At 44.1% G+C, this 288,358-nt stretch overlaps 1 protein-coding gene across 6 annotated transcripts; it reads left to right on the plus strand.

The window, feature by feature from the left end:
• Positions 1-58,817: 58,817 nt before the first annotated feature.
• LOC118789380 (neural cell adhesion molecule 2-like) lies at positions 58,818-226,875 on the plus strand. Of its 6 annotated transcripts, none has more exons than XM_036545772.1 (18): positions 58,818-58,968; positions 187,904-187,978; positions 195,726-195,932; positions 196,381-196,524; positions 197,381-197,518; positions 198,405-198,522; positions 199,194-199,354; positions 204,558-204,703; positions 206,631-206,790; positions 207,866-208,053; positions 208,536-208,632; positions 211,673-211,846; positions 214,604-214,723; positions 214,899-215,020; positions 215,798-215,972; positions 224,013-224,223; positions 224,963-225,082; positions 225,788-226,875. In XM_036545772.1, exons 1-18 carry the CDS (start codon positions 58,917-58,919, stop codon positions 225,900-225,902), a joined length of 2,523 nt encoding a protein of 840 aa, XP_036401665.1. In that variant the 5' UTR covers positions 58,818-58,916; the 3' UTR covers positions 225,903-226,875. The 6 variants fall into 6 exon arrangements, with proteins under 6 accessions (XP_036401665.1, XP_036401666.1, XP_036401667.1 ...); XM_036545773.1 differs by having other exon boundaries at positions 224,016-224,223; XM_036545774.1 differs by having other exon boundaries at positions 206,640-206,790.
• Positions 226,876-288,358: the final 61,483 nt, after the last annotated feature.

Consider the following 288,358-nt stretch of genomic DNA (forward strand, 5'->3'; position numbering starts at 1 on the left):
GTTCTTCATACTATTGCCACTATGACTGTTCGTATAATGTGTGTGCTATAATACGGCTGCTGAGCATTTAAGGAGACTTTTTTCACCAGCAAATTGAGCTAAATCTGCCTTTAGGGTGCAGTAACATGAACATGTTTATAGGCTTATAAATAGGCATAAAACCCAAGAAGGATGTGTAAGAAGCTAATTCTATAGAACAGACAAGGCGCTCGATCTGCTAATGTGCAAATGGCGCTTTCACATTTGCATGTGTATCAGAGATTGTAAAGGTGGTGCCTCAAGGTCTGGCTGGGTCCACAGGTGTTTTCTAACAATAGCATCACAGAACCAATCAGGTAGAGGCACCACTCAGAGTGATTCAGTATAAATGGCAGTCATATGTAAATGTATCTTCTGTAACCGCATTAAAGGAAATCACACTTTATTCCTATTGAACAGGTATCTACATGCTTTGGTTCCCATGGCCGACTGCAATTCAATCTTCCTGTGTTCGTTATGAATGCTGGGTCTGTCTCTTCATCTATACAGAGATCACCATTATTTACCAACAGGTGAAAAAATGGGTTCACCTTCAAAGTGCGGAACTCTTTTTTCAATCCATGACTGACAACATCAACCAATCAAAGTCTGGAGTCAAATTTTTTTTTTTTTTTTCCCTGTGGGTGTAGCCACCTGATGGACTTTGACAAGGATGAGGGCTTAATTGTACATCACAGAGGCTGGCTATCACCCATCATTTCCAGAACCTGAAATTTCCTGAACCCTGTTATTTGTTGTCTCTGTTCCCTGTGAAAAATGTCTCGGTGAGTTTGAGTCTGAGGAGGCCAGCCCTGGGGTGGGCTCATAAAAACCAGCCATGCAGTGAGATGGAATTGCCTCCATGTTATTGTACGGCCTATGCAGTGCATTGGGGACTCAAATAAAACTCGGGTGGTATGCACGTTTTCAACAGTCTTTGATACTGCTGTGCATTCTGAACCCAGCATCCTCGCTGCACGCTTTAGATTGGTCAGCCCGAGTCAACCTGTCACGCGGCTCCTCCATCAAAGGTAAAAAACAGTGACAGAGAGCATTTATGTGCAGACAGGGACAAGCTGAGTTGTGCCCGGGCTGCTGTTTAAGGATTGAGATTGCCAATATATGATTCACTCCCTCTCATTGTCTGTCTGTGCTTGCACCACAGTGATTGCTCCGCTGTCATTTCCCAGAGGTCATTCCCCCCTTAAACAACAGTAGAGGATCTCTGCTTATAACCTAAAGGAGGTGGGATTGATTCACAGGTGGTACCCTGTTTTTGTGCCCTTAAACAGGGCGCTCAACCTGAATTCCCTCAGTGGCTGTTCTGACGTGTGAGTGTGTTTAATATATATGCTATGTTAACCTGGGTGGACAAGGGCACCTACTAAGCAAAGTAAATTTGCAGAGAGAGCTACTGAAGCAGGTCTGTCACATACGTTGCCCACGCCTTCCCAAAGACGTTACTACCGCGCCACCGAAATGTTTGGAGAACGTTCCACGCGTCACCGACACAGCACTTTGAAATGAGACCCCACGAGGAGCTCAGTCCAAGATCTGATAGATAGCGCTGCCCTGTAATCTTAGCCTGTTGATTTCCTGCTGGACTTTATCAGCTAGCAAGGCTTGTAGTGGCTGTATAGTGTCCTTATGTATTGCCGCTGTGCTTATCTGTGTCATCCACTGTCTGGCAATGTCTCCTTCCCTGCCCTGAAAGAATAATATGCAGCCATTTTTCTCACCACTATTTTTTCTGTCATTTTATGCCGTGATGCTTCATTCTTCTTATGAGGGAGAGAAACAGAGTGTGGAATGATGCTGCTACATTTGTGTTGTGCAGGGATTTGATGGCAGCAGCTCTGGTTGAGCGTTTGGAGCACTGAACTCAGAGGGTGTCTGAATCCCAGTTAGGTCGAGGCTGTTGTTCTTTTTATTGAGGGAACAACAGCCTGGACCGCGGCAATGGATAGAGTCTAGGAGAGAGCCGTGAACCCTCTTCATGCATCCTGGTTTGAATTAAAACCATTTGAACGTCAGTCGTTTCAGCCCGAGAGCAAGGTTGCCTGCTTTTACCGCGTTTTGTTTTTGTTTTATTCGTGTTTGCGCACTCGTGAATTCTTCAAAGGCCTTTTCTCCCCTGTATCATTCAGCGGCTAATTACTGACTCTATAGCAGAAACACAACACGAGTTTCTCTGATTGTTCAAACAGATTTCCGGCTCACGATACACGCTGTTCCAGGGCTGCCAGCTTTGGAATGTAGAGGGGGTGAAAAAAACAAGCTTAGCGTCAGTTGAGAGAGAGAAAAAAAACATCAAAACAAACAGACAGGAACAGAGAGGAGCCCTCAGAGAGAGCCCCAGAGCTCGGCACAGAAACACTCTGATTCAGAGGCTTTCAGAGCCGGTCTCGGGCCTTTTTATCAGCGAGAATTGACTGCGTTTAGCAGTCGTTTTTCATTTAAAATGAGACCGTCATGAAGGATGAGCCAGGCACTCGCAGTGCAGAACTAACAAACCTACAGACGCAGTAAGTGGCGTCACTTGTGTGCAGTTCCACCACAGGTTGATTAATTATTTAGACGGGGGGAGAAAAAGGGAAGATATGAAGATCTCTGCAACTGGGGATTCTCCGGGCGAGATTGATCTGTGAAAGTTTCTCAGAACTCGATTTTCCCAGTATGATGGAGGAAATGGAGCAGGAAGCAGCCACATGCTGATGCAATGTTCTGAGTTGGGGGGGGGGGGGGGGGGTGTATGTGTGACATGTCGCACTGTCTGTGTTTGCAGGGAGAGCCTCCTCATGTGTCCATGGGAGAACTCTCAATTAATGGATCCAACTTGTCGTCTGTGGTGAACAATCTGAGATAACCTGTGCCTGCCTACATGGGGTGTAACACAGTGAGATTAGCTTTACCCTTCTACAGTGCCCTAACACAGTGAGACCACCTGCATCCATATGAACCTTTGGGCTTCTACTGTTTTCTGCAGTTCACTTCACGTACTTCTTTTCTACAGTTGGGGGAAAAAAAACATCTTTAAATCTCTGAATCAATCCACAATTCCAGCAAGGCCCTGCATTATATTCCACAGACTTTTCTTTCTGTTGTTTAGGTGGTATTGATCTGACTGAAACAATGGCACAGCCATCACATCAACCCACGCATTTCCTATCTCTCATATAGGAAAAGCCAAAATGAAATGCCCCACACGGCCATGTCTGTCAGCAATGGCTGCTGATCGGCTGCACTATCAGACTGCTGTTTCCTGGCCTCTCAGCTGTGTCATGTTGCAGGATGAGTACTGGCTATGAGCCGTGACTGAGACACACCTCCTTATCAGATGCAGAATTCCCATTGGGGGGAATCACACACTCCACCGAGGCTTCTGCAGCTTGGTTGTGTGATTCCTTCCCCTAAACAGGTGGGGATATTTACTGGAGTGAATCAAGTTAAGTACCTTACCTCAAGTGCTGGACCACTACTATGAACTGTGAACCTTTGGATTACAAATGCAGCAAGTTTAATTAATCATTAATTAACACTTAATTAAACCCAGTTTTCTCACAGTAGGCACTGCTTATTAATGAAGGGGAACAACCATTAAGCCAAAGTTTATTGCTGCTAATGTTGCTCATTAATGTTGTCTGAGGTCTTGGTCCCTTGTTGACATTGTGGAGCAATGCATGGTGGGAAACCAGGAGCTATGAGTCAGCTAGGAGTGGTAGTAAGGGCGCAGTTTTGAGTCTCATATGTTTAAATTAATTATTTTAAATTATTTAGTTAAGGATCCCATGGAATTAATTGCAGTATTGCAATTCCAAGAGCAGAGAGAGCGATCAGTGTAGAGCTGAGAGACTGATCAGTGCAGAGCTCAGAGAGTGATCAGTGCAGAGCTGAGAGAGCGATCAGTGTAGAGCTCAGAGACTGATCAGAGCAGAGCTGAGAGACTGATCAGTGCAGAGCTCAGAGACTGATCAGTGCAGAGCTGAGAGTGCAGACAGTGCCGAGTTTGAGAGTGGTCAATGCAGCGGAGTGGAGCTGAGAGAGCACTCAAGACCACAGACAGATAGATCCTGCTCTATGTGAACCATGCCGTGCTGCACAGCTCTGCAGCAGCAGGAGCTCTGACAGGAAAAATGATATTTGCTATAAACATAATTGAAATGATAAGTACTATTATGATACTTCTTGAATGTGATTTTTAATGAAACATATTTATAGCTCACAGAGCATCAATAATTCCTAAGAAGGCCAATGGCAGAGAAATATCCATCCATATCTTATATCTTTATCTCTAACTGAGTCACTGGCCAGCCTTTGGATAAGCGGTCCAACCATTAAAACCAGAGCCACTATAATCCCCATCTGTAAAGAAGATTAGTGAACATTAAAACAGTAATTACATAGCATTTATCTTCAAATAGTTAACAGGCCAGCTTTACTCATACCACTTGCTGTCTTCAATCAGTTTATATGAAAACACTGTAAGTTTTAATTATCACGAAGAAATGTCACCCTCTTTTTGCCTCTCATCCTCTATTTCTCTCTCTCTCACAAACACATACACCCTTAAAAACAACACTCTCTTTTTGTGCAAGGTCCTGATTAGTTATATCATAAGAATGACCACACACTTTCTGTGTCTTTATATAGATGGTGAGCTACCACATATCACACCTGATACACCTGGATCAGAACAAGGGGATGTGCTTTGCAGAAGTTAAACCTTGAAACATCTTTCTTTTGTGGAAGATTTGGTGAGATTTGGTAATATTCGGTTTACATTTAAAAATATATGGTTTTGCAAGGTGTACGTTTTGGTGTGATTTTACATTACGTGTGATACCTGAAGGTGTTATAGGCATAGGTATTATGGCTGGCCTATTGAGACTGGTATGGATTTGTATTACGGGTTATTTGGTGTGGTTTGTACAGAGGGAGGCATGGTATGGTATGGTTTTGTACTGTGAGAGATTTAGTGTGGCTCCGTATGGTTGAAAAGTTAGTGTACTTTCAGAAACTGAAGACTGTGAAACCCATATCCCACGTCCATCCGCAGTAATGCACATTAAGCTCCTACCTTTAAAGACACAAAAAGCACCTTTCATCACTCAAGCAATCTGGGTGCGGGTGTGGGAAGGGGGGGGGGGGGCCTTGGAAATTTGACCATTTAATTTAATGGTGACTCGTTCGCTAGCTAGTTCTACAAAGTGGTGCAATTTCGTTTAGAGCTGCCTCCTAACCCACCTCAAAGCAAGCAATTATCTGCTGAAGATTTCCTTTCAAGTAGCAATGTGTTCCGCATTCGGCGCAAAGGTAGCATATGGGTAATCATGTTTGGGATATTAAAAGCAATCGCTGCAGTTTAAATGCATGACAAGCACAGGGAGTTCTAAGAGGTAAAGCACATCCCTGCGTCTTTCAGGATGCTGCTCATGGAGATAGTGAAGCGTGGAACATGCTCAGACCGAACAGACATTTTGCTCTTAAAAGTAGAATAGAGCTGATCTCTGGATCAGAAAATCAACTGCAGGGGAAGCGAAACAGAGCAGGATTTCTGTATGGCTTTGTAACAAGCACATCTTACAGGACTCAGTGATGAGAGTCCTATGGGACTCAGTCAGTAGCATTCTGACCCTGAATAGACCAGATTTGCTCTATAAATACATGCACGTCCAGGCAACACAAGTGTATAAAGTAGATGTTGAAACCATTGTCCCTCACATGCATACATTCAAACGCTCAAAGCTCTAGTTCTGATTAGGTGTTTTCAGTTATCCGTCTGTCTTTAACAGGACCATGTCACCTGTAGGAACCCCACTCATCAACACCATCTCTGTAAAATGCGTGACAGGGCAATGACCCCCCCCCCCCCCCTCCCTTTCCCCCGCCCACCCCCGCCCCCTTTCCCCCCAATGGAAGCATCACACTGACACTGTTCGAAACTAGAGGACTGTTACTAGGCAACCGATGCCATGGCAAGTGTTCAAGAGGGACAGAAAAGACAGTGAATTGAGGAGATGTTGTTTTTCCTATAAAAAAAAAACACCTCTTAATCATCAAAGGAAGGCGAGAATAAAGTCTAATCCAGAATAAATTGTGTTGCCTAGCAGTGAGCTTGCGGCACAGTTATATAAAGTGAATCAAATGAAAGTGGAGTCATAATGAAAGTGTGGTTTTCGGAGGCAGAAGGAAGCGAGGGATGCGAAGCCTCATTACTCTGGAATACCCACCGGGCAACAGCACACTCTCTGTGTCTGACAAATCACATGATCACATAGATGTATAGATAGGAAAATATAGACGGATCAGGGGGACAGACAGTCCGTGATATGGACAGGAAGTCAGACAGAGAGCTAGGTGTTCATCTGTTGCCTTGTTGAGAGAGAATAATGACTTGGCTGCTCGGGAACCTGGAGAATTAGTTTGTGATGCCAGTTTTTGTATTGATTAAACTCCAGACAAGTCATACCAGAACGCTGTCCCCTGTCTTTCTGAGTGAAAGACTCAGATGTACAGAGCAGGATTGCAGTCAATGGATACACAATGTGCTAAGATCCTGTCCTGGGGTGATTTTGTGCTGCCTCACAGGAGTACAGGATGCGCTCTGAGGCGAAGAGTCATCGAGACTTAGACACGTCTTCCTTTCTATCTCTCTATATAAGGCTCCAGGATATTACACAGACATTAGGCTGAACTGCCCAGCCTCGATCTCGTCTCTTCAGTAGACAACGCAAAGCTTCTCATAAACGCTTCACTGTTTCAACCAAAAGCTTCATCAATGGGATGACCTAACTGTAACTAATGAGAGTGCTTAAAAAAGGGGGACAAAGTGCTTTGATTAGACAAAACACTACATTAAAGAGTGTAGAGGTGTTGTCTAGGTGAATGGCTTGCACAAACCTGTTCTATGACTCTGTACCTATTTTGATTTATGGGAGACACTATACACCTTCACAGTTGTTCAGAGTTATCCTTATGATGGATTACCTTATCAAAAATTTAAATATACACACAAATACATTCACTTAATACATGCCATAGGCAAATTCAGATGCTGATAAGATTACAGGCGACAGCATATTTGTTTTAATTTCTTTACAAATGCATGCATCAGTGTGTGTAAATAACAGCAGTCAGATAGAAAATGTGATGTAGAAGTCAATGGAAAAGCGCAATTAAATACGCTACATATACCTGACACAAGGGTTGGGGAGAGGGTTAGAAAACTCAAGGGAACTCAATTTGCACATGGATTTCTCTCTCTCAGTCCCTCTCTATCATCTTTTAATTGGAAAACCTGGCATTTCCTCCATGTATTTGCCACAGTAATTCTACAATGATGACATCCTGTTTACTCTGTAAGCAGGCTGTGTGACTGATTAGGAGGCATGTGTTCTCATTATATCACAAATTAGCTATGATGTCAGAAATCTTAATGAGGAGGTGAGGATCTCAAATCTGCAATTCCACCCTCTTGTTTACTCTGTATGTTTTTTTTTCTTCTTCCCTGGACACTTCCACTTCCCCCTGCACCCCTTCCACTTCCCCCTGCACCCCTTCCACTTCCTTACTGCACATCTTTAACTTCCTCTCTGCATCCCTTCCACTTCCTTACTGCACATCTTTAACTTCCTCTCTGCATCCCTTCCACTTCCTTACTGCACATCTTTAACTTCCTCTCTGCACCCTTCCGCTTCCTTACTGCACATCTTTAACTTCCTCTCTGCACCCTTCCGCTTCCTTACTGCACATCTTTAACTTCCTCTCTGCATCCCTTCCACTTCCTTACTGCACATCTTTAACTTCCTCTCTGCACCCTTCCGCTTCCTTACTGCACATCTTTAACTTCCTCTCTGCATCCCTTCCACTTCCTTACTGCACATCTTTAACTTCCTCTCTGCACCCTTCCGCTTCCTTACTGCACATCTTTTACTTCCTATCCCCCCGCATTTAATTTGCTTCTGTGTGTCTAAATACAAATAAGAATGATAGACGTACTGTTTCACAGCGACAAACACAAAGCCTCACTATGTTTTCTGCCAAACACAATCAGGAGACAGCGGTGACACATCGCAGAGTAAAGGATAGTTGTGTCTAAGCCCTTTCAAGCAGACATCATGCTGAACAATGTGCCTGATTGCACGCGGTGGATCTGCAGCAGTATGCTTCTTCTGACCTCTTCCTGCATGGCTTCAAGCGTGCTAGAATCCATGGGAGACCACAGTATTGAAGGATCATATAAAACAGTGTTGCCAATGTAGTCAGAATATTACTGAGTAATACTGCAGTGCAGAACACAAACATATATATGCACAGTTGTGTGTAAACATAATGTAATAATAAAATATCTTTCAGAGAGCCAGAGGGGAAAAGGAAAGCTAAGGACAATGAAGTATGTTATCAAAATCTATCATAATTGTAATTGTGGATATAAATTGGATTTATACATAGAAAAAAAAAAGTTTTTTTCAACATCTGTTGCCTGCTAATTTCTCCTGCATGATGTCTGAATGTATGTGGACTGGTCTTGGTTTGTAACTGGATAGGGGAACTGGGCTAAACCATGTTGCTGCTGATGGCGGTCAGCAAACAGTGGGCGCTACTCCCACTGGGCTGCACAAGTGGTGCAGTGATAGGGACACTGTGCTGTAGGTGTGGATGATGCACTGTTTCACATGAGATGTTACAATCAATATTGGTTTAAGGCTCATATAAACTGAAAGAGGGATGGTGTTAACATCACTGCTCATGTCAGGCTCCCAAACCAGCTCTCTCAGCCTATCCTCCTCCCTCCCCCTCCTCCACATCTGATTGGCTATATAATTCACTGTATTCCCTGCCCCCTATAGCTGATTGGCAATCTAATCCCTTGTTCCTTGGTGGCCGACCATGTAATCCTCCTCCAGGTTCAGCCAAGTTGTCATTACAAAGGAAGATTAGTTCTCTCTGACCTTGCTGTCTAAACAAAGGTTACTAAAATTTCTGTACAAAAACGAGATCTCATATCACCACAGTAATCCTGTGCGGATCTGTGAAGCTGTGCTTTGGAAGAGCACTAGAGAGGCACTGTACCATTGTTTGTCTTCTCATAACATGTAACGGTCTGGCACTGAATAGTAGTAGTAACATTGCAAGTACCTGTAACTGTGAGCACATTGCATTATTTTCATTGAGCTAGAGATAAACAGCTTTTATATTTATATTTAGCTTTTATATTTGATATTTTTAAAATGTATCTAGCTGAATATTTACTGAGGCAAGTACCTAGCTCTAGATTACAACAGCAATGCCCTAGTGGGGAATCAAACCAGCGCCCTTTTGGTTACTAGCCCTGCTCCTTATCATTATGCAAGGCTACCACCCATAAGCACTGGATGTTACTTAATTCTAACTCCAATGCAATGTTTTTCTTAGTACAGTGTTGTTTTATGGCCTGGTAAAGGTCAGGGGTCGTGCTGAGCACAATCCTCCTCACCGGATGGCCTGGGTTCAAATAGCCTACGTTACATGCAGAACGGCATTGTCTGCAAACACAACGGTCAGTGGCAAAGACCAGTCATCCCTTGTCTCTTGTTTGTGATCCTATGTTCACTCCAGATTCTTCACTGGTTGGGCTGAATCCACAGATGTGAGAACACAGCAATTTACACATGCACACACGGGTGGTACAGCGCATCTGTTGCCACCGCAAGCAGTGCAGTGCACAATTTAGCACGTATCCATCCCTAGCCTCACTGAGAGTCTCCTCTTAGCTGAGCTGGAGAGCTATCTGAAATAGAATTCCACTAGTAGACCCCACCCTGGGCTAAACCACATGAGGACAAAAACAGGGAATGTAATTGATATTAGGTATGATACTCATCCATGATGGTGTTCTTATCCTGATTTATATCATTGTAGAAACAGTGGAGAAGGCATCTTACTGAATACGGTGCATTCCCTCGAAAGATGACAACAGTAAAAGCATATCATTTGATAAAGTGGAGACGTTCCAGATCGGCCCCTCTCACAAAGCCAGAATGAGGATGCACCTGCAGATAGCCACACTTGCTTTTCTGCATCTGTCTCAGTACAGCATGCAACCAGGTAAGTTCATAAGGTTTCTTTTTACAAATTTATACACAGGCAGAGGTTCTGACAATCTTCCCTCCCCCCCATCTGTAATATGATTAGCTAGCCAGAATACAGACACACACCCAGGCACAATGACAATGCATTTAAATAAAAAGGAAAAGCTTTAAACCATGTGCTGCACATTGGCTCCGTTTGTATTAAAGGTTACAGTCACAAACTAATGAATATAGAATTAAGATATGATAGGAAACTACAGAAGCTACACTATGAGATTATGATTAATGACTGTGGGTAAAGCAGACATATACATTTGCATAACAGTAACATATAATGAAGGGGAGAAGAAAAATGAGAAATTTAACATGTGATGAAGGAGAGGAGGGGCCCATTTCTGGCAGAAGCATTAAAGACCTGCTTATGCTGAGCTTAAGAATAGTGCACATGTCTGGAATACGCACATACCTGTTCACATCTGCTCTTTGACTGTGCTGTTCTGTCAGTTTCACTTGCATTGAGTTTGCTGACAACTTGAGGATTAATTCAATTTCATAAATGTTCAAATGTTCATAAATTCAGTTCATAAATGTGACAGAGATATGAACTGTGAGCATAAAATTTTGTTTTCCTTTTTACATTACATAATCCTTAATATCTGAAACTGAAATGAATTCTTACCGGTCATCATTCATATGATACCAGAGCCATGCATGTGCATGGCATACTTTTACTTGCATATTTTGTCATATTACAGAGAGAACAAAGAACATCAAAGAGGTATAATACTAGGTATAATAATAATACATTTTATTGATACAGTGCCTTTTCTGGGCTCAAGGCTGCAAACAGTCAGTTTCAACACAATGGGAGAAGTTGCATGAAAGAAGGTACATACAGGACACAATTGAACACATTACAAAATGCACCAACCCTGTATATAGTGTTGTGACGAACAGTAACAACAGAACCAACGGAGTAGTAGCATATGTGCTAAAGTAACATTCAACAAGAAGATTGAATTGTTGAATCAGGATTTAATGTAGACTGCTATTAACATAGTTAGTTATTATAAATAGATGAAGATTGATCAAACAATCTTCCTTAATTTTATCGAAGTGTATCGAGAGTAGCATACTTCACTGTGCCTGCTCTGTCAGAGAGTCACGTGTGTCTTTACAATAATGTGCACACATGCATGCAGGCACATGGGATAAAGAAACATTAGACTCCGTCATGTAGTACAAAAGGCATTCCTACCAGATGGGTCAACCACAGCCCATTAAACACATACATCAAATCCTAACATCTGATTACCACCACTATCTATAATAAGTTAACAACCATTTGAATCTTTTTTTTTTTCTTAAATTGTCTAATTAATTTTTGGGGAGATTGAGGAATGGTTCTAATTTAAATGCAGTCTGCAGAGGCACATGATGACCCTCAGTGGATTAGTATAATTAATCTCTACAGTCTGTGAATAATAATCGCTCTGCTGTGCGTGCTGGCTCGCAGAGTCCCGGCTCAGTTCATAACTTCAGTCTCTTCAGGTCATATCATACACCCCTCATATTTATCCAATAAGCCTCCTATTAACAATTTATTCTCTTCCAAACTGGCCGGCCTTACTCCGGGAGAGCCTGTCAATATTTCATCATTCTGTAACGGGTGTTCACCGTCACTCTCCGTGATAGAGGCTGTTCTGGACGCGCCATTCACAAGTGCGAGAGGCGGCAGAAAGAAAGAAAAAGGGAAAAGTGAGAGAAGCAGGGAAAGAAAGCGGAAATGTTCCGCACATCCCTGTAGTCATGGCAACCCTGAGGAACTCGCAGGGTCAAAGATAGCCGGTCCTTCAGAAGACAGGTTACTGTTTGTTTTTGCTTGTTTGTCATTTGCTCAGGTCCAGCAGGTGTGTCATGGCATGCCACTCACTCTGCTCCCATCACGGCCTCTCCCCTACGTTCAGGGGGAGATGTCACGTAACATACCAGTGTGAACTTCCAGCATCTTTCAGCAAACAAGCCCTCGAATGCTACTAGGCACAGTTAACATGCCCACGTACACTGTTCTGTTCTGTGAACACGCCGGCGTATCATTGCATTTGGAATAAAGCAACAGATAAAAGCGTGCCTGCTTGAAATGTGTCTCAGGACATTAATTCTGCCAAGTGTTCTATTTTAGGGCCACGCTGGCTCTGTACCTAGCTCAGCTCTGAGAAAACAGCTTTGAGGAAAAGCTCGTCTCACAGCAGGGGGAAGCCTGCTCAGGTAGTCACGGGGGCAGGAGGGATTTGGGACACACCCAGGAGTCACGCACCTCACACGCTGAACACATCCTCCTGTCATCGGTGAGCCCTGCAGCTCACCGGAGCAGAGGAGGTGCTGAACGCCACCTCGAAACCCAACGCCGCCTTCACCCTGTTTTTGTTTGTTTTACCTGATTAACAAGCGTGACAATTATCTGAATAATCCATTTCCATTGGCAGGCGATTCCTGCTCTCCTGTTTGCACGGCGCGGCAGAGCTTCTTCGTTATGCGACGTTGTTCCAGCAATTCAGAGTTCAATTCAGCAAAATCGATTTAATCATCACAAAGACGACACCTTTTCCGTAACTGCGTATCGCTCGTGATGAGGCGCAGCGAAGTCTAAGGGAACAAAGTCCAAAGAGCCATTTTAAACCATAGAGTCTGCGCGGACGAAACGACACGCCATTGACGACTCAAAAGAGCAAATCCGTGCACTTTTTCGAGATGTTAAGTGGATCTGTGCAGCTGCCTCACAATTTCGTGAAACAAAGATGGAAGAAAAAAAAAAGCTGCTGAAAGATACAATTGTGGGAAAGGGAGGAAGCTGCCAGCTGCTGAGGATTATTCAGATGGTGGAATTTCCTGACTGATAATCAAGCATAGCAAATACAAACAGGTTGAGAGGAGTAAGCATCTCAGGGTAGGATTTCTGCTCGCCCTCTGTGGTGTTCACTGCTTGAGATGCAGAGTCAGAGGGATGAAGGGGCGTACTGTCAGGACTGCGGCTCCCTAGCCGGGTTTGTTTTGGTTTTTGTTGTTTTCCCTGTCCATGTGCTTTTGTTTTTCCCTGTGTTCCAGCCCTGCCCTGCTCTCCGCCCTGTCTCCGCCCACCTGGTCATCTGACTGGCTCCACCCGCCTACCTGCACACCTGAACCCCATCTTGTTATCTGCCTTGCCCTATATATTCCTCGTTTGTTTCTGTCTCATTGCGAGTTCGTCTCAGTTCGTCTGTGTCGCTACAAGCCGTTTGTTCCTGTTCTGCCTGCCTGCCTGCTTGCTGTTTTTCTGAACCCTTGCCCGTTTTCTTGACTACGTTTTTTGGATCCGACTTTTGGTATTGTTGCCGTGTTTCTCTGGTTTTCTGACTTCGCCCGTTTTGACTACGTCTTCTGGATTCCCCGTCTTGGCTTTATTAAACATCGCGTTGTGCACCCCATTCCGCTGTCTGCGCTTGAGTCCCTGCCTGAGCCCGGACAGTACGAACTCGCCAGTATGGACTCAGCGGACAGTGACCTGCTGCGATCGGTGCTGGAACGACAGGGAGCTCTCCTCGGCCGACATCAGAACCAGCTCGAGTCGGTTGGCAAAACCCTGGAGAGCTTTGCGGTTAGCCTGCACAACCTCTCCGCTCAACTGCAGCAGCTCCAGCTCGTACAAGACGCCCCAGCAGATTCCCCTGCACCTCCTCCACAGCCTCTTGCCCTCCTGCCTGAACGGGAGCCCCGTCTGCCGCCTCCTGAGCCGTATGCCGGTGAGCCTGGAACCTGCCGCTCCTTTTTGTCCCAGTGTTCGTTGGTGTTCGAGCTCCAGCCGTCGACCTTCCCCACTGATCGGGCAAGGATCGCCTACATTATCACCCTGTTGACCGGACGTGCCAGGGAGTGGGGAACGGCAATTTGGGATGCCCGCTCACCTGTGTGTTCCTCCTACTCCACCTTCTGTGAGGAGATGAGGCGCGTGTTCGACCGTTCCAAACACGGTCGTGAGGCTGCTCGGGAGATGTTACAGAGCCGTCAGAGAGGGGACTCGGTCTCCGATTACGCCATAGACTTTCGGACCCTCGCTGCGACCTGTAGCTGGAATCAGGAAGCTCTGTACGACACGTTCCTCCATGGATTGTCTGAGGAGATCAAAGACGAGCTGGTCACCCGGGAGCTGCCTGCTGATTTCGATGCCTTAGTTGACCTCGCCATCCGTGTAGACCACCGCCTGTCCGCACGTCGAAGGGAGCGAGCAGAGTCCCGGAGATCAGCGGAGGAGTTCCGGAGAACCCCTGCGCCCTCAGCAGCAACACCCTCAGTCCCTGCTGCCCAAGGTCTGTCAACAGAACCGATTTCGATCGACCGCACGCACCTGTCTCCAGCTGAGCGCCAGAGACGGATCCGGACCCGATCCTGCCTGTACTGTGGCAACCCCGGGCACTTCGTCGCCAACTGCCTGATTAAGAGCCAGCGCTCACCCGCAGTCGGGGAGATACAGGTGAGCGTAACCCCTCTGTCTGACTCCCCGGTTACTCGCCCACTGTTGTCTGCTTCTCTCCTTGTGAACGGTCAACCTCAGGTGGTAGCAGTTCTTATCGACTCCGGAGCAGACGGCAACTTCATTGATGCTGACCTTGTGCAGCAGCTCGGGTTGCCTCAGGTCCCGCTCCAGACTCCCCTTGAAGCCGTTGCCATTACCGGGAGGCCCCTTGGCAGGATCACCCACATCACTTCCCCGCTGAGTCTACTGCTGTCCGGCAACCACCGTGAGGACATCGTACTTCATATCATTGATACGCCGCAAGCACCACTGGTACTGGGACACCCCTGGCTCTGCAAGCACAACCCCTGGATAAACTGGGTTGAGAATAAGGTGCTGGAGTGGAGCTCCTTCTGCGCATCTCACTGCCTCAAAGATGCCCCGGTTCCTGTTTCGTCTGTTCCCTTCACTGCAGAGGAGTTCCCCGACCTGTCTGGGGTGCCCCCCGAGTACCTGGATATGAAGGGGGTGTTTAGCAAATCCCGCGCCACCTCCTTGCCTCCTCACAGACCCTATGACTGCACCATCGATCTCTTGCCCAGCACCACTCCACCCCGGGGCTGCCTGTATTCCCTGTCGCCACCGGAGACGGAGGCCATGAATAAGTATATCCGGGAGTCCCTGGCTGGCGGCATTATTCGCCCTTCGTCCTCTCCAGCGGGAGCGGGTTTATTCTTCGTGGGAAAGAAGGACGGCTCGCTCCGCCCCTGCATTGACTACCGAGGGCTAAACAGCATCACGGTGAAGAACCGTTACCCCCTTCCTCTGATGTCCGTTGCATTCGATTCCCTGCAGGGAGCGAGGATTTTCACAAAGCTCGACCTCCGCAACGCCTACCACCTGGTCCGCATCAGAGAGGGGGATGAATGGAAGACCGCATTCAACACTCCGACGGGGCACTACGAATATCTGGTCATGCCCTTCGGTCTAACTAATGCCCCGTCTGTCTTTCAGACCCTGGTTAACGATGTTCTTCGGGACATGCTTGGGCGGTTCGTGTTTGTCTACTTGGACGACATTCTAATCTTCTCCCGGTCGCCTGCCGAACACTCACGCCATGTCCGCCAAGTCCTGCAGAGACTATTGGAGAACCACCTGTTCGTTAAGGCCGAGAAGTGTGAGTTTCACCGAAACTCCGTTTCTTTCTTGGGGTGTGTCGTCTCTGAGGAAGGGGTCCTGATGGACCGTCGCAAGGTTCAGGCAGTTGAGGAGTGGCCACCGCCGACCTCCCGTCGTGAGCTCCAGAAGTTCCTGGGGTTTGCGAATTTTTATCGGCGGTTCATTCGCAATTACAGCTCCGTCGCCGCTCCTCTCACCTCCCTGACTTCACCCGCCAGACGCTTCTCCTGGACTCCGGATGTTGCTGAAGCATTCCAGGAGCTCAAGAAGCGTTTCACCACTGCGCCTGTGCTCATCCAGCCTGATCCTGCCCGACAATTCGTGGTGGAGGTGGACGCCTCTGAGTTGGGAGTGGGGGCTGTACTCTCTCAGATGTCGGCGCAGGATAACAAGCTTCATCCCTGCGCCTTCTTTTCCCGTCGGCTCTCCGCGTCCGAGCGCAACTATGACATCGGCGATCGAGAGCTGCTGGCGGTCAAGCTGGCGTTGGAGGAGTGGAGGCACTGGCTGGAGGGCGCTAGTACCCCGTTTCTGGTGTGGACGGATCATAAGAACCTGGAGTATCTCCGTACTGCCAAGCGTCTTAACCCCCGTCAGGCTCGCTGGTCTCTGTTCTTCGCCAGGTTTGACTTCGTCCTTTCCTACCGCCCAGGTTCTAAGAATGGCAAGCCTGATGCTCTCTCTCGCCAGTCCTCTTCACCTGAGGAGCCACCTGAACCCAGCACCATATTGCCTGCTCGTTGCTTGCTAGCCGCGGCAACATGGGAAATCGAGTCCCTGGTGCGCTCAGCCCAGCGGGGTGAGGCCGGTCCCAGTGCATGTCCTGATAACCGCCTGTTTGTTCCCGAGTCTGTTCGTTCGCAGGTTCTGCAGTGGGGACACTCCTCCAGGCTGGCCTGTCACCCAGGAGTCAGACGCACCGCTGCCCTTATCGAGCAACGCTTCTGGTGGCCGACTATGGAGGAGGATGTACGCAGCTTTGTCTCCGCCTGCTCGGTCTGTGCCCAGAACAAGCCCTCCAATCGCCCTCCTGCAGGATTGCTACGTCCGCTGCCGGTGCCCAAGAGACCCTGGTCCCACATCGCCTTGGACTTCGTCACTGGTCTGCCCCCATCAGACGGTAACACCGTCATACTCACGGTTGTTGATCGATTCTCTAAGTCCGTGCACTTCGTAGCATTGCCGAAGCTGCCCACAGCCAAAGAGACTGCCGAGCTCATGATCACCCATGTGTTCAGGCTGCACGGGCTGCCAAGTGATGTGGTGTCAGACCGGGGGTCCCAGTTCACTTCGCACTTTTGGAGGGCATTCTGTAAACTGTTAGGGGCATCTGTGAGTCTGTCCTCAGGCTTCCACCCACAGACCAACGGCCAGACCGAGCGGGCTAACCAGCAATTGGAGACGGTGTTGCGTTGCCTGGCCTCGCAAGACCCCAGCTCCTGGAGTCGGCTGCTGTCCTGGGTGGAATACTCCATCAACTCCCTGCCGTCTTCTTCCACCGGCATGTCCCCTTTCCAGTGCTGCCTTGGCTATCAGCCCCCCCTGTTCCCGGCTCAGGAGGAAGAGGTTGGCGTGCCTTCAGCGTAGGCATTCGTTAGCCGATGTCGGCGGACCTGGAAGCGCGCCCGGACCGCGCTTCTGCGTGCCACTGCCCGAATCAAGCGGGCAGCTGATCGGCATCGGTCCAAGGCTCCCCGCTATGTCCAGGGGCAGCGGGTGTGGCTTTCCACACGAGACCTTCCTCTCCGAGTGGAGTCTCGCAAGCTGGCTCCGCGTTTTATCGGTCCCTTCCCCATCGCCAAGATCATCAGCCCCGCCGCGGTCCGGCTCAAACTGCCGCTCTCTCTCCGCCGCATCCACCCAACCTTCCACGTCTCCAGGGTCAAGCCTGTCGTCCGCAGCCCTCTTTGCCCGGCTCCGCGGGCTCCTCCGCCTCCCCGCCTGATCGATGGATCCGAGGCGTACACGGTACGTCGCCTGCTGGGAGTTCGGCGTCGGGGCCGCGGACTGCAATACCTGGTGGACTGGGAGGGTTACGGCCCAGAGGAACGGTGCTGGGTCCCGGCCCGTGACATCCTCGACCCTTCCCTCATCGCGGACTTCCGTCGGCGTCATCCTGGACTGCCTGCTGGGACGCCTGGTGGCGTCCGTAGGGGGGGGGGTACTGTCAGGACTGCGGCTCCCTAGCCGGGTTTTTTTGTTGTTTTCCCTGTCCATGTGCTTTTGTTTTTCCCTGTGTTCCAGCCCTGCCCTGCTCTCCGCCCTGTCTCCGCCCACCTGGTCATCTGACTGGCTCCACCCGCCTACCTGCACACCTGAACCCCATCTTGTTATCTGCCTTGCCCTATATATTCCTCGTTTGTTTCTGTCTCATTGCGAGTTCGTCTCAGTTCGTCTGTGTCGCTACAAGCCGTTTGTTCCTGTTCTGCCTGCCTGCCTGCTTGCTGTTTTTCTGAACCCTTGCCCGTTTTCTTGACTACGTTTTTTGGATCCGACTTTTGGTATTGTTGCCGTGTTTCTCTGGTTTTCTGACTTCGCCCGTTTTGACTACGTCTTCTGGATTCCCCGTCTTGGCTTTATTAAACATCGCGTTGTGCACCCCATTCCGCTGTCTGCGCTTGAGTCCCTGCCTGAGCCCTGACACGTACAGGCAAGGCGTGACTTCAGTGCTGCTGAGTAAGGTTGCAGCTTTTGGCTGTTGCAATGTTAAGAATGGCTGGAGAGTTGGGACAGAAAAACTGGCCGTTAAGAATGCTCTGTCCAAAAGCTCCTTTCATTCCCTCTGTACTGGACACTCTGTTCACAGAGGCATGAGGCAGCTGTTTGAATTGAATGCAGACCCTGTGTGACAACACTCATCAGACTGGATAGGACTTATATCCAGGTCCAAATGGTGCAATATAACCAGGTCCTAATGATTCCTCATAATCACATCCTAATGGTTCCTTATAACCAAGTCCTAACGGTCTTATAACCAGGTCTTTATAAAGTAGAGAAAGTATGACACACACCAGGCTGATGCTGGTGTTGATGTTGTTGGGCAGGGTTAGTACAGGAGCATGTTAGGATTGAGGAGACAGGGACAATAAAATAACTAATACCACAGGAGAACAATTCCGCTGAACACAACATGTACCCATAAGCCATTTGACTCTTAACTTAAATGGTGGGGGAACAGGTCAACAGTCCGCTGCCATGCGTTATGTAGTTGCACATTTGGCTACATTTAGAGAAGTTTTGGCTTGTCTTGTAAAGTTGGTTTGTCTTTTAAAGTTTTGAACCCTGCCTTTGCCAGATCGGCCTCTGGGAGAGGAGAACAGTGGGAATACTCAAACTGAGTGGCAGTCCAAATTTCCTACAGGTTAGAAACATCCGCAGGGTTATGGAGCGCTCTAACACAGCCTCCAGAGTTCCATTACTGGAGAACACAGAGGAGATTTCCCGCCACGTAAAAAAGCTCATATTCCTCCGTTTTTTTAAAAAAGGAAAATAGATTAAAGCTATGTTTACATTCATTTGCAACGGCGTGTCTGAGCGATTCAATGACCCCTTAATCCGAAGAGTGACTGGCCATCGGTGAAAAGGGACCCCTCTCGATTAAACTGGTGCGCGATGTGCACTGGCGGTGTTATTGTAAATGAGACTGACTGCTGTTTCTTTGAAGATAGCCATTCCACTCGCCACGTTTTATCTGGAATTAGGAGAAGCACGACGCCTTTCACTTCTGTATAATCGTCACCGTGGCATTATGGGATCTGAGCCTTTGCTTATTTACTTCTCTGCAGGTATAAATGAGTTTTTTTTAAATCCTCTCTTTCAGACAAACATCAGGGGAAAGGAATTATGGTGGAATTACACCTGCCAAGTTTAATGGATGCAGTGATAAAAGCTGCAACTTATTTTTTTGTAAAAAGTCACAACAAGGTGTTGCGGATCTATCAGACAAACGTGACAGGCAGAGATTTTAACTAAGATGAAAAAAAGTACTTAAACTGATTAAAATATTAATGGTGTTTGTAGAATTTGTTGACAGTTCTGATTAGTCGCAGAGGGAAAACAAAGGTGTAGCATTTTGGAGGAGTGGTGATGTTTCCTTGGTTGCAGTCACCAGCATCCTATCAGAAAACCGACTGCACAACTAATCCTGCATGTATGGTACACTCGCCTTTTCAAAATTGCACCTACAGCCAGAGGGATTCTGAGCTGAGTATTTTTTTTTTTACCGTTGAGTTGTCGGAAAGAAATGAGAACATGGATATTTGTCTGAAATGAATCTTTCTTTTCAAGTGTTGGGAAGCTAGACCTTTTTAGGCAAATTTTGGAAATCAATTATTGAAATTGAAATCAAAGGGGCAGAGAAATCCACTAATCTCCAAATGGCAAATCACATTCAAAAATCCACATTACGTGAATTTCAAAGCGATACACTTTCAAAAGCTTAGCGCAGCGAGCTGAGCTCGCAGTCATTCACCCGTCCCAAAGTCTCTCCTCCTGGCTCGCCACTTCCACCTCCGGTAAAAGCAACATTCATTACGTGCTCAGCTCTCCTCCACATGGGCAGACTCACACCAGTGCGGCTCGCAGAATGACTTGTCTCAAACGATTAACTCAAATAAAAATGAGCTGGATTGAATTAGGAGGGGTGACGTCTCGCGTATCAGCTGGCGCTATTAATGAGGGCCTTCTGCCCAGGAATGCACGGATGCTGTTCTGTGGGAGATACCTCAGCTCCCAGAGGATCTGTGGCCCTGCTGTTGCTTTGGGAGATTGAGGATGAATGAAACCTTGGAGCTGTGTGTGCCTAGTGCACTCTGGGGGGACGGACCGGAGCACACCTCTTCTTGCCCCATTGTAACACATTGTTAACACCTTACACTCTCCCATTGTGCACATGATTTTATCACCTCCTGGCAACACATGAAAGGGTTCCAGATACGCTGGTGAAGAGCTGTTTTCTCCTGTAAGACACTTAAGCCCCATGTAACATAACATCAGAATTCTTTTCCACACAGCACAACACTGGAAAATCAACTATACTTTCTGCCATGTATCCCATGGTTTTTTACAGGATGAGAAGAGAATCACAGTTACCCATGGAGGATGAATTTTGTTTGGTCACCATCAAAGAATGAACAGAATTGTGGGTAAACAGAGCAGGGACAGAGGATGTAAGGCACACTGGGGGATGGAGAGGGTGTCTCAGGCTGCTGGGATGGCCAGCATGCAACACCTACAGAAATGATGGATGGCTTGTCCTTCACCTGTATGAGACTGTCAGGAAGATTCATGACAAAGCTCACCAACAGCTACATGCAATACAATTCAATACATCTATATCCTCTGACTCCATGCAGAACTCTGCTTAGCCCTCTCCCCTAAACCCTTAAGCTGGGCTGTCAGAAGCTTTTGAGTGTCTGTGTGCATGTAAGATGTGTGTGCGTGTGTGTGTGTATGTGTGTGTACATTTGTGCATGTACTATATGTGTGCATGCACGTGCATGTACTGTATATTTGTGTTTGTATGTGTGTGTGTGAGAGAGAGAGAAAGTGAAAAAAGGAGAGACAGACCCGTATAATAACAGGAAACATCCTCAGCCAATGACACTGCAACTTTCAGCTGTGAAACACACAAATAAGCTGACTGGTGAATGGTACAGGAGACTGAATGGGACTACCGTGTAAAGGGGATTCACATTGGTGCTGGAGAATGTGACTCCTGCTGGCTCATAAGCACATTGCAGCCCTGCTGTCCTGGGTAGGGTGACGTCTTACGCTACTCAAGGGTCAGCAGCTGGCTGTACACAGATGAGCAGGAGCTTAGGATAAGCGCCAAAGACAACAGACAGAAAGTGATAACCACTGCTCTGGAATCAGTGCATTTATCCTGATTCAATGGCTGGTCGTGGGCTGGGTCAACGCGTGATTGAAACAGATGATACTGTGTGGTTTATTGGGGCCAGTGGCCAATGTGGTTTAGTGTGAGCAGTGTATGTTTGACACTTTATTCAACAGTGACTGTTTTAAGTATGAGGGCTGAATTAATTTTCCAAATGGCCTGTGGTTAAGTGAAGGTAATTGCTTCTGATATGGGTGTGAAACAGGCAGAGAGTCATTCTGTGCTGCTTCATCACAGTTATACTCATTATCAGTGCTGGAAAGAATTTTTTATTATTAGTTCCAATTTTTAAACCAAACAATCTACAGTATATGTTTTTTCACAAATGCCAGGAATGTGAACAGAAGGTTATGCAAACCACTTGTGAATTGGTTGCACATGACTAATGACACAATTATGCACACCATTACAAGTTACTAATACCTGGACTTTGGAGATAAGCCTTCCACTGAACTCTGAATTTACATTTTTGAATAGATGCATAATTGAGAAACAGCAAGAACAGGGGGAAACTTCAACGTATTGAACTGTATATGGATCCATAAAAATGCAAATGCAAGCCTTACTGAGAGAAATATATTAACTTTATGATGGTTTTTCTAAATGGCCTGGCGGCAATGGCATTAAAGTGCTCCTGCAGGCTTGAGCTGGGGGCCCCATTAACAGAGCGGGTCTGTTTCTACAGAACCTGTCCATTTATCAATTCAGAGCCAGCTGGAATAATTTAACAACCTAAATCAAAGAGGGAAATTCAGATTTTCTAATAATAGGTGACAAGAAATGTGTATTACCGAACACCCTAAGTCTGTGATAAAGCAATTTTAACGTCCTTGTTTGAAAAGTTCACAATAAAGTAAAGTTTAAGTTTGAAGTTTGAGTTTGAAGGCAGTGTAACCTGAGAGCACCTCTCCTCAGCACAACCTTTCTCATTGTGCAGAAAATGAGTGGAGGCACTGACTGACTCTCCTTCACTGATGGACTCTCTTCTCTAATGAGACATTGACAAGACTCTTCCCTCCACTAACAGACTCTCTCCCCAAATTAGAAACTGACAGACTCTCTCCAGCGCTGAGGCACTGACAGAATCTAACCTCCACTGTCAGGATCTGTGCTCCACTGAGACACTGACTGACACTCTCCTGCACTGACAGGATCTATCCATTCACTGAGGACAGCAAGCTGCATTGGTGCTGTTGTTTTCCACCCTGAGGAGGGTGCTGCTCTCTCTCTCTCTCTCTCTCTCTCTCTCTCTCTCTCCCTCCCCCTTTCTCTCCCTCTCAGAGGGGAGGCCTGGTATAATGAGGTCAGGAATAACGAGGGCAGGGATAACGAGCTTGAGGATAACGAGTGTGGTGACAGACAGAGGGTCTGGGAACACCTTCCTAACTACCACATCCTTAGTGTTCTGTGTGTGTGTATGTGTGTTGGTATAAGCTTATATGCGAATTGTGCCTCACGCTCGTCTCAAGTATTTATGTTTCTACTAAATAGCTGATGGAGTAGAAATCATCTTGAGAAATAAAATGTCATTTGTTTGGACACAGTCTTAATTGGTACTGAATGATAAATGATATGAATGATAAATTAGGTACATTTATGTACTAATATTTAATTCTTCACCATTTTCAGGCAGAAAATGATTTACAATAATATCTCACTGAGGCAGTCTATTTATTTCTATAATTTGAAACCGAGACTAAACTTGGCAAAAAATTTAAAATGCATATTCATTGCACAGTACAATGCCAAAAATTATCAGTAGGGCAAAAAAGTTGGCTACTACTGTATAAGTGTTATTACTAAGGTTTCATTAGGTCTTTTAAGCACAAATATTGTGTTTCTGAACAATTGTTGTTAATAGTACTTAATTTCAAGAATGAGTCATTGGGAGCAAAATGTCTCAGACAATTGTTAATCATGATGCCAAGTCAAGTAAACACTTTCTCCCACATGGGGAGATCCATTTGGTCTTTAATGTAGGTTTCACATACTTTGTCAGGGTTGGCTGCTGCAATGATAATTCTTTTGCATGGAGTCTCTCATTCATGACACAGAGACGTGGCTTATCCCAGTGATTTTTCCTGTCTGACCACACTGTCTCAATTACTTTGATCCTAAAGCCTTACGTTTCAAAATACACAAATGAGACTGGGAACACATGGGAAAACTGTATGAAACACTTCACAAACTTTATCAACCAGTTCTAAGATGGGTGAAAAGGGGGGGATTCATGCTTTGTACTTCCTAAACTCACTGACCATGTTCTTGGAAAGTGACTCCGGACTTGCATTTCAGAGCCATTTTGTCCACATACTTAATAAATCAAATTTCAGTGCTCTTCAACCATTCATTTTTAAAATAAATCTATCAAATTTTTGTCAGGGCTCCTGCCCCCTAGCTGTTGTGTTTTTGTTTTTCCCTGTCCATGTGCCTTTGTTTTCCTTGTGTTCTAGCCCTGCCCGCTCTCCGCCCTGTCTCCGCCCACCTGATTGTCTCCACCCGCCTGCCTGCACACCTGCTTCCCATCTCCTAATCAGCCCAGCCCTATATCTACCCTGCTTGTCTCTGTGTTGTTTGCCAGATCGTTTCAGTGTTTCTGCTTGTCTCGTTTCCCGCCTGTTTGGATTTTGCTGGTTTTTGCCTCGCCTGTTCCTCGACATCGTTTTTTTGCCTGCCCTTCTGTCCTGATTGCCTGATCTGCCTGCCTTCAAGGTTTGACCCTGCCTGTTTCGGTTTTTGATCCCTGTTTTGCCCTTGGACTGCTTACCTGGTATTTTGACCCTGCCTGTTTTTGGACTGCCTTATAAGGATTCTGCTTATAAACGCCTGTAATTGGAGCACTCGTGGTCCGCGTCTGAGTCCGTGCCTGAGTCCTGACAATTTTATTTGTTGTAGTAGTTTGTTTATTAGTTATTATAATGCATAGTTATAATATATAATATAATTATAGTTTGTTATTTTCAAAATGGGAATTACCGCAAAGCGCTGACCATAGTGCACTGTGTATTTTCCAGAGGGAATTGTGAAACCATGAAACTTGGGGCCAAATGGGAAAAGGCTGGAAAATTATTCCCTGCCCCCTGGGGGATAAGTGGTCGACAGGCTCCCGGAAAACAGTGAAATGTAAACAGTGGAACAGCATGAAAAATGCATCAGCCCATTGCATCAGTGTGAGTCTCGGGCTGCTTGGTAGCCAAGCTCTTGGTGGGCTTAGGCGGCTATGAGGGAGACTGTCGACTGTCTGTCCAACACTGTCCGTGGCAGGGACATCATGGGTTTTACAGTGCAGCAGTGGGCCTGGCATCTTGTCTGTTTAGGCAGCTAAACTGTAATGAACATGGGAGTGGGGCTGCAGAAAAAAGGGAGAGGGGGTGATGGTTGGAATGTGATGCATAGGTATGGAGTTTGTAATGGGACAGAGTACTATGTATACATGTATACAGTACATGACACCGTGTAGGCTAGGAAGGATTAACTATGGCAACATGCAAAACGAGGTGAGCCGTAAAGTTAAGACCCACAGCCATGAAGGCTACCCAAGACTGTCCCAAAGCAGGAACCCTATAAAAAAAAGGCAGCCTCACTGCAAATGGCAAATGAGGTGACAGCTTATAAGTTGTAAGCACCAGAAGTGGGAGCCTACTTTCTCTTTCAATGCACTGAACATGCAATCTCCCGGGGGGCACCACAGGAGAGTAAAAAAGAAAAATAAGTAAGGCTGACTTTGCCGAGGTGGGATCAAGAGCAGCAGGTGTTCCACCTGCTCAGTCAGCGCCCGGCGAGCGTTATGTAAGGAACATCCTCCCCGCCGTTAGCGGCGGCCTGCTGCCGTGCTCAGGTATCCGGGACGCACGCACGGCGAGGCTGACGGAACGAGGCGGCTCTGACACTGGGCAGATAAGTGAGGCTACTCGTGTCTGCGCTCCATTCATCACCGTGGAAATGTGGCGCTTGAGTGACGGGACACGTGTCAACAAGAATTATGGCAGATGCTAGAAGCTAGGGAAGCAGAGAAAATCCCTGCTGTTAGTTTGTGGTTTGGTATGACCCGTGTTCGCTACACCTGCGAAGACAGACACCTGGCAGATTTGCATCTACACTTTGTGAAATTATACACATTCTCTAATTACTCACTAATTAGAATTTGAGGCATGAGTGGGAGATGGATAATTATGATTTTTCCTAATTAATGATAACTTGATATCAGTCTGTAGATTTCTTTCACAGCATACAACCATAAAAAGATCAAACTTCAGACACTGTGTTATAGAAACAGTGGATGTATGTATAACACTGTTATAACACTGTTATAATATGTGTTTGCACCTATAACAATGATACATAAGCTGTTGTGTCTATAGCACTGGTATAGGTTTGGCTCAACCATGATGCAATATGATTTTGATAAACAGGAAACAATATCTCTGGGATATCTCTCATTTCCTCCCACAGCTTCTGACCGCCTCTATACAGTTGACACACAGCTCTTCCTGTCATTTCCACCCACTGACAAGTATATTGCTTCATGCATCAGGGCATGCCTCAATGATCTATCCAGCTGGATGCAAGCGCAGTCCTCCCAAAGCTGAGCTTCTTTACAGGCTACCAAATGACTTCTACGCAACTTCACGTGTTCTCTCAACAACATGAATGCGTCCTCACCCCAGCCGACCGAGAACCCGCTTATTCAGGCCACACCTGGCTCTTCCAAACTGTCTACCCCCCCCCCCCCCCCCCCCCCCCCCCAACACTGCAATAAAGCCAGTGGTTGTAGAACAGAGATGGATTTTAGCAGAGAAGATAAAAGCCTAGTGGCACTTCAAGCTTTTGAGTGGCATAAGCTCAGTGGTAAATGCGCTGTGGCATTACAAACGTGGTGGCTAGAAATTGGCAGTAATAGAGTTGTGCAGACTATGACGTCGCTTACTCCCCCTGTGGCTGTGTTTCCCACAATAGCACTGTGTTTCACTAAGGCAGTAAGGATGCAGCATCAGGACAGCTAATTGCCTAACTCTATTGAACTATTGAATGCGCTTGTAAGTTGCTCTGGTTAAGAGCATCTGCCAAATGACTGAATGTGAAAGTAAAAAGGACGGAAGTGTTTCCACATCAGGATGCAGGATGCGGTTACTTCAGATGTAATAGAGCGTTGGGGCGGCAGAATGGTTTTAAGTGCATAGCAAGGTTAGGTTGCGCTACCTGATTATTTAACTTTGGCTCTACTTGCTTTATACACAGCTACCAACTTCCCCATTTCTTTTGAAGCACAAAATCCTTCCAAACATGCAACGAGCTGGCTAGTGTGTGAGATATTTCCTTTCTCCTCCTCCTTGTTATTTTGTCACATGCACAATATTTCGAAAGAAGGAATAGTGATTTGCGAAGGATTGTCATATTAGCCAAATAGCATGTGCAGTTGTATTAATGTGTCAGGGTCTAAAAGAGAGTAGTATAGTAATAATTTCAAATTTTAGATCAGCTAGTGAGAGTTTTATGTTCCTGTACAGCACTTCTCCAATATGTGTATCACACATTCAAAAAGGTTGGTTCAGATATCCTGAAACAATCAAATTTATTTATTTATTTTTTCCAAAACCAGGTCCAAATATTCTCTTTGGTCTCTCTCTCACATTTTAGATAATGTTTATTGCCAGATACATTTTCACAATAGGTTTTAATTTATATTTTCTTAATTTACTTGCAGTACAGTTATTCAGTGTAATATGGTTTCAAGTGCAGAGGCTACATTGCTCATATATTGATGTATGATGGCGGTCATTTGGTGTATTTTGTACAATGAAAACCTCACCCACGTCATGAAACAGCTGGCTTAAACCTAGAACGTCTTTATTACTGCGTGGAAAACAAAACAGATATGGTTCAATCAATGCAAGGGTGACATAAGAAGGAATATAAAACAAAAAGGTAGGGGGAGGTGGTTGTGTGGTGTTATTATTAGCAATAGAGGCTGAGATAAAGGTCAGAACAGTTTACACAGGCAGGACAGAAGGCGTTGATGGTGGAATTGCATTATTGCACTATTGCATTATTGCGTTATTGCTCTATAAGCTGTCGTTGGATTGCGTGCCTGGCCACTCTTGGTTTGCCAGGCAGGTTTGCCAGGTTAGCTTTACCTCTCTGGTAAAGCAGTCCTGCCATTTATGAGCAATGGAGCTGTTGCAAAGCTGAATTATGACTGAGCATTCAGCTGACACCCAAACCCCCATTAGATCTGCCTCGGTGTTCCGCTCCGCCAGCGGGTTGGCCTTTCGTAGGAGATGTCCTGGAATTGATCCTGGAGTAGGTGAGGCTGCTCAACCTGCGGTCAGCCACTCCGAGACGCACTCCTGGCCTATTACCCTGGACCTCATCAGTCACGGTCGCCGCGGCAACGTCGGGGGTTAATAGGCAGTTAACCACGAGACAGAAATATCATAACAGACTGTCGCCCCCCGTTGCCTCCTGGATTTTCATTGAGCCAGTTCTGCCGCACCTAAACAAATCCTCAGATCCAGCTCAACCCCCCTCGTCCCCACTGGGGTGAAGGTAACCCCTCCCCCCCTACCTGTCTATCAGGCTTTAGTGAGACAGATGAGAGCCACAGAGACTGGCTAACACAGAGAAAATGCCGGAGCTGCTGCACATGGCACAGGACAGAAGACAGAGAAATCTCACCATAAACCCTCAGTAACCAGGACCATCGCTTCCCCCATGGGAAAAAGGACAAGAAAATAAGCCCGCTACTGCTGCTTCTGTGGAAAGGGAAACGACCGAACCCTCAGCTGCTTATTTAGTGGGGATGGAAACAAATCCTGGAGATGAGCTCAGAAAGGGAGCCCTGCCTCTATGGGAGCACTAGCCTAAATGCGACCTCTCTGTTTCAAGCTCTGACATAGAGAGGAGGAGCCATATTTGATCCATCACCTGTGACTCTGCTAATGATGTGAACGCAGCTGTCAGGTTGCTCCCTGTTTCATGTGTTACGTGCTGCACCGCTGTATAGAAGCTGTGTTAAGTGCTGTTAAGATGATGCCAGAATGCTTAATTAACACTCATAACATATAAGCCCCGGAGGGAAAACACCACCACTGACTACATTTCAAATGTGTTTATTTACTGGTATTGGAACCAGTAACATGGAACATTTTCACATTCTCAGTGCCGACGTTCGACATTCGACAAACAAAGCAATGTTTTCAGCACAAAACGATATGGTAACTTCTCCTCCAAAAAATGCATACATTATGTATAAATAGACAGTGCGTAGTCTGGGAATGACAGTGCTGTACCGCCTGTACTGGACTGTGGTGAAGCCTGATGGGCTTAAACGTCATTCCCATATAGTAAGGTTAACTGTAATATACTGTCAGTTATTTAATCATGGCACTCCAGGTATTTTCATGCTCTGAAATTTCAGTGGTATAGAATGATGTTTTGGCTTTGTCTTTAGCGCATTCACTGCAAAGCTCCCTGACACACTGATTATCACATGACATATGAGTAGTTTATATGTACTCCAGTATTGTGTTACTGAGGTGGAGTTCTATCAGCTCCCTTGAGCAGATAGGGAGCTTTTTCTGGAAAAATCCTTACAGTCTTTTTTTACCGCCAGTGTCCATTTCTGACTGTATGTTGAAGACCCAGGTTCTGCTCTTATTGGGTGACAGTAGAACAGGGTAATCTACATAAAGCAGAAACCAATTTTTTCTCTAACCAGTCAACCTTCCGTACTGTTCACTGCAATGTCAGAGCCGTGTTGTTAATATTAATGGTGACATTTGATGAGTTAGTAACCTTAGAAAGGGGTAATATTGGTTCTGATAAAGCAAGAGGTTGTCCTCTAGCCCCTTAATGTCTTTTCATTAAGTTATTCTCTTGTGGGACCAGGGCCTGAAAATTAATGTCATCATTTGAGAAGATAGGATTGTATTGAACTGTGGGAAGCGTACATGAGGTGACACTGTGTTGACTGATTTTGATAACGTTCCAGCAGGCTTCAATTGTAGAAGAGATGTATGGATTTTTAAAGAAGGATAGTGACTGAACTTTGAGTCCTATGGAAGTAAGATCACAGAGGGAGAGAGGGGCTTCATCATCCAGGCAGGACAGGTGATATTTTCAATCTGTATCCCTTTGGTGAGAAATTGGATATTGTATTTGGTACCAATGTCACAGGTGTGGAGAGACAGTGGGCTGTACCCCACTGTTCTTTCCCCTTTTAAGGATTAAGAGCTACAAGTGATACGGAAACCTGGAGTCTGAGACTTCCCTCCTTTGATTCTCCAAGTGAAGGTCACAGAAGTCCAGTCGCTCTGTGGTATCTCTCTCAGTGAGGGCTGGTCACTCTGTGGACCCTCTCACAGATGGCTGGACTCTCCATGTCCTTTCCAGCTTGGGAACAATGATTTGAAGACAGATTTATCGGCAGGTTTAGCTTGTTTTTTTCTTTCTTTCCAGGGATTTTTAACAGAGCAAGTATGGACCACAAAAAAGGTGGGAAAAGGAGTGCATTTTGATTCATGGATAGAGGACAGGAAGAAAACATAGAATTGTCATCACTCTCCCCCATGTTAAATAAGGTCTGATTTTCAAATTATTTCCTCCTCATTTCAAAAGCTGTCTGTTTAGGTTTGTATTGCTCTAAAGAGTTTAATATCAATTGATACATTTCCACTCCACCACTCTGTGTGAAAAAAGAAGAAAGAAAGTACGAACATCCAATTAACTTGTGTTTTGATTTAGGGTGATGATATGGACAGGCTAACAGATAGAGAATTAATTCTGCAGTGGTAAGTGAGGAGAACACTAAGGAATGAATAAGTCTTTTCAGGGTCAGTGTTATTGTGACCTGACACACTTCCTGTTTGCCAGAAAGAACTCCATTAAAGTGGCATTTAAACAATTATTGACACACTTCCTGTTTGACAGAAAGGCTTGAATTAAAGGGACATTCAAAAAAAAAAAATACTGACACTTTCACAGACAAAATCAATCAATTATGTTCTTCCTGTTGTGCAGATTGGACTACATGAAAAGATGATTTAAAACATTTATATGATTACTGATATATTTCCTGTTCTGCATATAGACTTACAGTAAAGGGGTGTTAAAGGATTTGTGATTATGTTATATTCTGTACAGGGGCTGCAAAAATAAGATTTCCCAAAAAGGCATTATGTCTCTCGCTATGACATTGTGGCATTAAATCTGAATCAGCCTGCTGCTCCATGCTGAATTTTGGAATGTCATTCTTTGCTTTTAAAATAGTTCCCTGTCACATTGCTCTGTTCCCCATTCCACTTGTCTGCAAAGCCCATTTAAGCACTGCGGCATGCCAAACCGAGAACTGGGCTTGCAACCCGAAGGTTGCAGGGTGATGTCTGGGTGGGGCATAGCCACAGGACCCACAGCACTGAAGCTAGTTTCTACAGTATTAATCTGTGTAAATAGTGTGTGACGCATACACAATGCAAGCCTCCCTGGATCAGCTAATGAATTCCTGTCAGAGAGGCAGAGAAGAACACAGTTTGAGAGACGACCAATCACACGCATGAGCTTTCTTTCATCTCTGTTCTCACTGTCTGTGCGGAGAAATCCAGTAATTCTGTACTATAATGCAGAAATGTGCACTGATTCAGTTCTTTACCATGAGATGTGCGTGGATTCTGTTTAGTACTGCAGGGAAATACACTGATTCCATATGTTTCTTATGCATGGTTACATTTGTTACTCAAAGTTCAGGACAAGGTGTTCGCTATCCAGAAACAGGTGGCAGTATGTACTGTGTGACAATATAGTGATCAGTGTTGCTCCGTTCTGTGTCACAACAAAGAAATACATGCATTTGGTGCTCTGTGTATGACACTGAAAAAGCATTTGTCAGCAGTTGGACTGAGAAAATGGGAAAGGAATAAATGACATGTCAGTCAAACGGCCGAGGTTGGTCCAAGGAGAGCATGTGTTTTACTGTGTTTATCTGCAAACAAGCCCTTTGCTTCAAAATGTGACTGCAATCTCCACTGTCCCAGGGGAGCAAAAAAAGCAGAAATGTGTCACAGGCATCGGCAAGACATTTCCCCCCACCTATTTCCCTGTGTGTTTCCCTATGTGTTTTGGACAACACCTGGGTCCCCACACACACACAAACACACACTTTATCAGTGATGGGAGGAAAGAGGAGACTGGTTTATGGCCGTGTTTAATCGGGAGAGATTCTCTGCTGGTGAATAGGAGGTCTGTCACAGAGCAGGAAGCGTCTCTTGAGTTTGAGCGGTGCAGACAGGGTGAATGTGCTCCTCTCAGCGGAGACGCGGGCCGTGCAGCTCCTGCTAAAGCAGGATTAGCAAACCTTCTGATCACACTGTACCAGCACCAGAGGATGATGCAGGCTCCATTTGTTGATTATACATTTGTAGTTGGTTCACTTGCTATTATGTCTCTGTACTTATAAATCTTTTAGCATTGTGTCTTTGTATCAGTACAGCACTGTAACCACTATTCCACACTGTTGCCCATGACCCTCAGGTCTGGGGTCTAGTGCTGTAATCACTACTACACACTGCTGACCACAACTCTTAGGTTGTTGCTTTAACAATTATGTATACAGAATTATGTATGTACCTGTATAATACATTTACAAACAAGTACCTCGATTCAATTAGACCTTGACATATGGGATTTATGATAGTTTCCTAGGAGATGGTTTCTGAAGTGGTGTAACCATGGAGGCCAATATTTCACAGCAAACAGGCTGGCCCATATCTCAGCGGGTGTCAATACAGTCCTTAAATAATAATGATAATCCTTACCCAGACCTCTCTGCTCTGTCAGGGAACGGTGACAGTGCTGTGCTCTGTTGACAGGCCTCTAGTAAATAACACAAACTGTCCTGATACAGTGATCCCATAAGATGATCTGGGGGAGGCTGTCAGGGCAGACAGGGGGGAGACTGTGATTTACTCTCCCGCTGCCTGAAGCTCCAGGAATATAACTCAGCCATATTACCATATCCTGACGCAAACAGGTGAAAAATAATGCTGAACATCATTCTGCCTGATGCAGAACGATGCTGAACATGACTGTGTCTGATCCAGAATGATGCTGAACATCACTCTGTCTGTTCCAAAATAATGCTGAACATCAGTCTCCTCCACAGAAATGAGTTTTCATCACGGGTTACTTTGCTGACATTAAAGCATTTGCCTTGACTGTGGAAAAAAGTTCATCTTGCAGTTCATTTTTCATCACCAGAGAAGGAACATATAAAGATGTGGATTTATTATTCACTCACTTACAAACACTCATGCGCGAACACACACACACACGCGCACACACACACACACATGCACGCACACACACACACGCACACACACACACACGCACGCTCACATGCACACACACACAATTAAAGACAGACTGAAGTGTCTTTCACAGCATGCATGCAGCCATCCACAGTGAATATTAATAATTTACACAAACCAATAAGCTTTTCACAGGAAGGAATGTTTCTTTGTCTGTGTTAGTGTTCATGTGCCCATTAAAAAAAACCTGCATAAAAAAACTCATTTAAAACATCACTTGGCTGAAAAGGAAATGGTTTATTTCTTAATGCCACTGTGCAAACAGGAACAGGATAATAGGAAGGTCACACAATTTCTCTTATAAATGCTTATAAATATATAAAAAATACTTTTCCAACACAATACCAACATATACCCTGAAGTAGAACTTTGGCATATGATGGATGGGACTGAATGCACATGGTCAATGAAGTTAAATAACTGTCACAATATGGGTTAGTGATGTGACAGGGATTCCCTCAGTGACCTCCCTAGATGGACTCCTGCAGACAGACTCCCTCCAAGCCCTGACTGTAGCACTAAGTGTTTATGATTGCCCTCTGATCTGCACCCTCCCTGAACCACAGACTGTATGTGATTGCCCTCCCGAAGCTCTCCAATCTGCAGATTGCAATATTGTCCTTTTTCTCATATTTATTCAAATACTGAGAGTGGGGCAATGGTTTAACTTGAGCGGCATTTCACATATGGTGCACAGAAAATTAGTTTCACCATTTCAGACAAATCCAAAAAAAAAAAAACATTTTATGCAACGCTAAATCTGAAAATTAAAGTTTTTAAAACTGCAGAGGTATTGAGCCCAGTCTGTGTCTGCATTCAGAACCGGGCCTGTATTCATGAACATCTTAGAGTAGGAAATAGGTCTTAAGCAGGGTTTGGGTCACTTCCACAATATTAAAATCAATTGAATTCCCGTTCCCTGTAAATTCCCTCAATTCAATTCCAGTTCCAGAGCAGTTCTTTTAATTCAATTCAATCCCTCTCAATTCCAATTTTAAGTCAATTCACAAAAATATAGCTCCCAGTTCAATTTTCTCCCACAATTCCCTCAATTCAGTTCAGTCTCTAGACCAATGAAGTTCCCTCACTTTGAATCCTCTTACATTCCTTGTCTCAGATCCCATAAACTTTCACTTTGCCTTTTACAAAACTGTTCTAAAATAGACTAAATTAACCTAATTGGAAACGTATATCAGTACCTCATTTCATTTTCACTGTCCAATGGAAAGCTTCAAAAGGGACATGACAATGATGTATAAATCTATAATTCTTTCATCAATTTAATTTTACCAATTTTACATGCTATTTTACAGAAAAAATAGGGTTAATTTGAAATCTGTTATGTTTAGGAAACCAACAAAAAACCAACAAAAAAGATATCAGTCAGATAAGTAGGGTATCATACCTGTCACCAACCTTGTCAGAGACATTGTCACACACTGTCATTGTCTGTGGGAAGAACATCATCACTTACCACTTTAATAAAAGTAATTTCAACTTTGTTCCTTGGTCACATGGAAAAGTTTTCTTTGAAAACAATTTCATCCCTGAGGTGTCACTGGTAAGGGATACCTATAAATTATGGCAGGCTATTTTTACATTTAATCACTTGAGCTTACTAGTCATAATTTATCATCAGCTAGTCAACTAGTCAGTGATTTACAGATATCGTTGATATCAACACTTATGTTGCCATTAGTGATGATAACAAATTTCTCTTCCCCATTATTAAATTTTCATTCATTGAAAAATGATTTTAACTACACACAATTTAATTTTGACTAGTCAAAATTCAGTGTCAGATATCTTAATGACTTATCAATTCCATAGAACTGAATTGACTGTCTGAGTAGAACGTTTGCCTCAAAATGTCAATCATATATTTCCTTCTAGTCATAATTGTATTTCACACATCTATAATTCCATTTTAGATATATTAATTATTCTTGAATTAATATTATGACTAGTTATAATTAATTAGAGATACCTTAAATTTGACTTATGACTAGTCAAATTACATTATGGATATGCTGAATGCTGGAATTATGACTAGTCATAAAATAATTGTAGATATCTTAAGGTGAAGGTTGAGGTTCAAACTTTTAGATGTAAATTATAAAAGTTTCTCCAATATAACTAGATATAATAGAATTAGAGATATCTAAAAGTGAATATATGACTCATCATGACTGAGATATCTTGAATTAGTAACATGACTGGTCATAATTTCATTGGAGATGTCTTGACTTAGAAATATGATTAAGTCAAAATTACTTTATGGATATGTTGACTTGGAATTATTTCTTGTCATAAATGAATTATAGATAACTGTAATTTGTATTAGCTTGAGTGATTAAATGTTAAAATGACTTGCCATACTGAAAACCATGGCTGATGACTCCATTCCCACAAGTGTCAAACATTTATGTTGGATTTAAATATTCATAGCAGTATATGGCAGTATGAAACCCCTAAATTACTTAATATTTCACATATAAATTATATAATCTACAGGGATCATAAGATCATGCATAGCTGTGTGGACATTTGGGCAGCTCAAAAAAGAGACTTCACAATCACTACAAATAAATCCACAACATTCCTGAAAAAGTCAGTTGCATAATAACAGCTTGAACAATATTTGTAACATGTGGACTGCAGCCTGGGATTTCTAGTCTATTATCCTCGGGGAAATCAGGTTTTTGGGAATAAGTCAGTATTAACTGAAACTGAAGAAAAAATGATGTGGTCATGACATTTTGGTATATTGTGATTATTAACAAAAACAAATTAACATAATTATTTTTGGTACTTTCAAGTTTGCTAAAAATGGAAACCATCAGTGCTAATTTGCTATGAATTATTGCCATTTATTTTACATTTGATCATGCTCACGAGTTGCAGCACAATGACAAAACTATTGCTTTTAACGAGTACTTTTATTTGACATTTTCTCAACATGGTCTAAAGTCTAAGTCTAAAAAATGTCATTACAACCCTTTGTGGTACTTCACATGCTGTAAAAATGAACCAAGATCTACTTGTAGGAAATGGTCTTACCCCCCACTGAGAACTAGAGCAAGAAGCTTCATAAATAACTCGAACTGCTTACTCTGAAGTAGGACTTGTTTTGCTCGTAAAAGTGCTTTTAACAGGACTCTGAGAAGTAATTTTCAAACCCTTGATAAATATGTGAAATATATGATAAATATCCTGGTAACGATATTCTCTCTATTCAGTAATTTTTGGTATTAAAAGGTATTGGAAAACTGGCATCAGCTGACCAGAGTCTGTAGACAGGAGTCAGGAGTGACCTTCTGCACAATGTCACTCAAAAAGAGTGGGGCCAAGCCATTTAGAGCCACATGAGTCAGGCGCAGAACCTTGTAATCAATCCTCAACTTGACTCAGTCTCCTCTGCCTTGCCTTGGTATTGAAATGAAGCCCTCAGGGCTGAGCACACACCTCTAATATTCCTCTTGTAATGGCTTTGACACATCCTATAAAAGGCTCTGAGTAATTTCCCATGGCTGTGAGGAGAAGGGCCCCACTCCCTGTCCTCTCTGATGGGTCCTTCAGGCAATCCGGGAGACAGTCCAAGCTCGGTTTGATCTCTCCTCTGTGATGGGTCCTTCAGGCAGCCCGCGAGACAGTCCTCACTCTGTTTGATCTGCCCTCTGTGATGGGTCCTTCGGTGTATCGTTAAGTTTCAGTTTTGTACTGAATGTTTTTCAACATTCTCAATGTTATGATTCCAGTGTGATTTCCAAATGCTATTGCTTCTGCTGTTACCATGGTTTTGTGTGGAGTCGCACATATTTTTTGAGTCTCTGGTGTTTTTCCTCACGAGCCATGGTGCTGGAATTATGACAGAGGAGTCTCTCAAATGTGGTCCCAAATAACACCACACCTCTCCCTCCTTATATTTGTACTCACTTCCTTCCCTTGCTTGTGGTTTGGGGCACAGCCTGGGAGACAGTCCCTGTTTCCTTTGATCTGTCCTCTTATCTGTGGAGGGAGAGAAAAGACAGAGAAAGACTTTAACTAGGTGGCAGAAGTTACCAGTGGAAACATACAGGAGGAATCAATGTTGTCTGTCTTCAGCAATGGTTGTAGTGAGAAGGCTAGATTTTTTGTGGTTCTCTGTGTTATAAAGCCACACCTGTGGTCCTTTGCTGATGTTGTCAGGTAGGTGACTGTGCTGCTTGTGGCTGACTAATCACGATGGTGACGTCGTTGTTGGACTAAAGGTGACGTGCACATTCAATATCATTCTTATTCTTATTGACGTTTAGCAGACACTTTTTTCCAGCGGGACATACAAAGGTTTCCGTTTTCATATGTTACCCATTTATACGGCTGGATATTTACTGAGGCAATTCTGGGTTAAGTGCCTTGCCCAAGGGTACAGCAGCAGTGCCCCAGTGGGGAACCGAATGGGCAACCTTTCGGTTATGAGCCCTGCTCCTTACCACTTTGCTACACTGCCACCCCACACATGCCTGGTCACTGCTGTTCTGGTCACCTGGCTATTACACGGCAGTCTCACAGGATCTCCATTTCCTTAGCAGAATGTCCCTGCAACGATTGAGGGAACATTTTCTGAGCTATTCAAATGTGTGAAATCAGGAGATCCTGCTTATGGCTTACTGGTAATGAGGCCCTCTCTAGCACAGAATGGTAAACAACAGAGTGGCAATTAAAAAAAGGACACCATGTTAATGAACTCAACTAATGAATCCATTAATGAGCAGGATAGGAATGCACATTATATTTGTGCCGTGGTGTTCACATTTGGGCATGACAAATGGGCCTACACTGTTTTAGGTGACCTTGTGCACACATAGAAAAACTGTCTGCTCTCTCCCTTGCTTTCACCATCTGTCTTTTGCACCCTCTTTCTCTGTTCACAGAGCATTTGACTGAAACAGAAAAATGCTTCAGGGGATATTGTAAATGCTACACTCATCTCCTTTGCAGTCTGAAGGTATTTGGGCTACGGTTTCATTCTGTGAACTGTGCTATAAAAAAAAAGCTTAATAGTTACTATTATCTTTATTATTATAGAACATTTTGTGCTAGCTTTTTGGAAGTTGCTCTGGATAAGAGTGTCTGCTAAATGACAAAATGTGAATTTTGCATCAACATTGCAGACATGTCATCCATTTGCCGGGGTCTTTTTGTGTGTATATCTGCTAAAGCTAGCCTTCGTATCTGACCTTGTTTTAGGGTGTGTAATTACAGGGTTGTAATACGTAACATCATTGCACACAAATCTTTCTCTCTCTGGTTAATGGTCAAAGTTTTGCAACGTTGACATCAATTAGTGACTAATTCCTTTGGGCTGGAGGTGGATAAATGGCTTCTGATTAAACTGATCATATTTCAACATGAGCGTTGTGTGGGTCAAGTTCATGACTAAATGTACACTGCTCTCAGATAGCTGGCATATTAATATTCTTTATTGCATGCACTCAGTTATATGAATGGATTTCTGTGAATATTCTGAGAACACGTTGGATGAGAACCAATTACCCAGTATGAAAATGTGCTCTGAAGTCATTATTAGTTTTAACATTGATTGAATAAAGTGAAGAGGATAGATGGAGAGCATGGGTTTTTACTGATGGATACTACAGAGAGGAGTATTGATAGAGTATTACTGAAGTCTGACAGAGTGGTGTATTACATGTGGAGTTGTACAGAAAGAAGCATTGATGGAATATTAATAATATATTACAGAGAGGTGAGCCCTCTGCTCCCCTCTCTAGCCATATATGCAGATGTTACAGTTAGTAACTCTAGTAAGTATAGCAGACACTTTGGAGTAAAAAGTCAAATGTTTTCTTTGACATGCTGTATTATGACTATGGCATCTTGGTCACCCACCTCAATTCAGTGCCCTCTCATACTTCAATAGCTGTATAGGTCACAGTGCAATAGCTGTACATAACTAATACTTGTACATTTCCACAGCCTACACTCATGTATACTTTGAGTCATGTTCATTGTGCAATAGCTGTTCATGTGTACCTCATTCATACCATACTTATTCCATGTATGTGTCCTGCACTACCTTTGTTTGTTGTAACACTACCGTTGTTTGGTATTTGTTGTTGTCACTTTTGAGGCTGTATGCAAACACTAAGGGAGACTGTCAAATTCCTTGTATGTGTAGAAGCATGCTTAGCCAATAAAGTCTGATTCTGATTCTTCTGATTCTATAAAGTATTCATAGAGGCTGCAATGTCATTAGTAAAGGTTTAGTTTTGTGAGTAAATATTATTAAACCTGGAAGTCACATATACAGTACATGTATTTTTATATATTCAGAATTTATTTTGAAATCAGACATTTTACCAGGGATACAGAAATATAATTCAGTACTTCATTTCAATAGTTCAAATATAATTCAGGAGGTAGCAATCAATGAATGACATTTTATAAATACTACTTCTACTAATATTAATTATAATAAATACAAGGAAGTAATACATTTAATCAAAAAAGCTGAACAAACATTTTGACAAAAAAATTCCAAAGAAATAATGCGTTTTACAGAAATTACCAAAAAATGAAGTTCACCTCAGGTTATTGAGTTTTGCACACTGAAAATGGAAATTATATGAAATGTATGGAGCCAGGTAGACTATAGACATGTGACTGAACTGGTTAATGCCCCTCTTACAGACTTATTTAGTCCCCTACGCTGGCTGCTTTTAACATGACTTATGCGTACTTATGCGTAATTAACTTCCTGTTCTGCTTTATTGAGAGCTGTCAGGTTAAACGTTTGTTCAGCAATTAGTTTTTTTTTCCAAAGAGCTCAGTGAAGAACAGAGAAATCATTTTCAAACCCCCCCTCCCCCCAAAGGATGGCAGCATCTCCATATCAGTACAGTCTGAAAGAAGGAGGTGGCCACTATAAAAGCAGAGTTACAGTCAGAGAGGTCAGGAGGTCATCGTGGGACAGGTAAGGAGGTCTGAGTTAAGGAGGTTAGGCGTCAGGGTTAGGGAGGTTAGGGGTCAGAATCAGGGAGATTAGAGGGTCAGGTCTATTGTTTTGATTTGGATTTGGATTGGTTTGATTGAATTTGGTTTGAAAGATTTGGGGGTAGGTGTTAGATGGGTTAGGGAGTCTGGGTGAGCAGTTTTGGGTTGAGAGATTAGGGGGTAAGGTTTATGGAGGACTGAGAGCAGGAGGTGGCCACACTATTAACAAGAGTTAAAAAGAGTTACAGTCAGAGAGGTTAGGGGGTCAGGGTTATATAGGTTACAGAGTCAGGTTTAGAGAGGTTAGGGGGTTAGGGTTAGAGATGATTGGGTTTGAAAGGTTTGGGGGTCAGTGTTAGATGGGTTAGGGAGTCTGGATTAGGGAGATTTTGGTTTGAAAGGTTTGGGAGTCAGGTTTAGGGAGTATAGGGGTTGAAAGGTTAAGGGGTCAGGGTTAGGAAACATATGGGTTGAAAGGTCAAGGGGCTAGATAGTTAGGAAGATTTGGAGGGTTACATGGTTTGGGAATTGTAAGTGCTAATGCTAGTGCATATGCGCAGTAATAGGAGTGTATGTGTCAATGTCCATGGTGTGAAAACTGTTTTCACAATGTTTGTGTGAATCTCAGGCTGTTGGTGGAATATTCTCTCAGGGACCAAGCTCTAACTCCCTCTGCTAGGAACCCAGTTTTACTGTAAAAATAGATTTCATTTCCATTCCTGGGACCGGCTTCACTATGACCTTATTTCCAGTGCGACTGTCGGGCTGTAACCTCCACCCCTTTCTCATTTAAAAACGTCCACATCAATCTGCACATATTACCATAATCATTTCTTTACCCTGGTTTTAGCATTTATTTACAGCAGTTTCCATTTTAACGTTCACCTTGTCTGTGGCTAGGACACGCAATCAGGGGCAAACTCATGTATGCCTGGATTTCGGCTGTGAGCTGTGTTTTATGCACTCTATATTCACTCTCCTTGGGAATTCCATTTACCCCCAAGAAAAAAATGACAAACTCTTATTTATTTATTTATTTCCCTCCAAGACGCAATTACATGGACGTTTTTTTTTTTTGAAAAGAAACGGCATATGGTAAACACTGTGCAGTCTGTGACAGGATTGCAAATGTCTGAAGAAAGTTATTTCATGCAGGGGAACATTTGTCAGGTGTCATTTCCACAGTTTGATGCTGCAATACTTTGCTCGCTCTGATTCATTTGTCATTGGTTGTTTTAATGCAGACCATGACACCTCCTTGAAAAGCTAACACCCAAAGACCCTAAACGATCCTTTCTGTTGCCGTGTTACACATGAAAATGCACTCTGTACCTGTTTTGGACCTACAGGCCATGTCCATTCATTTACCATTGCTTTTTGACTGCATGTGGAATGCCCGCTCACAGTACCGTGAACCCCCTGGTCCTGTCATGGTGACTTCCTGCTTCCTGTTTCCTGTCACAGGGACTTTGATGGAATGGATATGAATAAATAAACAAAGGAAGCAAACAGACATTATTCATCACTTTCTAATGTGCAGTGGATGGCTACATGGGGACAGGTGATGATCACTCGCTCACCGGTGTCCTTACCCAAAAGCTAATTCTTTTATAGCAATCATATAAAATACAATCATCATCTTGATCTGTGCAGATGGAAGTAATTACGCTTTATCAATTAATAGAGTTAATATTTATTATCTGCAGAAGTGAGAGGCAGATACACTGCTGGGCCTCCTGGTGCTCTCAGAGACACAGACACACACACACACACACACACACACACACACACAGTTTCTCTTTGCGTTTAGGACAAGGTGTACTAAGGGGTCAGGGGTCAGAGGTCAGGTTTGCTGTGGTTTTTGGAGCTGCTGAATGTAGTTCACTCCTACACAGAGCATGGAGAAGGAGGACAGAAATGACATAATCCCAGAATGCTCTGCCCACGGACTGACTGAGTACAGGAACGCGGGCGACAGTGAACACGATGCACTGTCAGCTCAGATCTCCCTTTCTCTCTCTGTCCCAGGGTGTACTGGTTGTGCTTCTCTGAGTCTGATCTGATTTAGGCTGCTGCCGCACTGAGGAGTACACTCCTGTCTGAACCCATGCGATCATCGCTGGCTCTCTGAATCAGCGCTGGGAGCTCTGTAACACTGCGTGTGATGTGGGCTGTGACATGAAGGTGGACCCATTGATGTGTGTTGGACACACCTGCCGTAGGTGTGAGGAGGCAGGATGTGAGGGGAGTTTGTGGGGTATGAGGTGTGTTGGGAGGCAGGATGTGAGGGGAGTTTGTGGGGTATGAGGTGTGTTGGGAGGCAGGATGTGAGGCGAGTTTGTGGGGTATGAGGTGTGTTGGGAAGCAGGATGTGAGGCGAGTTTGTGGGGTATGAGGTGTGTTGGGAGGCAGGATGTGAGGGGAGTTTGTGGGGTATGAGGTGTGTTGGGAGGCAGGATGTGAGGCGAGTTTGTGGGGTATGAGGTGTGTTGGGAGGCAGGATGTGAGGCGAGTTTGTGGGGTATGAGGTGTGTTGGGAGGCAGGATGTGAGGGGAGTTTGTGGGGTATGAGGTGTGTTGGGAGGCAGGATGTGAGGCGAGTTTGTGGGGTATGAGGTGTGTTGGGAGGCAGGATGTGAGGCGAGTTTGTGGGGTATGAGGTGTGTTTGGGGGCAGGATGTGAGGCGAGTTTGTGGGATATGAGGTGTGTTTGGGTGCAGGATGTGAGGCGAGTTTGTGGGATATGAGGTGTGTTTGGGGGCAGGATGTGAGGTGAGTTTGGGGTTATGAGGTGTGTTTGAGGGCAGGATGTGAGGGGAGTTTGTGGGGTATGAGGTGTGTTGGGAGGCAGGATGTGAGGGGAGTTTGTGGGGTATGAGGTGTGTTGGGAGGCAGGATGTGAGGCAAGTTTGTGGGGTATGAGGTGTGTTTGGGGGCAGGATGTGAGGCGAGTTTGTGGGGTATGAGGTGTGTTTGGGGGCAGGATGTGAGGCAAGTTTGTGGGGTATGAGGTGTGTTTGGGGGCAGGATGTGAGGGGAATCTGTGGGGTATGAGGTGTGTTTGGGGGCAGATTAATATAATAATAATAATAATAATAATAATAGATTAATAGCGGCTCCTTATTCATGCTGACAGAGCATGTGCTTCCCTCTCGACCACATAACCTCTTCAGGAAAATCCCTGAGTAAAAAACTTCCATCTGCTCACTGCTCTCACCTTACAAACAGAGAAACCTCAGTCCCCTCACACAGGTGTGTGTGTGTGGGATTGTGCCTTTTTATGTGAATGCATCTGTCTGTCCGTGTAATGAGTGTCTGTCTGTCTGCTGTAGAACCCCTCAGGGTGCTGACAGACTCCCTTGCCTGTGTTCATCAGCGTGTCCGCTCTGACCTCATCGCTCTGCGGCAGTTATGGCTCAGCTCCGCGCCATAATGTCAGTACCAGCATATGGACCCGGGATGCTAATAAAAGTCAATGGTCTGATCTGGTTCTTCTGTCCCTCTCTGTTACTGTGCTATTATTTATCTCAGACAGAGGCCTGCAGCAACACAAGGTCAGTCTGTCCAACCCCCACTCCCCCCCCCGCCAACCCTGACAGCGGTCCACACCCCGCAGGGGAGTGTTCTGTGTTCTGTACCAATTCTCCCATCATTGCCCTCTGTCCATTGTTATTGCAGCCCTGCTTCTCCAGTGAACTTTAAACAGTGCCCAATTTCCTGGTTTACTTTGGCCACGGGGCAGGAGGCCGGTCCAGACCAGCGATAACTCCGCCGTCCCTGCAGAACCGTGAACTTTTCCATCCGGCTAAACAATAAACAGAGGACATCAGCCACGCTTGATTTAACCGACAATCCTATTAGCGGCATTTAATTATTCATCCAGGTCTGCGCAGACAGCATGCCCACAGGGACGGGCTCCAAATTAACGAGCACTTTGGAAAATGATATCCTGATACATTTAAATACATTTACATCATCTGAGGTGCTCCAGTGAAACGTGTACAGCTGATGCTTTAGCAGTTGCGTGGCGAAATTGCTTGGTGTAGGGGCTATACGCTCTGCAACTATAACAATAAAAACTCATATATGCAGCCTGAGGTCAAATGAATGAAGGTGCTCTCAACAGAATGATAATTGCAAATGTCCTTGAACAACAATACTGGCTTTCAGCGGGATCAATCTCAGAATATTTTTCTAGATGTGGCTCAAATGATAAAACGCCGCTAACTTATGACAGCTGAATAAATAACTGATGCAATCCTATTATTCTGATCAGTCAGTGAAATAGAAGGCACGTGATTTAAAAATGGAACATGAAGTCTTATCGTAATGGTGAAACCCTGTGATTTGTCACAAATCCAGCCTATTCTTAACACAGATAAGAGGGAATATGGTATTGAATAATAAGGCATTTGCTGGGAGTGAGCAATATGTCGCTAAGTATCTGGTTAGCAAGTTTCTTGTGTAACTACTGGCTAATGGCTACTTCTGATCTCAGGCCAGACTGCTTGGACAGGAAGTTTATGGCAAGTGTCCATGTACATTTCTGCTTGCTTTTACAGTTATATGTATCGTTCCCAAGTGTAATTGGAATGTCAGAGTTTCAGGCACTGATGATTGTAAACATACTATAAATGTCTACATCCAAAACGGCACTGAATTTTAATTTTAGCAAATGATCAAAAGAATAACAATGGCAGATTGCAAATCCCATGTGACTCAGCAGCTCTGGGAGATAATCTGATTTGTGAAAGGGAGTTCGTCCTGCTTAAATTCCTTTCCGGATATCAGAAAACTCAATGAAACAAACTCAAAGGATGACCACTGCTATTGCGGGGACTAGAGGATCCTGCAGCCAAAGCTAATTTGTAACAAAGAGACCATGAGAGGTAATGAGATCAGGCTTATGCCTCCAATTAACTTGGGATGAAGAAAGCCTAATCAATCACTACATTGTTTGCTGTGTGTGACACTCTCAGCACCTGTGCAGTATTGATATGTGTTTCATATTGATTTAGGACAACAGTGTGGTGTGAGTGTATGTGACCTGTCCACTGCTACTTAAAATGACCAAATACATGTGTACATATCTTTGCCCTGTTTTGGTGACATCATTGTGGATTGGATTTTAAAGGTATTTCTACCTATGATTATCTTCTCTTGTGTTCTCTTTACATACTCACAATGAAGTAAAATTGAAGTCATGAATACTGGCAGCATCTACTCTCACGCCCACAACCCCCATCCTTGATGATAACACCAATAATAATAACAACAACAATAAAAAATCCAATTCCCATCAGTGAATAAATGTTTCAGTATTTCAGTTGTTTCTGGGCTTTTTTGCGGCAGGTTTCATCTTTCAGAGAACATCACTCTAAAGCTTTTCCCACATTTTCTCTGAATAGCACCAAATTAGGGAGTGTTGTGTTTGCTCACGCCGCTTCAGGTTGAATTGAATTCAAACCTTCCATGGAGCTCACAATTATACGCAGCTGATTTGAATTGGGGGACAGTACAAACAGCAGGATTAATACATGCAGATGTTAAGTGAGATCCAAGCTAATTCGTACAATTGGTCTGCTTGAATGTTTGAATGGAAGGAACTAAATGAGTATGTGCAATTTGTTTTACATTGTATTCAAATTTTCTTTAAAAAAAGCATGAAAACTTGCTTTGGTCTGCTGTCATTTTCAGCTGTGCATTCTCTCTGTTCTGTAATTTTAAAGAATGTATTCCGTTACAGCCTGACTTCGCAGGAGCTTGAGGCCATTCAAGCAAAGCAAACGTGAATTGATTTCTCAGAAGAGAAAAATTAGACTGAAGTGCTCTTGAGAGGCTGAGTGGATCTGGTAGCTTGTGCCACCAGGAGGAGGTCAGTATTAGCACCTTACTCCTACAATGCCCTGCCTCTCCACTGCCCCACCCCTTCAACATTCTGCACCTCCAATGTCCTTCTTTTGCATGGTCCCACCCCTCCACTGCCCCGCCTTCTCATCCCTCCATCATCCTGGCCCTCGACTCTCCACTCGGGCTCCACACACTCCACATTCGCCACTCCACACACACCATCATGTCCACACATTCCACATGCTCCACACACTCCATTCCACTCCACACTCTCCACTTCACATGCTCCATACACTCTACTCTTCACATACCACTCTGTCCACACACTCCTCACAGCCCTAATCCACTCCACACTATCCACCCGCACTCTACACTCCACACACTCCACTCTGCTCCTCACTCCTCACGCTCCATTACGTTACATTACATTCATTTAGCAGGAACTCTTATCCAGAGTGACTTCCAGCACAATAGACCGTAAGTGCATCCATTCAAGTTGAATGACCAGTGGTGTCAGGCCAGGCTAACAACACTCCTGGACCAGTGTGTGTGAGTATAATACTATTTAAGCCCTACCACAAGTTAGCTTATGCAACCTGACTAGACAAGGGAAGCCAAGTATACTACAATATATCAGTCACTCCACTCCACTCCACTCCTCCCCACTCCACTTCTCACAACTCCACTCCACCGCACTTCACTCCACTCCATACCCTCTGCCTGCCCTGCTGTTTGAACTCCACACATGTCCCCGTGTCCCTCAGTGGGGTTCCGCACAGAGGGTGGGCAGGAGGCTTCAGAGGCTAATTTGTTTCCCTTCACCGGCCCACAATCCCTCTCTTTAATGTGTCCCACAAGTGACATGAAGACAGGAACACAATACTAAATGGGAAAGAAATAAATGACCAGAGCATTTAGAGCGCTGTGGAGTGCTGTTTGTGCCATTAGCATTGTTTCAGAGCAGGCGAGTCCTGCATGCTAAGAGTCCCGCTGTTTCACATGCAAATTATGGGCAAACTAAAAGGAGTGATGGACGGCTTTCGGTATCTTCAACTGACAACTGAGAGACACCTATTGTATCTGCGTCTCAATAAAGCATTAACTAAGTATAGCAGGACCTGTGAAATGTATAAAAAAAAAAGAAAGCCACAAAAACCGAGGACGTTAATTCAAAACACAATGTTTATTTCTTTTTTTTCCCTCCTCAAATTGAAACTCGAGAACCAAAGAAATGATCACAGGAGCGGTTATTCATGTGTGTTTGGAGCGAGGCACTTTCTCACCCATTAAAGCCTTATTGCCACTTGATGAAATTGGAATTCATAATGGATTCAATTATCTCTCCAGCTGAGGCGAACATTCAGAGAGTTTATTCTCACGGCTGACGGAAATTCGACTTTCGGCTTTTCTTATTTCCTCGGGTCCCCGTACATGTGTTCTTTGTGAACGCCTAAGTGCTTTATTCCAAGTTCCACATGATGTGAAACAATAAAAACATGTATTATTTAGTTTCATGAGCAATAGGGCAAAATTCACTTTTAAAGGGATTCAGAAATGGGAGCGGTACCGCATTTGTGGTCCACAAAGGAAACTGACGATTTGGACATTTTGCATTTTAATGCATTTCCTTTTTTTGAAAAATGAAAACATTTCTGTGTATATTTTAGCCCATTAGTTTTATTCCCACTTTCACTGACAGAGATTTCCTCAGCACAAAACATCCTTTGAGCACTGGTTTCAAGACTGACCTTCATTCTGTTGGCCAACAACACCTGAGTGCTCTCAGTGCTGTTGTCCAGTCAGTGCCTGTCTTCTCTCTGTTTCTTAAGGATATTGTACAGTACTGCTCACAAAGATTTCAGGGCATTTTGAGTGTTTTGTCAAGTGCAGATGTTTTTCTGCACTTGTAGGCTATGCCATGGCTACTGCTGCTCACGAAATTGAGTGATGCCATCTGTATGTGTTGTATTTTATAGTCCTTTTACACAGTGTAAATATGATGCAAAGACATAAATGTGGACCTATAAAACCAACACCTCTGATTCAAGGCTAACCTTTTATTGTCTGTGCATGGTGTGTGTGTGTGTGTGTGTGTGTGTGTGTGTGTGTTCCATGCTCAACTCTGTTTAATTCTAATGTTCTGTTTTATAGAGAAAATTTGCTCTCCTAAAATGATTTCACAAGCTTGTATTCATATTTCATCACAATGTTTGAAATTATTGTTATCTACTTATTGTCCAGACCTCCCCCCTTCTCTTTACTCCAATCCCAACTCCTACCCCCTCTCCTTCTTTTCCAAATCTTGCTTTTTCTCCATTTCCCTCCCTTTCCTTCTCCCTCCCTCCTCCTCCTCTTTCTCTCTCTCTCTGTCTCACTCACTCTCTCTGTAGACTCTATAGACTTCAACAGATAGAAATACAAATAAACACTCACAAGAACTCTCTCTCTCTCTCTCTCTCTCTCTCTCTCTCTCTCACACGCACACACACACCTGCTCTCAGACACACACACACACACACACAAATGTTCATAATCACCATCCTCTTCTTCCCCCTTTGTCTTTTCACCATCAATCACCCCCCTCATTATAGCTTGTTGTGGCTCCCAAAGCAGCTCTAATGTTTCCTGCACCCAGTCATTAGAAGTCATGCATCACATTAAAGCCTTAATAGCTTTATTTCCATATATATGTGTTTGAATAACATCCTCATTGATTTATAATCACTCTCTGCTGTTTTATAGTTACAGCCATTCCTTGACACCAGTAAATTAATTTTGACCTTGGAAAAGTGTAACTCCTCTGCACTTGTTGAATTGTCATTTACTGTCAAACTGGATTTTTAAACGGTAATCTCATTCTGCATAACAAATGTCACGCCTCACTTTATCCGACAGAAAGTAACACCTACAGCAGAGAGAGGCAAAGAGATGGCCCGGGGGAGTCTGCACTGAGTCTGCTACACTTAGAGGCAGCATGAGTACTACACGCAGGCAGAGTGCGTACTACACACAGAGGCAGGGATGTATGCTACACACAGGGGCAGAAGAGTGTACTACACACAGGGCGGAGTGCATACAACACATAGAGTATAATTGCCACAGTGGAGGACAGGCTGTACAGAGTGCCTGCAGTGCAGTGTACCCCAGCCTGGTCTGAGCTCAGGGCTGAGTTTCATCAGAGGGGAAATGGCCACATCTCTCCCCTCTGCCCTTTGCAGCATTAATAATAATGCTTTATTTCTATCACACTCAAACATGAGCAAGTGTCAGCAGGTGATTGATGGCCATCATACATCAATGTCTGCAATCTGCTGCAGGATTACAGCTGAAGCTGGCGCTTTCAGAATTGGGAGCACACACTCACACGCACGCACGCACGCGCACACACACACACACACACACAGCCACACACATACACACACACACACACACACATGCATGCACACATGCACACACACACTCACCCTCACGCTGACATTAACACTTGAACTTACAGGCACATACACTCTCACTCACATACATACACTCACACACAATCACACACAACCACACACACACACAGACTCACATTCATGCATAGACACAATCACATTCACATACACATGCACACACACCCTCTTAGGCACACATACATTCTCTCTCTTTCACTTTCATTCAGACATACACTCTCAGATTTAAATTCAAATGATTTACTCATGGCCATTTCAATTGTAACAGTATTTGCAAAGCAATCATTCTACAATTAGGCTTACAACATGTACTCACAGATCAAAATAACCAGAGAACAACATCTAGAAAATCCAACAATAGTACTGTTAACAGTGACCTTGACAGTGTGTAGCTTGATCACCTGCTGCCCCTACGGCAATGGTACGCTGACAAGTGTGTTCAGCAAGTGTTGTTATCTGCCTGTCTCAATGTCTCTTATCAATACCATCTAGTTCTTTAAAATTTGCGATGACTCTAGTAACTGTTTCAAAGTACTGTGTCCTTATATTGCATTTTTTGTATCTCAGGGGAAAGTACAGCTCCTTCTCAACCCCATCTGCTCTACCATAGTTCCACAATTCCACATAGTTTTTCCTCTTTTGATAGCCATGTTTTTTTTTTCTGTCTACCTTCAATGGCTTGACTTGGCAAGGATCTATCTCTGCTTTGTGTCTTGGACATTGACAAGATATTCAGCCAATTTATAATCTTTTTTTCAGGGCCAAATAGCAATTGTTTACTTTGTACTCTGGTTTGGTTATAACAGTATTGCAGGTAGATATTTTCAGTTTGTGATTCTGATTGTAGAGCAGTGTTGGTCTGAGATGCTACATACATCCTCTCTCTCTCTCTCTCTCTCTCTCGCTCAAACACACACATACACTCTCTTTCTCTTGCACACATATACACATACAGGATGGAGAAGAGGAGGCCAAGGCATTACAGTAATTGTTGCAAGGGACAATTGACTTAAAAAAATAATCCATTTTCCCAGCAGTTTCAGCTTTTGCACTTGATTATGTGACACATTTTTACCCATTTTCCAACCATCTACCAATGCTTAGCAATGCGAATGAATAATGTTGCAAAACTGTTTTGAGAATGTCACCCGGCAGTTGCCGTGAACGAGTTCAAAGAGGGACACCATGTTGATCAGAGAGCTCTATAATGTTTCAAAGCTCATCTCTCTTTTCTTCTCCCGTTCCCTCTCTTCTCATATCTGCAGCTTTCTTTCACGCGAAGAAAATTGCGCATTTTCCCTCCCTGTATGTAGATAAGATAGCAGCGGTTGGAAAAGCCCTCTAGCACTGTGAAATAAAGGTCATCTCGCTCCTGCTTCAGAGGCTTGGGAGTACCGCTGAAGGTCGTGCAGATTGAGGAATCAAGCCTTTGGAACGGACGACGTCTGAATCCCCCGCTTTAATTAGGTAAATTCAATTAACAGCTTGATAGTGCTTCTGAATTTAGGCTTCAAGTAAAACTTTAACAGAAATCCATTTTTAAGGGAAAAGGTTATGTAAGATGAAGCAGTATTTAAAGAGTAATAAAATAATGCATATATTATTCAGAAAACCCTTAGCAATGCTGACTTGAAAAAGACCTCTGTGCCTCATAACTGAAATACCTGTATTACTCATCATCCTTAATTTTTGTATGTGTCAGAAATAAAGTGTCTATGAAAGGAAATTGAAATCTCTGTGGTTTTGTGATTCTCTATTATTCAAGGCTTACTGTTCGTTTTATTGCCTACAGACAAGCCTGGAGGAATCCAAATATACTTATTCAGCCATGCTAAAACACTAGTTCAGACCAGCATTCAGTCCTGTAGAACACACGTTTGGTTCTGTAAATGCACATGTTTAATCTTGTAAAAATACATGTTCAGTACAGTCGTTGCAGTTACTAGTTTAATGGTAAATACTTGTATTAAGTCTTCCCTCACTTGCCTGAATTTGACATGATCAAAACCAATGGATTACCAGTCATCTGCATATTGACAGCAGCCCTTCAATCCTCTTCATTAACCCACCAATCTGTTCTGAGATCAGTGTTGCTAAGGACGGAAGGACATTAGACACACTTTCTGGACTCTGTGGGTCACATCCCCCTGTCAGGTGGCACACCCTGGGCCCTGCTTGGGAGTTAGCCCTGACAGTTTCTCTTCTGAAATTCGGAAATTTAATAAATCCACTAAATTAAATGATTTTAAACTGTGGATAGGTATGGAGGTATTTTTTTGGATTCCAGTAATTACACGTTTCATCCACAAGGCTAAAAGTGCCTCCTCGTCTATTCTTATGGAGTCCTTGCAGATTACAGACAGCTCCTGCAATACAAGACCTTCTGGAGAGGACACTCTCTGTCAGCATGACATGGCCTGGATTTAATGTATATCATACCCTGAATTTTCCCTCCTAATGTTTTAGTGAAGCCAAGCTCCAATTAGGTATGTGCCATAAAGGCTAACATTGAAATATGGGGGATGGCTGTTATAGTGAGGTTTTTTTGTTCAGAAATTAGTGCTTGAATCCCATTAAAGTGTGTATTAACACTCAACAGTACATAAAGTTCTGGGCACCATACTATAACGACACAGACCCTCTGGAAAAGTGCAGAGAAGAACAGAAGGTCAAATTTATAGGTTATGAAGAGAGACTTTTCACATTTTCTTCTTTTGTCTCAGAGTTGGGAATTTGACCGAGAGTTTCATTTTTTAGAGATTATATTGAGCTACGGCGCTTTCTCCATAGAAGAAGAAGAAGCACAGCGGTGTAACAAAGTTAATGTATGCTGTTCGGTCCCTTTATGATCTATCAGCACCTGCAACTCCGCGGTGCCCTGGGCTGTCTAACGTGCAGTCACCAGACAGCACCAGCCTTCCTCCCATCTGTCACAGCTCTGAGAGGACATCAGACCGCTCCCCCTGAGAGGGTTGTAGTATCAGGGAACAATGTACAGCCCCTGGATGAATCTCTGCTTTGGGAATATGTGCTGTTGCTGGATAAAACAGAGCTGCAGAAACCTTTGTATCTGCATGTCTAAAACTATGTTCCTGAAACATTTACAGTGACGCAATGCAGCAATTGCAATCTGTGTTCCTATGCCTGCGCACTTTAGCACAATAATAGTGAACCTTACATAGAATCCATGTGAACATTCTATAGCAGGGATTCTATGCAGCACTTGATCTGTTCTTACATAATCAGAAATGTAAAAAATCCTGCTGAAAAGTGAACACTAAATGTTTTTTCATTCATTTTTATGTGTTTCGTGTCCCCCCTGTACACACACACACAGCCCCATTAAAACCGAAGACCCATGACTCCTCTGCTTGTCGTCACAGCTGTCTGTAACTGGAGCTGTAGAATTAGTCTGGCAATAAATCCATAAATGTGATGGGGATTATGCACAAGAAAGCAGATTTACAGAGATAATGGAGGGAAATGAATCTACTCAAAGATGTCTTTACATTCTCTCATTTTGCCCTGTGTGTGTGCATAGTTTACACAACTATCTTTGTTATCGGTTAACCGATGTATTTGTAGGTGGTATTTACCTGTGTGTGTGGGAGTGTGTGTACATGTAGGTATGATTACCTGTTGTGGAGTGGCAAGGTTAAGTAATGACTGACCCCTCAAATCAGTGAGTTTTGACAAAAGGCGTATGTGCAATAAAAGACCACAACAACTCGTAATAAAGATGTATTAGGTACATGATAGACAGATATACCTAGTATTAAAACCTATTATGTGAAACCCTACCAATTCAAGGGATACCTCAGGAACTTTGCATTAAGAGATGTTGATAAACTGCAGTCATGCATTTGATCGCAGGACAGTGTGTTTGATGCTAAAGTCTGTGAGGAGTTTAGAAAGCTCCTTTAATTTTTGGTTGATTACAGCTGCCGGTGTCGGTAGGCACGTCCCTGGAGTTACGCCTCTCTCTCTGGGATGGGTGGTGTGGAATCTAAATGCATCATTAGTGCTGGTCTGATTCAGTCTGGCTCCAGCACCCAATCTCCTTTATGAGCTCCTTTCATTAAGAGTGCTGTCACTGGCAACGAAACAAAAGACACATATACTCACACAGTCTCACACACACACACACACACACACACAGTTTCACTCACACACACACACGCTTACGCTCACGCACAAACACATACAGACATACACACATAATTACGCTCACAAACATGCACGCACACACGCTTAGGTACGCTCATGCACATGCACACACTCACACATACACACCCACACCTATGCCCATATGCACACTCACACACAAACTCTCTCTCTCTCTCTTTCTCTCTCTCTCTCTCTCTCTCTCTCTCACACACACACACACACACACACACACACATACATACACATACAATCACTACAAACTATGTCCAGAAGTTGATGCATTCCTGCTTAACACACCTGCAGGGGGAGTTGTGTTTGTGTGTCACATATGTTTGCAAGAAAGCCTTTGTTTCCCCGCCTTCTCTGATCTCTGCTGTGGTTTTGATGTATGAAGTGTGTAACTCTCTGGACAGGAAATTATTTCCAGGTTACATTCTCTCATGACAGAGACAAAGTGCTTAGGGGAACAAAACCCACTTTGCACAACCCATGACCCAAGCTTGTAGTCATGTGATCTCAGAGAACTGTCTTGAACCAAAGGTCAGTACCAAACGAGCTGCCATATCTTACTCTTTTTTTTTCAGTTCAGTTTCATTGTAGAGCAAATTTCTGGAAAAGACTTTAAACCTTACAGGGACACTTGTAATGGTTACTACACCTTTACAATTGTTCATTGGTACATGTGCTCATTTACACATTTACCTGCGTCCGATGACACCTTTGCCTACCTTACCTGTGCTGACTCCAGCAGCTACTGTTGCACACACAAACACATGAAAACACATTCACATGCATGATCCACAGGACAGTGATGTCACCATGCTAATTGGTGTGAAAGTGATGTCAGCTTCATAATTGCTGTGAGCCTGATGGCACTGTTATCAATGCTGTGTGCAATTTCAGACCTCTGAGCAAAACCTCACAGTTTTCTCCTTAGTGTTCAGGTCATTTTTAATTGGGTGCGATTATATTCAGGAGAATTAAACCTTTTAATGGGTACGGAAACATCTTTGGAAGAAAACAGCAAAGAACCCAACCAACATCCAGATTTTGATATTCATCTCTTTACTTTCACCTATTTATTTACATTTTTTACATCTATGTGTGAGTGTGTGTATGTGTGCATGACAGAGAGACAATGTTTGTATGTGCTTGTGTGTGTCAGTTTATGTGCGTATGTATGTGAGTGACAGACAGAATGTTTCTGTGTATGTGTGTGTGTGTGTGTGTGTGTGTGTGTGTACATGTGTGCATGTGTGGGGTATGTCTGTCTGTGTCTGTGCATTTTTCTGTGTGTGGTTTTTGCTGGGATTTGTTCATGTAATTCTGAGCAATGTGCAGAGAATCAGTCACTGCTATTTTGTCATAAGGGTTATTGATCATTTGATATTTGTGACATCAGCTCCTTCAGGGTCCCAGGAGAACAAAGTGAATGATTCTGTCATTGCATTTGTGTTTGGCACCATAAATCACATATTTCCACAACCACTTGTTATTGTAAAAAAATGAACATGGACGCTGTCCAGTATTCTGCATGCCAAATTATGCTTTATTAAATTGTACTCCATCTTGGCTCAAAAGGCTGGCACCATCGAGGCTGGTTTCCAAAAGCTTCTTGTGAGATCCCTTTAACACAGATGACCCCTGCTGCAATTCATTCAGCATGAGGGCTTATTCTATTCCCTGACAGGGAGTGACTGAGAGTGAAGGAGGCTCCACCTAGAACGCATGCAACATTCACTACTAATTTAAGGCACATGCAATGAATGCAGAGAGGGCCTCCCCCCTATTCCAGCACGGGGGCGGTCCGTGATGCAAATAAGGCCACACCCATTTTCTCATTGGCAGGCACCCCTGTACATCTGTCATAGTATCTTCCAAGCCATTAATCACACTGCACGCCACATCCTACTCTGTGTGCAGCGTGTGGGGTTGGCGTGCTGTTATTTGCTGTTGGGAATTGGAAAGCATTTGCATTTTTTCTTAACTGCTTCTCCACCATGCAACTGTGAGCATCAGCAGAAAAAAACAATCTGTAAGTCAGAGCCAGGTGGCCCTATAATTATATATTTGAGACAAAAAGAAAAATGGAAGGTAAATGTTTTATTATCCAGAGGTTTTCAACATATGGTGAATGTTTCAGTTATTTACATGCATATTTCATACATTTAGAGTAACACATCTTTCAGGCGTGTTTCAAATGTTTCATTGTGTTAATGTTTTGAAACAGTATGTTAATATTCCAGACATTTACTAAATGTTACAAAGAGCTTCATACATATGGTTAATAGATATTCATACCAATAAAGTATGCGTAGGTTAAGGGAGAACATCCAGGAAGTATGTTTATACGAGCTGCATAGCCCTTAACTTCTGTGTAATGTCCATGTTTTCAAGCAGTTTTCTACACTGCTTTGCTTCCTGTTATAATACAGTTTGGCTGCATTGGTCTGTTGTACTTCAAATGACACGTGCTAAGCCTGGGTAGGTAGTTGATAATTCAAACAGCCTCATACACACTCTTGGAAGACGTTTTCCCCATGTGCTTAAAATAACCTAAATTATAGTTTTATGTACAGAAATACTATTGTTTTCTGTACTTATATTTTGTTTTAGTTTTATTTTCCAAAGTAGTCCCAATCAAAATTAAATGCATGCCAACCCTCTTTTTAGAATAGAGCCACCAACTTATTTTTTATTTTGATTGCATTTATTTTTATTTTTATTGCACATGTTTTAGCTTTCACCCTCAGATATTAGGTTGTGAGCTTCTTTACTTCCTTTCTTGCTAATTTTAACATGCTTTATATTGTTTTTTTTTTGGTGATATTCTTTTTACCTATATCATATGTTGTGAACCATCTTTCCTTTTTATTTGATTTGATTTGATGTAATCATACATTCATTCATTTTTAAATATTTAACTAAAATTTCCTGTACCTCATTGGAAAACTTTGACAGTAATCCAACCAAACAGTTTCCCCAGATGATCTGCATTACACATCATGCACCATAACCTGGAACACATTCGTGATGAATTCCGAATAACCCAGCCCATGGCGATGGGAGGGGCGAAGGATCACCGAAAGAGAAAGGTCTGGAATGCATACATAAGTCAAAAATATGGAAAAGGTCAAATGCATGCTCATTGGAAATGTGATCACATGAAAGTAATTCATCATATCAAAAAGCTTTTGATGTCTTATATCCTTCCCCCTATATCTCTATCTCAGAGTTTGGCTGACCTGGGATAACTTTTTTGCTCAGAGAAGGCCAGGTACCTCAGTTAACACTGTGATTCCCACTCTCCTGGCTGACTGAGGAGCGGGTAACATTGGGCATCCAACATCAGACACAAACACCTATCCATACTAGACAGGGAAGCACTTCAATTTTAGGGGCAACTGCAAATTTATGCAAAAGATCCAAAATGAGCTAGTTTGTAGCACCTGTGAGCAGCAAGTGCTGTTCTTGTTCATTGTTTGCGGGCAGTAACTGGCCAGCGTGTTTGATCTCATTTGTTTTGGGAAAGATTTAAGACCGAACCACAGGCAAATAAGACTGAACTTCAGGTAAATAGCCCTGAACCTCATGTGAATAGGCTGAACCACTGGTAAATATGAATTCCGAATAAATAAAACTGAACTTCTGGTAAATAACATGGCATCTCAGGTGCATAAAACTAAACCTCAGGAAGAAAAGATATCTATTTGGGAAAATAAGGTCAAAGCTCAGGCAAAACAAATATGTGAACATTGCATAAATTAGTTGAAAGTTTCTACTTCAGAGGCATGTTTTCACTGTGAGGAGGACATCCAAGTAGATGTACTGAACTTTTGGTACATTAATACAGATGGACTGTAGCTACAGGAGTTTGGAACCATGCATCCTTTGAGCTGTAACAGTGTCTGTAATGAACAACACCTCAGCATCTCTGCTGTGGGTGGAGCAGCACATGACTCCTTTAACATTGTTCCATTTCACACTGAGATCAGCCTCTGTGATCCTAAACCATGGTCAATAACTGCCAACGCAGGCACAATGCCCTCCACAACACAGCCTATACCCTGGTGTTATTGTATCAATTTTTCTGTTATTGTTCAGAACAACAGTATCTCTGTTTCTGCTCCGGTTTTGTCACAGTTACAGTTATCACAATATCTCTCTGGCAATCAAAATATCCAAGCACTTTTTCTCAGCAGAATGGATTCTGTTCCCCAGAACAACAAAGGTAAATGGCAATGTAGCTCGTAAGGGTCTTTTAGTAAAATTGCATTGCAAGTCTCAGTCAAAACAGTCTATAGGGAGACTTGGGGATGGGGGACGGGGGGTTAACTCAGCTCTAGCACTTTCAACTTTAACAACATAATGGGTAAAAGAACAGTATGATTGCAGACCTTTAAAAGCAAAACCCCCACCCTGTTCTCTTAGTGGCTTTCTCAGCCAGTGAAATTGTAGTCATTAATTTTGATGAGTATTGTAAGCATGTCAAATGCATTGATTTCTGTGGTTTTCACCTTCCTTGTTTAGAGGAGAGAAGATGATATATGCTGTCTTTCTCTGTAGAATCTGTCATAATAAACTAAAATATAAAAACTAGCTTTACAGTTCTATTTGTAGTGTTTGAAAATATGATTGAGAGCATGTGCATAGTTCAGAAGAGCATGGAGCTTTACCCATAACCCTCAGGTACAGAGTCCAGCACTTTAACCTCTGCTCCACACTGCTACCCATGACCCTCAGGTCCAGATTCCAGGACTTAAAAAAACTGCCCCAGACTGCTACCCCTTGCCCACGCTATGCAATATTAAGCTGAGGATCTATATAAAGGACCTGCACATGACAATGGTAGGCCCCTTCGTCTACTCTGAAATATGGTTAACAATCCAAACATTTCCCATAACCTAAAGAATGACTAATATCAGAAGTGGAAAATCTCACTTGTACTACCACAACCTGAACAGATTTTAGAGAAATGCAATGCTACTGCAAGTTTCAGCAGTCTATATATAGTGCCCTTGGCTAAATGCCATTCTATATATTATCATCATGATGTCCACACATCTACACATATTTACTGATTCATTTATTCCTTTCTTTGCGGCTTTACACTGATTTCAAAGTGATAAATGGGGTGCGCATGTACACCCGTTTGCCTCAGTGTTGTGTGAATAGTGCTGCATTGAGGCAGCTGCTCGCGCTTCTCTTTCAATCGCTGCTGTGGTGAGCGCGCGAACAGTGAGCGAGAGAGAGAGAGGGAGAGAGAGAGAGACAGAGGGAGAGAGAGAGAGGGAGAGAGAGAGAGAGAGAGAGAGAGAGAGAGAGAGAGAGAGACAGAACCGATCAGAGACGGAGAGGAGCGCGAGGGTCGGTCTCCTCTCACTGACAGCGGTTTCAACTCATTGCAAACAAGGGGAGCAGTCCCTCTGCCGAACCTGCTTAAAAATGTTACTCATCCTCGCCTGTTTCCTCGGATTGCTCGTGCGCGGCGGTCAAGGTAAGAATAAAGGTTAATTTGTCTGACCGCGAGGACTAAGTTGCAGGGGTTCCTTTGACTCGCGCTGCTCCCGTCTCAGTCTCGGTTGCAAGTGCGCTGGGTTGTTAGGGGAGATGTGGCCAAGCAGAGGGCGGTTTACTTGTGCCACAGTGTTTTGTAGTTAGAGCACGTCCTTTTGAGGAGAATCTATTGTTTAAAAAGAATTGTCAATCAGTTTGGTGCCTTTGGACCGAAACCGTGCTCTGACATTTCCGTCCTTCCCAAACGCGTCATCTGTCCATCCAGACGACCCCGGGACTGTCATGGCATTCACATCTATTTCACTGTCTCACAAGTTGTTTATTGCATCACAGTCCTGTTGGAATGCGAACAATCTCAGAGCTTTTCAGCGCAGAGTGGAGCAGTGAAGCCGCTTACCGTGACGCTGAGAGGACCACATTTTTGGGTTTAATTTAACGGCGCCGATTCTGTTCTGTAATTACAACAGGAGGACAGCCCGAATATACGAGTGCTGTTCATTCTTATATCCTATACATGAATCAGAATACGCAGATGCAACCTGCAAGTTTGAAAAGACCTAGGCACGAGTGAAATAAAAACATATCAGGCTAAACCCATTTGATATTCAGCTAGAAATGCACATTTTCAGGAACAGAGGGAAGATGTTCGGTGTAGAGGGGAAAGTTAGGATAAGTGCGTGGGTCGCGGTGGAGGCTGGCAGCATCTCGGATATCTATGTCTAATGGTGATTTTACGCAGATCACGCAGTTGGCACAGAGATAGAGTTAATAAAGGTGGAAAATGCATCTAGCCAACAGTAATATAGCTTCATTAATCAGCGAGGTGCGACGCACGGGACGCAGGCTAGCGCTCACAGCGTCACGCTCCGCCGTCAGTGTCCTGCGATGGCTTTGAACTTTGCGGAGCAAAAGGTAGCTCCTGCCTGCGAGCCCCGAGGGAAAAGCAAGCGCTTGTTTGGCCGCACGGACGTTTGGTTGCTGGCGCAGGACGGCAGGTGGGGGTAGAGCGCTATACACGGATCTGAAGCGCAGTGTGGAGGATGGCGATGCCTACAACAACCTCCATCGGCTCAAGAGCGTGATCAGGCGGGGCACGGGGGGAAAGGTGGTGGGGGGTCTGGCGCATATAAACGGTGTTGGCCTTGCCCCTTTACCTCCCTCGCCGTCTGTTCAGCAGAGCCACCAAAGCATGCATCTCCGAGGCAGGAGTCTTCATCTGTGTGGTTACTGACTTGGTATTTAACATATAGATAACTACATATACAGGAAGACATCACACATCAGCGACTTTGCTTGCTGTTTATTTTAGTGATCAAGACTACAAAATGCACAATAAGACCATTCTGCAGGGTTACAATGATAGTGGAGCGTTATTTTATCTAAGCTGCATGTACAGTGCAATTTTTTTAACGGGCTGTGCTTATTTTGTATCCATTTAAAACACTATTTGTTAAAATACATTTCCTCTCTAACGTTTGCATTCTTCATTCATTGTAGATGAATGTAGCTCTGGTTGGGTGTCATCTCTACCTGTACAGATCAGCTCTGTATGAGACGCAACAAGTTTGCATAAGTCAACAAGCTCACCACCAAAGCAACTCTTAACACTGACCGATAAGCTCCTTAGCAAAACTGCAGGTAGTGCAGTCCTGTAAGCCCACCACGAAAACCCACAGTGTAGCACTCAGTAACTGTTCAAGTCCCAGAAAAGCCATGGTAAACACACTTGCATACCAGCAGCTGTTGGATGAGTCAGACTTTGGGTTTTCAGCAGCTACATAGGAATCTGGGGCTGCTGAGTGGTTGTTGATGGTGTGTTAAGCAGGGCGGACACAGATGAGAAAGATGCTGCTGTTGCTGCTGACGGTAGGGACGGTGATGGTGCTGATGATGATTATGTTGAATATGGCAGTGAAGACTGCTATGATGATGATGATGGTGATGATGATGATGGCAGTGATGATGATAATCGTATTCACTGCTGTCTGGAGCTTGGTTTTCCTGCTCATCATATGCAGCTTGTGGGTGAAAGCCTGGGGCATAAGGTGGAAAGAGTGGGGAGGTCAGTGACAACGGGGATGCAACGGTGACACAACGACAGCTATGACACATGACATATGACATAACAATGACATCACTCAAAGCTGCATAATAATGTTGCTATAGTGTCACAACAATGGTATTGTAACGTTATTAAAATTTACTTATCAGATTTGCAGTGTGGCAATGGCTGTCAGACAGCATTGAACCCAAAACTAGACTGAGAGCAGAACATAGGCACAGAGGTTGCTTAGAACTCCAGGCCAAGTTGGATTGTCGGATCTCCAGCTCTCTGGATTCTTCACAGGTGGTAATTAAGCCTGGACACCAGACCCCATTGGCCAGTAGCACTTCCTGTGAGGGCTTCTACACTACATAAAAGCTACACAATGCCTTTGTAAGCAGCTGATGACATGTGGCAGTCACAGGCACACTCACACACACAGGCACATATGCACACACATTGGAGTGTTAATTTCATCAGGACTGGCCTTTCTGGCATGGCTTCTCCGTTACTGCATTATATTCAGTTTGCATAAAGCATCTCTATATAGAAATGATCTCACTTTAATATAAAGCATTTTTATTCATATACGTAGACAGTCAAGAGTGCAATAATCCACCCCAAAGCCTGTCACATGTGTGCCATTGGAAGATTCTTCTTTTTTAAAGCTCTGGATTCAGTGGCTTACCCTTTCCATTTGTCTGTGGACTCGTATGCACACATGCTTTCATTTGGGGCCCATGTTAACATTGTCATGTCAGCGAAGATGTTCATGTCAGAACTGGAGCTGGAGTTTTCTATCAGGTTTTATTGATTTCTTGCGAACAGTTGTGTTGTGCATAATTGAGTGAAAGGATTGCAGGACACACGGCCCATGTATCAGGCTGTATGAAATGGAATTAGCCCCTGAAAGTGTGGCATGAAGGGAAATCAGCTGGCTCAATGGCTCTAATCAGCATGCTTCTGGGCAATAATAATGTCAATTTAAGCTCAAATTTAAGGGTTTCACTCCTAAAAGCTGCTCTGTGCTTTTTCTTCTCCCATTAGTTCCATTCCAGGAGACCTGTATGCAACTGAAAATAAAAGATGTAGATGCACTCACCAATATGTGTGTACAAATCGAAATTTATGCGTATGCACTTGCATGTGAATATACTGCTGTGGCATACAATACAATGCTGTTGCCATCTACTGTTGAAGCGCACCTCCTTACTGCTTCAGTTTGTACCTTGGGGTTTGAATTTATAACATTTATACAGATAAATACATAATCTTGGAGCGATTGTAATCAGCCGCTAAACAGTGGAAGTCCACAGGCACCAGGCTACCTTTGTCAAACAGAAGCCCACCTCTTATTGAATAAACATTCAGTAATGAGTTCCCTCCCAGCCTGACATTTACAGGAAATAAAAGCAGGGAATCACAGCAAGTCTCTCTGTACCTCCGGGAGGTTAAAAAGAATTATATTTTTTTTGGGTTTGTTTTTCTTGGAATTGGAGTCGATTGAGCTACTGTCTCAGTGGAGCACCTATACCTCACTGCTACTGCCTCTGGCCCACCTGCTGATAACCCTGCTCTGTATGTGTGTGTTCCTCAACTCCCATGATTCATTGCAGTACAGAGGGAGAGACCTTGGCAAGCCTCTTGTTTTGCTGAGCTGCTGTTTAACCCCCTGAGTAAAGTCACACCTAGGAGAATTAAAAGCCCAGAAGTACAAACCGATTCCAGAGAGACAGAATTATATGGACTGCACTTGGTCCTGGATTGGTTCTGGTCATGTGACTAGAAGAGAGAAGATAGGTGTGGGATTGTAGGGGACCTGAAACTGGAAGAACCCCCCCCCCCAACGCTGATGTGCCACGGGGTCCATGTTCAAATCAAAGAGCCCCTCTGGTTAGCCAAGGCCAGTGTGGCTAATCTGGGTTATCTCCATCAGGCTGACAAGGCCGCGGATGGAAAGAGATGAGGAGAGAGAGAGTCATGAGGAGAGAGAGAGAAAGAGGAAGAGAGGGGAGAGGACAAGGCTGGTTTTCTGGAAGCGATTATTGATTGCTTTTCTGCAGCCTTTCGCTTTTCAGCGAGGTGCCGTGCCAACTTTACCCTTTGCTCTCTCCCACGCTCCTTTTACAGAGAGAGAGAGAACGCATCCGAGGGTGTTCTTACTCTCTTAAAAAAGTAAACTGAAAATGTTCATTTCCTCTGGATTGACCCTCTTCTCAGAGCTGCTGTTGTGTAAGAAAAATCTGAGCAAGCTAGCGAGAAAACGGCAAGCTTGGCAGTGTGTGCAGAAGCTAATATTCGCAGTGGTGGAGGTGGTGACACATTGTATGACCCCCCCCATGTCAACCCTGACTCCACTGATTACGCAGAAGGAAACTTGTAGTTCAAAAGGAGCTTTTTTCTTAGGACAATTTTTACAAATCTACTCTGTGACTCTGTGTTCCAGGCTAGAAAACCCAGCACTGTACTCATTGTACGAAACATGACTGGCTTCAGTACTCAGCTTCCTTGGATTGGAGTCATCCTGTTCTTCTATCAGTGGCCAGTTTGTAATTACTGCAGTAGGATCTGCTTTTGTAGCATATATTTGTAGTTGCGGGTATGAGTGGGTATAAGTGGTTTGATTAACATAATAACAAACCCATCTGAAAGTAATGCATTTATTCTCTCTGTCTGTGGCTCACTGACAAGGAGGTTTACTACAACAAATCGCTTCCTTATGCACAGAGAAGCAGGGCTTTTCCTCTAACGAGCTGCAAAGCTTCCAACCGAGCTGGTGGCTACTGAGCTTTGAGTCGGCCGGACTGACAGGTGTTGAAAGGATGGGCTCGAATAATGGTGAAAGTGAAACCCTTCTGACTAAATGCTTGTCGTTCCGAATGAGCTCGGCCTCATCAGAGCCTCCTCCAACGGCCGCCGCTCCAATCAGACGTGTCGGCTCGGCGATGCCGTCCGCGCTGAATGGGCCATTGTGCAGAACGATGGAAGTGGTGGCTCGGTAAACAGTGATGAATTAAACATGGCACCAATTCGCCGGCTGCGCGCACTCCATCCAGAGCTTGCGGGGTTTCGCGCCAAGCGGGTAGTCATCAGCGGAGGGCAACAGAAGCTCATTTGGATCAGGCCGATGAATTAAACATCACCTTGATTGAGGGAGTCACGCCGGAGGAAGGGTAAACGCTGCACTTCAGAGATGAATTAAATTAGCCTTCCAGTGGCACAGAAACAGACAACAAACCTCTTGCCTGATACATACCTCCTCCCCTCCCCTCCCTGTTTCCTCTGGCACCATGTTAAACCCAATCTGTAAGCACACGCAAAACTGTCTACACACAAGCACTCTGTCAACGCATATATTTCACTCCCCACCATCTCTGGCCCCTCCCATCATGACAAACATATTAGAGTCCCCGCCCTGCTTTGGCTCTTCCCATCATGACAAATATATTACAGTCCCTGCCCTGCTCTGGCTCCTCCAATCATGGCAAACATGTTACTGTCTCCGCCCTGCTCTGGCTCCTCCCATCATGACAAACATGTTACTGTCTCCGCACTGCTCTGGCTCCTCCCATCATGACAAACATGTTACTGTCTCTGCCCTGCTCTGGCTCCTCCCATCATGACAAATATATTACAGTCCCTGCCCTGCTCTGGCTCCTCCCATCATGACAAACATGTTACTGTCTCTGCCCTGCTCTGGCTCCTCCCATCATGACAGACCTATTAAAATCTGTGTCCTGCTCTGTATAAAACACATACCACAGGGAAGCTGTTAAGAAACATGCTTTTAGTGTCAGCTAATTCATCTTGACACTGTAAAATGCTTCAGTGTAATTAGGCGTACATTAACACGATAATGACACTGCCTGAGGAGGAAGGCCAGAGAGCTGTTGGATGTGCCTCTAACAGTCTCTGGAGAGATCAGGACCCATGTTTTCTGCAGAGGACAAAAAATGGATCACATGTAAGACAGAGGATTGGAGAGAAGGTAGACTATCTTTAATCTGCACCATGACCTTGGCCTAACCTCTGTGGAACTGTTTCCTGTGTCATTTCCATGGGAGCGGTCCACAGCATGCCAGGGCGGACATCACATGACATGTGGAGGCGGAGCAGGTGCATGTGGTATAAACAACACAAGCTCCAGTTACAGAACTTGTCAGGGAGTACAACTGGTTCAGGGAACTGAAACAAAAAGATGAGACAAACAAAATCTCCAAAAGAGTGGAAACAAAAACTTAACAACATGAATTTCCAGTGTTCTGGAACAGAAAGCTAAAAAAGGAAGAAAAAAAAACTCTCAGTTCATGAATAATGAATAATGTTTTTTTCCAGTTTAGGTATTGAGTGAACAAAGAAATAAGTGTCCACTGGCACATGACCAGGACGAAGAGGAAATTATCTATACCCTACAGAGACACCTGTCCAGCTGTGTTTAAATAACCAAGCAACAGCCCACAACTCCTCAGGTCTCCAAGCTGCACACGCTCCTATAGGTACCTGCACAGCACTGGCCTGGTTCACTTCAGGTGAAGGATAATGGCTAGCGTGCTAGCTATCCTGCCTATACAACTGTCTGTCAGTTTTTCACATGTTGTTGGAGCTTATTGGAAATGCTTGCTAATGAAAGAAGCTGGGAATGTAGTTAACAGCAAGCAGCAGCAAAAGACGAGAGGAGGCACAGAAGGTCTAAAGCATGGAGAAGGAGGCTTATAAAATCCACACTCTCCCCCCACCGCATACACCGGAGATGGAGGAGGGGATTTATGAGTTAGGCCCTGCTGTAAGAAATAAGCCATCAGTCTGGAAGGCTACCACCTGTGCTGCTTCTAAGGTACATCTACAGTGCAGTGTAATCATCTCCATATGCTCACCAACCAAATTAAATCTCATGGATGCAGGTGGACAGCAGCACATAAAGAAAGCTTGCTAACTTTCCCTTTGGCAGGCAAGTTAGTGGGAAATAGCTGAGGAAATGGATGCCAATGGAAAGACTGTCAAAAGATCACAGCTTATCTATTCAGAAAAAAAGTAAAACATTTAAAGTAAGTAAAGATGCTTTGATGTAACGAAAAAAAATATTTCATGGGCAGGTTTTGTGTCTGGGCCTCGCCTTTGCCATTGATACCAACGTGTCCAAAAAAATCAAGAGATGCTCCGTAGCTAGCTAGCAAGGCATCTGCTCTTCTAACAGTGAGAGATGAGAGTAACTAATTCATGCCAGTTTATAAAAAACAAAAACATTTTATTAACTTGTTGGCCAGAGAAGACAAATGTATCCCGTTCTGAGTACTGCGGTAGTCTGATTCACAGATGGTAGCTCAAAGGAATGAGTGAATTTGTAAGGGAATGAGCGTCAGTGTGTGAGCCTGCCAGTGTCTGGTGTGCCAGTGTCTGAGCGAACTAGTGTGTCAGTTTGTGAGAGAATTAGCGTTTCGCTGTCTCCTGCAGCTAAGTCTCCATCTCTCTTTCTCTTGGACCTGTGTCGCTTTCTCTCTCGCTCCCTTTCATGCTTTATTGGCATGACGAAGATTTTATTTATTAATTTTTTTCCCCTTTATATGACCCCGTTTCCAATTGGCAGTTGTACTTTAGGCTCATCTAACTGTGACAATCTCTGCGTTTGTACAGGAGCACTGAAACGAGACGAATGCAATCCTCCCATGCTCTTGCACATAGCTAAAGGCTTTTTTTGCACTACAAGTCATACAGCATGCTGCAATGGGGTGGCAATGTAGCATAGTGTAAGGAGCAGGACTAGTAACCAAAAGGTTACTGGTACCTTGCCCAAGGATACAGCACTGCAGCTGTATATTTGGGCAAGGTACTTAACTCAGAATTTCCTTAGTAAAAATATCCAGCTGTATAAATACATAACATGTTGAAAGTGCAACCTATGTAAGTCGCTCTGGATAAGAGCATCTGCTAAATGCCAATGATGTAATGTAATGCAATGCAATGAAGAGGGTGCCAACTGGAGCATAGGTGCTGCTTCACTGACATCATCTGAGCAAGCTGCAGGTTTCTGATGAATCACTAGGTGCCTGAGAGCAGAAAGACAAGGAAACCCTTACCCCTCAAGGCTATGGGCTTCTAGTTATCGTTGGCGGACTAGTTTTGAACCTGGGTTCTAACACTTTCATTTAGTTTATAAAATAATCCTTTGTGCCAAATTGAAAGCCATGGCTCTTTGAAACCTGTAAAACAAGCAAATATCCTAATTTTATTTTGCTTCACATTTTTTTTTCAGTTAGGAGTATAAATATGATTGGTTCTGCAGTGATTTGGTAAAAAGCCAATCTAATTCTCAATGAAGACATTGTGCTAGTTAAGGAAGTCTAGAGGCCTTGCATTGACACTGCTACAAACCCTACAATTCCATGTCAGGGATGTGATAGACCATGTATCTCCATTTTGGTTGCTTCTTCAGGTTTTGGTTTCATTGTGTTCCAGGTTTTCCCTACGTGGTGAGAGCATATGAACTATTTATAGCTCATACTGTTATGTGTGTTGTGCCTGTTTGATTCTGAGTGTGTGGTTATACTGCTTTTGTGTCTCAGTAATTCTGGCACATATCAGGGTTTTCTTGATCTTTGTGTTTTGATTACTTTAGTTAAATTTTGACTGTCTGTATCAAACCAGTTGTCTTTTTGTGAGTTTTTTACATTTCTTAAATATTTTTTAATTGGTATTTTTAGCTCCTAAGATATTAAATGTTATTTTTCACACACAGATTTACTCCTTCTTGGCTGTGATTATATGTGGTTGCCAGAAAAGTATGTAAAACTATTGATTTATTGGCTGTTGATGTCTTCCTGGTATTCTTCTACACTGTTTTGGACCTTGTGTAAGATTTTTCAAATGTTGTATGGCTTACAGGGCAGTGTGGTTGTGTGAGCTTTTAACCTTTGCCTTTTTGAGATACACAGTAATTTGACTGTGATTGGACAGTGGGCTTAGCGGCCTGACAGCGAAGGCCCTGGAATAGAAAGGATCTAGATCTATGGTACTGAGGCCTACTGTTGCCAAGAGGTGAACTGTAGGCGTATTAATCTAAAGAGTCCCCTTGTTACCCACCGTTGGCAATGTACGGATCCAGACATCGCCTGGAATCTGGAAGAGATGTTCCCTTTTTCGTTTGTGGTTGTGAGTTGTTCCAGTAGGAATGGATGGGGAAATTAAGGTGCGTTTGGCCAAAGATGTGGTTGTCACCCTGTGAGCTGGTTCCTCACCGATCCTGGAATCCATCACACGCCTCTGGGCCTGGAAATGACAGCTTTCCTGCTCAACATCAGGAAACATCCTCTTTAACAATATGTGGATTCTGATGGTGGGATGTAAATGTCACTCAAAAAAAAAAACAATTTTTATCTTGCAGAGAATAATTGCTCTGATTTTTTGACTATGTGTAAATCCCTGTGATTGACAAGTTCTTTTGATTTTATTAGTTCTGATTTAAACTGAATTAACATGCCTCCTGAGTCCCAGCCCTGGGACTTTAATTTCACTAAGGCTGCTACCAGCTTTTGTAACCTGAGGGGAAACATCAGCCTTACATAATTTCTCATGTAAGATTAGTATATCTGTCTTTAATTGATTTAATGAAATCAAATATGAGCATTTTAGTTCAATAAAATCTGGGTTTCTGCTTTACAGACCAAACACTGGAAAATATAGACCCTGAATATTCCAAAAGTGCATTGCAAACGATCTAATTTCAGATGCACAAGTATTATTGCATAAAATAAAGTATGATGATTAGAAATTCAACACAAATCAATCACTATGATTTTATTCAAAACCGTTTTGGTTATTTTTGAAGTGTATGTGGCCTGTTATTTTGATGATGGTGCTGAAGAGTTGCCGTATCCCCCTCACCTCAGGGCTGACTGGGGTCTATGGTTTTGCTGCATAGCTGTGCAGTAGTTGAGGGTGCTGTTGGTCTGGGCTCTGCTGAGTAAGCCTCTCCTGGGCTGGGGTGATCTGGACGGATGTTGTGTTTGTTGCTGGTGTCTTGGCTGTGGATGCTTGTTTTCTTGAGCGGGTCTTCTCTTGTTTTGAGATGTAAGCAGTGGGGTTTCTCCCCAAGGCAGTGTCCTTCAGATTTTTATTGACGGTATTGATGGAGATGCACATGGTTGTACAAAAGCCTGTGGAAGAAGGTGAGGTGGTATGCTAGGTGTACGTTGTAGACGTGGGCAGCATTCCTGGTGATTTTTTTTATCAGTCTAACAAGGTTGTATGAGATGTCCTGTCAGGGCAGCTTGGTGGAGATCATGATGTTAGCTCTGTGGAGCTCTCTGGTGGCCCTTTGAGTTTTGCTCCTTACTAAGTCTGCCAAGCAGGCCCCTGCGAGCACAGGCCCCTGTGTGAATAATGATGTCCTGACCTTGCAAGGTTGATTAGGACTGCAGCTGCAGTGCACTTCCTGTTGTTGGACACCAAAATTTAGCTACCTGGCTTCAGGGGAATGTCTTCAATGACGTGTCTGAAATTATATGTGTGGGGTAGGTGGGATGTGTGGGCCAGAGGGTGGGGTGGGAATGGTTAGCGGGGCAGAGTGTGTTGTGGGCATGGTGTATGGCTGGGTATGGGGTAGGCAGGGTTTGTGGGTGGAGAGTGGGGTAGGCAGGGATTGTTGGGCAGTTTGTTGGATAAGCTGGGGGACTGAGGCAGGAATAGACCGTGTGGTGTCTGGGGGGACATGGCGTGGGGTGAGGGGATGGCAGTGTGCTGGGTGTCTGAGTCACTGTGTCGTGTGTGTGTGTGTGTGTGTGTGTGTGTGTGTGTGTGTGTGTGTGTCAGCGTCAGTCTAACTGGCCCTTCGCGCTCGTACTCCAGTGTTCCACCCCTGGCTGTGCTGCTGTTTTGTGTGCTAGAGCAGCTCCTCTCTCAGGCTCTTTACACTCGCCCCCTTTTGCTGCAGCTCTTCCCTCATCTCAGACATCTCCACTCCTAGGGTCTGGCTGGCCTGTCGCAGCTCTCTGATCTCAGTTCCCAGCTGTGAGCTGGATGTCCTGGCCCCCCCCCTTCTCATCCACCGCACACCCCGCCTTAGCTGCCGCGCAGCGTCGCTGTCCATAAGGCCGCCTGCCCCGAGTTCATTTACTTTCACCTCTAACATGGAGAGGCAGACCTGCATCCGCTTTACGGCGGCAGGCAGTCAGGGGGTGGGTGCAGGGGTCTGAGCGACCCTGGGGGAGGCTGTGAAAGAGGAAGCTGCTTTTCTCTTTTTAAAAGTGCTCTCAAGTCTGGAAATCCTTTTCACAATTTACTAGGCTGGCCTCACTGGCCTGAATCATAACGGAGTCACGGTTATGTGTGTTTATGCTCAATTTTGCACTGTCAGGGTCATTCACGTCTTCATTGCATCGCTGTTTTCCTCTAGACATCCCTCTCGCCTTCAGTTGACTCATAGCAGCGCGGAGGGCTGTGAGCCGTGCACAGAGAGTGCTCAGTGTAAAACGGCAGGTTTGCAGTAGTCACTTTGTCTTGTATCACGCTGTGTCTCTGGACAATTCAGCAGCAATTTATGTGTCTCTTTGTGCTGCTTCCAAGCTTTGGCATTGGTTACACTGTCAGGGTGTGAAATTCCACTGCAGTTCAGACCCCTCCTGTCATAATCAGTAGAACTTTTACTTTTCTCCGTTTGAAATAAATTACAACTGTCAGCTCTCAACTGTCAAAATGTTAGCTGTTAAAATGTCTGCTGAAGGTGCTTGCTGGAAAAGGTTGTTTTCCTGCCTTTCAGTTCAGATGATTAGAAGAGCCTGCCTTTATATATTTTCTTCAACAGCTTCTTTCATTCCCTTGCTTTCTTCCATGTTTTTTCTTTTGCCATCTTCTGCTAAGAATTGTCTTTTGATTCTGTCCTTCCTTCTTTTCTTCTTCTTCTTCCCCTAAAACTTCTTTTGACTTTATTTTATTTGTTGTTTATCCTATGTTGGCTGTGGAGATTCTCCGGTTATTCCTGTCTTCTCACGGTTGCCTGTTATAATTTCCTGTGCCCTACCTTACTGTAAAGCGACATATTTTGCATTTATTTCAGCAGCTAATCTTACTTCTTGTCTTACTCATCTCTCTGTCTTTATCCATCTCCCTTGGAATCAGGAAAGGTGATGGGGGAGGTGGGGGCTGGTGTTGTGAATGAGGGTGAGTCAGAAGAGGGTGGAGGTGGTTTACCCAACTGTTCAGTTAGTCTGATCTCGCGGCTATTCAAATACGAGATGGCTCGCTGCATCCTAAGAAGTGCTGTATCCTAAAGAGCAATTTACACGCTTCAAATCACCCAAGAAACATAAACAGCATTGATATTCCTGTCACCAGTCCCTGTCACCCAATCTCCACAAAATGCAAAAGCAGCAAGTTGTCTCAGAAGAGCCAGCTACAGCACGCATGCAGCAATACGCAGGCCTATCAACAGCAAACGCTAAAACAAAACAATTCTGCAGCACTCGCTATGCCAACCGTTTCCACGCAACGCGCAATGACCCTGTATGACAGCAAGAAACAGTGTTAATCCTAAAGGAAAAATATCCAAAACACAAGCCCCCATTTATTATATAATGTATCCCTGGCAGGAAATAAAACAATAATTAGTCCTTAACCTAAGTGGGTGATGTTGAGCAGTGAAAGGAAAACAAACAGAAGCCTGGCACAAAGCAGTTAAAACAGTGTCACAGGGGTGACAGCCCAACTCCCTGTGTGCTGTCTGTGAACATGAGCTGAGGGAAAAGGGGAAAACAAAAACCTCAAAATCATACCCTAAACCAAGACCAGAAGCAGAAAGCACAACACCAATCCACTTCTGGGAACTGGTGACTCCAGAATGCAGGCCTCTGCGTCCTAGCGAGAACGAACAGCGTGGACAGAAAAACCTTGTGCCGAAGGTATGGGCCCAAACAAATACTGACAACTGGTCTCACTACAAAAGGGCAATTTACATGCTCCAAATCATTCAAAACACAAACTGCATTGCTATCCTTGCCACTAATCTCTGATTTCAAGTTTGCTGTCACGGTTTTTCTCTCCTCCCCTTCCTGTCAGAGGTTCACCTTTTCATTCTTAATGGGAAAGGGAGGCTGCCTGCAGTCGTGTCAGCGGAAAATCAAAGAAACAAGACAAAAGGATGTGTGCATCTGATGTGTCTGTGCCCCAATCCTATCACCTGCAGAGGATGATATAAAAGGGAAAGAGTGTTATTTCAGTCAGTGTTATTTGACGGGAGTGAGTTTTGAAGATCTCTAGAAACAGCTATCAAAAACAGCTGATGTGAGCATTCTTTCGCAGAGGAAACGCTTTAGGCATAGGAAATAGGTCAAAACCGTGTGGAAGGCTATGGCTAAGTCCCTTCCAGTGTACTTTTTGGTGGTGTTTGTTTTTTCATTCCCTTCATTCCTTCATTAGTGTATCCTTTCCTTCCTACTTCTCATGGAATCTTCACACGTAGGCTTTCTTCATTTTAATGGCGCCAGAGACTAGGGGAAGAGGGATTTGCTGGCTGCATGTCTGAAACACAAAAATGCTCATATTTGATTTCTTCAAGAAACACGTAGTGCTGTTGAGGTTGACGTGGGGTTTTAGTGGAGAGGGGTACACGTTTTGAGCCATGGCACCAATTTTAGTGTATGTGGAGGATCTCTTCTTCTGTCAAGGTGTGGTAGATGTACTCTTTAAAAGGGAGGTGTGTAAGGGTGGCAAAAATGGGGACGAGTCTCATCCGCTGTCTGCCTGAGTGCTGGCTGATATCCAAAGACAATTTTGAAATTGAGCGCACCAGGCATCTGTATGCCAAGCGGTATACATGGCGGAAGGTGGCAGGCCCTCGATCGAATGCACTCTCCTATGCCACACAATAACATAAGGGTTATTTACTTTTCCAGTAAGTTTCTCTGATCATAACTTAATGATGGCATGTCTGATCCTTACACCAGACCCACAGCGGCAGGCAAACTGGAAATATAATGTGAAGGTCCTGCAAGGTGACTCCTTTTGCTGAAATTTTGCAGTGTTTTTTGGTTGGTAGAGAGAGAGGACATGAGGACATCAGTCCCTTAGGCAGTGGTGGGATATTTGAAAAGCCCAGATAAGAATTTTTTTGGTCAACAATTTACTTCGTACTCATCACTGGAGACCATAAGGGTGATAGGGGACCTTCAGTGCATTATTAGGAGGGTGGAAAGGGAACTGGAAGATCAAAATCGGGTGGTCTTGCAACATAATCTGACTGAATTACGGAAAGATTTGAGATATTTTCTGCAACTGAAGGCAAAGGGGTCACTTGTGCAGGCTAGATTCTCATCGTTAAGGGAGATGGATGCTCCCAGCACATTCTTTTTTAATCTTGATAGGCAGGTCTGGGAAAAATGAATTCATTGCCTTTATCTCCCAAGTGGTCATTTGACTTCCAGTGTTGAAGAAATGAGAGAGGTGGTTATTCACAGCTCTACCGAGCGGACAGCACTGATACTCAACTGGCAAGGGTGTTGCATCAGGACCGTCCTACACTGGACACAGTATTGACCGAGAGCTAAGAGAGGCCATTCAGCTCCTGGCCTCCAGGCAAGCCCTACAGGTGGATGAGATGCCCATGGACTTTTATTCATTTTTGGAGCTCTTTTGGGATAGGCCTTTATGAGTTTCTGCAGGGATGCGTATGGGAGGGAAAGCTATCCTCTGTATTGCTATGCCTTTTTGACTGTTACCTAAGAAGGGTCATATGTGCCTGCTAAAGAACTGCAGACCAGATTATAAGATCTTTTTAATGAGATCTTATATTCTGTACATACATGCATTCAGTACTTTGAATGCTATGGGTTTGAGGATAATTTTGTGTCATGGGTGAAGTTTTTGTATGTTGGTAGATCCTGTTCGGTTAAAGTGGGTGGGGGCTGAGCAGACTCATATGGGTGGGGAGTTGGATAAGCTAAAGGTGTCCACTGGGACAAGGGTCCTGGTCTGCTAGGATCCAGCTTCAGTCCTAATTACTGTGTCAAATAATGCAAATGACATAATTGTGGTGGTGAAGGGTGGTGAAGACCTGGAATCTTTGGAGGACAGCTTTTAGCTGATTTACATACAGCTTTTGACAGATTTATGAGGGTGCATCTTCTGCAAAGGTGAAGTGAGGTAAAAGTGAAGACCTGCTGCGTTGGCCACGGCTCCCTGGAGGCTCACAGCGGGGGCAGTCAAAGCTGGAGGTGTTAAGAGTTTATCTGGGCTCTGAAGGGATAGGGGGGGATGGGAGGGGGTGCTGGAGTCGCGGTGTGCCAGGATGACTTAATGCAGTTTGCTGCTGTCTCAGGTGTTATACAGACGGAGGGTGCTGATCAGTAAGAATTTGGTGACATCCTCCTTTTATTAACATGTACCAAATATTGTTATTGGCTAGCAGGACTGAACCCCCTTGGTGTTTTGCAGTGTGTCATTTGGATAAGTTGGTAGGCTCCTCCTGGTCAGGCTATTGTTGGTGTTCTTCCTTTGCACGATGGGAGCAAGGTCTTATGGAGAGCAAGGTTGCAGCTATTTAGCAGGGGCTTGTGGAGAGCAAGGCTTGTGGCTTTTCAGCTGCAAGCTGCACAAAGGTCTCATTGATTTCTACTCTTTCGTGTTGTGACTTGGCACTTGCTATGATCCTCTCAAGGGGGGGGGGGTTGGTGCCCGGGCCATGAGTGCTTGAAGATCCTCTTATCAATAATCCTCTGGTTAAGTTGCATTCTTTTACCTCAGCCACCTTACAAGGCCTGGTGGTGAAGGCCAGGCTTTGATTTGCGGCTACCGGGTGGAGGGGCGTGTGAAAGACCCTTCAGTTACTTGCACAACAGACAGGACTACGCTCCCTGCAACTCCTGGTGAAAGTGGGCAGGGATGAACAGCAGACTGGGTTACGCGCCCTGTGACTCCGGGAGAAAGTGGGGGATGAACAGCAGACTCCGTTACTCTCCCTGTGACTGCAGTTTGGGAGGCATTGGGTAGTCCTCCTGGTAATGAGCCCCCCTCCTATGCAGGTAGCAGTGGGAAATTGGCAGGAGGTTGGAGGGAGAGTATTATCTTTCACTTCTTCAGAACTGAGGGACTATGAACAGGATGAGGGTAAATTATGTTGTCAGCATTCATCCATGATTTTCATAGTATTACATTTTTTTTAACCATGTAGTCTTCCACATTGTGTTCTCTTTTTAGGGTCAGATAGCAGACCATTGTACTTTTGTTTGAGTGTCCCAATGAGTAATGCAGCTGTGTTTGTGCTTCCCACTGGGAAATGTAGTCTTATTTGTGTTTCACAGTGAGTGATGTAGTTTTGTTTGTGTTTCATAGTGAGTGATGTAGTCTTGTTTGTGTTTCATAGTGAGTGATGTAGTCTTGTTTGTGTTTCCCAGCTGGAAATGTAGTTTTGTTAGCGTTTCACAGGGAGTGATGTAGTTTTGCTTGTGTTTCGTAGTGAGTGTTGTAGTTCTGTTAGAATTTGGTTCACTGTAATTGTATTGGTTGCCATTGAGGCTGAGGCTGTTTGGTGGTAGTTAGCATCTGGACTAGCTGGCTGAGGGGCATCTGTAGACTCAGCTCTTGGCGTTTTTATAGCCTTATTATAAGAATTGGGTTTTCTAGTTTGTAGCAGTTTCTGGAATTGAATGGGTCTGTTATGAATGTTAAATAGTAATGGATATTTGCCTAATTCTGGCCTGGGTACGTTGTATTTGTCCCCTTTATCAAAGTCTTGTGTGAAAGCACACCCCATAATTCACTGTCATGTAATTCATTTTGTTCATTAACAGATTTGAATATTTTTAGCCAAATCTGAGTTGGTACATCTATTTGAAATAGTCTCTTAATGGCAAAAAATGCCCTGTGTGCTTTCTTTTTCAGTTCATTTACAGCCATGCTGAAGCTCCCTGTTGAGCTAACCTTTCACATTAGGTATGATCAGGTATATTGTAGTTTGTGGTGTTTTTAGTATTTGTAAATATAGTGAGCTGTGCAGTGATTTGGTGTTTACTCAAGACATTGTGTTTAAGGAAGATACAGCCCTGTAACAGTTGTGTGTCTATGTGTGCATCTGTGTGTGAGTGTGTGTAGATGTGTATGTGTGTATGTCTCTGTGTGTGTATGCATGCATGTATGCATGTATGTATGCATGTACCTGTATGCGTGTGTGTGTGTGTGTGTGTGTGTGTGTGTGTGTGCGTGCGTGCGCACGCTTGTGTGGCTTCTTGTCATGTGGCATTCCCCATGCCCTACATTGTTAGAGTGGGTAGTGGTGGTGAATGACATTTCAGTATAATGTCAGACGAGCTTCCCAGAGCAAGGGAAATGAATAATAAACTGACATGTCTTCAGCCTGAATGTAAATGACATCCGATAATCAGACAGAACCGCAACAAGGGCACGAGGAACTCACAGACTAGCTCACTAATATCCTGCACCCCGGACCCACTCTGCCCCACCCCACAGTAAACACTCATCCTCTGAGACCAACCCCTCCCCCCACCCCCCCAAAATGTACTAGTGCTGACAGGTGTGTGTGTGTGTGTGTGTGTGTGTGTGTGTGTGTGTGTGTGTGTGGCCCCGCTCTGGGCGTGCAGTTCTTTCACAGCAGGAGACTGAATTCCAGGCTCCCCGCTGAATACACGCTGCGAGTTGCATTGAAATAGAAATGACATGAAAATATGTCACAGTAGTTTATATCTCACACTTCAGCACCTTTAATGCACAGAGTGCGCCACACCATTTTTGGCACCTTTTTTTTTTCCTCCTGCCGTTAGCAATATTGATGCGCAGAAACAAATATGCGCTTGAACCATAAAGCTTTGGTTTTATGCTGTCAGTGCTGAATGCGGTGCCAAAAACAATGTGGCGTCTGTGAGAATTTAACCCTCTCCTCCGTTCACGATCTGGAGAAAAGCAGTATCTTGTACTTTTACATTGTGTGAATAACTAGTAATTACCCAGCTGCACGTGTCTGTGTTCCTGCTGTGTCTCCCCAGGCCGCGGACAGTGGCTATGCTAACTGAGAGGTCCCTCAAACACTAATGACTCATAACTAATGACCTAAGCATCGTTCCTCGCCACTTCTCTACTCAGCCCTCCTCTCCTCTCCTCTCCTCTCGTCCCCTTCTCTCTCGTCTCCCTGTCTTCCCTCCATCTCCCACAGTTCCTGCAGGATACTGCTCCACGGGAGGCCGCCTCACCATGATTTCTCAGAAGATTTTGCTCCTGTTTTTAATGAGTTTGTTAATCACTGATCCAGCACAGAGACACTGTCTGGATCGCAGCATGCTCTCTGCATGCTATATGCGTGTGTGTGTGTGTGTGTGTTGAGGTTTCTATCTTTCAAAAATGTCAGCTAGATGACACAAAGAATTAACCATCTAACTGTTTACTGCCACAAGAAAACCATGGTTGCAGTATTTGTCCACATAAGTTTGTGTTTGTGAGGATAAAATACCATAACTTTGAATTTCTATGTATTATATCTTCATCCTTGCACATTCAAAACCAACCGTTCAGTAGCTTCACATTTTAAAATGGTAAAATATAGATCAAATTATAGCGATACCATAAAATACCCACCTGCTTCCGTGCTGGCAGGTGGGTCTAAGTACATAAAAAATACTGGAAAGGGTGATAAAATACCTGCCAGCCAGCAACCTTAGAATGTGTATTTGTGTGTGTGTGTGTGTGTGTGTGTGTGTGTGTGTGTGTGCGTGCGTGTGTGTGTGTGTGTGTGTGTGTGTGTGTGTGTGTGTGCACGTGTGCTTGCGTGTGTGCATGTGTGCATGTGTGCATGCATGAGTGTGTGTGTGTGTGTGTGTGTGGGGTGTGACCAGTGATCACAGTATATCCTTAGATCTTTATGTGTCCTGTCATATAAAGGTGGTGCATATAAAATTGCATATAAAATTGCACCTACAGTGTGAGAGTCCTGAGCCTTGCCACTTAACACTGTAGCCATTTAGGCTTTAGCACTTTTGCCATGAAGCCATTTAGATTTTAGCTGTTAAGCAATTAGCCATGCAAGCATTTAGTTTGGGCTTTAGTTTGGCCTTTGGCTTTTTAGAAAATTTTACCTTTTGGCCCTTAACATTTCACTGTTAACACTGTAAATCTTTTGCTCTTTAGCCTTTAGCAATTTAAACACAGTGCAATTTAACCCTTTAATCTTTAGTACTTTTACCACTTATCAGCAAAGGAAAGAGTGAGCAGTTCCCTGCCCCACCCAGCTGGGCGTGCTGGCCCGGCAGCAGAGCCAGGGGGGATGGGGGGGGGGGGGGGGGGGGGGGGGGCGGTGGTGTAGCCTCTGATTGTCTGCCCTGTCGTTCTGGCTCTGAACTGGGCATGTAGCCTGAGGGAGTACAGCACTCTCTTTTGCCATTAATGACACCGCTTCTTTATCAGAGCAGAACACACAGCCAAGGAGAACAGAACAAGGAGTGACCTCCTCACACATAACCCGGATCTGTCCGCACTAAAAAGGCCCAGCCTGGCTGGTCTCTGATCTGGAAATTACAGGAAAAAAGAAAGAAGGAAAACGTTCACGTCTCTGAGAACGCAGCGTTCGGCAACTGCGGCGGCACGGGAGACTTACCCCCTCGGCCCCTCTTTACATGACGCGGACGCTCATTGTGTCGCCGCTCTCTGTGGGAAGAGATTAATGAGCCTGTTTGAATGAGCACTCTGGAACATAATGGCCAGAGAAGTGCAGGCCATATTTGGGAAGGACACCATCATTACCATAACGCTGCGGCAACATTACCGCTGTACGTGTTAAATGGGGGAATGCAGGCCTCATATTTCAGGGTGTGTGTGGGACTGTGGAATCCAAAAAACAATATCAAAGAAAGAACAATTAAACTAAGTACAGCCTAAGCACCACATTGGAATGATGACAGAGAACCAGAATATCAGCGTTATTACGTTCAGCTCGCATCAGGCAGGTATCACTGCATCTATGGAGCTGTCAAGGCTAAGCTAGCCACAGAGACACGAGCTGATCCTCTGGCTCTCAAACGGTGACGGTTTCCCCAGCCCAGAGTCCAGGCTCACCCCCACTGTGGCCTGACCGCGGGGAAGCCAAAGGAAAAGGAAAAGGCAGAGATTGCGAGCAGCCCAAAGCAGCTTGATTTCATCAGGCAGTAAAGCTGAGTCCTGCGTGCACACCTGTGGGAGGCCATGGGGGTTAAAGTGACTGCAGCTGGTAGCTTTGCCTGCTCGCGGGGCGTAAGGTGTCGCAACATGTCCTATGACAACTGTGCTCTAAAGCGAGATAATGTACTCATAGAGGTGCAGCAATCAAATGCAGTGCATGATTCATCCACTCAACCAGGGCACAGTAGGCATTTCTCATGACATAAGGAAAAAGCCTCACTTGCTCCGCTGAAGCTGGGGGCAGCCCGCGCATACTTATCTCAGATGAGTTCACGGTTGTCACCAGGTGCATGCAAGGCTGGCTGAATGAAGGCAGGCTATCATGCAGAATAATATTCACAGAGATGTGCAGTGACCGAGTAGCGGAGGGATCAGTAAAGTGAGTCTGAGATGGAAGCTGTATTTTCCCTTGTTATTGAATCGAGATTCAGGCCAGACAAATGGTGTGTTAGCAAGCAGATGGCTCTCCTCTCCATCTGTAGATTGATGAGTGCGAAAAACTGAGATGAGATGAAAGTGAACTTTCAAAACAGAGGATCAGTGGATCTCACTGTACTCATTTCACTGTGTCTTGTACAATTTAAAAGTCCCCTTTTAAAGAGGTGTCACGCTATTAGGGCCTACCACAGAGGTGGAACATGATTGGCTCTTACTGTACAGGTGTCGCATGATATTATAATTGGATCTTGGTTATTGCAGGCTGCTACTCTGTTTAAGTGGTAATGTTGACACCCTGTCTAAACTTCGTCAGGTTGGCACCCGCTGGGCACTTGGTCAGATTGGAGCCCTGTCTAAGCTTGGTCAGGTTGGCATCCTGTCTAAGCTTAGTCAGGTTGGCATCCTGTTGAAGCTTGGTCAGGTTGGCATCCTGTCTAAGCCTGATAAAGCTGGCACCCTGAAGATGCTTGGTCAGGTTGGCACTGTGTCTAAACATGGTAAAGTTGGTACTTTGTGAAGGCTTGGTCAGATTAACACCCTATTTAATTGTAATTTGGCACCCTGTCTAAGATGGGTAGGTTGGCACACTGTGAAAGCATGGTCAGGTTGGCACCCTGAGGATGTTTGGTGAGTTTGGCATTCTGTCTAAGCATGAGCAGGTTGGCACCCTATCTAAGCTTGGTCAGGTTGGCACCCTGTTTAAGGTTGTTCAGGTTGGCACCCTGTCTAATTGTGGTAAGGTTGGCACTCTGTCTAAGCATGGTCTGATTGACACCCTGACTAAGCTTGGTCAGGTTAACACCCTGTCTAATTGTGGTAAGGTTGGCACTCTGTATAAGCATGACCTGGTTGGTGGCCTGTCTAAGCCTGGTGAAGTTGATGCCCTGTCTAAGCGGTGTCTGGTGGCACCCTATGGGCGTGTGGTCTGGTTGGCACCCTGTCTAAGCATGGCCTGGTTGGCACCCTGTGGGCGCGTGGTAAGGTTGGCTCTGTGTGCCATTAGTGATCCATGCCCCTCGGGGCCTGGCGTAAGGCGAGCACAGCGTGCGCTTGCTGGTTATAACAGTCTGTGCTGGGTCCCTGGGGTCCACTGCGCTTTTGGAGAATGATACAGAGATAGCAGTGCACAGTTCACTAGGAGAGAGGCTCTGCATATTCAACAGGGAGGGTGCTTGGATCCTCAAAGGGTAAGGGGACTGGATCTTCAATCTTCATCTGGGTATTTAACATGCAAGGGTGTCTGTGTGTGGGGGGGCGGGGGAAAGTGTATGGCTCCTGGCTGCATCACAGCTGTGTTCAGGCAAGATCCTGGCAGGTGTGCTGGGTCAGCTGTTACACACCATGTGCTCTCATTCACTCACTGGCCTATTTCTCCATTATTAGCAGCTGACAGTGCTGCAGAGCCCAGGTGTTGTTTGGATACCCGTGCCCCTGTGTGTCCGTGTCTGTATGCGCGTGTCTGTACGTGCATGCATGCATGTCTGCGTATCTATGGCCATTGTGCATGTATGCATGTATGTGCGTAAAGCTATGATATGTTTGTCTCACCCAGCACAGGTTCCCTCTCATCTAATAAATAGTTAATTTTTACATTATTTATTTGCTAAGCAGACACTCTTATCCAGACTTGAGTAGCTACATATTTTACATTATACATAATCTTCCGTTTATACAGATGGATTTTTTGATGAAGCTATTTGGATTACGCACCGTGCTCCAGGGTTCAGCTGCAGTGTCCGGCAATATGAGCTGTCAGTTTAATGGAATTAGAGGAATGAAAACAGGACAGGTTGTATCATACAGAGACCCAAGTGAAAGTTAATATATAGAAGTGGTTCTTTTATATTTGGTTAATGAAACCAACACAGTACTGTATAATCTAACATATTGTACATTAGCGTAACCTTTTTGTAGGCTTACTGTAGAAGTCTGCTATTTTCTGTATCTTGCTGTAGCCTGTCTGTAGTCTACAGGGTTTCTGTTAGCCGTGGTGTTAGCATTTTATAGGCGAAGCACCAGTATTTGTGAATGATTCCCAGCATGCTTTTCTTCTTTAAAGCACATTGTGACAGGAATGTAAATGCTGCCTGCAGTAGAGCAGTGCTTTAGATCCACCGCCACCCATGTGCTTCTCTGTAGTCTCTGATGCGTAGACCCTCAGTGGTCAGAAAAAACGCAGGCTGCAGGAGAGTGCCTGCAGCCCCTGTGGTCAGCGAATGCAAATTGCGTTTCTGCATTAATGATTTTCCTACTGGTCCATTAGTCAGTATTTGTCAGTACATTCTCTCTTAAAATCTCTTAATCCCACTTTCCCCCTATGGAGGCTGCTGTGAATTAATTAAAGACTTAATAAGAATTAATTATCATCTAAATGAGATTTATGAAATGGATTTTAATTCTTAAAAAAGCCAGTTTCCCCGCTGCGTGCGTAAAGACTGGAGAGGTGATGAGACTGCAGGAGCTGACAGCGAGGCGGGAGCAGAGGACAGGTCATTAAGCACCTTACGGGCCCCTCTCTGCGGCGGTGCAGGGGTTCACTGCCAGCGTCGCTAAAAAAAGCAGAGCTTCTTCAGTCCGTCAGACGGAGACAGTGATGAGGAGTCCGACTGAGGGCCAAATGTTCGCTTTCTGTCAAGTGATCAGCCTCATCAGTCCTGGGCTCCAAGTGCTTGCTGTCTCCTCATCTCTCTTTTGCTCCCCTCTTCCTGTTCAACACTCTGTGCCTCTCTTGTTCTCCTCTCTTCTCTTCTTCCTGTCCTCTCCTCCTGAGTTCCACATAGTCTTGCGAATGCCATTCTTAGACATATCTTAGCCTTTGTGGGTTCAGACTGGGCTTGGCTAATGTTCAAATTGGATTTATTTGGCATTTTGGTATATTTGACTGTGAGCTTAGCTCTGTGTTGTTCAGTTCCAAAGACATATCTGTTTGATAATTGCGAACAGAGTTAGGAATGTGCAGGCTGTGTGACTTAATTAAAAAGCCACTGTGTGTGTGTGTGTGTGTGTGTGCGTGTGTGGGGTACGTATCTTGCTGGCTTTCACCTGATATATAATGGCTCTTATCCACATTTGCCGTCTGGGCCCGGGTCTGACAGTACCGCTGTAACAGAGCCAGGCTCTTCTGAAGCCCCCTCTGCTACCTGTGACTGAATCTAGGACCGGCAGACGGGCCCAGCGCTGTGGGCAATTCATCAATGTAGATATTAAACAGTGCTGGACTGGAGCCTCGCCTCACTCTGCGCCCTTGAGGAAAGAAGTCTGTTCTTTTATTCCCAATTTTCACACCGCATTTATTTTCTGAGTACATCGATTTTATGATGTGATATACTTCACCCCTGTGAAGCGGAGGCTTCCACGGCATGCGCGGGCCTGTAGCACAGAGTAATGAGGGCTACAAAGATGCATGTTTTTGGGGGTATCCAGCGAGGAGAAGCAGGCTATGAAAAAACATTGAAATTAAAACTTGGTTTGCAAGCACATTATGCAGAGCGATATTGGTTTCTGTGCACGTGATTGGTTTTGAGTTATTTCTGCCTTTGTATGTGAATGATCTGTTCAGTGTTAAAAGGACTATGGCGCTATCTCTGCCTTAAATGCACTGGGTCTGTCTTTGTAGTTGCAATGGCTGTAATGAGAGCGGGGATCCAGCTGGGATGGCAGGAGTTTTACCCTATAAAACCAGTCATGTGCGCAGATCTTTTTGGGCAAGTTTCTGAAACCCGGATGGAGTGAGATAAGATAAGACAGTGCAGTCTTTATTGTCCGTTTTTATGGAAATTATCTTTGCAATAAAAACTATTTTTGTAATAAAACCAGTCATGCGCATAGATCTTTGGGGCAAGTTACAGAAGTTACAGAAGTTACTGAAGCCCGAATTGAGAGAGATAAGATAAGACAGTGCAGTCTTTATTGTCCATTTTGATAGAAATTATTTTTGTGAGATCAGCACAGCAGCACAGCAGCTTAGATAAAAAAAAAAAAAAAACAATTAGTTAAACTCTATTAAAGACAGCAACATCAACAAAGAATGTAAAAGAAATCATTCAAAGCACTTTCTGAACCAGAAACTCATAATCATTGCACTCCCTACAGTAATACTGTACTGCTTTGTTTTCTAATTGTTTTGTTGTTCTGTCACCCTGCTCCCCGGTGAACGGCCCTTTCACTAATTCCTGGCGCTGCTATACATAGACTTGCCATTTTTTTTCACCGCACCTGTTGTCTAGACAGTCTCTTCATTTTCCCTGCATGGCTCAGCTTTGGAATGGCAGTGTGGACCCCTACACCACTTTGAAGAAGTTTAAACCTTCTTCCCTTATTGGTTTGATAGGCATATTTGTTTATTAGGGTGCGTAGGGTATAAATGTAGTCAGATATGTAGTGCCTTGGAAGAAAGCGAGTCTCACTCTAACTCAAGCCATTGCGCTTTGTAGGAAAGGCCGTTACCTGGGCATTACTGCACGTGGAATTTGTCTGTTAATTTAATTTTGTCTCTGATTTAAACAGTCATTACTGTTTATAGGTGCTGCTAGATTCCAAATCTCAGTGAAATATTCAGCTTTTAGCACCAGGATGAAGACTTTGAGTGTGGCCAGCTGCAGCTTGGGGCTGCTGTGCTTTGGCGTCTCTGCGTCTGCTAGCTTTACCTGATTTGAAGGCCTTGAATTTGTCATGCAGCTCCTCAACCAGGGCTGTCTGGAGGATTCAGTTTGTCCTTTATACAGGATTCTAAAATGGCATTACATCACATTTTAGCTTAGCAGACACATCCACGGCAAATTACATGGCTTACATTTTTTACATGCTATCCGTTTATACAGCTGCATATTTACTGAGGTACAGTACTTTGGGTTAAGTACCCTGCTCTAGGATACAACCGCGGTGGCTCAATTGGGAGATGGTCCTTCGGATTATCCGCCCTTTCCACTTGTTTGCTAATTCTTCAGGTTGTATTGAATTTAGCTTCATGACACATTGGTTTAAATTCAGGTTTACCCAGAATGAAATTTAGTTTTTGGACAGTTTTGTTGGATTTTGTGATTTGACATGTTCTTGCCTTCTATATCTGGCTGTGTGGTTGTGCTGTTTAAGTGTTTCACAGTATTGTAGGTGTAAATATGGATCTCTTATTTGTTTTTAGTCAGACAACTGTCACTGCTTTTTCCAAATGGTTTAACTGTCCTCATCAAATGGTCTTTCTTTATATGTAGTATTCTGATTATTCAAATGTGCTGATTTCAATTCAGATTTTGTGGCCGTCTTTCAAAATTTTATTTAAATCGTTCGAAGCCAGATTTGCACTTGGTTTTTGCAAAGTGATGCTGTGTGTTTTGGAATGCTTTGCAGTAGACCTCTAATTTATTTGTGCCAATGGCATCTTTAGTTGTGTACTGTTTGGGGCCCATCTGTAGCAATGATTGGGGTTTTACAGTTTACTGAGCTGTGTATGTGTGCTTTTGGCTGCTGTATTTTCTATGAATACAGTGATCTGAACAGGTTGTTTGAGGTCTGAGCATGAATGTATTTTTAAAGGAGGGGTGTACTGTATATCTATGATGGCATAGTCTACCATGCAATTACCATGAGCTGAACTATATGTATATCTTTCCCTCTGATCCTTCCATTCGTTATGTACAAACCAAGGCCTCAACAGAGATCCAGCATTCCTTACCCATTTTATACAGTGTATCTCTCATCTCTGGCTACTTACCATAGCACTAGCAATGTGCCATACAGTGAGGAAAAACCTTGTGCAGTTTAGCTAAAGGCCTGGATGCCAGTCGACATGGTGGGAATAAGAAAGACACTTTCTAAGGATATAAAATTCTTCTTGAGTCTAACAATACTCTTAAGACCAATGATAAAAATACAGCTAAGAAATGGGATGCTTCAAAGGCTAAACTGCCCAACATCCTACGAAGAGGTCTTAGCGTAACCTGCAGTCAGTGCAGCAGGACTCAGCACTGAACACAGCAGGGGAGATTTAGAGCATGGGGAATGAATCTGTGTCCTTGCAGCAGAAATTGCACAGGCCTACAGGGATCTCAGCCTTAGCAGAGTAATCTATCGAAACTGGGTTTTTCCAAGACATTCAATGTTGTCTCAAAGATCTCTGCCATGCTCTGTGTCTCCAAGATTACTGTCATCGGGATTTTACCGATTTTACCGTGACTGAGAATCTAAAGCAGAGATAAGGATAAAGCCTTTTTATCAACACTGTTACTGTAACTGCTCACATAGTGAACGTTAATTAAGTTCATCCTCGACTTAAAGATTCACAGCTCTGAGTTCCTGTGACTGCCGTTGAAGGTGCATGTACAGGTGTGTCAGAAGTCTGTGTGTGCGTGTGTGTGTGTGTGTGTGTGTGTGTGTGTGTGTGTGTGTGTGTGTGTGTGTGTGTGTGTGAGAAGTCCATGTGTGTGTACATGCATGTACATGTTTGTTTGAATGTGTGTATGACAGTTTGTTCTATCTCCAGCATTTGGGAGTATGCATTTTCAAAGCACCGTTAAGCCTGAAGATGAACCAGTAATAGGCAGTAACATGTGAGTACCCTGCTGCCGCGAATCCATCAATGAAAGAATTAATTACAATATTAATGCCGAGTGACAGGTGCTATGGTTTGTTGGTCGGTTGGTTGGTGGCTGGTTGGCTGGTTGGTTGGTCAGTGGCTTGTTGGTTGGTTGGTTGGTGGTTAGTGTCTTATCCCAATGTGGATTTGCTTATGTCCTTCACTGTTGTCCTCACATGGACTCTTCCTACTGTGACCTCACTGGGGGAGTAAACCGAGGAAGATCCACATGCCTCATATCCTAGAGAAGTCAGAACCATTGCGCTGAGGGGAGTCTGTTTGGATCATTTCAAACTCTGGTCTGCTCTCTGATTCTTTTTGAAGAGCACCCCATATGCATTGGGGAAAAATCCCCTTTTTGTCACTTGCGGAGCCTTATATATCTCAGAAACTGAGTCAGCGTGGATATGCTCTTAGCGAGTCTTTCATCTGACATGTTTACTTGTGCAACAAAGACATTGAATATTCAAAGAGAAACAGTGCATCTTCAAAAAACATACCAAGAAATTATTTTGAGTGGAAACCATACTGTGTGTGTAACTAAAGGAGAGTGTGAATCAGAGATGAAGGAGAGTTTCAGCAGGCTCACTGTGGAGCAGCTATGGATCGGGGGAAAAGGAGGAGAAAGAGAGAGAGAAAGAAGAGAGAGACCGACAGAGAAAGGGGATACTGAGAGATGGTTCTCTGCCCTTGTCTTGCCACAGTGGATAACTCCATAAATACTGAAGAACCATTTAAATGTTTAATTACAGGGCTCAGTGATTTTAAGCTCTCCACTTGAAGTGTTAATATAAGACTTTGTTCCACTCTTGCACACAGCACAAAGCCTACGCCACTTCTTCTTATTTCAGTTTTATACAGATATAAGAATCTTTCTATCTCACTCCTAGATGAAGACCCCTCCCTGTATTTGCCTTTGGGCTGTTGGCTGTTCAGGCTATACCCTTGAGCTGGCAATGGCCAGACCACGAATGCCCATTCTTCTGCAAAGCTGCACACCTAGGATCAGCCCAAGGAATACTCTGTTTGGAGCAGTGGTTTCTACACAAGGAGACAAAGCACATGTATTTAACTGTCTTTTTAGTACTTCATGTGATTAACAAGCATTACAGTTTCAATGAGGATCCCTCTTCAGCTCATTACTTCACTCTAATAGCCTTGCCTATGCGCTCCTCATATGGAATAATTTTAGCTGTATCATAAAGCAGCAGGTTTTTTATATATATAAAAATGATTTAATGCAACCCAATATGTTCTATGCAAAATGATAAAATATACTGTAATAATCTTTTTGTAAAAAATTATAGTAATTTAATCTAATTTAATAAGGACACAAAAAGGTCTTGTAGTGTTATGACATTAAATTTGTGTGGGTGGATGCAGGGGTGTGATCTGTACTCAAACTTTTTTAATTATGAAAATCTTTAAGCAGGTTCAGTTCGAGACCGTTGCTGGTTTAGTGATACAGCATGACTCCCCTGAGTCTCTGCCAAGTGTGTGGGCTCTTTCAGACTGACTTCCTGCTGACCTCTCCAAGGTTTGGAGAGAGCCGGATCCATCTGCAACACACGGGTCACGGTGTATTTATAGACCTGGTCTGAGTGAGAAGTGGTGCTAATTGCTTTTATAGTCTTTACCTTTTCCAGCTGTTCACTGCATAATTAGAATTAGTCATCAAAAAACAATCAGTGGGAGGCAATTACGTGCTTGAGTGATAATAAAACTGTATTTTTAGAGTGTGTTCGTTTTTGAAACAAGGCCTTGCATAAAATGATCTGTATACAGGCTTTGTTGTGCTCAGTTGAGACCAGTCTCTGTAAATACTCTTGATTGGTCAATGTGTATCATCCCATGAGAGCTGCACTTTTGGGTGGACCTGTGCTCTCCCCATTCACATACACACACACACACACACACACACACACACACACACACATGCACACACGCACACACACACATTCTGAATGAGGTGACGAGATAAAATACACTCACTAAACTGAGTCTGTGAGTGGAGGTGGAGCTGTCCATGGTCCTGCAGCACTCCTGTGAGTAGGGCTGACACTGTCCATGGTCCTGCAGTACTCCTGTGAGTAGGGCTGACACTGTCCATGGTTCTGCAGTACTCCTGTGAGTAGGGCTGACACTGTCCATGGTCCTGACTGTAGTGCACGGCGCCAATCAGTCTCATCACACAAAGTTCTCAGATCAGTTTCCATTGCTGGCTGTACTCAAATCAGGCAGCAAGCACAGGAGCAAATTCACAGGATTCTGAAGCAATTACCTTGGAATGAAATAAAAATCCCTGATTATACTTCTCCTGAGATTCTGTCAGCGGGAGAAACAATGAGGTTATTCAGATTTTTATTATTCTCTCAGCGCATCAGGGTAAACAGCTTACGGAATACCTCAGGACCTCAGTTTCCGTAACAATGTCACATCTGAATGAAGTGTTTTGTTAAATATTGCTCCGTCTCCTCTGGGCCAAGGGCAGCCATATCAGCAGAGGCAGAATTAAACAACCATTACTGTGGTCAAGGAGACTGGCCCGCCGCCAGATCATTTAAATCTGCGTAGCGGCGAGTTCAAGGATGACGGCTTAACAAAGCAAACACTTTCATATTTGTCTCAGTGTTTGGCTGTGCGTCTGATCTGACAAATCGAAGAGAGCGCCTCGCACACCAGGAAGGAGGAAATCATCTCGGCGTAAACGATTATTAGTCTACCGCCGAGTACGATTTCAGCACAGCTAATCTCCACAGATAACGGCCTGCTTAACAAATGGAGCTCTGAATTAGTGACTGCTGTTGTGCAGCAGCATGCTGGTCATTAACAGCCCCCAGGGTAACCTTTTGAAGGATGAGACGTTCCAATGGCTGGAGTGGCAACACCTCTGTGCCCTTACAGAAACAATATCAGACATTACCATAAGATAGATAAGAGATAAGAGCAGTGCACAGTCAAAAAGGGCAGCACTAATACACCTTTACAGAGAAATAGGGCCTTTACAGACAAATATTACTTTCACAGAGAACATCAGTTTCACAGATGGACTTTCACAGAGTAACTCCTCTTTCAGAGAGCAGAAGTGCTTTCACAGAGAAGGTGCTTTCACAGAGAAACAGGCTTATACAGCATTTAACTACCTAATTGTTTTAATACACAGACAGAGAGGCAGTCAGATGAACAGATGGACAGACAGACAGACAGACAGACCGATAGATATATAGATAGAGAGACAGATAGATAGATAGATAAACAGACAGAACAGAATCACCCTTGTTGAGGGAGACACCAGTTATGGAGAGTCCCCCTTCAGGCTTTTGGTAAATTCTGAAATCAGCTGCAGGTAGCAGACCCAGTACAGTCATCAGAACATTAGACAGTAGGTCATAATGAAGACAGGCCATTCACTCAGTTGTCTGTAATTTGCTGATGAGCGAGGGATGTGTCTAGACTATGTCGACGGGAGTTTGTCGGATGCAAGCGTTGTTTACCTCTTTCTCTCCCATAGAGTGTTAGCACTAAAGCCTTCTACCCCGCTGGTAAGCATGGCCCTGCATGAGCTCCCACCACTTCCTGATTGTATGCATGTTCCAAACATTCAATCTCACAGATCCCTCACCTCTATGCAGCTGCATTTTACATCATCAAGTCACTTCCTACTGTCTCCATCATGGAATAAATTCAAAGAACTGCACACAGCTTTATTTATAAAGTCACTGCCTGCTTGCTCCTGGGGCTCCTACAAGGGGCAGAGGTACTCATGTTACTCAGGGTCTAATGAGGGCCTTAATGAGGTTACATAAAACAAGTGTGTAGCAGTGACCTCTAGCTTCTTCCTCTTTCAGCCTGACCTGGGCTGCAGCATGTTTTGGCTCAGTTAATTTAGTTATCAGTTTTTTTCATGTTGATTAAGGCATCATGGTTTGCACTGTACTGTTGTGATATCAGCTTCCCTCCACATTAATATTTAGGGCACTGAACATTCCGCATCACGCCATGGAGAGTTGAATTGGAAGAATTCCTGATCGTGTTGAATGAATACATGTGAGCATGTTAACTTGCTGGTCTAAGACCTGTGCATCACATGAGCTCAGCTGCTCAGAGAATCAGAGATCAAAGTGTGTCCTCACTGTATGCAGAGACTGTTCCTTCCTGTTCTCTGACAGTAATCTTTATTGGCTGTCCAGTGAACAGCATGTAGTTGTGAAGGGCTAGCATTACTGAGTAACGAAGTTCTCCTTTGCAGGGGTAGTTTTAGAGAATGTGTGGTATGGCTTCAGGCAAAATAGAAGGATGAATCTGTGGTTCTTTGGTTCTTTACACTAAACCAGAGTAAATGCAATGAATAAAAGATGTGGAAAAAGCAGACCTGTTTCATTTCAAGGCTTCTATGTGTCAGGTATAAACCAATCATTGCTGATATTTGTTGAATTAAATTTTGACATTTACCCTATGGTACAACTATGATGGCATCCTCTAATGGCTACAGGCCTTACCTGCAGACACTCATCTTGTTCTATACTGTGTTAGATTTGAAGCATGGCTGTGAAAAGACTGATAGAACTGCAGCCAGCATTGGAGGTCACACTGCCCGCAGGGTCCAGCCTGAATCGCAGTTGTATAAAGAACTCTTCAGTGTCCAGCACAGAATGCAGCCCAGACCTGTTTGGTGTCCTCCTTGGCCTTTGTTAATCGTGTGTGAACTGAATCGAGCGTTTTCAACCCTAATGAAGATGAATCACCAAGAAAATTGATCAATAAGAAAGTCCCTGTAAGAGGAGGCTGAGGGACGGGGACGAGGGCCCTGTGAACCACAGGAGAGACTCCGGCACAAATACACACATCCTTGCTCCAGGATAAATAATTGCCCACTCAGTGACACCTCAGGCATCTGCTTGTTGGCTGATGATGTGATGTCACACATCATGTTCCTGTTCATGCACTGGACAGGATGAGTGTGTGACTGTGATGTCATCTGCCCTGGGCCGTTACTAGAAACACTCTCTCATGACTATATAGAACTGTCCATGTTGTCCTTTCTGTGGTTTTCAACACTGCTTTGGCTGCATGATTTGAAAGGTCTGGTGATATGTAGCATGTATTACCTGCTTAAGAGATGCTCTCATCCAGAGCAACGTACACAGTTAACATTCATTTTATACATATTTGGTTTTATACAGCTGGATATATCCTCTGTTCGCTTCAGTTTGAGTTAAACACCTTGCGCAAGGTTATAACTCACTGGGGAATCATACCAGTAACCTTACAAACCTGCTCCATAGCACTACTACAGTGCTACCACTTATCGTTGCTGCAGTGCTATGAGAAACAGCTGACCTGAGAGTTAAAATGTATATCTCACTAAAACAGAAGCAGTTAACTCTACTGCTCAAGCTGTTGTTTTGTTGAGGATAAGGCCTTTTCATGAAGTAGCCAAGTGATCTTTATTCTGAGGCCATTCGCTGAAATGCAACAGCTGAGCAGAGTTGCAGCTGGGGATGAGAGATGTGCTCTGCCTTATCTAATCGCTTTTTCGGGAGCTGAGGAGAAAATGAGCTCGTTACAGCAATTAGCCAGTTCATCAGCCTGCCGCTGTTTACCAGAGGGGGATTATGGGTCACGGGAGGCAGACCAGTTCTTCCACTCCTTACTTGTGCAGGAGAACTTGTTTACCTAGTAGGTCCAGTTACAGCACAGTGGGTCTGAGTAGGTGAATGGGAGAGCGTGAATATAACACTTAGGGGGGTGGAGCAGGCAGAGAGGCTGCTTTCATGTTTGGGACATACCAGCCACTATTCTTTCAGCACTGTGGGAGTGCTGCAGAGCCATGGCCAGCACTGTTCCTGCAAACAGGAGTACTGTAGGACCACTGGCAGCTCTTGTCTGACTCACAGGAGTTTTGTAGGACCGTGGGTATCATTGGCCCCACTGGCAGGAGTGCTGTAGGACCATGGGCAGCTCTTGTCTGACTCACAGGAGTTTTGTAGGACCATGGGTATCATTGGCCCCACTGGCAGGAGTGCTGAAGGACCATGGGCAGCGCTGGCCTTATTCAGAGGAGAGCTACAGGACCATGGACAGCTCCGACTCAACTCAAAGGCTGAGGTTAGCGTGAGTGCACAGGAATGTGTGTGTTTTGTCACCCCGATCATTGTGTGTGCCCGTATGTGAATGGGAGATCACAGCTCTACCCAAAGTGCAGCTTTCAAAGGAAGTTCAAGCAATCATCATCTTGTGATTTGGAAGAGGATACATACCCTCTTAGTTTAGGTATTTCACACATGAAATCTTTCACTGTTGCCCAAGGTGTCTCCAAGCATTGTGATCTGAGGCTGACATACAGTCCATACATGTCCATATATGGCAGCTCATTTTAGAGGCAAAGCTTCAACGTAGAGCAAACGCTCCTGGAATTTCGCTCCTTTGATCAGATTCGAAACCCTCACTCAGAGCTGGTTCCTACACTTCTGCACATCAAACACAGCATCAAACATTTTCGGCTTTCTCCAAACTCTTCACCCCCCCCTCCCCCTCCCCCTCCCCCTCTCCCCCTCTCCCCCAGCTCCCGTTCCCAGCCGGGGAGTGTGATGTTTCTCAGATCAGTGAGCGGGCAGCGGCTCTGTCCCTAATTTCACACTCAGCTTTTTTCACCTGCGTTTGTTTATTGCGTGTGCATACCTGACCGGCTATCTGAAACGGCACCGCTTCCAAGGACAAATCCCGCGGGGGGGATGGGGGGGGGGTCACGCCCGAGTGCGGGCGGGCGGCGGCAGCAGCTGACGCTCCGCAGAACTGAACTGAGCGTGGCCAAAGGAAGGGCTCGCTGCGCTCTGCGTCGTGTTGACGGGCGGGTGACGGGGCACCACCCGAGGCCGGCGCTGAGGCCGTCCGCCGGACACGCTCTTGTCGAGCAGGGATGTGCGTCGGGAACATCCAGGTGCGTCGCTGTAGTTCACCGAAACCGAACACTTCATTTCCATACAAAGCTGTCTGATTTGCATAGCGGCCATAAGGAATTTGCATTCTGTGCAGATACTGAGGACTGCTCCTGGCACTGGGCTCTGTGCAGTGAAACATTAATACTTAATGCAGTCTTATTCATTCATTTATATCAAACATCTAGCAGAGCTTGTCGCTGCTGGGTGGGGGTGGGGGTGGGGGCTGCTTAGCAGGGCGTCAGCTCACAGAATAAATAAAGTTATAACGTAATCTGATCCTGCTTGTTCTCCTGTCTGTATTAGAACGGATTCAGTGTGTCTGGGTTCTCCTTGCTTCTCATTTTGAAATGACTCCTGTCTTTATTAGAATGGCCTCAGTATGTCTAAGTTCTCCTGTGTCTTCATTAGAATAGGATCAGTGTGTCTGGATTCTCTTCTGTCTTCATTAGAACAAGATCAGTGTGTGTGGATTCTCCTGTGTCTTCATTAGAACAGGATCAGTGTGTGTGGGTTCTCCTGCATCTTCATTATAACAGGATCAGTGTGTGTGGGTTCTCCTGTGTCTTCATTAGAATAGGATCAGTGTGTGTGGATTCTCCTGTGTCTTCATTAGAACAAGATCAGTGTGTGTGGATTCTCCTGTGTCATCATTAGAATAGGATCAGTGTGTGTGGGTTCTCCTGCATCTTCATTATAACAGGATCAGTGTGTGGATTGTCCTGTGTCATCATTAGAATAGGATCAGTGTGTGTGGGTTCTCCTGTGTCTTCATTAGAACAGTATCATTTACATTTACATTTACTCATTTAGCAGACACTTCCAAAGCGACATAAAAAGTGCATATATAGTCAGTATGTGTGGATTCTCCTGTGTCTTCATTAGGATAGAATCAGTGTGTGTGGATTCTCCTGTATCTTCATTAGAATAGGATCAGTGTGTGTGGATTCTCCTGTATCTTCATTAGAATAGGATCTGTGTGTGTGGATTGTCCTGTGTCTTCGTTAGAATAGAATCAGGTCTTTACATTAGAAATGTGTCCAATTTCTGTCCAGTAGAAACATTCTGCCCACAATCTCTTAACGTTCCATTGCCAAACACAATCACACAGTCTGAGCACTGCTAGACAGACTCTTAAACACTTGCAGTCCCTCCCTCATGGGTCATTCAATGTGCAGATGTGATGTCACATCTATATAGAAATGATCAACATTCAAAATACCAGTGTTCTCAGTTCAAAACTACCTGAGGAACGAAGGTGAAAGTTGTAATCTATTTCATAGAATGAAGCATTTTAATTTCCCATATTAACTATGCACCTCCCATGGGAGACACACAAAGGTACAGACTGGAATAGCAATGGAACCATCAGGTGCTGTAATTTCATGAAAATACCACTGGAGGCGCCAGCACCTTCCTTTGGCACACATCTACAAGCAAACAGGTAGGTAAGCAGCAGCTTGTAGGCCTCCAAATATTTAACGAACCCATCCAGCAACGCAGATACCTTTCATTCCTAAAATTCACTTCAAGACAGTCTGAGTACCAGCAAAGAAGGAGATTTTCCATTAGGGTGGGTAGAATGATTTGTTTTTGACATGATGCGATATAACAAGATGGATGTTTTTAAGGCGTGTGCTTTCTCCATCCAGGGCATGGATTTTCAGTCCATCACACGGTGATTTCAGGTGAAATATCTGACCTAAAGAAGATTGTGTCCTATCATATATATTGTTGCCAGCCACTAAAATATCATTTTCACCCATAGAGAGAAAATCAATGTAAAAGATTAACATTTGTCATTAGTGTTTTATATATTATCACATATTTGTCAGAAGTTAAAGCTGAAGCAAAGCTAGAGTAGCACTGAGCCAAAGTGAAGATGGTTGTAATGTTTTTTAAACCAGACAACAGTGGACAGTTCTGTCCTCATGCTTCTGTACCTGCTGTTACCATGGAGAATCACACATGAATGGCACATTATCTCCCTTTTCCCCATGAAACCAGTGAACTCCTGAAAGTTTCTTGAAAGGGCAGAAGTTACTTCAGGCAATCATTAACATTATAAAATAACATAAACCTAATTTCCCATTGCAGTTTAATAGCGGATATGGGGAATGGTTTTCCCTCAGACACTGCACTGTCTTAAAATACAGTGAACTGTTAAATGGAGGCTTTTTCATTATTTAATAAGATGTCAAATGGCCAACATAATTCCAGAAGTTCTATATATAGCAACATGTACAGTGCTTATATTTCAACCACACAACCAAATGCATGCCCTGAGGTCTAGGGTAGAGCAAACCATGCTGGATTTGAACCTGAAATCTTCTATTTATAAGTCCCCCTCCTTTTTCTCACTGTTCCCAGCACAGGCAAAAGGCTGCTCTTGTTAACAGTAGGTGCTGTGTCATTCACATGCTCTTTCGAAACATGCTTTAGAAGTTTTCTTTCAAGTGTTCACAGCCAAGCCCACCAGCTGGGCCCCGTATTGTATCTGTGTTGTCCGGTTTACACATAAATGCAGCCTGTGCTGCTGGAGAATGAGTGACATGCTAGCCGGTGCTACCTGTGATACGTGTGCGGCTGGAGAAAGAGTAACACGCTAGCCGGTGCTACCTGTGATACGTGTGCTGCTGGAGAATGAGTGACGTGCTAGCCGGTGCTACCTGTGATACGTGTGCTGCTGGAGAATGAGTGATGTGCTAGCCGGTGCTACCTGTGATATGTGTGCTGCTGGAGAATGAGTGACGTGCTAGCCAGTGCTACCTGTGATACGTGTGCGGCTGGAGAAAGAGTAACACGCTAGCCGGTGCTACCTGTGATACGTGTGCTGCTGGAGAATGAGTGACGTGCTAGCCGGTGCTACCTGTGATACGTGTGCTGCTGGAGAATGAGTGACGTGCTAGCCGGTGCTACCTGTGATACGTGTGCTGCTGGAGAATGAGTGACGTGCTAGCCGGTGCTACCTGTGATACGTGTGCTGCTGGAGAATGAGTGACGTGCTAGCCGGTGCTACCTGTGATACGTGTGCTGCTGGAGAATCTTAGTGTCTTAGTGCAGCTTACATCTGCCTTCTGTTCTCGCAGTCACACTACCCTGACGTCCTGTAATCTGTCTGAACAAACGGCCTTCAGGAGAAAACTTGGTCTGGTGCCTTTTGCATTGTGAAAACTTTTTATTGAGCAACTGACAGTATTCAGGAAGATTTGACCACATTCCAAAAATGGGTCACCAGTCATCGAGCTGGCAGATCACTTTGTGGTGTGACTCTCAGGTAGACTTTCCTAAGATGATATCTCTGCATACCTGTGTGAAATGTCCCTGAGCTGATATCTCTGTGTGTGAGATCTCCAACTAATCTCACTGTATGTGTGTGTGTGATCCTCTTAAACTAATCTTGCTGTGTGGGTGAAATGTCCCTGAGCTGATATCAATGTGTGTGTGAGATCTCTTTAAGATAATCTCACTGTGTGTGTAAAATGTCCCTGCACTGATATCTCTGTGTGAGAGATCTCTTTAAAGTAATCTCACTGTATGTGTGTGAAATGTCTCTGAGCTGATATGAATGTGTGTGTGAGATCTCTTTAAGATGATCCCACTGTGTCTGAAATGTCCCTGAGCTGATATCTGTGTGTGTGAGATCTGTTTAAAATAATCTCACTGTGTGTAAAATGTCCCTGAGCTGATATCTCTGTGTGTGAGATCTGTTTATAATAATCTCACTGTGTGTAAAATGTCCCTGAGCTGGTATCTGTGTGAGTGTGTGCGCGTATGTGTGTGTGTGTGTGTGTGTGAGATCTCTTTAAACTAATCTCACTGTGTGTAAAATGTCCCTGAGCTGGTATCTGTGTGTGTGTGTGTGTGTGTGTGTGCGTGTGTGTGCGTGTGTGTATGTGTGTGTGAGATCTCTTTAAACTAATCTCACTGTGTGTGAAATGTCTCTGAGCTGATATGAATGTGTGTGTGAGATCTCTTTAAGATGATCCCACTGTGTCTGAAATGTCCCTGAGCTGATATCTGTGTGTGTGAGATCTGTTTAAAATAATCTCACTGTGTGTAAAATGTCCCTGAGCTGATATCTCTGTGTGTGAGATCTGTTTAAAATAATCTCACTGTGTGTAAAATGTCCCTGAGCTGGTATCTGTGTGAGTGTGTGCGCGTATGTGTGTGTGTGTGTGTGTGTGAGATCTCTTTAAACTAATCTCACTGTGTGTAAAATGTCCCTGAGCTGGTATCTGTGTGTGTGTGTGTGTGTGCGTGTGTGCGTGTGTGTGCGTGTGTGTGTGTGTATGTGTGTGTGAGATCTCTTTAAACTAATCTCACTGTGTGTGAAATGTCCCTGAGCTGATATCTCTGTGTGTGAGATCTCTTTAAACTAATCTCACTGTGTGTGAAATGTCCCAGAGCTGATATCTCTGTGTGAGAGCTCCCTCAACAGGATGAGCTCAGGTCCCTTAGCTTTGATTAAATTAGAGGTTTAAGGTACAATCTTCAGTTAAGATAGTCAACATCAGAAAATACCATTTGCATCTCATTACTGTAATTACGCACATCTCTCCAACTAATCTACATGCATTAACTTTCATTGCATTTATTCAATAGATTCAAATGGAGGCACATTATTGCCAAAATGAGTCACTATGTATGCATGTGCATATTTGTGCATTTTGTGTGTGTGTGTGTGTGTGTGTGTGTGTGTGTGTGAGTGATGGTGAGAGAGAGAGAGAGAGAGAGAGAAAGAGAGTTTTCACTTTGTGTGTGTGTGTATGTGTGTGCGTGCGTGCACGTACGCATGTGTGATACATCCCATTTTCCGTTGTGTGTCTGTGTGTTTCATGCATGTCAGTTCTCACTGTGTGACTGAGAAAGATGGATATGGAGGCCCAACAGCACACATCTGAGTTTTAGAGTTCAGGGCTCTGAGAACGACGTCAACGAGCTCTCGCTGTGTCATTGTCACTGAAGGACAGCTTTTTCCAAAGTGCTCAGGTGCGATATTGCTTCACAGGTGTCTGACACCTGGAATCACTGCATCCTTTCATGGTCAAATACCTCCCCAGATACACATTCCCACTTTTTTGTTTCTAAATCAATGGTGATGACAGGACGGTTTCCTTTCTCATGTTAAGTAGCCAGGCCACAGGGTGTGTAACCACAGCGCAGAGTGTGTAGCTGGAGCACAAAGTGTGTAACCAATGCCCAGCGTGTGTCACCAGGGCATATTTGAAATAAGTGAACTGTGCCTGTCTTGCCCATGAGGATATCTTTAAGGTCAGTGAAGGGTGAAGACCCAGCATGGCCAGTGGAAGTGCGCAGGTTCTTCTGGTTGCAAGCCAACCAATCACCATGTTCCACTCTGCATCTGCCCAAGAGTGTCTCCCCACGACCATGTCTAATGGTTTGAAGCTACCGTGCGTAAAAGGACTAGAGCGGCCTGACGCTTTTAGGACTAATTATAAGCTTTCTCTTACATGCATAGAATCAGTGCTGTCAAAAACAAAAAAAAAAATAACACAGCAAGTTATTGCCATGGCGGAGAAATTGATTTTCGTATCATATTTTATTGTGTTTCCCTGGGTGTAATGTGCTCTGACATTTTACAGCTGTTCCAGCGTGAAATAGGAAACATAAAACAGATTTGTGTCAAAAATCTGTGGAGATTGAGAGCTTTACTCTGCTGTGTGGAAAGGGGCCCACTGGAGAGAGCTCACGCCTGGCTTCTCTCCGTGTCACGGAGCCTGGGTGTGAAAGCCCCATGTTCTAATGATTTATTACATCTTTCAAAAATGTGTCAATGCGGGCTCGCCTCCCACTCCCTTGTCTGCTCTCATTACTTCAGTTTCGTGATTTAACTAATTATAGCTCGGATTATAAACACCCATTTCGGTTACAGCAGAGATCGGACTCGTCCTGTTTAATTACGGTGCAGATTAGACACACCCTGTCCAGTGCAGACGGGGCACACCCTTAACTCACATCAGATCCGCACTATTCTTCCACATTGCAGGTCATTGGTAATGAGAGGCCCTCTGCTGATCATTGGTACTGGGAGATCCAGTGCTGATCACTGTTTACAGGCGATGTAGTGCGGATCACTGGTAATTTGCAATTCAGTGCTAGTCATTGGAAATGGGCAATCCACAGCTGTTTGATGGTCTGCGATAATGGGGCAGTTTGGAAAGCTGCAGGTGTGTGTGTGTGTGTGGGTGTGTGTGTTTGTGTGTGTGAGAGACCTCTCACAACCTCTTTGTCCCCCACACGAGTTCTTTCCCTTCCCACAAGTTGTTTTGGAATATCCTATTCTGTTCTCTTTTTTCCCAGTTTGGAACACCCAGTTGTTTCATAGCGATGCTCTCATTGCTGGAACACCCGCTATGCAGCGCAGCTTGCATTCAGAGCAAACGCCTTGACCATTGAGCCACTCGGGAGCCCCCCCTCCTTCACACAGTTCCGCTTTCATTACGTGTGAAATATCGACCCACTCTCCTCGTCACTCCTCTTCTCATAGCCCTGATCGGCACGGGCGCGCTGACTGCTCAGCTGGAAGGACACATAATTCCAGTCAGCGCGGTGTGACAGTGAGGGACGCGCATCATCACAAATAACACTCATGCTAAGACAGGCTGTCATTACCGGGAGAAAGACGCGCTGACCTCCACTCCCACTGCAAAGCCAATGGCTGCTCAGTGAGTCTGCCCTGCAGTCTCAGGGGATCTGATGGGAAAGAGGAAACAGACTCTGTCCTGACACACCCAAGGGTGTGTGCTCTCGGAATCCCGGAATAGATAGATACGTAGGTAGATAGATAGATAGCTAGATAGACAGACAGAGAGATGTTTACTCTCATCATAGAGGATATTTGTTTGCACAACCATTAACAGTCCTACATACGGTATATGGCTGTGTGGCTATATACTGGCTGTATGGTGTATGGCTATATGGATACCACAAAGATGTAACACAGTACAAGATTAGCTACACAGCATCCCCATATAGACAAGTAGTCATTTCATTCAATGGTACAGCATGTTGTATTCAATAGACATCACAGCAGATCAACAATGGGAATGAAGGTCCAATGGGTGTCTGGGGGGGAAAGTGTGCAGTTGTCACTGATCATGACTGGGAACTGTTCAAAGTGTTGATGGCAAAGGGCACAGAACTGTTCACAAGATAAAGTACTGGGAAATGGTATCTATGGCCAGAGGGGAGCATTATGAAGCAGAGGTTAAGAGGGTGGTCAAGATAATAGTGGTAGCTGTGCGTCTGACTGCTTTCATTTTGAGTTCAGTGATAGAAACATATATAAACAGAGATAGCTAGACGGGGATGGAAGGATGGAGAATGAACAGATGAATACATAGATACTGTGGATAGACAGATGGAAGGATGCATGGATGGATGGTTGGGTGGATCTGAAAACCTAATCCTACCTTTCCATGCTCTGTCACAGCCCTGGTCAGATATCACCCTCTGTCGGGGACACACACATACACACGCGCACACACACGCACACCCCGTCCCGTGTGTGTCACACGCAGGTGCTGGCGGGTCGCGGAGGATAGCTGTTCATTGGCCCATAAAGCAGCAGCAGGCCTATTATGTCAGACACTTTAATGCGCTGTGTAAATGGGAGCCCCCTAATGGACCTGGCCCCCTGTATCTGAGTGCAGAATTTACGCTCCCTGCCTGAAACGCTGCTCCTCGGGAGTGGAAAGGTTACCTTTAATCCCCGCAGCTCACACATTACTTGGATAAATGCTTTTTTTACAGCTCCCCTATCAGGGCTGCTGAAAGGGGCTGGAGGGAGGAGTGTGGAGAGCTCCCATTATTATGGCATTTAGGAGCGGGGTGATGGCTCTCTGTGCACGGACGGCCACCCTCCTCCCGCCCGTCACGTACGGCGCCGCACTTCGGCTTTAACGTACTTCTGCATTCGTGTAAATTATATCTCCCTAGCGTGCCATTAGGAAGGATGTTGATTGTTCCTGGGATGACAGTATTAAATGGAAAATATTAATACTGTACAGTAAGAACGTTACTTGGAGTCTCTCTGTGTCTTTTACACACACGTTGAGCCCTTGATTGATGCACATTTGGCAGAGTGTGCGTGTGACCGTGCTTTCGGTCTTCTTGGTCCAGGTTCAGCGCAGGAAGATGTTTGTCTCACAGTGAGAATGCTTAGGTGTGAACTGTTCGTTTCAAGGATGTCTGCTCTTTTGTAATGCTTACTCTTGTATAATGCTTGCTGTCTGTGGAGAATGTCTGTTTAGATTAAGTGGGCTTGTAAGGGCCTCCCACCTGTGTATGCTTGGCACATCCTACCAAAGCCTCTCCCTGGAGTCTGTTGTCAGATACTCTCCCATGTTTTTTGTTTATTTTACATTGATTACAGGCTCCAGTTAGACTATGTGTTCAGCTATAATAATGAGACAGAACTCAGATAAGGTATAGGCCATTGCAAAGATTTTTGCCATTGCAGATTTGTACATGTTTATATATTTAATGAAGCAAGTATAGCTGCCAGTGTCTAGCCAAGGATTTGAACAGGCGACCGTCTGGTTATGAGGGCTGTGCCCTCACCAGCCTCCTCTATTCTCTAATCCCTCAAGTTAATCTCTTTGTTACAGATATGCGTATTATTGGATGGGAACATTCTGTTCCTAGCTGACTACTGGGTGGGATCATTCAGTTCCAGGCATGTCACTGGATGGAAATGTTCAGCTCCTAGCAGGTTACTGGTTGGAAACGTTCAGCTGCTGGCAGGCTATTTGTTGGAGGTGTTCAGCAGGCTCTCGGGTCTCAGCGAGAGTAGGTCATTTTGCAGACCCCAGGGTTTCTGAAGCTGGTATTTTTGGATCTCAGTGACAGATGTGTGGTATGCAGGAGCTGCAGGTGCAGATGAGTTTGCCTGCAGTATTCAGGAGCATGCTGAAACTGTGGGGGGGGGAAGACAGAGTGTCCGGGTGAAGAGGCCTCTCCCTTGAGGTGCACAGGTGAGGAGGAGGTAGATAAGCAGTTATAAGTAACCACTCCTTATCAGACAACCATACAACAACCAGAGGGAGGGGGCATGCTTAATCCCCCAAATCTCTTTTGGGTCATTTCCAGTGGCACACACATACTGTCCTTTCCTTCCCTTGTGCTGAAGGATAGCTGTTTCCCCTGAGCACTCTATGATGTAACAACAGTGTATTAACACTCTATAATGGCATCATAAGATAAACTGCTGCCTCTGAAGAACCAGCACATTTAGAATGGAGATGGTGCATAGGTCGAAAAAGTTTGTTACTCTGAAATGGAGGACATTAAGTATGTGCATGCTGGAGGTGGTTAGCGGGTAATCAATGTGAATCAATGCTCTCTTCCTGACCAGTCAAGCAGTGTTGCTGTGGATTGGTGTTTATTGCTGAAAATTTTGCGATAAAGGAATAGCAGACTTCCTGAGTGTGTGTTTGAAGTGCAGATCCCCTTGCGGCATTTTCAGCTCTCATGAGCATATCTGGCCAGGTGAAGCCTTGCACAGAGGACTGCTTTTGAAAGCAGAGAAATTGTTCTGATTGGACATCAGTGTGGGCAGGAAGCAGCAGAACACTTTCACTTACCTGTGGAGTGAAAATGTGTGGGCCTCCTATCCGCTGTCTGCCGCTCTTTCTCTGCCTCTGTCCTCACTCTACTCTCTCTACAGCTCTCTGCTCTCGCCTCTTTTTCTGCTCTCTCTCCTCTTTGCTGCTCTCTCCCTCTCTCTGCTGTTCTCTCCTCTCTCTGCTGTTCTCTCCTTTCTCTGCTATCTCTCCGCTCTTTGCTGCTCTCTCTCCACTCTCTGCTGCTCTCTCCACTCTTTATTTTTCGCTCCTCTCTATAATGTAGAGAGGGAGAGACCTGTAGAGCTGTCCCCTTCCTCTTTTCTGTCTGCAGGTGACAGTGTACAGAGGGAGCGAGGGCTGTCAAACAGCACCCCCTCCTTCGGCTCCAGAATGACAGACCCATGGCCAGGTGGGCAGGGAGGGTGACTGGGTGATGGATGGGCGTTTAAGGGAACTGGCAGTAGGATTGGACCATTCCATCATGACAATATGTGCATGTCTGTGTGTGCACATGGGTGTGCCTGTGTGTGTGTGTGTGTGTGTGTGTGAATGCGTGCACATGTTTATATGTCAATGTGAGTCCACGGTATCCAACTACACGTATTTATGTTGGATGGGTGGCTGATGGCAAGGTCATTTCTCCAGTCTCTGTCCTTTCAATTCACAGTTGCTTTATATGTATGAAATACATTGTATAGTCATTCCCAGAGCAGACTATATAAAACAAAAATAGAAAGAATAAAAAGCAAAGGAACCAATAACTAATGAACAACTGCTACAAATTTAAACCAATGAATATACAGAATGTTTAAATATCTCAGTAGTGAATTGATTAACTGTAATCAATTCAAAAGCAGAACACATTTTCACACCTCTTTGACAACTCTGAGTTATTGAATTAGTGGTAATAAAGGTGTCTCTTGCTTGCTGCAGTATTTAGGTATAATGAATAGGCTTCACATGCTCCATACTCGGTGGCTGAGTCTGTGTTTTATTGATGGACAGGTATTATAGCATAAAGCTGAAATATGTGCTGCGATGAGGAACGGCTCTGTGTAGCAGAAACAGGAAAAATGTAATACTTTGCTCTGCTTATCTTGGTAATTTGTACCTGTGGGATTCCAAGTTGGATTCTCACTTTCAGAATTTCTTCCTCTCCTCTCCTCTCCTTCCTTTCTCTCTCTCTCTCTCACACACTCTCTCTCTCTCTCTCTCGCTCGCTCTCTTTATCTCCTTCTCTCTCTAAACGCCCTGCTCTGCCCAACAGCCATTTAAGTTTCTATGGAGACGGAGCGAGGGGCAGGGGGGGGGTGGGGGGTGGACTCGGTTTGAGAGAGCCGCGCTCACCCTGTAACGTGTCGCTGCATCGTCTGTAGAGTAAACAGTGGGGTAAAGGCGGGATCTGAGAGCCTTTCATCCCTGCGTGTAAGATTAAAGCCCGCGCTCCCACGCTGGATGCTGCATCGCGGGGCGGGGTCGCCTGCCGAGGCTGCTGCCGGAGAGAGAGGGGCTCTGTGGAAGGCGGCCCAGGGATCTGACGTCCACCGGACACCTCCAGAGACAAAAAGCGTGCGCTGCCCCTTAGGGGTGAAGGAGGAATTGCAAAAAGGGCAAATAACCCAAATCTATATAAATGCAGACAATGTGTCAAAGTGGTAAAAAAAAAAATGCAGATTTCATGCTGCAATGTATAGTGCAGATTAGTGAGTACAAAGGGAAGGAAGTTATACGTTTTACATTATATATGTTAATATAATTATATGGTACCTGTATAACATTTATATGCTATGTTATACTTACATAACATGTTACATGTTACCATAGTACTTGTTAATTGTAAATGTTATACAGTGACTCAGACCACATTTAGTGTATTGTGTCCACATCTGGACACCACGCTACAAGAAAGACTGGTCTCAGGTATTAAACATATAAGTTGTGAAAAGACTGTTAAGACTCCTATTTTTTTTTTGTTTTGTTTCAGCAAAAGAAAACTCTGGGGAGAATTTGATTGAGGTTTCTACACTGACACTGAATTTTATCTTACTTATTAATGCAAAGAATGGTTTACAAGGGTTTGTAATGGGATCAGAGACCCTTAGAGTGTTCATTACCAGGCCTGACACACTGCTGGACGCACTCTAGATGATGGGAAAAACGACGAGGGCCTGGGCTGAATGGCCTGTTGGCCAAGCCCTGCCCAACAGACGTGTCCGTCAGAACAAGCCCCGCCCAGCACAGTCTGCCAAAAAACATAAACAAGTTCATTTCCTTTTGGCATTTTCTGTAACAGCGAAAGAACATCTCAACACAAATATGTGCAAATTCCTGCTCGAGTTAATATACACAGTGCAAATCCCTGTGATTTCCAGTTAACTTGGCGAAGTGTAGCTATGCATTTTAAGCAGAGAGTGACATGACATGTTTGTAATGTGAATGTATGGTGGCATGTGCAAGGGAGTGACCCTGTGACAGCCCCCTGTGTTTTTACGTGACCCCAGACACACGCGGGCCCTCCGCCCTGATCTGTGCCGTAGGAAGCCCTAATGCGCAGCATGCAGATTAACTGCGGCTGTTGTAACTGCTAGCTCTGTATTGTAAATACACTATTAATATTAATTTGCCTAGCAGACACTGTTAACCAGGGCTGATTACATGAATTATATTTTACAAATTATCATTTTGTACAGCTGGATATTTACATAAAACATGCTTAGCTATTATCAGTTTATACAGCCAGATAATGTATTTACCAAGGAAATTCAGTTTTGCTCAAGGACACAATTGCGGCACCCCAATTGGGTTTTGAACTTTCTCGTTATGAGTATAGTTTTTTTAATGATTTTTTTCCCCCTTTATGCAACCCAGATTTGGAATCGTAGATTTCATATTAGGCTCCTCTCACCACGACAGCGTCTGTGTTCGCGCAGGTGTGCTGAGGCGTGACAAATGCAATCCTCTGACACTCACGTGTGGCCAACAGCTATTTTTCACATTTAAAGTGACGCAGCGCACTACAGTGGAGTGGGCTCTCATTGGAGGATAGGCGCCACTCTGCTAAAAGTCACAGGTATCTGATGAATGGCAGTGAGAGCGGAGAGACAAGGGAACCCTGGCTGACACACCCACCCCTGTCCCCGGCGTTCAAGGCTCAGGGCTTCTGGCAGGGCAACTAATGAGCTATTTGGGCACCCTGAGTCTAGTTCATTAATCAGTCACACTGCACCATGCTGCTTCTGTGCAGAGCCACAGACTCTGTATTTGAGGCTGTTGGCTCTGCAGGCACCCTTCGCCCTGATCGGCTAGGCCCCCGATCTTGCCCTGCTGATCCTCGCCTCATTGCCTTATTCGTCCTGATCCGGAGAGGATGACTGACGGGCTGGGGCACTCTACTGAGCGCGTGGTGAGTTCCAGAGCCACAGAGTGCGGAGGCCTTGGGGGGGTCAGGCGATGCTCACCGCGGGGGGCCGACAGCTCCAGCCAACCCCACAGGTGACGAGCCGCGAACACGGGCACACAGCATGGGGGTGTCGCGGCACCCCCCCCCCACCCCCCACCCCCCAGGCATAGTGGGTACGAGGCCTCTGTTTACCACGATCAGAGAGCCGCCCTCCAGCTTCCGAACGCACCCTCGCTCTGCCCTTCCCAGGTCTGCAGCTCTCATATTTACAGCCTGTGAGTCAGATCAATGCAAATCTCCCGTTTGATGCTACGGAAGAAAGCACATTACTCTGGCACCTTGTAGCACTCTTTGGAGAGACCCCTGCTGAATGTGTATCCATTGTGTTCATTTTACACTTTGAGAATCCAGTTAAAGCATAGCATTGCCTTGATATTGTAGCTGGGAGTTTTTTTTTCATTGTTGCTACTGTTGCTACACTTACAGGAGAATGTTATTTGTGGGTTGGAATTGTGGCTGGTTTAAGTGTTGAATGGGTAAAAATAGTATAAATATAGTAAAATTATAGCACTGTGTTGTATCTACAGGGTGTTACTACTCCATATCTGTAGTGTATCTGTCTTGTGGTACTGTAACATATTTGCAAAGTGTTAATGCAGTGTCTTTCTGGTGTACTTGCAGCAAGTAACTGGTGTATGTGCTGTAGTGTATGTCCAGGGTAAAAGGTCTTTGATATTCTGTGATCGGACCATAACCGACACGCCAGCGCAAACCTTAGTCACATGACGCTCGCCTGTGGAGAGCCTCATGTGGTTAGCGTGTGAGTCTTGGAGGCGCTTCTTTCTTGAAGAACAGCTCCGCAGTGTGAGTGAAGCCGAGAGGAGAGTGGGAGAGAGAGAGAGAGAGCGGAGGGGAGCTGGGAGCGCAGCAGCTGTGTCCTTCAGGGCACGGGCATGTTTTCGCCCCATAGTGATGGCAGATTCACAGAGACCACTGCTGCTCTGGAGCTCTGTGCATCTCCCGCCTGCTGCTCCGTGGAGCCAACTGATACATCACCTCACTGACAGACTAGGTCACACCGTGTTCCACAGTATCGGTTCTCAGAGTGTGTGTGGGTGTGTGTGCATGTGTGTATGTGTTGATGTGTGCGTGTGCTTGTGTGTGTGTGTGTGTGTGTTCCTTGCGTGTGGGTTAAGGGTTTGTGTATAATGGAAACGTACAGTTTGCAGCTGGTGTTTGTGTTTAATGTAAATGCAGGACTCACGCGGGACTTAGGTGTGTTACTCTGTTGTTAATGTGCAGGCGTGGGCTGGGGTTATTTTCCACGGATTACCAGAAACAGCGGAGCTATTCAGTGCTTAAAGAAAACATGACATTTCCTACTGCGCCAGTTTAATTTCCTCCCTGTGAATGAACTTGAATGGAGGCAGTGCATTTTAGGCACACATTTTAAAATAAAACACCTCCATTTAGGATGCTATTCAACCATAAAGAGAAATCTTTGCTTTTCATTTGTTCATTCAACTGTGTCCTGCATGGCATTCCAGCAGAATATTACTCCAGATGCCTGTGTGTAAATATATATGTGCATTCATGCGTATGTGTTTGCGCTTAAATATGTGCATAAATATGTGTGTATTTGTGTGTGTGTAGGTGCACACATGCATGCATACACGCACATTTACCTGCATGTGCACCTGCGTGTGGGCATGTATGGTTGTATCTTTGAAGTGTGTGTGTGTGTGTGGTTAGCTGTGTTCTTTGTGAGTGTCATTATCATGATGAGGTTACTGCGTTCTCACGGTGAGGTCACTGCGTTGTCATGACGAGATCACTGCGTTTATGACAGATGCAGGCCCCCCACCCATGGCCCCTCCTCTCAGAGCGTGGTTCAGGGCCGGGTTCATGAACACGAGATGAGTCTTGTGATTAACGATCTGCAGAAGGGCCAGTCTTCTGCCTCTATGAAAATGACAGCGCTACCAAATATTCCTTTCGCTTCAGGATTCTGGGGATGCTTCCATGTGGGAACACAGACCCAGAGCACCCAGGGAACAAACCAGACCCCTGGAGAGCACAAATGTGTCCTTTCACTCCAGCTCTCTGATATTCTGGCTTGTATTATTGGGGATACTGTGGACCCTCTATAGTGGATATGAGTTTGTAGCTTTGATGTGCAGTAACATGCCTTGTGGCAGAATGTGATCTGAAAGTCATTTCAGTGAGTCGGAAAATAAGCAAAAATCTGCTCTGATCGGTGTGATTGCCAGCATCTGAAAAATAAAACCCCTTTTGGCTTTATATGGATCAGACCCATGTTCAGACTCTTCCATCCAGTTACTGTGCATGTGTGTCTCTCTGAAGCTGGTGTTACAGAGCAGCTCAGTTAGACATGTATCTCTCTGAAGCCGGTGTTACAGAGCAGCTCAGTTAAACATGTATCTCTCTGAAGCCGGTGTTACAGAGCAGCTCAGACATGTATCTCTCTGAAGCTGGTGTTACAGAGCAGCTCAGTTAGACATGTATCTCTCTGAAGCCGGTGTTACAGAGCAGCTCAGTTAAACATGTATCTCTCTGAAGCCGGTGTTACAGAGCAGCTCAGACATGTATCTCTCTGAAGCTGGTGTTACAGAGCAGCTCAGTTAGACATGTATCTCTCTGAAGCTGGTGTTACAGAGCAGCTCAGTTAGACATGTATCTCTCTGAAGCCAGTGTTACAGAGCAGCTCAGTTAGACATGTATCTCTCTGAAGCTGGTGTTACAGAGCAGCTCAGTTAGACATGTATCTCTCTGAAGCTGGTGTTACAGAGCAGCTCAGTTAGACATGTATCTCTCTGAAGCTGGTGTTGTGCAGTGACATGTGTAAGCCTGGCTGTCTGCGGTAGGAGTGCCTCATTTCAGACAGTCGGCTCACTAAGAGGAGATTAGTGGCTGTCCTGTCATCCGTCAGGCATATTAATCATATTCTTGCTGTCTTTCATCCTGTGTCTTCAAGCCTGAGAGTACACAGCAAACTCCCCCTCTGAAACAGCGCCGTCTCTGTTCTTGCTCTTAGCCCGTGGGGTGGGCTAATCTGATGGAATGGCCCGGCAATGGGAAGCGAATTAGAGACGGAAGGAGAAACGGAGGAAGAGAGAGATAGAGAGAGCGGAGAAAGAGGAAGAGAGTAAGCATGTGAATGATCAAGGACCCTTACACTGGGCCTGCAGACTCCGGGGGTGCCACGATGAATCTGCAAGCAGCCTGTACCGGAACATAACAACACCCACCTGCCTTCAGAGTCTGTCCTCATCCTTCTGCCAATGGTACAACAGCCTTCAGAGACTATCCGTATCCTTCAGCCAATCACACAACTGCCTTCAGAGTCTATCCTCATCCTTCAGCCAATCACAGGCCTGTCCTCAGCGAGGAGCTTACTACAGTGTGTTCCTGACAGTCTGTGGGAGGAGATGACTTCTGCTCAGGGGCGAAGCAGTCATTATGTGTCCGGACGAGCCTCCACCTTCTTTGGCCGGCTGCTGTGCTGCAGTGTTCAGATATCTGCAATGTAAGATATTTCATAGACATAATACCTGTGTTTTGTTCAAGGAAAACCTTCAATTCACAAAACTGTGATCACTGACCACAGGAGCAGCGGAGGTCTCGCTACTTTCTGTCATCACTCGTAGTATCGTGTATGACGTGACCTCGTAAAGGCAAGAGCTGACACACAAAGGGTGCTCTGTGAGCCTGCCGTCTCCACAGTGAGCGGATGCTGTCAGTATAGCGGCGGCAGGGTCTATTCAGACTGTCAAGGTCACTCCACAGCACGGTATTCAAGCATTGTGCAGCTGCATGTTTACAGTTCTGCAGGATTATACACAGAGGGCCTGAAGGTTTGCACTTTGCTCTGGGAGAATATCAGTGCATTTCATTAAACAGAGGAACACAATGTGGTGAGGCCAACTCTAACGCTGGGACCCAGCTGTGCTGATATATCAGCATGTATTCAAATCTGTGGGAAGGGCAGGAAATCTGACAAACGCTGACAGAACCATCATCAGAAATATATTCACTCCTTATACCTGTCAGCATCTCTCCATCACTTCTTCATGTACACACCCTTATGGACAGATCCAAAAATTGACAACGGCTTGAGTGACACTAACAGCTCATATGGTTTTATGCATCTTTTTATGCTGGGAACGTAAGACCCAAAGACAGCCACGTCCGAAGTGGCTGTAAGTGTTACAGGGCACGTGGATTATCTGCGAAAAACAAGGGAGAAGAAATCAGACCGTCATTAATTATTCACTGTGAAACGTGTGAGACAGCGTGAAAAGGAGAGAGGGGAAGACAGAGGTAGAATTTCAATAGAGCGAAACTGTCTTATCTTTGGCGTGTCTTAATGCTGTTCTGACCACGCCCGCCTCTGTGTGTGCGCACGCAGCCATGTGAGAACGCCTGTGTATCAGCAGAAGTGTGTGTTTGCCGACGGATGGAGCGTTTGCTGGTTTACTGAGCAAAGGTGCAAGCCTCAGTGCATTTTGGGGCTGGAGATGTTTGTGATTCGTCAGTGAGAACGGTGCATTGTGGGACTGGAGATTTTAGTGGCCCTTCTTCAGTCAGAGCTGTGCTGCTGTTGGACCCTCCACAGCATATTGCATCACATGGACAGACTCATTCTGTTCAGGAAAAAGGAGTGAGGCTTTTTATGCAGGGTTCCCCTCAGCTGAAATGTATATGATGATGTTATAATGTTTGTGCATACATCACAGTGGCATTGTCACATTGTCATTGTCACAAAGATGTCAGAGATGTTGAGGGGGGGGGGGGGGGGGGTTGACTGCACCCTGGGTTTGGTGGAATGATACAAATCTCAAGACATGGGTGTTCCTGCTGTTTTAGGCCGCAGAAGCAACCTGCAAGCTTCCTGACATCATTGTCCAGCTAGGGTGTGGCAGTGCTGGGCTGATGGTGAGGGCTTTGCCTCTTGACCACACCACCTCCTTTGGACAGGTGCCTGGTGTGCCTTCACTCTCAAAGCTGACAGTTCCCCTGCTGAACCGAATCCCGCAAAAAAAGGACCCTAAAGTAAGACCGTCCTCTGGGGGATGGGAGTCGAAGGGAAAGGCGCCATACCTTTTTAACTCTTCCCAAAGAGTCCTTCTGATCTCTTCACCCGTATTTGGTGAAAGTGAAGAAACTTTCTCAGCTTGGCTTTCACACCGACTGGAGCCATAATGAGCAGAGCAGACGTCCCCAGGCCCTGCCATTAGAGCTGAACCCCTCTTGGCAGCCGCTATATGCTGTCTGGATCAATGACAGGTCAGCAAGCAGAGCTCCTGTACGCATTCACATTCCAGAGCTCAGGATATGCTGAAATGACAAAAGCTGCCACTGTCAGAGTGAGTGTTGTGTGGAACGACAGGTAGCTGAATTCTATTCAGTGTACATATATATATATATATATATATATATATATATATATATATATATATATATATTAATAATGTATGACACCTTATTATCTTATAAATACATATACCTATTGGAAAGAGGAAAAATATTTACCTGCCAAGTGAGCAGTTTTTTTCTTTCACGCTCGTTGTGGGAAATATGTGCATTTTATGATATTTCGAGCAGGATAACAGGAAGTGCATCTCTGTCTCTGTCTCCTGAAGCCTGGAGTGACTGCACATTCTTTGTTCTCTAGGTAACCAAGGTATTTTATATCTGTCTCTTTCCATTGCAATACTGTGGTCAATACAGTGGTTGCTTGAGTTTCTCTTTCTTTTGATCTTTTATTTGTAATTTATTCTGCCGGTGAAATACTTCTGCTCAAGGCCTGCTTTGCAATTTCAGGTAATACTTCCAATTTTCAGTGTATTTGTGTTTGAAGTGAAGGGAGAGGGAGATCTTGAGATGTGGCCCTTTCCTGGAATACCTCAGCTCTGGTCTTTAGCAGATTGACTGTCGGGTCCCATTTGTGACAGCGCGGCTCCAAGAGTGACAGGCCCTGCCGAAACCCTCTTTCTCTGGCAGACAACAGGACCAAGTCATTTGCACAGAGCAGGAACTAGATTTCAGGGAAGTGGGACCAGCGACTGCAGACATTTCCGGCATTGTTACCAATTCATTGATGTAAATATAGAACACTGATGGACTGAAGCTGCGTTTCTGTCTCACTCCATGCCCCACTTAAAGTATTCTGTTCTTCCTGTAACTCCACTTTGCATTTGTTGTAAGCTGATATTACAACATATTTTGTTTTACTCCTACACCAACCATAAAGGTTGAAGTAATAATCCTTGGTGCCACATGAAATCAGACCCTCTCCCTCTCTCTTTCCCTCTAACTCTCTCCGTTTCCTCTCGTTCGCTCCTCCTCTCCGTCTCAAATTTGAATTCAAGTTCGAGCGCAAGTAGCGTGAAAAATATAGCGTTGCTAAGGTGCTTGAGCACAGGACGTTTTGCATTAGGTACAGTTATTAAGAAAAGTAGCTTATGAATGACTGACATTAGGCGAACTGCGTTGTTAATGACAGTGGGGAAATCCTATGCGGCGTACGTGTATCTCATGGTTGACATGGTTCCTGGCCCCCTTCCCGTTCTCATTTAAGCAGATGATGTGCTATTTTGGGGAAATGTGCTCCTTGTTTTGCTATATTTATCGTGCGTAAGGACAAGGTGCAGCTCAGACAGCAGTGATAGCACAGCCTGTCCTCTCTGCGCGGCCGGAGTGTGCCTGCTGATACTCGCTCTACTTTGTCATTATTTTTCCCTGTTTAATAACATTCACCTGCGCACTTTCACGCGGTCTGTCCCTTCAGGGCCGGACGGCTTTCCGTTTTACTCTGCGCTTCGGCGCAGGTCCCTGTGGGTGATTTAATTTAGTTGTTTTTGTGTTGCCGGTTTATTCGTCATTTGCACTCGTAAGGCGATGTTCTGAGGCTTGTCTGTTGCTTGAGTGAGTGTCTCTCTTCTCTCCTTCACTCTCTCCCTTCCTCTCCCTCTCTTTCTTTCTCTCTCTCCCTCACCCTCTCCCTCTCTCTCTCTCTCGGCAGTAATTGTCTGAGTGGTGTCTTGGCTTTGGCAGCCTTGTGTGTCCTTCACCATATCTCTGAAAATATGACAGCAGCAGCTGAGCTGACAGCTTTTCCCGAAGCATCTCCACAAGCTGTGTAATCTCCCCAGTATGGAGTGCAGTCTGAGAGGCTCCAGACTCGCAAGTGTGTGTGTGTATGTCTGTTTAAGTGTGGGCCTTTAAATTTCATTTAACATTATTGTCAACTAAAATATTAGTATCTTCATAACAATCCAAACACATTTTGCATTTTGCGTCAGTTCTGAATTTGGAATGTAAGAGGTTAATGGCGGGGCCTGGTAGGGCTGTGGGTCAAATACCTGAAAGTCAGGACCAGGGGAATCGATAGGGCTGCAGCTTTATGCTTCTGAAGGGAAAGTAGTTTCCACTTTTGTTTAAAAATCATTTTAATTGATTATCATTTTTGGTGTTTTTTTCATTCGAATGTGTTTTCACTCCATGCTCTTTGCACCCACAAGCTCTTAAGCTAATGAACCTTCCCTGGGGTAATTTTCATTAGATTTAACTGTATTTTAATTGTGCACATTTAATAAGGATTCTCTCTCACACACACACACACACACACACACACACACACACATTTACACTCAGAAAGACACAGACTAAAGGGTGTTCCCAAGAGTGTGCTGATTTTGGGTATCTGGAGTGAATGGGCTGGTTCTGCAGTGGTGGTTGCATAAAGGCAGCTCAGGACAGCACAGATTCAGTGAGGAGCTGTCCTGTCCTCACATGCAGTCAATGACTGATCGCAACCATTACAGCACCAGTGCAGCTCCTCAGCAAATGAGTTTGTAGCATGCAATCACGCATGCATGCACACAGATGCACACACTCTGAATGATTAGAACACCAGCTCAGCTCTTCAAGATATGCATTTGTATCACACAATTTCACACATACATACACACTCTGGATCAGAGCTGTGGGGACTGAGCTTGAAACTAGAACATTCCAGTTCCAAAATCATGGAAGCTTGAGCAGGGTGTTTCCACGTGCTCTAGTGAACACCCACCTGCATATGTATATATCTAGACAGTATATATGTATGTATAGTATATAAGTAAACTGTAAGCTACCGTAAAACTTCCAATAATAGCCGAGTCTCCTATAATCGCCGGTATGCGCGACCCTTTCGGTGAAATGAATGCCTGCCTCAAATAAATTATATTTATTTTTTGTGACTATAAAATGAAAGAGCAGTGGGTTCAATTTTTTTGTGGCTAAATGAGATTGTTTTAGTGAATTCAATTTACCTTATGCGTGTTCATCTGTTCGCAAATTAGATTACACATAACATTAAACATTAAACAACATTACAACAAACATTAAACAAAACATCTGTTGTTTGGATCATGGTGCTCTCCCATCATAGGTTGCAATGACAATGTTTAACTTACTTTATTAGTGATTCCTGTTTGAGTTGCTACCAAAGAGCGCTGTATAATGTTTGTTAAGTAGGCTACTTGGGGAAAAAAAACAACTGAATTTTCCTGGTCAGTTCAGTTACCAATAACTTGCAGAAGCCTGAGGGCTTTAGGTGAAATAAATGCAGGTCTTTTATTATCGCCAAGTCTCCAATAAACGCCGGTAAAGTTAAGTAATTAAAGCAAATAAAGGCCTCGGCATTTATTGGAAGTTTTACGGTATTTACGTATTATAGCGCAAGTCAGTCTGTCCTCTCTGGTATGTGGCACTGGAAAAATGGTTGTTGCTGGTAAGATTCTCTCAAGAGTTTGCCATCAATAATGAAAATATGATATACATATGAAACTAATAACATCTTCTATGTTACAATGTTACATATTAAACAATCCATTACACAATGAGATGTTGGGGTATTAGCTGTGTTTATGATCTTTTCATAAACAAGGTCAGCGCTAAATACCACGGTCTTTACCGCTAACACCTAAAGCATGAACGTACATACACACAGATCTTTCTGAACAACAGTGGTCTTCCCTTCTCAGTGGCTTCTGCTTTATGTCTTTGACATTTTTCCCTCCCTCTCAGTACTTATTTTGAACTTAACATCGCCATGAAGCACAGCACTGAACATATCGTCAAAGCATTAACAAAACATTAGGACATAACTTGCAGCAATAAAATGTAAAACATTCACATTCATAAAACAGTAAAAAAAAAAAATAAAGAAAAAGATTTCCCTGTTTTGGTGGGAGCCTCGGTGGTCTCTGCTCCTTCGGCTGCTGTATGCTCCACTGCCAGCATAATGATGCTGCTCATCTCCCCAAGGAGGATGGGCAGTTTTGCCTGTATTACTCAGATTTAGAACATTTGGGATGAGCCAAGTGATTTCAGGGGAGAGGTTTTCCCTTATGTGGCTGTATTTCCACAGGAAGTGCAGCTCTGTCTTGACCTCCTCAAGCTGACAGTGTCAGGCACAAGCACAGCCTGTCCTCTCTGGGCTGGCAGGTCTGTCTGTGTCATTTGGTCCTCTATGGCTAGACTGTGCTCACTAAGATTATTCCTTCTCAAGGTACCTTTCAGTTTTCTGGTTAACAGTCAGGTATCCTGCCAAGCATACTGTTTTTTAGGGCCTGATAGCACTCAGGTCTAAGTTGTGCTTTTGTGTGTGTATTCTAATAGGTGATGAAGTTTTGGTTTTGTTGTGCTGTCATCTGGTTAACTCTAATTGTAATGATATCTGAGGTTATATGCAGTTAGTGGAGCTTTGTGCAGTGTGCTTCAGAAACGACTGACTGAGGGGTGTCTTCTGATTTCAGGTCTTGGTATTGCTGGGTTTCATAATGTAGTGAGTTTAAATCGCTGTTTTTCCAGAATTTTAATGGCCTTTTCTGTATGGTAATAACCAGTGGATGAATGCCTAATTTAGCTCAGCATGGATTGTTTGGGGTTTTTCTTTCTAATCTCAAAATGTCTTTGCAGAGTCCTACATGCTGGATTTCAGAGGGGTGTTTATCCTATTCTGTGTAATCCTGTTTTGAGGACCCCACACATCACTGCTATAAATAGCTACTGGCTGAATAACATGTTGCTAAATTTTCAGTCAAATTTTAATTGGTGGGTTCATATTGTAGAACCTCTTTATAGCACAATATCCCTGCATGCCTTCTCCTTTAGTGCAATCACTGCCAGGTCAAGCCTCCTTGAGGCACTGATAGTCAGACCCAGGTGCATGTAGCGACAGGTATGCTCTAGGGCAGTGGTTCAATGCCGGTGTGCCACGGCATACTGGTGTGTCATGACGCAAAGTGGAGTGTGCCGTGGAATTTTGAGGAACCCGATGTGTTTTTATATAGGTGTGTGTGTGTGTGCACTTTTTATGCTGTGTAGAGCGTGTGCTACATTACATGGTTTGTTATGTTTTCATTAGCGTTATTAAGCTTCTCATAGTTTTCAGTTAGCGTTTGCTGTATATTTAACGTTAAATTGCTGTTTCCTCAAAGCTAAAATTTGCTAGAATTTTTACAAACTAGTTTTCTAATCGCACCGGTTTTATCATATGCTCTAAATGCCAAATCACACCGGCATGACCGTACGTGCGAAAGGGTTAGTGGAGTAATGTTTTGCTTTATTTGTTTTATTTTAGTATGTTACTGTTCATGATACCGCAATATGTTGGACAAGCTCTTGCTTACACTTCAATGCTTGCTTGCACTTCAATAAATTATATGATTGCCTGTCTGATTTAACTATCTGTTTGATAATTATTTGACTGTCTGCTGTAGTGCAATATGAGTCAAATCTCGCTAATGACATTATAGCCTATCATAATGTGTGCGATATTCTTCATAATCGATAACCAACTTTGAGTTGGTGTGCCTTGACGTTCTAGTTTGACCTTTGATGTGCCTTAGCCCCAAAAAGGTTGAAAACCTCTGCTCTAGGGTGATGGTGTCCAGAGTAAATTAATATTTACTTAAATATATGAAATATTTAAATCTGATATTTTTCTTTCTCTAGGCCTTATTCATGTGTACTGTCAGGGTTCTACTAAAGCCCGTTTGCTGTGGGCAACAAGACCAGGTCACCTGCATAGATCATGAATTTGACTTCAATGTAGTGCATTGTGTGAGTCCAGAGGCTGCTCACTGCACCAGCATTATGGAAAATTCATTGATGTAGATGCTGAAAAGTGCTAGACTCAGTCTGCAGCCCTGTCTCATTCTCCACACTTGAGTGAAGAAATCTGTTCTTTCATTCCCGAGTTTTTACACTGCATTTATTTTTAATTTTGTGATGTCAGATAGCTTACCCCCTTCACCACTTGAAAAAATTTTAAGAGACAGACCTTCATACCAAATTGAATCAAGTGTGTTTTTAAAGTCTACAAAGCAAAGAAAATTCCTTCTTTCATTAGTTTTGGTTGATGTTTGTTTATTGCGGTGTGTGTGTGTGCCATGTAAATATGGCTAGTTGCGTGGTGTTTTTTTTTTTTAAGAAAGCCAGTATGAATCTTGCTTAAGGCACTGTGTTCAGTTAAGAATGCTAGTATCCAGTTGTTGATTATACTGCAGAAAACCTTATCCATTAGTGTACCCAGCCATTGATTCCAGATCTCGGAGAAAAGTTCAGCTTTTAGCACAAGATGGAATAGTTTGAGTTTGGACAATGGCAGCTCAGGGTATCTGTGCATCTCAGCAATGATGCTGTCGGCCCTGCTAACCCTGAATTTGCAATGCAGCTCCTCAGTAGTAATTGGGTTGTCAAGTAGGTGCTGACTGTCCCTAATGCAGGATTCCAAACTTTATTTTATCACATTATTATTATCGCACTCTTATATTATCTAGTTTGTCTTATATTATATTATGTAGTTTGTTTATCTCTTTTTGTTGAATTTAATTTATTCCAAGTTTCACAGAAATTAGCCAATTTCATTGAGTTATGTGTAAATATGCATTTCTCAGCATTTTAGGCTTAAGAGAGATCTTTGTGTTTTTGAGTAGGTAATTGTTTTTTGTGAAGGTTTTTCAGTCATAAAACCATTTTTCTCTGAATATATTATTTTCTTTTAAATCTACATTTTGTGGCTTGTTTTTCCAAAGATTTTGTTTAAAAGATTTACGGCCAGTTTAACACTTACTTTAGTAAGTAGATACTGTGCATTTCTGATTGGTTGTAATAGACCTAAGTAATAAACTAAGGGGTCGGTGCAAATATATGTTGTTGTGTACATAGCAAAACCTTCCCCTGGGCCTGGAAGAAACAGATCTCTGTGCGGAGGTTTGGAAAAATTCCCCTGTGTAAGAGGAGTCAGAGGGTGGAGTGTTTGCTGCATACAGCAAAATGCCAGATTGTTGGGATGTGCTGTAAATTTGCTCATTTGCAGCCACATTTGCATGCCTTCTTTTTATTGTTTTAGCAAAGCCTGCAAGCTCTGTAACATATTCTAATGCCCCCAAGTGCCTCTACATTAAGTCTTCTTTGCTGTTGCATTTATCCTGAGCAACTTACATCGCTTACAATTGTTCAACGTTATCCATTTATATAGCTGGATATTTACTGAGGCAATTCAGGTTAAGCACCTTGCCCACATACAACAGCATTGATCCATCTGGGAATCAAACCGTCTACTTTTTGGCTACAAGCCCTATTCCTTTATCACTACACCACACTGCTGCTCTGCTCCTTACCATTAAACCACACTGCTGTCCTGCTTTTTATCACTACACCACACTGCTGCCCTGTTCTTTACCATTGTACCACACTGCTGCTCCTTACCACTGTACCACACTGCTGCCCTAAGAGTCCATGCTGTGCTCTCTCTTGCTTAATCAGTGAACATTGCTGGCCACTTGGTCTTGCCTAGGGAGAAGTTGCTATGGAAATGTGGGAGGTGATTGAACAATAGAAATGGAGACGCTAATCTTGTATGCAGTAGGGGAAACCAGTTGTGATGAATGACTGGCTTGGATACGGTGATTTCTGAGGGATCGTGTAAACACCGCAGAAATGCAGTGTCTTTGAGTTATCCTGTTCCGCTCGCTGCGCCCTCTCCGTGCCTGCCGACGTACAGCAGAAAGCACTCTTTCTTCTCCTTCTCTCCCAGTAATAGAGGGTTTGCATTTCACTCCTCCAATCCCGCCATTTGTATCCCTTTAGTGCCGCCGTGTCAGGTCACTCTAAATAAAGAAATAAAAAGCGACAAAGTGACTTTGCTCTGCCTTCTGTGAGAGCGAGAGAGAGCGCCGACCAGATGAAAGGGTTAGCAAGCGCGGCACGCGCCAAGTTGAAGTGTTTTTATTGCATTCAAACTAGACCGGTTTTTTTGACGGCGACCTTCACAGTGTTTCATGTCGCACATAGCGATGCGCTGCAGAATTATGGGGTCGAGGAGTTTCAAACAGCCAGCCAGGACCTGTAAGGTCAGATCAACTCGCTTAGTGTCATTGCCGTGAAACCACTGATAGTAGTTATGCTTCCTGATGGAGGAGTGTTAAAACCACAGCATCTCTTAAACCTCATTATAATAACTCTTTTATTTCTGGTCAATGGTCATCGCTTAGGCTTTAATCATTGCGTTTCTCTGGTGGCAATTATGTGAATGAGTAAACAAATTAACGAGTGTCAGTTTTGGACTATGGAAAAGAAGGCATAATTAACTGAATTGCGATCCACTGGGCATTGAAAATGTTCGCACGTTGCCAGTAAATAATTGGAACATTCGCAGCAGCAATGGCAAGATAGAGAGGATATATTGAATTTATCATGGTGTCATTTCTAATTGCTTGTAACATTCATTCTTTGCCGGGAAGTTGCCAGCGTTGGGTACAATGCGAAACCCGAAATAACTATGCATCTCCATACTCTCCAGAGAAACATGATAAATTTCCACACTCTTCCCCCGTCAAGGAAAACACCGCTGTTTCTCTGTATGAGCGAGGACAGCAGGGGACCAAATGCATTTTAAGTAGAGCTGAGGAAATTTGTTTGGGGGCTCTGTTTTATAACCATTCAGATATTGCAGGTACACTTATTCAGTTACTTTGCTGAAAGCTTCACCTAGGGAAGAGGTTGCAAATAAGGGACAGTGAAGCACTGTGCAAATACTAAAGACAAATAAATCAGCCGGCCCTGATGGCATATACCCAAGAGTCTTGAACCAGGAGAGATTATTTATAAAGCATTAACAAAAATCTTTCTCCAGTCCCTCAGAGCCGGAGAGAATTCATGGTATTGGAAACAAGGCGGCATAATGCCAATCTATATGAAAAGGGGCTGTGCTGATCCAGAGAACTAACAGGGCAGTTAGTTTGCCTTGCATGTAAGCGTAATTAGACGCAGAGGTAGTTCATGTGATAATGTGCAGCCATAGCGGTTTTCACATCCTGCTTAACAGGATCTCCTGGACATCTTCAAGGAAGCTGAGAAGGATGTGAATCTGGGACACAGAACTGACTAATGTACTCGTTCACCCCCCTGACCTTTCCAGCTTTCGCGATTAGATTGTTAATTACCCACCTTTTCAGCGTGGGTCTCCCAGAGCACAAGGCGGGGTCAGGAGATCAGCCCCTTCCAGCCAAAAAACGGCTTCAGAGAGCGTGTCACGCCGCTCCCTGTCATAATCGGGGGATTAGATTCGGGAGAGGGCCAGCCGGGGCGCATCTGCGCTCGCCTCTCTGATTGGAACGTAAGAGTAGCACGGCGTAAAAGGCCCCTCTCTCCTCTATCTGTGAGACTCGCCTCTATTCATTTCAACAGGCGTGGCAGATTACAGTGATCCGGGGATCAGGTGGAAGTAAAGGTTAAAGATAAAACCCTTCTCCCGCCAGCAGATGCGCCATTGTCCCTGGTTAATCCTATGCCGCAAGACACGGGCGGATGCATGTATTAGCCATTCTTCGTTGCTGAGTACCGGCATGATGCAGTGGGACATGGAGATGAGGGTAGGCCAGGTGGTAATTGCTGTAATTGTGAATGTCCTTTACCGTGCTGATGGCCTCCTTCACCCGTCTGGATGAAGCTCGGTTACCTCTGAATTACGCCTCTTCCACTGGACCCTTGGGTCATTGGCAGGGAGTCCGCGGTGCCTGATTTATGATTGAAAAGCTGTCCATCATCGTTAACACTCTCTTGAGGCAAAGTGACTATCTTGCTGAGTTGTAGCCTGAGACGGTTTTATAGAAAAACGGCAGCGGGTGGTGTGTGATTTACTGTCAAACTTGTCAGCCTTTACTCAAAGACAAGCTATGCCTCTGAGGAGCAAGGTCACAGGATACGCGAATGAATACTGCACAGCTGGAACCAGGCTGGCCCATGATATCGCTTTTCCACTGTAGAGCTGGAACCAGACTGGCTCATTGCTATATATCCATTTTTCGCTGTAGAGCTGGAACTGGGCTAGCCCATGATATCACTTTTACACTGGAACCAGACTGGTTCACTATACCCTGTCCCCCCTGTAGAGCTGGAGCCAGATTAACTTGTTGGATGGTTTTCCTTTGTCTTTTGTTTCAAAACTGGACTACTCACTAACTATTCCATCTCCCGTCTCCAATCTACCTGGTGCTGGCATTATTGGAAGCAAACCAAGGGAGGAGTTTGCGAATTGTCTGCTGATATTGCTTCAGTCATTCCAAAGCTGTCAGGCAGGACGGAACATCATTGGTTTCTGTTAAGCCCTCTCATATATCAATTTCATTGTCAAACATCTACTGTATACTCACTCTCTCTAGAAATATTGAAGTGTGACAGCTATATACTAACAATAGCTGTGCTAATATTTATCACTGATAATAGGAGTTGCTGTATACCTAGCAATCGCACCACCGTAATGTAGCTAACTGCTTCTGGATTGCTCAAGCTTCTGAATTTAATAAGTGTACTCTTTCCCCCTGCATACACGTCTGTGACTGCATGTCATCAGCGAGCCCCAGCTGGGCACCATGTCATAGCTTAGTCAGAGGAAAAAAATGTGTTTGAGGAGTGATTCCCGTGCCTTTGATCACTCTAAAAGGATAGAGGAGTTAAGTGGGGAGAAAGAGTGTGCGAACTGAGAGGAAATGCAAAATGAGTTGCTCGCATTCCATGCATCTTACTGAACAATATACAGTGGCTCTGGAAAGTATTTATACCCCCTCACTTTTTGTACATTTTGTTGTGTTATAGACAATTTAAAAATTACATATATTCTTTTAAATGAATCTGACAATTTCTAAAAAAAAAATCTGTTGTTCTGTCATTATGGGTTATTGTGTGTAGATTGATGCCAAAAGAATACATTTAATCCATTTTTAGATGAAGTCTACAACACAACAAAGTATGCAAAAAATGAAAGGGTCTGAATACCTTCTGAAGCCACTGTAGACCCACATGTAACCCATCCTCTCATATACAGCTCTGTTATCAGTGTATGTCAAATCCGTCCTGCGTCAGAATTAACCAGATATTCCCACATTACTAATCCGTGGAGTGACTGTGGTCATTTCTCTCAGGTTATGGAAGTCAAAGCCATGTGCTCAATCTGGTCCTGTCCACCTCTTTCATTTCTCTGTGGGAATATTTGCGAGCCTTTAGGGAGGAGTGTTAGCGCAGTGATTTAGACCCAGCGTGTGCGCCGTAATAAACCTGAACACTCCCGCACCGCGCACACGTACCGCCTGGAGAGCAATCACTCATTCCCATGGCATCAGTTCCATTGTTGAGCTACTGTCTGAGCACTGAGCTTCCACCATTCAGCACTACAATAGTGATATGACACGTGGTCCTCCGTTGCCGTTCTATGCTTCAAGAGATCGACAGTCACAGTAACCCTCCCAAGCAGAGCTATTTTACGCAAAATTATTTTAAAAATATGGGGCCCAAACTATCTCTCTTGTAAGCTTTTTTTTTCCTCAGAAGGAGCCAGAAATTGTGTATACATAGGCACAGCAACTGCTGTGTTAATCAGGAACTACTCTGGACTAGCTGTACCATCTTACATACATTTAGATACCTTGATATTCTTGGGTTTTAAGATATCTGAATACACTGACACTGCTGGACCGACATCAGATACCAAATGGGTATTTTAGGTGTAAACAGCAGGGCTATTGCACTGAGGCATGAGGCGGAAGAAACAGCAGGTTTGTGGCATTGACGTACTGTATCATTTTCTGCAATATTACATGATCGTCCACCTGGCTGAAAACTGCTTATAATACCTGAAAACATAGCATCAAATCAGTCATTGCAAATCAAGCTCTCCATGGGAAAGGGAAAATATTACTACTTGACTGAGAGCAGACACAGGTGCATAGTGGGTACAATAGTGGGACTGGCTGGCGTCTGTTGCAGGAGTGACGCATAGATTCTGTGTCATGAGCCACTTTCGCCATGAGAGATAGGAGTCACAAAATTCCTGACAGCATGAGGCTGTTGAGTCACAATGTCTGTTACAGCATGACAGTTTGGCCATAGGGCATTTTTGCACTTTCTTCATGTCAAAGTAACCCTTCTGACTTATCTGACCGTGGTTTTTAGTTCACCCCTATAGCGGCACTTCATGCCAAGTAAACGTGGAGCGGTTTATGTGTCACTTCGAGTATTAATTGCTTTAATGAGCCATTAAAATCCTTTCAGTCTTTGCGCCGCGGAGATAAACCGGCTCCTTTATTTGCGTTGTCATGTAATCTGATACAATTAGGCATCAACACGTCTCGTTACGCAGACAACACGCCGCGGGACCCAGTCTGCTTCGGTTAGACGTGCCCGTGCCATTCGCGCGTCAGGTCTGGGGGCGGATAGCACACCTGCCGGAATACGGGCATGGTGATTATGTCTGGAGCACGCTCGGCACGTGCCCCGGCGTCTCCTCTCCCCTGCGTCAGCGGGCTGCTGCCATTCGGCTAATCCATTTTTGATGCCGGTGTTTGCAGCTGGCGGCCTTATAAATGCGCGGTGCAATATTAATGTTACAGACGTTTTCTGGCCAGTGGTGAATAGGGATGATTTAATAATGAAGTACAGGGTTTTGGCTAGATCTGAAGCTGTCCTGGTGTTTGGGGGGGGGGGGGGTACTGGGTGGAATTCACAGGGATCCACAGCAACAGCACCCAGCAAGAATTTGCCACAGGCCCAGGTGAGCCACTGATAACCACATCAGTGGAAAAAAGAGCAAATTTAACTATAAAAAATAAACAGAAAGCTAGCTGAGGGCTGCATTTATTGAGCTGAATGCAGCTATTTATTTATGGGAGATTGCTCAAATGTAGGAGACAGCATATAATATAAATGGCTTGAACACCTGACTCAGATAGCCACCTTCTGTTCTTCTTTGCATTTCAGGAACCTACTGCGTACTGCGTACCTAGTGTGTACACACAGAGCTATTATTATCCAAAAATAAATGCATAAACAAATGAACAATGGAACAGTTATCTCATCTTTTATTTATCTTTATTGCTTATTTTTAAGGATAATCTCTTTAGGAAATATATGCCCCGCTTTGCTTTGGCCTAATAATTAGAAAAACCCTAAATGGAAATTATCACTTTACCATCAACTGATAGTCTTCATTATGTAGCTAGCTTGCTAGGTACAAGTGAATGAAATGGCATGTGCACAGAAAGCTATGTAGCGATTGATTATCATTATAATGTTACAGGTCAAAAAATGGAGGAAGATATGGAAATATGATTGGACTGTTTAGTTGGCACATTGGGTAACAGAAAAAACACTAGCTGGGTAAATTCCAGTTAACGTACATGGTGGCACCTTGTCTTTCTAGCTCGCTAGCAGCAGTAGCATATGTGTGAGATGCAACCGCATGTGTGAGATGCAACTGCATGTGTTAGCCAGCCTGCGTATTTCTCAGACAGGGCCTCAGTTAAACTAGCCCCAAATGAACCCCTGAACACCTTTACACTGAACTACATCTTCAAAATAGGTGGAGCATTCTTAGCTAGCTAGCTGTATCCACGTATTAGGGCTGTATTTGGAAATTAGGTGTGCCATCTGCAAAGTTCCAGGAGCTCAAGTGATTAGCTATTAATCCATGCTTTTATCAAGCAAACAAGCCATCTCACAAGTGCGAGCAGTTAAAGAAACAAATTCTTTTCCTTACTCAATGGATAATGTAGCTTATACTTTCCTCTAGGTAAGTGTGACTGTGTAGTTGGATAAAACAGTGAGTAACAAGCAATCTAGCTCACAAATATAAAACAAAACCAGGAACAAATTATGCTGTCTAACCACAGTGACATAGCTAGCTAGCTATCTCCTCACATGAATCCAAAGAACGTGTTGTGGTCACCCCCACGCTCAGATTCCTGTTACTTCTAACCAAGACACCCATCCCTATAACCTCAGATAATTTCAACCCCAAAACAATATAAGCTATATATTACCCTATATCCATGGAAACTCCACCCCCCCAGATCTATAACCTCTGTAAATCTTCTCCCCTCGACACTGGAAAATCAATGGAGTTAATTCCACACTGTAAGTGTTCATTTAACTCTTAAAAGTGTCTATATTGTCACACACACTTATAGTGTTGAATTAACGCCATTGATTTTGCTGTGCAGTGGATCATACATGTTCTGACAGAAGGTGGATTTCACTGATCTCACATGCTAATGTTCTACCTCAGTGCCTCCCATGGCTCCGCTGTGTGTTAGTCCAAACACAAAAGAGACTGACCTTTAACCCCAGTCAGGTCTTCTAAACCCTCCCTGGTCTGGATGCTGGTTTGATAACTAACTGCTGTTGCCATGACAGAGAGAAAGAGAATTTCTGTTCACTCTTTGCAAAAAATGGAAACAGAAGTGACCATATAGAAATATAACTATCGTGTGGAATAGGCGTCACAGCAAACAAATGCTGTATTACAGAGACTGATAGTCATTGTTTTATGTGCACAGTGTGGAGGCTGTTGTGTGTGTGCTCATGTGGATTTATCATCAAAGAGATAGGCGATGGCGACACATACACAGCCACAGCGTCGGGTTTGCTGTGTTCACAGAGCAATTCCATCAGGGGCACTTGATGAGAATGTTCGCTCCAGATGTTGTTTGCATTTATGCATCTTGTTTAGCCAGCGGCAATTCAGCAAGCAGGCAAACTTCTGCTTCATCACTTCTCTCCTGCTAAATAAATACCCCTCTTTATCACTCCTTCTAAATAAATATCCACTTCATATCTATCCGGTTAAATAAAGACCCCCTCTATAACACTCATGCTAAATAAATACCCACCTCTTATCTATTCTGTTAAATAAATATGCCCTCTGTATAACTCTTGCTGAATAAATACCCTGCTGTCATCTTCCTCCTGTTATATGATTACCCCCATATCTCTCCTGCTGAAAACCCTTTTTTCTCTCTGAACTCCACCCATCTTTTATACATCCTTTCTATAGCTGCTGCTAAATATATATTCCATATATATTGTGCTACATTCCCCTTTATATTGTTCCTGCTAATTAAATAGCCTCTGCTATCTCTTTCCAGCAAAATATGCATCCCCATTAAATCAGCCCTGCTAAATAAATATCGACTCCATATCTTCTAATAAATAAATGTCCCCTCTATGCAAGTCCTGCTCAATGAGTATTCTGCTATCTCTCTCCTGCTATATTATTACCCACACATCCTTCCTGTTAACACCCTCCTATTAATGCCAAATGAATACTCTCTGCATCCCTCTCTTGCAAAATAAATACCCTCTCTGTATCTCTCGTGCTGCCCTCTCCATGTCATTTCTGCTAAATGAATCATATTTATTCCGCAAATACTTTTCCCATGTATATGATTCCTAATAAATAAATATCCTCCTGTTATCCCTATTCTTATAAACAAATACCTCATTTCTGTCTTGCTAAGTAAATGCCCCCTATTGCTCTCTCCTAATATATCAATATCTCTCTTCTGCTAAAAAATATAAACTGTATCTTTGCTAAAAGGTACCCCCTGCATTTATCTTTTATTAAATGCCTAGTTTTCTTTCTGTTGCCGAATAAATATGCCTGCATCTCTTTCTTGATAAATGAATACCCCTTTCTTTCTCTCACCCTGGCTGAATAAATACCAGCTCATTATTTTTGTTATTATTTCAAGTTTATAGCTGTTTAAAATGAATGGCATTAATGTGTTGCTTATTTTAAATTAATGAAGTCAGAAATAGTGGAGCAGAAAACTCATTTTAGCATTAATTTAGCTTGGCGTAATTGCTATGCCATTTTGCGGGGACTGTAGACAGCAACTGTTATCTCTGGAGGTAAAGTAAGTTAAAGCTGCTCCATACACAGTGAAAGAGCAGTGGGGAAACATTGTGGTTACAATAGAGAGCTGTGTACATACAGAGCAGATCAAAATGAATACCCATCAGTTTCTCTATTTCCACTCACAAAGCGTCTGTATGCCACATTTCCCCCTCTCCACAAAGTAAGAAATGAATTCATACTCATGTTCTGACTCCCCACAACAAGTCAGCATTTTCTGCAATCTCAATAGGAACCCTCAAACCATGATTAGGTGGCTATCTTGTACCAATTAGTCATTCATATTTTCTCACACAGAGAGTTATTTTGTATGATTTTGGTTGAATTGCAGTCATCCCTTCAAAATCGCAGCTCTCTGCCTCCAGTCCCCAGCAGGCTTAATGAGGTAATTTCAGCCTTTTCTCTATTAGAATGCAAAATACATTCTAAGGCTTTGTATGAAACTCAGATTATTATACAGGTAACTAAACCACAAAAGAATTTAAATTTTAAAATGGCCTTGCTCGTTTTCCTAATTAACAAAATAAAGCTCTTTAGTGTGGATTTATACTATGGTGAACATATTGTAACAGAGATAAAATTGCAAATGGATTCTTATTGTAGCATTGTGTTAGCGTTATGTTTGTGTCTGAAATGCACCGCAGTTAGGTCTGTTTCAGGCCTCCTTGGCTGCAGGTTGGCAGCTGTGGGTCACGTGTCTGTGGGAAATTAGAGTCGCCAGATCATCTCCCATCCATCTGCTCCGACTGCGCAGCCTCACGACACGTAGAACAGCCTGACTGCCATCAGCCCAACGTGGGCCCTCAGCTGACTAAACACCCGCAACAGAAACACTGCACACTGCACTACACGTTTCTCCAAAACGTTTCTTCATAATTCTTAATCACTAAACCAATCACTTACTACACACAAGAAACAAACAGAAGATGATGCTGCTTTAATGAGAATCTGAGTAATAATAACTATGCATGTTTTAAGAATGTTTTATTGGAGTTTATGACAATGTACCAGACAAAAGACCAAGGACATGGCTTGGTTTATTTTTTAAGGGGATAAAATAAGAGGGCTGTGAAGCACTTTTACAAGCATTTTGGAAATGGGCCTTTTCCAAATTTATGCTATGAATTTATACACCAAGCTTTCCAGGGTTTAGTAAATGAAAAAGAGATTAAAACTCAGTCATGCCCTCAATCGATTAACGAGCAGTTGAAACAGCTAATTACCCCCTACGTTAGATCGGACGGACACACACACACACACACACACACACAAACACCCACACACAGAGCAATATAGAGGAGAGGAAAATGAGAAAAGCATCAATGCCATTGTCATTAAGTTTTTTTTTTGGGGGATGTAAGCAAAAAAAAAACTCTTAAATGTCAGTAAATCCAATGGGCTGAATGTCATTGTGCGCTGTTAAAATGTCAGCAGAGGTGTATTACCACTGCTTATTGGATGGGTGATTTCTCCGGTGGCCCTGTACAAACGCATGCTGTTAGAAACGTTAATGATCCACCTGACGCTGACGGCAGTGGAAGTGGAGGTGTGTGAAATGTCTAAACAAAGGGCCCTCACCTCCTCCGAGCTGCACCGCCACACGCTGTTTCATTAATATTTCATGCGCTCGTGTTTGTTTGTCTGAATGGGTTTATATAAAGGCCTGCTCTGTCAGGGAAATAAGGGAAAAGCTTTTCATCTAGGATTAGCTGTGCACAACAAACAGAAATCAAACACTGCACGTCATATCGCTCGGCCATCGACCCATTACAGCCAACATTCACGGTACAATTCAACCCCTATAAAAAATGATGTGATTTAAGAAATGAAATGCGTAGTATGAAATAATGCACACAAATTACATGTACTTAGCTGGATAGACACCTCATCCAAATTTAGATTAACAATGATCTCAGAACACATAACCTAGTCCAGGCTAATTTATCTTTTACTTGTTGAGTCTGACAATATGCACACTCATCATTATCTTAGTACCTCACCTGTCAACACGACCACGCCCCACTCCTTGATCTACATGCTATTCCCTTGTCTTCGCCCCACGGCATGGGATTACAAGTTACATGCCATATGATTGTAATGGCAATGTTATCATTGGCAATGATGATCTAGATCTGTGCTCTGAATTACTGAGCATAATGGCTGGTGTCTTAGGCAGGATACCCATCTCAGGGGTTTGAAAATCATGATGGGCCAGTGTAATAAGCATCAGAGAAGCAGTGGTCTGCCCAGAGAAGGTGCCTTTAAGGTTGTGATGGAAAATGAGTGTACTGTTCTTGCATGGTCCGTCAGACAGTGTGGATCACACTGGGAGGAGACAGGTGTAATGCTGGCTCCAGAACACTCCTGGCTTTGATCACCTGAGATGGTCCCTCTCCAAGGTTACAAGTCTGAGATTGAGGTCAGATTGGCTCTTATGGCTGCCGGTCAGGTTTGCTGAATAATGCAGGTGTTAATGTTGAAATGGGAGCACGAGAGCAGGTTTTGTCCTCCGGGATATGAATGTGCTTTTCTATGAGGCAGATTCACACGGAAATAGTAAATGTGCAGCCGATGACATTTGTTTTCAAATGCTGATGTTCATCTTTTCTCTCTCGTCTCTCCCTCCCCATGATGTGCATAACGTCACTCTCCCTATCAATCCTGACCCCCTGACTAATGGTGATCTGATTCTGCTGCCTCCTCCACCTGCTCATTGGTCCCTGGTGTCTTCAGGTAAGATGTAAAGATGGCTTTGTATTCTTGTGAAAGAGAAGCATGTCTGGGAGGTATGTCTCAGTGTCCCGGTAAGACTGAAGTGGTACTCATCATTATTACCCAGAGAAATGGAGAGAGACATTGATCGTCGTGCACCCTTCATCCGAGCGTCAGGCTTGAGAAAAGCTCTGACTAAACACTACACAGCAGAAGCTATTCAATGTGAACATTTGTGTGCGCCCGTGTGTGTATGTGTGTGTGCAGGGTTGGGAGGGTTACTTTAAAAATGTATTCCCATACAATTACTAATTACCTGTTAAAAATATAGTCAGTAACCTAATCCAAGTATCACAATTTTAAAGTAACGTAACTTTATTACTTTCTGTTACTTTTGGATTGCCTCAATACCAAATATGTTGGTAGCTAGCTAACAGTACTAAAGTTGTCAGAACAGGTTGCTTGCAGTGTCTGTGGTAAAATTAACTATTTGGTCAGAAGAGATGTGATGAGGCTGTATTAGTTTGATAGCTAGCTAGATAGCTATTAGTAATATGACAGTTGAGCAAAGTGCGTGAAAGCCACATTAGCTAGCAAGCTATCTAGATTTCTACGTTGCTTTTTTATCATAGCTAGCTATGTGTTTGTTTGAAAGGTGATATTTGTATTTGTCAGTGGAAGTAATTACATTTATTGTTTTGTTTGTATTGTAGCTAGCTAGCTAGATAGATACTGTAGATTTGTCTTTGTAAGGTGGTATTTGTACTTTTCAGTTGAGTGTGCAAGTAGCTAGGCTTTCACGCACTTTACTAACTATCAAACCAATACAGCTTCATCATGTCTCTTCTGAACAAATAGTTCATTTTAACATTCGTACTGCAAGCCAAGATATTGACTTCTGATCTTAAGTACCGTTTGCTAGCTAGCTAGCAACTTAACGTTAGTTAAGCTTATTCCAGTCAGGGGCTTGTGTTTTTACCCACACACCATCCCGTCACCAGCATCACCACCTACAGTCCCAAAATATTTTGTAGTAGTAGTATTGACAGGTTAGCTAGCTAACTAACGTTAACTTTAGCTAACTGGATTTTTGAGTAGCTAACATTAGCGGTTGGTCTCACCTGTAAATGTTTCTTTAAATTAGATGTCGAGTCCTTGGAGCATTTTCACAGCTGGAAGGCATAACTTGCACTGTACTGTGATGTTGTTCCCCTTTTCTGTTTTAAAGACAAAATAATGGCAAAATATGGTTTCCCTTGAGACCACAGCGGTGAGACTCATGAAGTGTTGTAATGTGTGCACATGTGCATGGTAGTATATCGTTCTTTATTTTAAAATGTATTTTAAAATTGTAATCCTGCTAATAATCCCCATTTTTACTAAATGTAACGGTTATCTGATTACATCTTTTTTTTTGTAACTGTAACGGACTACAGTTACCTTTTTTTTTATCGTAATCCATGTATTCCATTACTCCCCAAGCCTGTGTGTGTGTGTATGTGCCAGCATGCCTGCCAAGTGCTGAATCTAAATGCCATTCTGGTCCATTAGTCCTGCACCCCCCTTCCTCAGAGAGAGAGCTATGAGGTCACAGAGACAGAGAGAGAGACTTGGCCTCTTTGTGTGAAGAATACTATGAGGTCAAAGGGACACAGAAGCTTGGTTTCTATGTGTGCTGAATACTGTGAGGTCACAGAGTCACAGGGAGAAGCTTGGTGTCTGTGCATGCTGAAAGCTGTGAGGTCACAGCAACATAGAAATTGCTATTTCTGCTGCACTCAGCCATTCCCTTTACTACTATTTTTATGCTATCCTCCTGGAATTACTGATTCTTTCCTACACAACTATTTAAATGGTTGGGGAGCTAAATAAAGGGTTTTGGTTTTTCTTTTATTTCTGGTCTGTTCCTGTTTCCATCCACTCACTGTGTAGTTTTTGTTAAATTTGATCAGCCTGGGGTGGCAGTATGGTGTAGTAGTACGGTAGTGTAGTGTCCTGCCCAAGACACCAGCCAATGTGCTCTGGAATTCACAACATAGATCTGGGCTATCATTGCCAATGATAAGGAGCAGGGCTCATAACCAAAAGGTTGCTAATGTAATGTTATGTCTTTCTCAGCAGTACGCTAGAATGAAAGAGAGAAGATGCAAAAATGTGGCCACTGCAGTATGTGAGTCGTAGCATAATTGTGTGTCTGGAAGGAGACATCCAGGATGAGTATATATTGCTGGCTGATTGAGCACCTAAAGAGTACAGTTCTTGAAGGTGAGGTCCAACTTGCTGGGCGCCGCTCTGATATGGAATTGCTAGGGTTCTGGGATATGGTTAACATGCCCTGTAGGGAAATTGTGCGCATGCCACATAAGCAGAGGGGGTAGTCTTCAGAGCAGCCAGGGTAAAAGATTTGGTTGAGTGTAATCACCCAAATCTTTCTGAAATCATAGGAAAAAGGCATGCATACCCTGGGGGCAGCCACTCCAGAAATTGCAACTTCCAACCATTCCCAGCCTTTGCAGGATCTGGCCATGATTCTGACAGCAGGGGGACTGATGTTCCTCAAGGCACCTGGGAGGCCACATCCTTTGAGGACAGGACCTTAGTGGTAGTGGGAAACCCAATCATCAGGGGTGTGGATAGCATACTGCCTGCCTGGTGCCTAGGCTGGTGACCTCTTACAGAAATGGTCAGGCTTCTGGTCAGAGCGGAGGTGGATACAGTGGTAATGATTTATGCTGGAGTGAATGACATATGTGAGGGTGATCTAGCAACAAAGATTAGGAGCAGAACCCTTACAGTAGTCTTAGTCTTACTTGCAATTCTGCCAGTACCATGTGCTAGTGCAAGGGAACAAGACTGTAGATTTAACATGTGGCTGCAACACCGGTGAGGGAAAGAATGGTGCAGGTTTATGGACCACTGAGAACAGTGGGACTTACACAGCCAAGACGGGTTTCACTTGAACAAGACGGGCGCCGATGCATTGGGCCAGCACATGTGTGGAGTAGCTAAAGAACATTTAAACTAGGAAAGTGGGGGAGCCAGTGCTCGAAACAGGTGGAGTTAGTGGAGGCACTGGGGTCAAGTCCTCACAACATTCACATACAGATATATTGTAAATTCAAATCTACCTTTTCAATTTTAGGTGTGGAAATTTTAGTATGAGAGACAATCTAAGCTGTGTTCTCTGGACAACTTCCAGCCTGCAGTACTGTGAGTGAGAATTGGTGCAAATTCAAAGAAATTATTCTCAGCGTGCAGAATAAATTCACTCAAAAAGTAAGAAAAAAAATAAGTTGAATGCAGTAAGCTGCCTCCACAGTGGTTAAATGAATCCTTGCAGGAGAATTTAATATAGCAGAAGAGACCATATATAAATAATAAAAATATATAAAAAGACAGCTCTGAGAGTAATAAGTTTGCATATTGTAAAATGTGTGCTGTTGAAGAAAGAGGCCAAAGGAGAGGGCCAAAAGCCCTTTTGAGGGAGGCCAGGAGGTTTTTTGAAAAGCAAATTGCAAAAGATGCAAAAAGTAATTCCATTTTTCCAATATTGTATTACAGAAAAGAGGAGGTCAGATACATCAAAGGAAAAGGATTTTGCTTAATAACAGTAAAGATATTGCACATGCAGTGAACATTTAGTTTGTTGAGAGCATCATCAGGGAGGCTACTACATATATGCCTTTTGTCAGGTCTAATGCACAGAAAACATTAGATAGTATTGAAATAAGGGACTGTCAGGTACTAGAAGAATTGCAAAACCAAACTAAAATAGGTCACCAGGCCCTGATGGAATATACCTAAGAGTACTTAATGAACTAAGAGAGCTTATTTAGAAATGATTCAAATTGGAGAAATTTCTGATGATTGGACACAGGGCTCTGCAATACTGATATGTTAGAAAGGGGATCACACTCACCCAGGGAACCACATGCTGGTTGGTTTAACTTGTATGCCATGTGTTTTTTTTTTAAATCTATAAAGGACAACGTGGTAGTCAACGTGGTTTTCACACCGGGGTGTCATGCTTTATAAATATTCTGGTCTTCTTTGAGGGAACTACTGAATGTGTTGATTCAAGTCAGGCTTATATTATAAATCTGGATTTTCAGACCATGTTTGACAAGGTACCATATGACTTATTATGAAGTAGAAATCAGTAGGAATTAGCATAGTTATATTAAAGTTAGCTTCAGAGAAATGTAGTGGTGTGATCTCAGCACGGAGCTGATGGAAGTGCAGTTCCTCAGGGATTGGTGTTAGGACCTCTGCTGTTCCTCATTTATATAAATGACACTGATAAGGACATTAGAGGCAAAACACTTCAATTTGCAGACGATTATAAACTCATAATGAAGCTAACAGTTTGGAAGCTACTCTTTCTCAGGTGTTTGATGAAGATTTAACATAGAATCTTCTTAATTTAATAGTCAGGGGTGAATTGATTGAAGTTTTTAAAAATTAAGATTAAAATTAAGGGATAAATAAAGTGGAGTACAGAAGCTATTTTAAGGTTAATTATGATAGCATAAGTGCACATATGTGGTAATTATTCAAAAGAATATTAATACTGAAACTAGGAAGTATTTTTTTCACTCAGATAATCATAAAAGCAGGGATAGCCTGCCAGGATTCATAGTGGAAGCAGAGACCCTTAGGATGTTCAGGACCATGGATAAAATGATGAGCCTTGCTGGGCTGAATAGGCTTCTGTGTTTTAACTTCTTATGATGTTAAAGAATGCTGGTCCCTGTGTGTGCAGAATACTGTGAGGTCACAGTGACACAGATAAAAAGCTGGTCTTTGTGTGCGTAGAATACAATGACTCACAGAGACACAGATAGGCCGGCTTTCTGTTTGTGTAGAATACTGTGAGGTCGCCATTAGAAGCGTTATGCCTTGTCATGTCGAAGCAGAAAGCTTATTATACTGAATAATGCTTGCTGTCAGTGCAGAAAAATATACCTCCCAAACCCTATTCAGCTGGAGAGCTTTCCTTTTGAGGCTACCAAATAGCATCCTCATAATGTTCCTTTTAGGTACAGTCACATTGCCACATGCTTGCTGCATGGCAGTAATGTCTACAGAATGCTGGGCTGCAGCATCTCCCTCCTCAGTCCTGTATGATGTTTGAAGATTCCTCAGTCCTTAATCCTGTTAAGAGATTACATGTTTTATTTCTGTTATTTCCCCCTCATCTCCCAATACCCTGAAACTGTGGCAATCCAATGGGAGGATTACCATAATATTATCACGGTTTATTATTGTCGCTGAACATTTCTGATTGGGATGGATATAATGGCTGTCAAGATCTGCTTTTCAGCATATTTTTTTCCAGAAAGGTTGCTGTTCAATGGATTAAATTAGATGTCATGTAAAAACAGCACCATTGTTGTCAAAATGCACGTATTAGAGGTGAGTATGTTGGTGCCGCTGCTATGCTGTCCTCACTCAGATTTGCAGAGCGAGAAAAGAGTATAGAACAGGCTAGAATATCCTGGTTCCAGATCTCTAGCAGAAAAGGGGCATAGGTAGCTAGCCTGGTTCCAGCTCTATGGTGGGAAAGGGGTATAGTGAGCCAGCCTGGTTACAGCTCTACAGTGCAAAAGGGGTATTATGTGCCAGCCTGGTTACAAATGTATAGCGGGAAAGGGGTATAACAAGCCAGGCTGCTTCCAGCCCTAAAGTGGGAGAGGGGTATGTAAGCCAGTCAGTTATCCCCGTACTGATTGGTTCCATTGAAATCCCTGAGGGAAGGAGCTTGCTGGCTGAGCAGCATGTTTGAATGGTGGGGACTAACCCAACATCAGCATGCGTTGATGGGCACCTTTTGGGAATTCACAACAGATAAGGCCAGTACCCTATTCCATTTCATTTGGTAGTTCTTCTCTGTCTGAAGTCATGAAAGCAGTTGTGACTGTGAAATATGTGCAAACTTCAGTAGTGGAATCAGCCATGGCTGGCTGGGTGGTGGTCTGGGACACTGATTCTGGATTCAGCATCACTTGTATTGGTTTGGATATTGCTGTGGCCGGACCCCAGGTTGTCTAGTTTGAGGCCTTCAGTACAAGTTGAGTGAAAATCTATCTACCTCTTGGTTTCCCTCAGTTCTTTTTCAAGGCAATTGTGATAAAATGTCTGTAATCTAGATGACTTGTTTCAAGCAAAGGCTTTTTTGTTGAAGGAATTGTTTTGCTTCATTTCAGCTTTGGGCTCCAACAGCACAAGTTATTTTTCTTGTATTTCCTGGTGGGAGAATTATGGGCTTTGCATAAGAGTTAGGCAGGTCTGATGCAGTGACACTGAGTGTAGCATTTCCTCTGGCACAGTCCTGAACCACTTGGGTGACACTCTTTTCAAGACAAATATCTCTCATGTTCAGGTGGTTGGTGTCCCCAGTTGACAATGCCAATATCAGGATATGCTCATTGATCTGTGTGATGAATCAGATGTGATATCAACATCACCAGCTAAGAAAACTGTCTCGTAGACGTGCAGTTAGACATTTTAGTTGGTAATCTTGACTTGCTAGACCCTGATTTAATTGATAGAGCTGTTTTTATGTTAATCAGGCTTTATCGATGAATCCATTTGGGTGTGTTAAATGAATTCTGAGCCTAAGAACAGGTTTGATAACCCAAGTGACACTTCTCTCCAAACTCTTACTGTGAAAAGTATCTTCTGCTGTGATGTGCTGTATGAGAAACAAGGGTATTTTTATTACTTGACAGATTTGGTTGAGTCTCCCTAAAGTATTTAGGAGATATGGTTGAACAGGGATTCACTTGACAATCATTGTGACTGTGGAGCACAGTGCAAGTTTTGTTTGAGCGAACAGCGAAATGTAAAACTGTATTATAGGCAGAGTTTTATAATACTGACGGGGCACTGCTTCACTGCATGGCTGCCGTCATGACACACATAGGCAAACAAAGTGATGATCCCTTTAGCGGGGGTATTGAGTGCCTTTGTGAGTGCCTGAAGGCATTAGACAAATCCAAAGGAGAGGCAGAGAGGCAGGTATTGATCTCTGTAGGTTCACTGTTGTAAAGACACCCTGAGACCTGCTCAGGCTGTCAGTTCCAAAGGCCTTTATGCCTTCTGTCCTTTGTCAACATTTTCAAAGCCCGGTGTTTCTGTGAGGAATACATCACCATTCACTCAACACAGAACCAAAAGTCTGTGGAAAACAAACACAGAGTAAAACTTTTGCGTGTTACGATCAGCGAGGTGAAAGAACTCTTTTTTTTTTTAAACAAATTTCAACAATATCTTCAGCAATATTCAGTATCTTCACACTCACTCGCACACACTCATTCAACAGTATCTTCAACAATATTGAAACCTAGAAAAATGTTGCAGTGTAATTCTGAAAAATATCCCCTCAAATGACACTGTAGCAGCTTTAGGTAGCTACATAGGAGTTGGCAGTGTAGCATAGCGGTTAAGGAGCAGGGCTTGTAACCGAAAGGTTGCTGGTTTGATTCCCCACTGGGGTACTGCTGCTATACCCGTGGGCAAGGTACTTAACCCACCATTGTCTCAGTAAATATCCAGCTGTATAAATGGATTAACATTGTTAAAACTGTTACTGATGAAAGTTGCTCTGGATAAGAGCATCTGCTAAATGTGAATAATGTAATGTACAGGGTGAGGAAAATACAGAGGGGTGGCCTAATGTTTTACAGGGGTGAGGTTTAACTCTGCAGGGTTAGGGGGTGTGGTCCAACTGTGCTTCTTATTGCACCTCACTGGTTCTAACATTACAAATGTGTGGTCTGCTAGAATATTATAGATCCGTGTATCTGATTCAAATATTGGAGAGCTGTTAGTGTGTAGGGAGAAATCCTATCTGAGATATTTGTCCACTGCAAACACACCGATCCAGATTTTGAAGAGAGCGAGTTCCCATTCAGGTACTGTATGACTGCATGTTGAAGGTCAGAGACACAATGCCTTTCGGGAAGCAGCAAAGTGAACAGCAGCACATTTTTTGAGTTATTAAGTTTTTCTCCACTTGTGTTCTTGCATGTATGTCAGTCCTCTAGCATCAAGAGTTCAATCGCTGGTGTTCCTTCCAAAGCAAACAACATACGAGAAGCATAATGGCATTTCAATCTGTTGATTGAAAAGTGAGTGCAGATACGCGGCCAGGTGTTTTGAGCAGTTTCCTGATTTTTGTTACACGCTAGACAGTAGTCTACCGCAGATACACCCTGTGAAGTTCACCTGCCGTTTAATGCGCGCTTGTTTAAAAATGCATGCAATTTCGGATGATCCGCTTTTTCAAAGGGAATATTTGCGTAGATGAACGTACCTGTCAAACCATGAAGAAAGATGCCATGCTGCAGGCTTTCTTCCCCTCTGTGTTTTTTTCACAGAGGATTTTCCCTTGCCCACGGTGATCTAATACTTTTTATGTTTTTGTGATTTTAAATGCCGTCCTATTATTATTTTTTGTGTGCGGTTTCATAAATGGTATCTGTTGGTGCGCAGTGTATCAGGCAGATATTGTTGTACTCTCTCTCGGTCAGAGAAAAGCTTCTTAACGCTCTTTGTGCATCCATGTTTAATTTCCTACTCTCTCTCACCTGTAATTGTGTCAGGATTTCATTTGTTCAGTTATTTATTTGCACTGAAGAACCCATAATTATTCAGTAATGGTACCATTAGTCACGTGCCTGTGCTGATTTCTGACAGAAGTGCCTACAGGGACGCCTGAAGGATAGACACTGAAATACAAGCTGAAAGCCCCATTGGTTACATGGTGGAGGAAAACTATGCCCTGTGCATGATCAGTACAAGGAAGGCAAAGCAAAGAAAATACAGAGAGCTGTTCTTCACTCCAAACTGTTCAAGGTGAACCAGAACTAACTGTACCTGTTACCTGCAGCGGTAACTTTGCATGTTAGCTGCAGGCCTTATCAAGGGTTTCCTCCGAAGAGTAGCTTGCACAGACAATTGTTCTATGAACAGATGCGCTGTGGTCTGGCATAGACAGGGTTCTTTTTGGGAATAAATTTTGGGAGCAGCTTCGACCTACCAGGAGGGACGTCTGCAGATTGAACAATCGAACCCTGGGCACAACATTGATGCACACGCTGCCAACAGTGCTAACAATGTGCAGCTGAGGGCTAATGATGCAGTAATTGAACAACGGTGTTCCATCCATACAGCTCACACATAATTACACACCCATTCACACACACACTCTGTCTCATGCACACACACAGAGTCACACACACACCCACTCACTCACATACACACTCAGTCACACACATGCATGCACACACACACACACATGCACAACCACATGCACATATGCGTGCACACACACACACATATGCACACATGCACAACCGCACACACACACATGCGCAATCACACACACAGCCACGCGCACATACACATGCAAATACACACACACACAGGTTCTGCTTAACACCCTCATCCCTCTGAGAGTCTTCAGACTTATGTATGAATTATGCAAATGGTTTCGCATTGTTTATTTGCAAATGTTTAAGGATGCCCCATATGTGGAAACAAATCCATGTGTGTTTTACGGTAAATATCCCTATCACAGCGTATAGGACTGTGCAGACATCGGTGCGTGTGCAGGGTTGAAACTGTGCGAGCTCTCAGCTCATGTGGAACCTACCCTCCAGTCTGAACACCGTGTGCTCTTATCCATCACGCCACTGCTGTGCACTTCACTGCTGTGTTCAAACAGACAGGAGCGAGTGTGCATTCATCACCATCAGTTGCTCAGCTAGATTAACCTTACACTTCCTCTGCACAGCTCCTGCAGTCTGGTGGCTGTGTGAAGTATGAACCACATACACAGTCTCTACAAATGGGGGGGGGGAGTATGTGTGCGTCTGTATGTGACAGAGAGATAGAGAAGGAAGGAGAAGGAGGAAAGAGAGAGAAATGAACCCAAATTATAATGCAACCAAAAATATCATGCACAGCAGCATAATGAAAGCAAAACACAAAACAAGACTTAATTGGTGTGACTTTCTAAACTCAAATTGCCCACTAACACATTATCTCTTCTAAACATTGACAGAGAGAGATACAAACATACAGAGCAAAGACAGGTTCTGACCAAGTACAGGCTCAGAGACCACAACTTAGTGACTGAAAAAGGTAGATCCAAAACATGATGGTTGCCAAAAGATGAGCGGATATGCTGTCACCTTGAGATAGAAGACGTAGAGACAGAGATGGACTTCCTCCTGTACTGTGAAAGATTTATTTAAAAAATCTCCTACATTAGCAATAATTTCAATCTCATGTCAGCCAATGAAAAGCTGTGAATCGTGTTAGGGAAGGACCAACAGCCCCCACTTGGGGTGCAGTACCTGTCACTCTCATTAGCATAAGGTGTGGTGAGTAACAAACCTCAGTAATGAATTATAAGGGATCAGACAGGCATGCGGTCTATTCTATTCTTACAGAATACAGCATTGTGAGTGTAGCTCTTTCTCACTTAGAATCAGTGTATAATGTTCACTTAGAATCAGTGTATAATGTTCATTTTGTATTTTGCATTATGTAACATGCTTTGGCAATAATGACAAATTGGATTTCATGACAATAAAGCACATTTGAATTCAATTGAACTGAACTGAAATGAGAGAGAGAGAAAGAGGGGGATAAGGGAGAGAGAGAGAGAGAATCTCAGTGTAGAATCACTTACAAAGTGGGCCTTGACCTTCTCAGACGAGGCAGAAACTGACTTCATTTTCAGTCACTGCTGAATTGCTCTATTGTCTTACCAACCCTCTCAGGTTCACTCGTCTAGCTGCGCGTTTCTCCTGCTCCCACACTGACACACCGCCCCCCCCCCCCCCCCCCCCCACTGCTGGATCGGCAGCATTTATTTAGCAGCGTGTATATTATCGCATATGTCGCGCTTCCCACACTAATACATTTGTAGCTCCCGCTGGGTCAGGATCCCTCTATATTTTTTTAATCTGGCTAATTAATCCCCTCTCCCTCCCCGTGCCCGGCCCCTGACAGGCCTGATTTTATAATGGAGTGCATTATAATCCATTCAGAGCGTTTCTGTTTAATGCCCCTGGCGCGGGGCAGGCTTCGGTACAGTGCATTCCTGTTGACCCCTCTCGCACCGCATTTTCACCGGGCTCTGAAAAAAAAAAAAGACCCAAATCCTCCAGATAGAAATGCACATCAGAGTGATGGGGCCCGTAATGGTTTTATTCATGTCTCTGCGAGGGCTGGCTCCTCTCAGATGCGGGGCTTGATGCGATGCTGATGGACGATGATGACCTTTTTCTCTGATGGGCCTTGATGGCGGATCGATACGTCTGTGCGGCGCGCAGATGGCGCGTGGCCGTCGCATATCGGGCCTGTCTGGGACACGTCGAGAAGAGCTGCCTTCACTCCTCAAATAGATAAATAAAGGACATGTTGGACAGGAGACACGTGGCTCTTCATTAGAGAGGACGGGCGGATTTAGTTAAAAGTTACAGCTCTTTTTTAACCTTGGAAATACAGTGGGGGTTTTGTTGCTGTCAACGGAAATTACACAGTGAGTTTAACAGTACATTGCATAACAGTGGATGTAACAGCGTGTGTAACCGAAATGGAACGTGTAATAGTGCACTGACAATGTGTGTAACAGTGTGTGAAATGGAGAGTGCACTGACAGGGGGCTCCCGAGTGGCTCAGTCGGTAAAAGCACTCATTGTAGACTGAACGCTACGGCCCGGGTTCGATCCCGGCCCTGTCACTAGCCCATAGTGACCGGGAGCTCACAGGCAGAACACATTGGCGTCGTTCCTCCAGGGATAGGGTGGGTACATCAGCAGGGGCTTCGGTTCCATTAGCAACAGCGACCCCTGCTGGTTGATCAGGTTTCTGTGGCCCATGTGCCAAAGCTGCATACGAAACGTCTTCCTCAGACTCATCTCTGTGGTAGCTTAGCTTGTGGAACGCAGCGCACAGAGAAGAATTGGCTGACATCACGTGTCGCGGAGGAGGGCATGTGCTTGTCCACGCTCTCCCGGATTGACAGTGGGGGTTGTGCGATGGGACAGAACATCGATGACAAATTGGGCATTCCGAAAATTCGGGGAACTGGCCATTCCTACTTGGGGAGAAAATGGAAAAGTGGAAAGTGCACTGACAATATGTGCAACAGTATGTGTAACAGCACCCTTACAGCTTTTGTAACGTCATGGACAATGGCTTGCGTAACAGTGCCCTGACAGCAGATCTTTGATTCATATGAACAGTAATAGAGTACCTGTGAAGCACGTGACAGAGGGCCAAGATGGTCAGCGAAGCTCCTCCAGGCTGTATGTACAGGTACCAGAAGCTTCAGAGTCCCTCTTTTTACAGCTGTGCTGGGAAAGCACTCTCACTGAGGCAGCTCCACACATATCCACGTGGTCTCAGGACCAGGGGTCAGCACTACAGCTGCACTCTGAATACATATGAGAATCCAATCTGTGATTGCCATGGTGATGACCCTGTTAGTGAGGTCAGGTGACCAGAGCTCAGAGGACTCGTTAGCCTTCATTGGAGAGAGTTCCCTCAGCACAATCCACACATGATCCTTAACCTCACTGTCAATGCAACTTCCTCCCCTTACTACAGAGTATAGCTCAAAGCAGAGATATAGGGCCTCTGTATATAAATTGTGGCATTTTTTTCAGTTATTGATCAGTTTCTGACAAGTCTTTGTTGATAGGGTTACATTACAGTTCAATTTATAAAGTGTCAGTTTATAGTGCAACCAAGTTTCTTTCCCTACAGTGACTGCACGATGCAAAAGATAGTTGGGCAATGTAGGGAAAAAGAGAATGTACCATAGAAAACCCATATGTGTTTACATTTACGTGTTGGTCTCTTGGCAGGCACTCATATCCAGAGTGAGTACAGATGTGAGTGTATTTAATGTTACATTTACATGTAGATGCTCTTATCCAGAGCCACTCCCAAAGTTGAGACAAAGGGACACAAAAGGACACAAATGTTACTCAAACAAGGACACCGCCATCCACACCAATAGAAATCCTGACCAAAAAGTACCGGTCAGTTTCCAGCACTGGCAATTTGAGCCCATCTGGACATGCTGAATACTTTAAGGGGACAACACCCAGACAAAGAAAGACATTTGAGGGGAAAACACCAGGGCACACTGAGTAGTTTAAGGGAAAACACCAAGACACAGAGAGGACTTTGATGGGAAAATATAAGTGCACCCAGAGGAGTTTAGGGAAACACACCCGGGCACAGAGAAGAGTTTTAAGGCGAAACACCCAGATATAGAGAGGAGTTTGTGGGGAAAACCAACAGGACACAGAGAGGAGTTTGAGAGGAAAACACCCGGACATGCATCAGGGAAAAACCCAGATGTGCATGATATCCTCTCAGCTACGAAGAGGTAGTCTTTGCCTTACTCAGATCTGAAAGTAATTTCACTCTTTGTTAGAGGAGATGAATGAATAAGAAATATCAGGTTGAGGAGACATTCATACGAAGAGTAGAAATCACTTCACTTTTTCCTTGCCAGTATTTAGTGATACACCCACTGGAATGCATTGTTTGACAGCTATTACAACAAATTGATGTTTCTTTTGTACCAGCTAAACTGAATTTAATGGAAACTTGGAAGTACACAAGTATTAAAGCGTAAAAGAAAAAAGAAACTGAGATTTTTCAAGTCCGCGTACTTGGAAAGCATACCTCAAAGGCGCGTTCTAAAAATGAGAGTAAAATCAAAACAAACCTCCTCCGCATATCGATCGATCGCCGATCGATCATGTGGATGTGTTGGCATCTCAGCGGGGCCGTCCTGCGGATCGTGCTGTGTGTGAACGTGTTGTGCACGGCCTGATAAGCTGCCTCAGCTGTCTGCACTTTTATTGGGGGGGAAGTACTGAAAGGGGGGTAAAAATAGCTGAGTTCTTAAAAACATCACATTGGCCTGAAGCGAAAATACATTCAGTTCAGCAAAAAATTGCTAATATTATTTGGTTCACTTGAAGACTTTGAAGCTGGAAAGTTTCATGTTTTAATTAGGGATATCAAACTATCGAATGTAACATATTGTTGGGAAAAATTTCCCTTGTTTTTTGATTTGTCAGTATTCCTTTATCTGTGAGGATACATCAAGCATTCATTTGTGTTTAGGAGATTGTTTAGTTGTATTGTTTGAATTGTTTAAATGCTTGTTGTAATGATCCTTAAGTCTCTTACAATTTATCACATTTGACCATAGAAAGATCAGGTTCATTGTGACTATCATGGCTCTGATGAGGCTGGTCTGGTTTTGTGTTTAAAATATTTTTTTCGAACAGTTTTACTCCTTTTTTACTCCTGTTTTATTATGGCAGAAGGATCAGGCAGCTTGTTTACAATAAGAAAAGGGGAAACAGAACACATCCATTGATTGTCACTGATTGATTTTTATCTCTCCTTGGTGTGTAAACAGCAACCACAGTGGTTCAATCCGTGGCTCCTTTTAGAACCAAGAGGGTGCATTCCTCCAGTGCATACACTGTTCCATCTTAGTTTACCTGCATGTGTGGTGCCAGGTTTATCAAACTTCTTATTATCATCTCTTGCTCATGAACTATTGTCTAAAGAGCCAGTATTTGTGGTGATTTAATAGTTTTTCTTTCGCAGTCTTTGTTTAAGTTGGAATTCAAGGTGATTTTGTAGTCTTTTGTGCTTAAAGGCTGGCTGCATGTGATGAGTTTGTAGTTGTTTGTGTCTAAGGAGTGGGTGTTTATGGCGATTTTGTTGTCCTTTGCGTCTAAAGACGATGTGTTCATGGTGATTTTGTAGTCCTTTGCGTCAAAAGAGTATGTGTTTACAGCGATTTTGCAGTCCTTTGTGTCTAAAGGGTGTGTGTTTGTGGTGATTTTGTAGTCCTTTGCATCTAAAGAGTGTGTGATTACAGTGATTTTGTAGTCCTTTGCTTTTAAAGAGTGTGCTTATGGTGATTTAGTACTCCGTTGTATCGGACCCTGTGATTTATCTGTATTAAATGCTAAGGAAGCTGCTACTGTAGTGCTTTATTGAAAATGTGTCAGAGCCGATTGTGTTTCTGTGGCTTTGTTGCATGGTACGTGTATTCAAGGGGAAATGATTTGCCTTACTGCCAGACTCCTTACTACATTCTTACATGTTAATTAATCTCACAGAGGCCATGGTTTACTGCACTGACAACTCAATGACTGCAGTCAACAGGACCATAAGTCTGACCAAGCAAAAGTTTTCATTCTGTCAGGCAAAAGGCAGCCCTCAGTACTGAAAATGTAACCTCCATGATGTTTTACATATTTGAAGAAAAAGCACTTTTACCGAAAGGCTGGTGTAACTAAGTGTAACTTAGTAAATTTATTAAGTTAGGCTTAGTTAGTTATCACTGCTAGAAATATCTTTATAAACATTTGTCAGTAACCTAGTACTACATTAGTCATTAGGTGACAGACAACATGGTGTCTGTGTGTTACTTATAGGATATGGTGCTTAGACATTAATGTGACTGTGATTTGATTTCGATAGTCACAGCACAGAATCACCTGCGCTCAAGGTGACAGATGAACTGTCATATTTTTATGGTCCAATTGACCAGTGACCGCTGCTGTCATGATGCCGAAACAACAGACCGCATTCGATAATGATTTTTTTTCCCCCCTGAAGTGTGAACACACAGGTCTCAACACCGCAAAGCAATGTAATATCACCGAGACAAAGTGGACCACCAATAAGATTAATATTGGTGTCCCTGTAATATGACACGAGGAGTCTTGCCTTTGTTGGAAGGGCACAAAGGGATTTTAATCATATGAAGGCCTGTTAACGCGAACGTTCTTCCAGTGTGGCAGCGATATTGCGGTGATGCTCTACCGCAGGGCAGCCGCACAGACTGACTCTGGCAGTGAGGTTATTGGGCAGAACTGAAGGTGATTTATATGAATACCCTGACTGTTAAAATGCATTCAATTCTCCAGAGCTTCCCCCTCTATATATTTAAGTAACGCCGATCCTTGGAGCAGGCAAGACTCAAAGATTAAAGTTGTTTCATCCCCGACAGCTCTGTCCTGAGATTCACTCACATTAAATCAAATGCAGATGATCACATGGGGGAGCCGCGGACTCTTTGAGACTGTCGGCGTCTGATTGAAGGCGCACAGATGTTTCTCTCTGAACCCACCCTTAATGAGAAAGTGGGGCCGCGAATGAGCTGGCGCTCGCCGCTGACAGCTGAGAATTTGCCAAGACGGGAACGTTAAAAGTTTATTATCGAAGACAGCCTCTCTTTTTCTTTGCATTTGCACCTTCTCTCCCCCCTGCTGTGGTGATGTACAGTACACAAAGAGAGCTAACGTGGAGGTAAGCGACAGGAGACAGACGCGAGACGTGAGAGACATGGGTGAGACAAGAGAACCAGGCCATGCTATGATGTTGTTACAGACGCAGGACTTTACGTTTTTTAAACATTAAAACATATTTTCTCAAATACCACAGATGTGCTTTGTTTTGGTCAGCTGATGCTCCACCTCTTCTGGAGCAGCTTGTCTGTCTCTGTTCCTGGATTAACTGGTTTTCCTCTGATCTTTGGTTAGCTACATTCTTACATTTGCCCCACTGAGACACTGCTGCTGTACCCTTGGGCAAGGTACTTAACTCAGAATTGCCACAGTAAATATCCAGCTGGATAAGTGGATTACTTGTATAAATTGTAGCCTATGTAAGTCGCTCTGGATAAGAGCGTCTGCTAAATGACAATAATGTAATGTAATAATGTAATGTAATGTACATTTCCTTTCTTTTGCAGAAAAACATTGAATGTAATTGGATGAAAGTGAAAGAATTAGATGTTCATGCCAACTTTGGGGCCCTCTATTTCACTTTGGCTTCATTAATGCCTCTTGATTAATGTTGTCACACGTTTCTCAAACCTGTCTTGCTCTGTCTGTAAATGGTCTGAAATCAGTAATTGGTGGACACACTGTTTTACAGTAACAACTCATGTTAACATAAAACAGATGCATGCAACACTGGCACCTGGAAGATAAGAAATGCTCACTCTTTAATTAAGGAACCACCACTTTAGTGTTTCTAAGGGTATTTTAAAAATGTATGCATCCATCCAAATGTATCATAGATTAATAATTAAATTTAATTTAATTTAATTGTCCATGCACTCTATGTCCCACCTCTTTCATCTTCTCCTCACTCCTGCCTTAATGTCCACACAGGTAACAGGCAATAAAGGTGCATGTAGCATCACGCTTATCTCTGCAGATTGTGCAGACTCTGATAGAGAACAACAGACTGATATCCCAGATGTAAAATGCAGGATTTGTTCTCTCATCAATGTTGCATGGAGATGGAGAGGGCTGTGTCCCATTAGCATGGTGGGGAGAGTGTGGAGCAGCTTCTGGGCTTGGAGACAGGGCTGTTTCCCACTTTATTCAGGCAGAGACCTTGTCGTCCTTGTTATCAGCATGAGGCCGCATCAAGAGCAGGACGGACAGAAATGTCAAAACACTCAACACCTACAGCAGCAACATCCACCATAACCACAGCAAAAACCACAACAACCAGCCCAGCCAAAGCAACAACAACAGCAATAACAGCATCCTCCATAACAACAGCAAAAACCACAACAACCAGCCCAGCCAAAGCAACAACAACAGCAATAACAGCATCCTCCATAACAACAGCAAAAACCACAACAACCAGCCCAGCCAAAGCAACAACAACAGCAATAACAGCATCCTCCATAACAACAGCAGCAATCACAACAACCAGCCCAGCCAAAGCAACAACAACAGCAATAACAGCATCCTCCATAACAACAGCAAAAACCACAACAACCAGCCCAGCCAAAGCAACAACAACAGCAATAACAGCATCCTCCATAACCACAGCAAAAACCACAACAACCAGCCCAGCCAAAGCAACAACAACAGCAATAACAGCATCCTCCATAACCACAGCAAAAACCACAACAACCAGCCCAGCCAAAGCAACAACAACAGCAATAACAGCATCCTCCATAACAACAGCAGCAATCACAACAACAGCACCCACCATAACAACAGTATCCACCGTAACAACAGAAGCAACAACAGCATCCACCATAACAACAGTATCCACCGTAACAACAGAAGCAACAACAGCATCCACCATAACAGCAGTAGCGATCACAATAATATCCACCATAACAACAGCATCTACCAAAACAACAGCATCCACCGTAACAACAGCAGCAATCATGACAACAGCATCCACCATAACAACAGTATCCACCGTAACAACAGAAGCAACAACAGCATCCACCATAACAAAAGCAGCCACAAAAGCAGCCACAACAACAGCGATTATCAAAATCAACAGCAGCACACCAAAGCAGAGTCACTGCTAACAACAACAACCCCAACAACCAGGTCAACCACAACAACAGTGATTATCAGAATCAACAGCAGCACACTGCCTCAGAGTTAATTTCATATTTTGTTTCATACAGCATTGTTTGGACTTGTCACGCACTTGTGTAAGAGAACAAAGATAGATGGCTAATGAGATTATCTTCAGAGGAAAATGGTCCCAGAGATTCTGACAAATGAATTAATGAACTATGTGTGTGCGTGTGTGTTTTTGTGTGTGCGTGAGTGGGTCTGTGGGTGTGTGTGTATGTGAGTGCACGTATGGTATAAAATGGAATGATATCAGACCCTAAAAAGAGATTACACTCCGATAGAACATCTAACCACAGTCAACAATACAAAGCAGAGGCAAATCCTGACCAAATGTCACCTAAGTGATCACAACCTGGCCATTGGGAGCTGACACAGACGAACTTGGCAAGTTGTGGAAGGCTCTGTGAACACTGCAATACAGGGGAGGTTGAGACAGAGGTCCACTTTTTTCTAAAAAGTTCTAAATAGTCCCGTGCAAGGGAAATATTCATTTCAAACATTAAACCAGTCCTCCCACACTTCAACCAACTGACCGACATAAACAAAACATCAGTCATACTGGGAGAGGGGCCCAGAGCCCCACTAGCACCCCAGTTTGAGGTCACATGCCATAACCTGGGGGAGGGTGAGTGCCCTGTGATGCAGCACAAATAATAAACTCAAATCTTTATATTAAATAATTGTTCAATTTATAGTTAATTTATAGTTGGATGTACCATGCTTGGTTGCTTATTGTTTATTCTTATCAATTTAACCTGTATGTATATATGTTTTCTTTTAGTTTGTATGGTGATATTTGATTAATTGATACATTGTTTTCCTTGTTGCTTTGGCGACACAGCAATTGTCTGTCCTGCCAATAAAGCACTTTTGAATTGAATTGAATCTGTCTGTATGCATGGTGCATGTGTGCATGTATATGGGTTTTAGTATGGTTGCATGTGTTTATGTGTTTTAGTGTATGCATATGCCTGTGTGAGCCTGTATGAGTCTGGTGAGTGTGTGTATATGTGTATAAGAGTTATGTTGAACTGAAGGAGGAGATAGAGTGGGGCTTCAACAGCAGAGCAGAGCCCCCCTCTAGTGCTGGCCATTAACCAGAGACTGGGACCACAGCAAACACTCATTCACATTAGTATTCGGAGACCAGGAATTACTTAAAAAATTCAAACAGACAAACACTGAAAAGGAGCCTTCTTCCTTAATTACATTTACTCAAAGATCAATTACTAATGGGTAAATTGCTCTCGGCTCTGAAGTAAGAAGATCAGTTATCCTGTTGTCATGGCTATGGCACGTCATATGAGCAGAAGACGTTTCATGGTCAGAGTGGTAATTATCTCTCTGCGCCTCTCCCTGTCTCTGCTTGTCTCTCCCGTCTATCTCGAGGTTTTGGCCCTGTATAATATTCGGTGCTCCAGTGTGGAGTTCGGCCATCTTCCTCAGCCATCCGTACCTTGACACTATTGTGTCTTCCATCAGGGCTCTGAGCACATGTGTCATCCAGGCTTTGACACCCTGCTGCCTGAGCTCTGTTAATATCCTGTGGTGGCCTGTGTGTATAATAATGTATGTGTGTATTCTGGGATCTGGATTCTCTTGCATGCTGTGTTGACATTTTCTGGGCTCTGGACCTTTTTGCATACTGTGCATACATATTCTAGGGTCTGGATCCCCATGCGTACTGTTTGTGAACATGATATGTGTTTTAGTCCCAGCTGTGACTCCTGCACGGTTGTCTCAGCTGACCTATGAAGCAGGTGTGTCCTTTGTGAATTATCCAAACAGATTAGACCGAAAGGGTTTACCCTGGAAAGGGCTATGGCTCAGAGAAATATGAGTACAAACCAAAGAGCTGCAAGTTTATTGCATGTTAGAGCATCTCTCCCTGGTGTGGAACATGAGTATTGCTCTACAAACTCCTCATGTGTAATAATGTTGTACACATTTACTTCAAGTTTTCTCCTTTAATAAAAAATCATATGGAAACAACTGGCACAAGTGGGCAAGTTTATCAAGGCACATTAACATGATAAAGCTTCTGAAATTATCACATGCATCAATGATAGACTATGTCTTTTCATAATGTTATATGAATAAATATATAATGTGTATCTCTCTGTGTATACTCTATTCTAATAGTCCCTATTAATAATGAATAAACTGCTTATTGTGTTTATCTGTACCAGTTCCCCTGGTATGTAATTAGCACAGTGGATGGACAACAATGTTACAGACTGAGGCTTATCTGGATCGGAGAGCTTGTGATTATATTGGTAATGGGTGTGACCTCAGTATGTCAGCAAACTGCCTCAGATTTCTGTCCAAAAGCTGGGCCTGATAACCCCTGCCTCCTTCCCCAGAGCAGAGCTTCAAGGCCCAGATTAAAGCTTTGAGTTTCTGCCAGAACAGTCACTGTCTCTCTCTCTTTGACTTATATTAAATACAGTCTTAAAAAGGTAAGAAGCGCAGTTAACAAAGCAAACAAGAAAATTAGCTCTGTCTCTGCATTTCTCTCTCTCTCTCTCTCTCTCGCACTCTCGCTCTCTTGCTCGCTCTGCATGGAACTTCACATTCTCATGGCATAGCAATGAAATATGACAGAAATAAAAGGCAGGAAAAAAAATGAAAATGCTAAAATAAGGAAATCAAACATGTCTGCCATAAATTGAAAGATAACCTGGTTTTCACCATCTGCTTGTGAAATAATCAGATTCAGCTGAGCGGTGCAATCACATCACAATTTGTCTGGAGGCACTGAGAGAGGGAGAAAGAAAAAGAGAGAGAGAGAGAGAGTCTGTCAGTCTCTGATGTTTATCTGTAATGGCTAAAGGTCCGAGTACTGTTTTTACCAACACATTTTGCTATAAAGACACCAAACTGCAACTCCAGATTGAGTTGTGGTATAAAGACCACCCATTTATGAGAGTGTCCATCACCTCTGACAGCAAAAACGAGTAGGAAGAGACTCATCAAATTTTACATATATTTCTACACTCAGTCTCACTGTCACTTTGCATTAGAATGACTGCTGCATCCTCTGAAAAGTGACTGAGTTCTTTCGCCAATAGCCTTGTAATCTTTTTGTATGAATAAATATTTATTTCAACAGTTGAGGTACCAAAAGACGTGTTTGTGTGTGAACAAACCAAGAGAGAAAGAGATAGCGAGGAAGAGAGAGAGACAAAGAGAGAGAGAGGACAGAGAGAGAGACAGACAAAGGGGGCAAGGGCAAACATGAGAAGGGGTTTGAGATGTGTGTGTGTGGTGCGGAATATTAAATAAAGAAAGCTCCCTGATTGGCTGCTTTTTCTAGGAAGTCCAGCTCCCTTTTAACACCACAACTGCCTAGACTGTCAGTTTGATAGCATTTACAAAACTGAAATTACTCTGTCCTTACAAAAGATAAATGGTTGCCTATTCATGATACTCCTAGGTATTCCATGTGTATTTAGTACCCTCCTGACACACAGAAATGCAGGAGCACAATCACACAAACGTTGTAATCACTTCCCACTTAAACCGTCAGGCACAGTTAAAAATGGTGGCTTCAGAACTCAGTTATCGTCTGTCAGATTTCTGCCTACTTCGAGACACTGTCACACTTCGAGACACTGTCACCATACCCATGAGACCCATGCGGTTGTTGTACGTAAGAGAGAGACGCCTCACCCCAGCCCATCCGGTTTAGGCTGGCTTTGCAAATGAGTCGCCGTACAGATGAGTTAGTGGATGTGTGGGATGTCAAGCAGCGCACTTTTTTAAATGGCGCTTTTATAAGCGTGCCAGTGAGGTGGGAGAGAGGGCTGCGGAGGACTGGAAGCAGCTCCCTCATTAATCTCCCCCCCACCCCCCCTCAGTCCCCCCCCCCCCACCACAGCACAGAGCACAGGGAGGAGGAGGAGCGGCGTTTGGCCCGGGTCCTCCTCACGCCGCGAAACGCTCTCATCCAGCCTGGATATTGATTATACGGCTGTTAGGCCCTGCGAAACAGTGAATAGGGATTTAATGCAAATAAGATGTGACACAGTAAAGAAAAAAGCCGAGGAGCCAATCATCACTCGGAGCCGGCCCTCCCCCGCCTGGGATCCGGCCGCGTTTCGGGTGGGAAGATTAGCGCTGTGCTCGTGAGCTGTGCCGTTGGAAATTAGAGATGAGAGAGAAAGGAGAATAACGAAGGAAGCTGGCCTGAGATACCCTCGAACACTATTTTCATGTAACGCCGATCTTTATTAATATTTGAGTTCGTCTTGCTCATTAACGCTGTTCCTATTATTAGATGTGGAGACAGCTGTCATAACAGAGTATATCATTCTGTAGGGGCATGCCACTTAATGCTCCTTCTTATAACTTTTATTCCTAGGATTACTTTAGATACTTCTGCTGCTATGTGACAGAAATGTTGTATGAGCAACGGATCTTATTGTTATGACAAACACAGACACATTCCCTGACAGACTGAATCATACTATTCTCACTGTTTTCTCACTATTTAATTGCAAGGTTCAAGGTTCTTAAATCCTCCACTGTCCTCGTGCCTGTTGGAAGTAGAGCATTTTTTTTTTTTTGGTCATGTTATGTCTACTCTATTGAAGCCACGCCATTGAGTTAGGGTGACCTATTTATGATTATTCTGATGTGGCATTTCAGAATGAGTGCGTGGCTGTGGGGGTGACAGTACACAATGACCACCAGGTCAGGGACTTCATTCAGTTCTATTAGTGTCACAGGAGGACACATCTCGCTAGCACGTCTGTGACCTCCCTGGCGTGAGGTCTTAAAGTTATACTTACCAACAGTGGTGCTTCATTCCTTTCTTAGTGAAGAAATCACTGTCCCCCAAAATGTTTTCAGAACCCTCCACCTTTATGAGTGTTATAGCATTCAGTCTGTTTTTACATGTTCTTTTTTTCTTTTAATACTTTCTCCCTTTAATGCGTCATCTATTTTGGAATCATCAATTGTATTTTAGACTTGTCTCGGCACAACAGCCTCTGCGGTTGTGCAGGAGTGCTGAAGCAAGACGAATGCAATCCCCTGACACACTCACGCGCAGCCAACAGCTATTTTTCGCACCGCGAGTCACGACGCGCGCTACAGTGGAGTGGGCCCTCATTGGATGGTAGGCCGCTGCTCTGCTGACATCATCCGAGCAACATTGCAGGTGGCTGACGAATCACAGGGCACCTGGAAGTGGTGAGGCAAGCGACCTCTGCCATCCGATACAGCTGTGTTCCCCACGGAGCAAAGGCAATTTATTCCGCTGCTGTTGGCTCCTGGTCGTCATCAGCTGATGGAATGGCTATGTGCCGTGGAGCTCAGCTTGTGCTCAGAGTGAGCGCCTTAACTACTACGTCACTAAGGACCTACATTTTCTATATTTGTAGAGGTTGGTCATCATAATGAGTAAGTAAAACGTGTGATCAGACATCTGCAGCTGGCTAATGTCGGTGAGTCGGGCTCTGGTGAATACAAGCTCTGCATCCATGCTGGCAGGCTGATGAGGAAGGAACAGCTCTTCCCCGGAAAAGAACAGGACCCCCCGCTGATAATTACCACATCTGCAACTCAGCCTCCTTACCCTGCCCTCAAATCACCCCTCCCCACCCCACGGATCCCCTTCAGAAAAGCACCTCCTCAGCACTTTGTCTGAAGACAAATGCACCCATCTTCAGGGTATTTTCCCATGCTAGGCTTTGTAATGTATTAACAGTCTGCTGTAAAAGAGTGGCACGCAAGGTTGTGAGGACTGAGTGGGGTTTGTACCACATAAACAGGAATAGTTAAATTGGTATGTTTAATCTTGCAAAACATTAAAAAAATGTTAAAGGTAGCTATCAAATAAAATGCCTCCCTTGTTTGTAGCACACTAGGCACCTCTAGAGAGAACTGTAGCCTACACTGGAACAGTTACTGTCACTTAATTTTAACCCAACACATTGTTTATGTAGTGAATATGATTGGGTAAATGGGTCCCCTGTCGCTGTGGGAATGGGAGCAGCCCTCTCACGGTATTGGGGTTGGACTGATCTCTCTCAGTGCATTGAGGTTGGGTTGGTCTCTCTCAGTGCATTAGGTTTGGGTTGATCTCTCTCAGTATGCTGGGGCTGATCTTTCTGAGCTCAGACTTACACTCTAGAAGGTATATAGTATATAGAAAGTAAAGAATATCTAGAAGGCTGTGCAAGTCTTAGTTTCTTAGTTTACCAGTCAAATGAGCTTATTAAAAGAGCAGTGTCTATGGAAAGGGCAATATTTGCTGCCACATTTGCAACGATTTTACATTCTAATTCTCAATTAGTAAAATGCACATTTGTGTGAGTTTTAGTGTGCCTTTTTGTATGTGTGTATATATTAGTGTGTCAGTGTGTGTGTTTCTGAACCCTGCTACACTTAAGGCTGAATGAAAGAGAAGTCAGGAGTGAGAGAAGTCAGGAGCTGCTTCTGCAACCCGCTTCCCTCTTTCACCTCCGAAACGTTAGAAAAAAAAAAACATTTTTCAGATCATCGGGCGTGCTGGTAAATTCACTCCGACACACCGATTCGGGAATCAGAAGAAGTCTCATCGGTGCACAGCGGAGCATGGAATTATTTCAGACTCCGAGTACAACCTGAATCCATTTGCAGCATAGCAGGAGCCAGTAGGGCAGATGCCACATTAAATGGAGATCGGCTTTTAGTAAGCAGCGATCTTACAGTTTTTGCCGGAAGAAAAAAGAATTCTCGTGTCCGCCGAGCTTGAGAAACTACATCCACCCCACCTAACCATTTACCAGCCTGTCTGTCTGTGTAAATGGATAACATGTGACGACCGCAGCCTGTATAAGTGGCTTTGGCTCGGGTTCTGTGATGGCTCTCCCGGTTTTGGCGCGAACTGAGCGTGCTCAGACTGCGAGAGCTCCGCGCAGCACCGCCGCTCTGGGTGCAGATGGACCATATGCCGCGGCAGCGGCCAGAAACAGAGGAGGGTTACCATGGCGATCCGTCAGATGTTCGTCGGCGGCGGTGGCTCAAAGGCGGGAGACGTGCTGACACGTGTCTGTTGTTGCGCGCGCGCGTGTGCGTTCGCATGTGTGTGTTCCCGCTGGAGCTCGGGTATCTCAGCGCCCGTCTCCATTCGCGCTCCGCACACATTTGCACACCCACACGCGGATGGTAACTTCTTCCGCGCTTGTGATTTGTGAGGCTATTCCAATACATGTGGACTCCTCACAGTATGTCTCCACTTACTGCAGACTGCGTAGGAAATAATGCAGTCTAGCTCAGACAACAACGGAAGAGTCCACGTCCTGGAGATACAGTGCTCTGCTGCAAAAACTCTTTGTTGTCGAGAGCGTTCACTGGTTTAGAAATCCGAAACACTACATCTCTCATTGTATGGACTAGGGGGGCAGCACTGATCTCAGTACAGATATGCAGACAATAACCACAGTGCTGGTTGTAGACATTATGAGCACTGCTGTGGGACAGTGGGAGGAGAACTGGTCCCAGTACAGCTGTATGGACAGTGGGAGCAGCACTGATCCTGGTACAGCTGTATGGATAGTGAGTGTAGTGAGTTCTGTGGTAGAGTGCTGGCCATGCTGGTTCACAGGGGGCAGCTGTAATGAGATTTCTCGGTAGGGCAGTGCAGCTGCTGTCTGCTTAAATTAGTGAGGCATTTCTCTCCTTTATATTTACAGTTGTGGAGGGAATTCATTTCTCCTCTCTAACTAGGCAGCAGAAGTTCCCCGTCTTCAGCTCTTTGTACTTCCATCTCCATCTGAAGCCTGCAAATACCTCTGCCTGCAGCCCTCCATACCTCCACCTCCCCCTGCAGCCCTACACACCCACACCTTCACTTTCACCTGCAACCCTAAATACCTGCACCTCCCCTTACAGCCCTTTAAAGCCGCACCTGCTCCTGAAGGCCTCCACCTGCACCTTCATAATGTTTCCCCATTTATCTCTACCACCTGCATCCCTCCACCTGCAGGCCTGCACTCCTCCGCTCGCAGCTTGACACACTCTCCTGTACTACACAGCGAGGGCACAGCACAGTGAGTGTTCGATTTTATGCACACGAGTGGAAAAAGGCACAGAGGAGGCATTAGCAGCGATCTGGTTCAGGATAATGGGTCAATGGTAATAAATGAGTGTAATAACTTGTGCTTAGTGTCTTTATGGCGTGTCAGGCGTGGAAGAGCCGCGTCAGCTCTTTCAGAGTGGCGCTGTTAACAGCTCCTCCTTTGCATCTGTGGGTGTGGAAATGAGTTTGCTGTACAGGCCGGGGCCCTCGCTGCCTCCCCACTCCGGAGCTATCGATTCATTTTTCATTAAAACTTTCTCTCCCTCCCCTGTTTTACCTCCGGCCCCGCCCGCCCGGCTCTGGAAACGATCGGAGGTTAATTCAGATCGGAATGGCTGCGCTCTGAGAGCGGGGCTGCTGGCACGGGGGGGAGAAGCTGACTCTTCCAGTTAAAACTTCCGTCCGTTACCCGACCACAGAGCACCCGGCCAATCACGGCCAGAGCCCGGAACTCCACGAGCCAGATTTCCAAATGAGATTGATGCAAGGCAAATATGTGCATGCACTGTTCGCTTAGACTGCTCTGGAGAGCGAGTAATGACACAGTCACTTTGAAGACCTTACAGTCACCGGCACAAACAACAGGGAACAAAGTGTGCAGCATGTTACCTGGTCCAAGTGATGCACAAACAACCATTTCGTGAGGGTAAAGAGATTATATCATGCCAAAATATGGAATATGAAAGAAAACCTTTGGATATGCTCATGCATAAAGTTTCCCTGAATTATGAAAGGAACAGCTGTCCTCTGTGAAACAGTTCAGAATGGCAAATTTCTCCCATTACAGTTGGTCAGTAAAGCCAGTGCAGGTTTTATTGTAGGCATTTATGCATGCAGTCCTTTTGCAGATCTGTCCCTGAGAAACAGCACTGACACAGCTGATCTGAGAACACTGACATTATTTTACATACATTTTGAGAAGGACACTGTTTTGAATATGAAACAGTGGCCTGGATCAGTGCGTCCCTCAGTATGAGAGTGTGTGCTTGCAAGCGGGTACAAGTGTGAGTTTGTGTGTGTGCGTGTGTGTGTGCGTGTGTGTGTGTGTGTGTGTGTGTTTGGTAGGGGTGTTGGGGAGGTTATTGTTTATGCCCCTAGGAGGTAGGAACTGAAATGTCAGTATTCTACCTCAGCGCACAATAGTAGTTTCAAAAGTCTTTTGGAGTTTTTTTTTTTTTTCTCCTCAGTAATGTTTCAGCATTTTGCTCAGACATTAGTTGCATTATGGCTGAATTCCTCTGGCTTTTGAAGTTTTGGATAACAATTTCCATAAGAAAAGTGTGGAGAATGTAATCTCGACTCTGAAGATAATCACTAAAAACTACAAAGAAGTTAAACCACCTTCACTGAAAGCATGACACTTTCTTCTCTTCCTAATTAGCATAACCCTTTTCATCACCAACAGTAGGTAATGAGAGACTGTGCTTTATTTCTAAATGAATGGGAAAATAATCACTCCTTTACTTCAGTTTTATCAGTGTAATGAGAGGAAGGGGTGCACTCACCAACGGGAACTTGTGATGATTAAGCGGGAGAGGAGCAGAGCTTACCTGTAACTGATAATTATTCTGAACCTGTTTCTGATTGGTTATTGCTATAGACAAGCTGGCAAGTAAGGATTGGCCATCAGTTATGGATTCCGTTTTGTTTAATTGTGTGGCCGGGTTTATGACATGAAGCTCAACACAGTGGACCACACCCTGCTGTGTTGGAAAGTTAGCATCGGTGGGAGACCCCAGCGTCTCCAGACTGGATGATGTTTGTTATTCAGTGCATTTATTCGCACAGGCCCAGCAGTCAGAACTGAAAGCTGTGGTCCACTCACGGGGAGGTCACTCTTAATGCTGATTAAGTCCTTTATGCCTGCGCTTGCTGACCTTGCCAGTCACTTGCGTTTGCAGTGCAGACCAGCAAAATTAGAGCACAGACCAAAAAAGAAAGAAAAAAAAGAAAAACAGGCACTTTTATTTTGGGATGACGAGAGCCATGGGGGACCAGGAGCTGCTGGAGAGTTCAGGGTGAGCCGCGCCCGTCACCATGGAAACAAAGGAACAGAAGGAAGAGGTGGAGGTTCGGGAGACTGAGCGTAGCTTCTTGGACTACGCCGTGTTCAGCGCGTGTTCAGCGGACAGGTTGGGCAGCATCACCACAGACTAACGTTCCTAATCAGAATTCAGCAGAGTGTGTCCCTGCATAGACATTCAGGGAGAGGACAGGCTGAGCCCCGCGGCTGAATTGAGCCATGTCATTAGCCGGCGATGACCCTCAGCGGCGGAACAAACCGGCCTCCTTCCGCCAGGGATGTGGTGGGTGTGTCAGTAGGGTACGATCTCGAGCTCCCTGCGACTTCCTCGCACCCGTAAGTTGCCCGGTCGACGTCAGGGAGGTGCCCTCCGCCTGGCATCTGCTCTCCCGGTGGGACGCATAAAATGGCCATTGGCTGCACACAGGCGTGTCGGAGGATTGCACTCTTTGTGCTTCAGCCGTCCCGCACATATAAAGTGTGTTCTAGCAGGGCTGAAAGGTGAAATGACAAGAATGTACGATTACCATCACCACTATGCCTAGGAATCGCTTCATCTAAGGTACAACACATGCAATTCTAGTACAGCTCACTCAATGAAGTGTCAAGGTCAGGAAAAGATTCACAAAGCTTTATTATAATCAAATTCAACAAAAAGAATTACAGCCAAGCTTTTTAATTACATATATGACCCATGCTAAGATGATAATTAAATGAAGTCATATTAAAGCTTTACAGAAATCTCTTTTGCTTTCTTTTAGGTGAACTGTAATGAAGTTGTATGATTACCATGTGTCATTAAACCTTCTACTAAAGTTACTCTGTAAGTGAAATTCTTTTCTTGTTAGACACAAATTACCGCAGGAAAAATTTTGACACGCTTTAAAGATTATGAATAGCAGACATGCCTGATGACTGTGACAAGTACTTTTTGTATAACTTGTATGACTGCACAATGTGCAAATTAATATCTGTCTTTAATTTATGAATTGGCAACTGTTCTGTAATTACAAAATGTACTCACAGTAGATTTTTTTTTTCACGCACACTTCATGTACATGAGCAAAGTAAATAGCTCTAAATAGATGTAGAAGCTGTTCTTATATAGAACTGTACACACTGAAGAGAGTGTCTGCTGAAACGTGCCTATGTTTAATCAGCTGTGAGCATGACACAGCTCTTACAGTATGTACTGTACTGACTTGCTATACTTGCGATTGCAGTGCTTGTGAGCGCATTGGATTCACAGGGAAAGAATACCCCTGCCTAAAAGCATTTATATGAAACAGGCAGGCACGTGAAAACAAGTAATAAAATCACTATCATGACAGAAAAACAGAACAATTAACAGAGCAATTCGGAACACGTGTGTGTAACAAGGAGGTTTGAGGATGCCTGGATTGACAGCCTTGTCAGCAGTCCGCAGAAACAAAGCCTGTGAGTTGTTAATCAAATGGAGGCTGGGTTGCACTTTCTTAATTGGCTTGTAACAGGGGCGTTCCACTACACTTGCTCTGTCTTATCAGGGCAAGCCTGGGGGGTGGTAGTTTACCTGGAGATACTTGAGGCTGTGCCACACCAGCCCAATCTACCAACCAATCAAAATCAGAGTTGATTGTAATGATGAAGAGAAGTAATTCAGGGTAGTTTGATCCCATGCAGCACACCAAAAGCCTCGCCTATCTGTGCCATGTGGCTCTCTCTATCTCTACTTCATTGCTCCGCAAGCACGCTGTATCTCTTCTGTTTTCACTTACATTTTTGGGTTTTTATAGGGTTGCCTCTTATAGATGTGTACTTGTTTCTCCCATGTTTTCTTTATAGTATGAACTCAGTGAAAGAGCGTAGTCTGCCTTAAAAGATTTTGATGTTTGTAAGGGAGCATTTGGCTGACAGCGTGGCACAGTGTATAGGGTGCAGGGTTAGAGATTCATATAATTGTGTATGCTTTATTGAGGTGCTGAATTACTTTCTTATTTGTTGACCCATGTAAATATGTGGGATGCAAGCATTGTATAAGAGAATCTCCTAAGTCTATAAATAATGCAACATAATGATCCCAGTATCTTTGATTGATTATTCAGGTCTGCTCTGTACTGTCCCAGTGATTGATGGTGGTCTCTGATGAGAGATAACACTCTCCTCTATCCAACACATGCTCTGTTTGCTATGTGCTGACATGTGCATTGACTTGAGCTTGGTGCACTATTTACCTGTGATTTTAATCTCTCAGGAGAATTAGCTCTAGAGAAAGAGATTGTGTTAATTCTCTAGTGTCTGTATGTGTTAGTGTGTGCGTGTGTGCTTGCATTTGTATGTGCATGCATCTGTGTGTGTGCATCCGTGTGTGCGTGTGTATGTGTGTGGTGCATATGTGTGTGTGTGTGTGTGTGTGTGTGTGTGTGTGTGTCTACTCTGTGAGCGTGTACTCTGTGTGTGTGTGTGTGTGTGTGTGTGTGTGTATGTCTACTCTGTGAGCATGTACTCTGTGTGTGTGTGTGTGTGTGTGTGTGTGTGTGTGTGTCTACTCCGTGAGCGTGTACTCTATGTGTGTGTGTGTGTGTGTGTGTGTGTGTGTGCGTGTGTGTGTGTGTGCGTGTGTGTGTGAGTGTGAGTGTGTGAGTGCTGAGGCAGTGGAGGGTTGAAATAAGCACAGTACAGAGCAACATTGATTGATGGTGGTCTGTGATGAAAGATCCCACTCTCCACTAAACTGCGCATGCTCTGTAGAAATAAGCACAGTGCAGAGCACCAGTACGCAGATCCTGACATTCCCACCATCCATCACAGAGATGAAGGGGTTTTAAGCAAAGCTGTACATTTCACCTTTATGGGCTTCCTGGAATCCCATCAAGAAAGCTGTCCTAACCTTATATATTTCACTGCTCCTTCCTCCTGACATAGAGAATACATGGAAACATACATGGCTGTGTGTGAACATGCCACTGTGTGTGAACATACCGCTGTGGGCTGTGTGTGAACATGATGCTGTAGACTGTGGGCTGTCTAGTGCAGCCCAGTGACAGCTTGAGGGAGAATCATGGACAGAAGGGAGATCTCCACATAACCAGGGTCCTGGCTGAGGGCAGATTCTGCTCAATCCCAGCAAGCTTCACCAGCAATGCAACCAGGCAGAGTCAATATACATAATGCCTTCTGACAGCATGCTGATTATTGATAATTTAATGGGCGCCATCTGAAATGATCCCATCCCAGGCCTCGGCTCACGGGGTGATTGTAAAAAGTCCCCGTTGCAAAGCATTTCTCAACCAATCGCAGCACTCAGAGAAATCACATGTTCAATATGCCTCAGTATCCCTTTAAAAATGTGAATATCAGCGAGCACGTCCTTATGAATGGAGGTGTGGAGAGCTGTCACGGGCGATCGCAGGCGCACCTGCCTTTGTGCTGACTCGGCCATCCTGCCGCGAGGGCTGCTTCCCCTGCAGCGAGCAGCAGACACGCCGCGAGCTTGACCGACACCGGCGGTATGCAGAGGTCGTTAAAGCACCCGTGCGTGAGGCGGGCAGCGTGCGGGCAAAGGCAGCGCCGCGAGCGAGCATGACATCACATTAGCGTCATTTACATTACTGTCATTTAGCAGATGCTCTTATCCACAGAGACTTAAGCGGTCTTTATCTGATAAAGTGGCGTGAGAAGTTGCACAAACAGGACACCGCTAACAAGCGGTGAGTTCACGAATGTGTGCCTAGGATGATGTAAGTGCAAAGTAATATGTAACACTTTGCAGAGCAATGTGTAAGACCTAGCAGCATTCGCTCTGTTTAAGATCTGCTTTACTCGTAGTCTCTTGTCCTTGTGGGTCTACTCTTCTTGTTGTTTATCCTCAGTGTTGTGAGTGATTAAGGACACACTTTGTTTGCCAAACAATTTGCAGTGGCCAAATGTGGGTGATAAATAACTTATAAACAGGCTTTGGCTGAAAATGAACTGTGAGTCATTCTACAATGCATAGGAGAGAGCGTCATGCTGAGGGTGTGGAATTATGAGCTGGAGAGGAGAGCATTGCACACCTGCCAGAGATCAACACACTCTCTGCCTGCAAGTCAAACACACTCTCTGTGTGGACAGTCAAACTCTTTGTGTGCAGAGTCAAATGCAGTCTGTGTGTAAAAAGTCAAATACACACCATGCAGAGTCAAACACACTCTCTGCGTGTGCAGAGTCAAACATACTCCGTGTGTGTCAGCTGCACTCACCGTGTGTAGGCAGTCTGTGCTGTTGGGTCTCTGCAGTGTTCAGGTATTCCTCATTATAGCGATTCAGTCTGCTTCACTGCATCACCATGTTTAGAGAGTAACTCACATGTTCTCTCTGTCACTCTGCTTCAGTGTTTAAGTGATGTGCTACATCACATTTTACCACCTAGCATCCATCCACGCTTAAACGCGACAGTCGCCGTTAAGGGAGAGATTGAGAGAATGTTATGAAACAGAGGAGGTGTAAATAATAGGTGTAATAGGTGTATATAAGGTGTGAGGATGGTCCCACATGCACACGCACACACACATATGCGCACACACACACACACACACACACACACACACACACCTCTATGATCATCTTGGAAACACACAGTAACATAGGCAATAAAATCACTGACACCCCCCATCCCCCTCCACACACAGAGGAGCGAAACACATGAAGTCTGCAACTCAAAACAGTATTTATTTTTCCTCGACCATTCCAAAAATATCCTCCGCGCTTTTTACAAATGTCCTCCATTAAGAGGAGAAGCAGCAGAGGGATGATTCTCTCTCTCTCTGTCCCATTTCGCCACCTCTCTCACAGAGGGGGTGAACGGCGTGCTGGGGGAGAGAGAGGGAGCAGGCGGCTCGTGGGGCAGGATAACACCCATCGCATCTGTCACTGAACATCACGTCGCTTTACACAATGTTACATCCCACCGCATAACGTTACCGCATCAAGGCACTTCACATTGCATCACGTTTGGATGACTCGGGAATCCAGCTGGTGTGGCTTTGTGAATGGAGGTGTGTGTGTGTGTGTGTGTGTGTGTGTGTGTGCAGCTGCTCTCGCCGGTGATTGACAGCGCAGGTGTCTTTGTGCTGATGCTGTGAGCGACATCTGTACAGCGTTTCTTCAACAGTTGGCAGCCTTCCATCAAGTCCGAAATTCTGCTACGAGGACCTTAATTAAAACTGAAAAAAAAAATCAACCACATAACCACAGTCTTTCCTTGCCCTTTTTGGCTCCCGCTCCAATACCTATCAGACTATAAAATATGCCTGTTAACTTTTAAAGCAGTGAATGGTCTGGCAGCCAGAGCTCCTAACATTCTCCGGAGCCCTCAGCACACAGGTCACCTCACTTTACCACAAAACCACTGGGAGAATGCTTTTACTGCACAGCTCCTAAATTTTGGAGCAACCTGCCTGGTACAGGACGCAAAAAAAAAAAAAAAGCTGTCGCTATTTTTAAATCTAGATCAAAACCTCACATTTTTACTCTCTTATGCAACCCTTGATTTATTATTAAGCCTGTCCTCATATTTCACAAAACTATATATAGTCCCGTCCAGAGAGTGGTGAGCCAGTATGGTTGGTCCTGGGAAAGGCAGTGTAAAATGGCTCTTAAGACTCTGAAACTTAAAAAACGGCTGAGTGATTTGGGAAGTCCACTCTCTATGGCCTTTCACTGGGGCCTCCATTCCCAGTCTCCTCTCATCACTCTGTGGTGTAATGACTGCTGCAGATATGAATACATTATGACTCATACGTGTGTGTATATGCAACACGTTCTCATTCCCAACTCGTCAAATACTGCAGTTTGGTCAGTGGCCCTACGCTTCATATTATGACACTCTAGGTATCCCTCTAGCGTCAGTTTTGCACATGCAGGGCTGTTCAATAGATATCATCAATGGGATTCCCGAAATGTCAGTAATGTAGGTAGGCTACGTATAGATTCTCACACAGACAACAGACATTGTACAATTGTAATCCAATACACTTTCTGCCAAACTCAGCTAATCTCCTCATGGTCTTCTATCTGACCGATCAGTGCATTCATTCAAAAAAACTCTGCAGTGTTCATAGGCCCACAAAGTCCTGGCTCTGTAAATGGGAAACAAACATAGTAGCCATAAATAATTCCAGCCAATCAACACATTGCTTTAGGAGCACGGAAGGGAGGGATGGAATTTGATTGGCTGTTGAGTCCAAATATCAACCACATTTCGCCAGAATCGCGGACACTACCTTTAATCAATGCGTTTCATTGGGTTACACTTGACCTATATTTTCAAATAGCCTTACACAAACGGTCAGGAATCTGCGTATACACGGAGGCTTGATTTGTGGCTGAATTGTAAGAAAAAAGTTACCTTTCACCTACCTAGTAACGTTAGTCTAATCAAATGACAGCAACAAGCTCATCGCAGAAGATTACATTGACACGTCTGACCCGTCAGACAAACTGATTTGAACGAGTTTCCTACATTACCGATGTTTCGGGAATCCCATTGATGATATCTATTGAACAGCCCTGCACATGCAAAACTGACACTAGAGGGATACCTAGAGCATCATAATGTGAAGCGTAGGGCCACTGACCAAGCTGTAGTATTTGACGAGTTGGGAATGAGAAGGTGTTGGGATAAAAATGTGTTTGAATGCATGTTTCCCATTAGATTAATCAGGTGTATCCAAACTTTTGACTGGTACTGTACATACATGCATACATATATGCATGCATACATACATACATATGTACAGTATATACGCACAGCCACATCTTTCAGTTTCATTTTTGCAAGTGGTCTAGGAATGATTTCTCAGGTTTTCCCATCTATTCTCACCTTGGGTTTCAATTTTGTTTTTAATCCCTCTGGAAACAGTGGACTGCAAAGCACCTAGTGACAATGCGATTGTAACGGTTGATTGACTGAAACAGCTTGCAAAACTTGACTGATTGGCTGATTGCTTCTCCGGCTGAGGATGCTGACTGGCTGTTTTGTGCTCTCTGGTCCTTATTCGGGGGGGGCCTAGAAGCAGGAGACCAGTGGCTAATGTGCAGCCTGCACAGAGGGGTTAGTGTGGACAGTGGGTTTGAGGGATAATGGAGGGTGTCAAAGTGCCCCTGTTATTCCTGTAAATTCCTGTGATTTTTTTAACCAATGAGGGATGTGCATAAGTTCCCTTTCCCCGGCAGCATGGGGGCTGAAATCTGACCACATCTGTCACAATGATGAAGCCCAGCAGTGTTTGTTTAAAATGAATGCGCAGGCATTTCCTTGTGTGTCCCCACAAGCATGGCGCTGATATTGAGTGAGGAACAGGTGGACTCTCCATGCTGACAGACACAGGTTAGACAGGAAAAGACACAAGTCCCATGTCCGTGTGTTCCACTGTGCGGGCACCTTAATCCGTCCATGTGTTCCACTGTGCGGGCACCTTAATTCCGCACTGGAATGCTTGGTGATGTGATTACAGCTGCACAGTCTTTCTGGTAGATGGGTGTCACTGCACAAACTGAGCTGTGAGTCAGGACTTATTTCCACTATCACAAAGACCTTCCAAGAGCACAAGACTCCAGGTAGTGCTGACTTAATTGTGCATTCTACGTGAATGGACCCTGCTGCTAATCTACTGCAAGCCTGCTGCTAGCCTGCCACTACCCTGGCAGTAATTTACTGCAAACCTGCAGCCTGAATGGACCTTGCTGCTAACCTACTGCTAACCTGCTGCTCTCCTGCCATCTAACCCAATACTAGCTTGCCACTGCTCAGCCACTAACCTACTGAAAACCTGTTGCTAACCTGCAGCTGTCCACTGTTAACCTGCTGGTAACCTTCCATCTAACCTGACACTATCCTACTACAAACCTGTTGCTATCCTACCGCTAACCCGCTGCTAGCCTGCTGCAAATCTCCCATTATCCATTGTCCTATGTTCCAAAGGACCTCACAGATGACGATCCTTCTATTCCTTGATCCTGAAGTACAGCTCAGTATTGAGCAGGTGGTGCCATCAGCTTAAATGGATAAAGCCGTTCCAAAACTGTAATAACTACAGCCAAGGGAGGGAGGAAAGTCGGAAAAGGTTCAAACCAGTCAGAGACAAACCATGTAGTGCGTTGTCATCGGAAAAGGACAACGGTTAGCAGCATACTCATTAAGAGAGAGTGGTGATGTTCAGTGGCATATTGCTGTACAGGAGCGCAGTGAAAAGGAGCAAAATCGGATGATTCAGCTGCACTGTCACATTTATGGTCTGCAATGTCGCCGTTAGATATCTATTGAGGCAAATGAGGAATGTCCTACATCCCCTGTTATTAAGCTCTGGACAAATTCAGCGAAGCGCAGTGACATTCACTATAATGGTTCACGAAATGTGAAAAATCTCCCAGACTGCTGTGCAGAACGAAGTCAAATGCACACGAGGGAGTGATGTCCTGAATATTCACAGATTGAGCCCTGGAAATGGAGTTGTATACCGCACAATGGCATGATATCGGAGCGAAAAGGATAACGCCCTGAATACTCACACGCTGAGCCCTTGAAATGGAGGAGAAGCAAAATGACATAATATCAGAGTAAGTGACACGGAGCTTCCAGCAGCAGGCATTTCACCTATTGTGCTGAAAAAGCCAAGTCCCCCTGTATGAGAGACAGAGCAAAAAGATCACCTGCAGATCCCTGGGGAATGATATTATCCACCTGGGGATATCAGTGCGAAAGCTTAGTCCACACAAGGATATTAGTACAACACAGAACTCCGTTTGCACAGGGATATCAGTGCAACAGTGCTCTATGCATACGACGATATCAGTGAAACAGAGCTCTTTGCACACAGGGATATCAGCGCAGCACATAATTCTGTCCACAGAGGGATATCAGTGCAACAGTACTCTGTGTATACGGGGATATCAGTGAAATGGAGCTCTTTGCACACAGGGGTATTAGTGCAACAGTGCTCTGTGCATACAGGGATATCAGTGAAATAGAGCTCTTTGCACACAGGGGTATTAGTGCAACAGTGCTCAGTGTCCTGTGTGCTCAGTTCACTGTGTCTGAAGAAGCGTTTACACAGCAGACAGTTCTATTTCTGTAACTCAGGAGAGGAGAGCTGGTATTGATGTGTGTGTTTATGTGCGCAGCTCTCTGTGTGAATATGTGGAGCTGCAGGGGAAGGCCAGGTGCTGGCCTGAGGCAAGGCCTCTCCGTCCTGCTGCACTCTCTGAAGTTCCAACCAAGCTAAAGCTGTGAATGTAGATGATGTAATGGAGAAAGTTTAATCTGTAAAACTGGAGCATTAATTAAGATAGCTTTAGAGTGAATTCATAGTTGTGAATTCATGTGTGAATTCATAGTTAATGTATTTATTGTTTATGCCATTTTAATGAAATGGAATGGAGGAAGATGAATAAGAGGCACAAGAACAACGTGGGCTTAGCATGCTGTCTTCCTAGGTGAGAGCGCATTAAGTTGTAAAGTTTTAGTGAGCTTATGATTGAACAATAATGCTTTTGTGACTGTGTATATGTCAGGTGAAGCCAAAGAAAAATGTTTTCATAAGTGCGTGAGCTACTGTTGTACTCATAAAAAAGAACAGAATAGTAACTTCATTGTCAGCTTGTGGACATTTGTATTCTGTTCCATTCTGTTCTCTGTAATAAGTCTAGAAAAGGAACAATCCCTCTTCTAAGTGGGCAGGAGATTCATAGAACATTCTTACAAGCATCAGCCAGAGAGAGGAGGAGTGTGTGTGTGTGTGTGTGTGTGTGTGTGTGTGTGTGTGCCTCTATGCAGCTGGTTTGTCTGTGCATGTCTGATTCTATGCTTTGAAGCTCCTCCTGAAACTTGCAAGTAGTGATGTTGAGCTAAACATGAAAAAAAAAAGTTTTCTCTGACATGATGTAACTTACTCTTTAGTTTCTGTATCCTTCATTATTCAGCATCTTACTTCTGTTTTCTCATTATTTGTAGACAAAACTGTTACTGTATTACCTCTTCTACTACTACTGATGATAATAGTAATAACAGTAATAATAATGTATAATATTTATATAGCAGCTTTCAAAGTTTTTAAAGTGCTTGACACTGAAGGAAGGGACTCACCTGAACCACCACTAATGTGTGGCATCCGTTCATGATGTACGGCAGCCACTTTCCACCAGAACACTCCCCGCACATCAGCTGGGGTGGAAAGGCAAGGGAATTTTAGGGGTTATTAGATGGCCATTTTAAGATGCTTAAGTAGGATGAGAGAGTCTGTCAGCGAGAGTGTGCGTAGATCTTTGATTCGGGGACACGGAGGTGGCAGACTGCCCCACGCTCGCACTACGCCCACCGTCACTCTGCTTGCTTCGCGTCCTGCTCTGTGGGGGGTAACCGGCCGGCGCCGCGCTCTCACTCCGAAACCGGCGCTTTTCAGCTCGCAGCTTTCAGGGAAGGGGCTTTGAGATCGTGTGTGATGTTCATCAGATGTGTACGGATTCTTTCTCGTTTGTTTCGTTGAGTGTAGGTGGCAAAGCTCATAGTGTAAGGCTGGGGACTCCCAGGTTGGTCTCTGTTGGACACAGGGGAGCTGGTCTCTGCTGTTCTCTGTCAGGCATCAGTGACACTGGCCCACGCTTCCCACAGGGGACAGAATGCACTGCACCAGCGGCTCTGCAAGGCTGCAGAAAAGGAGAAGAGTTAAACTCCACCCTGACAGATAATGGGGAACAAAGCCCTGTCTGTCCTTCATCCCATATATCTACGAAGTGTACCATTATCAACTGGGGTGTGACATGAATTACCTTACAAGAGAGAAACTTTTAAAGTCACTCCCCAGTAATGTTATAAAACCTTTTTTATTGTAAAGGAATTTCAATGGTTTTTCTGCGGGTTTTTGATCGCTGACATTCTTTGGCTCTGTTTAACCTAATGCACCCTGCCCAATTGAAACTGAAAGCCTCACTCGGGGGAAAATTGTTCTGGAACAGAGTGACTGTTTTCACAGCAAGACCTTTCCTTCAAGGCCTTCAAAGATGAAGAGCTCACACTAGCGCTGCGGGATTAATCTGAGGTCCGGCCATGATAGCGGCATCTCTGCCTCTCACAGAGAACAATAATTCATGATCAAGGGTACCGCCTTCTCATTCCACGGACAGCCAGGATGGAAAAAAAAAAATCAGTGTCAAACGTTTTTCCTTTAAAGATCAAAGCCGTCTGTAGAAATCACGGTTTTGAGAATGGGCTGCAGACATCACAACACTGAAATCCCAGCCCAGCAAAAAAAAGAAGGAAAAAAAAACTCAAAAAAAAAAACAACAAAAAAACCTTGTGTCTGAAATCTTTCGCCTGCTGATGCTGGAGACTATATTCTGAAGGCCTTGTTGCTGTAGAGATGGAGGAGGAGAAGGAGCCATTGACAGGCTGGAGGGTTTTGCAAGGTACCTCATCTCTGAAATTAATTCATGCCTTCCAGGAGGTGCATTATTCTTTACTTTGTGCCTGTGTATGTACACTTCCCTGTTTTTTATCTCGAATATTGAAAGAGCTTAATGCTGGAACAGAAAATGTTTTTTGCATTTAACCCACTCCACTCTTTCACAGCATTGCCACGACATGGTGGTAGCATGCTGTCAGAGTCGTGTTTAAAAAAAACATTTCGTGTTGTCAGTGTGTAGTCTCTGCATCCATGGTGTGAAGTCCCCATGTTCTCAGTGTCTAGTCTCTGTGTCTGTAGTGTGAAGTCCCCATATCCCTAGCATGTATTCTCTGGTGATGGCTGTCCCTGTGGTCTCTCCCCTCCCGAGTGATCAAGGGAACTCACAGATCCACTGAAGCAGGACTGGAAGAAGTGATTCCATGCATCATGGAGGTGTGTTTGGCTGCTGAAATCAGCACAGAACAGCAGAGATGATTTTGTGTAAAATATATTGAACATTCATAGGTATTTTATCGCCAAACAAAGCTCTACTGTACATCAATCACTCAGTCAAATTTTATTGCAATGGAAATTGTCACAAAGAGCTACATATGGTGCGTTTCCCTGGAGGAATTGTTACAAAAGAGAGAGACAACAACAACAGGCCATTGGGGGAAAACATGGAAAAAAACTGAGTGTTGGAAAACAGTGGAATGTTAGTGGTAGAATGACATGAAAAATGTGGAGAGGGATGTTGCTGTGAAGGATGTCTGAGATGGATTGTCATCCTGTGATCCTTGCAGTAAAGGAGGTCTGTGATGGAGCATGATCTTGTGATCTTGCTGTGAGAGGTCTGATATAGAGTGTGATCATGTGATCCCGCTGTAAGGAGATTTATGATTGAGTGTGACCTTGTGATCCTGTTGTAAGGGGCTTTATGATCGGGTGCGATCTTGTGATCTTGCAGTGAAGGAGGTCTGTGATGGAGTGTGATCTTGTGATCCTGCTATGAGGGAGGTCTGTGATTGAGTGTGTCATTGTGATGCTCCATGCAAAGGAGGTCTATGATGAAGCGCAATCCCTCATCGGGGAGCGGTTTGACAGTTTAAAAAGACACTTCAGATGGGCGTAATTAGATTCCCTTGTGAAAGGCAGCACACACTGATTATTCTAATCTTTTGGCAGGAACCTGTGGAAGGGATTGAGCAGCTTGTTAATAGGTAGTGACAGTGTCACTGCCGCAGACCCTCGGGGGACATCTGCGCCAATCTCATTACTTAACGACTGTGATTATGGTACACAAACAGTTTAAAATCACTTACAGGGAGAAATGCATACCTGCCTTTTTCATTTACTAAACATTTAAGTGGGCGGAGCATGAAGCTGTGGGTGACAGGGCTGTAAGGCTTAAATAGGACGAGACTGAAGGTTTGAGTGATAGGGCCGGGGGGTTGAAATGGGCTGGGTCTGAAGCTGCAGTAGCAGGAGTGGCTGGTTTGATTGAGGGCTGTATAGTCAGACTGCAGGGTGAGAGGGATTAGCATATCATCACGGGTGTGATTGACACCCGTGGTGTGTGTGTGAATCGTCAGAGATCCAGCATTAATTCCACAGAGGTGACAACTTAATCTGCTCCTGTCCTTCTCTCTGTACCAGCGAGGAGAGCAAATCCCCCAGGATTTACTGACACTAAAGGAGCAGCTGGGTTGTACGGCTGCAGAGCCAATGTCACTGACACAACACACACATATATACACACTCACTATACCCGCACACACACACACACACACACAGAGCACACACACACAGAGCACACACCACCCCCACACACACACAAACAAACACACCAACTCCACTTACATACACACACATACACACCCAGACCATCCCTCCGAACACACACACACACACGCACACACACACACACACACACACACACACAGAGCACACACCACCCCCACACACACACAAACAAACACACCAACTCCACTCACATACACACACATATACACCCAGACCATCCCTCCGAACACACACACACACACACAGAGAACACACTACCCCCACATACACTAACAAACACACCAAATCCACTCACATACACACACATACGCACCCAGACCATCCCTCCGAACACACACACACACACACACACACACACACACACACACACAGAGCACACACCACCCCCACACACACAAACAAGCATACCAAATCCACTCACATATACACACATATGCACCCAGACCATCCCTTCACACACATACACACAAGGACCATTCCTACACACACACACACACACACACTCATGGATTGGTCACTCTTCTCATCTGCTATGGGTGGATCAGGTGCAGTCTCTAAGGACCCCAATGTTGGCTTCACCCTCTTTACACTTCTGTATTTAGTAAGAATAATGGAAACTCCCCAGGTGTGACTTACCTGCAGTCTCCATGCTGATAGCTTTATACACACATACTCACCCAGGGGATCTGATCAGGTCCAGGTCAAAGCTGAGAGGAGCAGGAGAACACTCTAACACTCTAACGCTTACTTTTTCATTAGAATGAGAAATGATTGTGACTGACTTAAAACATCATCCTCATTTGCCTGGTAGCAGTTACACGGCTGTCACAAAAAATGACATCCCACTGGCTGAATCCCCCTCTAAAACTATGGATAAGATGTGCAATATTAATTGTGTTCTCAGATTACATCTTACTGTAGTTATTAATAAGCACCATTAATAGATTGCTTTAGTGCTATTTGTGGTGTGTGCATGCGTGCAATGCATATACGTGTGTGTGCTTGTGTGGTTGATATGATCCCAGACTATTAAACATCTTCATTTACGCAATAGGATCACAATAGGGTTGTAATCTCAATTAATTTTGTAAAGACACAGGAAATAAAAATCACCCCTGTAAAGCATGTCTGTGTGTGTGTGTGTGGGTGTGTGTGCGTGTGTGTGTGTGTGTGTGTGTGTGTGTGTGCGTGTGTGCGTGTGTGTGTGTGTGTGTGTGTGTGTGTGTGTGTGTGTGTGTGTGTGCTCGCGCACACGTGTGCATGCCTTTCATTGGTTGCGCTGATGAGGCTTTTAGATAAGGACACAGGCTCAGGGAGGGTTTATTATACAGAGCCAGAGCAATACCCACAGCTGATAAGAGCACAGCTTCTCTGACAGCCATTTCATTACTCTCAGAGGGAGCTGTTCCAGCATTGCTTTCAGGATGCGCTCTAATTAAGATAAAACAAAGAGATCTACTGTTTAGGGCTTCCTGTGTTTTTTTTTTCTGGAATATGTCTTCTGTACAAATGAGATGTTGCAAAGAAAAGCTCATACCAGCAAGCTGACTATGGCGTGCTGATGGCAGTGTGCGAGCAGCCTCCCTGTGGTTTGGGCTGCGTTGTATTGAACAGGTCCTATAATGTCACATGTTGGCTTCTGTGGCTTTCTACAGGACTATCTCCCTGACTAATCTTATTCAATTCCCCGGCAAACAGCTTTGGGGGTTGTTCCTCAAAGCTGTTGCTTTGAAAGCCTGTTATTGTTCTGTCTCTGGTGACCAGCTCTTACTGGAGACGTGTGCGCTTATCCAGGGCCTACAAAGCACCAGGGTGTTATGTCAGCTGTGTAAGCGCCCCTCCCCTGCTAATGAAGGGGGATCAGAGCACTTCTCCTCTGTTTAACATTACGGAAGCTCAGCGTAATTGATACCCTGGCTCTCCGTCGCCCCCAGGTGTGCGGGGGGAAGTGCATTAATCTGAGTCTGTCTCTTTCTCCGTGTGGGCGGGAGGAACAGACTGTGCAAATGTACAGAGGGATTTAGACTTTAAATATGAAACGCTGACTCAATTAAACTGCTCACACAACTTTTAGAATCAACACACACTCAATTAAACTGGTCAGATCACATCTGGAATCAACGCAGACTCGATTAAACTGATTAGATCACATCTGGAATCAACACAGACACATTCACATCCATTACTCCCTATATGGAATCAACGTAGACTTAGACTTCACACTTCCATTTGACTCTCAGTAAAAGTTCATCCAGTCAGGTCAAAGCAGATACAGTGATTTTTATTTTTTTAAGTGTGCTTTATCGTTGTCCGGTAGCCTCCTCTAAAGTAACCCTGAATGTTTTATAGACCTCTGTTATGTTAGCCACACACTTCCACACACACTCAAAGCCCATTCATAATGCCACTGCTATAGAACCAGTCTGTCGAGAATAAAGACACTACAAAAGGTGTCTCATCTACACTGTTCATTTGACATGCGCAATCAATTACTGAACACTCAGCTGACAACGAATGGGCAATACACAAATACTTGTCATCAATAAAACAATAACACTGCAGCATCATTGTGAGTTAATAGAACGTCTAAATTGTGTATCCTGCCACAACACCATTTGTCTTCGTATCTACAGTAAGGAGAGAGGATAAAGTGCCTATTACTACTGTAATCTGTTCCCTGCCCTCTCTCTCTCCCAGTGTGTAGTACTAAAAGTCTGCTTCCTAGTGAGTGTGAAGCTTCATGAACCTGAAAATGGGTGGGGCTATGACATGATGTCAGAGGCTGACAGATCTGAACCAATCATAGTGCTTAGAAAGCAAGGTCATTTCATTGGCTCATACCAGGCAGTGGTTGACAGCTCATGGCCATTTTAGACAGGCACTCTGCACCACTGCAAAGCTGTCACTGTCAGTGCTCCGCCTCCTTAGCTGTCGTGCTTTTGTTTTCCCTGTGTTTTTCCTGCCCCGCTCCCCGCCCGGTCTCCGCCCGCCTGATTGCCTGCACACCTGCTTTCCATCCCCTCGTCAGCCTTGCCCTATATGTTCCCTGCTTTTCCCTGTCCGGTTGCTAGTTCGTCACAGTGTTTTTCGCCTGTTTCGTCCCCGCGTTTGCTTTATGCTTCTGTCTGCCTGTTTTCCGTTTCTCGACCCTGCTTGTACCCTGACCTCGTTTTTGCCTGCCCCCTTGCCTCGTTTGCTTGATTGCCTGCCTGTCCGGTTCCCCGACCTTGCCTGCTCCGACTTCCCGATCCTTGCTTTGCCCACGGACTGTCTCCCGGTTTTCGACCCTGCCTGTTTTCGGAGTAGCGCTTTGCCTGACGATTCCATTAAAGACGCACGGAACCCGACGCTCCCGTGGTCCGCGCCTGAGTCCCTGCCTGAGCTCCGACAGTACGAACTAGCCACCATGGACTCAGCGGACCTAGCCCAGCTGCGGGCTGCACTGGAGCTGCAGGGCGCGTTGTTGGGGGGGCACCAGTCCCAGCTGGGAGCCATCGGCCGGTCCCTGGAGGGCCTCGCTGCCAGCCTCGCCAGCGTCACGTCCCAGCTGCAACAGCTGCAGCTGAGCCAGGGTAATCGCCTCTCGCCGCCTGCGGCAGCTCCCCCACCAGTTTCACCAGTACCCCCGAGCCGGGAGCCCCGTCTGCCTCCTCCCGAGTCATACGCGGGAGATCCAGGAACCTGTCGGTCGTTCCTCTCCCAGTGCTCTCTGGTTTTCGAACTGCAGCCCTCCACGTTTCCCACGGACCGGGCGAGGATCGCTTACGTCGTTACCCTGCTGACGGGACGTGCCAGGGAGTGGGGCACTGCGGTCTGGGACGCCGGCGTCTCTTTCTGCCAGTCCTTCACAGCCTTTGCTGAGGAGATGAGGAGGGTCTTCGACCGATCCAGACACGGTCGCGAGGCTGCAAGGGAGATGCTCAGGATTCGCCAGGGGCGCCGGTCAGTGTCGGACTTTGCGATAGACTTTCGCACTCTCGCTGCCACCACTGGCTGGAATACTACGGCGCAGTACGACGCCTTTCTTCACGGCCTTTCGGAGTCCATCAAGGACGAGCTGGCTACTCGGGAACTGCCCTCCAGCTTTGACGCCCTGGTGGATCTGGCCATCCGTGTCGACCAGCGCCTGTCGCAGCGGTGCCGGGAGAGAGGAGCCAGTGGATTGCTGAGCCCCTTCAAAGAACTGCCCGCACCGGTTGCGCGTAGCCCCGCCATTCTGCCGCCTACTTCCCCGGAGCCGATGCAAGTAGACCGCACTCGCATGACTCGCCTGTCCCCTGCCGAGCGACAGAGGAGGATTAGCGCCGGAGCCTGCCTGTACTGCGGTCTGCCAGGGCATTTCGTGGCGACCTGCCCTGTTAAAAGCCAGCGCTCACCCGTAGCAGGGGGAGTACAGGTGAGCGTGACCCCTTTAAGCCAGTCCCCTGAGATCCGCCCCCTGTTTTCGGCCACTCTGCTCATCGGGGGTCGTTCCCATGCTGTCTCTGTTTTAATCGATTCGGGGGCTGATGGGAGTTTCATTGATGCCGGCTTGGCGGCCCGATTGCAGCTACCCCGTATCCCGCTGCACTCACCGCTAGAAGCCCACGCCATCACCGGGGCCCCTCTGGTCCGCATCACCCACGCTACCCCCCCCGTGAGCTTCCTCATCTCCGGCAACCATCGCGAAGAGATCGTTTTGCACGTGCTAGACACCCCACAAGCTTCCGTGGTCCTGGGCCATCCCTGGCTAGCTCAGCACAACCCCCACGTTGACTGGCAGGGCAACAAGATTCTGGGTTGGAGCCCGTTCTGCCATTCTCACTGTCTTCGCGATGCTCTGACTCCGATGTCACCTGACGCCGCCGCACCCGAGGAATTCCCGGACCTGTCAGCAGTGCCGCTGGAGTACCTGGACTTGAAGCCAGTCTTCAGTAAGTCCCGCGCCACCTCGCTTCCTCCGCATCGCCCCTACGACTGTGCGATTGATCTCCTGCCCAGCTCCTCACCCCCGAGGGGGCGCCTGTACTCCCTGTCTCCGCCGGAGAGGAAGGCCATGGATCGCTACATCCGGGAGTCCCTAGCCGCCGGGATCATCCGCCCATCCTCCTCGCCTGCCGGGGCGGGGTTTTTCTTCGTCGGTAAGAAGGACGGCTCTCTCCGTCCCTGCATTGATTACCGGGGTCTCAATGCCATCACCGTTAAGAATCGCTACCCCCTACCGCTCCTGTCCGCTGCTTTTGAGTCGTTGCAAGGGGCCACCGTCTTCACCAAACTCGACCTCCGCAACGCTTACCACCTGGTCCGTATCCGTGAGGGAGACGAGTGGAAGACTGCCTTCAACACTCCATCCGGGCACTATGAATATTTGGTCATGCCGTTCGGGTTAATGAATTCCCCCGCTGTGTTTCAGTCTCTGGTAAACGATGTGCTCCGGGACATGCTGAACCGGTTTGTCTTCGTTTACCTAGACGACATACTCATCTTCTCCCGCTCCCTGTCCGAACACGTTCAGCATGTCCGTCGGGTTCTCCAGCGCCTGCTGGAGAATCACCTGTATGTCAAAGCGGAGAAATGCGAATTCCATCGGAAGACCGTCTCCTTCCTGGGATTCGTGATCACAGCGGGAGAGATCCAAATGGACCGGCAGAAAGTGCGAGCAGTAGAGGAGTGGCCTCGCCCCACTTCCCGTCGAGAGCTGCAGCGCTTCCTCGGCTTTGCAAATTTTTACCGCCGCTTCGTTCGGAATTACAGCACGGTAGCGGCTCCCCTCACTGCTTTGACGTCTGTCAATAGGGCTTTTACCTGGTCCCCGGGAGCCGAGGAGGCATTTCGCAACCTGAAGGGCCGCTTCACCTCAGCGCCCATTCTAACCCAGCCCGATCCTGCCCGACAGTTCGTCGTGGAGGTGGACGCCTCGGACGTGGGAGTGGGGGCCGTCCTTTCACAACGCTCCGCTTCCGACAACAAGCTCCGCCCATGTGCTTACTACTCCCACCGTCTTTCACCCTCTGAGCGTAATTACGACATCGGTGACCGGGAGCTACTTGCTGTGAAACTGGCGCTGGAGGAGTGGAGGCATTGGCTGGAGGGGGCGAAGACGCCGTTCCTGGTGTGGACCGATCATAAGAACCTGGAATACATCAGGTCGGCTAAGCGTCTGAACCCCCGACAGGCCCGCTGGTCCCTGCTGTTTTCCCGGTTCGACTTCACTCTGTCCTACCGACCGGGAACCAAGAATGGGAAACCCGATGCTCTGTCTCGCCTGTTCGCGCCAGCAGACGAGATCCAGGAACCCAGCACCATTTTGCCTGCCCGATGCCTGGTCGCAGCGGCGCAATGGGACATCGAGACCATCGTCCACGCCGCTCTCCGGACCGAACCGGGTCCCAGCTCCTGTCCCCCTAATCGCCTCTTCGTTCCCCGTTCAGTCCGATCCCAGGTCCTGCAATGGGGACACTCGTCCAGACTCGCCGGCCATCCCGGCGCCCGACGTACGGCGGTGTTCATCAGTCGGCGGTTCTGGTGGCCCACCATTAAAGAGGACGTCCGCAGCTTTGTTTCTGCCTGCTCGGTCTGCGCCCGAAACAAGACGTCTAACCAGCCGCCTGCTGGTCTGCTGCAACCCCTGCCGGTTCCCCGACGACCCTGGTCCCACATTGCGCTGGATTTCGTCACCGGTCTGCCCCCATCTAATGGTAACACCACCATCCTCACCATCGTCGATCGGTTTTCCAAGTCCGTCCACTTCGTTCCACTCCCCAAGCTCCCCTCTGCCAGAGAAACCGCCCAACTGCTCGTACACCACGTGTTCAGGCTGCACGGGCTGCCCATTGACGTGGTGTCTGATCGGGGTCCCCAGTTCACCTCTCACTTCTGGAGGGCTTTTTGCAGGCTGCTGGGCGCCACGGTCAGTTTGTCGTCCGGTTTCCACCCCCAGTCCAACGGCCAAGCCGAGCGGGCGAACCAGCAACTGGAGACTGTGCTGCGGTGTCTCACTTCCCAAGAGCCGTCAGCATGGAGCCAGCAACTGCCATGGGTGGAGTACGCCATCAACTCCCTGCCCTCGTCGTCGTCGGGACTGTCTCCCTTTCAGTGCTGTCTTGGTTACCAGCCCCCCCTGTTCCCAGCCCAGGAGGAGGAGGTCGGCGTCCCCTCAGCAGCGGCGTTTATCCGGCGTTGTCACCGCACCTGGAGGCGTGCGCGGCTCGCCCTGCTGCGAGCCTCAGCCCAGACTAAACGCTTCGCCGACCGCCGCCGCTCCAAAGCCCCCCGCTATCGCCTGGGTCAGCGGGTGTGGCTCTCCACTAGGGATCTTCCCCTCAGGACAGACTCCCGCAAGCTCACTCCTCGCTTCATCGGGCCGTTCCCTATCGCCAAGGTGATCGGTCCCGCGGCGGTCCGCCTCAAGCTACCGCTCTCTCTCCGCCGCATACATCCCACCTTCCATGTCTCCAGGATCAAGCCCGTCGTCCGTAGCCCCCTCTGCCCGGCTCCGCGGGCTCCTCCACCTCCTCGCCTGATCGACGGGACAAAGGCATACACTGTGCGCCGCCTGCTTAAGGTTAGGCGACGGGGGCGCGGACTCCAGTACCTGGTTGACTGGGAGGGCTACGGCCCCGAGGAGAGGTGTTGGGTCCCTGCCAGGGACATCCTGGATCCTGCCCTCATCAGGGACTTCCACCGCCGGCATCCTGGCGCACCCGCTAGGACGCCTGGGGGCGTCCGTAGAGGGGGGGGTACTGTCAGTGCTCCGCCTCCTTAGCTGTCGTGCTTTTGTTTTCCCTGTGTTTTTCCTGCCCCGCTCCCCGCCCGGTCTCCGCCCGCCTGATTGCCTGCACACCTGCTTTCCATCCCCTCGTCAGCCTTGCCCTATATGTTCCCTGCTTTTCCCTGTCCGGTTGCTAGTTCGTCACAGTGTTTTTCGCCTGTTTCGTCCCCGCGTTTGCTTTATGCTTCTGTCTGCCTGTTTTCCGTTTCTCGACCCTGCTTGTACCCTGACCTCGTTTTTGCCTGCCCCCTTGCCTCGTTTGCTTGATTGCCTGCCTGTCCGGTTCCCCGACCTTGCCTGCTCCGACTTCCCGATCCTTGCTTTGCCCACGGACTGTCTCCCGGTTTTCGACCCTGCCTGTTTTCGGAGTAGCGCTTTGCCTGACGATTCCATTAAAGACGCACGGAACCCGACGCTCCCGTGGTCCGCGCCTGAGTCCCTGCCTGAGCTCCGACAGTCACTGTGTAGCGGTCATGTAGCCCCTTCGAAAGCTACACAGCTGTTAGCAATGTGGGAGGGGCCAGCTGATGGAATCCAGGGCTCTAATGGGTCTGAATGCAGTACTCATTGAAGGGGTGTTTGCAGTTTGTGCACCAACCAAGCCAGCGTTACAAGTATGAAGCTGTATTGAAAATCACAGTCAGTTATGACTGTAAACACTGTCATCATTCATCTCCTGCTATCACTGATTGGAGGATTCACAGCTGCATGGTCAGCATTATTATTTCTGATTGGAGGATTCGCAGCTGCACTGATAGCGATATTATCTCTGATTGGAGGATTCAGGCTTGTATGGCTATCATTATTTTTGCTGATTGGAGGATTCCCAGCTGCATGGCTATCCTTATTCCTCAGGATTCAGGGCATGAAGATAATGGTTGTCTCAGGCAGTCATGTGGAAACATGACTGGAGTATTGATTCAGTTGAGCACATTATTAGAATTGACCTAATGATGTTGTTCAATTATTTCATCCAGGAAACAAATGACTGGAAGTCAAAAGAAATTCCTATAATTTTTCCATGTATACGTTTATTTAGATTAAAAGCTCCTGAAAAATGACAATATGTAATTCCCTTGATTTAAACAAAATACCATAGAAGATTGAGGTACTTCATATTGGATACAGCAAAGGCTGTTGAGCTATTGAGGAGAATATTACTACATAACAATTCTAAATTGGATAACCAGATTGGGTAATTTTACTGTAAGGTCAAGGCCCAATTAAGGAAAAATACCTCTAAACAGTTATAATCACATTTCCTCTGGACCAATCTGCATAATCAGGCTGCACTCTCTAATTACTCTCATCCTCAAATGAAAATGTGAAGATTTCGCTGGAGGTCACACCCATATTTAATAGACTAAGGTTACAGGCACAAAACTAAAAATGCAGAGCTCAATGCATTGACAGTTAAAGCGAATTTAAACACCCATTTTCCCTGAGTTGTTATGTGAAGGAGGTAATTTGCTCAGCCACTCAAAGAGAGGAGATCCTGTTGTTAGCCAGCAGTACAAATTACAGAAAAGCGAAGCGCATGTTACCTTGTCCAAGTTAATAGGATACTGTTAAAACACATTTTTTTGAGTGGAAGAAATGTATTGCAACACTCAATTATGAAATATGAGAGCACAATTTTACAATCACAGAGTACAATCACACAAAAAAGTAATTGGAAAAGTCTCTAGAAATTTCAGAAAGAGCTGTTTATATCTAAAATAGTATTATTGTATTAACAACACCACATATAGGAGAATTAAATTAAAAACATATTGTTTTATTGCTATTTGCCGCAGGTTTGAAAAAGCAGTTTGAGTGAAGACTGAAGTTTGCACTTAAAATTTTAACTCATTATGATAAACTGGTTAATCCTACAGTTTTTTGAGCTCTTGCTGGTCTTTTGAAGTGTTGGAAAAAGTATTTATCATTTTTCACAGGTGTGGTAGTGTATTTTTCCTTCTTTTAAATTAGATGTGGGTGATGCTGACTCATTTCTTTTGCCTCCCCAGTGTGTGGTATTTTATTTCTGCTTATTTCTGAAACTGTTTACCTGCTTCATACCTCTCTCTTAGCTTGCTCTGCATCTCCACTCCAACCCCACTGCATCTCTGTACTGCAGTCCCTCATTGTGTGGAACAGGGCTTATCTGAGGTCATAGTAGAGACATCGGGCCTTATTCATCACAATGTTTGTGATAAAAGTCCTATTTTGCTATTGATAAGTGCATACGAAGAAGTCACATCTGATTCAAGAAATGTGTGGAAGCACTCAGTTTCGTTCTTACCCTCATCTGCATGCCGATGAATCCCAACTGTTCTAAAATTAGACGCTCGCGCATGTTTTCTGTTATTAGCATAAGTAAACACCTGGAAATCTCTTATAAGCGCATTTGGACTTTCAGTTCACAGGTAGCTGATGCTACCCAAAAGGGGGAAAAAAAAGAGGCATTTTCTCAGATTTAGAGATGTGTTCTTTGAGGTGTTTGACATAAGTTGGAGTTGGATGACATAAAAAAAAACATATTTCATAGCGTGAGCTGTCAAGTGTCTGGAAGATCGGTAAATCACTGGTTGAAATATGCATGAATTAGAAAAGACTATAGTATCTAAATCATTTTTTAGATCAAAACTTTTCTCCATATGTTGTCTTGTCTGACAATGAAATTTGTATGCAAAATAAAGAAAGTATGTAGGAATAAGCAGTGGTAAAAAGATGCATGTTAATTCTATATCCGTTAATCTTTACTGTTCTCTGGAGTGATTCAGGCATAGGGTCCTCTTGCTGCCATTCTTACGAATGCTTTGTTTCATGCCGATATTGGGGACGACACAGCAGGCTATTGTCATCTTGGACAGCTTCTCTGCAGTGTACAAAAGCATGCCGCCTGCTCTTTCCAAACATGTCAGCAGTGTTGCGTATGTTGTATGAGTGGTCTTGAGCAGTTATGAAATCCAGTCATCTGTAGGAACAAATTCTGGCTGAGAACAAATTGATGAATTCCAAAATGTTCATCATTTGTTAGCACACTAAAAACATTTGTACGAATGGTGATTGCAGTCCATTCAGCGCAAGGAATAGGGTCAACATGGGGTTGTGGTTGAGGTACTCAGTCTCTCAGTGTGGAACGCAGCTGTTTTGAGGTTGTGGTAGAGTCACTCGCTGTGGAATGAGGGTGTTTTAGGGTAGTGATAGAGTCACTCAGTGTGGAACAGGGGTGTTTTGAGGTAGTGATAGAGTCACTTAGTGTGGAACAGGGGTGTTTTGAGGTAGTGATAGAGTCACTTAGTGTGGAACAGGGGTGTTTTGAGGTAGTGGTAGATTCACTCTACCTTCCTTTTATACACCGTTACCCAAATAGCAGTGTGGCAGCTGCAGTTTACTTTAATGCGTTGATTGTTACATGGTAATTGCAAACTAAATGAACCCCTACTGAGAAGTGCTGAGGCTTTAAAAAGCTGAACATCTTGTTTCTCTCTGCACAATTAGAGTCGGCAGCTCTGCGCAGATAATCACTGCTCTGCGCAGTTAACATAATCGACGCAGAATTGGAGACTGGCATAAAAGATCTATTAATGATCTCTCATATATTCAGGTAAGAACTCCCTTTCTGGTCACATGATTTTGTCACATTGTAGCCATCACTGCAGTGCACCCTGGGAAACAGTTTGTCCTTTGTGGCATTTCAGAAGTTACTTATTTAGAACCACAAAACATGGAGAGGAAACAGAGAGACTGCTAACAAGGTGAGCCAGAGACAATCCGTCCCTGCAGTGCACCCTGGGAAACTGCATGTGGCTGCCCAGAGTGTCAGAGGAGCGGCTGCGAGTTTGAATCCCGGGCATGATGCCAACTCGGTGTGGTATAGCACCACTGGGCATGTCCTTCGCGGAGCTTCGGAAGTTATTTATTTAGAGTCACAAAACACGGAGCAGAAACAGACAGAGCGGGAAGACCGTGAGCCAGAGAGAAGCGAGAGCTCCGGGCTTGGGGGAACGCCTGGAGCTTTTCAATTTTCACACCACAATCAGAGGGAACCCGCCTGAGGAGCAGCCCGCGCTCCCTCTCATTTGCCACAGCTAACATACGCGCCCCGTCTCAAAGCGTTGGTTTTCAATGCACCGCGTTAATATTGAAGCAACTTAGATTACAGCAGTGCTGTCTAATCCATGTCTAATCCATCGGCGTTCCCTCTGAGCTGAGGGTCTTTCAGGGTCTGTGAAGTTCAGAGTACTGTTCTGTGTGTCTCAATGTTATACTGTTACATTGCGTACAGTAATGTAGCCATGAACAGGAGGGAAGGATCTTAATATTTTGCCAGTATAGGGTGAGAAGGGCATGCTTTGGACAGACTGAATGACAGCTTAATGATTGGGTGTGTTACTATGCTGTGTGTGTGTGTGTGTGTGTATGTGTGTGTGTGATCGCACAGAGCCTGTGTGTGTTACTATTCTGACTCATTGGCAGATGTCTGCACAAATCTTGTTAAAGAACAAAAAGATGGCGACTCCAGGATGCTGTGTGTTGATCACTGAGGGCATGTATCAAACCAATGCAATCCAACCCACTCCAAGATGGAGACTTTTAAAAACCAGGATAGTTTACATAAGAGTTTGGCTTCACGGCTGAAAGGAAAAAGTGCATGTTGATAAACGTTATCGTTTCCATCGTCAGCTCCTCCCCGCCTGCTCGGCCTGTTGTCTCTGCCACACCATGCTTCAGCTCTTGACAGTGGTCACTGCGCAGGGACGGGCAGCCTGTCAGAGAGAAACGCGCGGTATTAGACCTGTTTTTTTCCATGCACCTTTTGATGACGTGACATTTGTTCCTCTTGTCTCCCTCTGGCCATCAGATTACTCCCACAGCATGAATTTTCTGCATGATTGCAGTCCACATTAAATTCCTTTACCCAGGTGAGATGTCATGGTACAGTATTTGTTTTGCCGTATGAGCCAAGCGATTTTTATTTTATCATGCTAAATTTCTTGTTTTTTTTTCCCTCTCTGAATCAGGGTTGTCGGACACACACTTTGGCCCAAATTAGCTATTTATAGGGTAGTCTCCTAGCTAATTATGACCAGTGTGATTTGTAGCATAATTAGCTGCTAAGCATAAGCACTTAAGTGAATTGCTAGTATTTCTTCTCTGATTGCAGTTGCAATTGAGTCACAGAAATTCAGGCAATAAGCATTTGAAATACATTCCTCTTGAATCTAGCCTGTGTGTGTTACTGTGTGGAGACCTCGCTCGCGCGTGTGTGTGTGTGTGTGTGTGTGTATTACTGCTTGGATACTGTGTTGCTGCACTGTGATTTTGTTTATGCTGCATAGAAGCTGTGTAACACCTTGCATAGAGTGTTTTACCTTTTACCTTGCAGATAACCGTAATGTGTGTGACATTGCACAGGGACTGCGTCTGGGTTCTCAGTCACTGAGCTGTATTACCATTTCTGTTTTCATGTCCTGGTAAAACACTACCTGCATCAAAATGTGAGAGTCTGAAAATAATTTGGCTAAGTATACCTCTGTAAATGATTAGAGATGTAATCTTTTTTGTCTGAATTGATAGAAGTTGGAAACCCTGTCCTCTTTGTTCAGCTCCATTAGCTAAAGGAACTTTATCAGTTTAATTACTGACCAGGAGAAAAATAGAGACTGAACTCCCCCTTGAAAGCTGACTAATTGATTTAACACAATTTTGATTCTCATAGGACCCAGATGAGGTTGTTTAAATCATGGAAGTACAGGTATCATATGAACCGACATATGAACTGTTCCTACGGGGTCTATAGCACAGGTAATTGGTTAATTGCTTAATTGTCTGGAACAATGAGAGATTACTGAGCAGTTGAGGGACATGAAGAAATGCTGTCAGTCACCTGACTCTAATGAGGAGCTAAACCCAAATCCAGTGAAAAATGTTGTTTCAAGTGCAGTGTGTCAACACACTGTGTGCGAATTGGCATTGCGTACCTCACAGAGCTGAGGTAAATCACATTTCATTCAGTCAGAGAATGAAATTCAACTAATGGACTGAGATTCAGCTAATGAATTGAAAACAGCCCATCATTTTCTATTAATGTTTTTTCAGTTAGTGAACTGAATTTCATCTCATTTCCTGAATTGACTGAATTGAAATGACATTGACTCTGATACCCCATAACTATACAGCAGTTAGAGGATTTGGGGTTCTCTGCAGAGTTAACCAGACAATATTATGCATAAAGATGTAAATTTTATGCTGTTAATGGTCATATTGTCTTCAGGTGGTAAGGTGAAAAAAACATTTGAACAAGTAACATGAAATGGTTTATGGAGCATTGAGTGGCTTTGCTTCGGAATAAGGCTCGTCCGTTTTGTGTGAGTAGGCCTGAATTTTTTATTGCTACTGAACTCAAGCTTAAAAGTGTTTTGAATGACCTAAAGAGAATAAGTACTTAGTGCACATGAGTAAATTGCTGTTTTTTTTTTTTCTTTTTGTGTGCTGAAAGCATTTAATTTGCTGATTGGTCTTTACAGGAGAGAGGAGAGAACCTGATATCACATGGGAAGAGTAAGAGCAGCCCTGTGGCAGAAACAAGAGGGAAAATAAATGAATTCTGTGCTGTGACATCAGTGTGTCTCCCTGCTGCCATCTATTGGTGTCCTCCATTACTGCAGCACCCCCGTTCCTTTATTAGCATATTATGTGTCGTTTTATACAACAGATGTATGTATTTTTCCCATGTAATGAATATATTCCCAGATGCATTTCCATATCGGCCTGTATATTTACATCATAAATAATTCATTTCTTATCAAAGAGAGACTCCGGAGCAATACAGCTTCTGGTGTTATTGAAGGCCTTTCAAGTTGGGGGGTTGAACTTATGGAAATTATGCACTAAATATGTATAAATTGCAGAGTGTTAGTGACACAAAAATACTCAGTCAATGCCATCATAATCAAACATAAATGCATTCAGTGCAATATAATCATTGTTGAGTGTGCTGCTGGCAAAAATGTACAGATTTGGAGTATGAGGTTTTATAATAAACCTCAGGCTGGAGGTATGTAGTGCAGATACACCTATCAATGCCTATTACACTGTAGTGCTCCCCATTGCACTGTACATTTCAACAGGTTTAGACAGTGAGAGAGCTGCTTCTATCTGTGACAGCCAGTAAGCCACAATCACAGACAACTGCCCTATAATCTCAGTCGTGATCACAGTCCTCAGCCTAGTTTTGCTGATTAACAAGGTGTACAGTTTTAGTAATGGCACCCATTTGCACCTGATTCCCTTTGTTTGTGCATCCCACGTCAATCTTGGTTATGACAGAGTCTTACAATGCAATACATATAATATACAATAATAATTAGTTCATCCAGAGTGACATACAGACACAAAAACATGGGTTTGTAACAGTACTGACCCTAACACAATAATCTGTGGCCTGTAGTCTATGGTTAAGGCCAGCGCTGACAGTCACTGCTCTGACAGTATTGTACTAAATCAATCAGCACAGCAGCTGTCATAGTGACAGGCGCTCGTCTCAGGGGGGACCGCTTTTCCCCCGGTGGGGCGGCGCAGAGAACCACTTCCATCACGTCACGTCTCATCACGGCACACTCGCTAAGCGCGGCGGTGTGTTAAACGCAGGGCGCTTTCGTCGCCGGGTTAATTAATCGACGTGCCGAGTCTCCACAGCGCCCGCTCTGACGGCTGACGATCTCCCCGCGCCGTGCGCCATCATTACGCCCCGCCGGGGTTTCCACCTCCTCGCGGCAGCAGTGACGGAGTGACACCGCCAAGCCCTGCTCTCCCTCTCTCTCTCCTCTCCTCCGGAATGCATTAAACATGGAGGAACGCGTGGAGACGAGCGACACAGAGAGAGAAAATCAGGGGAAAAGCACAGCGCAAAGGAAAGATGAAAGGATGTTTTCCTTTGTGTTCTGCTCTGGTCTGATCTTAACTGGATGCTGCGCTTCATGCTGAGATTTGTGCTGGACAGAGTGCATTGTGGGAAGTGGTAGGGCAAAGGCTTATCTCTGTCTATCTGTCTGTCTGTCTGTCCTTCCATCCCTTTGTCTATATCTGGATTTCTCCCTGCAGATCCGTCCAACCCTCTGACTGTGGCCGTCAGGCCCTTTGCCTGTCCGCTTATATTATTTGAAGTTTTCCTACAGAGCATTTTGTTTTTGAAATGTTCTTTGCGAGAATGCCATTTTGCAGATATCACATGTGATTTTTTTCAGTTGTTTATGAACAGATATCATGACTGTCTCTTCCTAACCCCTGTCTGTTTGTCTCTTTTACAGCTGTCCTTCAGGTGTCAATCTCACTGAACAAAGTGGAGCTAAGTGTGGGGGAATCCAAGTTCTTCACCTGCACAGGTAAGGCAATGACTCTGGCAGAGAGAAATCACACACATACTTCAACACTTAGGCGATGCTCACACAACACTTCAGGAAGACCATATTGTTTTAAACTACATATGCCATCGAAAATTGACCACTCTGTGATCTTCAAGACTGAATGACTAGAATGACTGCTGAAATGGTGGTCCATCTGACAGCATGTTTTCTGTATGTGACGTGGTTATAATTGAAGCTCAGAATGACATTTCAGGAGGAGAATTTTCAGACAATCCCTATGCAATTAACCAAACCTAGACAAACCAGTCGAAACACCTCCTCTATGTGTCCGCTGTTCCCAGCATCCCTCCTCCACCCCATCTCCCCCCTTTCTTTTCTGTTTATGATGTCCGCACGGGGGGTCAACAAACTCGGCCCACAGCCAAGTTCTATCCCTTCATTGGACCCCAAGCCAAATGCCAAAGCCAAAGAACTGCTATAATCGCATCGCATGCAACTTTCACACTTTGATTGTGTGGAAATTTATATCTACTGAAATGTTGTAGTTTGGTATTGTTTCATTACCATGACTACCATGCCTTCAGTGGAATCTTGAAATGGAACCTTGGAACTACAGATGGAACCTTAGACCACATGATGTGTGTCCCTTTCTGGCTTCACCCAGGCGTTTCAGCCATCGTTTAAGTTTCTAAGGACTTAAGGAGTCATATTTAGGAAATATTGTTGTCAGAGACACAATTTACATTCTGCAGAGGTCTATATACTCCTACTGTAGAGAATCTTTGGTACACTGTCGTTTGTCTCCAAACCTCATGAGACACAATTCTGTTCCCAATAAAGAAAAACACAATAATGTTGGGCTCCACGTCTCGCTGTGTGACTCATTTCTGTTCCGAGGGGTGTGCGTTCCCAAACATTCGACAAAGTGCGTGATGATGAGAAAGGCGTTCCCTCCTGTCCCCGTGAGGGAGGCAGACGCACACACGGAGACGTGTTCGCCAGCTTCATCAACGTCCCTCTGGAAGTTCGGAGTCTGTATTAAAACATCAAAACAAGTGGGATTGTTCCACCCATCACTCTGTCCTGAAACAGAACTCTCCGCGCTCCCTGCGCAATCATGGATTTACCAAATATTTAATATTCAAGTTTAGATTCCACACTGGTTGATGGAAGGTTGTTTTTGTGTTATTTGTTGTTATTATATGTATGTGTGTGTGTCAGCCTGTATGAGAGTGCGTACATATGAGAGAGAGAGAATATCCGCATGCTTCTATGAGTGTGTATGAGTCAGTATGAGACAGGGTATGTGTGTGTGTGTGCGTGTGCGCGTGTGTGTGTGGGTGTCTTAGAATGAGTATACGTGATTATCAACGTGTGTTTGTGTGTGTATAAGTGTATGTGCATGAGAGTGTATGTGCATGAGAGTGTATATGAAAGTGTGTATCAGTGTATGCATGAGAGCGTACTGTATGTGTGTATGAGAGTGTGAATGTGCATGAGAGTGTGTATCTAAGAGTGTGAGTGTGGCAGTGTAGCGTAGAGGGGGCAGCAGGGTAGTATAGTGGTAAGGAGCAGTACTCATAACCAAAAGGTTGCTGGTTTGATTCCCCACTGGGGCACTGTTGCTGTACTCTTGGGCAAGGTACTTAACCCTTTCGTATGGTTGTACGGTCACACCAGTGTGATTAGCCGTTTAGCTCATACTGTCAAACCGGTGTGATTAGAACATTACATTTGAAAAAATCTGAGGAAACAGTGATTTAACATTAAAAAGTATAGCAAATGTGGCAGTGAAAACAATATTATAATCTTAATAACGCTAATGAAAACATAATGAACCATGTAACATAACACATGTGCTACATATCATAAAATAAGTCACAAGTAACAAAGGGTTAACCCAGAGTTGCCTTAGTAGGTATCCAGCTACATAAATGGATAACATGTAAAAATTGTAATCTATATAAGTTGCTCTGGATAAGAGTGTCTGCTAAATGACAATACTTTAATAATAATGTAATGAGTTCGTATCAGAGCATGTGTATGGTTTTTTGCTTGTGTTGTACTCTGCCTCACTTGTAAGTCGCTTTAGAAAAAAGCATCTGCTAAACGAATAAAGGTAAATGTAAATGTATGAGAGTGTGTGTCTAAGAGAGTTAGTATGTATAAGAGTGTGTGTGAGTGTACCTGACAGTATGTATCTCAGAGTATGAGTGAGTTAAGCTGCTGAACACTGTGGGGGCACAGCAGGTGAGGGGGAATCTCACTGTGCCCCCTGTAGCAGGCAGAGCTTTTCCTCGTCAGGCGTGGGGGTGGTTGTGGGGGGGCGGGCAGCGGCAGAGGCAGGGGGCGGGGGGGGTCCACAAATGCTCTGGCAGCCGTGAGGAGCTGCAGGTGGAGGCAGATTTCAGCCCTGAATGATTAATATGCTAATGAATCATATGCTAATCTGTCAGAGATTCTGACCTGGAGATGTATTTTTCCAGCCTGCTGATTCTGTAATCAGATGTGTGATTATCTGTTTACTCCACCGTGGGCGTACCGTATCATTCAGTGTGCTCTCTGGCTCTGACTGGAGAGGGTGTCATTACATGTTTGGGTCGATCATCTCAAAAGCCTTGGGCCCAGGACCCACAAAGGGTTGTCCCCCAGCCATACGTCCCAGATATTTTAGTGAAAATGTTTATTATTTTTATCGTGTGCATAGATAAAAGTAAATTAATTTTGATCAAGTCAGCCATCTTTGTACCGTTGCTGGTAAAAATCAATTATTTTAAAATATGACTCAGATTTGGACTTCTAGTCATATTTAAGAGCTCTTGGAATCCAAATCAACAGCCAAAATCCAATTTTAAGCTATCCCTCTCTTTCTTCCTTCCTCTTAAGTGCTGCTCAGTTCCTCTCTCTCTCTCTCTCTCTCTCTCTCTCTCTCTCTCTCTCTCTCTCTCTCTCTCTCTCTGCTCGGCCGATTTGGCTCGTGATGACCGTGTACGACCTTGCCCTGCAGATAGAGAGAGGAAGTGCCTTTGAAGGAGAGGTAATTGGATCAATTGTGCCGTTGGACGGAACTCAAAGCACCGGTATTGTGTGGACGCCTTTCCTGCCTCGCGACAGAGTTTATTGAATGAGTCATTACATCAGCGGAGAGCATCCCTAGAAAGCCCTCTAACTCTGCACCCTCCCCCGATCTAATGTAGCAACCTGCCTAATACAGCAGCCCACTCCAATAGAACAGCTTCCTTTAATACAAGGACAATCTGTAACACAGTGACCATCTCTGTAACACAGTGGCCATCTCCCATACAACAACTATATATATCACAGTGGTAGCCTCTAGAGCAGCGACCATTGCTAATACAACAGCTATCTGTACACAAAGCGTCTGTCTCTGAAGCAAAGACTCTCGACAGTACAAGGGCCATCTGTAAAACAGTGACAGTCTCTAAAACAGTGACCATCACTAATACAATAACTCTCTGTAACATGATGACAAATCGCTAAAACAGCAGTTGTCCAGGACCATCTGTACCCATCTGTAACTGTCTCTGATCATTTGATGCAGTGCATAGTGCATAGTGAGATAGTGAAGGTTGCTTTTCCTTACCTGATTCCCAGGTAAGGCATGTGTAGTGTTTATGGACGCAGATCATTTTGTAAAGGGGGGAGGATTTTTCTCTGCATGACCTCTTCAGGCCGTAAAACAACACTGTGCCATCTGAAAAAGGACTGGCAAGGTTTGCATTGTGCTTCATTTAAGAAACCACAGGCATGCTGGCGCATGGCCATCCATGTGCAGGACTTGGTGCTTTTTGAAAAGAGAGAAAGGACTTGGTGCTTTTTGAAAAGAGAGAAAAGAGCGATTGCATCAGAAACGCCCACATCCGTTCTTACACAGCATCCACCCAGGCTTCTATGGTCCAATCAGATCGTGTGGCAGTCAGAGGTGTGACTTTTCAACCAGTGACGGAACAGTGTGCCCACGTGGAACACCTAGCCTTTCATGTGGTGCTATATAGATGTAACAAGAGCAATAGTGCATTGCTCTGAGAGCGTGGGTACCTCTCCCAAAATGATGCTCCCACAGTTTACCTCAACCAACCCTGGTGGGGCCCTTTCCTGCCTCTTGATGGGGGACCCTCCCTGGCAACAGATGGGACCATCACTTTTAATCCACCACCAGCTCTGGATGGCAAAGCTCTCATGCACCTGCGACCTCCCACATAATCATGAAGATACCGCCGGAATCTGGCGAACCAAAAGCTACTGCAGCTACCAAGCACCCTGCCTCCCAGCTCCCTCCCTCCCACGTACTGTGAGAGAGTTCTCACGTTGGACTCCGATCTCGCGTGTTCCGTGTGAGAGTCCTGATGTGCTTAGTCATCGCCCGACCCCAGGCTGTCTCCCCGCAAACTCGTCTCAGGTGTTCAGTACCACTTCCGCCTCATCGAGTGCTCCGAGAGTCCTGGTGCTTCTTCCTGTAGCCGACCCCGGGAGTAGACCCCCTCTTCCTTGTATGTCTCTCTCCTCTGTAGCCAGCGATGAAGTCTCTCATTTATTTGGCCTGTGGCCTTTGTAGTGAAACTGCTGAATTTCAATCTCTCTGGATCCAGTGGACTAGCCTTCCAAAAAAATATCCAGAAAATATAACATCAACATTGTTATTTAATACTAGCAGTGTTAAAACATCCATTATTTGTACTATGATCATTTTTATTCCTACTACAATCAGTAAAGTTAAGCTTTTATCATTTCAGGCTGAAATGTACAGACAAACCGGCATCCCATTTCTGTTTTGTCAGCTAACGTCAAGCTGTGGTTGACATTTTGTGATCTCCTGTAGTTTGACTCACTGCTGTTCAACTTCGGAAAGTCACACTCATGGAGATCACTTCTTTTACAATCACATTTTCACTTTGTGCTGTTTCCATGACATTATATCCTTGATTTATCCGTTAATCCATCTGATGTTTGTCTTTGTCTGTTTTAGCTATTCTAATTTGTTTTGTTTCATTAACATTTTATTGGTTATTCAGTATTGGTTGTTGTCTTTAATAAAGGATTTTTATTAAGTGCACTGCCATAGATCTCACATTATTAAAAGTGCTATTCGTTGGGGAGTTTACCTGTCCTTGGTAAATGACTGGTATCTCTCAGGGGGTATTTTATATTCCCTATTCCTTACCTTCTACAGAAAAGCATGTTCCCTATACTGCTGTTGTACCCTTGGGCAAGGTACTTACACAACATTGCCTTAGCAAATATCCAGCTGTATCAATGCATCATATGTAAATTGTGTTAGTTTTTCTTGATAAGAAACTGCTAAACTGTCATAGAAAATATGGAGCACAAACACAACCATCCATACATACACACACATACACACACACTCAGTTTCTCAAACATACCCACACTCATACATGTACACTCACTCTACTGAATACACACTCTCCTGAACATAGGCACACTCACACAGGCATGCACTTTTCCTGACACGCAGACTCACACACACTCACATATGTACATGCAAACACACATACACACACACTTTCCCCAGCACACAAGGACACACACTTTCCCAAATGTATGTGGGAACATACACACATACTGTATGTGCGTACACATATTAGCACATTTGTCTGCACATAAACACACACAGAGTTCTTCTATCTCGGTGGCAATAATAGGATAAAACATTGCAGACTCATTATGAGACCGCTATGTGCTGGCCATGCCGGTCACACAGTACGGTAGCTCTAGCGACATTCAGCCAGAGGTTCCCCACAGCTGACAGGCTCTTTAACCGGTGGCCGTGACGCTGACCCCTGCTGGCAGGCAGCCAGAACGCAGGTGATTAGCATGCCCTTGCCACTCTGGGTCTCTGCAGGGTAATGCCCTTGAAGCTTGGTGGTACATGTCTGACGCACGGGACTGGAGACAGAAGCAGAAGGTGTCTGTGCCGTGCCTTCTGGGCTGGCTGCTGTCAGACTGAAAAACAACACCAATCGCACTCTTATTGAAGTAACGCGCACTGCATTCAAATACATGATTGGAGTATTAGATCATTTCATATATTTTACTTGACACAAATATATAATTCTCAAGAGCACTCATGATTTCCTGAAATGATACAATACTTTTACTGAGAGGAGAATCCTGGGTAAATAAAATGAACAGATGAATGAATGAATGAAAGAATGAATGAATGAGCAGTGTGATGTATCCTCACAGTCCAGCACAATGATTCACATACCATACTTCCAGCCTAAATAGTTGTTTTATAATCATAGCGAAGGGATTATTTTGTGAAGATTTTTAATTGATACAAATACATAATTCTGAAGGGTACTCAAGATTTCCTGGAATGATGTAATATTTTTTACTGAGCGGGCAATCCTGCTCTAAATAAATAAAATGAATGAATGAATGAATGAATGAATGAATGAATGAATGAACTACCCAGCACAATGTTTCACACACCATACTTCTTGAATAGCTGTTTTAGAAACATAGCAAATGGATTGTTTTCCTGACAGATACTCTGGTCAGGTAAGTTATGAAGCAAAATAGTGTTAGGCATGTTACGGAGGCATTGGATATATAAAGCAATGTTGCCATAAAGGGACAAATGAGTTCCCACAATGCACTGCTAACCTGTCTATTCTCAGCTTAAGTCTCTCCTTGCAGTTCATGTAGTCCTCGCAAAACATGCTGGGTGGAACCTGTGAATATTTTGTTATGATGGATGCACACAATAAACCGCATCTTGAGGTCCTTTAATAATCGCAATCAATAATCCAGCTGCAAATGTAACCCACTCTTGCAGTTTCTGAAATAATGTCCTGTAATAAGGAAACTGCTTTATTTCAGCATGTACATTGTGCCCAGAAAAGCCACACACAATGTACTGCAAGATTTTGCAAGAGATGTTCAGAATTTGGTTCTTCAGGAATTATAGGTTTCCATTACATTAAAGTATTGTGCAAAAGACAGACTCACATATACTCACACTCACACGCACACACATACATAAACAAATTCTCCAGGAAATATTGCCTCAGAAATATTTGTAGAAATGCATGAACTGCTTTAAACACTTTGCACATAATTAATTACAAGCCAGAACAGAATTAAATGGGTGATTATTATCTAGCTCTCCAGATGTCTTTTGCAGCCTAGCTTTGTGTAGTGGAATTGTCAGTGTTATGCTCAGATTGTAATTTTTATTGTTGTCAGTATTATTGCCAACTTTTTCTGTGCATGTGTGTACAAATAAGTGTCTGTTCATGGGAGACCAGCCTGTCTGAGGGCATTTACTGTGCAAGTGTGTGTTTGTGTGTGTGTGTGTGTGAGTGTGTGTGTGTGTGTGTGTGTGTGCATGTGTGTGTCTGTGAGAGACAGCGTTTTGTGTGTGTAAGAGAGAGTGTGTGAGTATGTGTGTGTGTGTGCGTGTGTGTGAGTGAGTGTGTGTGTGTGTGTGTGTGTGTGTGCGTGTGTGTGTCTGTGAGAGACAGCGTTTTGTGTGTGTGTGAGAGAGAGTGTGTGAGTATGTGTATGTATGCGTGTCTGTGTGTGTGTGTGTGTGTGTGTGTGTGTGTGTGTGTGTGTGTGTGTGTGTGGAAGAGAGAGGGCAGGCTGTCTCTGAGGCTGCGAGGCCAGTGCCTCTCCTCAGGCAGTGACCTTATCTGGCTCTCTCACATTAATTACCATCTGATTCATCCGAAGCTTCCTGTCCCGCTGTTTCCTGCGTGCTTCCTTTGTGCTGCAGCCATCGGAGAGCCGGTCAGCGTGGACTGGTACAACCCTCAGGGCGAGCGGATCGTGTCATCGCAGCGCGTGGTCCTACACAAAGAGGGCGTGCGCTCTCGCCTCACCATCTACAACGTGAACATCGAGGACGCCGGCATCTACCGTTGCCAGGCAACCGATGGCACGGGGCAAACTCAGGAGGCCACTGTGGTGCTGGAGATATACCGTAAGTGTAATTTAAGCACGCACACTCACGCTTACGCACACACACACATATACACACGCGCACACACGCATGCACATGCGCGTACACGCACACACATTCATACGCACTCATGCGTACACACACACTCATACAGAGTGACAGCACTAAACTAATTACCCATAGTGACAACTTTAATCTAATCACCCAGAGTGAGTGACAGTGACAGCATTAAAGTGATCACCTAGGGTGACAGTGACAAACGAATCACCCAGAGTGGTGGCTGTAACTAATTAAGAGAGCTTTGCTTACACTTTCTGCAAATGGAGGTGTGATAGTTTCACTCCACCATGCAATCAAGGTGAAATGTTTTGACTCCCCACCCATGCTGTGAGAATGAACACACACACACATGAACGTGTGCACCAAGTCACGGTCAGACATCTTGACCCCCTTCCTTGCTGTGGCACAGAGAAGCTGACGTTTCGGGAGGTGCAGTCACCGCAGGAGTTCCGGCAGGGGGAGGTGGCGGAGGTGGTGTGTGATGTCATCAGTTCACCTGTGCCCATCGTGTCCTGGTTCTACAATGAGAGGGAGATCACTGAAGAGTACTCCAGTAAGTCTGAGTTTACAGCAACCCATCAATTAATCAATCAATCAATCAATCAATTATTCAGCACGGAGATCACAGCTGAGCCTTCCAGAGTAATCCGGGTTTATTGTGGCTTCTCAATACATAAGTTCAGTCTTTCACATGAATACTGAACACAAACGACAAAGTTATTTGAAAGAAAGAATAGTTGAATTTGGAGAGGCATACACCTGAGCACAATCCAGTGCAATCACATTGGTTCCCACAACAAACACGACCTAAAACTGCTCGCTGTCTCTGAAGTTTTAGTGTCCGGTTGTGGGAAGTGAGAGATCTGAGTGCTGGGTGTTTGACAGAATGATCTGTGTATGTTTGACAGAGAGAGTGCTCAGTGCTTTATAGAAAAAGCAATGTGAGTATGTGAGTCTAAGAGTGAGAGTGCTGTGTGTTTGATAGAGAGAGCAGTTCGTGTTTGATAGAGAGAGCAATGTGTGTCTAATAGAGAGAGAATGTATGTTTAAGAGGGAGAGTGGTGTGTGTTTGATAGAGACTGCAACAACAGTTGTAGAAAAGAGAGGTAATAAAAAATAAAGGAGAAAAATAGCTCCAGAGAACTGGCTGACCACAAAGCAAGTGTTAAATACAGAGCGTTAGATTTCTTCTGGATGGATCTTACACACTGTATCAGAACTAAAATATCCATCTATCCTCATGAATAATTTAGAAATGTGAGCTCTCTAAGCTGCCTTGTATCTGCATAGCAAATAAATAGCAATAACAAGTTAACTGTCGTTAGATGGTTTTGCTGTTTTAATTAACATGAAGTTTATTTTCTTTTTGTATCTCATCCCCCCTCTCCCTTCGCTCTCGGTTTCTCCAGACAGGCTCCAGGTTCTCCCCAATAATAACCTACAGATCGACAGGGTGACGAAAGCAGACGAGGGGGTGTACCGCTGTGAGGCGCGAGTGGAGGCACGGGGGGAGATCGATTTCAGAGACATCGCCGTCATCGTCAACGGTGGGCAGAGGAAACCCCCTGTCCCCCTCGTCACCCCCCCCCCAACCCTGCCCCCTCCCCCGTCCCCCCCAGAACTCACAGGCCACAGCATGTGTGTATGAGAAAGAGAGAGAGAGAGAGAAAGAGGGAGAGAGGGAGAGAGAGACACTGCAGCTCAGCGCTGAATTCTGACACGTCGCACTGACAGAGAGACACACACTGACACATTATGTTGATCATTCATCAGACTGTGCATAGCTGAAATGCATATACCCAGTGCCCTGTTTCAGAGTTTTCAGGTTTTAATCCCTGCATGTTTCAGATGCACTGCACAAAGAAAGAGTCATACCTAAGGTAATGGTCAGCCTTCATAGCAAGTACAGGAAAAGAAATTCTTTAGTGATAAATCTCCATCCGCTGGCTCCTACCTGACCTTGTCACACACTCACTGTGCGTGCTCTGGTTTTCAAATAGAATTTGCATACTCAAATTTGAGATTGAAGGTCTTGACACTCATTACACTGTAAAAACTTTCCCTCTGAGAGGTCAATCATAGAATTTTACAGGAATCGTGCCAGTCTTTACTCTGTCAATGTGTGTGTGTGTGTGTGTGTGTGTGTGTGTTTATGTGTGTATGTGAGTGTATGTGTGACATTGCAGGCCATAGCTTTAGTAGTCAGGGGACTTTAATCTAGGATTTGAGTTTGTTCCGGTTGTTTAAGACCCAGCCTTGTGTTTCTGTAATCATCTTTCTCCACGGGGGGTAATCAGTCAGCTCCCTCTGCCTGAATGACAATAAGAGACAGCGGGACTGGGCTTTCTGTCTTTCTCCCCACTGTCTCTCTGTCTGTCTATTTCATGTTATCTCACTCTCTTCTCCCTCCCTTCTTTTCTTTCTTTCTTCTAGTTCCCCCAGTGCTCTCCGTGCCTCAGCAGTCTTTTAATGCCACAGCTGACTACCAGGAATCTGTCACATTCACCTGCAGAGCCTACGGGTCACCTGACCCTGAAATCACCTGGCACAGGTAGGACGCATACCTGTCTCAGGTTAACTTACACCCCTGTCCCAGTGTATCATGTACCCCTGCCTCAGCATTCCGTGTAACATTAACATTGTTAGTTTCTGGTGTATGTTGCAATGCACAGTGTTTTCCAAAATGCAAATGAGTAGAGTTTCTAAGTAAAGGCCTGGGGATTGAGAGAGGCAGTCATTTATTAATGTACTTATCCATAGCCCTGTGCAGTGCTTGCACTTTACACTTTAATCATTCCATAATGCAGTCACCAAGCTGAATTAATTTACTGCCACACATTACGTCATTTAAGGCTCAGTTCCAACATTGTGCTCTGATGCCAAGTCTAGCACTCCACCCTGCTCTGCGCGGCTTCCCACCACCCTCAGCTCCATACTGCTGCCCACCACCCTTAGGTCTCAGAGTCCAGGGATCTGACCACTACACCACACTTCTGCCCTCAGGTCCAGAGTCCAGTGTTCTGACCACTACACCACACTGCTACCCTCAGGTCCAGTCTCTAGTGCTCTGACCACTATTCCACACCACTGTTCACCACCCTCAGGTCCAGAGTCCAATGCTTTAACCACTGCTCCACACTGTGTGTGTGTGTGTGTGTGTGTGTGTGTGTGTGTGTGTGTGTGTGTGTGTGTGTGTGTGTGTGTGTGTGCATCTCTGTGCAGGAGAGGGAAGCAGATTGAGCAGTCAGATCAGTACACTCTGAAGGGGAGTGGAAGCATGCTGACAGTGCGGAATATCAGGCAGGACGATGGGGGAGCCTACACCTGCAAGGCTAGCAACAAGGCTGGTGTAGCAGAACAGGAGCTCCTCCTCAAGGTGTTCGGTAAGAAATCCCATCATGCATCTCTTCTTCCACTGCATGTGAAGAGAGAGAGAGAGATAGGAAACATAATGTGTTGCAGTCAGAACACTCTCAGCAGATGGAGAGGCAGGCTCTAATCAGCCAATCATATGTGGCCCTTTCTGGTGGTTCCTGACCTAACTTCACTGCCTCAGGCCTGCAGATGATCTGCTCTGAGGCTGTTTCTCCTATTGATACTTGATTGCTAAATTGATAGATCAATTTTTCTTTCAATCTTTTTTTCCACTGAATTTTTGAACAACACATTCTGCACGATGCATTATATGAGAAATATTGTGAAAAACATTCACCACATACACACAGAAACCACACCCACCACCTTCTCCCCCTCCCTGGTCAAGGAGCAGTGAAAACATGGGACACTTTCTCTTGCCATTTCCTCTTTGAATGGTTTAAATCTCAGTGTTAGCGTTCTTCGGTTCCTCTGCTGAAACGCTGTTGAAGCCGGGCTGTCTAGAAAAAAGAGAGGCACATGGCTCTGTGTGAAATCAGGCGATGGCATCAGGTGTGCGCGAGGTGCTGTATTCTCGCCTCTGAATGTTCATATGCAGTATGTGACAACTGGGCTAGATCTCTGCTGCTCTGCTTGTTAACACGTGGCTAAAAAAACACTCGGCAGAACGTGGAGGAGTTGAAGCATGTTCCATAACTCGCGCGTCTCTCCCTTCTCATTGCAAAGGCCTGCAAACAGAGATGATGCAGGTGAAAGCATGTGTGACCGTGCGCACCAGCGAGCTCTACCGCGATGGTTGCTATTTTTATCTGCCGTCTCACGCCCCCCTGGTCGGCTGTACTGACTGGTGTGTTTTCAGGCTCTGGTAATGGCCCGTGCTAACCAGTGCAGCGTGGACACACGGGGCCTATCGATCGCTGCGCAGTCCGGTCTGAAAAGCAATTACCGTGGCCCGCATTCACATTGCTGCAATCAGCGCGGGAATGCAGACTTCATCCCGCCGCCCGCCCGGGCCTGGTGCTGAGCCGTGATCTAATCACCACCTCCATTCACCTGCTGATTAAACCCCGCACATTCAACTCATAAGGGGCTCTCCCTCCGGGAACAGACCTCACAGCCTCCAGGCGAAAAAGGCCGCTTCTGTTTGGTAAATGATGGATGAGCGAGTGGGTCAGAGAGGGGCTCATCCCTGACAATGAATCCCCCGATTTCTCTGTGAATCGCAGTGGAGTTCATCCCTGGAAATTAATGTCCCAGTTTCTCTTGGAAGCACACTGGGACTCAGCCCTGAAAACGAATCTCCCGATATCTCTCTGAATCACACAAGGGCTCAGCCCAGAAAATGAATCTCCCGATATCACTCTGAATCACACAAGGGCTCAGCCCTGAAAATGAATCTCCCGATATCTCTCTGAATCACACTGGGACTCAGCCCTGAAAATGGATCTCCTGATCTTCTCCTCCTCTGAGAATGGAACGATCTGGGATGTGGAGGATAAGCTGAGGAGTCAGATGTGCTCACAGTGCTGCTGTGTTCCCTGAGAGACAGGGCCCTGCTGGAGAGCAGGCCAGACAGCAGTCATCCCCACCCCATCTGCACCCCACACCCCTCTCTCTGAACTGTCACACACTTATAAGCCTATAAACAGAGTGCCAAATAATGTAAGAATATCAGACACGTTCTATAGGGAGAGAAAGTCCACTTAATGTTCCCAAGGAGTGACCACCGTTCTCTGGGATTCTGCATATTGTGCATTGCTATTTCATGGAAATGTATGGAGATTTATTCCATAGTCATCAAAATGCTTTCAATGTGCGAGCACCAGTCTTTGCAAACTGTACATTCAGATGAATAAGTTATGGGATGGGGAGTTTAGTGTTTGCTAAGTATGGTAGGAAACATAGTTCTGAATTTGTTTTATGGTCTCAAAGGGCCAATGCGCACAGAGAGATAAGCAACCCTGAGCAGTGGTCCAGGGACATCCGCAGTATATTAGCATTGCCTCGTTTACTGAACAACCAGTTCATGATAATGCATGACATAATGCATAAACATGCCTCAGCAAAATTTTTAAAGTGTGCACTGTTGAATATTACAAGGCATCAACTACAGGGGCTATGTGTGCAACTTTGAGGTACCTAGGATGACCAACAAAATGGCCTGCTGTCAGACACTGTCTGTGAGAGCAGGCTGAGATTTCATCTATTGTCTGTGAGAGCAGGCTGAGATTTCATCTATTGTCTGTGAGAGAGAGGCTGAGATTCCAGACACTGTCTGTGAGAGCAGGCTGAGATTTCATCTATTGTCTGTGAGGGAGAGGCTGGGATTCCAGATACTGTCTGTGACAGTAGGCTGAGATTTCAGACACCGTTTGTGAGAGAGGACTGAGACTTCAGATACTGTCTGTGAGAAAGGGCTGAGAGTTCAGACACTGTTGGTGAAAGTTGGCTTAGATTTTATCTATTGTCTGTGAGAGAGGGCTGGGATTTATAATACTGTCTGTGAGAGAGGGGTGAGATTTCAGATTCTGTCCGTGAGAGAGGGCTGAGATTTATGATACTGTCTGTGGGAGAAGGCTGGGATTTGAGATATGTCTGTGAGAGAGGGCTTGGAAGCAGGGGCAGGAAAAGATGACATCTCAGATGCACACGGTCTCTATTATCCAGGAACACCTGCTGCCTCTCACCATGACCGCAACAGGCTGATGATCTGGCTGCTGATAGGCTGTACTGGCAGAGACTGGTCACCTGACCTCAAGCAGCAGGAATCTGCCTGCCTACCTAGCTAGCTATCACAGTTGTGTCATGACAGTGGTTTCTGTAAAGCCTTTATCTCATTACTGAACTCAGCTCCCCGGGTGTGATCGGTATGTCGGCGGCAGTGTGTTAAGGGCAAACAGACCTTTAAAAGCGTCACCCTTCAAGGGAGCCGCATTGAACACAGCGCTGTGTGGAGTTAAAGCCGCCACTCCCACCCCTGCATGGCCCCAGGGAGGAGGAACGACCGCCGTGTGAGGATTTCCTGCACAGTTGACCTTGAGCAGCGCCGCTAACAGCAGGCCCTCTCTGCGCTCCGCTGCGCTGGCCTTGCTGCGTCTTCAGGAGCGCTGTCTGAAATTCCCACTCTACTGTCATTTGTATTGTGATGGATTTCTGTGTCTTTCAGACATGTGGGGGAGATTCGTTTCCCACAATGCACTCTGTTCAGGGCCTGCAGTCCTGTGCTACAGGTCATTTACTAAACCATCTCGCCTAGAGGGGAAGGATGTTTTTTAGTGAGTATTGCGCCCGTGAGCCAAGCAGGACCGTGCGTTGATCCATTTCTGTGAGTCAGACCCGCAGAGTGGGTGCGTCTCGCTGGAACTGCAGGCGTGGGCTCTGTGGGGTGTCCTCAATCCTTCTCATTTTACTGAGCGTCTCATTCACCGAGAGGCAGACACAGTCATCACCACAGCTATGTGAGGGAAGCTATACTGAAGTTTGGCCAGACAAGATGCCTGCATATTTGGTGAACAGTAAGGCAAGTCTGAGCTCCAGCTAGTTTATTGTGACTGGAAAGGGAAGCAAATCATGTCAACTGTGTACCGGCTTGCTTGGGCTTTGGTAACATTCCGGCATGTGTTGTCACAGATATGAACACCTCCAAAAGCCTACCTTTCCCTCACTTGTGTGTCACTGAAGTGTGACAGAACATGGCCTGGTTATTATCATTAAAATAAATCATTTGGCAGTGCCTGTTGTTAAACCAATGGAGAGTGGACAATTATCTGACGTGAGAATAAGGATGAATGGTGTATTAGTTGGTAGCCTAATTATGTACCATAAGTAAGTGTTTACTTCAGATGCCCAAACCGTGTAATTGGATGAAGCACTACGATCTTCATTCTCCCTGCAATAATACTGTGCCTGCTGTTTGCAGTAAGACCAGGGGTGGCAGACAGTTAGGGAGCTTAGATGCCCCAAAGTAGTCTGCATTGGCCCCCTGTGTTGGGGCTGTCTGCAGATGCACCTCTTCTTATATGGTGGAATCTTCGGTAGATTGTGCTTGGCTGAGTATTCACCCCGCTACCTCTTTACAGAGTTCTGAGTGTTGTGGTCATGCCAGGTTGAACTGCTATGTGCTTCTGTTCCAAATCATATTTTGAATACATTTATCGATAGCAGATTGTTTGTGGGTGGAACCAAATGCCTTCTGGGATAGGTTCCATATGCATATTAATGACAACAATGTATTCAAGACAGTATAAGTTTAAAATAAATAAATATAAAACATTTAATTAAATTTAATTAAAAATTACATTTAAGTTATTGGTTTTTCAGTAGGTACAATACGGGTCAGAAACACAGCATAGAGATCACCTTTATATTAGAGTTAAAATTATAGCTACATTCAAACATGGGAGGCTTGCTCTTATTAATACAGATCAGATCAGTTAGTGGGGCAGAGATTTTGACTGTGGATTTGAGCATGTATTGGTTAAGTCTGATGTGGATGCAGAGAGGAAAAGTTAGACTACCTCACACACTCAAATCACAGCGCCACAGAACTGCACGTGTTATCAGGTCATATGAGTGTCCCAGCATTCAGTGCAGCACTCAGCCACCAGATGGTGCTGTTCCCCATGGCTGAGATGCAGGGCAGATTAGGCATGGGTGTTTCCGCTGGTTTCAATGCAGCAGCGAATAACTGCTTATCTCCAAGCCTAGGGGCAAGCCTGTATGGTCTCCATTGTTCTTTTTTTCTGATGAATCATATTTTAATTATCATATCATCAATCATATTTTAACTGTTTATCAATTACAAGAAGACTCAAGCTCAGGGCATCTCTCCAAGCTGTGAGCTTCTTTCCCTTGCTGTTGTTGAGTTCATTGTGGGGGCGCTCAGGTGGAGGTGTTGCCGGGGGGGAGGGGGGGCAAGTCTGAAATGTATGATGCTTCAGAAAAGGGGTCTTTGTCTCTGGGTATTTATTTGCATAATTCTTCTGTTTGTATCTTCTTTGGTGTAAAAGCTTGACACCCTGAGTCGCAGAGACATGGAATCACAGATACATTGAGCAAGTGAGGTAGCACAGCACTGACTCCTGCTCACACCCTCACACCCTCACACACACACACACACACACACACACACACACACACACACACACACACACACACACACACACACTCTCTTTCTCTCCCTCTTACGTTCCCCTGTTTCTCTCCCTGCAGTGCAGCCCCATATCACCCAGCTGCAGAATGTGACGGCAAAGGAGGGCAGCACGGCCATCATCTCCTGCACTGCTGAGGGGGAGCCCATCCCGGAAATCTCCTGGAGGAGAGCCAGTGATGGACGCACCTTTGGAGACGGGGACAAGGTCTCACCCAAATCACACTACTACACACAACGTACACATACTTCTGTACACAGCTTACACATACTGTTACACACAATGTACACATACTTCTATTCACATTGTACAGATAATGCTACGTACATTACACATCTACACATACTGTTAAACTACACAGACATAACTATTATACTATGCTACAATTACATGTGATATATGTGCACCTGTACTATGTAATACACTGCAGCCCTATAGAACACCTGTACTGTATAACACACTGCAGCTCTACTGTAGACCTGTACTGTATAACACACTGCAGCTCTACTGTAGACCTGTACTGTATAACACACTGCAGCCCTATGAAACACCTGTATTGTATAACACACTGCAGCCCTATGAAACACCTGTACTGTATAACATACTGCAGTCCTATGAAACACCTGTACTGTATAACATACTGCAGCCCTATGAAACACCTGTACTGTATAACATACTGCAGCTCTACTGTAGACCTGTACTGTATAACATGCTGCAGCCCTATGAAACACCTGTATTGTATAACACACTGCAGTCCTATGAAACACCTGTACTGTATAACGCACTGCAGGCCTATGGAACACCTGTACTGTATAACACACTGTAGCCCTATGAAACACCTGTATTGTATAACACACTGCAGCCCTATGAAACACCTGTACTGTATAACACACTGCAGCCATACTGTAGACCTGTATTGGATAGCATGGACAGATGAGGCATTCAGGAACAGGGTGCAGGTGTGGCTCAAGGGGGCAGACAGCAGCTGGCTCAGACACACAGGCTCTGCATAACTGCATTACCCTGTCAGAGAAAGGCCAAATCTGGACAGAGCTTATTACAGCAACATTCACAGCCTGACTAATTAAGGACGGGAGCTCATTAGTCTGACTCCGGCTTCTGTTGTTCAAAGTAGCGACGGAAAGGTCAACCAGCATAATTAAAGGACTGGTTTTAACCAAGGACATTTTAGCAATGTACTCCATGAGGTATAGAACATTGCTTCGCCAAGCCAATCTATCTTAAAACAAAATATCCCCAAAATATTCCTGCGGTGGTTAGACATGAACATTGCCGTAATGACATGAGCTGACCGGTAAATCTGTGAAAGCTTACACCTTATGGTAATTAATGGTAATTAATTAATGCTTATGGTAATTAATGAAAATAGAACCAGACCGCTCTGGGTAGTACTTGCAACTGGCCTGCTGTTTTCTGAGTGTTGTGAGAAGGCTGAAAAGTGATCTTTAATTAATCATATGCCGATGGCAAAATGCAGTACACTTAAATCATTACAGCTGCTGTGGAGCAGTGTCTATGAGTCCAACAGTAGTGCAGACAGGAGACTATGGACACCTTTCTGGCCCTCATAACCTCCTTACTGACTATGTGGAAAAAAAAAACAAATGAGGCTGTGTACAGCCTGTGTGCATCTAATCCTATACCAAAATCCTTTTATATTTCACATCGTTCGCCCAATGGAGCTACATGCAATATAAAAGGATTCAGGCATAGGATTAGGTGCCGTACACATACAATGACTACTATTACTATTGAGAAAATTATGTACTGCAGGAAAAATCTGTACCACAAACACAATCCTTATCACGAACAAAATCCACACCACAATTAAAACAGCCTAAACCACAAACAAACCCTATTGCACAAACACAGTCCTTTTATCTTAGAACGAGTCTAGATTACTCAATTACTCTGTACCGCAAGAGCAATCCATCTCTCTTACAGGGATCCTAGCTCATTTGATCGATTACTCCATACCACAAACACAAGGCTTTTCCCTCACCACTCCGATGGAAGTGGATGCCAAGCTGGCTGTCTCTTAATGACGGTGCCTCCGGTGGAAACAAAGAGGGTGTTTTCAGTGCGGTCACCTGACTTTCTCCTGTGGGTGGAGTCTCTGCAGAGTGCGGACGGGCGCGTGAAGGTGCAGGGGCTCCAGGGGAAGTCCATGCTGACCATCAGCGGGGTCGCACTGACGGACAGGGGCCGCTTTGACTGCGAGGCCCTCAGCAGGATCGGCGGCCATCAGAAGAGCATGTACCTCGACATCGAGTGTGAGAAACGTTCGCACACAGACACACACATACACACACATGTGCGCACACACTGAAAAGGCATGGTGTCATTTTGAATTTCCCATATTGACCAGCCAGTGAAGCAGGCCCCGGGTACACTCTATTAATCTAAATGTAAGTCATCACATCTCTTCCTGGATTCTTCAGTGAAGTGTATCAAGGAGATGAGGAAGAGATGCGAGCACAGAGGTAGGCACGGACTTGGAAAATGGAATATCTTTGTTCAATGAAACATTGTCAATGCCACGTGACGTTTAGCAGGAATCCTCTCCCTCTTCAGAACAGGTGTGTTTTTTTGCATGCAATGTAATGCGTATGTAGATGCTTATGTCACATCCTTGAGAAAATTTTTCCTGTGACATGAGGATACCTCTGGAGGAGACAATGTCTTGCTTCCTTAATATGTTTAGAATTGGAATAGTCCTTAAGATGGCGACCAGTTATCGATTTCTGAGTCGTGGAGGGATGGAAATATGTAGGAGCCGAGGAGAAGGCTCAATTTAGCACATCTGCAATACAAACTCAGCAAGTCCCCTAACAGCGCCAATCAGCAGGGCGCTCAAATGATCACTCAAAAACTGATGAGCTTACCCACCAGCAGGGCACTCAAACGATCACTTACACACTGATGAGCTCATTAATTCAGAAATCTTATCAGTGATCATAAAGCAAGTGTGCTGTGATACAAATGGCAGGAGTTAGTTCAGAACACTTGTACATGAGCACTGCCTTAGGACAAGAAGTCCTAACCGTTTAGGAATAAGTCCATGTGTTCATACTGAGCTGGTGTGGCCTGTCAGCTTGACTTGGTTTGGTAAGGAATTGAAATACACACTGTATATGTGTTAGAAAATTAGATTCATTGTGTAAGGGACCACTGTTTTCTTGTCCATACATGTAGCATGTTTCAGATCTATTACTATTTCTCTTGGTTTAGAAATGACAGACTAATGTTGCCGACCAGTCACAGCTTTAAAAGCACGCCCACTTTTCCAACCAATCATGGGTTCGGACACACGCACATTTCTGATCAATTACTGTCTCCTTTGTCTAGACACACCCATCTTTCTGAGCAATCACACCATTTACTACTCATGGGAGGGGAACCCGGTCAACCTCAGCTGTGAAGTCATGGCCAATCCTGCGGCTTTGCTGCTGTGGAGGCGGGACAGGCTGACTGTCTCCACGGAGGGCCCTGGCAACGCACGGGTGTACAGCACCGAGGGACGGTCCCTGCTGGAGGTATGCGCCTCCACTGTGGCACCGAAGGAACATGTCCTCTAGAAATGCTTTTAAAGGTTTTGCCTGAAATACACTGAAGGAGCAGAGTTGCTTCTATCCTACACTGCAGAAGCAATACTGAAGCTTCTACCCAAAAAACACTGAAAAAGTGTCTCTGAAACCCTGCTTCCCAAAACCAGGCTGAATTTACTGAGAGGTCTGTCTAAATTGTGCTGGTGCTGCTGCTAAATCACCTCAGACACAGCTAATGATGTCAGAGGCTGTCTTTTTGTCAAGGATGTGATTCTGTCAAACAAGCCTTTTAAAATTAAACTGTAAATATCACAAATGCCAATTAAGACACAGGCACATTATGTGGACAGCACCTCTCTCCCTTAAATTAAGCAGTTTTGCAGTTAGTACCAGCAGAAGAACCACATTAGAATAAGACACTCTGCTCTGTTATAAAAAGCGGCCACTGATATTTGTTGGGTTTGATGCAGGTTACCCCAATGTCAGAGCAAGATTTTGGACGGTATAACTGCACTGCCATGAACAGCATTGGGACGCGGGTTCAAGAGTTCATCCTGGCTCAGGCAGGTGAGTGAAGGTTCTGTATCTGCCCAGAAGGGTGAAGAGACCAGGGGTATGGTACAGTCCAGCTATAGCACAGTCACAGTGTAAAGGTTGCATTTGTAGTAACCAAATCCAGTTTGTTATAGTACAGTCTACTGTAGAAGTTTCCATGTTACTAAAGCAGAGTAAGGTACATTATGGCACAGAGCAGTTTTTATTCAGCTCTGTGAAACATTACATTACATGTAATTGCATTCTGCTACATTAATGTAATGTAATGTAACACCTCATACAACATAGTGACATTTAGCATTTGATTCTGTCTACAAGTGTGCACACAAATACACACATGCACACAATTATGAAACATGTAAAACAATTCCATTGACGTAGACGCAGCTGTCTGTCAGGTCAGCCAAATCTGTGACATTTCCACAGACATGCTATAGCTGGGTTTCAGAAAGCGTTTCCATAGAAAAGTGATTGAACGTCTCTTCATGTTGCCCAACTCCAGACGTGATTGTAGTTTGGCTCGGAGCCCAGGCAACTCAAGTAAATGTAGGTGCTTTTAGTCATTATGACACCTTTTTCTATAAATCACAAGCTTCGTTTATCATGAATAGCCCACAGTAGAAAATAAATGGACATTCTATACTCCTAGCCTGATCTGCATGTAATTGGCATCAATCCATAATATGGCAGGGAGCAAACATACAAATCAATGTGCAGCGCCTACACTTAATTATGGACAATTAAATAAATCACTTCATATTCCTTCATACACACGGCGTCAGGAAGACTGTGACGTGCTGTAAAGCATTAAATTATTGTCATCCAGAGCAATTTGCAAAGGTTACAGTGTTATCTGTTCATACAGCTGGATATTTACTGCAGCAAGTACCTTGCCTAAGAGTACAACAGCAGTGCTCTTGCAGGGAATTGAACTGGCAACCTTTTAGTTACTAGCACTGCTTCTTATTACTACACCACACCTCCATCAGCTTCAGAGGCCCAGCCACGATCTTGGAACTCATGACCTCAGAGGAACATCCAGCCACGTATACACAGTTATCCCTGACGCCTTCCATGCAGTGGAAATTAGGAGAACAATACTGTGTGTTCTACCACACTCTCTGGCCAAGAATACCCTACAAAGTCTTGACAAATACTGAGGGAAGAGTGGATGTGCCTACGAGGCTGTTAGAGCCATGTAGGATGAACAATAAGCAACAGACAGGACATCTGTGTTTGGGTGGACCCATGTTTTTCCTGTTGTATCTCTCAGAAAAGGAAGGTGTCCTGATTTCACATTTCCGCTGTTGCTCTGTCTTCTCACGGCTCCGTTGTAAGAAGTAACAGCTATATTTCACCCATCTCTAACAGTACAAATCAGTGTAATGCTTGCCTACCACAGTCTCAATTAAAGAATGTGGTGAATGCCATGTTTTTCCTTTTCCTTAGCACAATAAAGATGTTCTGCTACCCATTTCTCTTGCATTGAAAAACGGGATTCACTCTGATTTATGGAACCACACAGTAGGAGAGTAAAATGCTTTTTGATGCTTATGGGTATTGGTAGGGGAGCCACAAATCTGGAAAGCACTGGAGCTCTCATGGGACTTTGGGACCAAAGATTTGCTCTCCTTTCATTGTTTTTGTAACACTTGTAACACACTGGTTTGGGTAGAGTTTGTCATTGTATTACTGCATGCTTCTAGCGAAGTAAACAAGTAAATTGTTGGTTGAGGAGGGGCTTTTTATGGCACAGAGGCGCCTGCATTGTTGTAGTGCGTTACATGTTGGCTACGGACAATGAGCACATAAAGCGGACTCTAGACATCAAGCAGGCAGCTGGGCCAAATACTTGGGACACATGTTTGGCATCTAGCACACAACATTGCTAAGCTCTGTTCAGAAGCAGGGGGCACTGGGATAATACTTCCTGATATGTCCTCAACAACACCATGTTTGTGTGTTTGTTTGTGTGTGTGGGTGTGTGTGTATCTAAACTATAATTAATAGATTAATATATGCAATAAAGCAGTAAGTGAGTCTGAGACGCTGAACAAACACCATCTGTTGGGCAAACTACCAGATTAATTGTCCCAAAAGCACCCCATTCTGATTTTAATGTCAATAAGGAAGCTGATTAGGAAGTGAGCCAGGACATCCCAGCAAGCCGTGTCCGGGCCCCTCTGACCTCTGATCTGGTGCTTTTGACGTAATGAATTAAGATGCCCCCCCCCCCCCCCCCCCCCCACAGCCCATCGGATCCCCAAGTTCCTCCCACTTCTGTGATGTATGAGTGTTTTTGACATATTCATCAGACTTTAACTCTTTTAACTGTGACTCCCTGCAAAGATACATTAAAACGGTGCATTTCCTACTGCAGATACCGGTCTTTACCATCAGATAAACTGGAGTTTGCATCAGTAAGGATGCTACCATGACAGATCACTGAGGCCTTACAGAGATTTCCTTCTATATTTTTCGGTGTCGCTCGTCTCAGGGGGTTATGCGCAGAATCTGTAAAAGTGTGAAATCTTCTACAGCCCCACTGACATTTAAATGGACCAACAGCAGCCAAAAACAAGTGGGAGGTGAAGGTACTGCAGGTGGATCCAGTCATGTGAGACCGGAATTAGCAGCTTGGAAATACAACACTGCTCCACAAAACAGGGCTCAATAAATCTACTCTCACAGACGCTTGTGTAAAACACGCCGTTCCTGACTGCCAGAAAATGAGATTGTTTTGCAGCTCCTGCTTAGACCAGCACTGTAGTGGCAGTGAATGGGGCCCTCTTTCTCACCGTGTTGCTTTTTGATGATGCTGTCTCTTCAGGACAGAAGCAGTCCCTTTGATTAGCTCAACCCAGGGGGCTCAGCCTGATAAAACTATTTTTGGGGGACTTGTTTGTTTAATATGCAGGCTGTAAATGGGCTTTGTATTCTTGAGTGTGTGTGTGTGTTTGTGTGTATATGTTGGTATTACTTGTATGTTCTGAAACTGTTGACACTGATGGCAAAGGCTGCATCTTCATGGCTGTCTGTTCTTCTACTCCAGATGTGCCCTCTAACCCCTACGCCGTGCGCATCGGCTCCGTGTCCCAGCGTGTCGCCACGGTTACCTTTATGAAGCCCGACTCCCACGGCGGGGTCCCCATCAGTTACTACCTGGTCAGATACAGGGACACCAGCTCCCAGCATTGGAGCAATGTCCAATCACACGGAGTCGAGAGTGAGTGTCGTGTCTAAGACATCGCTATCGTGATCTTCATCAGAACCCTCATCATTATCATCATCGACATCATCATCATCATCTGCAGCAGCATCTTCGCCAGCACCATCATCATCAGCAGCTTCATCATCTTCACCACCCTCATCCTGATCATCAACATCATTATTGTCATCGTCACGATCATCATTGTCATCACCATCATCACTATCATCATTATCATTAAAGATGACTTTAAATCTTAGGCATGTTTATTGTAGCAATGTACAGATCCGGTATGGGGTGACTTACTCATCTTACATTTCATGCTATCCATCGATACAGCTGCGTATTTACTGAAGTGTATCAGGTAAATCACTTCACCTTAGGGTTCAACGGGAGCCTGCAAACCTCTTATTACAAATAAGTTGTAATCATGCCTCTGTACCACTTACAGTATGTGTTACCCAGTTTATAAAGAAGGAGGTTTACAACTACAGACCTCCAAATCCAGCTAATGAACCTCATCCAGCTTGGACCCCAATGAGCCAGTTCTTTTTCTGACCCTCCTGCAGCCTGTCAAGAGGTGTCACAGGTCCGGACGGGCTGCAGCTACAACCCCTGTTAGGGTCTGCCCTTTCCTCAGGTGAAAATAATGACACAGAGACTATGTGCCCAGCAGTCTTTTAGCTCTGTTCCGGTTCACTGCTCTCCAGTAGCTCTCAGTCTGCAGAGAGGAGTCCGCTGTAATGTATTCCAGGTTTCTCCCTCGTCTCCACGGCCCTGCTGTAAAGGGCCTTCCCAGTCTGCCCCTGTTTGAATCAGGCCCTAAAGTGCAATGCATCAGGGAACCAGCATGCATTGCAATCTCACCTTAAACAAATGATAAAAGTCATTAAGTACATTTCAATAGCTTTCCATTCCACCCCCCACCTTCTTTTACCACAGAAATGCAGTCCCATAAATTTGAAGCATTTCCTTGCTGAGTTGTTCATTTATAAGAGGTGTGTGTCCGTGTGCAAATAAAAGAATCCGGACTGTGCACTCTGTGTAGTCACAACAAATACATCCACCTTCATGTGACCTGCTTTGGCCCAGGCGTCATGTAGGAGAGTTTGGAGGAAGTGGTCCTGACCCGGGCCGTGGCGCACCTGGCAAATACGCGTATGTGACACAGAGGTGTGCCACGTTCTGGTGTGGTGCAAACCATACAGGTGTGCGTGGCACAAGAGAGAGAGAAAAAAGAATGAGAGCAAGAGAAACACTGACTGACAGAGAGAGGAGAAGAGGCAGGAAGGGAGAGGGACTGAAAGAGTTAACCTTTTCCGCATCTGCTTTTGATGTCTCACAGTAAACATAGGCTGCCCGCCAGTCGCCGTTTCTCTCACCATTTTCGGTTTGCCGTGAACCGTGTGGAACATTTACTTTGCGAGGCAGACTCACTCGCTGTTGCGAAACAATGCTGATTCACAAGAAACCATTTCAGGTATCAGGGGCTTGAGGTGTCTTGTTACAGCTACATGTTCAACGATGTTTTGTTAAATGGATTTCAAGGTACTATTAAAAAACTGGTCGGTTATAAGTGTGTTGTTTTGCATTCATTTTACGCTTTTAAAAAGCTACTCTCTATCGTTTAATTTGCAGCAGCTTTGAAACCTTTGACCAGGTTCAGCTAAAAAAAAAAAACTGCCTAGCTTTGAACAGAGGTCCCTTTGGGTTTTCTGCTTAATGGAACACAACACTCCAGAAATGGAGGATTGGCTTATTTTCTGTTTATGCAGAAATTGCTGATTAGTACTAAATTGTCTCTGATGAATATTTATGAACTCTTTTGAAGGCTTTTATGGATAAAATATTGTGTCGGCTGGCAGAGAGAGAATGCATGCATTAGAACAGAGTGTTTTTTTCTTTCCATATGGAAAAAAAAAACCTGCCGATAAAAGTATTGATATTGTGTAGTACTTTAATATTTCCCAGGCCTTTCAGCCTCTTTAAATAGCTTTGATTATGAGCTGGAAATTTCACCGCTTCACTGTTTGCAGTGTAAGGGCTCCTAGTTGTCTAATACCATATTTGCCAAACATGTTGCTGTCCCAATTTATAATAGCCAAATATATTTAGATGATTAATTTTAGCAGACATTATACACACACACACACACACACACACACGCACACGGGAGCCCTCACACTGCAAACTCAACATAAAGTGCTTTGCTCACACTGTTAATAGTATATTATAGTGTTATTTACTTGTCAGTAAGGGCAGTTAATGTGGAGATGTTTGTGCTAATGACTGAAGTGAAGGCTAGGGAAATTCTCACTATGCTGTTCCTTACAGATGATTTGGTACAGCATTTAATTAAACGAAATGAAAGGCCTATTTTCACGTTTGGAAATTATGTCAAAATGCAAATTCTTGAGCATTCCATGGCTTCTCCAGAGGTATTGTAATGCACACTTCATCTTCCATCTAACGTTGTGTCCATCTCCTTTGCTCTAAATTGCTGAAAGCGTCAGTCATTGCACTCCTAGGTACAACTTTTTGGTTCATGATAAATTTCATCAGCTTGAAATTTCATACTGTTCCACAGTGTTTTAAGCAACTAAATCAAGACCATCTGTCTTTCAGTGGTGTCACTGTGCGTGTTTGCCCAGTCTGAAGTTCTTTGTGTCTGTGCTAACACTGTGTGTGTCTATGTAAGCTGTGTGTGTGTGTGTGTGTGTGTGTGTGTGTGTGTGATTGTGTGTGTGTGTGCTGACCCGCTGTCTCTCTTTACAGCGATGGTGCTCCTCACCAGTCTGGAGCCCAACACCACGTATGAGGTGCAGGTTGCCGCCGTCAACGGGAAAGGCCAGGGGGAGTTCAGCCACGTGGAGAGCTTCCAGACCCTGCCCATCCGTAAGTGTCAGCTTGTCCTCATCGTCAGCAGGAGAGGGTCCTTACCTCTGCCTGTGAGAGAGTGCTGTGAAAGTTAAACATGCTAAAGCATGCAGCAGAATTTAAACTGACGGAGTTAGTTGAATAACATAGTAGACACTGATGTGTGAGACAATATCATTGCCCTGCCCCCCAGGAGAGCCCAGTCCCCCCACGGTGCACGGTCAGAGGGGTGTGGGGAAGGCCTACAGACTCGGCCTGGTGAGGCAGGATGATGGCGGGATGCCTATCGTGGAGTACATCATAAAATACAAGACGGTAAGCTTGGTCAGGACATCATATCCACCTCCTCAGGTTCCAAATACAAGGACCTCATCATCACATTTTCACACGCAGTTTTATCTCACCTCATTTCCACTCACAAAACACAGGCACACTTCCTCCCAGTGAACATGACGCTCACTATCAGTGGTGTCAGCTGTGCTGTTGCATGAGAGGGAACCCACGTCTGGAGTAATGGATGTGGTCGTGCAGATGCAGGGATTACTCCGGAGGAGTCTCTGCTTGTATGCTACTTCATGTGAAACGGCATGTACTGTCACCGCCCAGGATGTGGTAAACAAAGGGATAAACAGTTTAAATCCACACATTCGGAAATGTGAAATCCAGCCTAAGGATGAAATGCACACCTGCAGTGCTCCTCACACAGTTACATGCCTCTCTGCACCATAACTAAGGTCAGTGAATCCACAAATACTGTATTCCACACACAGAAACATACCTCTATGCACCACAGTTTTGGATTTTCACCTGCAACCTTTCTGAGAAGTGAGTTTTTAGAATGCGTTCATGTGTATGTATGTGTATGCATGTGCACACACGCACCCCTGTGTGTGTGTGCGTGTGTGCGTGTGTGTGTGTGTGTGTGTGTGTGTGTGAAACCCTGTAACTCTTTGTGTATGTGTGTTTAATCCTGTAACCCTGTGTGTGAGTGTGTATATGTGTAGCCCTCTAACTCTATGTGTGTGTAACCCTGTGTGTGAGTGTGTATGTGTGTAGCCCTGTAACCCTATGCGTGTGTGTGTGTTTCTCCAGGAGAGGGAAGAGCAGTGGATGACTAAGCTGGTTCCTGGGGGGAATGACTTTGTTCTGCTGCAGCCCCTCCAGTGGAACACACGCTATGAGGTGGAGATCACAGCCAGGAACGTCAAGGGCCTGTCTGTCCCAACCTACTACCAGTTCTCCATGCCACAGAGGCCAGATATCACAGGTATGAGCAGGTCAACACTGTTTTGTACCAGCTCCTTTCTCTCTCTCTGTGATTGTACACTTTACTGTGTAATGTGCAACCTGGGGTGTGGGTGGTGGTTGTGCCCTTTGGGATCAGGGTTAGTTCAGAGTTCAGGACAGGCAACAGGTAAAGGTCATGATTGATGACTGCTATGTGGATTGTGTTTAGCGATGTTAATGTCCTGTGTACATGTTAACTGGGTTATCTGGATTATGATTACTACTAGTCTTAATTGTGGGTTGAAGTCTAGGAGATGCTACAGTATAATTTACCACAGAAGTCAAGAAAAACGTTAATGCATGAAGTAAGAGTGTGAGTCAGACAAAACAGAAATTTATTAAGCCATATCTTAAGTTAAAAGCTCAAAATAGGTTAAAAGATGGCAAGTGTCAACCTTAACTAATCATTCATCATTCAGTTCTGGGTGGAGCAGAGTGTTCTTTCTGCCTCCTGTTCCTCAGTGCCAACATGAGAGTATTACTTCTACCACCTCAGGCCCATCCTTAAGTTGCTCCCTGTGAGAAACCAAAAATGCTCATGTCTGCCCCCTGCTGGCCTCTGTGTGAAGCGCTGCCCATGATGTGTGCAAGTGACCTCTCCCAAGACGACACTGACTGGCACGCAGATCATGAGTACGGTATACTGAGTGTGAAGTTTGCCACAAGTAAACAGACATGGTAGACATGGTAGCTTTCGTTTAGTACGTGACAGTGGCCCGTGATGTTATTCTTTGTTGGATGTTAAAAAAAGGCAGAATTCTGGTCCAAAAGTAAGAGCAGGTGTTTATTTCAGGTTGCGAGTTGTAGCGATGTCTTTTGAACTGAGTAAGTGTTTTTTTTTTGCATGTCCCTGTGATGGCTTTTTGTTAGCAGTTGGTTATAGTAGGTGTATCACACAGCATTCTCCCTATCACAGCTCCATTAATTTGTCTATTCTTATCCAATAAATTAAAATCAAGCAACAACCCTTGACCCAGAGCAGCTTTGATCATCAGTGGGATCTTCAGTGTGCTTCAATAATGCTTCGGTCTGTTTACGACTGATTTCCACAAACTGCTGTTCAAATGGAAAGCAATACTGAGGAGGGGCATGTTTAAACAAGTGTATTCGACTATCTGCTGTCACTTTCAACAGATTAGTGGCCAATGGCCAGAGAATTAGGCATATGAATTCTTTTAACTGGAATCACAGGTTAGAAGTGCCGCTGTTTGTCTTCAGAATGTCATTCATTCATCATCCACACAATCATAATTACATGCATCAACATATAATTATCCTTACCCAGCGTGACCAACATAGTTCTCACCAGGTGGATGTTTACTGAACAACTTTAGATTAAGTGCATTTTGCTCAGGGATGCAGAGGTTATATATCTGTGTGTATGTGTATGTGTGTGTGTCTGTCTGTGTAGTCGTTCTCTCTTGTTAATCAGTTGGTGTTTGTGGTTTTCTTCCTTTAGGATTTGTACATTCCCATTGCTCCGTGTCTCTAATTCCCCCTCCATGCATAATTCATCTCTTTCTGTCATGTCACAAACTGCTGCCGTTAATTTTGCCACAGAATTCCCCGTTCTGTCCTTGTGAACTAAACTTGAAAACATTGCTGATTGCGGCGTTGCCCTTGTCTCCTTCATAACTGTCTTTCTTTCATAAACCGTGACCTTCTCCCACATCGTTGTCACGCTTTTCTGGATTGCTGTCTGCAGTTTTTTTCCACCCAAATTACTTGATGTGTACTATGGTGCTCTTTGTCTTGGTCTAAATCCTTGGCTCCTCTCATCCTTCACTCTTCCTCTCTCCTCCTCTCTGCACCTTCTCCTCATCTCCTCCTTTCTTTTTATCTCATGCTTCTTTGCTTAGCACATTGTTTGCCTTGATGACATCCCCACATCCTTGTACCTTTGACCTCATCTTAATTGAACCTGTTTCTTTTTCAGGCGGTTGCATATTAACTTCTTTTTAAATTATTAATGTCAGTTTTAATATCATACTTCGTGTCAGCATAAAAGAAAAATCAGCTGAGCAAGCCCAAATCACAGCTCGTCTGTACGCTATAAATGCTTACATTGATTACTCACAGTGCTGTTAGCATTCATATCGTCTTCTCATTGCTTTAGATTTAGAGTCAGGTGTGTGACACTTCAAATTGGAGTGGTACAGAAGTGCAGGAGATGAGTTTCCAAGCATGCCTTTGCACTGGTTTCCAGTACCCTGCTTATCCAACAACCCCCAGCAACTGTGAAACAACCCAGCAGGCTTCAGGTCTGCCGCATCTACTGTCTTACTACTTCCCAGCCCCAAATCAACAAACATCATACCTGAATAAATGCTGAAGGGATATAACCACAGTAAATGTGAATGTACCTTTAGAGAGCCAATGGAGAGACCAATAGAGTATCTGAGACTGCATGAATGGGTCTGATGCACAGCCTTGTAGGGCCTGTAAACGGCCTCACTCTGGATAATAGGGTCAAACTCTATCCCCCTTTTAAAGCTACAAAGTGCACCGTAATGATGTTACAGCATCTTAAGCCAGCCATAGGAATGACAGAACTATAGATAAGAAATTAGATTTGAAATCCTGTGGTATCATGTCAATATAAATGTGTGTGTGTGTGTGTGTGTGTGTGTGTGTGTATGTGCCTGCGTGTGTGTTTGTTTGTGTGTGTGTGTGTGTGTGTGTGTGTGTGTGTGTGTGTGTGTGTGTGAGTGTATGTGTGCCTGTGTGTGTTTGTGTGTTTGTGTGCGTGCGTATGTGTGCGTGTGTGTGTGCATGTGTGCATGTGTATGCGTGTGTGTATGTATGTATGTGCCTGTGTGTGTGTATGTGCCTGCGTGTGTGTGTGCATGTGTACACGTGTGTGTATGTATGTATGTGCCTGTGTGTGTGTGTATGTGCCTGCGTGTGTGTGTGTAATTGCCTGCGTGTGTGTGTGTGTGTGTCTGTACATGTGGGTGTGTGTGTGCAGGTGCATTGGTCTTTAAGGTGGATTAGCACCTCTTTGTTCGTGCCAGAGTCAGACCATGAAAGGCCCCTTTTTAAATTTTGGGCTTATGAGGAGAGGGTTTGAAGTGCAGCATGTCTCACTATCCAGGGGGTTAGATGTAAGTCTCATTATCCAATCAGTCTGTTAGCTGCGCTTCAATCTTTACGCTTAACACTGGGTGAATTTCGTCACCCATGTATGGAGCTGTAGGATGTCATGCTAATCAGATGCTAAATACAGCTGTTATGGGTGAATAAGTGAATATGAATGCAAATAAAGAAGTGAGAGAGCCGGGCACACACCCAGCTGACACTACAGCAATGACAGCTGATTGGAGGATCAGACACACACACACACACACACACGCATACACACACACACACACACACACACACACGCACACACGCACACACACACACACACACACACACACACACACACACAAACAAGCAGTCATTCACCTGTTTTTCATTAGTATTTGTGCTCAGAGGAGTTCCGAGCCTGTTCTGTAGGTTACACTCATACAAACAGGTATGGGGCAATGGCTTCTTACACTTCAGCTACACAATGGGTAATATGTCAGATGGTCAGGTGGAGATTCTTTTATGAGTTTATTATATGAGGAGAGCTGAGTACTTTAACTAAATCCTTCTCATCACATCAACAAAAAAAAACCTGCTGTGAGTTTTTAAGTGAAGTGGGCAAATTCACCTCAATGCTTTTATGCTGTTTTTTTTCACCTGACAGACACCTGCTCTGTGAAGATTGAGTGTTATTTCATTGTTTGTTGTTACTGTAGGTCATGAAAGGTTGCGCAAGCTTTTCTGAGCTCTTCCAGAGTTGCCTCTTTAATAGAGTTACAGGAAGGGGGCGTGAGTCTGTGGCTCCAGGGAATGTGCCTTTATTGGAAACTTGTTTACGCTAACTGCAGTCTCCTATACCTGTGGTGAACTGAAATACTAAAGTCAATACTGGTCAATTTGGGCCTCGTCCTATCAGTTTACTGGCAGCAAGGATGTTACAGCTTTCAACAGGACAATAGATTAGAAGCACATTCTCATGACATTAACTGCAGTTTGAAACCGTGACCCCAACAAGCAGGTGTGTAGGTATTTTAGACCCATATTGCCAGGTGTGTAGAGCATTTTGTCTGGTATGGGCAGGTGAATATGGAACTTTGACTGGTATCAGGTGTGTATGGAGCTATAACTGGTTTGAGCAGGTGTGTAGGTAGCTTTGACTGGTATCAGGTGTGTAGGGAGCTTTGACTGGTATCAGGTGTGTAGGGAGCTTTGACTTGTGGGTAAGTGTGTAGGGAGCTTTGGCTGATATGGGCAGGTTGGCTGAAAAATACCTTTTAATCTATTGTTGCTATTTATGGTGCCTAAATGGCAAAATGAAAGGATTCATGAAAGGGTTTCTGACAGCATTTTTTCAGGGTTTTCTTCTTTGCTACAAAAGAGAATATGGATGATTGATTATTTACGAGATCGCATTGACTTTGCAGAAAGAGACCAATTCATCTCACCCTGAAAGGGGGTAATGTGTTTACTCAGCTCAGAGCTATGACTCATATTTGTTTTTAAAAAATGCAGAAAGATTAACCAATAAAGGGGTGCCTTTGGCAAATAGAATTATCGATCAAACACCATGTGGTTGGCCTTGTCAGTATCAGAACACAGCATTAAAATGTGAAGTTTTCATATGAACTTTTTAATTGAAATACCTTGCCTTGGGCTGGTTTTGTTCCGCAATGTGTGTCTTTTGATTTTATCTAAAGGTTTTGCAGTGAGTCCCTGTTAAATTTCAAATGTGAATCTGGCATTCTTTGATTCAGCTCGTATTTGCTTACATGGTCATTTAATACCACTAGTGTTGCATGTATGCATTTATTTGTGTGAGCATGAATGTTTGTATGGGTGTGTGTATGTCTGTGCATGTGTATGTGTGTGTGTTTATGTGTACATGTGCATGTGTGCACATATGTGTACACAGGTTTATAAGTGTGTGTGTGTGTGTGGGTGTGTGTATGCGTGTATATATGGATGGTTGCAAATATAGAGTGTGTGTGTGTGTGTGTGACTGAGCAGCCCTGTTCATCCCAGTTGTGGAGAGGCCTAGAAAAGGACCTTCCTGGATGCGAAACTGTACCTATCATGGCATTCTTCCATGTGGTCAAAACACAGGAAAAAAGAAAGTATCTCTAACATGGACGTGAAATCTAAAAACAATACTGGACTCCAATCATGACAGCCACAATCCCCAACAAACAGGTGTGCTTATAGCTGCAGAACTCCAGCATTACAGCATTTAGTACCCTAGATCACTGCTTCCCTAAGTGAGGCAAGGCTCTTTAATGAGGGATCATTCAAGGACGAGGGGCAGGGCTACACATTCCTCTGGAACTGGCTTTGCAATGAGTCTCCTGCCCAATCTCACAGAGAAACCTCTAGATGAAAATGAAAGGCCTATGTCATTGCACGTCCCCTTGGCAAAAGGTCAGAAGGCTGCTGCCTTTCCCCCTACCCAATAGAAAAGGAGCTGAAGGACTGCTTTTGCTAGTCACTACAGGAGGCCCTGTGCCATGTTCTCAGGAGCAACAAGATCCTTGCAGGCAATTTTAATGCCGAGGTGGGGGAAAACATGCACATTTTTTTGGAACAGTAGAAGAGGCAAGTAAACACAAGCAGCATCAGATTGCAGAGCCTGTGTGCAGAACACCTGACCATCACAATTACCTTGTTTCAACAGAGGAATAAACATAGATAATCCTGGATGCACGATCCAAGCGTTAGCATCTGACTGCTCCATTAAGGACACCTGGCTCACACAAGCAATGAGAGGAGCAGAATCCCCAGCAAGCCACCACACGATCACCACCAAACACTCCATGCAAATGCGCCGAACCTGCGTGACAAGAGAAACGCAACAACAGAACAAGGCACCGTGCCTGGCTGTCGATTCCGGACGGGTGATTCTCAAAATTACACATAACCTCACATAAACCTCTGCTAAGTGCTGGGAATACCGTCAGTGAAAAGGGAACCTCCTTAAGGGCAATGCAATGCTTTATGAGGCAGCACCCAATCCCTTGGCTACAGAGGCAAGAAGCACCAGGACTGGGTGGACGAAAACCAACCGTAGTTGCACAGGTAATATGCTTAAGGCTCACAATGCCTCAATAACCCCTCATCTGAAGCAATCAAAAAACAATGGCAAATGCTATGATTAGAAGGGAAGTCGACTCTGTTAGGTTCTACTTTGTGGAATGGACAGTCAGGTGAATAAGATGAGACTGGTCTTGCAGAGACCAGGAGCTAAAGTTACGCACACAAACAGCGCCCGAACCAAGACTGCCTGGGCTCAGATGAGCACTCACAGAAATACCTAGGTGTCATTAGGCCACACCTCCACAGTTGTTGATTGCTTTCAGACAGACTGGCCTACAAACATTGATATGTTCATGACCCTTTGTCCTAGGACAGTTCCTGTGGGCAAATGGGTGTGATGTGCAGTTCCCACAGGCAATTTGGTGTGATCTGCATTGGTATAATGGTAATGCTTCGTTCTGGGACAGTTCCAGATATGTGCTTTTAGACAGATTGTCTAGCTATGATTAAATCTGACATGATTTTGGGCAATTAGGTAAACTCAAAGAGTCTGTATGCACACAGCAGTGATATACATAACTTTTATGAAACAGTGTAGATCATTTATAACTCCAGAAACTGCTGTCTGACACCACTCAAATCTGTTTAATGAGGAGCTCTACCGAAGGAGCAGAGGCACAGTGTGCAAACATCGGCTGAGCACTTTGAGGCCCTACTTAACCAGACAAACCCAACTGCTGCTTCAACAGCACTGGCTGAACAAGAGCTTAGCCTCCTGCTAACTTTCTGTGAAATTTCCCTGGTGATTAAAATCCAGCTGCGATAGTGTCAGCCAAGGCTCTGACAGTTCCCTGGCTGAAATGATCAGATAGGGATGCTGCGCTATGTCTGTACTAGAAAAGAGTTACTCCCTTTTCAGCTTCGACATTTGGAAATAAGAATTCAACCCACAACAGCGGAGCCATTTGAGCATTGCCACAATTTACAAAAACAAAAGGGGACAAATCCAGCAATAGCAGGGGCATCTCAAAATTGTCTGATGTTGGTAAAGTATTGACCATGCTAACTCTGCAGACTGATCCACTACTTCACTGAATATCCACTATTGGAATAGCAGTGTGCCTTCTGTAAGGAGAGAAATGCAGGGACCAATACCAGAACCTGTTCATAGTCTTGACCTGGTCATTGTCCTCTCCAAGGATTGCACTACTAACAGAGGGCTTCTGTGGAACTCCCTCCTCAGATATAACTATTTCTTCCATCTCGTTTGGAGGACTTCAATGCTAGTTGCTCCATCTGGCAGCAGCACTTCTGTGAAGGGCTTCAGCATTTTGAGGAGAGAAAAACACATCAGCAGCACGGAATGTGCCAGAGGACCAAGGCTGTGCCTACTCCGCCAATACCAGACTTTATGCACTCTGTGTCACAAGCAGTGTGCATCATGCATAGGACTCGACAGTCATAAAATTCACCAATAAAACATAAGAGGATGGCATCATCAGATATGGTGGAGAGCCAAGGAGTGTGTGTGTGTGTGTGCGCGTGTGTGTGTGCGTGCGTGTGTGTGTGTGTGTGTGTGTGTGTGTGTGTGTGTGTTTCTGAAGGGTACGTTCCTGGTTTCTACACATGTTCCCTATTTTGCTCCCAGCCCGTGGGGCACAACAGTGACAAATTATAAAAAGCGATGTCATGGTTATTGTTGCCATGGGTACTGATGGATTCTGATCAACTTGGAGGCGATGTAAAGGTGGATGGCACTATAGGCACTGCTTTTGTCCAAGCCAGTGGCAGGTGGTATCCCGGTGATGGTTTCCATGGACATGGTTGTCAAGGGTTGACGGGATGTGCAGGAACAGGGCACGGGGAATGGTGCATTGTGGGTGAAACGGGGTGAGGTGTCACTCTGGACTCTGCCCTGTCTCAGCAGACTCCCTGTTCAACGGGCTGGGCCTGGGCGCGGTGGTGGGGCTGGCCGTGGCTGCTCTCCTGCTGGTGCTGGTGGGCGTGGACGTGGCCTGCTTCTTCCTGCGGCACTGCGGCGTTCTCATGTGCATCACCAGGAAGCTGCGTGGCAAAAAGAAGAGTGCCACCTGCAGCAAGGGCAAGGACCTGGAGGAGGGCAAGGCAGCCTACCTGTGAGTGTCTGCCTATATGAACCCCCCCAGCCACTCACAGTCTTCCAGCCCCCTCCTCCCATAGCCATTCCCCCATATCCATGCACTCTAACCATCCTTCCTCATTCTCCACTGTCCACGTTACCTCTAAACGATCTAAATGTTCGAAACGGTTTTACTAAACTTTTTCCTATTTGTCCTTGTCACATGAACAATAACAGACCCTTCATTCACCTGCGTGTGTGTTTATGTGGTTCTGCTTTGCAGCCAGGCAGGGAGCTCCGTCAGTCCAGGCAGTTTTGGGGAAGTCTGACTATTGGGGCGCTTCTCTCCAAAGTGGGTGGGGCCGCTGCCTTGGGGTTGAATCCCAGGGCAGATTTTCGGGTCACCACTAATGGGGATTGACATTGCCCCAATTCTAATTGCCAGGAAAATTTTAAAGGAGAGAGAAACTGGTACTTTTCCCTGACTCCTTTCTAAACCTAATTTGCTTATACAATGGTTCTGATTAGCAGGGAAAACCCATTTGCCCAAGCGCAGTCACTCAAAGGTTTTCAGATAACAAGCAGTCTGATGTCATCACAGACTGATTGCCATCACTGATGTTCCCGCTGATGTCACTACTCTTCCACTGCTGTCACCACAGTCCCATGTAACGTGGCACAGTGCTATCCCGTGGCCTCAAGGAGAAGATGATACCTGTGCTCCGGCCTGGGCTGAGGGTTTCTAACGCCTGCGCTCTGTCGCTGTGTGTGAGCAGGAATGCTGGGTCCAAGGAGCCCATTGTTGAGATGCGAACGGAAGAGGAGAGGATAGCTAACCCGGATGATGTGAGCCCAGGGAACGAACCCAATGAGACCACACCCCTCACAGAACCAGAGTAAGACCTGCCTCCAGCGAGCACTGCAGCGTCAGGGAGTCAGTGGGTGGCCCTACGTGATGTTAGGAATTGGGCGGGGCTTAAATACGCATTATCAAAGAGTGAGGGGTGGGGTTAAGACCTGGCACGTTAGAGAGTAGCGCGGGGCTAAGTGATGCAGTGTCATAGATGAATGAGGGGGCAGGGCTAAGCACAGCAGTGGAAGAGGTTGAGGGGAGGGGCTAAACTGTGCATGCAAAGGAGCAGGACGCAGTGATGTAACTGTAACTACAGGGAAGCTCCCTGTCATGTTCAGCAGGCAGGGCTGATAAAAGCAATTTGGCATGGTCGAGGTACTGTAGAACAAGTGATTTCCTCCGAGAGCTTTCTGTTGTGATGAGATGTTGATCTCTGGGCACAGTTCACAGATACTGGGAGCTAAATAAATGATCACGCATTCCTTTAGAAAAGGAGATGACTAATATCAGGACTCGCACTGTGACACTTTGTTGGCAATTTCATCTCAATGTCAGCAGCTAAGCATAATGTCTTGTCCAGTAAATGTCAACATTAATCTCTGGCCATGCACTGTTTCCATACCATCCATGTGCCTTCCCTTAGAAGCAGGTTGAAGCTGGTATTGACACGCCTGGTAAAGGTGCGAAAGCTAGTCTTACACGTTTCTCTAGCTGTGACTTTAGCTGTGAATTTTTTTTCTGTCCACAGGAAGCTACCACTGAAAGAGGAGAATGGCAAAGACTCCCTGAAGACAGAGGCCATCGAGATCAAAATCCACGGCGACAGCAGCGTCCAGTCGAGGAACGAGGACAGCAAAGCATAATGAAGGGAACTTTCAGCGCACGTGAACATTCAGAGCGAGCTACCCATGACCAAAACTAAGAGAAAAAAAAAGAGGATAAAAATTGTTAAAAACAATCATCACTACGTTAGGGCACCTCTGAGGCAGATTGTAAATATGACTTGAGAAAAGACCACACACAGATATTCGTGAAAAATGGGAATTGTTGGTTTCGAAGATGCCACCAGTTGATGTCAGCTGCTTCTCAGTGATTTGTCTTTTCTTTTTTGTTTTTCTTCAGTCGTGTGTTTCTTCTCCTCATTCTCCGAGGCTCTCAGTGTCCCCAATAGAGAGGGCCTCTCATGGGGGACCATACCGCCATCACACCCTGTGCACTGCAGGGGGCACCATCACAGCTTTCTGAGCCAGGAAGTGACTAAATCTTTGTACAGCCCCCGTGTGTCCTGTCATGTCAGAGGGGGTACACTTTGCTCCTCTACATCTTGCAGTGGTATACTACGTGATTTGCTCACTCTGTTCATGATGTATGCTGTGATGTCACTGTGCTAAGTGTGTACGCTGTGATGTCACTGGTATGTCATGACCTGTGAGAGTGCAAGCTGTAGTGATGTCATGACTTGAGAGTGCATATGCTGCAGTTATGTCATAGAGCGTGAGTCTGCATACCGTAGTGATGTCACAACGATGACAGAGATGGGCGTGGCCTCATGCTGCTGTCCTGGTGGTATTCCCAGGCTGTTTATTGCCATCAGGAGATTTAACCTGAAAGTTCAGCATGTTGCTTTTATTTTGATTTAAAACATATGTCAGTATGATACAGTACACTGTAAAAGAGTATTTGTACTTTTGCTCTCCTGGGTGCCATCTTTAATTTTTTCCTGCCTATGAATATGTACAATCACACAATCATTTAAAATGATTTAGATGAATATGATAATTAATGTAAAGCGGTTACATGAAGATTAAGACTTCAGTGGCCAATCTACTGCAATAGCGCCTGTTCTTATTCATGAAAAAATCAATACAGTATATACAAATATTCTCGCTCATGAAAAAAATATATCAATTTTATTTTGCAACAGATATGCATTAAGATTCACATTCTTATTCTCAACTAAGCCTTGAAAGGACAGAGGGAATATCAACAGTGGATGGTGGAATTTTTTGTAAAGCTTTTGTGAGGTTTGTGAGTGGTTTACAATCGGTTGGTAATGTGATGTATCCTATAGTTGATTTGTTAATGTAGCTCAAGATTCTGTTATTCTGTACATCATTCATCATCATACGGACAGTGGAAAGATCCGGGCCTTCATTAATCTCTTATATGACTCAAACCAAAGGAGCAAGGGCGTAGGTTTGGTCTCAGCATTGGTAGGGACACAAGTGAATAGGATCTTATGAAACCAACTTGTTCTGATGTAAGATTTTATTCAAAATAAACTCATGACCAAATATGTTGACTTTCAAAGGTTATATTTGCTGAACATCCCAAGACTAATTTTAATGCTGATGCCTCCCTATAATTCCAAACTATAATTCATAATTAAGACCTTACCTGAAACCCTGAAGATGCACCTGTTTCCTCATCAGCCTGCTGTACTTCTCTAGCTTGCTGCTGTGTTTCCTGCATACAAACTAATTCATTAATGGTGACATTTTCATGGGATTTCTAGACTGAAATTCAGCTCATAATTTGATATATCCACCCATTTTATGTTTACTCCTGCTAGTAACCTGACACCTGACTGCTAGCCTACAGATGACAGAAGCCAAGGTTAGCTTGCTACTTAATGCTAGCTAACATGGTTAAATAACATCCGTTGGCATCATTTTCCACAGTTGAAAGGCTGGTGACGTTTGGTAGCTAGCAGGTTTTCATTTTAAATCAACATGGCTACTGGCTAGTTAGTTTACTACCTTTTACTTACGCTCTGGGTGGTGAAAAAGCTCCTGATGTCCATTCTCTTTTTTGGTGGCATGATATCTACAAAGAACAAAATGTGTTGGCATGGACAAAATTACGTTATGTGTGCTGTGCATTGCAGGCAATAGAGGAAAGGGAGTAAGTCATCTGAAAGACTAAATTTTCACCCATGCTTGAGGTATGACTGACAGCCTTGATAACTAACCATTGTCAGCACACTGATCAGCTCTTACCTCCTCTGTGTCTGGCAGTGAGTACGATATTTGCACCTGACATGAGCCTTCAGATAGCCCCCTCCCTTTCAGCCAATCAAATGCTAGCGTGCCTAAATTGGCCATCTTGGAGATGTAGCCTCTGGGAGGGCACATCGGAATTATCTAATATGACTTCACTCCAAAGATGATGCCAACGAGTTTGTTCAAATATTGGTAGGGACAATTCTGTCCTCCCAAAATATTGGTAGGGACATGTCCCTACTATCCATATGCAAACCTACGCCCTTGCAAAGGAGCATGTAGGTTTATTCTCTCCAGCTCAAACACACTGATATTTCTAATTGCTTAAAGCCTGGAGAGGGCTGTAATTAATGTGATAGGCTGGCATTAAGGGTCCAATCTAATTCTAGCAATTTTAATTCTGTAATGTACTGTCAGTGTACTGTGCAGGCTCATTACTTTTCTCCCAACGCTCAATCTTGTGTAGGAACGTAAACCCACCCAGTGAGGTAATCAAAAGCAAACTTAACACTTTCACTGTAATACAGCCATAAGAGTATACTGTAGATCCACACCACTGTTCATTCTACTGTACGTTTATGCTGTAACATACACATGTATATTTTCCCTGATGGAGACATGAGTTCCACAATGTTCCACAGTGTTAAAGTGAGTGATGATGTCAGGTCAGTTATGATGTAATAATGAGGAGATGATGTGAGGGTGGTGCTGGGAAATGGTGTCCCATTGCTGGACCGTGGAGAACTCCTTTCCAAGTGAACTCAGTTGCTAAATTTTGCTGCATCAGCGCAGGCATTTTAGCTTCTCAATAATGTGCACAATTTAGCACATCTGATGTGGTATCCAAGCCACTGAACATTACTGGTTTTAATGTATGAGCTACAGCGATATTCCCTGTTCTTGTGTATGTGTGTGTGTGTGTGTGTGTGTGTGTGTTGGGAGGGATGGGGGTGGGGGTGGGGTTGCTGTACAGACTCTTGTCTGATTGTGCTGAAAAGACTCTTAACTGATTTCAATCCCAGAGAAGCCTGTTTTACAGTGTGTTACGCACTCAGCTTCCTGTTTTTTTGTTCGTTGGACTCTCATCTTGTTTTCATATCCTAAAACGAAATGAATAATGAAGAATTACTCAGAATTAATTATTCTGTTTCACAGGAGTGCCCACGCTTTCTTTTTTGGACTGTAAATATGAAGCCAGAGGTTGACAGCTGTGATATTTGTACTTGCTTTTGGTTATGTATTATTTATGGGTTCATTCCTCTCCCAGCTCTCTACGTCTGTCTCACGGAAAGTTCTAGTGTTTTTATACTGTGTGTTTGCCCCCCCCACCCCTGCAGCAATGGAGCAGTATCCACTATAATTTCCCCCTGTAAATAAAAATGTGCTGATGTAAACTTGCTTGTAACTGCTGCCTGGAGATGTCTTTATTGGTGTCACTGACCTAGGATTTTGTGTTTGTGGCAGAGAGTCTTTTTTTTGTGAAATAGCCAAAGCAAAGATGGTTAGAACATGGACAGGAGGCCTGCTTACTGCTGGCAGTGGTATTGGTAATGGTAAAAGGTATTCAAGCTGGAATGTTAGAATGAAGAGGTCAAAAACACCCTGTGTGTGTAAGAGAGCTGATCAGCGTGAGAGAGTAAGTGACGTCATCTCATCAGACTCAGGGCAAGAGTACGATCGGTGCCCTTAGCAATGGACCTGTGTCTTTAGCTCAGGGAAACCAGCACTTGTACAAACCTGCCTCTGTTTAACATGTTCACTCTAAAGATGCACCTCTTAAAAACAGATGAAATTCAATGTTAGAATTTCACACTGAACCGTGATTTGATTCGCAACAGATCTGTGAAATTCATGTTGACATGAGGCTCCACACTGTGGTCCATGGCATCTCAATGGATATGCCCATGGATGGTGGCAGCATTCATCCAGATTAGGTGCAGCGCTCATCGAAACTGCATATCTCTGCTTCGACTTCAATTGAGCATTTCATTTACATATCAATTAAACTGCTAATTTACATGCCAATTAATCTGCTAATTTACACATCTCTCATCTTGTCCCTGCTGTGTAATTACTGGATGAAATGAATAAATAGTGCAGAAATTGAAGCTAAATGAGGTGTGGGGGTGTTAAGGGTTTGAACAGAATTAATCTGTATGTGCCTGCCATTCACTACGCCTAGAGGAATAGAGGCACTCAGCTCCATCTCTGAGTCAAACACATATCTTAGACAGCAGCTTTTGTGCATAACACACCCTGCAGTCTGATATCTAAGTCTGAGAAGACTGGAGTCTTTGAGACTCTGATTGGTGAACAGAATGTGCTTAAATTTCGCTGGAGAGTTGGCACCCATTCACACCCAGACTCTCAGAAACGCAACACGAGATTGGCCCCTTTACAAATTACGTCATTACTTCAGGATTTGATTGGCTCAGTGTAATCCTGGGTTATAACATATTAATTGCAATCCATATGTGGACTTTCAAGACACCAGAAAGAAAATTCACTGAAAATATACAGTATGAATGATGTTTTTTGTCAGGCAACTTGTCTGCTTTTGAAAAGTCAGCCCATGCCTGCGTTTCACAATCCACAATTTAAGATTTTTTTGCAATTAAAATGCAATTAAAATCCAATGAGACCTTATTACATCAGATTTATCTTGCAAAAAGAATCTACCATGTGTGGCTTCATCAGTGAAAAAAAGCTGGTGTGTAACCCTGTGTGAGTGACAATATCATCAGACAGTGAAATCACTTCAGACAGCTGGCTGAGTCGACTGCAGATAGCTCTTCCTCTGAGGTCACAATGGCGCAGATTTTCAGAAAATGGAGATTTATCAGAGTGAGAACTGCCATTAGCCTGTGCTTCCATTGCACTTGTGGTTAATGCTGTCTAATATCAAAGAGCCAGGGAGCCATCTGGTAAATCATTTTTTAAGGCTTTTATTTTTTATTGCTTTACTCCCGCTCTTCATCATTAATGGAGGACATTAACAAACACACTTTCCCAGTGTCGTCTCGGTTATCTTACACACATTCCTCATATTACAAAGCTGGGTATTTGCTGAAACAGCTCACATCGTGTCTCTTACTGAAGCATACCACCATAGTGTCTCACCTCGGATTTGAACCCGGAACCTTGGACTTCGGTCAAGCTACGCTGCCTTTGCACCATGCTCCTGCTTGGCAGAAGTTGATAGGTTATTGATAGAATATCCTGTAAATTAACTGGAAATAAGCTGTAAAGGGTTTTAAAAATGAAGAGAGGACAGTGCTATATCTATATCAATGATTATACATTAATTGTAAAGCCCTATTCCAACCATCAAACCCAACATGACAAGCCTTACTCTACATAGCACTTACACAGCACAGACTGTTCCCACTAAATGAACTGTGACAAGATATCCAAAGTAGTAGAGTTGTTTTTTTTTTTAGTTTTGTTAATGGGTATTTGAGCGGGTTTGGGAGAATTGTGTAAATCAATGTAACTTAAAAAAGTAACACATTTGATCAACAAACATTAAAGTTAAATTCATTTGGGAGAGTAATTAAAACATTAATGAAGCGGCATTACTTTTAATTAAGTAAAAGTTTATAAAGTTGGCAACGGTTGAATGTTATTGTGTTTTTATGTAAATCACAGTCTAAATTGGGACAACGGTAAACATCAGAGGTTATTGTTCATTCTAATTTGTTTGTTTGTTTGTTGTTCAGCCTGCTGTAATTAATTTATCTGAGACCAAAAGATAAGTGAGAATAATTGTTTATTTGAAATCACAGGAGAATGCACAAATACAGTAAACATTGCATTTTTCAAGCACCCTCTCATAGCAGCTAAAATTCTTATCGAAACGACAGGTTTAGAAGGTCAGAAGAAAACAGGAAGTGCAGGAAGATGAAAAAGGAGGGAGAAGCACAGTTTCAGGGTGACAGAACTGCAGTAGCACTTTGAACCTGAGCATGTGCTGATTAGGGTTAGGGTCATTGTTAGATTCTTGGACTTTTAATTCATTTAAAAGGCAATTTAGACATAAAAGCTCATTTTATATACATAGACATAAAAGCTCTATACACATTCACATATGTATGAAGTTATAATGTAGAGGCTTATGCTGTTTATGGTCTTCCACAGTCCCACAACCCTCTGCTCCCTTGGCCTGCATCAGCTCTGCTGAGTGTGTTTGGGTAATCAGGACGATATAAAGACCTAGCCTGTCTGGATTTCCACTCATTCAGATTTCCATCAGGTCTCAGGTCTGCCGGATTCAGGCAGGTGAGTTTCAGGTTGAAGCTGTCTGCTGGAATCAGGCATGTGAGTTTCACGTCTTAGTGTTCTGCTGAAGGGAGTCACTTCTAAAGGGCTGGACTTTTATGAGGTTATATCATCCACAGCAAGTCTAAAGGCCTGGACTTTAATCAGATCATATCATACACATACTGTATCTTCTGATCTGCAGCCACTCATTTAGAAGGTGTGGGATGAAAGAACTAAACTCTGCCTCCGCTCTGCACCTGGAGCACTATTTTACAGGCTAACTCCAGTTGCTGGATTAAATGCACAAGGGAGCAATTCAGTCACACCAGTGACCTTTCCACTGAACACCAAGCATAGCAGCCAGTCGGGGGGCTTTTGTACACAAATGTTCAACCAGTTCAATTAATCAGTTGCCATGGCTGCTCCAGAGGTCACGCTAATGCATGAGAATCCGTCACACTGTCACAGGAAATACAGCTGTTCATTAACTCCTACCTCATTTTAATTAAGGATCCGCACTCTGTAATTACGCGCTGATTGTAACCCATTATGGTTTAGTCCTCAAATTGATGTCACATAAATAGGAAGCGGTGTTATTAACTCATGAGAACCCCATTTGGTTATGAAACATATTTCAGAGAGGCGCTCATTATTAATTGCTCTCTGATTGCATTTGCTCAAATGGATTTTTTTGTGTTTTTTTTTTTTGTGTGCGCGGCGTTTGTGTGCGTGTGCTTGTACTGGGTGATATTTGTGAACAGGATTTTAAAACGAAGCACAGCTACTGTATGTCAGTATGTTAATCCAGGCAAATAAAAGCCTGTCTTTTGAGGGCATTTAAGAAATTTTCAGATATTTAAAACAGTTCAGATATACAGGCGGATATGATTGTACTAGCTGAAACATAAATGCGGTGGAAGGTCTGTTTTTAATGGTTTTTTGGCCCTCTTTTTGCATTTTGGAATTGCCAATTGGACACATTACCCTCCTCTTACTGATGCAATTACTGTGCTAGTGCAAAAGTGCTGGGGTGTAACGAATGCAATCCTCCAATACGCTAACAGGGACTCTTTTTAAATCTACAAGTCTAGACTAAACACTTATTAATGGCTAGGCATGACTCCGCTGGTATCATCTGAGCAATCTGCAGATGCCTGGTAAATTGCAGGGTGCCAGAGAGCACTGAGATGAGCAGCCCCTGCTGACATACCCACCCCATCCCTGGCAGAGCGAAGCCAATTTGTGCCACCATTGTGGGATCCCAGTCATCATCGACTAGTGGAGCTCAGCTTGTGTTCAAGGTGAGTTCTGTTCAAGACTGCCCTCTCGCTGAGATCAGACTTTTATACCATTTTAATGACATCTGGTCTTGGATCCTACCTATTCCGCTGGACTGAGATCAGCCCTGCATGCCATCTCCAGCAGACTACTAATCACTGCTTGACTTCTGCTGAAAAACAGGAAAGAACCTCATGTTTGTAGCTTTTTCCTTTTCTTCTCTCACCTGAAACTGTGAGATGCAGCCTTGTGCATGTAATGTTCATCACTCATCACTTGCTCATTCACACACTCATTTCAATACACACTCATTGTCTCCTTCAATCTCTCACTCACTGATTCATTCAGTCCTGCGCTCACGCAATCACTGCATGAGCAGGTCCTGCAATACACATTTGACTAGTGAATGTCGAAAACACATTCCTTTTCAAATGCATTTGACAGACTCACACAATAAATTCCGCAACAACTGAAATTAATTTAAAGGCATTTATTAGTGGAAAGAATCAGCAATAAATGAATGAGAAGCAGGAGTATGACTTTGCAGGAGCAAGGAAGAGAAAATACATCAACGTCACCACAAGAGGGAGCTAAGAGCACCCCCCCCCCAACACACACACACTCACACACACACACACACCACCCTCACCCCCCATTTCCAGCCAAGGTCGAGGACAGCACAATTCTACGTCCAGCTGGGGCCAAGGTCAAAGCCAGGCAGGAGACCCTAGAATACTGCCCAGGCTGGAACCCTGCAGGCAGGAGAGGAGCAAGAGGATGAGAGAGAGAAGGAGGAGGCGGTGTATGCAGACAGCTGAAGCAACAGGAAAGAGAGGTCAGCAAGCAGTTTATGTACAACATTTGCTGGCTTGGACTGGTCTGAGAAGAGTAAATGTGGACATAGGAATCATCCCAAACGTCAGTTATTAAACTTTCATTTACAGGTGCTGCTCTTTCTGCACCTTGAAATGCACCCAGTAATATAATTGTATTATAAGGAGATTATAAGCACAAGAGATCCTCTGAAGGGCTACTAATGGACCAAAGAGCCATGTGATACTGTGAGGGGAGGCTAGTGATACAATGCAGCTTGGGTAACTGGCTTTTTACCCAGAATGTTTCAGGTTCAAAGCCTGAGTGAGAGCCCACAGTTTACCTGCAATACAAGGTTCTTTACCTGTCTTTGCTTATTGAATAAGAAATAGATGATGTAATTCCCCCCACCCCATCCACAACAGTGTAATCACAGGACAGTGCACAATCCCACATTTACACCCTCAAGGAAGGCAGAGAAGTGACAGCAGGATTGTGACAGTATCATAATAGAAGTGATTTCAGAAGCCGTGTCTCCATGCTGTGCTCAACAGGCCACACATCACAGAATATCAACTGCTTTCTACACACACTTCCGTTGCATTCAGCTTCATCCACTCTCTGTCTTACTGGGAAGGGACATTATCCCTAAATTGATTGGAATCCCCAGGGTCCTGCACTGCCAGTCTATATAAGACAAACATTTCCTTATTACCTCTCTGGTGAAATTATAACATTTGCTTTCTGTAATTGCTTTCTATGACATTTATGAGCTGTTTGGTTAAATTATGATATAATCTGTGTTTTATGTGTGTGTGCGTGCGTGCGTGCGTTCGTGCATGCGTGTGTGACTGCAGGACATTTAATTAATTATTCATTAACAGTTAAGCACACAAAACAATGTTGGCTAAGATCACTTATTAGCAGACGAGTGATTGCCAAGAAATACAGTCATGTAAGCATATATACATGTCATATGTTTATACATATTTGGAATAAATATAAAATAAATATTTGGAAATAAATAATATTATGCCACCCACTAATCCTGCATTTAACTCAATTTTAATACTATTTCTTATTTATTTAATAATTTTATTATAAGATAATAGATATACATATAACTAGATATAATCATAAGATATTTATGATAAAGGGCACTCATAGATGACAATGACTTGATTAGGCACAAAGTCAAGAATAATTTTAATATTTTATGACATCACTTCCTAGGCACAGCTTGAAAGTTTAAGAGAGCTTCAGTCTTTGTTGACTTGTAATCAGGTAGTTGCATACAGTGTACCTACAGCATTTCGTTAACGTTAGCTTCACAATACCAGTATGCTAAGCAGTATGGACAGTACCAGCCAAAAGTTTGGACACACCTGATTATGATAATGGGAAACATACATTCAGAGGCACTTTGATCTAAAGACTAATGCTTAAATGCCTGAAATGTGTTCCTTAGACAAATATAAATTGTGAAGCTGATGCCTATGTATAAATTTCTTTCCAAAAAAAAATGTAATTTAAAAAAATATTTTTAGCTACTTTGAAGAATCTAAGATATAATAGTTTTGATTTGTTAACAGCACTTTTTGGTCACTGCATAATTCTATTTGTGTTATTTCATAGTTTTGATGTTTTCACTATTATTCTAAAATGTAATAATAGTAAAAATGTAAAATGTAAAAGTAAAGAAAGAACAGCATGTCCAAAGTTTTAACTGATACTGTATGTATGCAGTATCCTGCTGTAGGACAGTGTGTTGGTTTGAATTGATGAGATAACACTTTTTTCCTATCAATACTGTATAATAACAGGGCATTGCATGCTACTTGTATATTCCTGGGCAAGGTTTTCTTAAGCTTTCATAAACTGTATTCCGCACCACTGCCTTAATATTGCTTAGAATGAGAGCGCTGTCCGCTGTCCAGCTCAGAAAGGGATCGCGCTCCGTCACACAGAGAGAAACGAAGTCTTCATTACCATCTCTGCTGTAAAGGTGAAATGGCGTGTAAATTACACACAGTGAAACCCAGCTAATGAAAGCAGACTGTTCTTACGGTCCTGTCTCCGCTGATTACTGTCATTCCACAGGGGTCAACAAAGGGCCCTCCAGCCACTCGCAGCATTACGGTAAATAGCCCAGATACAGGACCCCCTTCTGCCTTATGCTTTCTGAAGCTAGTGTACACATTGGTGTACTTGTGCCTAAGTACACCAATTGTACTTAAGCACAAGTACGAAATTGTAATCGTGATTGTAACTGTAAGTGGAACCACATCTGCAGAGAGATCTGGAGCGCACTGCACCCAACCCATCCCTCCCCCGAAATCAGAAACATGGCATTTTTTTCTGTTGTGTTTATAAAGAAATTGGTGCCGTCTCTGAGCTGTGTTGTCTGACCTCTTCACAAAATAAATGCATTCCTGTCCAATTTCAACTGTTTACAAAAGGCTTGGTTCCTACCTGCTGTGACCTCTTTATAAAATTGTTACATTCCCACACGCTTCTAACCTCTTTGCAAAATAGCCACTTTCCCATCTGCGTCAACTTTGTAATGAAATGGCTGCATTCCCAACCACTTTAACCTCTCAACGAAATGGATGCATTCCAATGTACTTTTAACCTCCTCACAAAATGGTCATACTGAAGCCCGCTGTTAATTCTTGGCAAAATGGCCGCGGTCCAAGGCAGTGTTATCAGTAAAGTATTACAAAAACCTTGAATTAACAGAAATTAATCCAGAACAAAATTAGCCATAAACGACCAATTTAACCTGAAAAGAGGCTCCTTCGCTGTTCTGAAAAGAGCACATCCATCAAAGAGACAGCCAGTACAGATGAAATACTCATGGTGCAGTTAGCAGGAGCCATTGTTAAATACTCAAGGGGAAGATTTCATGAGAGTGGCGGGCAGATGTTTTGGAGGGCTGTTATTTTGCACTGCATGTAATGGCTCTTCAGAGTGCAAAAGTGGAAAAACCAGTCGCAACGAACAGTTCAAAAGTGCTTTGCATAAGCAAGCTTACCATTTGAGCAGGGTAAAGCCTCTCGGATCTGAAATCCTGTTAACTGAGAAGCATTCAGTGAAAAATAGCGGTGAAATCAAGAACCTATAATTTGTTTTTATAAGCCTGCCGTCTAAATAGGCCAATCCCCTTCATAATGTTTTACTAAGAGCGTTCCAGTAAGATGAGAAGGTAATCTGGCCACAGCAGCTCTGTGTTCATCAGTGCCAAGATGTTGTGCCTATATAAGGTGCTTATATGGCAGCTGACAGGTGATGGTCAAATTGACAGGTGATTTTTATTTCTACAATAATCAGATACATGGCACAATCGACCTAGTAATGTTTGTAAAAAAAACATAATAAACACTATTATAATGATGTTGCTATGGTTGTGTTGTGTGTGCACCTTCAAAATGTATGTCCAACTGTTGCTTTCTGGCACTGTTCACAATATCCCCTGCTAAAATCGTAGTCATTGCACATGTGACGAAATGCAGAAGTAACAGTGGCACCTTCTCTGTCATGGAAATATGAGGAGAGGGGGGCTGTAGCACTCTGGACATTCTCACACAGAATCAGACAGGGGTAATCTTACTGTTCCTCAGACACAGCTCAATTCCTCTTTTTCATGGTTGTAAACCTGAGATCGAATGAATCCCTTCAGATATGGAAATGTGCAGCTGCTGACCCTCAGAAAGCCTGCCTTGCAAAGCAAGTAGCTATTACCCTGTGTAGCAGTGGGATTATTCGTCTCTGTGCGCAACATTGGGATTATCAGAGTGACTGTGTTTACAAATGGGATTATCAGGGTCTCTGTGTTGAGAAGTGGAATCATCATAATCACTGTATGTAGCAAAGGGATTATCAAAGTGGCTCTTTAGATGTGGTATTATCAGGGTAACTGGGTTTAGAGATGGTATTATCAGAGTCTCTGTGATTAACAGTGAGATTATCAGTGTCTCTGTGGATGGAAGTGGAGTTGTCAGAGTCTCTGTCTTTAGCAGTGGGATTATCAGAAACTCTGTGTTTAGCAGTATCAATGGGATTATTTGTGAGATTGTGAGAGATTAGTAGTATTACAATGATCTACTCTGTGAATATATTACAATTCCTGATACAGACATTAATTTCCTGTTACAAATTTAAGGGAATGAGAACTAAATTTATGTCATGAAACATACTGAACATATATGTAAATATGCTTAACATGCAATAATGTGCGAGATTGGCAGATAGCTATCCATATGTGTCTGATAAGTGGTATTTAAACAAGTCTATATTACCCTCAGGCAACAACATAACACTGTCTGTTTCAGCGTGGGTTCAGGGGAGATTGGATGCTATTCTTCTTCACAGATGGTGTGCGATTGTCTGCTAATGAAACCACATTTCTACTTGCCTTTACACGGCTCTACGTCTGGCATAAACGTTTCAATGAAAGCCTGCCAGCATTCTGTGTGATTTCACTCTGAAGGCTCAGGTTTAGCTGATCAGTTACCACAACATGCTGCTGTACATGTGTGTCACATCACTCCACCATAAAATTGTGTAATTTACAAAAATAAACGATCCTGCCTCTGATGTTTTATAACGTCAATGGGAAAACACCTGTTTCACCTCATGCCATCTGTTCCTGTGGTGTGCCTCCACTCTCTGACGCAAGAGAAACAGAACCATCTTTAAGGAGCTGTTCACCTGCTGTGGTGCTGAATTTAACTGAGGTTTCCAGTCTCAACTGCCGTCATGTGCGGCCACAAATGGTTCTAACCTCAAAGGCCAGAGTAGATATGTGGGTGAAAACTGTGTGATGGGCTTGCATAAAACATTTTACTTTCAGAGATGGACAGCATTTTTATTAAAAATCCTGAAATTATAAACAAGGGTATTCTCCATGTCATATGTTATATGTTATATATGTGGGCGGCAGTGTAGCATAGTGGTAAGGAGCAGGGCTTGTACCCAAAAGGTTGCTGGGGCACTGTTGCTGCACCCCTGGGCAAGGTACTGAACTCAAAATTGCTTGAGTGAATATCCAGCTATATAAATACATAATACATAAAAATTGCAATCTATGTAAGTTGCTCTGGGATATATAATATTGGTCTATTAATTGGTCATTTAATAATATATGCAAAATCAATCCTTTATGTCCCTGAGTAATATTTAAATCGGTTTGGTTTATTGCATCCTCAGTTTGTATTTGGACATGAGAATACCCGCCCCAATTTTACACCACAAAGTATCTCTTTCACTCCACAGCAAGGAGAAAGAGTATAAAGACACTTTTTCCAGCATGGTTATATTTTCTCTCTTATATGTCACAAGGTGGATTTCTTGACCAGCTCCAGCTCTTCTCAGCTCTGACTGCGGAGATCATGGTGCTTTGGGGTTGCGGCTGAGATGAGCGGAGATGACAGGCACATCTGTTTGTCAGTGATGCAGCAGGATTCACCAGCTGTCCGTGGATGTAAATAGCTCAGGGTGGTCTCCCTGCTGGAGCTCCACCAACTGAAGGAAGTTTCAGTACTCACTACCCCATCAATAAAACAGGCCATTATGACATCACCACAACCCCATCAACATCAGAAAGCACTGCGATATCATCACAGCCCCATGAATATGAGAGGCCGTTATGACATCCTTACCACTGGACTGACAAAAGAAATCATTCTGATATCATCCCTACCTCCTTGACAATAGATTGCATTATGACATCATCACTGCTCTACTGACAAGGTAGAATATTATGACATCATCACTCTCTGTACTCTCTGGGTAAAGGAAGAGACCCTCTGCTTACTATCTTTACACAGTTTCTCTCTGTCTGTAGAGGAGCTGATGGGATTGTCTGCTGCCTTAAAAGCAAGCAGAAACAGCCTTTTTTCAAGGGTCCTCAGGGACCTGAATATCATCAGGGGAGACAGGGACTCAGCACTCATTCAACATTGCTACAAAGTGGCTCAGAGATGGAGAGGCAACCAGTGTCAGCCGTAAGAGTAGCAGTAGCACCTCAGTAATGATCTGATTTCTGCTGGGAGAGAGACGGCCACACGCCTCCAGGGGCGAACTCCCAATATCAGCAGCTGGGAGAACATGTTACCATAGTTACGCTGAAACTCCAAAAGCTGCTTGAGCTGATTCTATTCTAGAGATTTGTCAGATGCAGAGGGTGATGGGGGTGCAGGGGGCGCAGTCTGTGTGTGATGGACCAGACCTGATTTATAAGGATGAAATAAAAAAAAAAAAATCACAGAATGTTCACTGCTAATGCATTGACAGAATCATGCACTGGAAATGTGCTCAAAAAATCTTTATTATTGATGAAGACCTGTTCTAAATATATTTTAATTGGTAAATGTATCAGTCTCTATGCCCATTAAGTACTGCCAAATAAGTATGTAAAATTACATACAGTAGATGTAATATTCTAATAGTTAATACAGCATATATATATTCATATAGTATATATATTTGTGTAGTTCTTGTTTTTGTACGGCATCTAGTTATGCCACTAGTTGTCTTTTTTCTCAGTTTGTATGGTTTTAATGAAAAAGGATGAAGCACACAGAGGTTTAAAAATGCAGATATCTGTGTGTGTTCACACCCATCTGTGTCTCTGGTGAAAGATATTCACACCTGTCTATGTCTCCATTGAAAGAGATGCACACCTGTCTGTGTTAGTCCCCTGTGAGAGAGATACACACCTGTTTGTGATAGCCCCAAGTGGGAGACATACCCCTGTCTGGTAGTTTCCCATGAGGGAATTGTGCTTTTTGTGGTTTGGAAATTCGTCTCATTTCATCCCCTGGTGTTCTGGCCCTCCCTCCAGATGACAGGGCCCTGATGGGGTATGTGCCTCCCGCTCCTCTCCTCTCATCACCACTGACAGAATCATTTTGAACCCGATCAGGGCTTGATTTTTATAACAGTTTAGTCAGGTGTGGAAGTTTGAACTGATCACTCCACTCAAGACTGGATAGCTCAAACTAGTCAGAATTATTTGCATTCATGAGCCCCCCCCCCCAATCCCCCCTCCCCCGCAGTAAATTGCACCAGCTCATTCAGCTCTGCTAACAGTTTCTAAAGCATTAGCTCCAGTGGTCCACCGTGAGTTTAGTGCTCTGACTCTCCGCAGCAGAGAGTCCGCCCTGGCTGTCTCAGGGCAGGGAAGATTCATGAAGCAATTTTCGGTGCGGACTGTATTACGGACAGCTTTTTAAACTCTCTCACAAAACTCGCAGTAGATTTATATGAGCAATTTTTCCCTCCTTCAGTAAGCCCTAATCCACGAACGCCCAGCCAGACCTTATAAGGGGATAAATGCAGACAGGCATGAGAACCAGTGCACTCATTTCATAGAATACAAATTTCATGAAGAGCTGAGCTCCAGCCCAAACGGACCGTGTGATAACAGACCAGGGAGATGTGCAGGTGTGTCTGGGAAATGGGTTTGAATGAGTTATATCCTTATTCATAGAGGCCCAGTGACTGAGTTTGTTAAATCCAGTATCAGTAAATATGTTGATAGAGCTCTGTGGGCTCTTTCCTGCAGCATGTGTTTGACTTTAATGTTTTCAAGTTTAATGAAGTCCATGTGATTTCAGGATCAATATTTCTCTCAGCTTTAATGCATTAATCTTCATATTCATATATTTCACCCTGGCCTGTTTCAGTGCCTCCCTCACGGAAAATATTCATATACTTAGTTAACTGGCAAATCATTTTTGAATATCAATGTGTTTCACACATTAACCCCTGCATTGAACTGCACAGACAGAAATAAACATTTGACCACATCAGTCGAACATCCTGAACCTTTTATTGCAGAACACATAATTTCATAAGAAATCTGACTTGTGGGGATTGTCCATGGAGGAAGGATCTACTGAAGATGCATACGCACACCCATGTGTGCACACACACATACACACAGGCGCACAAAACAGTCCCAAAATCTCCTGTTTCTGAAATGCATAATATTTCACCTAAAGAGGGTTTCTCCGATCATTCCTCCTGCCACCTGTCAATCACCAGAGCTCTCAAGCAATAAGCAGGGCCAATGCAGAGCATTACTGTGGGCCATTGGGAATGAGAGTAGTGTCTGTGTCTCTCCATCCCCTCTTAAACAGCCAATCATCAAGCGACTTATACATTAAAGCATTGGATGTCTTGGCTCGGCCACACCTCCCTTGTAAATTCTGACCCAACCAAACACAGATGTGCGGATGTGTGACTGTATCAGAGGAATAAAATATCTTCGACTTGAAATGGCAAGAGGTGGGTAGAGTAAGCAAAAACTGTACTAAGTAAAAGTATTGTTACTTTATAATAATAATGACTCAAGTAGAAGTAAAAGTATCATCAAATAACGACCTGAGTATGAGTAAAAAAGAATCTCATAAAATGAATGCTCAAGTAGTGAGTAACTTCATATGATTATTTATTACATCTGTAATGTATTACATTAAAATGTATCAGATTATCAGTTATGCCCAAAATAAAAATTTAAAGTGCTTGTCTTATAAACACAACATAAAATCTGCTCATTCAAGTACTAAATCATATTCCTAATTAAAAAATAATAAATAATAAAAATAAATTAAAAAAAAAGAAATTATATATTTACCAAAAATACCATAAATTAAGGCAATGTTGCCACAAGTTAGTTTCATAAATCTTCCAAACTAGCTTAATGGTAATAACATCTCTTCCATTTTTTCTTAACATAAATCTTTTGAAACCAATACCAAAGTCACAGCACTGTTTTATCTCCTAAAACTTAACACAGTCCTGGTCTTTATTTATGTTTGTCCATTTGTGTGTGTGTGTGTATGTGTGTGTGTGTTTGAGAGGGTGAATATTGATCCTGTCTTAAAAAATCACTAAGTAACGTGACTGTTGAGCTTCAAAAGTAGCTGACTCTCAAGATTTTTGCATTCAAGTCAGGATCTTTCCTCAACGAATAGAGGCCCTGCGGGACTAAAAAGTCTCTCACATGCAGCAGATGCTGGGAGACTTGTGTTGATCTTGATTGACAACTTCTTGATTTGAGGAAAAGAATGCAAAAGATCCATATCTCCTGAGGTTGGACATGAAAGGTACTTATCCAGCTCTCCAGTCTGTGAGTTTCCTGACATCATGAATGCAAAGAAGTCATCTTCAGAGCGACTGTTGTTTGAGTAGGTGTCTTCATCCAGATCGAAAGTGAGGTGACTTTTGATGTAGTCAAGCCCTGTGGCAAAAATAAATAAATAAATAAAAAGGCATTTTAATCTGGACATTCTTCTGTAACTTGCAACTGATAATATAAACCATGAAGTCTAACCTGTACATAGATTAGTAGTCTCTAAATCAAAGCCAAATGACTCCCTCTTGAATTAATAGATACATTACCAGCTTCTAAGATGCTCTCCTCTGTGGTCCAGAATGTCCCGATTATAGGTAGAAGAATAGCTGCAGCAATCAGCTCAGGGTTCTTCATGCTATCTCCAAAAAGCTTCTGGATGCTTCTGTTGTAGGGCTTCAAGGAGTGGTCCACAGACTTTGCATGTTGGCTCCAGCCTCTTCAGCTTCTCCTGCAGCTGGTACAGTGTTAGCAGCAGGAAACCCATACAGTGCTGGCCAAAAGTATTGGCACCCCTGCAATTCTGTCAGATAATGCTCAATTTCTCCCAGAAAATGATTGCAATTACAAATGTTTTGGTAGTAATATCTTCATTTATTTTGCTTGCAATGAAAAAACACAAAAGACAATGAAAAAAAAATTAAATCAATTATCATTTTACACAAAACTCCAAAAATGGACCGGACAAAAGTATTGGCACCCTCAGCCTAATACTTGGTAGCACAACCTTTGGACAAAATAACTGCGAACAACCGCTTCCGGTATCCATCAATGAGTTTCTTACAATGCTCTGCTGGAATTTTAGACCATTCTTCTTTGGCAAACTGCTCCAGCTCCCTGAGATTTGAAGGGTGCCTTCTCCAAACTGCCATTTTCAGATCTCTCCACAAGTGTTTTATGGGATTCAGGTCTGGACTCATTGCTGGCCACTTTAGAAGTCTCCAGTGCTTTCCCTCAAACCATTTTCTAGTGCTTTTTGAAGTGTGCTTTGGGTCATTGTCCTGCTGGAAGACCCATGACCTCTGAGGGAGACCCAGCTTTCTCACACTGGGCCCTACATTACGCTGCAAAATTTGTTGGTAGTCTTCAGACTTCATAATGCCATGCACACGGTCAAGCAGTCCAGTGCCAGAGGCAGCAAAGCAAACCCAAAACATCAGGGAACCTCCGCCATGTTTGACTGTGGGGACCGTGTTCTTTTCTTTGAAGGCCTCGTTTTTTTTCCTGTAAACTCTATGTTGATGCCTTTTCCCATAAAGCTCTACTTTTGTCTCATCTGACCAGAGAACATTCTTCCAAAATGTTTTTGGCTTTCTCAGGTAAGTTTTAGCAAACTCCAGCCTGGCTTTTTTATGTCTCTGGGTCAGAAGTGGAGTCTTCCTGGGTATCCTACCATAGAGTCCCTTTTCATTCAGACACCGACGGATAGTACGGGTTGACACTGTTGTACCCTCGGACTGCAGGACAGCTTGAACTTGTCTGGATGTTAGTCGAGGTTCTTTATCCACCATCCGCACAATCTTTCGTTGAAATCTCTCGTCAATTTTTCTTTTCCGTCCACATCTAGGGAGGTTAGCCACAGTGCCATGGGCTTTAAACCTATTGATGACACTGCGCACGGTAGACACAGGAACATTCAGGTCTTTGGAGATGGACTTGTAGCCTTGAGATTGCCCATGCTTCCTCACAATTTTGCTTCTCAAGTCCTCAGACAGTTCTTTGGTCTTCTTTCTTTTCTCCATACTCAATGTGGTACACACAAGGACACAGGACAGAGGTTGAGTCAACTTTAATCCATTTTAACTGGCTGCAAGTGTGATTTAGTGATTGCCACCACCTGTTATGTGTCACAGGTAAGTAACAGGTGCTGTTAATTACACAAATTAGAGAAGCATCACATGATTTTTCAAAGGGTGCCAATACTTTTGTCCGGCCCATTTTTGGAGTTTTGTGTAAATTGATACTTGATTTGACTTTTTTTTCTTTCTCTTTTGTGTTTTTTTATTGCAAGCAAAATAAATGAAGATATTACTACCAAAACATTTGTAATTGCAATCATTTTCTGGGAGAAATTGAGCATTATCTGACAGAATTGCAGGGGTGCCAATACTTTTGGCCAGCACTGTATGTACAGATGATTCCCCTTGGAGAATGTTCAGGGCCATAGCAACTGGCGTCATCACAGCAGCATCTTCATTCAAAAAGTCAATTTCAGCTGGATTGAACCTATAAATAAAATTAATAGGCAATATCAGAGACTTATAACTTTCACACACCCATCTAAAATAATTTTGTTGTGGGCATGGACAGGCTAAAATGGTGTGCTTAATTACTCTTTGAAAGCACAGTATGTAAATATATGTATTTTTAAATTTAATTCTACCACCCACGACAGGTCCATTCTTAATATCAGTTGTAAGGTCAATAGATGTATCATTAGATGTTTTTCACACCACAGGCCGCTGCTAATTGTATTATCACAGTAAACAAAAGCAAAAAACAAAAATGACAGACCATTGTGGCCATTTTGAAAGCTGGAAATGTCAGTAGCCTTCAAAGTAACAATCAATTTACTGGGAAACAACACTTGTGAATCCATGTTGCTGTGTTAATGGTTATTAGCACATTTGAGCAAATAAATTAACATACTGTATGTTTACCAAATAATGTGAATTACAACTTGCATCTTGATCTTTAATGCTGTGCATACGTTCCAGGTTACATTTTCTCCTTTCTCCTTCTCGATATGCACCAGTCTTTCCACAGAGAGGCAGAGGGAGCTCCAATGGTTGTCACTGGGCCGAAGGAACTGTAGTCTGCATTCATGTTCCACAGTTTCAAATGCCATGGTGGACCTGCTGGTTTTGTTCCACAAGGCGTGACATGTCTTCATTAGGAATAAAATCAACATAAAGACAATCCTCAACATAAAAGACAAGCCTCAAACAGCTGAGCCATTCTATCCTACACTATATAGCCAAAAGTATGGTGACACCCCTCCTAATTATTGAGTTCAGGTATTTCAGCCACACCGATTGTTAACAAGTGCATAAAATCAAGCACATAGCCATGCAATCTTCATAGACAAACCTTGGAAGTAGAATGGGTCATACTGGAGAGCTCAGTGACTTTAAACATGGCACTGTCATAGGATGCCATCTTTGCCACAAGTCAGTTCATGAAATTTCTGCCCTGCTAGATCTGCCACGGTCAACTGTAAGTGCTATTATTGTCAAGTGGAAGCATCTAGGAGCAACAACAGCTCAGCCACGAAGTGGTAGACCACACAAACTTACAGAGCGGGGCCGCCGAGTGCTGAAGCGCGTAGCATGTAAAAACTGCCTATCCTCTGTTGAATCACTCACTACAGAGTTCCAAACTGTCTCTGGCTGCATCATCAGCACAAGAACTGTGCATCGGGAGCTTCATGAAATGGGTTTCCATGGCCGAGCAGCTGCACACAAGCCCAACATCACTTTGCACAATGCCAAGCGACGGCTGGAGTGGTGCAAAGCATGCCATCACTGGAATCTGGGGCAGTGCAAACGCGTTCTCTGGAGCAATGAATCATGCTTCACTATCTGGCAGTCTGATGGATGAATCTGGGTTTGGTGGATGCCAGGAGAGCGCTACCTAACAGAATGCACAGTGCCCACTGTAAAGTTTGGTGGAGGAGGGATAACGATCTGGGGCTGTTTTTCAGGGTTTGGGCTAGGCCCCTTAGTTCCAGCAAAGGGTAACATTAATGCTACAGCATACAAAGACATTTTAGACAATTGTATGCTTCTAACTTTGTGGCAACAGTTTGGGGAAGGCCCTTTCCTGTTCCAGCATGACTGTGCCCCTGTGCACAAAGCAACGTCCATAAAGACATGGTTTGACGAGTTTGGTGTGAAGGAACTCCAGTGGCCTGCACAGAGCCCTGACCTCTACCCCATTGAACAGCTTTGGGATCAATTAGAATGCCAATTGCGAGCCATGCCTTCTCGTCCAACATCAGTGCCTAACCTCACAAATGCTCTTTTGGCTGAATGGGCAAAAAAAACCTTGCGGAAAGCCTTCCCAGAAGAGTGGAGGCTGTTATAGCTGCAAGGGGGGGGGGGGAGCAACTCCATATTAGTACCCATGGTTTTGGAATGGGATGTCCAATAAGCTCATATAGGTGTGATTGTCAGGTGTCCACATACTGTTGGCTATATAGTGTCTATGCTTAGTAAAACTGTGTGCTTGTATGCACTACTGAAATATCAGCAGTGTAATAGACATTCATTACAAACTCATCTCAAACTCAAGTTGACAACTGTCTTTCAGTGATTTTCTCTGTAACTTTACATTTATTTTAAAAAGGTATGTGTGTGTGCAGGGTTGCAGCTAAGAATTCTGAGCCCACATGTCCCATTACCAACGTGTGGGTTGTGGCTAACAACCCTTTTTGAATTTATTTCATAACATAAAGCAACCAGTAAGAAGATCTCTTCGCTGTTGTTTATTTGGGGACTTCAGAATATGAAATGGAGAATGTTGCTACTACTCCATCACAAGAGACAGAGACCAGAGGATGCAGGTAGAGAGCTTACTGAAAGTTTGGTGCAACGTCCAAAATCTCCAAAATCTCTTCTTCGTCGTTGAAACAAGCACTGTAGCAACACTGTAGCAACTTCTCTGTTTCATGAAGCTCAGTTAGCTGATGCTAGCTTCCTCCATGCTCTCTCTCTTGCTCATAATGCTACTGTGTTAACAATGTGTGTAAGTACTGTATACCAGTGATTCTCAACCCTATAGGTTGCCTAAGGTTAACCACAGACAGATTATGGACTTTGGGGTAACTCTAGCAAAGAGATCCTCCCTTATTCATAGATAACATTAGCTAGCTAACTAGGTAACGCGTCTAATAGTAGCTTTAAAAGTTAACATTATAAGATAGATACATACCGCCACATGTTTAATTAGGTTTTTTAGGAGTTTTGGAGCTCTGAAATTTCCACTGTTTCTGGCTGACAAAGCAGGCAGCGCATGATGTAACTATTATTCTTAGTAGTTTGGAAAGAGAATAGCATCTGAATGTGAAGCCAGGGATGTAGGCCTATTGCTGCATCTGACTCAGGAGCCATTTCTTCAGCCATCTTGTGAAAAGGAGTCGTGGAGGGGTGTGGTTTATTTAAAACAGTGAGCCATACATAGTCATATAAACGTGTATCAAAGCAGTCGACGTCGTAGAAGCTGTGCGCGTGTGTGAATAAAAATAATTTAATAAATTAAATAAAAGTAGCGAGAAGTGTGTAGTCTAATGTAACGGAGTATAAGTACATTTTTTAAATTGTCAATGTACTCGAGTAAGAGTGAAAAGTATTGTGCATTAAAACTACTCCTATAATACAATTTATTGGAAAAGGTACTTAAGTACAGTAAAGGTAACGCGTTACTACCCACCTCTGGAAATGGCAGATCTTTTCCAGCAGGAGGAGCTCTCCTCACCTCAAATTGGGGGGCACCAGTTGTCTCCAAACAGAGCACAACACCTCTACTGCTTTCTCTCACAAATACTTACAACAAGTTAAGAAACTATTTTTGAGCAGAAGCAGAAAAAGATACGATTTTACATATGAGTGCCACGAACTCTCAGAGCAGTGCATTACGTATTGCATCTGTCAAGAGACAGTGGGGGGGGGGGGGGGGGGGGGCAGCAGTCAGCAGCAGAGCTATGAATTACCTGTAATGAGGATCCTTCAGCACTGTGATGGAATGTTCCATCTCTGCATCTCACAGGGGAGTGGAAAAACGCACCGATTCAAGCCACCAGGATCATTTGTTTAGGCTTATTAATGCTGGAAATGAGAGAAACAAGAGGAGCCATGGGACATCATGTGCAGGTTTAGCATCATTCTATTAGTAATGTGGGGCGGCAGTGTAGCATAGTGGTTAAGGAGCAGGACTCGTAACCGAAAGGTTGCCGGTTCAATCCCCGCTGGGACACTGCTGCTGTACCCTTGGGCAAGGTACTTAACCCACAGTTGCCTCAGTAAATATCCAGCTGTATAAATGGATAACATTGTAAATAACTATAACCTATGTAAGTCGCTTTGGATAAAAGCGTCTGCCAAATGAATAAATGTAAATGTAGTAAGAAAAAAAAAAAGTAAATAAGTAAGCGTGTGTGTGTGTGTGTGTGTGTGTGTGTGTGCCATACCTAGGCTCACCTGTCTGTGTGGCTGCTCTTCTCCCAAGTCGGAAGACTGCTGAGCTGTGGGAAACCATCAAAAGGAAAGAAATGTGCGTGTGCGTGTGCGTGTGCGTGTGTGTGTGTGTGTGTGCGCGTGCGCGTGTGTTTGCGTGTGTGTATGTGTGTCAGCAAGTTAACAAGTCAACAGAAAGCTCCCCACCCACCAGTACATATCACATGACTGCATCATACTCATGTGCACAGACACATGGAATGAAGCGGTACTGGAGTGATTAGCCTTAATTAATCACGCACATAAATAATTGTCTGTATTGATAATTCATTCTGCTTTTCTGGCTTATACGATGACATCTGTATCGCTGTGCAACCCCATACTTGAAAGCCTGAATTAAGGAATGCAATTCTTCAAAGCATTCTTCTCCTCCAACTGATTTAGAGATACCAGTCCCAAAGCTGCAGTATTTTGTCATAACAGTTTACTTTGGATGGACATTCTGGGGCTACTTGTCTGAAGAAAATGAAAGGCTTTCTCTCTCACTGCCACACCTGACAGATTTCTTGTGTTTGGGGGGGGAGTGTGTCAGATGTGACCTGATTAAGGAGAAGTGCACATCTGCGCTGTAATGATAATTATGGAATTCTTCAAAGACTGCGACACTGGCCCAACATAGTGTTCCTGAAGCACTTTCATCTCTCCTCCTCAAATGCCACACCTAAATCAGAGATGACCACGCTTCAGCCAGTAGACCACTGCAGCACACAAATGTATCATTCTTTTGTGGATTTATGCACATCTTATTTTTGGTGAATGGTTTAGGAAATAAACAACTAATGTGCGCAAAGCTGGCCTCCTGATCAGACTGATATGGAGCTGAAATGTGACTGTGAATACTCTACCTCCATCGTAATAGCGTAAGAAGCAGAGGAAGATTTTGCAAGTCAGGGTGTGGTCAGGGTGTGATCACACTGTCACTCACTGGTATCCAATATTAGCAATGTGGTCATGGTGTGGTGTTAGGGCAGCACTGTGGCATAGTGGTAAGAAGCAGGGCTCATAACCAAAGGGTTGCTGGCTCAATTCCCAACTGGACAGCTGTAGAAATGGATAAAATTGTAATCTATGTCTGCTACATGACAAATGTTATGGATCATGTCCTGTCCCAGGTGTCAGCCAACCAGCTGCTGTTTTTCAAAAGTTGTCATCTTCTGGGGAGGGGCTGGGCAGGGTGGGACTGAGCCTATATGGCAGAGCCCTGTGGCCTGTGCAGTAAACTCAATTGAATCAGTTCCAACAAAGTGACATTTCACATCCATTTACATCCTGAGGCGGGTAACTGGCAGCACTGATGCACATAACTTGCACTGTTGACCATGAAGACTGACAACAGCGTACTGATCTCAGAAGGTCTACTTAGACCTAGACTAGACTAGACCTAGACTAGAGTCTGACCTTCCGCCTGTGAAATTCAGCAGGTAGCCATGAGGGTGAGGGGCACAGGGTAATTGGTGCTAATTTGATCCTCACCATTTTAATCTTCAATAATTCAAAATTCAATCATTTACATGCTCCACATCTTTACATAACCTCTGTTGAGAGCAGGGCTGTTATTTTTTTTTAAGACACATGCAGAGTAATGACTTGCAGTTATGCAATGCCTTTGTGGGTTTTCTTTGCAGTGAGGGGAGGGTAACTCACTGTCCCTCACTTCCCCATCCTCCCCCTCTCTGATGTCCAGAGAGCAGTAATGCCTATTCCTGGGAAAATATGAGCTTCCTTTGGCTCTGCGGGGACTGGCTCCACCCGCCCAGCACGGAAACCCGGGCTAAGGCTAAACCCATCTGTGTTTCATCAGAGACAAGAGCAATCCTATTAGAGCTGTCCTAATCTCACTAGGGCCGCTTTATATTCAGAATATCTCCCCTCCGCTTCACAATGCAGTCAAATCCAGACAGATACAGTTCAGATAATGTTTGACTTCCATTTTTTTTTCCTGATGGAAGTGTAATTATATTATATAAGCTCCATTTCATAATGCTTTACACTGTCTGTGCCGTCTACACTGAGCATGTGTATGAGTGTGAGAAGGGAAGTTAGGACACTGAAAATGAGGGATGTCAGTGAAAAGAGACTGATGGGGATGAGGGAGCAGGCTCATTTGTCGAATGGGGGGGGGGGGGGGGGCGCTTGCTAACTCGCAGTGGACAGATTTAGCGAGAAGCAAAAGCCCGCCTCCAAATGATGGAGCAAAACTGGCAGTTCATCCGGAAAGAGAACACCTCTCTTCCCTATCTGTGTGAATATCAGCATGCTGAGCGGCTTTGCTACCACACGTCCCCCCCCCTGCTGTCTCTGCACTATTAAAGAAGCCACGGGTTATGTGCACTGTCTGGCGTGCGGGTGTCTAATATCACCTTCTTATCCTGCTCTCTCCTTATTACAGAGCCATTTATTCAAGGTCTGCCGAGTGCGGCAAGAAGACTTACATGACAGGGCTGCCTGTGATTTCAATAATCTCCTCAGTGACACTGCGCGTGTGAATGACATAGTGCTCTGTAAATTAGGTAACGCAGACAGAGAGTTCAAGGCTCTTTACCGTGAGAAGGGGACAGAGGGTTTGTTGCTACAACAGGGACGATCTACAGTTTTCATTCCTGCTCCAGTCTCTGCATATTATCATGTACATTTCCTATGAGCTCACAAAATGGAAGTATCGCTGCTAAAGGTCCAGAGAAGTACACTACGTTGTACATACACACTGTTCAGAGTTCTATACAGTGACCAGAGAAAGTATTCTTGGAGTTTGACAAGTGTTTTACAAGTGTTACAACCTAGAGATTTAATGCATTTGAATTGTTTTTTTTCCACAATAAACAAAACATACTCAACATTTTAATGGAGGAAAATCCTTTTTATTGAAAAAGTAAATTTACTGAAAAATAGAAAGCAGAAAAATCCAGTTTGGATAAGAATTCACCCCTGACTTATTTTGTATTTAGCACTTAGTTCCTTTTGCAGCAATTACAGCCTCAAGTCTTTTGTGGTAAGTTTTCACAAGCTTCTCACATTCTGCGGGTTAAATTTTTCCCACTCTTCCGTGCAAAACTGCCCTAGTTGTGGGCACGACAATCTTCAGCTTCTGCCACAGATTTTCTGTTGGGTTTAACTCTGGACTTTGACTTGGCCACTCTGGGACATTCAGTTTCTTGTTTTTAAGCCCCTGTAGGGTTGCTTTGGCTCCGAGTTTGTTCTGTTGAAAGATGAATCACCATCCCGGTTTCAGGTCTTTTCCAGAGTGAATTTCACTAAATTTTACAGAAGGATCTGTATACTTTTCTCCATCCATTCTTCTTTCAATTCTGACAAGCCTACCAGTCCCTGCCAATGAAAAGCAACCCCACAATATCATGCTGCTGCCACCACACTTCACAGTGGGCACAGTGTTGTCAGAGTGATAAGCAGTGCCCTTCTTTTTCCAGACATCCATGTCCCTTGTTGCATACTCAAAACGGGATTTAATATGACTTTTTTCAAGGTATGGCTTCCTCCTTGCCACTCTACCATGCAGCCCAGATTTGTGGAGTACCTGATCAATTGTTATCTCACTCACAGTTTCCCCCATTTCAGTCAGGAAACAGTGTACGTTTTTCAGTTTTATCCACATCCTCTTGGTTGCTGTTCTGACTAATGCCCTTTTTCCCTGGCTGCTCATTTTTCGAGGACGACCTGGTTGACATAGATTCTGGGTAGTTTTGTGTTGCTTTCACTTCTTAGAAATTGATTTCAAATTTCTTTGTGGGATACTCAAAGCTTTGGAAATCTTTTTGTATCTCTCCTCTGACACGTATGTGTCCACAGCTCTTTCCCTGAGTTGTTGGGAAATCTCCTTTGACTTCATATTTCCTTGCATGGAATGCCCAATATTGCAACCTCAATCAAATAGGTGTAGTTAACTTTACAAAGACAGATATGTTCCGTTTAACTGTTAACCCCTTCAGTTACGCACAGGTAGGTACCATCCAACAAATTGTATGAAATCTGAAGGCAACTGGCTGAGCCAAAGCTTATTTAGGTGAGTTATTACTAAGGGAAGAACTGAAGTTTTTAGAAATTTTGAATTTTGAAATTTTTTAAGTTTTTTTTTAAGTTGTAATTAAATTTTTTTAGTATCCATTTTAGCACATTGAAAGTGTAGAGCAGTTTGCATAGATCAGAAGAAAAAAAAACATCTCAATTGATCAAGTGACACAACAAAATGTGGTAACAGTCTAGAGGGTGAATACTTTCTCCAGCCACTACAATTTCAATAGCATGGCAGTGTCCTTCGCTTTACGGAAGTCCAAATCAAAAGCCAAAAAAGCTAATTTTCCCATACGGTTCAGTAACCCCATGAATTTTCAATTAGCATCACAATAAACTTTTATGCTCAGCGGAATAATAACAGTCCTTTCTTTTCTGATCTTCTTGCACAATGCTCTCAGAATATGCCACAGCCTATAAAAAGAGCATAACAGCATAAACCAGAGGAGGCAACGATACCACACGCACTGTCCCTCAGGCACGCACAGCGAGAGGGGGGTCCCATCAGAGTCTGCAGAGAGTGCAGTCACTGCGAGAGGTGGGCCTCCCGCCTCCTGGGAGGAAACAGCTCGCAGGAGAACTCGTGAGCTTGGTACATTTTCGCTACCACTCTGAAATCCTGCCAAATCCCACGAAGGTTCACACTGGCACCAGACCGCCCTGCGTTTGCAATGAGAGCATCTTCTTTCCTGATTCTAAGTCCATGCTGGATCTTGCTGCAGGTACCAGAGGGAAGACAGGCTTATCATTCGACGTCTCTAGGGGAATGCCAGTTTTCTACAGTGCTGCACATCTGACTTCAGGCTCAGCATATCTGAGACACTTAACTTACTCAGACCTCTGTATTGTCCCAGCTGCCCTGTATCAGTGACAGATACTTCCCCAGGCACCAGGGTAAATGGCCAAGGACCTTTTGTTGATTTTCCATGGGCTTTTAGGAAAAATTTAATCTTCTAACGTTCACCTTAATCACCCAGTTTGTAGAAAATGTCTGAAAGGGCAGCTCTCCTCCTCATTGGGCTTATTTGAGTAAACCCTCATGAAGACACAACACGGCAGCTCTTTATATGGTTACAGCACATAGAATGAAGGCCCTACATGATGCCTCAACCCCCCCTCCAGTATGCCCCCCTTCACCCAACCCCCACTGAGCGAGAGACGCCCGTGGAAAACCAATAAAACAGGAAACTAACAGCGGGCCAGAAAGAAAGGAACGCTTGTAAATGTGCATTTTCATCAGAGGTGATTCGGTGGCGTGTGACTGGCTGCAGGTGGGAGCTTCCTTTCTGTAACAAAGAGGCTGGAGTAGCAAAGAGGAAATGTCTTACAGCCAAGGGTGTAGCAGAACTTGCAAAGCAAACAGGAATCAAGCCATCAATCTCAACGGAGTATGAACAAACTTAGCTCCATTGTTGTGTAGCAGTGTAGCCTCGCCCTACATGAGGGCTACTGATCAGCCTGCCAGCATAACGTTGCTCTCTTCAGCACCACAATCAGTGTAGCCAGCCATTACAGGGCGTAACAGTCACAACCCAGGAATCCATGCTCAGATAAGCCTTCCAAAATCTGCTTACACAATGTCCAGGTCTTGGCCCACCGGGCAGGATTTTAAAACCTCTTATCGGAGTCCCTCTTGGTGGCGTCAACCCCACCACCCTCACATTGAAGTGTTTTGAGATCCATGAAAGTCAAAATTCATTCATTTATTATTTGAGAGAAAATCGCAGATGTGACTTGGATCAGGGAGTCTGTTCAGCAAATGTATAATGACAACGGAAACAACAGAGAAATTAAGTCTCGCTCAGTGTACTGAAAAAAAAAAGATTGTTTTCCAGGGAGTATTAGACTGATACCAATGATTTGGATAAAGGCAGATGAAGTAAAGCTTCTCTGTATTGAAGTAAATATATGTTTGCACTTATATGTTTGTCTTTCTTTCTCTCTCTCTCTGTCTTTCTGTCTCACTTACTCTGACTCACTCTCTCTCTCCCCCCTCTGTCTTTCTGTGTTTGCTTTGCCACATTTGACATTGTTTGACTGCCCTGAAAAAGGTTTAATGTAAACCAAGACAATTTAAATGTCAACAAACGCATTCTCAATGGAATATTAAGCACGCAGCTAGTGTGCATTTATGGGTGGTTACAGAATGTAATCTCCACACCCTGACAGGTGTAGCTGTTAAAAGCGTTCCATTCCTGAACAGATTAGAGGCAGAAGCTGTGTTTCTGTGCTGGAAATAGAAACCATAGCAACAGCGGAGCATGTGTGTGTGTGTATGTGTGTATGTGTGTGTGTCTGTGCATGTGTGAAACTATGAGTAGAGTTAACATGAATGCCAGAGTCTTTCCCTCTTTCTGAAGCCACAGTAGAGGGTTCAGTCACTCAGCGCCCGAAGGTCCTTACGTGCTTCGCTTTTGTTGCCTCATCATCCTTGAGCGTGCGGCCAGAGTCACAGACAGGCAGCTCTTCGTCACGCCGTCCTCCTCACAAACCCGCAACACCCCGGCAGGCAGTCAGGCCGCTACGCCATGCAACCGTCTGCATGCCAGCGATGGTCATGAACTCACCCTCCCAACAGTATCCATTTAATGCCACTTTTTAAAGAGTGTGTTTGTGTCCAGCTTTTGATGATGCAGCACCGCACAAATCCTTTTATTAGATTTGTATGTGATGGGCAATGCGTTTTTTAAGGAAAGGTTTCATATTGAAAAGCACAGGACACCACATTTACAGGTTTACCGCACTGAAGTTGAGCCCAAATCAATACAGCATTCTTTGAGAGGATTCTCTGCAGTGGAATGGTGTACTGATATTGTTCCAATCACTGTCCATGTCAGAGACTGATTCTGAGGCGTAACAACAGAGTAAACATGAAAAACCCTCACAGACACTCCCTATAGCTGCGGGAGGTGAAGGAATAGACACAAAGTGAAGCCCTTTCGAGTGTAAAAAAAGCCCTTTAGGATGAAAATGTTGTTTGTGATTTTTGAATGAAAGTAAACAGTTGAGAACACTGGACAAGTATACAGATTCTCTGTGAAATCCATTTTCACACGCTAGACGGGTGACCCGGTTCGATTAATAGCATGTGAAGCCTGCGAATATAGGAAACATTTCCTGGAACAAATCCGAGAACAGTTCCAAACTACTCGTGCTTAGTTATGACAGCTGTCTCAGCTTCGCAGATGTATACATTTGCAGTAAGAACATTAGAATTAGAAGCATTAGAAAAAAACATTTGTTGTTTCTGTTTAAGCAATCAAACCGCTGACTGCACATTTGTCTCTTCGAGGAATTCGCTAAGTGACGTCAAGCACAGATCAACAGCTGAAAGAGCTGAAAACAGCTGAAATGAACCCCATCCCTCAGTGACCAGGATTCGCAGGGTCACAGCTAGGAAAAGCTACTTTTTGGCCTTCGCTCCACACTAGAAATGACAGGAAAACAGCCCGAACGATGATCCTAACCACCCGCACCCTCCAGCCCCTGCCAAAATCTGCCTCTCCTTTTTTTCCCGTTTCCCAGCTGCAGGGTTATCTGAGGTCCAACAAGAGGCAGCATCTACAGAGAGAGTGTTCTGGTGTTCTGGAGCAGACCGCTGCATAGAGGAGAGAGAGTGGTTTACGTCTTGGCTCTGAATGTGATCTCTGGAACTTGCTGACTGCAGGATGGAGCAGTCGGTTTATCCTGTCTTTTTGGGGGTGGTCCCTGGATTTGACCTCTGTAAATATACAATTTCATTTTATACACTTTCAGTGATTGGCACGTGTCATGAATTGCTATGAACTGGCCTGAAGCGCATAGGTAGTCATCACTGAGTAGTCAAGCTCCTGACACACTGCAGGTTCTCAGCCATGTACAACTTATTTGTGTATGCATGGAATTTCAACAAGAATAATTGCCAATCCCGGGAAACTGTAACAGCATGCACTAAATCAGTGTTAAAAATCATACTGTGTTCTGGTCTTATCTTATCAGACAAAGCCTGCTGAGTTAGCACTCTGTCATTGCTTTGACATGTTCACTTAACACACACATAAAATTTTGAATTTTCTCTTGAACGAAATGATTCACAGATGCAGACACACTGTAGCAAGGGGAAAAGGCACTTTAAGAAACTGCTTTGTAAGTCATTTAACAAGACAACATGACTACACACAGCTAGAAACACACAGAAAGAGTTCCACCACATATACCTGGAGCTGCATGGAGAGAGTTCCATCGCATGTAGCTGGAACTGCGTGGAGAGCTCCATCACATACAGCTGAAACCACAAAGAGTGAGCTCCATTCCCCGGCCAGGTTTAACGAAATGAGGAACTCAGACCTGGATGTGTTGAGCTTCAGAGGAGAAATGGGATAAATGGGATAAATCAATCAAAGCAAAACCCAAAGGCCATATTTCTCCCGGGAGGGACACAGAGTGGATCACTGCAGTTTACATTCCAATTCATCACACCCAACTTATTTAATAGAGTTTCACAAGATGGATGAGTCCACTTCAAACCACCCCCCCCCCCCCCCTCACCTACCCCCACAACTCAGAAAATGGGTTTGTCCAACTCTTCGCTCACATCTCCATCATACGCTCACATCTCCATCATACGCATCATATGCATCATACAAATTCCAATTGAATTCAGTCCAGATCATCTAATGAGTGCGCAAGCACGAAAGAATAAAATAATTTGGGACTCAAGGGTGTGTGATTCAAAGTGTCGGTTGCTGGTGTGTAAGAAAGGAAACTAGTGTTTCATCTGTAAGGAGGTGCTTGACGCAGCAGAGAGCCACCTGTTAGATGCCTCTGAATAGCTGTCCTCAGGCAACAGTTATTTAAGAACCAACCTTGTTTCTTGTCTCTCTCACTTTGAAAAGATGACATGTCCACCCAGCAGATGTGGTTGTGATGTGGTGTGAAGCTTATGCAGATTCATTCATTCATAACCTGAGCGCTGGTGGGGCGTGGTGAGGAGGCCACGCCTCCCTCTCTGGGTGAGGCTGTCTGATACAGGCTCCTCCTTTCTCTCAGCCCTCTCTTCTAAGAAATGAAGGACCAGTGTTATGAGACCATTCCAGCCAGGCCGCCAACCACAGTAAAGGCAAGAACTGCACAGATTGAACTTCAATAGCCAAAATTGACTGTTAATTGTCAATCCCCCACATAGTGTCTAATTTCTTCCTGACTACAACAAAGTGAATATGAAAACAACCTCACATCTGCACATCACATGTGTGCAGATGTGACATCACATTTGCGATCTTTCACACGCTCAGCTTCGATGACGGAGACTGCTGAGAGTCTTGCTTAAAACTTTCACACAACGTCCTGGAGGAATTCACCCATCCAGAGCCATGGTATGCCACCCTGTGGCACCCTCTTCTATCTCCAGCCTTTAAAAAGCACACTGCCACACCCAGCATGCACCGTGGCTCTGCACAGGTGCCCTGGCACATCCCATGAGCTGAAGAGCGCAGAGATCTGTGCAAGTAACTGTCTGTAACTGACGCCAGGAGATCTCAGCAGGTCCTGCACATTCCCCACTGAGCTGCACTGTGCTGGTGCCAACGCAGCAGGAAACAGATGTACCGACACTCTGCATTTCAGATAATTCCACCGGTGAAGACAAAGGCTAAACAACACAAAGCAGCAGAGAGGCAATCACTGTTCTCATGCTAAGAGAAGTGGGAGTAAGTAAGTGGTTGAAGTGAACTACAGAGGGTAGGCATTGGTCTGGTCCTGGTCCCCGCTGGGCATGGAAGGGGACTGTTCTGCTTTACCTTTAAGATGGCAGAGAAATTATCTAAACATATCTTATTATTACTACTTTGTCATAAATTACATAAAATCTCTCTTTGCTGTACGTAGTCACTAACCACACTCCCTGCTCCACACTGACACTAATCACACTTTACACAGTAATGAATCACACTGTCTGCTTTACACAGTCACTAATCACACTGTCTGATTCACACAGTCACTAATCACACTGTCTGCTTTACACAGTCACTAATCACAGTCTGCTTTACACACTCACTAATCACACCGTCTGCTTTACACAGTCACTAATCACACTGTCTGATTCACACATTCACTAATCACACTGTCTGATTCACACACTCACTAATCACACTACCTACTTTACACATCCACTAATCACACTATGTTACACAGTCAGTAATCATACTGTCTGCTTTACACAGTCAGTAATCACACTGTCTGATTTACACATCCACTAATCCGACTGTCTACTTTACACAGTCACTAATTACACTGTCTACGTTACACAGTCAGTAATCACACTGTCTGCTTTACACAGTCACTAATCACACTGTCTATGTTACACAGTAACTAATCACACTGTCTGCTTTACACATCCACTAACCACATTGTCTGCTTTACACATCCACTAATCACACTGTCTGCATTACACAAGCAGGGCTATAATGCCTCATAACTAACTACGTAGGCCCCAGAGTCTGCCCTTAATTTGCTACCTAATAAATCTTGCCTGTAAGTACAGGAAAGGAAGCTAAAACTTTGAACTGCTACTCTGGTGAGTAATGTGTAATAAGTCATGCTCAGAGATAAAAGGTGTTTTAACTGGCATGAACTTACCAGCATCACATTTTTTCCATAGAAAAAGAAGATTATTAGTACTTGTTTGGCTTTTAAAGAAATGGATTTTCTGTGAGAAGAGGTTATGCAGCATGCTGAGTCATTTTTTCTGCTTATCGAGAACTGTTGCCACGTTAAATCTCACAACAGCTCATCCTGTATTTATGCTTGAACTATTTCACCTCCAGGCTCCCTTACCTCACTGGCTTTAAGATGAGGTCCTTAGGCTTGTTTCTGTGAGTCACTCTGTTCCAGCTGGGCATGGCCCTCTGGGAAAGGCTTTTCATATTAACCCAGGTGAGCCACCCACTGCCCTGGTCAAGCTCTTCTCAGTGCTTCCACTTCACAGGGAGACAAACCTGGAGATCTTTCCAAGGAAAGGGTACGTGTGTATTTATGTGCGTGAGTGTGTGTATGAGTGTATGTGTGTGTATTTGTTCATAATTATGAGTCTGTATGTACGAGTGGGTTATGACTGAGCAAGACTGTGTATCCATGGTAGTGAACAGTTAATGTCTGTACTGGTCAGGGCATTCTCCTGTAGGCGCAAGGAAAACAAATCATGCATTTTGCACCTACACATTGCATCTACAAATAGACCTTTCCCATATCCTGCTGTTACCTGATTGTACCTGCCTCCTGCTCCCACTCAAATGATTTAAGTGCATGCAAATACCGCGACCCTGATGGAAAGCTGTGCGTACATGTCCTTGCCAGGGGAGCGTACCTTCCACAGCAGATGGGCTTACAGATATAGGCTCCTGACATAACTTCAATACAATCAAAGCATGAAGGCTGCAGTCATGGGTCCATTAACATCCAGTGTGGGTATGTTACTTGATATGGGTCTAGCGGTACTTATATTTGACTTGTAGTCTCACGAAGGGATTGCACCTGGCTACGGGCCAAGCTTGTTGAGCTCCTATTGGGACATCAAAAACAGGAAAAACAAAGAAAGGGGGGAGATGGGGTGGAGGGGGATGGCATGAACAGCTGACACAGAAAAAAAGTGGTTAGTGGAATTGTCATTATTATGGATGGGACTAGTTGTGATTGGTGTCTTGGTGTGATTACGTGCATAGGGATTATGTGAAAGCTCTCCTCCGGAATCTTTATTTTGGAAGTTCAACTGCTAAATGTGTTGATGTTGTGTCATATGACTTCAAGGAAACCACATGTATTCCATCAATTTTAGAGGGACACAAGATTGAAAGAGGAGAGGAAGAAGTCACTTTAGCAATGTGTGTGTGTGTGTGTGTGTATATATAAAATAAAATGCCATATAATAATACCCTATTATCTATCAATCATTCATTATCTATTTTCACAGTTATTGAATTGTTATAATAATTAATCATATTTCAAGCTTCCAGATATATATGGATGTGACACATTTTTTGGAAATCCATGTTGAGTCATGCATCAAGTATTGTTCATTGATTGCAAAATTGTAATGCAGGGGATGTAATCAAGGGTAACACAATCTTCAGGCAAATGTTGTTTAAAAATGACACTCTGCTATTGATTCGGTAGTGAGACAGCCACTGAAATTCATGATGCCTTTGATGTCCTTTTCTGTAATCAATATTTAATTCTCCAAAAACATGTCAACATCATAACTTTCCCTCTGTTTCACAAACTTTCCCTCAGTTCCAAGCAATGTCTGGTTCCTGACAGATCTGAATGTACTTCAACTCTTCAATCAATCAATCAATCAAAATGTATTTGTTACAGTGAAAGTAAGTTCCTAGGTTCTTATCAGCAAGCTCTGGGCAAAGTATGTTTTCCAAAGATATATAAAAAGGTAGAGTCAGTTGGGGAAAAACAGGAAAATGAAAAAATGGAAACTTTTCTCTCTGCTGGAAAAGGTGATGGAGAGACACTCCTGAAAGACAGCAAAATAGAAATAATATCATATCAATTACATCCACCCTGAAGAAGCAAGAAGCAGATATGAGCCAATCATAACAACTCTGACTTCCCCGTCCTGAAGTGGACGTAATGTTCTTCTCAGTCTGGAGAGGCTGGACTTACATGTCAAGTCTTTTCATACTGGCCAGAGGTTTGTGTGGCTGGCAGCATGATAACCAATCAGACGCCTTATGTAAAATATGGGCGTGGAATGCTGAAGGCCAAACACTAACAGCACGACCCTTTCCAGACAGAGGTGCTTTGATGGTGCTATTAGTGGGGCAGCCTAGTCTGAAGTCTGAATGAGTCTGCTGCCAGACACAGGAGATTCCTATTTACCATTTACACCTAGAAGGAAATGTGGTGTTTTACATACAGAGCATAGCAATGGCTTCTTTCCTGTCATCAGGGCAACTTTGTCAAACATTGTAAAATGGCTGATGAGCTCAATTTAAGAGGCGATAATACGGAGAGCTATTTTTATGTCAGGAGTATGGTAAAAACAAATGTGGCTTTTGTTATTCCCAACACATACAAACATTCAAGAATAGTGCAGAATCAAAAGCAAAACAACTTATCTGGGGAGTATCTTCTCTGAAAAACGAGATAACTCCCCTGAACCCTTCTGTGAGCAAGTGGGACAAGACACGTTACCCATAAGTCTTTGCAGCAGCCTAGAAGGCAATATGCATCCCAGTCGTCACTGTGAGCTACGTTATCTATTCCTTTCTGGGTCTGTTTTTTTCCATTAAACAAGCCAAGGCTTCAGACCAGCACTAGAGCTCTCTCACATCGCCTCTGTTCTGCATCTGTTTGCGTCAGAGGAGATGAATGGCCCACTGTTTATGTTGCACACAGATAAGAAGAAAAGTGCTTGACGCCCCACACGAGAGACAATGTAGCATTATAAATAAATACACAAACAAATACAGCAGCGCTCTCATGGCACAGGAACATGCAAGGTGTTAAAAAGGCCCCTCTCAGAGTCACCCCTCAGGCTAAGACAATACCAGAGGGTCAGAGCAATGGGTAGAGCACTGGTCTCTGGACATGAAGGACATGGGCAGCAAAGAAGAGTAGTGGTTAAAGCACTGGACTGTGTCTCTGAGAATTGTGGGCAGTGAGGAATAGTGATTACAACACTGCACTGTGTTCCTGAGAATTATGGGCAGTGAGGAGTAGTGGTTAAACCGCTGGACTGGGCCACTGAGAATTGTGGGCAGTGAGGAATAGTGGTTAAACCGCTGGACTGGGCCACTGAGAATTGTGGGCAGTGAGGAATAGTGATTACAACACTGCACTGTGTCCCTGAGAATTGTGGGCAGTGAGGAATAGTGATTACAACATTGCACTGTGTCCCTGAGATTTATGGGCATTAGTGTGCAGTAGTAGTTATAATGCTGGGCTCTAGACCTGAGGGATGTGGGTAGCAGTGTGGAGAAGTGGTTAGAACACCAAAAGACACAAACCTTCCATTTTCCTTGGGGTTCCAGATCATAACCAGACTACGTGAACATGAATGGATGAATAGCATAAACAGGGACTCAGATCTGCAGTTGGATGCTGAGTGAACAAGGCCTTTGATGTAACGACTCAGACAAGGACTCAGTCGCAGACCACGAGAGCTTCAGGTTCCAGGCGGGTTTATAGAAACGCAAGACACGAGCGAAATCAAAAACAGGCAGGGTCGATACCAGGAAGGCAGTCCGAGGGCAGAAACAGGGGCAGAAAACAGGAACAGGCAGGGTCAGGAACCAGGTAGGCAGGCGATCAGACAACAGGACAAAACGGTAGTGATGGGACGTTCGACACCGGGGCACCGAAGCTCACTTCACAAAGCATACTGGTTCGAAACAGTGTGTTGAAGCTTGTATCAAATTACCATTTCCATGTGACTGATGACGTCCAAAGCTTCGTACGTCACTGGACGATTCAATGTTTTGGCGCTATCCCATACCCATTAACTATAAAAACAATGGAGAGAGAACCGGCAGGTTTTCGGTGTTTCACAGTGAGCTGAGATAAATTGATATGTAAAATAGGGAGATGACAAGTGGAAAGCGTTGATCGTGAGTGTGGGAACATTTTGACCTGTTATCCATTAATTGTAATGTTCAGACATTGTAGCCACAATTATATTTTTAAAAATATTTTTAATATTGAATTTGTTTCTTTAGCCTAGGTCAAATAACTTAGGTGGGCACATGCCCAACCTGAGTCGATAGGCATGAAGCCTCGGTCATCACAAGTATCGATGGTAGCTATACTGTATGCTGTCATGGAAGCTATAATACAAGGACAACGCATTTAAACATAATTTTATTGTAGCAAATAGAGACAGGTAGCAACATTCATTTCTTGCGGGACTTTAATGAGTGATCGAAGATCAGACTGAAGACACATCGTGTTCTTAGGCTTTCACAGTACATAACGTTCTGAAACTGAAATCAACCAGGTGTTGCATGCAGTCTTCCTCCGGAGTGTCGAGCTCATGGCTGCTGTAATTTCTGCAAACCACCAGATGTCACTGTGTCTGTTTTTGATGCTTCGTTCGAAGCTTCGGATCTTTTTTCGGCACAATCAGGAAGAAGCTTCAAAAGCCTCACAAGGCTTTGTCCGCCCATCACTACAAAACGGCAGGCAAAACGAAGTCGAGGCGCAGGCAGGGTCGAATTCGGGAACTATCAAACAGAGAGAAACCGGCGGGGAAAAAACAAGCGAAAAACACACTGAGACAAACTAGCAAACAAGACACAAACAAGCAGGGTAGAAATAGGGCTGGGCTGATGCAGGAACTGGAAACAGGTGGGTGGGCAGGCAGGTGGAACTGATCAGGAGGGCGGAGACAGGGTGGAGAGCGGGGCAGGGCTGGAACACAAGGATAAACAAACAAAAGCACATGGACAGGGAAAAAAAAAAACAAAAACACCACAGCTAGGGAGGCGGAGTACTGACATTTGAATATAACTGGAAACTAGCTCCGGTAAATAATGTAAAGGGGAGATCATTACATCACACATGGTATTTGGAGAATGCAAGTTATGATTCCTGATTCCCGCCGCTGAAAACAGAGGATGAAAGAACAGGATGACCTGCTGAATTGTGGCAGAGCTGGACACCAGGATTGTGAGAGGAGAATTTGGGGTCACTGTCCCCGGTATGCAGCATCTCAGTCATTAAAATTCATTGTGCGGGCTGTGTGCCTAGAACATTGGGTTTTCGTAATGAATCTTCACAGAGGAGCTTTGCTGTTACTTTGCAAACTTTAAACATCTGCTAAAAAGAATTAGGCAGTGATTCTGTTCACACGAACGTGTCTGTTTATGTACATTCTTTATTTTGACCAGATAGTGTGAGAACACTGTTTCTGATTTTTTAATATTCGCTGATGGTGATGTCACAGATGATGATGGTGGCTGCCCCATAGAGAACAGGCTGGTAATGATATAATTATAGAATAGAACTGATATACTACAGTAATCAGACCAGGGAACCTTTACTTTATTGGTTTACCTGTTTTACAAAAAAAAATAAATAAATAAAAGGACATGGCAAAATGTCTACTAATAAACACAACCACCGTGCCAGTAAGCATAGATCAACTCCGACAAAAAATGTACATATTGAGAAAAATGTAAAACATATTTTTAAATTGTCAATGTCAATGTCAAATGTCAGTAAATTTAAAACAGCAAATTATTGCCATTTTGGTGTACTGCAATATGTTACTGATTTGCAAAATATTAATATGATTTAATTCTATTTTAATTGGGCTGAACAACATATTTGTCAATATATCACAATATATTTCATGGGAATATAAGACTTCCCACTTGTGAGATATCTCAAAGTCATCTCAGACATCTCAGACAGATTCCAATCTAGTGGTTTATTTAGAAAGTAATTGATCATGGTGCACAAGTACCACCAGGTACATCAAGGTAAGGCAAATACCAAGAAATGCTTTATCCTTTGTTACTCACTACTTTAAAACTTAAAAGAAAAGAGTCTCTGTTAATCATACAGTAAATGTTTCTTACAAGGACAGACACTTGCTATCATCAAGTCACACAGCTGAAGCGCGAACAAGGACATGTTATCAGGTACAACCACTGCCAGCAAAGATATGCTGTCATACATAATCACTGTACAAAGGGATTGGAACATCTCAACACACAGCAAGCAAAACACCAAGAAATGTTTCAGTGTATGTCCACCTACAGTTCAAGAATAAACTAATAAACCTAATCATTCTCCTGTGATAATGGAAATACAGAGAAGAAATGGTTATTTGTCTTACTGCCCTGCAGACACATTTAATTCCTCCTAAAATAACAGGCTCCATTGTCTGTAAATCACTTCAACATCATCTGTGGGTTACAAAGGGTAAAAACTGGGCACAGAGTCAAATACGCACTCTTATTCCAACTAACGCACACAGCCACCGGCCAACAAAAATGTTTGAGTGTATGCTTAACACTGCGATACACTCTAAATTCTCCAGAACCACAGTTTAATCAGATAACAAAACTGTCATATTACGTATCTGTTCTCAATAGATAATAACATTGGCTTGCAATTGACTTGAAAGGAAAGCAACAGTAAGACAAAGGTATGTATTGCAATTTCAAAAGAAGGTGTGATATATGAAAAAGTGTGCATTGTGTTATTGACTCATGGGTGGTATGACAAATGACAGATGGCATGGGTCATTGTGCAATGCTCATAATTCACTCATAAGTGACTCATGCTGCCATAATTATCGCAAATGTTCTCTCCCGGGAAGACTACTTTGTCACTCAAAGCACAATGAACTAAAAAACACTAACAACTTGAAGCATTCCGAATTGCATATATCATGTGTTGCTGAATCCTCCAGTTTGGTATAGATTACTGTAATGTTGCATTGCAAAAAAAGAATGACACCTCTTTAGAGTACATATTGTAATACCAAACAAATAATTCTAAAATTCTACAATATGTTTCATTACAGCAATATGCAAAAATTTCTGTGCTGAACATTTACATGTATGAACTTCACATTTACGGTAACATTCTCCCGATTGAAGATCTTGGAAATACGTAAATCTTACTGTATCCACCCGTACAATCATCCACAAATATTGCAAGCCAAGCAGCTGAAAAAACTTTTGATTTGTTGGATTGCCTCTCACAATAGATGTCACAATTGAGTGTGGTAAATTGACAAGAAACTGTAAATGAATTAATGTTTTTTTCAGAAACCAAGAATAACAATTTTTACTGTGTAATGTAAAGCAATATATGATAAAATCTCTTAGAGTACCATATCCAGTCCTGGATGTCTTCCACTGTTATGTCCACACACCCAGCAGCCATTGCATCTAGAAGTGACATCTGGTCATGTGGGAGGTGGTCATAAACCTTCCATCTCCGTGCAGAAAAAAAATCTTCAATGGGGTTGAGGAAAGGAGAGTATGGTGGCAGGAATAATGACATCATCCTGGAATGGGCTGTAAACCACTCTGTGACCTGGCGGGAGTGGCGAAAGGCCACATTGTCCCATACAATCACAAATATTGGTATATTCTGCCCCTCTTGCTCTCTTGCTGCTGAAAGCCTTTCATACAGTTCATCAAGAAAAGCAATAAGGCGTGCTGTATTGTATGGGCCAATGACAGCCTTATGCAGCTGCAATCTATCACCACATATTGCTGCACACATGGTGATGTTAGCCCCCCTCTGGCCTGGAACATCTACAGTTGCCCTTTATCATATTCCTTCCACAATCACGTTAGATATCTTACCTGGATGTACTGGTACTGCTGTAGCCCTAATGCTGATCCATGGTGTCATTTGTATTTTGGGTCAATTTTTTATGAATTTCACATTTACTGCAACATTTTCCCTTGCCTTGAACCTTTAGAAAAAAATCTTTAGCATATCTTATCCACCCCTATACAATCCCCCATGCCCTATAGCCAAGCAGCTATCATGACACCAAGAACAAACTTTTTGAACTAGTGTTTTGCCTGTCACAATACTGTAGATACCACTATTGAGTGTGGTAAATTTACTGTAGTTGCATTCTTGGGTCACTTTCTCTCACTGATAGCCCATGACTTACATATACAGCAGTAATAGTGGAAAAATCTGTTCAACTATGTCTATATTTTGCCTATATACGTGCACATTTTGATGCAAATACGACCACTTTTGTATAAATGGTAACAAGGCTGCAAACAAAAAAACTGAATAAACTTTCAATTAAAATCAGAATAATCTGTCTTATTTCAAGCATATAGTTTTATTTGTCTGTCAAAGTGCAGCATCTTTCCATCTACAGTAATCTAAATTTTGTTAGGTTTTGAACTGAAAGTTAACTGTTTTGAACAGAGTATCTAAATGTCTGTAGTTGTGCAGAATTTTGCTGGTGGTGAACATTTACTGAGAGAGGTATTCGTGAATTTTTGAAGAAGTGGTGATTGAATGCATTTTGTATCAAAGTGTGGGACTCATCAGAATGTTCACAGTAAAAAGGACACCCCCTTTATTGTTTCTTTTGTTATTTGTTTGCTTGTTACTGTAAATTCATTGCGTGATATTTTGATATAGCTTTTGTTCTTTTAGATATATGTATTTGAGTAAGGCTCAAACAGGCACCTGTGACATCTCTACACACTCTCACTAAACAAAGTGTAAAGTAAATGTTACACACTCTCACTAAACAAAGTGTAGAGTGAATGTTACACACTCACTAAACAAAGTGTAGAGTGAATGCTACACACTCTCACTAAACAAAGTGTAGAGTGAATGTTACACACTCTCACTAAACAAAGTGTAGAGTGAATGTTACACACTCTCACTAAACAAAGCGAAGAGTGAATGTTACACACTCTCACTAAACAAAGCGTAGAGTGAATGGTACACACTACTGACCTCTTCAGCTCTCAGCTGACTCTATCAGGCCTCTCAGCCTTTCCTACATCACAGAGCTTCTGTATCCCCAATCACTCTAGAGACTGTCAAGGTATGGGCACAGGTACTGCGCCTGATAATGTCACGTGAGCAGCAGCACAGCACAGGAAATGGCCACCACCACACCACCACACCACCACATCACCACATCACCACACCACTACACCACCACATCACCACATCACCACACCACCACATCATTACACCACCACACCACTACACCACCACATCATTACACCACCACATCATTACACCACCACACCACTACACCACCACATCACCACACCACCACATGACCACATCACCACACCACCACATCATTACACCACCACACCACTACACCACCACATCATTACACCACCACACCACTACACCACCACACCACCACATCACCACACCACCACATCACCACATCACCACACCACCACACCATTACACCACCACATCACCACACCACCACATCACCACATCACCACACCACCACATCATTACACCACCACACCACTACACCACCACATCACCACATCACCACACCACCACATCATTACACCACCACACCACCACACCACCACATCACCACACCACTACACCACCACATCACCACACCACCTCATCACTACACCACCACACCACCACATCACCACACCACCACATCACCACATCACCAAAACACCACACCACCACACCACCACATCACTACACCACCACATCACCACATCACTACACCACCACACCACCACATCACCACATCACTACACCACCACATCACCACACCACCTCATCACTACACCACCACACCACCACATCACCACACCACCACATCACCACATCACCAAAACACCACACCACCACACCACCACATCACTACACCACCACATCACCACATCACTACACCACCACATCACCACATCACTACACCACCACACCACCACATCACGCCCCCGGAAATTTTTCACACTGGCACAGAAGCGACCCAATGTCAGACCACAGAGTGTCTGTCGTGATTGATTTCACTTCACAGCGGCGGAGGGGAGGTGCCGGCGGACGAGGCCACTGGAATCACTTCTAAATGTCAGAGGCTGATGTCTAAATGGGCGCAGGGCCAGCGGCAGGCTTCAGATGCATCTGGGGCCTGAAAGGTAGTCATCTGTAGAGACAACCCTGCCATTATGGCCCACACGCTCTCCTACCCACCTCTCATTCAAACCCTCGCTTTGGGATGGACCTTGTTATTAACTCACCATCATGGTTGCAGGGCTGGACATGCACGCATAAAATCAAGCTTTAATGTGTGACAGGGCTTAACAGGGAAATTGCAGGCTGCGTAAATGCTGGCTCATGTGGAGAGCTCGGCAGGCATGGCATGGCCTGGAGTGTCAGCATTGTGTCACTCGCTCTTTGAACACTGTGAAAACTGAGGAAATGCATCTTAGACATGGAGTGTTAAATGGGCCTGGTTGTAACTGTTAGGTGGCTCTCACTTTGCGAGCGTGTGTGTGTGTGTGTGTGTGTATGTGTGTGTGTCTGTGTCTGTGTATGTCTGTGCGTGTGTGTGTGTGTGCATGTGTATGCGTGTGCATGTGTGTGTGTGCATGTGTGTGTATGTGTGTGTGTGTGTGTATGTGTGTGTGTGTGTGTCTGTGTGTGTTATATGAAGGCCTTTATTGACATTCACTGCGTTGTGTTGGTAAATGTTAGGGATGGGGTAGGAGGTCCTCTCACTCTGAGCTGCCAGTATCTGTTGGTCTCAGTAGCCACATTGTGCTCTCTCACTCTGTATTTAGTCATTGCTTTCCTGTTTATGGTTTTTCACCACAGTTAGACAGTCAAACGTGGTGTATTCTCTTTTTAGGACCAATGCCATTGAGCTTTATGTTATTGTCTGTGGTTCCCAGAGTCTGATGCCATATTTTTGTTGTGTTATAATTTGGTTGTTACAAATTGAAGTTTCAAATGAAGATTTTTCAGACAACCCCTAAGCAATTAACCAAACCTAGACAAGCTGCTTCCATCAACTGAAGAAAATTATAATTACCAGTTGGTTTCCAAGTCAGCTGTTCACGACATCCTTCCTCCACCACCAGGCAATCCCTATGCAATTAACCAAACCAAGATAAACCACACAATGAACATTCCCCACTTTATTTCTGTGTCATCTGTTCATGGCATCCCCCCTCTTCCCCCCATCTCCCCTCTTTTACTTGTTCATGAATCCTAAGTAGGGAATCAACAACCTTGGTTTGTGGCCAAGTGCAATCCCCAAACACTAAGTACTGCTTTACCACTTCAGTTACCATACCCACATCAACTGCAGCCTCCATGCTTTGATTGTATGGAGATTCTTACATAATGGCCTTACATCTGCAATCCTATCAACCGCAGTATTCCACAACTACTCTCCTGTGACGTGGACATGCAAGCTATACCCATCAGCCGCAACCTTCCTGCTTTGATTGTGATAATTCATTTCCACTGAATTGCTGCAGACAGGGTGCTTTCCTGATGCTGCTTTGGAATTGTAGGTGTTGGCAGCTGACTGAGGGGACTCTTTTCTTGACACTGCTCTTGGCATGGCATGTCTGTGTAATGATAAGAGAGGGGGGGTCACCGTTTTCAAACGAATCTGGAATTTTATTGCCTTTTCTGTATGTTAATTAAAAGTGGGTACCGGCCTAATTCTGCCCTCCACACAATGTTCTCCGCTTCGCTTTGAACTTGACGGATATTTTTCACAGCCCCCTGGCGCACAAGCCCACGAGCCTTGTCTTCAGCGACACGGAACCCACTCTAATTATCTCTGCGCTGTGATAGTTCCTCAGCAGTGGACATGACATGAATCCATCACAGGCCTTTTTAAAGCATAACTCAACACTACTGGTGCTCAGCCTTTCCAATGATGCCAGTTCCATTTTGGTCGTAATTTAAAATCTGTTGACATTCGGCAGGGGGGTTTCTGACAGCAGGTCTAGTGGAAGGGACCAGGCAACTTCACTGCAATAATCTCAGCATTCCCCGCAACCACCGCAATACCACTACAGGACACTTATGAGCCTTGATAATGGATACTAAATATGGACGCTAGCCCTAAAGCACCACTCTCTCAGACACATTTATAAGTATAACTATGTGTATATCCCTGTTATTTGCAAGGCATATTGCGAAAGTCATGTGAAGGGGAATATGGCCTAATGGTAATAAAGTGGTCTTAGATAAAGAAAAAATCTCAAACAATGCCTTTCACAAGCTTCAGTCTTTTTTCAATTGCTTCAATGCAGTGAAGGAAACTAATTTAATTTTCGCAAAAACAATCAAAAAACAGAACCACAAATTTCTGTGATTAACAAGCAATGTTACATGTGCAAACCTTTAACACTATTGCTCTGTTGTGTAAACAACCACAGGTGCTTACTTGACTCCAAAACCAGAATTTATTCTTGAAAACCCAGCAAAGCATTGCTTAAATTCCTCAAGTAAATCATAATCATAACAGTGCTTCATAACAGTGCTGAGGTGATAGAAATTTAAATGAGAACAAAAAAAATATATTCAGTCTTTAATGAATATTTTGTAGATTTTCAAAATAACCAATAATGAACACAAAATATTAAAAACAGATGCCTATATTTGCAAGGGTCACTCGATTACATTGAGCCTGTACTGAGAACTGTGCTTTATGTTGCGGCAGTGTAGCATAGTGGTTAAGGAGCAGGACTCGTAACCGAAAGGTTGCCGGTTCGATCCCTGCTGGGACATTGCTGCTGTACCCTTGGGCAAGGTACTTAACCCACAATTGCCTCAGTAAATATCCATATATAAAAATGGATAACATTGTAAAATACTGTAACTTATGTAAGTCGCTTTGGATAAAAGCGTCTGCCAAATGAATAAATGTAAATAAATAAATGTTTTAATCTACGTCACAGTGAACATCCTAATTGACCATGCACCTTGGGAGAAACCTTCGGCTAAGACCAATCCACAACTGAAACTGCCCCTGAGTCATGTCATTGTAAGCATCATCCATTGCCTCTGGTGTGGTGATGGTCATGTGCTTTCCTCCTCCAAGCTGAGAAGAACCCCTCAGTGGGATTGAGGAAGGGAGAGTGTGGGTGGGATGCAACCACTAATGGGTTACAGATGGGCCTGGGACTACTCCTGCAGCTAACACTGTCCCAGACAACAACACGTGTGCCCTCTTGACCCTGACACAGCCTCACAAGGTTGTCCAAGAAGGTCAGAGGATGGATGTCATTGTATTTCACCGCACATAGTGATGTTGCTAACATGCTGTCCTGGGACTTGAACAGATACACACTGGCCAACGATGCTGTGGTCACGCCTTCGTTGCCTTTTCCAGGTTGAGGCCAGCCTCATCAATAAAGACAAATTTATGAGATTCAGCACTGCACCTAGCCCCATGACTCACTAAAAAGATTTTGCTTACAATGATTTAAAAGTGCAGTATATAATCAATAGTGATTACTGTCAAACATTAGGACAAAGCAGACTTGAATGAAATGCTCTACTATTTAGTAATGTAGCCAAAACAACAGAGTAAATTTCAGCTGAACTTACTGGACTCGCATCCGCATTACCCTGGGAGCATTCTTCTGGAAAGGTACAAACTAGATTTGGCTCATTGAAGCTTGGTTCCTTTTCAGAATATATGCAATTGTTGAAGCACTCAAAGTTGAGCTCTTTATGTGGAATGCACAGAATGGAGATGTAGGAAACCTTTTTTTTTCTCTCAGGCTCTTCTCCTCCTTGGCTAAGTGAAACAAAAGCAGCAGGAGAAACAGGCAGCTCATCGGCTAAGTGTAATACAGTGACAGGTGAAATTAGACCCAGAAAAAACATGTCTTCCACACTGTATATCTGAATAATTAAGTCAGGGCTTGTTGGGTGAAACAAGGAGCTTTGCGATCCTCATAGCAGCTAAGTAATACACTAACATCCATCCATAAAACGCTCATTAAAAGAAACACACTTATAAAATAAGACTCATTAAATAAAGAGGTGGTTGATGACATGTCACCCTTAAATTTGGCAAACATTACTTACACCACTTTGTGCAGTTACAGCGAGGAGGTGATTGATCTGCTCTTTCAAAAAGCTCTAAAGCACATACCGTATCATTGGTATTTACCATCAGATACACCATTCCAGATAGCTGTAATTGATAGTGCACATATAAGACATATGTGAGACACTCTCAATGTGAGTGTCTGCTTACTAAATGTATATGTAAATATATTAGACGCCATCCACTGTGTACAAAATACATAACAGACACTGACCACAAAACATTTTCAGTCGCTAAATTTTGTGTTTTCTGAGAAAGTGGAAAATGTCAGTGTTTGTTTTGGTTACAAATTAAACAGAGACGTAAGTATGAAGAGTGAGAAGAGGTTCAAAAATTCTCAAAACAGACTGGATATACCCACTTTAACAGCAGTTTCAACCCGGTCAAAGTCGTACTCAGAGTGTGCTCATAACCTGGCCAACTTGGCCTGCTTATACTTCCATCTGATCCCACTCTAGTGTAAGTCACTGAAGAGACATCCTTTTTCTCAGACCTGATTTGAACGAGTCACAGAGGAAAAAGACCTGATGTAATGAGTCACAGAGGAAATGACCTGAACATCCAATTCATATCATTTCTTTCCCTTATCTCTTCCTTGCAGAACCAGTGGCGTCATTAGGTCCGATCAGTCGGGGCTATAGCCCCGAATATTTTCGCCCTGAAAAAGGTGGTGTTTATAGCAAAACAACAGACAGACTGTGTAACAGAGCGGAACTTGACTTGCAGTGTCTGAAGGTGTGATAATATTTATTTATTATAAAGGTAGATATAACCTCCTCAACCGACCAATGCTGATACCCCTTCAAAAAAAAAGACAAGCCCAAGGCAAACTTGACTTAGCCCCTGATCTTTTCAATAGTTAGAAATGCCCCTGATGCTGACTGTAACCACTACCCCACACCACTGCCCACAACCCTTAGGTCCACAGTGCGGCACTTTAACCACTACTCCACACCACTGCCCATAATCCTCAGGTCCACAGTATGGCATTTTAAACACTACCACATACTGCTGTTCACAGCCCTCAGGTCTAGAGTTCAGAACTTTAACCGTTACTCCATACTGCTGCCCATGACCCTCAGATCTAGAGTTCAGAACTTTAACCTCTACTCCACACCACTGCCCAAAACCCTCAGGTCCAGTGTTTTCATAATCAGTTGTATTGCTTGTATTGCACAGAGTTTGTATGGACAGTAAAGATGAGTATGAACAAAGATGAGAGCACACCTTGATCGGCAAGCGTCTCCCAGCAATCAGCAGCAAGCACTCCCCTTGTCCAAGAATCCTACTGTGTAAGGGTGACACCCTCAGGCAGGCTGCAGAATCACAACAAAGGTTCAACATCAAGGGCATTCTGTATGATAGTGTTACTTTTCTGAAACATGAGTTTAAGCATGCCTAATATCCTATTCACCTCATCTGTTGGCAGGAAATACACTATGCATGATGTAAGGCATGCTTCTGTGGTGCCCATGGCTGTACTCAGAGGCTCATTTGCATGAAGTGAAAGCAATATTTCACTGATGCAACTCACCGACCTGGAGCTGGTGTGACTGAGCTTCTGGAAATCTTCACACACCACACTTTCTTTTATTTCACTTCAGACAGCAAAGCGTGTCAGGAGTCCTAAGCCTCAGATCACTGAACCCCAAAGAAAACAAATTCCCACAATGCAACCACACCTTATCAGAGGAATGGAATTCAGCGCAAGCTACAACACATCACCTGTTATAAGCCCCTATAATTTTACTAAGGCAAAGAGGTAAAAAAAGGAGGATTAATCACAAGGCCAGGCCATAAATGGCATACGTGGGTACGTAAAAGCTCAGAGCAGAAACACAGACAGAAATCGAGGCACACGCTCAAACAGCCAAGATCCCTGTGTTCATATGCATTAATCCAGCTTTGTCTGAGTGCTGCTGTGGATTGTCCAAACAAGTCACTCTGGCTTCTTTTTCCTCCATTGCTTTGACACATTTTTGAAAGGAGATTTTTACTATAACAACCAAATATAATCCATCCAGCAACATACAGGCGCTGTCTGCTCCATTCTGTTACACACTGTGGCTGCTTGCCCACAGCCTTTTATGTTGTGAGGCAATAGTTACTCATGATGTTGCTCTGAACACATCTGGAAAAGTGACACCAATATGTTTTGACGCAATGTTGTCATTACCTACTTTCCCAGAAGAGGAGTTAGCACTTGAAATAAGGTCTTACTGAAAATAGCCGCATTTAAAGAAATGAGCCGGTTATTAAGTGTATTGCGTTTTGTATGCCTTGCACTTTGTCTTTGTGAATCTTTAGAAAGATTTTTCAAAGCAACTGAAAACACTGTAACAAATTCAAGTAGAGCAATTAGTAAATTTGTTGTGCACATTCACTCTGCATTTTAATTTTCAATAAAATACACCCCAGAGGAGTCTCTATCAGTCAAGCAGGAAAATTTTATTTGGCAAAGGGCCTTTTACAATTAGGCTATCACAGAACGCCATTTCCGAAGGGAATTCAAAAAGACGAAAAAAAAAAAAAACAGGTCATCGAATAGAAGAAATTAAAACATTTTTCCTGACAAATTGCAAAAGACCGCCAAGATAAATTCCTGGGAATATGCGACTCAATAAGCAAGAGCTGAGCCAGGGGCACTTGCTGTGTTCACGTTTGGAGTAAATGCTGTTGTCCAAATGGAGACTTACTGTGCTGTTGCTGTGGATCAGTGTAAATAAGCGTAACATTCATAAACTATTCTGATTTATAAATTGAATGATTTGTAAAGTATAATTTACAAAATCGGATTTTCTCTTAATAGTCTCTTAATCTCTGTTTTAGGGTCCCGCAGGCTTGGATACAATCCTACCAACATCTGCTGTTCTACTACTACAATTCCAATTCCATTGCTTAAAGATTCTTTCAATTCCAATTCATGATCAGTTCTCCTCTTCATAAGATCTGAATTAATGTCATGAATTTCGCTTACCATTGGAATTAATCCATAAGGCAAAATAGGCAGGGCAAACAAAACTGATTATATTTAGAAGAAACGTTAACATTGGTGACATAATCATAAATAATTTTTCTATCAAGTCTGGGCTTCCATATAATTGTATATCATTTAGGCATTTTACCATGAGTAAGATAAAAAAAATGAAGAAACTGTGTTTCTGTATACACATAGTCAAGTTTTACAAGTCAGATCATTCACAAGTTATGCACTTACAATTAAGAATTGTACGTTACAATACATACATGGTTCCATATGTATATATTTGTTTCTGCATAGCACTCTTTACGAAGTGTAATTTAATGTGACATGACCGGTCAAAATGTTTCAGTTTCATCATGGTGTAGGAGCTATGTAACACTATACTAGTATTCATTTTGTATATTTCTCTCCATGCCCAACAATTGTAATATTCTCTCAAAGCGCTTCTTCCACTTCCGTGTATTGTGAAATGCCCATGCTCTCTTAGGTCCTTTTTTTTACCGATTCATGGGAACAGGACCTTGCCAATATGATGTGGCAACATCATGAACAAATCCAGACACATTTGTCATGTTTCGTAATTTTCTGCCTTTGTTCAAGCGTCAGGTGATTTGACCTACAGCCTTGGTCTACAGTCCAATAGTTTTCAGTACAAACATTTTGTTGGTATTTTTTTCCAGGGTTTTATCAAAGTAGCCGTAGTTCCCACACAGAGAAGCTCTAACAGGAGCTAGAACCCTCTCCTCCTGGGTAAGGTCCGAGTTCTAAGGTTCTAACCCTCCCTGTTCCAGTAAAGTATCCTGGGTTCTACATCTTTAACTTTCCCCTCAGTAAGGTAAGAATCCTGAAGAGTCTGGTCTCATTAAATCAGCAGACTGACTGATGAATTTAGTAATTACACAACATATACACTGGGTAACATGAATTTTTTATTGGTCATATTATCATTTTATGAATACAAAGGATAGTTCATCTGTATTTACACAATTAGGATAAAAATAAAACATTTAAGGCCCACTACATCCATTATCTTGTATTCACACACACACACACACATATTATTCTACATATACAGCAGTCCAACAACACCAACATCAATAAAACCCCAAAACCATCTTTGATTGGCACAGAATGATTCAATGGGCAGTTTCAGAAGCGAAACGAGTGTTCCTGGATTCTTAGGAGTCGGGTGGTTAATTACAGTTTCTGTTTTACAGGAGGCAAATTCCATTAACTGGAATGGCAAATTAATGCAAAAGATGGAGTAGGAGATGAAAACTAATCACACCTACGAGGAATTCTAAGTCTACGTACATTTACAAGCCATACCCGACAACAGTCCTCAGACACAGCATGATAACAGAAACAGTCCCATAGGGACATGCTGCGGGACACAGAATGTATTACAAACACATACACTTGTGCACAAAGCCTGTCCTGTCAGACTTTCATGCAATCTCAGGCCGGCAGTCTATCTGCCACAACGCAACAAAGAGAGGGGTCGGACTTTTCTAGTCTTTCCGGACTTTTAATAGGTTCTAAAAGTGGGCAGAGCCCGGGAAGAGGACATTCCACACAACCCACGTTCCCCCCCTACCCACAGTAAGCTCAAACCCTCAGAACAGTTGAAGTGTTTTGTCTGGAGCTAACGCATGGCGTCTCCACAGAGGTAATGAATTCAGTCTGGACTTTCGCGTGTTGTCGGCGAGTTGGTTTTTTTCAGTCGGGACCGTCACACATTGCATCAGCACGGAGACAGCGTGTTCACAGTTGGGATGGCGGCACGAATGGCATGGAGATTATTGTGCCACTAGCCTTTGCGCAGTCATGCTTGCAGCCAAGCCGTCTGCTCGTTATCGCTCGGGACAGGAACCTGTTTTATTTTCAAGCAAGAAGAGTGTTTTGGTGTGGTGTGTCTCCCATAATGGCAATCGACACAAACAGACCGCTTTGAATATAGAGGCTTGAAACTGCATACGTGAAACTCGAAAATCGAAAGGATATTTAAAGCATTAAACTGAAGTCACTGCTTTGAAACTGCTTATGATCTGAATGTAGTGACTCTTTTTTCATGTAGCTTTGAAGTGAGGCTTCATAGGTAAATACAACTTAAAGTGAAGAGGAAATTCTTACCTTTGAGCTGGGACATGGCCTCCAGAACTTGACTAGGACCAAAGCAAATATCACAGCCAAGACCAGCAGAACAGAACTGACCGCGACCGAGGCTCTCAGTTCTGTACCCGCTCGCATCTCGTTTCTGGCCTCACCGGGTTGGGCTTCTGCAATGAGAGGACAGAAACGGCTCCATAAAGCAGCATCACCCATAGCTCAGGCCAGGGGTCTCTCCTGCTCTGGTCTGTCTTGGCTCGGCTCGGCTCGGCTCAGGGCAAATGAACCCTGTCTGAATCAGTCATTGCTGCGTGTGGGGGGTGGGGTGGAGTGTAGCTCTGTGGTGGCTGTGGGCCTGTGCACCTGTGGATATGGACTCAATGACTATGGCCTTGGCAACAGCACCTCGGACAGCCGCCTCGGTTCAGTGCTCTCTGTACATTTTAACTCATGTCCATTGTGTTCATTGTGCAATAGCTGTTCATGTGTACCTCATTCATACCATACTAATTCCATGTATGTGTCCTGCACTACTGTTGTTTGTTGTAACGCTACTGTTGTTTGGTAATCGTTGTTGTCACTTTGACATTGTATGCAAGCACTCCAAGAGACACTGGAACCGCAGTCAAATTCCATGCACGTGTAGAGGCGTGCTTGGCAAGTAAAGTCTGATTCTGATTCTGATATACTCACCATGAGTGCACGTCTGAGTGATGTTGAGCTGCAGCGCGGGGTTCTCCACCACGCACAGCGGTGAGCCTACGGTAACACTGAGGTTCAGCGTGCTGCTCAGGCTGTAGAGACCGGTGACTTTGTCCTGGCTGGCCTCTTCCCTCTGGGGGTCCTCGGGAGCGGGATGTCCGTCCAGCTGCCAGTGGATCCGGCCCTCGGGGTAACCCCCCGTGGCCACGCAACGGTACCCCCCAAGTCCAGGCTCCAGCATGGAACACTGGACAGCCAGACTGTAGTTTGCTGAAACACCAGAGAGGTAAAGGGGTGAAAAATTAAATGAACAGGCGAGCAGTTCACCTTATGAGTGACTGAGGGAACAAATGAGTTAGTCAGTGAGTGAAGGTATGAATGAGTCAATGAGTCAGTGAGTGATTTGGTGGCCCCCTTAAAATGAAAGTAAATATACAATATATAATCAGACTTAAGTGCACTATTCAATCATTATGTACATTCTCAGACATACACATGAACTGTGCAGTATCGGATGCTTACCAGCAACTGACAGGCTGACTTCAGATTTAACAAGCCCTTCGCTGTCATAGAAACAACTGTATGTGTTCTCATCCGCTACAGACACATGAAAGAGCAGCAGTGAGCAGTTCCCGGGATTCTCGGGGAACAAAAGGCGAGTCCTGCCCTGGAACTGGACGGCTACGTCAGACTTGTTATCAGACATGTTATCCTCGATGTAATGATCCACAACGGTGTGTTCACCAATCTGCCAGACGACAAAGTTCTTGTTCGATGGACAGGAACAGGGCAACAGCACGTCCTCCCCAACCATGGCATGTCTGGAGACCTGTGTGCGTGCTGTGTCAACACAATTGTGCAGAGGAAAGAGTTAGTGATCTGAAATGAAGATCAGAGGCTATGGATTGCACTTGGCATGTGCTGCTATTTGATCCAACCTGTTACACTTTGCCCTCTAATGGTACAGTGTGTCAAATGGGTTGCACTGTCTTTCTTGTAAAAAAAAAAAAATGAACCTCATAAATCCACAATTTCAAAGGGAACTGCATGGCAGAGGTTGACAAAAACCAGAAAATCACAATCCCCAAGGTTCATGTGAATGCCTTCAGGCAATATTCCAACTGCCATTCCATTCCGGGGGGGGGCATAAAAAAACAGAGAGTGTGTTTCCAAATCTCAAAAAGACCAAAAAGATTCTAAGACCACAATCCAATCTTTGAGACACTATCATTTAATGCTTTTTGCTTTTTGCCACCAGAAGGAACACACAGGGAAACTGATTGTTTATCAGTAAGGCTTAAAAATGAATGCCCCTGGAATATATGGAGTTAAAGTTAGCAAGCCAAGTCTCACACCCTGCAGTTTCATTAGTTTGCATGTGACGTTAATGGTGGAGAAGTGACAGGCTGAAATGAAAGCTCCTCACTGGTTTCACTTCTCAGTGTGCCAACTATCCCACTGTCTCTCCACACACACACCTACATGTGCACATACGCAGACACTAATGCAAAAATAAACATAACATACACATGCACACAAACACGTGTCATACACACACATTCAAATGCATGTATACACACATTTACATTTTAAAAAGTGAGAGAACTACCTAGGCAGTTCATCACCTCAAGTGAACTATGCTTACAATGGAAATACCATAGTAATTATGCACCTAAGTAGGTAGCTGTCAGGAATATAGCTACTGCTTCCTGGGTTGGCAACCAGATGGCCACATAACTTCCTGCATTCTCCATGACTCATTTAGTTACTGTTTTTCACCTGTGTTGATAAGTTATTGTTTTACACCTGTGTTCTTTGATATTTAAGCCCTGCCCTTTGAGTGCTCACTTGCTTGCTCTTGCACCAAGCCTGTTGTATATCTCCTGAGTCTCCAGTAAAGGTAACTTTATTTTATTTGAACCAAACCTCTTGTATCTTGGGTCACTGTGAATTTGGGTTCGCCCTGCTCCTTGTCACAGTAACTGAGAAGAACTTGTACACACCACAATGTGGTGTGGAGGGCAAGGATCTTCACCAGAAAGAGGATGCAAACTCAAATCCCTGTAACTTCTGCTGTACTCGTGTGTAAGGTGCTTTACATTAATGAATCCCTAAATGCATATTTGTGCTTCCAGAATACTCACTGGCATTGCATGCCCAGTAATAGAAATGAATATGTGAAATTCTAGATATTGAAGTTACTCACCATAAAGGCATCTGTTGAACTTTTTTTGCATTCTGCAATTCTGATTTTGTTTTTATTTGAGTACTTGCAGGTGCTTGTATTTGTGTTTTAGGTACTTGTATATTGTATTTGTAGGCGTTTGTATATTGTTAGTATTGCATTTTAGTACTTACTGTCGTCTAATTGTCAATAGGTCTGATTATAAACTTAATGTAGTAACTTTACTCAATACTTACTAACTTTACTCAATCAATGGTTTTAAGGTTTGTTCTTAATATAAAAGCAGAAGATATGCACCACTGACAGATGCTCTGGAGGTCTAAAATAACAACAGACTTACCAGCAATGAGTGAAGAGGCAATTACAATCCATCCTGCCTGTATGCTCATTCTTATCCTGCAGAAAAACACACAGACACCCACCCACATCAAGACTAGCTGGAGGAACTTGGAGTGATATTACTGCAAGGGAACAGCCTAATTCTCTAATTCCCTGAGCTATCCTAGCATGTTTTCAAAAAGTGAGAGATAACTACCAAATAAAACAGCTTTCAGAACCTCACTTCTCTCCACTGTATTATTTTACTGCAGTATTGTATCAATTCAAATAATATTTGAAAATTATGCAGCCCATGAGACATAGGGGAGACAGACAAGACTTCTTAAACTCAAAAATTATGATTAGCTTGTCAGTGTAACTAAGAATTGGCATCAATCCTTTTTACATGAGAGCATAAATAGTTTAATGATGAGAACACAACTCTAGCTCTACTAGACTCATCAGTTTGTCTACAGACTAGAATCCACTGAATGTAGGACTGTGTCAAGCCTGGTCTTGAACACTCTAATCTCTGCTTCTTCTGTGAATTCTGGAAAGCTGTTCTATGAATTTATAACTCTCTGAGGTAAATAATATCTTCTAATATCACTATGAAATTGACCTTTAACTATATTCCTGTGCTCTGGAGACGAAACTGATCTCACAACAGCTACTGTAGTGCATCTTATGTATCCCTTTTAAAAATTTCAGAGTTCAATCAAGTCTCCCCTGATCCTCATTATATCTACACTAAAAAAGTTTCTATTCACAGCTTATGTTCCACAGCTATAATCTGTCTTGGTTCCCCTCTCTGTACTTTTTCAAGAGCTTCTATGTCCCCCTTACAATTCAGGGTTCAGAAGTAGACACAGTACTACAAATGTGGTCTAAAGGGCATCATCCAACATTAATATAATCTATTTGTATGGCTTCAGAATAAGGTCTAGATCAATTTTTACTATATGGTGCCCAACTGTGACAGCATTACAGTACCCAACATACGTTACAGTTCACTCCACAGAAATGCATTTGATTATGACATAAGATCAGTTGGAATTTAAATTCCTTCATGTAGAGGACGAAACTCGAACAGATGATCCTTATCTAAAATGAGGCTAGTTTCACCTGGGTGAATGTCCGGCGACTTTGGAGCCATATTTCATGGAATAATGTTGCGTTCTACAGCGTAACGTGGATGTAGTAAAACTGTCCTGCCTATTATCGCGACCTCGCGTGCGACCTCGCCGCAGCTACCTGTCAGGCGGTGAGGGGGTTCTCTGTTCATTCTGAAGGACATTTGTGTTTATGCGTGTGAGAGTGACCCCCTTCGCTTTCATAAACATTCCATGTTATTTATTATTCACACACTTTCATTTTTTTTATTTTGTGGGCATGTTTTTGTTTATTCAGTTTTCCGTACAGCAAATAGAATTCTTAGTGGATTTTGTGACATATGACCGATGCTAATAAATGCATTAAATCGTTCAATACAGATAAAGTAAACGTCACCTGAACTAAACGTAACTGAACGCGTAACACATGGAAGACCACCCAATTAGAAGTTTAGTATCTGCTGCATACATTTGAGGGCTTATCCCTCAAGATGAAATCCTCAGCAGGGGGCCTACGTTTAACACAAGTAAAAGCAAAATGCCAACATACCAGTAAGTCTCCATTGTCTGTCCGAAGAACGAGGCGTTATGTTACCGCTGCATAAAACGTTAATGAAATGGGAAGTGCAATCCGTGAGTGCTGGAAACTTATTGCACGGGCGACTTGCCCGACCCTCAGCTCCGCCTCGGTTCGTGAGCTCAGCGAGTGGCATTTCCTTATTGACAACTTTCGTCAATGTTGACGTTACTTGGCGCATCGGTCAGATTGATTCACCATGGGATAAACACAGCGGACCTCCTTAAATCCACATGATCAATTTAGCTTGAATTCAAAATACTGCTGATGCTGTTGCAAAAAATGCGAGGTTTCAATTCCGTATAACAAGATAGTCACACTGTCGATGAGAAATATTTTATGCAGAGAAATACTAGTGGAAAAACTAAGTACGATGTATAGTGAAAGCAGAGACCATTACAGAACAATAGACACACAAGCGCTGTGTTGACGCTAAAATTGTGCGCCTTAAAATTCTTACTGTACGTTCTTATTCCCCATGAAAAACAATCGTAAAGTATTATTTAGATTTAGAAAGGTCAGAGACTACATAAAACACGTTATCATATACGTCGGGTGTCTTTATACTTTTTGTTGTGTGTATGTTCAGATTTCGTGATATATGCATTTTCATACATTGCTATATGGCTCTGCCAGCAATGGAATCCACAATAATCCTGCTAGGATATTTTTAAACGCTGGAGGGAATATCTTGGTACTTGCCCACGGATTTTGACGTTTTCCCTCATCAAACTTTCCCACTTCCCGTTTGCTGAACACACTCTTATTTTGCGCTTGAGCCCGTCACCTGACTTTGATTCCTCTGATGTGTTCCTCCGTAACTGGAACGCTGACCAGGGAAACACACTTCACATACCCGCAGGTGTACACACATCACAACTCTCCAAACGCAGCTGAAGTGAAGTATTCAAGTAAAACATTACTCTTTTCAAGGGAAAAACGGTCCATTCATCATGTTTTCCCCTATTAATTATAAGTATTGATAAATACGGATTGAAAAAATAATAATTATATATATATATATGTTTTTTCCACTCCTGTAAATACACTTCACCTCTAAAATATTGCATGTTCTCAGTGGAGTGTTTGTGTGTTTCGATTTCTTGAAGAGAAAAACGTTTCCTGTAACGTCAGACATAAAACAAACAGATGAGCGTCACATACAGCTTGTTAAAGATGAGCACTGAATGTTTAGCTGTCAGTTTTACAGTGGCCATGGGTGGCACGCCAGATCTCAGCTGACCAAATGAAGTGGGATCCCAGATGTGACCAATCTGGCAGCCCTATTCTTCTGAAATGCAGGTCAAACCTCAAGGATTGCTCTGTTTGCTTAGTCTGCATTCTTACCGGACACTTGCATAAATGACATTTGCACTGTATTTGTTTATACACCTAGACATTAACTAAAGATGTTTAGGTTTCAGTCTCCAGCAGCAGCACACTAATATCACTGTTTTAAATGGTCAGTCTGGTCTAACAAAACAAGTGACCATATGCAATGGTCAGTTATTTCCAAATACCAAAATAAGCCCAGGCACTAATGGCATCTGTGATTGGTTCAGCTGAATTGGCCCTGAGAGAGAGGAGCAGGCAGGCCCCTGCACACACACAAAACTGTCATTCCCCACTGTGAGTAGATCTGTACCGCCCCCCCTTGGGTTCTTCACTGCACTCATACAAACGGGCCCCTCCAAATATCACTGTCACACTTTGTCATATAGCCACTAACGGTGCTCAAAGTCAACAGCGCAAAGGCTGGGTGATCATGAGCAGGACAACCTTCACCAGCTCAGTCAGGAAACAGGCATTTCTCATCTGAATTAGCGGTTTGTTTGTTTGACAAGACAGTTGGCCTGAAGACATATCCACAAGCATTGAGAGACTTTTATTTTGCCTGTTGAGTGTCTGTTGACCAGCAATAACCACACAAACCAGATCATCCAGGATATATGTTTATGTTTTCTTCCATTTTGTGCAGCCCTTTTTTGGAATCAGAAGTTGCACGTTAGGATTGCCTTAAAGTGACAACCACTGCAGTCTCACAACACAACACAACTGAGCCTAGCGAAGCCCCAGGACAATAACTTTAAGGAGTAGGGTACATGTGCAGCCTTACATTTATTTTCATTGATGAAACCCCCACAACAGCTTCTTCTTAACCCTGTGTTTGCCAAGCCACGCATATTACATGCATCTTTAAATACAGCTGATATTACCGGCACTAGCAATAACAATCCAGCCACAGAAGTCACCAGGACACCCACAGCAGCTGAATCAAACAGCGTCTCTCCAGCAGCATCCTACTCAAGCAGCCAAATCTCACCCTCACTTGGATCTCGTGTTTGCAAATTTACTGGACTCTCTTGCAAGGGCTCTGGCTTGCTCCATACACTTTGGCCATGAGGTGGGAGTGTTGTATCACTCTGTCTCTCCATATATTCGTCTTCAGGTTATTCAGCCTTTTGCTTAAGTGTTGTACATGGAAATCCAGGTCATGACCCCAACATGGTTATAAGGTAAGGCTTCAGTGGATGGTCACTGCACTGCTGATTGACAAGGTCCTTAATCTGCCGAAGATAAGTCTATATGAAATGGGCCACTTCCTCTATCTAAAAAAGGAATGGAAGCAATAAAAACTAGATTGAAGGGAAGTATATAGAAAGAAAAGAGTCCAAGTCACTGAGCTCACATTCCCCACAGGGTCAGCGAAAGAAAGCAGGCTGTGTTTGTGTTCTCACTCACTTTCACTGGGAAATCACCCCAAATACTACCTACACTTTGCTACACCCTGACAAACACACACCAACATACTCAAACACACACACACACACACACACACACACGCTCCAACATACACTCATACACACGCAGTTACTGGGCTGACTGGCATCACATGAAGAGTGGGCAGGGCCATAACATCCTACTCTTTCAACACTCAGTGTAAAAGTCTCTACGTTTTGGCATTTATAGCTGTCAGTGAAAGCAGTCTATCATTGTTAATCTGTCAGTGTCTCCTCTCCCCTGGGCTCGGGGTAAGACGACAGTGACTGTATATTCCAGCTCTTACAGCTTCGACACAAGCTGGATGCAGTCACATGTATCTGTATGCATGTGTGCTTTTTTGTATATTGTGTGCAAGGATGACTGTCTGTGAGTGTGGACTGTGTGCATGTATTAACGTGTGGGTGTACATTGTGTATATGAGGCTGTGTGTATTTGTGTGTGTGTGTGTGTGTATGTGTGCGCGCGTATATGTGCATGGTTGCTTGTGTATATGTGTGTGTTTCTGTGTGTGTGGGTGTGTGTATAACGGCTCATTGATCTTTACACTTTTCACACCATTCCCCAAGTATCTTCCCTGTGTGGGGTTTCCCAGAGCTCTGACAAACCCAGTATTGTCACCATGACAAGGACTCAGCACCACTGCATTCAACTGAATTGTAGGTAAAAGGAACAGCACAAGCCATAAATATCCATAAACACCATAAATCAAATAATCAGATAGTAATAATGACACCAAAGGAAAACTGTTTGTTTCAAGAACCATCGATTCTTCAGTAGCGACCAGGAATTTTAATAATACATGACGTTTAATGTCGACAGAGGGGGACAAAAGTCATAATTTCCATGGAAATTATGTAGACAATGCAATGGAATAGGTTGTTTTCAGGCAGCAATAATGTCAGATTTTGTTGAAGCGCAAACTCAATATGGACTCCGTTTCGCATGCATGTGTATGCAGGCCCATGCGCATAGGCACACACAGGTGTGCTGTAATGGGAAACATGACGAAATCAAGGGGATCTGGAAGCCCCAGAGAAGACATAACGCAAATCCACAGTGACAAGAGAGTGTTTTGGCAACGATACAAGCATTCCTTCTGTGTTACCGTGAGAACCCTGCTCCATGCCCAATGTTAAACCCACCCCGCCACCACCACCACCACCACCCCCTTCCCTTCACGCCTCGGGTATAATCTGCTGGGGAGATCACACAGGAATCAGAGACTGATTCAC

The sequence above is a fragment of the Megalops cyprinoides genome, chromosome 14 (genome assembly GCF_013368585.1).
Source record: "Megalops cyprinoides isolate fMegCyp1 chromosome 14, fMegCyp1.pri, whole genome shotgun sequence".
Taxonomy (NCBI): Eukaryota; Metazoa; Chordata; class Actinopteri; order Elopiformes; family Megalopidae; genus Megalops; species Megalops cyprinoides.

What these genes read in the sequence shown, in the direction of transcription:
- LOC118789380 (XM_036545772.1), top strand. Translation starts at nt 58,917, where the DNA reads ATGTTACTCATCCTCGCCTGTTTCCTCGGATTGCTCGTGCGCGGCGGT. An exon ending in CATGTACCTCGACATCGAGT is followed by an intron (nt 206,791 to 207,865) that starts GTGAGAAACGTT and finishes TCCTTTGTCTAG; the next exon opens with ACACACCCATCTTTCTGAGC. An exon ending in GTTCATCCTGGCTCAGGCAG is followed by an intron (nt 208,633 to 211,672) that starts GTGAGTGAAGGT and finishes CTTCTACTCCAG; the next exon opens with ATGTGCCCTCTAACCCCTAC.